Here is a 283,100-nt window from a genome sequence, read left to right as displayed (position 1 = left end):
GGGGGGGGTGAGAAAACCTGGATTTGTGCTGGAAATGGCCCACCTTGATCATCATACACATTGTAAGGAGAGTGGTCACTTTGGATAAGCTATTACCAGCAGGAGAGTGAGTGTGTGTGTGGGGGGGGGGGGGGGGGGGGGGGGGGGGCGGAGGGTGAGAAAACCTGGATTTGTGCTGGAAATGGCCCAACTTGATGATCACTTTAGATAAGCTATTACCAGCAGGAGAGTGGGGTGGGAGGAGGTATCGTTTCATGGTCTCTGTGTATATAATGTCTTCTGCAGTTTCCACAGTATGCATCCGATGAAGTGAGCTGTAGCTCACGAAAGCTCATGCTCAAATAAATTGGTTAGTCTCTAAGGTGCCACAAGTACTCCTTTTCTTTTTACTTAAAAGTTAGGTTGACATAGCTACGGTTCTTCACACCCCTGAGCACTGTAGTTAAGACAACCTAACCCCCAGCGTAGGCATGGCTAAATCAATGGAAGAATTCTTCCGTCAACCTAGCCACCGCTGCTCAGAGGTGGATTACCTATGCTGATGGAGAAACCTTTTCCGTCTTTGTAGGAATGGTCTGCAGTATGGCACTACAGCAGCATAGCTGTGCCACTGTTGCGCCAGTAGTGTAGACGTGGCCTTAGTGTTTTTATTGTTTTCTTTGCAAACATGAGACTTTAATTTTAAAACTGAAGCGAGGACTCTGGAGGACAATCCAGAGGGCCATCTGACTAGTCCTTCACTCCCTCCATACGAGTTCCCTCACACAGGGAAACACTGCCCTAAAATCTGTCAATCTGCCTATCATCCCCCTCAGACAGTTCCCTAGATATTACACCCCCCTGCCCCTCCTCAGCTATTCCAACTCTCTCCTAATGCCTTCCCACATTCTCCAGGCTCCGGCATTTACAGAATGCTGCTGCTGGCTTTCTCATTCCCTCACCCCCAGCAATTTCAATTCCAGAGGCTTTCCACAACCTAGTTCAAAACAGTCGTCTTTGCTTTTAAAGCCCTCCATGAGCTTGGGCCAGCCTGCCTCAAGGACGTTGTTTGCTGCCCTTGCTCATCTGGTACTCACTCCCTATGTCCCCACTGTGGATAAACCACTTTCTCTACACCTCTTCCCCACACAGCCCTCCTGTATCTGCCACAACTCCACCTATCTTCACATCCCATCTGAACACATCCTCGCTACCCTGGCCAGCTGCTCTCCTTTATTTATGTTACAATTTAGAGTTTTGCCTGCTCTGTTTGCAATTTGTAAGGTGAATACTAGACACAAGGCAGCTGCGTAGAACTGAATAAAGGACAGCAAAGAAGTTTATTAAAATGAGCCACTAAGACCTGACTGTCAGAACCCAGGAGCCAGCAGAGTGCATGCAAGTGGATAAAAACTCTCTCTCTTCTCTCCAGAACACTTATCTTTCAGAAAATACACTGATTTTCTGAGAGCAGGATTTAAAAGTGGGACCAACTGTAGAAACCTTCCACTGACTTGCAACAAAAATATTAAAGAGTCCATCTCTAATTTCTGTAATTTAAAAATCTATCCACCTGACAGTGCTCGCCTGGTCCCACACTTTATTTCTGGCACTTTGTTTAATCTTATTGTAACTGTCTCCTCCACTTCCTAACCCAGGTCCTGTGACTGCTGCCAAAACACAAAATTCTATATCTTACCAACACTCCTGCATGCCACCCCCTTGTTACACCTCAGAACACTCCCCGTCTGCCATCTCTCTCTCAGGAAATTTATATCAAGCCTATGTTTTCGCTTCTTCAGTTTCATCCCATGACCTCTCATTACACACCTTTGAACACACAAAATTCCTCCCTTAACTTGGTGTTTACAAGGTTCAAATACTCATGGACTACTTCAGTCATATTTCACCCTATTTCGCTAACGTTTTAATCATTTTTGCTGCTTTTCCTACAGTTTGGCTACAATTTTCTGATAAGGAGGAGCCCAGAAATGAATGCACACATTACAGGCCTGTCTCAGAGGCATGTAAAAGACACCTATCACCTCCTTGATGGAATGCCTCTACACAAGCAGCTCAAAAGCCGTACTGAATTTTTGTTTCCTTTCATTTGGCCTTGCAGCCCTAGAAACAAATCAAATTCAACATTATAAATAGGCTATTTTTCACTGGGGCTAGAATATAAACTGAAACATGATCAGAACAACCTGGAGATTACAGTGAGCATGAATGTGAAGGAGAGCAGCATAGAGGGATGGTACCAAAGGCCGGGCAGAGATACAAATATGACAAACACGACAGGAAATGACACAGAATTTCCTTGCCAGCAGCAGACAGGAAGATGCATAAGAACACGGAATGCTTATCTCAGGAATTTCTTCCTCCTTACACTGCTTTCCTAGCTAGGTGCAGGAGCCAGACAGGGAGCGTGTGCAAAGGACAGACAAGGGATGGGAGGTCATGTTTAGCAAACAGCCTTTAACTTATTTTATTTTTTAAAGGTACAGTAACAAGGATGGGATTATGTCAGCAGCAGACCAGCTACACAGAACACAGATAGGCGGATGACAGGTTCATTTCCAAACTCACCCTGCTCAGGGTCTTCCAACAGAACCCCTCTTTTAACCAGCTCCTCTCTTGGCTTTCGCATAGAAATCTTTCGTTCTAAAACTGATATTAAATTGAGAAAAAGCACTCAGAAAACAGGGCAAGGGGAGGGTTTCAAAAGAATTGTTTTTAAATGTATTGGCTCTGTGGAAGAAACAAAAATGGTTCAAGTTGCTGCATTTTGCATGAAGGAAGAAGAGGGAGGGGGTTAAAAAGTAACCTATCTGGGGCCTGTATTCACACACCAGAATATAGTGCTAGAGCAGTGAACAGTCATTCCTCCAGCCTAAGCCTCGTTGGAGAAGTTCCTTTCAACAAAGGAATCTTGCATCTTTAACACTCTTCAGAATATTGTTTTCTACAGTTAAAAGATCTTTAAGCGGTGGTTTTAAGGAGCCAAGTAGCTGAGGCCTCTGATCAGTGAATTTGTTGTTCCATTACTGGCAAAGAATTAAGCTTTGATCCCAGTCATACCAGCACTGGGACACAAGGCTTCAACCAGCCTCTGCAGCTCACCCATAGCTGCTACTGCTCTGATGGCTAATAGCAAAGGATGAAACAACTTGGCATGCGCTTCCCCAGTGGGAAAAAGTGTTTAAACCAAAGTTCAAGACCAGCACCAAGCCCGATGCTTTACCTTCTGAAGTCTCCTTGAATTTGTCACTGCTTTTCTTTTTCCTCCACTTCCAAGGTTTGAAGATCTTGCCAAAGCCTGAGAACTTGCTTTTCCTCTTGGTGGGGGGCGTGGTGTCTCCAGATTCCAGAACATCAGCCCCCATCCCCATGTCAGATGGCGGATGATCCACTTCCTCAGCTACACAGAAAGAAAAGCAAAGTCACGGGTCTGTTCCAGTGAGGTCCCTCCTTTCCCACCCAGTCAGTCCCTGCCAACCCACCTGTGGATAATCGGGAAAGTGCTAAGCAGTGAGTGATGCAAATTCATGCAGAGGAGATAGCAAGACTCCATGCCTTCACATAACCAGTCAGTATCGAACAGGAGTAGGGAAGTTTTCAGTGAAGCCAAGTGAAGTTTTCAGTGCTAACAGGCTAAAGACATACTGTGATGTGTTAAAAATCGCTCAAGTGTAACTGTGACTTAGTTAATATTTGTACAGTGCTATAATTTAGCCCTAGGAGCACAAACAAAAAGCTTTTCTGCAGTCTCTTGATCTCAGCTGGAAGCAACTGCTCCGGACACAAGTAGTTACATGAATAAAATACCTTCTGTACTATAAACTTCCATGACTGTATTTAGACACAACCTACTGAAGTTCTCAGCCCAGCTCAATGGTTGTATACCATAGAACTAAGCCAGTCTGATTTCCACTCCCCACCCCCATAACAAGCTAACAGTACCAGGCCAAGAGTAACAAAAACTCAGGAAAGCAACACAATGCAACCTTGCACTCCACCTAGTTTACTAGAATTCCCAGGAGAACGCAGCAGGAGAGGATATACTTACGAAACATAGTTCTGTATCAAAAAAGCCTCCTTATGAGGCACGTTGTGAAGAGCGATTTGAACACAAAACATCAAGATATGCCAGTCGCTTTTTTTGCTTGCTTGGAGTTTGCAATTTTGCTGGAACTTACTAGGAAGGGGGAATTCACAATCCACAAAAGCCAGCAGGGACCTATAGCAGCCTTGCTTCGTATTGAAGATTGTTAGTGACCCACTTCATGGTCATAATTTATAGGCTGAGAATCCCTGGCCTCTAGCTATATGTGACTTGGGAGCACCCAAGTAGCTCTACAGGACACCAGGATGGTATCCAGTATTGGGAATAGAGAGCCTTACTAAGGGCTTGTCTACACTTAATACACTGGTTTCAGAGTAACAGCCGTGTTAGTCTGTATTCGCAAAAAGAAAAGGAGTACTTGTGGCACCTTAGAGACTAACCAATTTATTTGGGCATAAGCTTTTGTGAGCTACAGCTCACTTCATCGGATGCATCCGATGAAGTGAGCTGTAGCTCACGAAAGCTTATGCTGAAATAAATTGGTTAGTCTCTAAGGTGCCACAAGTACTCCTTTTCTTTTTACTTAATACACTGTAGCGTAGACCTACCTATGCTGACAGGAGGAGTTCTCCCATCAGCCTACAGAATCCACCTCCCCAAGAGGCAGTAGCTAGGTCGAGGGAAGATTTCTTCTGTCAACATGGCACTGTCTCCATGGGGATTTAGATCGGCTTACCTACACTGCTCAGTGCTGTGGATTTTTCACCCCTCTGTGCAACGTAGTTATGCAGACCTAATGTACTAGTGTAGACCAGGAAGGCTTTTTGTAATACTAGAATAAACCACATACCCTAATACACTGGGGACTCTACTGTGTATGCACTGGGCTATAAATCACATTTGTGGGCCTTATTTTTCTGAGCAATTGTAAATAAAAACACTTTTTGGAGTTTGATGCAAACTTTTTTGACTCATGAAGTCCTTGAGCTATACAGTCTCAAACTAGGCTACATGATAGGTCTCCAGAAAAGGCAGCACCACTGACCCACGATGACAACTCACTCATTTGCTATTCACATACAGGAAACTCAAACCAAGAATCCCATAACCCAGGTTATAGGGTTTTGGAGAGAGCCAACTTCTAAGTCCAGCACACCCCAAATAGAGTATCATACATTTAATCATAACATTTATGTAACCAGTCAGAAGACGTAATACCAGATGTCAGAACTTGCTATGTTTTAACAACATGTGGGAGATCAAATCTGCAGAAAAAGAGAAAAAAACAGGAAAGGCCTACGTGTTGTATTTCACTAGGGTTTCATTCACAGACACTTGGATCTTCATACCATGACACTGTTCATCAGGTATGTCTGCACTGCCGCTGCGGTGTGTGATTTACAGTTCAGGTACACAGACCTGTGCTAGCTTTAATGTAGCTAGCTCACTAAATAGCAGTGATGACATGGCAGCAAGGACTGCATAAGCTTACATGACCCCCTGGGTCCACACTTTCTTGTGTGACCTGTGGCACTGCATGCCCACTGCTATTTTTAGTGAGCTAATTAGATTAAAGCTAGCACAGGTATGTGTACATGCACTGCAAATCACTCCCACCTCCACGCATCCACCTGCAGTGTAGACATACATACTCGTAGAAAAAGATTAGGTATGCAGGAGCAACAGTCCGAATCGTTTGCTCCCCAGGCAGCTACAGGCAAAGAATGCTGTGTATGCCACTCAGTAATTACTATGTGATGCAATATTGCTCATAAAGAGCAGCACTGATGGGCCCCTGGTAACTACTTCTTGGGTGAAGAAGTGACAACATGCAAAACCAGGCCTCCCCAATGGGAGAAGGGAACAACAGAAGGCGTTTTAATAACCTAGAGGGAACCGGAATAGTATTCCAGTGAGTCCAACAGGGACATGCAGGATTCTATGTAAAGACAGGATGCTCTTTAATGGCTGCTAATAGTGGGGTCATGGGATAAATGATCAGAAACCAAACGGACAAAAAGAGTCTGATGTGAAATGACAGAACAGGAGGAGTTTTGCATAGAAGTCAATTTCATGCAGTGGCAGCGATAGGAAAGGGAGGAAAGGGAATCAACCAACATAAAGGCATTTTCCAACATTTCATTGCCTGAACTAGTTGGAACATATTTTAGAACCTGACATCCTAGGCCCAAACTTGGGTCAATTTGATTTTACCTATAAGGCATGTTTCTTCCGGCTCTATAAAGATTTCTTTCTCCTGACTCACTGGAGGCCAGCTTCGATGCAGTAAGGATCTACCTTCTCAGTTAGAAAAGTTTGATTCACTCAGCCTCAGTGAAGAGCTGAGGCCATAGCCACAGCTAGGAACCATTTCAGAAAGGAAGGCAAGTTCAAAACTTGATTCAGTTACAAACAAAACTGATGAATTACTACAAGTATGTAAACAGACTAGGGTAGTCCCACACCTGTGTGAAAAGCAAGCACAAAAGATATTTTAGTTTAATTCATGTTCACCTGGATTAGTCACAGGAAAAATCAGACTGGACTTTTAAACTTAACACCAAAGATAGATTTCCTAGATGTTTCAAGGCAGTTTCTTCAGAGAATGAAGCATTAGTCCTGGAGTTATGAGTGTAGTTTTAAAGAGCTGCATTCACTTTGCTCAGCAGAGCATTTTGAAAGTTCACAGGGCAAGCAGAAATTCTTGCCAGGAACAAACTGTGAATTGAATTTGGAACTGAAGTGCCATGAAGGCATTTGAGCCTAGGGTTGGTGACCATCACTATACTGAAGGTGCAACACCAACAATACGGATGACCCATGTCAAACTCATTTCAAATACATCTCCAGTCAGGACCGGTATAAGAAATGTAAGCTTGAGCGCTTTCTGCCACCTGAGGTTTCAGAGTGCTGCACTAAGCAAAATGGGCTCAGTTTTCTTTTAATAAGCTAACTGTCAGGTTCACAGATTAATGAACTGAGACCACAGCTCAACAAGCTGCAATTTCTCCACTTCCAATTAGGAGGAGGACCATATCTGCTCTCCTTCTACAGCCACCTCTGGGGGGGGATCAGAGGGAGGGTATAACGAAGCAAGCAGATATCCAAACAGGTTTAAGCACGGAGGTAGAATTTATCCACTATTTAATTCTCTCACGTCATTCAGTTCTAGCTATCACAAATACCTTAAGTCAAACTCTACACTATTTCGCCCATCAGTATCAGCTCATTGCATTGTACTGAGCAATCTCTCACTGAGAATTCCTGTCTGTCAGGAGATTATTTGTGTCATGAGAGCAGCTCCCTTCCTCCTTTGTCTGAAACATGACTCATCGTACAGGCTCAAAGTTAGATTGCAAGCATCACAGGGAAATGATCACTTACACTTGGGTTTGTAAAGTGCCATGCTCCCCAATAGTGCTAATTATTGACTGTGAAAGGAAGAGCATGTGCGCACAGCAGGAGAGTGAGTTTGTGTGTGTGTTTTTTGGGAAGGGGGAGGGGGGTGAGAAAACCTGTATTTGTGCTGGAAATGGCCCACCTTGATTTTCATGCACCTTGTAAGGAGAGTGGTCACTTTGGGTAGGCTATTACCAGCAGGAGAGTGAGTTTGTGTGTGTGGTTTTTGGAGGGGGGTGAGAGAACCTGGATTTGTGCTGGAAATGGCCCACCTTGATTATCATACACATTGTGAAGAGAGTGGTCATTTTGGGATGGGCTATTACCAGCAGGAGAGTGAGTTTGTGGGGGGGGGGGGGGGGGGGGGGGCGGAGGGTGAGAAAACCTGGATTTGTGCTGGAAATGGCCCAACTTGATGATCACTTTAGATAAGCTATTACCAGCAGGAGAGTGGGGTGGGAGGAGGTATTGTTTCATGGTCTCTGTGTATATAATGTCTTCTGCAGTTTCCACAGTACGCATCCGATGAAGTGAGCTGTAGCTCACGAAAGCTCATGCTCAAATAAATTGGTTAGTCTCTAAGGTGCCACAAGTCCTCCTTTTCTTTTTGCGAATACAGACTAACACAGCTGTTACTCTGAAAACAGCCATTTAAAACAGCCATCTTATGATGCCATTATAAGCTATATTCACTTTGCACTCTTAATTACAGGGTGGATCAGCTGCTACAGACATGCTTTAGAGTGACATGTATTTCAAGTAGCCTCATTACTCAGCGACTGTTCTGATCAGTGGGTAATCCCCTGGAAGACCAAGGAAAGACACTGGACTCATGTGAGCATTCAGTTTCAGCACATTTCCATCGGGACCAGTCAACAAATTTCTGAAAATGGCACACAAGGGGAGTAGATGTTGGCACCCACTGAGTCTTCCACCACAGGTGTCTAGAAAAGGTGGTTTCTCTCACTGCCTCTCCTTATTCCGCTGCATAATGAAGTGTAGGAGGTCTGTAGGCTGTTTTATAATGATGAGATCAAGAGAACACACCCCTCCTTATTTGAGTAATTCAGCTGGGAAACTGTGCTAAAGAACTGCAATTTAGTGCTTTGGGAAAGAGACTGGGGAAAACAGGAAAGGGAAATTAGGGGTGTGAGCTTCTAGCAGCTCCTCCAAGGTTCTCCCCAGACCACAGTTCTCACCCACCTGTGTGGCAAGCTCAAGTCATCCATATGGGGGTAGGTGCGAGACTCGGATGCGGATATCCATGGACCATTTTTGCAGATTGCGGTTCAGACGTGGATACAAATGATGTATCCATGCAGGGCTCTAAGTATCGTCACTAGCCAGTCAAATAAGAATCTCTGACACATGTACACTCATCCACACCCTTCGGAAGAACCTTGTTTAACCAATTTTAATGAAAAGAATAACCGTAGAGATCTAGTCTAAAAGGGTTGCAGCACTTTCTATCAAATGCTTCACGACAGGTTAATATGCTTCTGGGTGAGACTGCCTCGTGATGGCAAAGCTGTTCTTTCACGCCACAACTCTGAAGAAAGCTACAACTTCAAACCAGCTTGTTCTCCCACCCAAGCGTTAGTGCTTCATCTCCATTAAAAAACTAGTGTCCCATTTCAGTCACACATTTTAGGCAGCTAGCCCTTCAAGTCCACATTCACCATTGTCTAATGCACACCTGTAAAGGTGCTTAGGAGGATCATATTTTAGCCTAACAGCAATCCCAATGCCCCTGTTAAAACGTGGGCCAGTCTTGCCTGATGGGCACAAAGTATATTTTAACCACTTGATAGAATTCTGTTAAGGTCAAAAGCTCTAACATGTTTAACACACACTTTGGTCCCATCATGTTTTATGCAACCACACCCCTCCCGGTGCACTTAAAACTGCACTTGCAAAAGCATCCTAAGCCTTCCTCCCTGCAACACACAAACATTTCCTGCTGAAATTTAGGACATTCCAATCTGAAGCACATTTAAAGAAAAGTAAAGGCACATGAATGAGATTCTCCAAAGTTAAAAGCAATTTTGTCGAGGGCACTTGTGATGCACAGAAGATATCACACTTCTGTTTGCACTAAAGTCCTACAGTTCTCTTTTATTCTTGACATGTTAAAATTGATCAAACCTTGTTTTCTCCTCCTGCATTAAAGACGAAAATGCCCTTAAGCTGCCTACAGTACTTTTCATCCAACAGAAACCATGTCATCGACAGGAGCCAGCTTCTTATACATTCTCCAAGGCCTAGATTTCCTGACACACTCCAAGCTGATTGCCTCCAGCACAGTCAACTAGTGGCTTAATATTTTCCTGTAGACGTGTCATTGATTCCCAAAAAGTTTGCAGGGCTTGGTGATGGAATTTCTGGGAAAGGTTTTTGCCTCAAGTTACCGTGGCGAGTCAGATATCCTGATGGATGAAATCCTGCAAAAGAGCAAGGATCTCTGGGTTTCATTAAAAATAGGCATCATCCCTCAAATGGTGTAATCTGGTCACGTCCATTGCAACACACTTTTGTATTGCACTATGTACCCAACTTTCAAAAAGGAATAGGAGAGTCTTCAGGTAAAAACCTCAATAATAGAATCCTTTATTTTGTTAGCTGACATTCATAGATCCCTCCCATCCCTCTTTAAAATGGCAATGGGTACCCGGATAATCTTTTAGAACACCGGGGCCTCTGATATACAGGATGAAGAGACACCAAAAAATCACAAAGCCAAGCTGAGTTAGAAAAGAGCTCTAAGCTAGGTAGAGACCTTAGGCTGGCATGGTTTTCAGTGATTTTTTTTTTTTTTAAAGCCGGTTTAATTTAGTCCCCACGCAGTCCAAATCCAGTATAGCTACTACAAATAAGTTTAAATCATGTTTTTAACTTGGTTCATCAGTACAGATTGAGTCTATGCCCACATCGACCTTAGAGCTCATTGCCAGTGTACAAGGTTGAAGAACATAAGGAAATCTTCTCAAGGAATTTCATCCCAGATGTGTAGGAGTCACACTATACTATTACATGTTCAGGAGGTTTGATGAAGCTGAGGGAGGTTACAGGTATTTCCAGATTCTACTCCTGTGCTCCTGAAGAAAAATAGAAACTCTTCACAGAAATTCAGAGTCAGAACAGATTGTATACTGTTTTTATATATTTTTATACTATATTTACCTATATATACCTACTATATTTTAGATCAGTGGTTCTCAAACTTTTGTACTGGTGACCCCTTTCACACAGCAAGCCTCTGAATGCGACACCCCCCCCTTATCAATTAAAACCACCTTTTAATATATTTAACACTTATAAATGCTGGAGGCAAAGCGGGATTTGGGGTGGAGGCTGACAGCTAGTGACCCCCCATGTAATAACCTTGTGACCCCTGACCCCCCGTTTGAGAACCCCTGTTTTAGATTAAATATAGACGACATGTTCCTTCCCCCACCCATTCTGCAGAGTAGTGCGTGAAAGAGGAACAATGTAGGTGTCTCAGACACCTCCTGACTGAGGGAGGCTCTACCAGCTCATCTTTCCTCCTGCTGAAATGTTCATGCTATGCGTATTTTCTTACGACACTAGTGTTAGAGGGGAACTTGGTGAGCACACACACTCAAGATGATCACAGAGTGACAGCGTGGATGATGCACCAGCGATGGGAGTCATAAGAACCACTGGGGTAGATGGAATGTGTTAGAATCTTGCTTTTGTTAAGAAATAACAGTTCTTCTCCCACCTCAAACCCAAGATTTTATTTCGCAACACTGATGGTTTGTTGTGAGCTGGCGTTGCATTAGCCTTTCATGAATTTGTTGTTGGCCTGTACCACTTCATCCTAAAGGATTACCATTCACATAAAAGTGGTTCAATTTCTTTTTATTTATGGGAGTTATTGCAAGCAATCTACCAATCACCAGATAAGTTTCTGCTCTTAGAGAACTCCCCCAGTCAATTCTATAGATTAGTCCTTTATTTGTGAGTCTCAGAGCTTGTCTACATGCAGAGATGCAGAAATTCAATTTAAGGTGGTATTTTAAACCTACTCAAAAGGCTGTGTGGATACGTAGGTGGCAAATGAGTTTTTTGTCTGGGGAGGCCACTCCCAGGAGTGCCGGAAACTCCCTAGAATTGTGGGGCCACCAGTGACCAGATGGTGGCCCCTCCCCTGCCCCACCCCAAGGCCCTGCCCCCTCTCAGGCTCACTCCGCCTCCTTCTGCTCCGCCTCTTCCCAAGGCCCTGCTGCTCACTCCTCTCCACCCATCGCTCGCCCTTATGGCAGGAAAAAAAATGATGTAGCCATGGCCAGGGGTGCCGGAACAGGGGAGGCCAGGGGGCCTTGGCCCCATCACTTTTAAAAGTGGGAGGGCATAGCCTTTATTCCTGCCTTAAGGGTGAGCAACAGGGGAAGGGGCGGAGAGAAGAAGCAGAGGGGTGGGCCTCGGGTGGAAGAGGCAGAGCAGGGGCAGGGCCTCGCTGCAGAACAGGGGCTGGACCACAGGAGGAGGGTGGCGTGCGGGCAGGGCCTCGGAAGGGAGGGGAGGGCTAGGGGCTCAGTCCAGGTGCTGGTGCCCCTCCCCCCACACTTCTAGGGAGCTTCCGGCACTCCTGCTCCCAGGGTACAAAGGCGTCAGGCCGGCACACCTCCAAAGAGAGGCGACCTGCATCCAGCATTTGCTCCCTGCACGGCCAGCCTTCTTTATTTTGGGGAGTCTTAGCCTCCCCAAGCCTCTTATATGTGTTGCCCATATATGGATACTTATTTCAGGTTAAACCAGGTATATTTCAGTTTATATTAAGTAGAACATATTAATCTAAAAATCAAAATAAGTGTCTATATGAAGATTTGCACTGCTTTAACTAAACCAGTGCAAGTTTATATGTAAAGAAGGCCTAATTTTATGGCATTTTGATCTTGTTCATGTCACATTCCTTTAAAGAAACCAATGCACCTTGCCCTTAATTATCCCGGATGTGGCTCCAGCACTATGGTCAGAGCCCTTAACCTCATAGGCTCTAATTTGTTTATATGGGACTAGAAAGACTTTTTAAAAAAAGCCTTAAATTTGAGGGACATATGTATTCATGCTGTAAGCTAAGACCTTTGTCTGTCATCTTAATGAAAGTGTTTGAAAACTGGCTACAGCACTTATGCAGTAATTTCATTACAACCATCAAAGATACGCATAGTTCTACTGGAAAATTGAATAGCCCCACATATTGACAGAATATTAAGTACATTTGTTCCAGGAGTGGGAAGCTTTTTGAGCCTATCAAGAGGTCTTCTGCACCTTTGAAATCTGCAAGGAAAGTCAAGGTGATGGAGGTAACATCTGGAACATTGGACCAACTTCTGTTAGTGAGAGAGCAGCTTTTGAGCTCTTTTTCAGATCATACAAGGAAAGTCAGTCAGTCGCACCACCCTCTTGGTTAACATCACCCCCAACACACCTGAGCAAGTCAGACTGATGGGATAACCTTCCAGAGATGAACTCCCATGTGACCATAAAGCACAGCCACCAGATTGGTCTGAAGTTGCACACTTTAGGACCGGTTATAAACATTTCCATTATGCAGGAAAAAGAAATGACAAAGGAAAAAATACATTCTGATAGCATTTTAGCCCATTCCCTGTATCCACACTCCAGAAAGTCAGGCCACAAAACATCCCCGCCTTTTACGGGGGGGGGGGGGGGGAGAAAAACCTTAGAAGACAGGTCCCCTATTGATCATCCCTCAATGACTCCAGAGTGCGGCCAGGTATACACTTGGAAGGCTATAGTGGCTTACTACACTGGCAGAGCACTCCTAGTGTGAATGCCTTTTACACAGGCAAAACTGCTTCTCTGGTATCCACCCCCTCACTCCCCAAGAAAAATAAGCTATGCCGGCAAAACTGCTGGTATAACTCCATCTCCTCTAGGGGCTTTTGCTGGTACAGTGGTGTCAGTCAGGGTCAGGATTACACTTCTTCATGCCCCAGACCAACACAGCTATTCCAGCAAAAGTTCACCATGTAGAACAGACCAAAGACCACTTAGCTTATAAGTAAAAATATGCCAGCCTTGCAAAGTCACCCTGGAATCTAGGATTCCTGTCTAGCATAGCGCCATCACTTAGTGATTTTGCAGCTAGGTCTTGAGTTAACAGTTCTGTTAACTCTTAACTGTTAATATCAGCCACTGATGTACAAGCCAGAGTAAAATCTATCTCCCTCTGCCCTATGTGCGGTGTCTCTGAAAGTAGCAAAACTAAGTCTTTCAGAAAAGTAAGCAGATATGACTCAAAAAAAATTAGAAGCCATCTGTTTGGTGTTTCTACCTTCCTATTAACTTAAAACTATATAAAAATTTGAGGGGGGGGGGGCGAGAGAGCGCAAGAGCGAGAAGGGGAGAGGGGATGTGTTTCTCTATATTTATAGCTATAGATATATCTGAGATGGAGGGAGATGTCTTGACCTTAAAAGCAACAACAGACTCCGGTCACAACACATACTGAACTTCCCCAACCTCTTCCACCATAACGGGGCAAAGTAAGGACAGTGTGAGCCTTTAACTTCCCTGGCTTTTGTATATCTCTGTCCAATATCATCTTAACAGGATTTTTATTTGAAAGAACATCTTGTCTGTGTCAATACAAGAGAGCCCGCGAAAGCTGTCCCTTAAAATCTCAGGATCTATTCAATGGGTTGGTACCTTTACTCAAGTTGTGCAATAAGAGGAATCTATAGATGGCACATAATCAGGTGGATAAGACACATTCTGAGGGCAGGGGATGACAGCGTCATCCTCCCTTCTCACTAAAAAGTACAGAAATCTCTGGCATCCGGTTGAGGGGGCAGCCCAGGCAAGACCAAATAGATCTGCCTTCCAACACCTCATAAATCCAAGGGGAAGGCACTATTAATCTCCACTGACAGCAGAGAAGACTGAAGTTTTACTGCCCCCCCACACCACTTATTTTTAGCAGCTCTTGAGCAAGTCCAGTAAGAAGGAAAAAATCACTATCTTAACCTAAAGCTAATTATTCCCCTAAAAAGCACCAGAAAAGTTCAAAGTTATAAGGCTGAGAAATTGATTTAATGGAAAGGGAATGAATAATTTACACTTATATAAATGCTTTCCACCTCCAAATATCAAAGTGCTTTTTGTGAAATGTGGAAAATGCATTCGCCCTGTCTCACACTCAGGAAAATAAAGGCACAGAGAGCTGAAATGACTTGTTTTAGGTCACATAGCACTCTCCCAGAGCCAGGAATCGAACCCAAAACAGACTCCCAATGCCATGCTAAATTCATTAGTCTACAGCAAAGTAATCAAATTCTGCTTTCAAAATCTAAAGTACTGGGCTGGCACTTGTGATTAATTGCTAGATATCCATAGTACATCAGGACTCTTCCACTCCATGTAGTCGGAGCATCAGTACCCCAGAATTCAAGACCACAGACGTCCCTCTGTAGAAAGCAGGGAAGAAATGGCAGAGATAGAATCAAGTAGAAGGAAAACTGCCAAGCCCATTTTTCAAAATATTAAAGGTGCCCCCAAAAGCTCAGTGATGCCATGCAAAACTGTCAACTTGTGTATCAGTTCCATACTGCGGCTGTATAAAATGTTTAATCGCAATCAAATGTGGGGAATTTTACTGGGCTCTGTAAACCAGCGTCCCTGCACCTGACAGGCAGCAGCAAGCAAGATCAGAGAAAGTTCCTTAACTAATGCAGCATAGAACCTGGTTACAGTTATCAGCAAGGATAACATGTTGCATAGTAAATAAGTTTAAGCACAGCAAAGAAAGAAAGGAGAGACACAAAGTAATTCCCCTCTAGTTACTCTTCTCAGAGTCAGACATTTCCCCAAGTCTAATGTGATCTATGCAGGTTACACAATCCTAGCATTCCATTTCTATGTACTTCCCAGCTTCACCTGCAATCCCTGCCTCGGCCCCAGCCAGAGATTGTTAGACTTCTCCTGCCCTCCATTACTCACCGAATGCAGCTGGATGTACTGGTCTCGAGAACAGTGTCTGACCCATGCTTAGATTCTTTTAAAAGTAGCTCTCTGAAGGCGGCACAGGGGTCGGGGGGACCACACACCACTACCTGGGAGAGTCCGTTAGCCTTTTTTGAAAGGGAGAAATCCACACTGGAGGGTGGAGGAAAATCCAGAGTCTTGCGACCGGGAGACTGCCAGAACTCAGGAAATGGCCCAGGTGTCAGCCAAGCCACCGCAGCTCCTGTTCTTCCTGTATCCCAGGCCCCGGCACTTGTGATTCTCATAAATAAGCGTCCATGCCAGCTCCCTTCAAGCAGGAATGCCTGTCATTCCAGAGTGCACACTAGTCAGGGCTGAAGCTCAGGCAGGGGAGGAGACTACCAACCACACACTAGCCGCTTAGCTGGTAGTCCAAACAATCAACACCCTTTGCTCCTTACATCAAGTTTAGCAGGAACGCACCAAGAGGCTGAGAAACAGGAAGGAGGAGAGAGGGAGATTTTACCCGAGAACAGTTTGCAAACTGTATTTTCAGCCATTTCACTTCCCAATCAAAATCAACTAGATACTACAGTATACCTGGGCCTAAAAAAAATGAACTAAAATAAGCTGTTTGGCTCCATTAAGTCCCTTTTGCTAAAACAATACAGACAGAACTGATATTTGTACAAAAGCCTGGGATGTGATAAAATTAAAGGAGCATCAGAAGGTTAAGACCTTTTTTTTTTTTAAAAAAAAAAAACCTATACATTTGTGTAACAAACATCCAGAACTAATGAATTGTAAAAAGCTGAGTTTTCTTTTCATTACTTATGCTGTTCGGTTACTTTTTGTAACTTCTGTTTGGGCGGAAAAACAAAATGACTCTCTATTCTGGTTCTCATGCACTAGAATGATGCTGTGATGATGTTGCAAACACTGCAAGGGGATATTTGCATTGCAAGAAAACAATCTTTCATTTGGAGCTTAAATACATGTATATTGTAATAAATATAATTGGGTTTTTTGTTTTGTTTTTTAAACCAAAACCTAAATGTGGGGCCTGCCTGATGTGACAGGGCCCCTTGAAAGGAATCTGCTATCACCCATAATAGGAGAGTTAGAAGAATCTCCACATTTAGATTTTCTTTGCAGAAAAAGCTATGATTAATAGAAATGGAAACAATTTTTGTAAAACCCACAAAAATTCCCACATTGCAGCATCACAATAGTGAGTGGAAAGCAAAAAATTAAAACGACCTGCAATGCTCTGCGGTCAAAGGGAGCAAAATCCTGAAGCCAAGCAGTAGAGAATGCTATAAAAAATTCTGTTTTAATAATCCAAAATGACATCTGTAACATAGGTAAGGGAGCGTTTTAAACACTTAATCAGACAGTGTCTCTAACATAAAATCTGCTGCAGCATCGTCTTGCAATGTAGCAATCTGCTCCAAACCCAGCTCTCTAGTCTTGCTCTAACCACCACTAAAGTCCACTATGGACAGCCCACGGCATCACAGCTCTTCTATTTCACGGAACAGAAGTCACCCTCCATAGTGCTCTGCTTGACAAAATTATCACAATTCCCAATACACTAACTGGTCACAGGCAGCCAATTCGGGTGGCCAAAGGACATAGCCATTTTCCAAATGAGGTCTCAGTCCGTCAAACTAGTAGCTAGGTATGTAATGGATATTACAGATCAAATTAGTGCATTAGATAAGAGCAGCAGGTGTTTGCTCTGCTACCCTTGAGGGTATATTGAGCCAGTGTACTGTACAATGACTGGCTGGCATATATATATCTTGGGACATGCTTTATAATAAAAACTCACCAAGTTAGTTATATTAATGCATGTGGGAAAAGGTGGTAGCATCTCTGGTGCCTAGTCTGACAAGTTACCTGTGAAATCATATGACCTGCAGATTCACTCTTCCGCCTTTAAGCACAGCCGTAAAACATGCACAAAGCAAAGTGCTCACCCTCTGCTCTACCTGTAGATGTAACGTGCTTTGCATTAAACTGTCCCTTCTGAACAAATGGATCTTGTTTCCATGGACAGTTTCAAGGCAGCAACAAGATCAAATGGAGTAATGGATTTGCAGACTAACGTCTAATGTCCCCCCACACAGAACTGCGTCACAATCTTGAAAGCACTGTTCTTATCTTCACCCCCCACAATGCATCTTCATACTCCAATTAAATGTATCATGATTATTCTCGCTGCTGAGTCAGACAGGATCAGAAGTACTGTGTCTTTACAGAACTTTGAATCCATATTATGAGCAATTAAAGTCCTCTGAATTACAAAAATGCTCCACTTCACGAAAGAGCTGTTTACTTTGAAACAGGCAGAAAGCCTTTTAAATACACAGCTATGTGAAGGAGACAAAGTCCAGAGGTAACAGGGCTGCATATTCTCTCTGAATCAGCAGATGAAAGTTGTCTGGCTCGGAGAAAGGCCTGGGAGGAATATCCCCGCAGCGATTGATTCCTGTTGCAGTTTTTCCAACACTGATCTAGTCTTACATTAGCAAGCTGCGGGCTAGGGTTAAAGAACCACTGCTCCCTTCCCATTTGAAGTAAAATAAGAAAAGCCTGTACACCGAACACAAAGGACAGGCCATATTCAGGGCATAGCTTCAGGCTTGATCTACAACACAAAGTTAGAACAATGTAGGCCACCTTGCACTGACCTAATTGTGCATGTGCCTACACTTAAGTGTGTCTCCCACCTATGTAAGCGCCCCATTACACCACCTCCCCAAGTGGCACTGACCCATGGTTGATGTATTGAGGTTCATGCAGTGTGAGTGTTGATGCCACTTTACTTATGTTGACCCTAACAGTCCTCCAGCAGCTGTCCACAATGCCTGACACTGACCACCCTGGTCACAACTGTGAACTCCACTGCCTGGGGTCATGGAGACTGGAAGCCCCTTTAAAGATCCATGAACTTTTGAAATGCTTTTTCCCCTGATTGCCCAGCTCAGCGAGCACATCTAGATGCTCTCTCTATTGTTGTGTGCAGCTGCCCAGCTGACCAAGCCAGCTACACACTCAGGATGTGCTCAGGCTTGGAATAGACAAGACATATGAGATCTCCTGGGCCTGTGGAGAGAAGAGGCCACGCACATGCAGCTCTGTACCAGCCGTAGAAACGTAGACCTCTATGAGCAGATTACATGGGGGATGCAAGAGAAGGTGGACAACCCGGATCAGCAACAGTGCTGCGTGAAAGCAAGGGAAGTGTGGCAGGTGTATCAGAAGGCCAGGGAAGCCAAGAGTCAGTCCAGTGCTGAGCCATACTTGGTGGAAACCCCACCACCACCCTGCACACCACCGTGGATACTTCTGAGGAGCCCAAGTCACAGGCCCCCAGCATTAACAGTGAGGACAAGTGGGGGAAGAAGGCGGACATGTGACCGGGGAGGGTGGGGGAAGAGGTGTCCAGATATGCCACAAGCCAGGACCCGTTTGAGACTCCACCACAGAACGGTCAGTTCTGGAAGTCAAGCACAAGCAAGCCTGAGGCAGGGGAAGGAACCTTGGGTAAGCGTGTACATGTATTTTCCATTACAGTGATGTACTGTACTGCCATTGCCCTATGCTCAGTTTCATGCAATCGAGCAATTCTCTCATTTCCCTTGCCCATGGCGAGCCATACACACCATGGCTGGAGCTGTGAGTAGAGCCGTACACAAGCACTCCAAAGCAGAAGTGTCAATAAGCAGATCTTGTATCAATCTTTAGGGGAGCAAGGGAAGGGAGTTCTGAATCTTAGCTTTTGCTTTCTGTTGTGACTATATTGACAATGGTACCTCTGTGTTTTATCTGTAGCTGCTGCCATGGCACTTTTGAGGGGTTCTCCCTCCACACTCGTGGAATTGCTTGAACCAGATAAGGAGGAGAAAGAAGAGGACACAGGAGGAAACGTTCAGCGAGATCATGCAAGCCAGTGCTGCATCAGACCATGAACAGAGGGCCTAGAGGGTGATATTGCAGACTGCATGAAGAAGGACACAGCAGACAGAAGAAAGGTGCAGGACATAATGGGGTTTCTCCAGCAGCAAACACAGATGCTGCAGACTCTTACGGACCTACTGGTTCAACAGTCACAGGCTCACCTCCCTTTGCAAGCCATGGAGAACTCCATTACAGCAGCTCCCCACACCCCCGCCTAACATTCCATGAGGCATAGGACCACGTCCCTACCCCGACCACTCCACACTGAGGGACATTAAGGACAATCACAGCTTCACATACCCTGACCTGTGAAAGCCACGGTTGCTGCATGTGTGTCTGAAACGGACATGAATGTTCTTTTCCCTTGTTAAGTTCTGTTCCATTAATTTCCCACAGTGAATTTTCCAACTCCAAAATGATTTCCCACTGACTGGTAGCAATCCGGCATTGCACGTTTCCACAGTGTGATCACCCCTCGCTTCTCTACCGTCAGCACAGCTCGCATTCCAGCATTCCCGCGCTGGAGGGATGGAGCAAGCTCAACACAGAGATCCAGGAACGTGGGCTTGTGCATCAGCCACTGCTCAGTATCCCAAGCCTGCATTATGATGCAATCCCACTAGTCAATGCTAATCTCTCAGGCCCAGATGCGACACTCCACCATTTGCAGCTGCTCCACGAACGCCACAAAACAATCTTTAATTTGTTCTCGCTATGTCCCACAGCAATCTGCCCGCCACAAAATCTACCTTTGCGCATCCTGTGCTTGCAACACTTACGACAATAGCAGAGACCTGTGCAGGCTCCATGCTTCTGTAAGAGATGGAGGACAGCTAGGAGGGCTGAATGGGTTAGTGGGATTTTAAAAAACAAAAATTATGGGATATAGATGACATTATGGGATGGAGACCATGGCATGCTGGGAAGCTGATCCTTTGCTCCCAGTCGGCCCGAGAGACTTATTTCTGCCCCACCATGTATTGCCAAAACTCCCCAAAAGATAGTGTGCTGGACAGTGGCGGGTTGCACACCGGGATAACTACACTGTGCATCGACACAAGCACTCCTGGTGAGTATACGCACCATCAACACAAGGAGCCAAGTAAGCCTGTCGTTCATATGCGTGCGAACTGTGACGGCTTCACGCTGATGTCGCTTCCATCAGCAAAAGTTTGCAATTTAGACATGGCCTAAGTTATAATTACTCCTGGTGACTGAGTGGGAGTTGCAGGGCTGAATTTAGTCCAATAAAGTGTCAGTGACAGAACAGCAAAAGTAGCTATGGAGCAGCAACATTCAACCGTCAAGCCCTTTTATAAACAAAACTGAGTAATGAAACTTCCAGCAAAAGTCAACTATACAACACTGGGGGCGGAGGGGGCTGCAAACTGTGGCTAGGTGTGGACTGTAGAGAGGTACTAGGGACATCCTCCACAGAAAGCCTTCTATTTGGCGCTATATACAGGAAACCACCTTGACTTGAGAACTTGGTTGTTATGTACCTCTACTTTGAGACAGGTCACAGAGTTACTTTTATAGCCTGAAACCCATCATGATCACAAGCACTAGCTACTCTATGCGGACACAGACGTTCACACTCCTGTTTCACATTACAGTCAGAAACTAAACAGTGACTCTGACATTTCTGCTCCATAGAAGGGAGGATTGCATTACTCACTCCACACAAGCTTGAGTAGTCCATTCAAAACAAATGAACGATACTGGGTGTTTTCCTTCAGAGCCTGTCAGCAACACAGTGACAGCATACCTTACAGGGAGATTAGGTAAAAAACAGGACTCTTACCCCAAGGTAAATGTACTAATTTTTAAAAAGATAAGGCAACCGTACTGGATTTATAAACATCCTTTTAGGGGAAAGAGAGGGGGAAGTGATAACACATTGAACATATTTTAACAAAGTTTCTCTGTGTTTAATTCTCTCTCTCACACACATGCACGCTCCCCCAATCATTGTTCACGTCAATTGAAGGACAAAGTTTTCACTGCATGCTAGACAGTCTGCAGGATTTCGTATATAGCTAGGAGAATCCAAAGAAATGAATTAACTAAAAGATTCACAGAGTGCTGAGTATCTGTAAAAGTTCATCAAATGTGCTATGAAAGCCATTTGACTTGATTTCCCATTACACTTTGCACAAACATTTGGAAAAGGTATTCGTTATGACTGACCAACCAATGTAAAGTGAGTAAGTGGTTGGAAAGGTGGGTAGTAAATCTAAAAGGTCACAACAGTTAATGCAGCATGTGACCTCCTACTCTTCACCCAGATCATAAGAAAGCTTATTCACAAGTCAACTGGCATCCCATTTAGATTTTGGATACTTTGATCATACTTTTCTGTGCTGGAGGCACACTAGGTCAGTGCGGTAAGCCAGTTACTAGTCACCCGCTTTCCTTGTGAACTTCCTATTAAGTTTCCAGTTGGGAAACTCCTATTTCCTCAAGCAGTTTGCTGGCCTTGTATCCAGTGATTACTCAATAACTCCAGCTTCTTCCTGATCTCAAAGTGAAAGGGAGGAGTTGTGATCCAACAAGTTGAGGATAGCCACAGTGCTGCTGCTCCCTACTTAACACATACTGGATACCAGTGCTAGGTAGGCCATGCATCTGAGAATTATACTGATCAGGTGGCGAGAGCACCAAGGATGCTTGTAAACCTCTGTCACAATCCCAGCTAAGGTACTTACAAGACACTTCTGTGCATAGATGCCTGGGTGCCAAGTTGGCGGTTCTATGGCCATAAGCCTGATTCTACTTAGAGAATGAGGCTAAAGCTCAGAAATGCAATTCAAAATAAGAGCAGATTTTATGTGGAGTGATTTTCATGTCTTCTTCCATTCTTCTCCATCCATCATAGTTAAAATGTACACTAAATATTTTTGATTGACAGTAGAGCACTCCTTCGCATTCTGGAACCTATAAACAAAATTTGAGATCCAGGCACATCTTGGCTAAGTCATGATAATTTCAGGAATTCATGACTATACTGTCTCTAGGCTATGGACTCTCCTAGGCAGATTCCAACTGCTCCTCAGAGTATTCTGAAATAGTATTAAAGTAAATACTGGTCAAAGCTGACAAAAGTACAGCAGCAGGATACATTCCAACAAAGCACCAAACAAGCAGTGAAGTGATAGCATGTTCTACTGATACGCAAGCAATCAGGTATAGGGGGCCCACCTGTCACACTCAAGTTGCATTACTGGAGGGCACAACAAACTGGAATATGGAAACATGTTACCTTTAAGTTTTCCATTACACACAACTTTAACCCTCTCCCCCCCCCCCCCCGTTTTACTCATTTAAAACCACCATCTACTCTCTCAAAGAGCAAGAGCGGTCAGAAGCAGGATATGCAGAGTGAAACGTGGGGGGAGGGATAGCTCAGTGGTTTGAGCATGGGCCTGCTAAACCCAGGGTTGAGAGTTCAATTCTTGAGGGGGCCATTTAGGGGGCAAAAATCAGGGGCAAAAATTGGGGATTGGCCCTGCTTTGAGCAGGGAGGGTTGGACTAGATGACCTCCTGAGGTCCCTTCCAACCCTGAGATTCTATGATTCTATGAAACCAGGAGGTCATCTAGTTCCTCCTAATGCAAACCACTGGATGAAGGGGAATAGTATGAGAAACAGTTGTAGCATGTATCTAAAATACATTCTCTTTCCTTTTAAGACCAAAATATATTCATATACCAACACTCAGCTGGCAAAATACAGGAATAACTGCTGCAAAATATTGTGAACATGGTAACCAGATAGGGTTGGATCACCAATTTATGGTAGGCACTTTACTGAGCACAAAGTATGTGAGTCCTGTCCTGAGAGCTTAAGAGTCAAATGCCGAAAAAATAGCAAAACTAAAAAAGGACTCCTTTAGCAAAGCTGCATGACCTTCCTTGCAACCTTTTGGATAGTAAAGGGACTAGTGTGGCCAGGCACTAGATATGCAGAAGTTATAAAAGCTAATTATTACTAGTAATGTTTATGGCTACAATCCTTTGTAAACTTCTAAACATAGTAAAGACGTAGCTTTAACCCTAGAAGTTAGTCAGCATAAATACAGCTTGTGGCCCAACAGCTAACAAGCCTGCCCTTGCACATCATTCTGAAGTACTTAAGACACCATCCAAACTAACTTTAGACTGGCGCATCAAGGTGGCAAACTATCAGCTTGAGTTGAATGCATCCCCACACTGCCTGTGGTAACAGAGAGAAGAGTGGTGGGAAGAGCTTTCTACACAAGCTAAAATTTTATTTCCTTTTTAAAGTTCCCACAAAGTCTCAGCAACTAAGTTCCCCTTTTGTTGCCGCGCCCTAGAAAGGGTCACTCCATGAAACATTACAGCATTTACTCTAACATTAAGTGCCTTTGTTATATGTATACCTCAGAAAAGGAAGCTCCACTATCCCTCATTTCTAAAGTTGCCCAGAATTTGATATACTGAAATTACACTCTTTGTAAGTTAATAAAATATGGAGAAATAGAACCAGACAATGCAAGGGAATCTTACCATCCTTCACATACTTGGCTCTGACTATGGAAATGGATAAAAGTGCTTTAGTTTAACCTTTTGGGGTACAACCAACTTCCACATGGCATCTGTTCAATTTTAATTGACTAGACTAGGAACCCCTTGTTAAAATGCAAGACAAGTTAGGCACAAACAGTGTCTGCTTCTGATCATTTGGGGCACACACATTTGGAAGAGAAACCAACATTCCCCACCACTGTTTCACTCTTAAAAGGAACTGCAAATAGACTTGGCTAAACTCCACCACTTGTAAGAGTCAGAAATTCAGGGAGGAAGATACTTTTTCACCTAGGTAACTCAAAACGCCTCTAAACATTGAAATTTTGCAACTACTGCATAGTATTTTAGATCCACACACAAACAATGTTTAAAAGCTTCCTTCTGTAAGTGATTTCTGTTTTACTAGGAATCTCCATCAGCATGAAGCTAGCACATAATTACAGGTTTGATCTCCCTGTCTATTGCACAAATATGCCTTCAGAAACAATTCATGAATAAATATTTGACTAACAGAGACACGGCTCCAAAAGGAACCATTCCAGTTTATCAACTTCATGTGGTTCAAGTTAATACAGGTCCCACTCTATATTTACCTGAGGAACTAGATAACACTTGAGGAGATGATCTAGCCACTCAAATTAATACAGTTTATAAAACTATTAAGGACTAACTTGGATGGTGAGTGTCCAGAGCACCACACATGCAAACGTTAGAGTGATTAGTAAGAGAGCATGAGGGACCCTCACGGAGAACACTGCTGCACAGCCACCAAGTCACTCCCGCCTAGTAGCAGTGAGGGATAAGCATGCCCAAATGCCTCACTAACTTGATTAAAGTGCTGCTTAATCTCACATCTTCTGATATCCCCACTTTCTATATCCCCTTGGGTCGGAATTTCCAAACAGACCTAAAAGAGTGAAAGGCATATGCAAGTTGGGTGCCTCTATCCACAATAGACTTCTCTTACAATTTCCTACTGCTGGCAGGAACAGTGGGAGCCTTAGGCCAGGTCTACACTAGTGTCCTATATCAGTATAACTACATCGCTGAAAAATCCACCCCCCTGAGCAACGCAGCTATCCCAGCCTAACCCCGCATGTAGACAGTGCTATGTCAATGGGTTTCAGAGTGGGCTGAATTCTGATAAATGGCGACAACTGTCAAGGATAACGAATACTACTATTGCAATAATTTCCTGGCTTGGGTTCAGAACTTCCCCATGTATTTTAAATTGACAGAGGCAGTGTTTAGTGGCCCGCACACAGCAGTGGAAGTCAGGAGCTGCTGAGTCCAACACCATCTGACACCAAATCTTCTATATCCTTTGACAAGCCACTTAGCCTAAGGTTACCCCCTAGAGAAAATGGAGCTACTGCATACCTATCTCACAGAGTGAGGAGGATCAATGTTTGTCAAGCACCTTCGAGATGGAAGAATGCAACAAATGCCAAATATGATGCAGGCCTGGCTTCCACATCCAGAACTGCTTATCCACTGTGTTTGACTCATATAGCTTCTGAGACAATGCAATGGCAATTGTTTACACTGTCAAGGCCATTCTACATAATTCAAGGAAACAGTCAAGAGATGAGATAACACTGACTGAGATCAAAGGAGATCTGATTGATTATATCATTGCGAAATTAACAGTTGGCTACAAAGTTGCCCGTTCTCCAGATGTCACCATATAGGTTTTCCCAGTAAGGTCCAGTATCCTCCCCTTCATTCCACATAAGCCTTTCCTTGCCCCCTCACAGTGGAATCTAGTACCATCCACCACAATATTGGGTGCCAATGGCATCAGACCAAAATATTAGCCAAAAAGCATTCATGAGAATAGTGCAATCCTTTCAGTCACAATCAAGAGTCTCTCCTGAAGAGAATGCACTTAGCAGACCTTGCATGTGAGGCTGAGGACAATTTCAGGGCTGCTCACAGATCCTGCTAGCCAATGGAAGAAAAGATTTGAAGCACAGAAACTGCAGTGCTAGTCCTGCTGCTGTGAACATATTCTAAGACACTGGACTGGTCAGAGCACTAGTGTTGGAATACCCTTGCCTCTGCCCAATGCACCCTTTGTAGATTTTACACTTTGCCGTTACATGTCTGTGTGATACAGCAACTCACACAGAGATCACTTGCATTTGCATGTAGAGATTAATCTCCTGGGGAGCTCTGCATGGCACTTTCATACGAAATACATTCTACTGTCCTGCAGATAGGTTCCCCATGTGCAGATAGGTCCACAATGGACTTGCTTGGCGACGGGGGACAGGAAGAGGTCAAGATGTTCCATGCTAATATATATTGTACAAAGCAACACTATGCTCCTAGCTCTGCCACCCCCCAAGGAATTTCTGTATTGGAGATCCACGTTACACTGATAGAGGAATACAACTTTGGCACAGTCAAAGTAACAGGCTTACTCTTAAGGTAATTTGTTTGCTATGGTAATGTAGCCGTACTTTAAACAAAAAATCGTTTTCATTGAAATGTTTATAAAATCTCTATTGTAAAATCAAAACTTGGCACTAAAAGCAAGCAGCCCTTTATAGGGACTTTCCTGCATTTGGGGATATTTTTGGCTGCTATACGAAACATCTGCTCACTTACTGGGTACTCATGTAAAGTGCCTGTGATGCTGGCAGACCAGGTGCCAGCTCATGCCAGAGCCCCAGGCCAATTCATCTGTGTATTAGTATAGATCAAAGTCACTGTTAAGTGTATAAGAGTGTATTTGGTGTTTACCCTTCATGAAAACTAGCAGGATGTTATTTGCATTGTTTTCACTTACCTGCATTATAATGTAGTAGCAAACATTTATATTGTGTATACCCCTGTAACTAAATAACCCATCAAACAATAAAGACGACTTGTGGAAAGCAAATAAAGAACTGTAACAGAAAAGAGCTAATTTCAAAGCAAATGGTCACTGCATGTGATGATCAGAGATCAAAGACTCAAAATGCATTCCTCACTCCCTCTCATCAAAGGAAAAGCCCATGTGGGTCGTGACACTGTCAGCTTGTTTTCTGTGAGAAGAAGCTAGAAAGATGGATTCAGGAAAAGATCCTGCATCTCTGAACTGTTTGGACTCTTACAGGGAAGTGTCCCAGATGCAAAGGGGAGATCCCCATCGAATCTGGGAACCCTGAAAAGACTTTTGGGAAACCGGTAGCTAACTACATCACTGCCATCATTTGGAATTACAAACGGTGACTCACCTGTACATATATTTTACCTATTTTAACCTCTCAATAACTCATTTCCTTTTCTTAGCTAATGAACCTTTAGTTAGTTTAATATAGAAGTGACTACAGCATCTTTGATGTAAGATCTAGAGTATTAATTGATCTGAGGCAAGTGACTGGTCTCTTGGAACTGGAAACATAAATGTGATGTGATTTTGGTATAAATGACCTTTTATCACAAAGTCTAATTTGTCTGGGTAGCAAGACAGTCTGGAGGGTCTAGGGGGAACAGTCTGTGACTCCATGGTAAGACTGGTATAGTGATCCAGGAGTTCACATTTGTCACTGGCTTGGTGAAATCTAATTATAGAACACACCACCAGTTTGGGGTGTCTGCCCTGAAGGAGGTCCTCACAGTCATCAGCCACTGCAGACAGTGTGACAGTGCCATTCTACTGTAACGTCACTAAAAAACAGCCATGCACAAGGGGGCTCCATTTTATTGCATCACAAGAGAACCAGCTCAGTTTAGAAGAGCAAAAATGACTTTGGAAGTGAGAAAAAACAATCTAGGGTCTGGTTCGTTCTGGATCCTGCTTCTTCATTGCCTGTAAGATATTTTGCTGACCAAGTTCCGTCTACAGTTACATCTTTGTAACTAAGAACAGAACCAGAAGTCAGTTGGGGTTGTCCTAATGGAGGGCATAACTTGGCCATGAATCTAGAACTCCATTAAGTAATTATAAGTTATGTATTTATGTAACCAGTGCCCAAAGAAATAAGTGAAAACACACAGGGAGGATGCTGAATAAGAAGGGGGCATTTTTAGTCATTCATTAGAGTAGAACTGCAATTTCCGTTTGTGGAATATTGTAAAGCTGTGTTAAAATTTCGAGCTCTCACTTTAAGGGTAAGGAATTTCATGGTGCTGCTTTCAGGTTAGGTGGCTCTGTAAGGAAGCCTATGGTCTGAGTCTTCAGTCCTCCAGTCTGCAAGAGCCAGCCTAGAGCAAGGTGGGGTGAGTTATGCCTCTCTACCTTAGGGAGTCTGTTTTCGGTTCTGGTATGTTAGGGCTCTGGATTTTAAGAAATAAAGTCATGTTACATTACAATCTTCCAGAAAGAGTATTTATCTAATTTTGGTTTGCATGTTGTGAACATAACATAGCTCCTTGGGTCTTCCATGTTCCTGACAGCAGCATGTCCATTCCCAACAGATACATTTTCTCAACTCAAAAATTAGTGAAGAACTATGCTATACAACCCATTGGGAGAATAAGCCTCTGTGAGGATTAGTCAAACTTGATTCCAGGCCAGGGGTGGGGATGCTAGAGATAAGAAAATACAAATGGAGAGACAGGGCACACACCAGACTCAGTGGAACAATCCTATTACAGAGGGCACAAGCAGTTTGCTCAATATTTCAGAGAGATAATGGGATTAACTTCATGTTCAGCATCATTTGATCCAGCTAATTGCAGAATTTCACTCCCAAAGCCCTCATGTCATTGATTCAGTGGGGGATTCCCCCCACCCAACATGAAGCTTGTGTAATTCATTAGTGTCAGCATTTTCAACTTAATTAAATTCAGAGAGATATTTTTCCTTTCCTCCCCAAATCAAAATATTACCAGGTCCCTGCAATGCACTGGTACTTCAGCCCAGTACAGTGTCTGCGTGCCCTGCACCAAGGGACTGAGTATCTACTTGCTTAATTAGCACTAATGGGAGTCTAAATTCCCCCCATACTTTAGCATTCCCTCAGTAAGAAGGGAAGAACAATCACTTCCCATGCTGTGATTTTTCCACCCAGCACCTCGCACAGCCATTTAGATAAGTGCAGAGAGTATAACATGCATTCTGCACTGGTGTAAGGGCCTGCACAGGTGCAGGGCAATGGAGGATTAGGTCCATATAATTTTAAAAAATCCTAAATAGATCATTAAAAGTGGTGGAAAGTAGAGCCCTTTATGGGTAAGATTTTAGTGAGTTTCTTCATTTTGTATTTGGTACCATGGTATGGACAGAAGGAGGAGAGAGAAAACTGGCAAAAATTATGTCTTCAAATTGATTTTTACACAGTTTCCAGAGGAATGCAGTTATGGGGTTCACTGAATGTCAATAATTGTGGCTTCAGTGGGTCTTTATGGATTCACGCCAGAAGGGGGAAAAGGCTTGCCACAAGCAAAGTTAGCCGATAACCTCCCACAGCTATACAGTTTCTGAAGGATTAAAAGGACAAACTTTGCAAATCTGAAGAAGCCCCCTGGAATTCAAATTTATTCTCAGAACCTGAAAATCAAGAAAAGCTTCCTGACATCCCTGAAGCAGACTCTCAAGGGGAGTTGAACCCACCCCATACTTGGAATTTAAAAGCTAAATTGGACAACCCACTAAATGTTCCGTAAGGAACAATCCCACATTTGCAGGCAGTAGCTGATCTAACTGGGCCTTATCCATCTGTAACTTCCAGGATTCCACCAGCCTTGTTTTGTGTATTAATTAATGCATCTGGAAAGAAAAACAGTGAATGCCAGGAAGCATGCTGCCCTAGCACAAAGAAAATGGAACAGCGCACACAGGACTCATTTCCATGCTTCTAATGCCCACAAAGTAAGGTTTATCTTCTTGCACTTTCAAATTCTTAGAAACGCACGGTGGAATGAGCCCTTGTTATTGACATGTCTGAAGATCAGACACTGCACTGGCTGAGGTTTCCATTAGACTGCCCTGTCAACATAATCCACCTCGGTGAGAGGGTACCTAACTATGCAGATGGGAGGAACTTTCCTGTCGGTGAAGTAGCATCTTCCCTAAAGTGCGACAGCATCGCAGCTGCACCGATGCAGCATTGGACAGCAGACAAGCTCTCAGTTCTGATCCCACTGTCTTGTTCAACAAGCAGTCAAAAAAAAAGGACAGCACAGACTGTATTTACTCTTCCTTTAAGCCACTCCTAAGGCAGACGGCATGGAGGAAGTCTTTCACTTTTATATGAACACCTTGAAATAAATAGGCAAGGTAATGTTTATTGCTGCTATTAAAACATTTATCAAATTAGAGGATGTCAGAGAAAATAATAAACACATTCCAAACTTCCGCCATAGAAGGTAACCTGCCCTTTGTGAAGCAGATTACCAGAAACTCATCTAATGGGGATCACTCCCTAACCTTCCAAACCCATTCTCCTTGCCAGTTGATGACTCACTGGAAGGTGAGCCTTGTAAATTAATCCCTTATTGCAGCCACGCCATAGGAGGAGAGGGAAAAACAAACAAACAAAGCAAACAGTGCATTGGGCTGTTTCCTAGTCAGAGGGGGATAAACACAGTGGAAATATAAAGGACTGAGCCTTGTTTTTTTCTGTAAGATTCCTATTCAGAATGTGCAGAAATTATTAAATTCCACATTTCAAAGTGCAGGGGGAGAAGGCTTTTGTTGTGGAGCACAACATGGATTATGCCTCTCGTACTCTTTCGTCCCTATCCTCAAGCAATTATAACCCACTTTCAAGCCAGACTCAAGATTTAAAACTGGCTTGCAGCCAGTAAAATTCAGCATCCATTGCCACCATTATTTGGCTACAACTTGACTGCAGGTTTTGTTGTTTTGGATTTATTTTTTAAAATCATGCTCCAGTTTTAGCTAAACTACTTGTTCATGGAAGATGCAAACAGGCAGAGCTACAAGTGAGGGCCCTGATCTTGTAGTCTGATCCATTCAGGGAAACCTTTGCACCAATGCTTCATCCCAGTGAAATCAGTGGATGCTATGTAGGGTCAGGGTCTGCCTGCATGGATCAAATTCCAGGACTGGGGCCAAAGTTACCAGCTTTTCTATACTAAATCCCTGGTTTTGCAGGAATTGCTAGAGTCTTTTGGTAAACAGATTCTGAATGGAGACTGTCCGTGACTTTACTTCTCATGAAAAGGAACAAAATCAGAAAAGCAGATTTAGGAAGCAGATATTAGGCAAACCTTCACCTCATTCAGCAGCTATTTTACAAAGCAAAGAGTCTGACTCACTGACAAGCCACTAAGGGTAAAAGTAAAACCTTTCATTACAACTGGAAAGCTCATAAGAAAAGAATCAGACAAGAAACCAGTGTTTGCCCCCCAATTAAATATACCCATTCCATTTCTACAGCCTACAAACTGCAAACTAAGTAATGTCTGCCCTCTAGTGGTCCAACTGCACAGCTACCAGGCTATAAAATGCACTCAAGTACACAACAGAACATTTCTGTACACACAGCAAGTTAGCCTTGAGCATATTTGCAGAGACAACCACTGAATGGATGTTGCAGGCTTTACTCTAACTGCACAGATATCATTACACACACACCAGAGCCAAGTCATGAACGAACACTACATTACAAGAATGAAAGGAAAGCAAACGGGCAGCACAAGATGCTCAAGTAAATTAGATCATATTTTGTCACACTTAATAGTTCTGCGCTGTAAGTATTAAGGGGATGGCCAGGTGACCAGTAACAAGGATTCTTAAATTCTGTCATAGTGTAGATTACATCCTGAGTCCAGTTAGCCACTTCCTCTCCCATTCACGACCACCACGTGGCAGTTACAGCAATCGCTGAGGTAGAAAAGAGTATTTGTGAATGAGGTAAGTGTTTAACTCAGCAGTTCCCAGACCATGGGCCGTGACCCCAAGCGTGACCACGGCATCAACAGATGGGGTCGTGAACGTGACTGAAGATACAAACCAACTACAAACATGTCAGGACCTGCTCTATAACATGGCATCCTCTGTACGTGCAACCTGGCACACAATGCACGCAAGGTCATGACACACGGAGCGTGCTGTTTTGTCGGGCACGTATTCCTGTTCGGGCTCGCACAGCACCACCTGCAGCTCAGCCTCCAGCAGCGAGTCTAGTGATAGAATAAGGGGGTTGAGGGGGATCAGTAAGTCTGAAAATGGGGTCACGCAGGCAAAGTTTGGGAACAGCTATTTCAGAAAGGACTGATCAGTCTCCTCTTGCTCTTCAGTTCATTTCTGCCTCCTCCTTGTACTTCACCCTTCCCCGGAGACGATGGGGGAGGTCTTGGGATTAAGGCACTGGCCTAGGACTCAGGACATCTGAATTCTGTTCTTAGCTCTGCCAGACTCCCCTGGGCAAGTCACTTAAGCTCCGTGCCTCAGTTTATCCTCTACAAGGTGAGGATAGCAGTAATGATTTACCTCCCAGGGTACTGCAAGAATCCATTCAGTAATGCTTCAGATGTTTTGCTATTATTGTGAGGAATGCCATGGAAAAGCAGATATGTCAAATAATGCCTGTTGCTGGTCCCTTTTTTCTTTCCCCCCAACTTGTCCTCTTTCCTGCACATGCAGCCCAGCTGCTGGGTTCCCTTCTCCCCTGGGACATGCTGTCCAGGTTCCTATTTGTCCTCCCACTACCCCTTTGCACTTGCTATCTGGTGTCCTGCTCCTCTGGGACATTGTTTACTATTCAGCTAGCATTATGAATGTGCATTAATGCTTTACAGTTCAGCTAGAGACCTAGCAGTCTAAAGGTAACAATCCAGAACAAACAAGAGGCAGCAACAAAGAGAAGGGCAGGAAGAGGAAGGATGTGGCTGTGCTGATCACAGAGTAGCTCCAGTTTTCTTCCAGACACAGTAGCGTCTCCTCAGAGAGGCAGCTAGGCTGTCTGAAGCATCAAAGCCAGCCCCATGGGACTGGCTCACTTTGCATGGACCAACCACCAGCAAGTGCTCCCAAGAAAGTTTCACAATCCCAAACTTACCGAACAGTGCTCTTCATTGTGACACAGGGCTTGTCTCTACTGCAGAGCTAAAACTCAGGCTCTTACTTGGGTGTTGCCCCTATCCCAGCTCTCATTCACACTTAAAACCCTCTCACCCAAACACAGTGGTACTTTCAATCCTGACCAGCTGGGGGTATAGATTACAGCCAACCTGCTGCTTACAGCCCACTTTGCAGTGAGGATATAGGCTATACCACTTGAGTGCTGATAGTCCTCCAATGCCTTCCCACAATCTCCCACGTACCTAAAAGGACATAAGTTCTCCCACAATTCACTGGGAAAGAATCAGAGGGATTCAGCTTACCTGCATCACTAAGAACCATGAGATATGACCCAAGAAGTTCTAGCAACACACTGGAAAGTGCAGCACCAGTGAGGACACAGTGACTGGAGTCTTGTTTTCCAGTGTCCGCTTACAAGCGAGCGAGGCTAACCATGGTGTTGATCACCTAGGGTCCTCTCTACAGTGAGGACATACCCACACAAGACAGAGGACAACTTCCAGGGTAAATGTGAAATTCTGCTAAGATAGTGCATTCAGATTCAGGGAGAGGGGAGAAATGAACAAACCCAATCAACTAAAGAGCAGCACTGACAGCCTCTAAGGGGAGCCCTGTGCAGTCCTCAACTAAAACAGACAAATCACAGCGCTTCAAGTTGAGATGAGAAGAATGTAAAAACCTCAGTAATCATTAACCTACCCTATACCTCAGCTCCCTTTCTGCAATTTTCACTATCTAGGAGTGTTGCAAGGATGAAATCTATTCATGACAAAGGCACTCTGATACTATGGAGGACGGTCAGATAAATACCTAGATAGGAGTCGACAAAGGATCCAGGACCCTCTTTTGTAACAGACTTTGAAGCCCAATGTCTGAAGCTTCAGTCTTGAGACAGGCCAAAAGGTCATTTAATAAAGCTGAATTTAATCACTCAAAAGAGTATATAATTGCTTTTTAGAGAGAGAGATTAATAAGAAACCCTTCATTATAGTCCAGCAACAAAAGTGTGTCACTTCCCATTTTCAAGGTACTTTACAGAAGACATGCTTTCTGAAGCAAGGCAGAAGCAGCCTGAACTAGACAAAAGTCACAGAAGTATTCCCTACCCTGAGCGGCGATCAAAAAAAAAATCTGTCAGTGTCATGAACATTGATTATTCTTCTTTAGGCGCATACAGACCAGTAAAGTATCAGAGGAGTAGCCGTGTTAGTCTGGATCTGTAAAAGCGGCCAAGAGTCCTGTGGCACCTTATAGATTAACAGACATATTGGAGCATCAGCTTTTGTGGGTGAATACGTATAAGGTGCCACAGGACTCTTTGCCGCTTTTACAGACCAGTAAAGAGTTTTACAGCTCCAAGGAGAGTGCCAGGTGCCTTCTGCAGGTTTCTTGTTATACTGAAAAGCATTTAGGGGGCTAAAACCAGCTTCAGAAGTCAGGACCAGGGTTCTTTTTCAACTGCTCTCAAGAATCGGTGATAAGGAGATGACAACAGGGAGATAACCAAGAACAGTTAGAAACCAAGCAGAGTTCCTCGCTGTCGATCAGCACTAACTCCACAGCATGCTGGCACCCATAATGCAGCTTTGTTCAGCCAATGCTCTTCACAAAGCACCAGGGCGGTAACACTAAGGAGAGACAAAGTTCAGTTTACTTAAAGAGAAAACAACGAGGTCTACATGAGTTTAGCCTCAGCCACTGTTGTGGGCCATTTAAGCACAGTATTGTCCAAAACAGGGGGGAAAAGCCTTCAGGAAATCAGGGAAGATTTTTTTTTTTAAAACGTGGTACAAGACAATTCCACTAATCCAAAGCTCCCACTTACCCTGCATCCAAACGGAGCTTACTCCCCCCCCGGCACACAACTCGCCTAAGCTAGTTAACTTCCCCCATCTAAACCCTCCAGACAGGGAGGCAGTGGAAACCACCCAAGGAAAAAGGCAGACCTCAAAATAGAATCCAGATCTTCTGACGCCCACAATGACCTTCGCTACCGTATACCTTGTTCAAGCAAAACTGAAGGTCAGTGCCAGTACGTGCACCGCTTAGGCACTAAACCATGCAAGTTTAAATTGCACTTTCTCTAACACAGAACCTTCTGTACAAACTGCTATTTGCAGACTTGGCTACGTGCTATAACAGCTTTATCAGTCACTGGCCATGGGGTATTGCAAAGTTACAAAGTCTCTAGAGACTCAGCACATAACTTTGTAATTCCCACTTACAAACCTGGAAAGAAAAGAAGCCAGAGTCCATACATCAACTTGGGATTCCTTCTATTGCCAGATCAACTGATCTGACATATTTGCAAATGTGGCAAGTAGTGATGCCTTTACTGTTTCTCATCTAGCTGCCCTGAGCACACAGCCAACACTCGATAAACAATGTCACTAAGAACTGGAATACCCACTGCAAATTTAAGAACACAAACAAAAAGCCACCAGCTTAATACATCCCATGGTACTTTGTTAATTGGACAAGTGTAGTCAACTTAATTTATTTATGATAACTCTTCCAAGTGTTCTGTACTGTATTTTGTTAAAAGGCTGTGAGGTATTATGAAATCACTTCCATTTCTTAGTAAGTTTTACTAATGATGAAATCCTGCCTTTTTCTGTGTGCCTGTAAATTAGCAAACTTCCACTGAAATTAAAATACGCTTAATCTCAGGCACTTAACTATCTCTTGAATCATATACACAGTTTACATTACTCACAATTTACAAAGCACCATAACGCCATGATAGAATCACAGGTGGTATGATGGGGGGGGGGGGGGGAGAGGGAGGGAAGAGAACCCATCCTTTGCATTGTGGAATAGATTACAATGATATTCTTCTCATTGGCTGCTTGCTATTCTTAAGGAGATTGGTGGGGAAAGTGGGTAACAGCTGTAAGCCTTACCACTGAAGTATTCTAACATTCTGATGGTTTGTCAGTTAATTTGCTTTACAGCTCAAAACAGGAGACCATTCACAACAGTGGCAGGACTTCTCCAGAGCTTTAGTCTAAAACTCAGAAGTGCATCTTCAGCTCTTTTGCACAGAAGCACGTAAAAGCTTTCAGACAGGTTTTCTCTAGAGACGTCTGTGCACGATTAGTAAAGGTCTATTCTTACATCAACCTATAGGCAGCTGACTTCTAGTTAGACTTTTAATCATCAGAAGGGGATTCCCCACTTGGATGCTGTCTAATACAGTACTAACACTAAAGCAAGTTCAAGAAACCTCTGGTTTCCAAATCAGAGGCAGTCTCCCGGCAAACGGAGAGGGTGGAGATCAATACACAGTGCTTCCCCCTCCCCACCATTTCTTTCCATTTTAAAGTGTAACATGTTCATGTGGAAATAAGTGTGGATGGTGAAAAGAGCCAGATAGCCCTGGAGATGGGGGATCCTCAATTTTTCTGGAGATCAGGTGACAACAAGCAACAGAAGGACAAGTATATCCCTAGCACAATGTCCTGCTCAAAGTGCTTTAACCCTGAACCTGCAGTGACCATCACTAGAGCAAAATCGGGGAACACCGTCTACAAGCCCAATTAAATCCTTAGACCTTCTGCCCAAGAAGGTGCCAGTTAGTGCTACTTATCTCTGTGGTTCTTGTGGACTCCTCTCCCCACCAAATACTGGATTGACATGTCCACCTCATTTCATATAAGACCTCAGTCACCAGGTAGTAATCTGTAGTCACTACTGACCTGGGCTGGATTCACACTGGCAAACTATCAGTCAAGTGTTATATTCTATAAACCACTCCCTCATATTATTTTATTTATTTATTTTTTAAACAGCTGCTACCACAAATGGCTTCATAAACACATCTGAATTTTCCTTTGTTATGTGAAGGTATATACACAAAGGAACAGCAAGAAAAACATTGGCAGCTCCATTTAAAGTGGGGGCAGAAAACATTTCTATTTGCTATGTTAACCGGTTTTGTTTTGTTCATAACAGACTTTACCTGTCCAGAGTGTTCTGTTCTATCCTACCAACCACCTGCCTTACCTGGAGACATCAAGCCTGGCAGGTTATGTTTAAAACAAGAAGCAGTGAGAAATCCCATGGGAAGCTAAAAGCCACACACCTACACCCCACCTCGCGACTGGTAACTATAGAGTATTGAAGTAAATGTTATTTTTAGCTATCTGCGGCAGAGGCCGCTGGAACACGACTAAAGCATCTGATAGAACAGGAGTCATATCATTCTGGCCACCATAGTGTCTTTGTTACAGCACCCACCCTGTCTTTCAGCTCAATAATCTCTGGAAAAAAACCCAGTAATTAAGAACAGTCCTCCTGACAATCTAGTACTGAAAAACCTCATCATACTCCTTTAATCTTGGCTTCCCTGCACATAGGACGGTTATTAAACAGCAGGGACCAGAGTTTGTGTATTTAGAGGAGTATAGCTTCTCCAAACACACCTTAAACAGAGGATTTAAAAATACCATCATCCATACATATGGAAGAATTGTATACCCCACTTACTTCCTGCTTTTCATGTGAGGCTCTCAAGGCACCTCAAGAATTATCCCCATTTGTGCAGGTGAAGACAGAGGAATTAAGTAACTTGCCCAACGCCACACAGGGAACCAGTGGCAGAACTAGGAACTAGATGTGGGTATCCTGACTACTAGCCTCCTCCTCTCACCAGATTATAGTGCCTCCCAGAGAGTTTAAACTCTGAAAAGCAATAGGCGATATTTACTGTACTAGCTTCCTAACTTGTGGCCATTTAGCCCAGCAGCTACAATGGAGTCTCAAACAAATTACCCATTAGCTTGCACAGAGGAGGAGAGGGAGAGACACTGAATATTATGGCTGCTCCAAGCACATCTTAAAAGATGGGAGCAATTGGAAAGAGTGGCACGGCAGGAACTGAAGAGGGAGAGGAATCAACTGAAGGGGGAATCAATCCTGAATAATGAAATAGGACAGAACAGAAGTTTCCTCAGCAATATCTTCAGGGCCATCTCTGAGAAAGCAAGAAGACTTCTTGGAAGAAGCCTGTGGGTATAGAAGAGTCTGCACTACCCCAGCATGCATTTCTGCTTGACTAACAGCACAACATGACAGCTTCCTAGCATGCCTCACCGATCCTGAACACAAGATTATAGCCTGGACGGCTGGTAGCGATAAAATCCTTAATCAAGTTCTAGTAAAACTTCCAAGCACAGCAATTCCATCAGCATCCTCTGCTCTCAAGACAGGAGAGCTACAAAAAGGTCCTCCCAATAATTGCCAAATAAATTCCTAGTCTCAGAAGGAAGCAAAAATTCCTACATCAGAAAACCAAATGTTTTCACAGGCAGCTGAAAGGACATAATGATGCTGCCCACAAACACTTCCCCATGAAAAAAAGACAGCAAACAAACTCTGTGCGAGTGTTCAAAAATGGTTAGTTCAACTGCTATTGAAAGCGAACTAGCAGTTTGTTTCCACATTATTTCATCCCAAGACCCCAGCAGAGTTTCCAAATAGCCATGGGCTTAAGATGAGATTTCCACTGCCAAAAAGAGAAAATAAGATGCTTAAACTATTTGCTTCTTAAGAACACATCATGGAACTACTGCAGATAAAATGCTAGATCTCAATACTAGAAAAGACTTCTACATTTAAAAAAAAAAAAACAAAAAACACACCACACAGGATCCCAGACCAACTAATTTGAGAGCATCCAAGAAACGATGTTATTTTTTGAGTGGGAGGGACTGGATGCTGATGTAGCGTGGGTTGGGAATGGAACAGCAGAAATATACTCTAAAAATAGAATATGGCCGCTAGCAAAACTTCACCCCCAACGTGTTGACAGGAAGGACCTGAGAAGGGAAAAACTAAATGAGCTGAGTATTCCAACAATATTTTCCTTGACAGATCCCTTGCGTAGGTGGGATCTCTTCAAGGCCTTGCAAAGAAGCAGTAGGACTTGGCCCACCGTTTCCTGTGCATATTTAGGCTGTTGTGTATCACTTATTAGCACCCATTCTCCTGCCTCACTCATGGAGTTAAACCTGGAAACTAGCAAGCTTCCCCCAACCCTGACACATGGAAAATGAATGCATGTATGTGCCCTGACTAGGATTTAACACCAAACTAGTCACCTTGGTGCCTCAGCACCTACCCAAAACCATGTTATTACCATCCCTGCAGATTTTTCTTCCTCTTTGGTGGGTTTCACATCACCAGTTAGTAAGAGTACCAGGAGGCCTGTATATTCCTTTCCCTCTAGACCTCAGTGGAAGAGCTGAGCTCAATGCTATACTAAAACTCCACTATAATTGTCTACAGGGGATGCTCGGAGTAGCCTTCACTGATGATCATGAATTAAAATCTGAAGGCAGCAGCAAATCTGTCATTTTTGATTAACCACGGCAGCCAGCCAAAAGGAGCTTCCATCCCTACCCACGCGCGGGTAGTGAAGCCGGGTGACTGAAAGGAATTATGATTAATCGTACAGTCCAAGTGGCCACTTGGGTGCATTGCAATACTATTCAGAGCACACTCTGAACATGTGCCCATACAGTCAAAACAAAAGCCAGCCATGCAGTATCGTGAAGGCGGTTAATACACAACTGGTTAAGGACAGGAATCTATCAAGTCACTAGGCTTTGAAAAAACAAAGGGAGCCAGCCTCAGCTCAGCTAGTCACACAGCGCCTTCAGTTAAAAGCTCAGCCTTACCTCATCTCCAGTCAGTGCCGGGAATAGAACCCAGGAATCCTGAATTTAGTAGCACTTGGAGAATGAACCTCCTTAAAAGCAAAGTAATTTAAAAAAACAATAATAATCAAAGACCCATCTGTTTATTCGACCTCGTATTGTTTCCGGCAATGTTAACTATATAAACCAGTAGGTTTACAGAGTCACAACAGGCTGAAACAAAATACAGCCACTGACCTTTTGAGTAGAAGTGCAAAATATAACCATTCTCGCACTTGTACTGCTGAGCGTTCAAATGGGGGGGGGGGGGGGGGGGAGGTGGGTGATTCTACATGGCTCAGGAAAACGGGTAATGAGATTTAGAGCTTTCCACCTCCAGGTCACTAGGGCAGTCAAGGTCAAGAGTGAGCTAGATGTGTTGTAATCTGATGGCTGCTTGCTGGCCTCTGTAAAATGAGCTTGAGGTCAAAGTCCAGTTGCCAGTGGACAGATGATGGCTTTTGTGACATGGACACAAACTGGTTGCTGGTAGTCTCAGCAGAGAGGCTCAGGATGAATTAAATAACCCAATCTGCATTGCAGCCACCCCCAGAAGAGTCCCTTCAGTGCCAGCTGAGGCATACTGGAGTGGTGACAGAAACTTGCACTGCTGCGGGCTGTGCTGTGGATAAAAACGGAAAGATTCCATCCCCATGGCCATCCCTCCAGCATCTATTACCAGCACTGAAGTCATTTACTTTAAAAGTTGTCAGTTGCAAGTTAGTTTAACATGGCCCAAAGCAACTTTTTTGGAGGAAAAGGGGAATAGCATGAAAAAAGCATTCACGTTACAGGCTATCACAGTGCACAGCAGTAACTTGTTACCAGGAATTTGACCACAGTTTCTATGCGTATTCACTTTGGCACAGAGAAAAGGCTGTAACAGCCCCAGCTGAGCCATTCGGGTCCAGCAGATCAGTTTTCCACAAAGTCCTAACTTGGCCTTCACACGAAGGGCTGCTGCCATTGTTGCACTAAGACAATGCCACTGTTGAACACCACTCAATTCCCTAGTTAAGGGTGATATAATTTGTCTCTGTGAGGATAGCCCACAGGCAAGATTTGTGGTCACGCAACTTTATTACTTCGCTTATGTCACAGCTCAATACAAACCACAAGTGAGCCAATAAATGGCTGGCATTTAAATGTAATTTAATTAGAGAGACTTTTTAAAAAGGGACCATTGTATATCCAGTGCCAAGCCAAGGATAATCTTTGCTATGACTTCATCTTCAGTGATTCGTCATTTAAGATGTTAGCTGGCAGCCATGGAATGAAGTAACACCATACTTCAGTGGGATGCAAGGTGAAATGCACACAAATTTGTATTGGTGGGTGGGTGAAAGAGATTGACTCCTTCTGATGAAGGGAAGATGAAATGTTTGCCAAAAAAAAGTAGTTTCTAGCCAGGTGGCTGCCTTTTTCTATTGCCTATTGACAATATTTTTAGCCATTCAGAAAAAGGCCATTAAAGCCCTTATTCTATGCAGGTCTCTACCACTTGAACTGAGGCCAAATCCAGTTTGCATCACAGATTAGGTTTAACTAAGGTGTTGATCAGTTTGCCTCAGGGCAAGTCATGCAGTGCCTAAGGCAATTACTCTAAAATCACCTTTTTTAAATTAAAGAACCCTACATCCTTCACATGGCAGCACAGTCTAGGGGAATAAATATGGAACTAGGAGCCACTGTATTCTAAGCCTGGTCTTTCCACAGAATTGCCGTGTGGCTTTGGACAAGCTTCAATTTCACCATTTGTAAAACAGTAATGGCTACTTGCCTGTAAAGTGCCTTGAGGATTGCAGAATCAATTCTGATCCCTTTCACCTGTGAGATCCAGACTCTGATAAAGTTAGTCCAGATTTACAACATTTTAACTGATCAGAATCTGGTCTTTGAAGTGCGCAAAGGTGCTAAACAGCATTAGTTCTTATCTTTCTGGTTGTCTTTTATCCCACCATTTGGACATTTATGGTTCAAGACCCAGAAATTAAGGAAGTACCATTTTGTTATGAAAATGCAAGAGAACCAAGGCTGAAGGGAAAAAGACCAACAAACTGCGGTATGGGAACTCAGGAGAGTACTTACCAGCGTTTTCTTCCATTCCTGTGGTATGCTAGTTTTCTGAAAAATTCCTGCAGAGAGAAAAAACAAAATGTAAGTGCAAGTTGATAGCAGAAAAATCCTGAGTTTTACCAAAGCCTTTGTCTACTTTAGCTTCCCTATCAATAGTGGCTAACCAAGACTTTAACCAACAGGCAGGTAACTGAGCCCCAGGTTAGGGAACCCTATCCGGCAATTTTGGAACAAGACAGAAAGACACTGACATCCACCCCATTAGCGCAAAAGTGTGACAAGTCCTATCATGGTGAACTAATTTCAGGGAGCTTCAGATTTCAGAATGCTTTGGGTTTGAACAGTTCTCTTTTGTTGCTGTTCCATTCAAACAGGCCCCACAGGCACAGCACAGAATGCACATGCATCATCTCGGCTCTCCACCTCAAATATTACAAGTCAAAAGAGGAGACAGCAATACTAGCAGGTTCTAAATCTGCCCGAGGAGAGCGCAAGTCTGGGAAACCTCCCCCTTTCAGCACTAATGCCGGAGCATTAGCCATCCCATACACAAGAATATATTTGCAAGACAAAAATGAAAGTTATTAACACCACTTTAACCTCCAAGTGCCATGCATGCAGTGTGTGTTCTGCATATGGAGACTACTATGCCGTGGACAAGTTAAAATATAAAACTACAACTTTATTAACAAATAAAGCATCAAACACTTCTTCCATGGATAAATCGTGGTTGTATTCCCAGGGCAGTGTACCTTAACCTATAAACAGGATGGATAAAAATTGATTATGTAAAACATTAAAATTGGATCTATTTAAACTGCCTTTTTAAACAAATCTATAAAATTAAATGTGAAATTGACAATTTATGTTAAGGCCTAAAATTATAGTCTATTAAAATAATTTAAATTAAATACAAAAAAATATTAAGCAGTATGTGTTTGCTGCCAAGTTTTGAAGAAAGTCAACCACTGAACTGGTGGAAGCCACTGGCTAAACTGGAGTGCTAGACAGGATTTTGACAGAAGTAGTTTCTTCTGCAGGGGGAGAGAGAATATTTTCTTCATTTCAGTTTATTCAACTAGTTCAGTTCAATGACTAGTTCATTCGAAGTTAAGGAAGAAATACGGAATTGAAAAAGCAGGAAAGCTTGTTTTCCTCTTCCAATCGAGGAATAAAAACTAAGTGTGAGACTATGAGATCGACAATTTCTAAAACCTTGAATGATATGGTGACCAGAAACAATCACTTCAATTCATGACCTACAGAGAATGCTTCCTTCAATAAATCAGTCAATTTCGAATGCAAAACAAGGGATTATCTTGGTTAATTTTTTCTTATGTATCCAGCACAATTAAGGGAGTTGTATTTAAATTTGAAAAAGAACCCTATTTTTCTGCATTTTTAATTGTATTTGAATTTCCACCCAAATAGTGCTGGACACAAATCACAAGTAAGAAGTTAATCTAGTAAAGAAGAAATCCATCATTTACCATCTTCTAACATAATAAAAATGGAAAAATTAAGAACCTAAATAAATGTAACTTAAGCTATATAATTGTTTAAATGACTGTGTAAAAATACAGCGTATCTTCCTGGTTATCAGAAAGAAGCACCAAATTTAGTGTAAGGGCAATTTTTAGTTGCAAATCAACATATTTTAATGGTTACCAACCAATCAGAATCAACCTTTCTTTAGGAAAAGAACTAAAAAGTACTAGTGCAAAATACGATTAAAACTGATTTAAATCCAGATTTTCTGCTTGCTGATTTAAGTCATGATTAAAATTAATTTAAATCACTGATTTAAATCAATCCACCCTTCCTATAAAAATGAGAACGTTTCAATGCTTACCTAGAGAGAATGGAAAAGGCCATGTTCATAGGAAACTTTTAGAAACCACATGATGGTGTACTTGGCTGAGACACTCTGAGTATGTTTCCTAGACCTGAAGAAGAGGAGCTCTGTGTAAGCTCAAAAGTTTTTGTCTCTCACCAAGAGAAGTTGCTCCAATAAAAGATATCACCTCATCTACCTTGTCTCTCAAGTCTGAATTTATGGTAAAATGGCTTAAAAATGAAAAGAAAACAGCTTTCTTACAGAGATTCTCTAAGTTCTGAACTGAGCTGAAGTATACTTATTTATACGGAATCATAAATGTGCTTGAATGCAGTTTTGTTGTAGCCATGTTGGTACAATACAAAATATTACCTCACCCACCTTCTCTCTCGGTGTTTTCAAACAATGCTGAGTTCCCGTGGAGAAGAGCTTGCAGTTGCCAACCACAACAGAAGCTGATGAAAACAGGGAGGGGTTGAGGAAGGATGCTTAGTGATATATGCCTTAAGGGTTACCTGGTGAGTTCAAGGTCTCCACTTACACAAGTGACTTCCTAAAGGGAGAGTTTTTTAACCTTGCAAGCTGCATCACCACTTCACACACTCCCTTCATCAATTCAATCTATGCCTTAGCACCTAGCAGCCTGAAACAGCTCTTTCAGCTCACCTTTGTCTCTTGGTCGCATCTGAAGAAGTGGTTTTTTTACCCACAAAAGCTTATGCTCTAATAAATCTGTTAGTCTTTAAGGTGCCACCGGACTCCCCGTTGTTTTTGTGGATACAGACTAACACGGCTACCCCTCTGATACTTGGTACCTTTGTCTCTGGCAGCTGGAAAGTGCTAATAGAATGTTGGCCAGGTCAGGAATGTGATGAGTTTCCCCACCTTGACAAATTCCTCCATTTTAGAATGTGTATTCAGTTTGTGCTACTATCCCAAGGTAGGGGAGACTATAATCTTACCCGCACCAGAATTGGAACTGTGTTTGATCAAGCAGTTGCTAGCAGAGCTTTAAACACGGTGGCCCTGAACTATATAGACAGGGTTCAGAGTAGCAGCCATGTTAGCCTGTATCTGCAAAAAGAAAATGAGGACTTGTGGCACCTTAGAGACTAACCAATTTATCTGCGCATAAGCTTTCGTGAACTACAGCTCACTTCATCGGAAGCATGTTATTCATGTTAGTCTCTAAGGTGCCACAAGTCCTCCTTTTCTTTTTTATATAGACAGGAACTCCTTTGGGTCAGAGAATCATGCCCTAGGCTACCAATACTTAAAGCATTCCATTCCAGCACTGTTTAGACAGGGGGAGGAGGGGAAATTGTCCACAATGACCAGGGAAACCGTGCTAGAACTTTGTACAACCATGTTTAAACTGTTCTCATCATAGTGTGAATAGTGTCTGTTCCAAGCCCACCAGTCAACACGCACAGACCTGGGTGCAGCAGGCCATATTAAACTTCTTGTTTAAAACCTCTTGGCACTTCCAGCCAACAGAGTCCATTAGCATTAAAATTTATAACAAACTCCTAGCTTCATGTCATACGGCTGTCCTGGAACTTCTGAAGACAGCTTCATGATAATACCATCCACATGGATTAGAATGAATGCCACATACTTCTACCTATCAGAGGTAATTTTAGCTGCTTTATAAACTCCTTAACCAAAAAAAATAGATCCAGCACTTCCTTCTCAGAGTGCAAATCTTCAGCTAGCAAGGGCTGAACGGTGGAGGGCATTTGTAGATCAAGTCACCATACCTGCTGTCTCAGTAAGCCTCATAGAAAAGGGAAGGCAGGAACGGAATGGAAACAGACACTTCAATGCTACTTTCACCACAGCAGTCAGATTATAGCAACCCTCCAGCCACCCAGGGATTTCAATTTCATTTCCTTTTCAAGGATGTTCGCCACAGGCTGCGCTCACTGAGCTTTGCTTACTCCAAGGTGCATATTTGTGCTTGGAATATTAATCCTTTCAATCCCCTGCCCCCGCTGGAATCGCCAAGAACATCTGTCTCAAAGCCTGAGAGCACTGGGCACTAGGATTCTCCCTAGTGTAGCTCTAAAGCCAAATTCTTCTAGTTATTACAGAACAGGTACAATAAAACCAGTCGTGTTAGGAAAGTGAAATGTGACCTAATAGAGCAAGCAGCACTGGAGTCAGGATTCCTAGATTCTACTCCTGGCACTGTCACTCAACTGCATGAGCTGGAAGAGGTCACTTAACATCTATGCTTCCATTTAGGAACACAAATTGCCACAAGGGATCAGAACAGTGGTCCAGCTAGTTCCGTGTCCTGTTTCCAACAGTGTCCAAAACTAGCTACTTCAGACAAAGAACTTCTGCAGTAAGCAAACACAGGATAATCTGCCTCTCGTGAAAGTTTCCTCCTACCCCCAGTAGTTAAAGGTTGGCTTATGATCTGGCGCCACAGGATTTGTAGCCCTCAGAAAACTGTGTTTTTATAAGAATATGTACTATAAGGACTCTGGATGTTCTTGTTATCCAGATAAACGTTAAATTCCTTTTCAGAATCCTGTTTTGGGCCTCTGATATTATATTGCAATGGATTCCACAAGGTGAACTGTGTTTAACGAGTTTCCTTTATATCAGTTCTGAATACACCATCTTCCAATTTTATTGGAAGTGCCTTGTTGTGTTATGAGACAGGGGAAACAGACGTGGTGTCTTCCTTATCTATATCGTTCATTATTTTGTATACTTCTAGCAAGGAATACGGGGAATAAAAAAGAAGAATTGAAAGTATTAGTACACAAGCTAAATAATGATTTAACTGGCATCACAGACACTTTGTGAGATAAGTCTCATGACTGGAATATTGGTATAGAGAGGTATAGCTTGAAAGGCCGTTACACTACATATGTTAACCCACTAATTTCCATACAGATTTAACATTCTGATAATTGGCTCCCCATGCAAATGGTATAATAAACATCACTTTACACCAGCAGCATAGCTACCGTGGGTGTGGCATGGAAGAGTAAAGTAATGACGACAGATTATAAAGTGGAAGGGGTTTACCATCTAAATTGTTGCTACGGTTTGGATTTTGTTAGCCTTAGTCTGTGTCTACACTACACACCTTTTAGCAACACAGCTGTGCCATTACAGCCATGCTGCACAGGTGTGCAGTGTAGCCGCTCTTTGTCAGCAGGAGAGAGCTCTCCCACCAACAAAAAAAATCCACCCCCAACAAGAGGCGGTAGCTTTGCTGGAGGGAGAGCTCTCCCGCCGACAAAGTGTGGTTTACTCCGGTGCTTTTTGTCGGTAAAACTCTTGTCATTCCGGGATGGGGTGGTTCACACCCCTGAACGACAGAAGTGAGGTGCAGACAAAGCCTTATTTTCACTATACAGCCAAGACAGACCTTAGAGAAACTAGGGGCTTGTCTACACTACCGCACAGGGTCGATCCAGATACGCAACTTCAGCTATGTGAATAGTGTAGCTGAAGTCAACATACTTAGATCTACTTGCCATGGTGTCTTTACTGTGGTAGGTCGACAGCTGACTCTCTCCCGTCGACTCTGCCTGCGCTTCTCATTCTGGTGGCGTACCGGAGTCGATGGGAGAGCACTCAGCGGTCGATTCATCGCATCTATATTAGATGCGATAAATCGACCCCCGCTGGATCGATTGCTGCCCGCCGATCCGACAGGTAGTATAGACAACCCCTAGTTAACAGCCTTTCACTAGAAGATAAGTTGTGCAGGACTGTTTCTCAACATACTGTAGCTCAGCAGTGTTGAATGGTATATTAACTGAATAAGCCGCAGCATGCACAGTCTCACATACAATTCCATTTGAAACAAAATCAGATTCCTGTCCTTCCTGCCAAAAATATGACCTTTTGGATTTGCGTGTGGTGTTTTTTTGTAAGAAACATTTGCAGTATGCAGTAGTTTGAAAGTCCAGGTGTTCCAGTTTACTGAACAAGCTATATTTACAAAGCCTCAACATAAAAAGCAGTCAGCACAGTCAAAAGGAAAGTATGGCACAGAATTAAACCTTAAGCTTCTCAGCACCAAACTAAGTAATCTTAACGCTAGACTATTTTATTCAGCTCTCAGTGTTGCAGGATTTATGGGCAGTTTTGTGTCTCTGAGCTAGTTTTGCATCTCTGAGCTAGTTTTGCTGTCGGGGTTTTTGTTTGTTAGTTTTTAAGTACTTTTTGAAGTGTGTTTAAGAATTTGGTGCTGTGAACTGTGACAGACTAACCACCCTGGAAGTGGAAGTCCTGCATTTACCACAAAACAGATGCAGCATCAACAATAGTGCAAGTTTCCCCACACACTGCAATTTAAATCTCTTCTAGGAGTGACCATCTCCAGGAGCAAGAGGTACTTTCAGTCTCCAAACTCATTTAACCCTTTGTCTCTCTGCTTATAAGTCTCCAATTGCTGTGGTAATTGTACAATGCAGACCCCTGCACAAGAGAAATGACTTGATACCCCACTTCATGTCTCAGAGACTTCTAAAGAGCTGCCAGTGACAAGTGATCCATTTGGACAGCATCACAGATCTGCATATATAGCGTTTGAAAGATAGACATCAACCTGGATTGCATTTGAACTAGTGATGTAGACATGAAAGGCTTTATAAATCCTGGACAATCCAGAACCAACAAATCCTTTCCAACCAATATGTTTGAAACTGTTTTTTAATCTGCAGTAAAAGGACCATTTAAGTCCAACTGACAAAAGTGATTTCTGGTGTCCTTCTCTGCAGAGATAGTCTACAAGAAACTTCAAGACAACCACACAAACAAATTTTCAAGTCACCTGAACTGCTACTGCTTTCCCTAAAAGACTGCTGTAGAAGTACTTGCAGTTAGCAGGTTATTACATGTCCAAGAATAAAGATGGCATTAAGAACACATTCTTAAAGTTCTTCTTTAAGTGGTGGTAAGACAAACGGTCAGTAAGCAGAAATTTTTAGGAAGAAAAAATATTTCACAATGGACTAGATTTTACCTTCCTCAGCAGAGAGGTCAAAACTATACGAACAATGAAAACATGTAAGCCACAATACTCAAACAAAATCCCTTACACCACAAAATTATGTTTTGCAAATGGTAATTCCATATATTAGAGGAACATAAAACAACTGGAATGAACAAATTGGTAGCCCGACAGCAAGGGTCAGCGAATAGAATCCAAACTGGGTCACAGCCTCAAGCAGCAGAAGAAAACCTGGTTAATTGATATATTAAGGTTTATTTAAGATGTAGTCTACTATTTGATGAGTTCTGTCTGTAACCATAAACCTGCTACACAATAAACTAATCTGTTAGGCCTTGTAGAACATGTGAACAACTACTACCCCAATATATTGTGATATTTCTAGTATTCTGAAGCAAGGTATTTCATTAGTTTCATCTACATCCTGAAAGCTTATGGTATGCCAAAGGAAAGAGAAAGAGAAAGAAGCTGTATAGTTTTTACATAACGATTCCATGCAGAAGCCCAGTTATCCTACTGTCATCCTCTCTGTTCTGTGCTGTGGCACGTAGTAAAATGAACCAGTGACTGCCTGGCTGTACTCTAACACCAGGAAATAAATATTTCAGGGAAGCTTATTTTCCTGAAATCTAAGTTGTGCCTTCCATGCCACCCCTCTTCCAAAGAGCACAAATTCACACAGCCATCTCAAGAGGTCAAGGGAGACTGAAATCAGAAATCACATCATTGTTGCTTAGGAGATGCCTCTGGGAAATGGAGTGTTAAGTTAGCAAGTCTCAGGAGTGCAGTTATGAACAGATATTTTTCTTAACATGGGCTCCACCTCTGAAAGGCAAGAACCCAGCTCTGCACCAGACAATGGTTTGTATATATTAATGCAGGAATAGTAAGCATGAAGGACCATTGCATACAAGCAGTAAATACCTAGAACTCAATTCACGTTCATAAATCAGTGGAAGGGAAAAGTTACTAACTGTACCCATTCTTCTGTTCTATGAAAATTCAAACCACCAAGTAGTGTCTGGAAAGTTGTTGTTTGTGGGTTTGTAAAGAAAATTTACGAAGGTGAACCACAACATGAAGATAACATTTCAGATTCAAACCTGAACATCACTATCCAGTCAGCTATCATATTGTTTTTGTATGTCATTTTCCCATTAATAATAATTATAATATTCCAACTTTCATGCACAAACAATGCAGATTTCAGTCAAACAGCACAACAAGATTTGTAAGAATTTTCTTGGAAGTTAAAATTCCATATTTTAAATATTCAGTTGCATATATAATGATTTGTCCTTATGCCACACCTTTTGGAGAATTTTAAAGTGGTTTACAAACCCATCACACCACAATCTGCTGCTATCTCTAAGGTGAGTGGAATAAATAGCCCTGTAAAAGCACAAAACAGCACAACAGGTAGTGAACAGGAAATGCCATCTCTAGTTCAGACTTCAGGGGGATTTTAAGGAAGCAAAATTTAGTCAGGATACTGGATCTTCAGCGACAAGTGGTCAGGCCTGTGAGTTTGTATCTCCTCTGAAAGACAGCAACTGCAGCTGCACAGTCCCCCAGCATCACTGGTGCACCAATTCAAAAGGAAGATCACCACCTGGTAAGATACCATATTACTTCCTGTAGCACCTACCTGTTTCTGTTAGGTCCCCCACCAAAACACTGACCTAAACTGACCCCGTTTAGTGTATAGTTTGGCCTACTCATATCACAGCACCAAGTACCATGGGTGCATTTTATATACAATACGCATACCAAGACCAACTTCAGAACATGGGTTGATGTGTAATTCCTGGGCGTGACATCACATTTGCGAGTTCTGAGACTGAAACAGACAATGCTGCCAAAGACTTTTTCTAGGCCTTGTCTACACGAGCAAGTTGTTCAGGAGTAAGGTCGGGTGTGAATTTAAAGTGCTAGAGCTATTGCAGAACAGGAGTATCCACACACAGGGTGCTATTCCAGAATAGCTATGCTGGTAAATTTCCCCTTGTCGACAAGCCCCTAGATTGGGAGTTAAAGATGAGATATTAGATCATGTTTGCTAGCTTGTTCTAATTAAAACCTTCCAAAATGCTAGTCAAGCCAAGGCAAGCTGTACTTCAGTGTGCGCTAAACTGGTCAAGTTAAAGCCGACAGGGGCCTAGGCTTTAACTTGACCAGTTTAACACACACTAATGTACAATTTGCCTTCACTTGACTAGCATTTTTGAATATGTTAGATGGAGCTACCTAACAAACAATACAACTTTAAATCCTTGTTCAGAGAAAGCCAAAATTACCAAGACCAACTGAAGGAGGAAACATTGAACAGACGGCATGACAGACCTCAGCACATATGCCCAATTACACACACTTTTTTCTACAAAAGCCATGAGGTAATTGTAACACTGCACCCCATATTCTTCTGATATGGTTATAGCATAATAATGATGCATTTTATGCAAGCCGGGTCACGTGAGGGGTCATTGGAAATGTTATGATTTGCTGAATATGATTTGTATGCATGTATCATTTTTGTACCTGAAGTTATGAATATTTACTATGTATCTGTACTTCAAATGTAGTTACACCTGGGTAACACCCACTAGACAAGATGTTTTCAGCCTAGACAGTGGCTAGGGAAGAGCCTATTCAGGGCAAAGGGCCATTAGGAAAAACAATAGGCCTTAGGAGAAGCTTATCCCCAACCTGGTGAGCCTTCCTGAGAACACTACAGACAGCCTGTAAGTAATGGCTGTTATGACTCTACAATGACATGTGACCAGACCACATGTCTCTGGACTCCATCTTGGGATGTCAGTGTTCTTCCACAAACTGGTCAGGGAGCTTGGAAACAAAGGGATCCCACCATATGCTAAAGCTATATAATGCAGGAAGTGACATCATCTGGAGTTCTTCACTCCCCACACAAGAAGACTCCTGGAAACACCTGAGGAACAAAGACTGAACTGGGGGAAGTGCTGGACCCAGGCTAAAGGGATTTCTAGCCTGTGTATGAAACACCTGGGGATTCCAAGCTGCAAAGCAAGTGTAGCTTGTGCCTTAAGAATCTACAAGTCTGCCTGTATCATTAGTTAAGGTGAGAATCTGCTATTCATATCCAGTCTATACCTGTATTATTTTGTTTTCAGACAGACTAAGTGAAACAGAGAGGAGCCGTCAGAGAATCAACCTTTTCATTAGCTTTCATCTACTTTTGAATATAGCACGGAGCTTTGAAACAGCAAAGGCCACTTTCACAACTCCCCAGGAGACCAAAGGCTGCATCTCATTAGCAAAATATCAGTTTTTAATGGACACACACTTTTGAAATGGTAGAAGCGGCCACAATATTGACTTGCCCATGTATCTGCCTTGGTAAATGAGAAGAGATGGCTTGTTTGGATTCACCAGAAAGGAAAACCTCCAGCTTACCACTGAACTCAGCCTTCAATTACATGGAGCAGCCACAGGAAGCGTTTTGGATTGAGAGTTGCATGCATCCTTTGGGCTATGTACCGTTCACTAGAACATTCACTCAAAGCGTACATAATAACAGGGCTGCAAATTTACTAACCACTCTAGCCTCAGTTCTGTGGTTTCCATTTTTGTCAAACTCTCCGTGAAAACAGAGGGGTTAAGTGTATGTTCTGTGCTGTGGTAGTGCCACTATCGTTATGAGTGGAAAGGAAATTTCATTTGAAACCATTGTTTCCAAACTGAAACTGTTCCATTCTTATTTTCAAGCAACGTGACGGTGGATTGTTTTGCCTTTTCGTTTTTTGTTTTTTTTTTAAAATGTGTTCAGCCATTTGAGTCACCAGAGCATTAAGAGTAAGTTGTCTCTCTCCTCCACCCGCTCAGTGCATCTCAGATCATGCAGAACGGAAAGCCTGCAGATCTGGTAAGGAGGGCAGAGAAGCCTGCTGCTCCTTTAAGACCCTAGCCGTGCGATTGATTTTTGTTGAGCATTAACAGTTGACTCCACGGAGTTCATGTCCAGATACACTGTGGATAATAAATGAGTGGTACTGCACCGAAGAATATCCTGACGCGTACTGCACCATGTGAAATGAACCCACAATTCTCTGCGTCTGGCACCAGCAGCTCAGGCAAAATGGGATGCTACCAAGCTAGCCATAGCTGTACAGCATGAGAAGCCAACATGGCCATGCCAAGAAAAGAGCTACTGTGTGGAAAAACTGAGCCCCATGTAACCACATCAGAAAAGCACAGAAGACCCTGGTTACACTTAACAGGGTTCTATTCCTAGTGTATTCCTGTCGGTCTTGGCTACCTCTCTTCTTGAGCGACAAAGTATTGAGACCAGAAGAGAATCCAGAGATGGCTGCCATGCTGAGGAGAATACCAAGCTCATGGGAAAGCTTGCAGCACACCAAATCTGTGGCTCACCTGAACCCCAAGGCACTCCAGAAGAGTTAAGAGCTCCTTAAATTGGGGGGCTGGACCAGTTACTGTTGGGTGTGCACTTGAAACTGAACCTGCAAGGCAGCCACTTGTGCTGGAGTATTAAGAGGCTTACCCATTCATTCCATTATTGTGTGCATGACTTCACTCTGGGATGTATAAATCCCAGAGCACACAATCTGATAAGACCCCATGATCTAATGGCTACCCACTCAAGTACGTACAATGGCACCTTTAACTGAATTTCATGTTGAAAACAACAAAGGGCCCTCATTTTCTGAAGAGAAGAAAATTCAGACACAAACAAATTGATCAATGCAGTTACAGTTGTGAATTTGAAACGTACAAAGTCAAAATTCCTCAAGTGAGCTCAGCTATTCCACATAAATCCATGGCTTAGCAGTAGCCACCCAGGAACCAACTATTGGGGCCTGTGGGAACATTCATTTTTAATAATTAACTTTGGTGCTTGGAAATTGCCGATAGTTTCGTTACATTAACACAGAATCCTATGCAAAAACAAACCCTGGGTGCAAGCCAGAGCATGTTAGGCAGGGCCGTCCCTAGACATTTTGGTGCCCTACGCAGCCCCCATCCCACAGGGGGAGGGAGAGGCTGGCCCCAGGCCTCCGTGGGGGGCAGGAAGGAAACCGCCCCCCAGCACGAACCAGTGGAGCAGATTGGGGCCTGGTCGCTCCACTTCCTGCTGCCCGGTGATTGCAGGGCGGGCCCAACCCTGCACTCATGGGCCAGCAGGAAGTGGAGCGACCCAGCCCCAGCCCGCTCCACTCTACTCCCCTGACTCCCAGCCTTGGGGGGCAGGGGGGAACTGGGGGAACTTGGGGGACAGGGGGCAGCACTCACCGGCGGCACAGCTGGGAGCCAGCGGAGCGGAGTAGGCTGGGGCCGGGTCGCTCCACTGCCCACCACCCCGTGGGTGCGGGGCACGCTCAACCCCTGCTGCAGTCCCCCAGGGGAAGGTGGAGTTCGGCATGGCTGGGGCGAAACAGGGGTGGGAAGAGGCAGTGCGGGGGCAGAGCAGGGGCGGGAGCTTTGGGGAAGAGGTGGAGCAGGGGCAGCTTTCCTGGCCCCAGGGGATCGGGCTGGCCGCTGGAGCAGCATGCAGCTGCGTAGGGCACCAGAAAATTTGGGGCAATTTGGTGCCCCAAATTTCCTGGTGCCCTACGCAGCTGTGTAGTTTGCGTATGTGTAAGGATGGCCCTGATGTTAGGGTTTAAACCTCACTAGTAAAGCAGAGCTCCAGAACCAAGCTTGGTCAGTCAGTTGCCGTTCTAGCATTCTCCTCACATTACATCACAATAACTTACAGACAAGAGCGATTAGAGTCAAGTGCTTTAACAATGTCAAAATAGTGCCACACACACTTAGGACTTGTCTACACTTGAAACACTACAGTGGCACAGCTGCTGCCGTGTCGCTGTAGCACATCAGCGTACACACGACCCACACTGATGGGAGAACACCTCCCGTTGGCGTAGGTAATCCACCCCCACAAAGACAGTAGCTTGGTCATTGGAACAACTCTTCCATCGACAGTGCTGTCTACACAGGGACTTAGGTCCACTTAACTACCTCGCTCATTGGTGTGAAAAATCTATACCCCTGAGCGAAAACACTTTAGCTGGGTAGAGCTAATTTTCTAGTGTAGACCAGCCCTCAGTTGTACTTGTGTGCTTCAACCCTTGTGCTAAATAGTATCATCTGCATAAACTGGGATGAGTAGAGAAAGAGTATGGATGGAGATCAACACCCTCAGAGTTTAACAAGATTTCGGGTCTGACTACACTCCATTCCAGGGGTTTGACTGCTGCACCAGCAGACACATCCAAGCCAGCTTTGATCTAACTAGATCAAAGTGAGCTCAAGTAACAACAGCAGTGAAGTCGTGGCAGCATGGACATCAGCCCAGGCTCAGTGTTCCACCTTGATCATCATACACATGGTAAGGAGAGTGATCACTTTAGATAAGCTATTACCAGCAGGAGAGTGGGTTGGGGGGAGAGAAAACCTTTTGTAGTGGTAAACACCCATTTTTTCATGCTTTGTGTGTATAAAAAGATCTTCTATACTTTCCACAGTATGCATCCGATGAAGTGAGCTGTAGCGCACGAAAGCTTATGCTCAAATAAATTGGTTAGTCTCTAAGGTGCCACAAGTCCTCCTTTTCTTTTTGCGAATACAGACTAACATGGCTGTTACTCAACAGTTAGATAACTTTCAGAGTAAGTAAATTCATTTTGAATAAGTGAAAGCAGGTAGCAGTCCTGCAGAAATTAAGCCCTGTTTTTCACCACCTCCTTGTTTACTTTCTAGAAGAGGAGGCAACAGATGGTAAAAGAGAAGGGGAGCGAATATTCCCTGGAGTGCTGCATGAGCCAGTTTTTAAAGAAAGATTTACTGTTTGCTGCAGTGACACATTTTATATGACTCATACTCACTTTCTATTTTGGTGCTCTACATTATTAGATGCTTTAGTGATGTCCACAAAAAGCTACACAATTGACTCTGGGTGACAATTCTAGACACTCCATCCCCCATGCCCTGAACATCATGTTCTACGAGGGGACAGAGCTGTGACTACCTGATTTTGATGGCAGGCACAGCTGCAGGCACTACTTGCAGTGTGACTTGACAACAAGCAGACAAGGGCTCAGACTCTCCAAGCAATTTGAATAAACTCTGCTAGTCAAGCAGACAGCTAATCTGTCATCTCCATCTCATTTGCTCCCACACCATTTAGCCACCAAGTGCACTGCAATTTCTCACTCCCACACACCAACTCAGATTGCCCTCCCCCAAAGAGTACAGATGTCAGGATAAAATGTCCTGACTTTCACAGCACACATGAGCCCCTGATGGCTTTCTATGGAGAACTCAGAGCATGGATTAGCACACAATATTTAGATGTAGTATCTCTTATAATGAGGGATGGAAGCTGGATCGAGTCTGGACCTTGAAGGAGTTATTTTCTTCATGAATCCCCTGTACAAATTCTCTAATCTCACAGCAACCTTTTAAATTAGGTATTTATTTCCCCATTTTACAAATGGTGAAATTGAGGTACAACAGATCTTAAGTAACTTGCTCAAGGTCACAGGAGTCCAATGACAGACAGCATTAGGGTTTGTCTACACATAGAACTATTCCCAAATACCTTTGTATGTGAACGCTCTATTCTGGCATAAGCATGCCTGTTTCTTGTTTAGTTTAACCCACCGAGGCAACTGGCCTCAACACTATACCCCACACACGTGGTTGAGCTCTCCTAGCTACACTAAAAACTACAGTGCCTATATCCATGAGTAATTTACAGTCAGTTAGCTAACACACATTCACTGTTGATGTAAAAACACACTTTAGCCCCAGTCTGTGCTAGTCTTAAAAAAAACAGGCTACAAACATAAATTAACATGCCCCCCAACAAGAGACAGTTTTGCCTCATAGCAAACACCCGGTTTGCCTGTTCCATGCCTGCATCACAGATATTCCTTCAGCATAAAACCAACTGTGAACAAGTTTACTACTTAAAACAAAACTGAGGGAAGGGACTGTAGGACAGAACCAAAATACAAAGTGGCCTGGAGGAATTATAGCAGCAGGAAGCAGGTTCAGTGCCAACAGACAGATGAGGGCAAGCCAGATAAGTACAGACTAGGGAAGCCCTACTTCATTTATTGGGTAAATGCATTCAAAAAGTCATTTAAAACAGAGCTGTAACTTACACTTCCTTGAGGATGATTTACCTCTAGTTGTCCCAGAGAAGGTATGGGCTTGGTGTGGAGATGGGTGCCCAGGTGAGGATTTCTATCTTAAAGGGGCACCCTATGAAAAACTGTAAACACCCATGAAAGCTTATGCTCCAATACGTCTGCTAGTCTATAAGGTGCCACAAGACTCTTTGCCACTGTAAACACCACAGATATTAATCCCGTATCAGCAGATCCTGCCAGCTTCCTCATTCACTCCTTTCTTGTAGCCAGCGAATTCAATAGTTCATTGTAATGCCATGTTTTTTAGATCCTCTTTGTCTTACAATGAGGCAGTTTTGATCCAGTGGATAAGGCACCAGAATAAGAGTCAGGATCAGGACTCTGGTAAAATGGAGACAGTGCTTACCCACCTTTGTAAGGAGTTTTGAGATCTTTGAATGGAAAGTGCAATAAAAGTACTGTTAAATATATGCAAGAATGCAAATACTTGAAAGTAATCTGGAAGAAACACTTTCTAAGGACTTGTCTGCAATTACAGCAGTGCAGCTCACCACCGTAGCACTTAGTGAAGGTGCTACCTACAGTGACTAGAGCACTTCTCCCATCGACGAAGCACTGTCTACAACAGGGGTTAGGTCGGTATAACTATATTGCTCAGGGATGTGGATTTTCCATTCATACCAACATAAACTGGTAGTCTAGACCAAGCCTCAGAAATTCCTACCACACCCTATCTTTTTCATTTCTTCCCGATAGGATCTGGTGATTCCTCTGGGTGCCTCAAGGCCTAATGAGAGAGAGGAATTCTAATTCCACCAGTCCTACCATCTCCCCTGTGATTCATTCCAATTTGATGAGATTGCCAGTGTCAAGAATCCATCTATGACCTGGACTGAACTAATTAAGCACAATATACTGAAATATGTGCAATAAAAAGCCACTGAAGTGAAGAGCCAGGCTTAATTAGACAGCATCTCCAAATCCCAGTTCTACAGCCAAAGCTGACAGGTGGACGAGATGGACGCCCACTGCACAGACACCCTGTTTCACTTCCAGCAAAGCATTTCTACATCAGGGCATGGAGATAGAAAGCATACCTGCCCGATCCTGTCTACACTAGCAAAACTGCTTTGTTAAGGAATCATTTTACAACACAGTAGTTCTCCAACCATACCACCACATCTTAGACTTGCATGTAGGCAGATCAAACAATATTATAATTTTACTAATCGTCCAATCTTTATCATGGTTATAATGCAGCCCTGAACGGTAACTTGGGCCCATGTACTCTGCCAAGACCGTACTGTTATAACTAGACGGAGGGGAACGTGGTGCTATAATATGATCCGAACCCCCACCACTGCACAGCAACTCTTACTCAGGCTCTGGCTAGATTCCATTGGTGCAGACACTCTAAGCCGACGGGAGCAAGCTCTCCCGTTGATTTAATTACTCCAGCCCCTGCGGATGGTAGCTATGTCAGCAGGAGAAGCTCTCCCACCGACAGTGCTGCGTTTAGGTCTGTGTAATTTATGTCACTCAGGGGGTGGCTTATTCACACCCCTGAGAGATATAACTTATACCAACATAAGCTGCAGTGTGTACACAGCCTCAGCAACCATCCATGAATATGCAGCAGGCTACTCACCTACAGCAGCTCTCCTACAATACTGCCTGTGCTTAAATAGCACTTTTTGTCAGACGTTCTAAAGAATCATTCTGCTTCAGTTTCCCCATTTGTAAAATAGGGATAGATAGTTTAATTGACTTGCCTAAGGTCAGAGAACAGGGGTAGTCAATAGGCTGACCACGAGCCAAAACCGGACCACCAGACGCTTTTGAATGGACCCCCAAATCTTTTTATTTAATTATCATTATTGTTATTCTTTGTTATTGTTTTCTCTGGGGTCTGGACCTTGCCTATACTTTGACCAAGAAATTTGGACCTTGACAAAAATAATGGACTACCCCAGTCACAGAACAAGTTAACAGCAGAACTAGGAACAGAATCCAAGACTCCTGTCTCTATTAATACGCCCTATCTGAAAGGCCAATCCGCCTCCTACAGAACTTGACTATATCTACTGCAGAGAACAATTCAATGGGCAGAGAAAGGATTACAGCTTGACTCCCCCTGCCCATCGGATTCTAGGAAAAGACAACTTTTCCCCCTTGTATATGTGGTCCTCCTCTAACCTGCCATAGTCTCAGCATCCCCTCAGCGAATAGTGGTCAGTTTGAACATTACTGATACATGAGCACAGGGAGCTGATCACAAAATTATTCCCCCCTCTAAAGGGCTATTTATTTTATTCTGGGTGGTCAACTGGATTCTAGTAGGAAGACTTAAGCCTTCCTATAAACACGAGGCTTTTGGCTGCCTGCTTGGAAATAACTGGCAATTTTCAGTTAAACAGCCTATAATGTTTGACACTTTAAAAAAAAAAAAAAGGCTTTTTATTCTGCAATTGCAACGCTGGGGACATTTCTCTACAGCTCACTGTTTTACATCTTCTCCGTGGCAGCTCTAAAGTGAAGCAAGTGTATTCGTTTAGGAGTGACTGCTGGATGTCAGCACTTCTCCTTAGTACGCTGACAGAAACTGGGGTGTGTCTGCACTGGGTATTTTACATTCTCCCACCACTGCACTTCCACCAGTGGTAGCACTAGTGTAGACCAGCTGCGAGCATTTATACATCAGCTCCCCCTTGACTTGCTCTGAGCAAGATTAGATGGTGGTAAGGCCTGCCTACACTAGCAGTACACCAGGTCTACACGAGAGGTAGCTGGATAGTAGTAGAACTTAAAAAGGCTAACCCTGGGGAAAATCCTGGACAGTTATCTCCCAAGGGAACTACACGGTATAAGTCACTTTCATGCTCCTCTTCTCCTCCCCATCAGCAGTTACCACAGAGCATCCTCCTCCTCAGTGGAGGGCATCAGATCTGCAATACTTCTTCCCCAGCAGCCAGGTAAATAACTTTCCCAAAAGCTAAGGTGGATCAGGCAATATCTTTTATTGGACCAACTTCTGTTGGTGAGAGAAAAGCTGGAATGGTCTTTAATCTTGTACCCTAACTTGGAGTCTATTTTCCTCCTAGAGTCTCCTTCTGCAGCATAATCTTAAGGAAGAAGTGTAGGTCCAGATACTGTATAGCAGAAGGCTGCAAGATTTGAATACACAAAGGGAACACTTAGCCACCAGATGCATTTTTGATTATTCAAACTGAGAAACTTGCTGCTGCGTCTGCCAAGACAAGGAAACCATTTCAATAGGTAATCAAAATGTCATGCTTCATAATATAACCTGATCACCACAGCCACCAGGAAGAATAAATTCTCCTTCTTCACTCCTGCCTGGGGTCCCTATTTCCACAACTGCAAATCTGACCCCAGGCATCAGAGTACTGGCTATTGCCAGAGGTAGATCCTGGACTTACGCATCAAATTAACTGCTGTGAAGAGCTAGAGCTGAAATTGGGGAAAGCAGGAAATCCAACAGTCCTCTGTAAAGGTTACAGAAGCATATTAGCCACAGTTGGGAGTAGCTCATGTCCAGCTACAGGTTCTACATATCTAAGTACTTACGTGCTCCCATCAATTTACTCCGAGAATAGTCAAGGGGGAAACGTGCAAGTGTAAGATTTTGCAGCTCATGTTTTCCCAACAGCAGGCGCTTTCAATCCAGCCAAACGTATCACGAATTTTGAACAATCTACACAGAGCAGCTTCCTACCATCACCAATCAAAAGAGTTTCCATTAATTTCCTTACTTTAAGCTCTCTATGCTTCTCCATTTGCAAAGTAGTTTATGTCCCTTGTAAGATCAAGAAAAATTTGCCAGCCCAAGCACAAAAGACTTTTACCATGCCAATTCATAATGATATTTTACTCGCCCGTCAAAATATCATCACTCACCTTGGGTGAGTGGGCGAGTAAAAGTTTGCAAAGCAATCTTATCACTTTCAGCACGAAACCTGAAATCTAACCACGTTGCTAAGACACCATCTGTGCTGAATTCACACAATGTTTGAACAACACTCTGCTGGAAAGGTGCAAACATGATTTCCCTGGCCGGTATAAATAGGGTCAAATGGTGAGTTACAATATGGCTCACTGCAGTTCAGCCCTATTGATACTAGCCAACAAAAGCGTTCGCCTCTTTCTATCATGAAATATTTTTCCAAACAGATCTGGCGAGCACACTTGGAATTGAGCATAGACGGGGCCCACTAAATATCATTCCTTTTTAAATGAAGTTTTCAGGGTCTGCAAATAAAAATGCAGACAGTCTGGTCTAAATTATTATGGTCTGAAAACAAGGACAATGCTCTATTTGTCACTCAGAGTAACAACAGGAAATTGAAGTAATCCAGGGCCTATGTATTACCTTCAAAAATTCGTTAGATTCACCCTACCAAAAAGCAAAGGACCGACTGGAAGTGGGAGGGCAGTGGGAATACACATGGGGCGAGCGTATGGGGGGAAAAACCAGTCTGTGTACCATTGTAAGAGACAACAACCAATGTACCTTTTTAAAACACGTTCAGGAGCCCTCACGCCAATTGCTAAAAGAAAGCGTGATAAACCAGTTATACAGTTAGTAGCCAGAGACAGTAGCTTTGTTTCCAAGAGAATATGACTGCAGCTCAGAGACAAAGGATGTAAGGGATGAATGGAAAGAGGACCTCAGGGTAAGTCTACACTGCAATAAAAGCCCTGCAACAATGAATCTAAGAGCCTGAGCCATTGACTTGGGTTCGTGAGAATCAGGCTACAGGGCTAAAAATAGCAATACAAGCGTTGGGGGTCAGGCTGGAACCGGCTTAGCTGGTGCTTCTCTTTGGGCTTGTCGACACTTACAGAGGTGCAGCAGTACAGCTGCACTGCTGGAGCACATTCTAATCCGATGGGAGAGAGCTCTCCCATCGGCTTAATAACTCCACCCCTGCGAGAGGCAGCAGCTATGTCACTGAGAGAAGCTCTCCCACCAACATCGCGCTGTCTAAATGGGGAGTTAAGGTTGGTATAACTACATTGCTCAGGGGTGTGGATTCTTCACACCCCTGAGCAACGTAGTTATATTGAAGAACGTACGTAGTGTAGACCAAGCCTAAGCCTCTGAAATGGCAGAGGATTACAATGTGAACCAGACACCAGCTTTACTCTCTTTTTTTTAAATACACACGTGCGTGAACTATTGCTCATTAAATATGAGAAACTATTAGAATTGGATATAGCCAGGCAGAATGCTGCATACAGACTTCTTACAGACAAGCCCCTGCCCATACTACCACAGGCTCTCTTGAGCAGAGTCAGTCAAAAGCATTGCATTATGTATTGCTTTTGGGATATGTGCTGTCAGTGAATCCACCCACTCAAATGATGCATCCAATGAAGTGAGCTGTAGCTCACGAAAGCTTATGCTCAAATAAATTGGTTAGTCTCTAAGGTGCCACAAGTCCTCCTTTTCTTTTTGCGAATGTTGTAAGTGTAAGTTCGGTAATATTTAGCAAGTGCCGCTCCATCAAAGCTCTTGGGGAGACATGCAGACATTTAAAAACCACAACTCTAGTGATTAGGTGTGTTGAAGATGAATCATGGTGAAGAGCTCAAGACTGAATCCTCCTTGCAGTGTCTCATGCAAACATCCAATCCACAGATTTATATTTAACTAGCCCACATTACCAGGGGCAAACCACATGCACAGAATATCAGAGTCTGGATTTTTCTTATTCCCCCAAAAACCTGCACTTAGGTTTGTTCTTTTAAAAGCTTTCTATCCATTCAGGTTCAGAAGGGACTTCAGAATATACCTAGACTGGTGATCTGATGTCTGTAGACAGGCAGACAGAAACAAAGGTCATGCTCTCCTCCACCACAACCTCTCACTTCACAGAGGTGTTGTTGCTGAAGTAAAATTTAATCTAGCATTCAACTGCTAACGTTGTTAACCATTTCAGAATAGGTCCCTGATCAAAAACATTCAGCCCCCTTCTCCCCAAAATGACTGGAAGCCCTGGGATACCACAGTAATGGACATGGCATAATAATATCAGGAATGCACCATGATTTTGATAGGGCATTGCTCAGAAATAAGGCTGCAGGTTTTGAATCTGCTAACAGAATGTTCCAGTCAACTGATTATCTTGATTACTCTGATACACTCGTTACTGTAATTAAAAATTAGGGTTAGAGTGGTCATCTAAGAAATACTTGACTTCAGAATGTAGTTTGCGGTCCCTGACACTTGATCCAGCAACAGATGGTTTTTAAGCATCCCTTGAGATTTACAATGATAAAATATAAATAAGAGGCCAACTAAATTAGACAAAAGCTGGGAAAAATTGTGATTCATGGAAAATCTCTCAGGATTAGCCAAAAGCCTCCTGATATATTTCTACTATGTTTGCCAATCTTACACTGGTATAAGGAACACTACTCTATATTCTCTAGAGCAGTGCTTCTCAAGCTATCGGATGTGGGGGACCAGCAATTTCTTTTCCCCCCAATGTGCGTGCAGACTGGCAGCCGATGGCTCATCCGCAGACCACCACTTTGAATAGCCCTGCTCTAGAGCAGTGATGAGCAACCTGCAGCCCGTCAGGGTAATGCGCTGACAGGCCACGAGACAGTTTGTTTACGTTAACCGTCCGCAGGCACGGCCGCCTGCGGCTCCCAGTGGCCACGGTTCACCATTCCCGGCCAATGGGAGCTGCGGGAAGCGGGGGCCCGCAGGCGGCCCACCACTGCTCTCGAGTTTACTCGACTATAAAGTGCCATGCACACTAATAGCACTACATACATTTTCCAAGGAACTAGCTCATGCTAATTAGTGGGAAAGTTAGAAATTTCTTGCAGCACTAGGAGGTGGGGCCTTGACGGAAGGGGTGGAGTATCCCCTGGCAGATTAGAAACTCAGCACCTATGTCCCAGGCCCCGCACTGCCCCCCCCCCCCCCCGAAGGACAGCCCTGCTCAGAAGTGTGAAAAATCCATGCCCCTGAGCAATGTAGTTATACTGACCTAACCCCTGGGGTAGACAGCACTATATCGATGGGAAAGCTTCTCCAGCAACATCGCTACCATCTCTCGGGGAGGAAAGCAGTGCAACTGCACCACTGCAGCTCTTTAAGCTTTCTTTTTTCTGCCCTTCGATATTTACATCATGAATGCGGGAAAGTTTTTGAAACCTACCCTTTACAAATGTGACTCTGATCAACACCACACACTAAGCATCTATAAATAGGCCATAAAATACTCAAAATACACTGCAATGAACTGGCAGGGAACTCCACCCTCTTGTTAAAGGTTTTGCTGCTACAGAAACTGTGATTAAACATGCAATGCCATGCATCAGCTACCTGAAACAGAGGTGCGCCTCCGTGAACAAGGAAGGGCCTGAGAGTGACTGAACAATATTTCATGAGTATCAGATCTTAACTCAAATGTTCCCCCATACAAGCTCTGCCAAGAAACTAGTCTTGCTCTCGTACAGCAGAGTTGTAGGGGAACTCTCTTGCAGAAAAGCAATGGAGTTTAGCACCTTAATTAGTTTTTAAGATCTAACAAACAACCCAGGAACAGGTGCGCCCGAAGTCACATGCACCCACTACAATAATGCAGGAAGAGTAAACAGGAGTAAATTTCTGTTTGCAAGCACAGCCAACTGGATTGCTAGAATCTATATGGCACTCTCTCAAACCACCCGTTCTGCCTCCTAGCCGCAGCCAGCACACAGACACCGTTATATTGATGGCAAACAAGGAGATCTAGATTGTTACAGAAACACCACTACTAGCACCAAGTGTCAACAGATCACAATTTCTCTTCCCTACTTAATTCAGGCCATGTCTACACTAGAAAGTTTTGCTGTCAGAATCTTTGCTGACACTTAGCTGCCAACATTACTATGTTGGTACAGCACACGCACACTTGGCTGCTTTTTCCAGTGCCACGCATCCTCACCATGAAAAGCTGTGTCAGCAAAAGACACTGCTCTCTGTCGGTAGGCATTCCAGCATACCCCACACCACTGTGTGAAAAACTGCCTTGAGGGACACCACCACTCTACTATAGGCAAGTCTTGTAATGATATCTTGACCGACATTTCAATCAAGTTGCCTTCAGAGAGCACAACACATTTACAAAAAAGGTTATTTTTGTTTCTGTGGCCTGGGAAATTAGGTTGGTATAACTGTCTCTCAAGATTGTGAAATGCCTACACCTCTGAAAGCCACAGTTAAACCAACATAACCCCTGGTACAGACAGCAATAGGTTGACAGGAGAATTCTCCTGTAGACTGAACTACCACCTCTCGGAGAAGTGGAGTACGTATGCCAATGGGAGAACCCCTCCCCATCAGCGTAGGCAGTGTCTTCCCAAAAGTGGTGCAGCTGCATCACTGCTGCGTTTTAAGTGTTGACAAGCCCTCAAGTCACATTAAAAAAAAGAGCAGTCACTTAATAACTTACAAGAGGCTGCTGCAATAGAGTCAAGTCTGACTTTAGTGACCATCTGCAATCAAATGTGTCTGCTAGTTAATAATTTGCACAACTGCAAACTTTAGAAACAGAAATTATAAATTAAACGGACTGATTTCCAATACCTGGTACTAATTATGCTTTCCTTTCATACACTGGAAGCCTTTCTGCAGCTATAGTTCAGCCTTGCAGGGAGATTAAATTATCAAACAGAAAAATAAAATCATACTATCTAAACATTTAAGGGTCCTTTACTGCCATGAATCACTCTATAAGAGCTTTGAGCAAAGACCCTTTTCCACTCTTTTAACTGCCAACACAGAACTGCAAACTGCCAACTTTCCAACTCCATTTTGCCATGCCACTGGCAAAAAGATCCACAGACAAGAGCACAATACACTTTGGTCCAGCTGATGCTCAGCATGGACCAATCAAGCAAGGCAAGGGGTGGGGAGGCACTCACCAAAACTTGCCAGAACAGCAAAGTGGGTTTTAAAAAAGGTTTAATTTTTCCAGAGACCGATGCTCTCAAATCAGAATAAATCCTTCAACTGAGATCATCCACAATTCATTTACTAGTTAGAAATTTTAACATATCCAGTTTTTATGCTAGAATCTTTGTTCTCTCTACCTATGTTCCTCTTAAATGTTTCAATTTGAGGGGCAGTGAAAGAGGAAATTTCTCTGCAGTTTCTTTTTCTTTTCACACGGAGATGTTAAGATTGTTCAATAAAAGTCTCACTTTGCAAGAATGTCACTAAGTAATGAAAACCTAATGGTAAACATGTTCCCATCACAGTATGTCTCAAACAGAAAGCCTCCCCACAGCAGAGACTGAAACTATTAAATGAAGAAATGTATCAGGACACAGAAAGGATGACCCAAGTGAAGCAGAAAAACCAAGAATGAAACCTGACCAAATATTCAAACTGGAGAATATTAAGAAATATTTTAGAACTAAATCCACGGTTATTTCACGTTTCACAGGGATTAAGACTTAGAATATTAATCACTGACATTATAAAAGCCCATGATACATGAGAGGCAGCTACTCTCTTATTAAGACAGACAGGACAAGAGAGGAAACAAAGGCCTGGAGTAAAGTGACTTGCCTCACGTCACAGGGTATGTCGGCATCAGAACTATTAACAGAACGCAGGCCTAATGGATCCTACAGCATTCTTTTACTTTACTTTCCAAATCTGTGATGTGTTTGCAAAGATTATTTCCTTCCTTATGACAAGTGATAAGTAACACTCAGCATAGATTTGTCAAAAACAAATTGTGTCAAACCAACCTGATAGCTTTCTTTGACAGGGTAACAAGGCGGCCGGGGGGGGGGAGGGGAAGAGAAGCGGTAGACATGGTATATCTTGACTTTAGTAAAGCTTTTGATACCGTCTTGCATGACCTTCTCACAAACAAACTAGGGAAATGCAACCTAGATGGAGCTACTATAAGGTGGGAGCAAAACTGGCTGGAAAAGCGTTCCCAGAGAGTAGTTATCAACGGTTCACGGTCATGCTGAAAGGACATAACGAGCGGGGTCCCGCAGGGATCAGTTCTGGGTCCGGTTCTGTTCAATATTTTCATCAATGATTTAGATAATGACATACAGAGTACACTTATAAAATCTGCAGACGATACCAAGCTGGGAAGGGTTGCAAATGCTTTGGAGGATAGGATTAAAATTCAAAATAATCTGGACAAACTGGTGAAATGGTCTGAAGTAAATAGGATGAAATTCAATAAGGACAAATGCAAAGTACTCCATTTAGGAAGGAACAATCAGCTGCACACATACAAAATGGGAAATGACTGCCTAGGAAGGAGTACTGCGGAAAGGGATCTGTGGGTCATAGCGGACCAAGAGCTAAATATGAGTCAACAGTGTAACGCTGTTGCAAAAAAAGCAAAAAAGCAAAAAAAGCGAACATCATTCTGGGATGTATTAGCAGGAGTGTTGTAAGCAAGACACGACAAGTAATTCTTCTGCTCTACTCTGCGCTGATTAGGCCTCAACTGGAGTATTGTGTCCAGTTCTGGGCGCCACATTTCAGGAAGGATGTGGACAAATTGGAGAGAGTCCAGAGAAGAGCGACAAAAATGATTCTAGAAAAAAAGGTCTAGAAAACATGACCTATGAGGCAAGACTGAAAAACCTGGGTTTGTTCAGTCTGGAAAAGAGAAGACTGAGAGGGGACATGACAACAGTTTTCAAGTATGTAAAAGGTTGTTCCCAAGGAGGAGGAAGAAAAATGGTTTTTCTTAGCCTCTGAGATAGGACAAGAAGCAATGGGCTTAAATTGCAGCAAGGGAGGTTTAGGTTGGACATTAGGAAAAACTTCCTAGCTGTCAGGGTGATTAAGCACTGGAATAAATTGCCTAGAGGTGCTATGGAATCTCCATCATTGGAGATTTTTAAGAGCAGGTTAGACAAACACCTGGTCTAGATAATACTTAGTGCTGCCACAAGTACAGAGGACTGGACTAAATGACCTCTTGAGGTCCCTTCCAGTTGTATGATTAATTTTCTATAACCAATGACTGGATTGTGCTCATAGGGTCTTTTTAAAAAGCCAACTAAATACATCACAGTGATGAAATTCACTGCTTTGTCTGTATTAGTAATTATTGAAGTCCACCAGATATGTTCTGTATAAGCCCCATATTCTCCACAGGGAAGCTGGATACTTCAGTATTCCAGAATAGCTGTCAGTATTCACTGAATGCAGTACAAAAAGAGTCAGTCAGGACTGAGATATCAGACATGTACTACCAATGAATGAGCTAAATTTTCCACTTCCTCCTAATACTAGTTATCATGCATATTCAGCAAAAATAAGTAAGTACATATCAGACAGAAGTAAGAGAACTGCACTTCTAAAGTTAATGATAAATTTACTGCAGGCCATAAAGAGCAATCAAACTGAGTTAGCAAGTATGAACTTTCCCCAAAGTAAGTCTGCGAGCATTATGTGTTCTGGCCTTTGCTGCCACTCCAGCACAAAGTGCAAAAACTTAATAAAAAAGCCAGTGGCCTGAATCCACAGCTAATTTCAAAACTCTACTGTAAAACACAGCTGCCAAGGAAAACATTACATACATTGCTCATTGGGTAATTCCACATAGAAAGCCTGATATTACATGTCCAAGGCCTCAATGAACCCAGAAGAGAGTTCTGGAATCATGATTAAGCATGCCAGCTACACTGGCTTCCTCACCATTTCGCTGGCCAATATGCCTGGGACCACACTATGCCAGAACCATGTTTGAAACATGTTTCAGCATCTTTTTAAAATATACTTCTAATATGACTGTGATGGTCTGTATCCCTATGTTCACCCTTTTTACAAAACTATAATGGATTTTGTACAAAGTATGCCTTGTGAGGTATCATTTGAAAGCTCATAATATGCTGATCATTATTGTCCTGATAAAATATGTGGGTCAACATTGCATGTAAAGTTATAAAACTCTACTGTATGACTTTGCTGAGACATGCTCCAAATTTAGAAAAGGCGGCACAAACCAGTTCCTCAGAGACAAAAGGCAAACTGGCCAAACATTTCAGCCAAGTGTCAACAAAATCAAATGGACTATCACCTGGTTAAGCGGCCATTCTTTGGAGGAAAAAGGGTGAGAGAGAAATTTACATGTTGGCAAAGAAACAGCTGGAAGTTTCCTGTCCCACAGACGTTCCGTCACCTGAACCCCAGATCGAAATGATTCTCAAAGAAAAGAATTGCTATAAGAAAGGGGCGCAAACTCCCTAGATTATTCGTCCCTTCACCTGTACACATGGCATAGACAACACTTGAAAGACAAAGGAAGCATCACCAAACTGGGGAGACATTCTGGCTGAAAGAGTTAGCCAGTAAAACTGCTAGAACATGTGGTGAAAGACCCCCTTTTGCTTTAAATTCACTTAGCTTGTTAAGTTTGGTATTATTTTGCATTTTACCTTTCATTTCTTTGTAACCAATTCTGACATTTATGCCTCATTACTTGTAATCACTTAAAATCTATCTTCCTGTAGTTAATAAACTTGTTTTATTGTTTTATCTAATCCACTGTTTGAATTGAAGTGTTTGGGAAATTTCATTTGGAACAACAAGATTTGTGAATATCATTTTCTATTATATAAATGATGGACTTTATATGAGCCTGTATTGCCAGGAGGGGCTGGGTACTACAAGATGCACATTGCTAGGGGAAAGTCTGAGACTGGGAGCTTGCTATTGTTGCCCTGCTGGTGTAATTCATGGGTGGCTGGCCACAGCACTTGTACAGTATAACTGGGAGTGATTTACAGGCTGAAGGCTGTGTGGGCAGACCAGAAGTGGTAGCTCTCACAGCGAAGCAGTGTAAAAGGCAACACAGCTGTTCCAGATTGTATCCTGGGTAATATCACAATGATGTGATCCTGTCAACATCACCAAACAATGGGCCTGATTTTACCACCACTGTCACTGATGGGACATGTTAGAGGATATAAACACTAATTTGGCCCACAGCCCAGGGTACATGAAGCTTAGGACACCCAGAAGAATGTGGACCCTCTCATGTATAGACAGTGAAAACTTTTCAAGTAGGAAAAAAAGCTGTGTTCCTATTTCATTCAAATATTTCTTTTGGCTCTGTGCAAGAATCCCTCACGAGGAAGTGAGCCCAAAGTGACTAACAATCTCTTTCACTTCTGAATCTTTCTGTGGAACACTTAATTAAATACAGTTTCCACAGTATGCATCCGATGAAGTGAGCTGTAGCTCACGAAAGCTCATGCTCAAATAAATTGGTTAGTCTCTAAGGTGCCACAAGTACTCCTTTTCTTTTTGCGAATACCGACTAACACGGCTGTTACTCTGAAACCTGTTAATTAAATACTGTTTACAGGAGATGAAACGTGCTAACATCTATGACAGTGAGAGACCAACCTTGTTTGCATAAGCCAGTTGGCCCCATTAAGCATATTCCAGCAATCATCATCCTGTTATAGGTCCCAGCTGGAAATGACCGATACATCTAAAATGCAAGGCCATTCGTAGTTTTGAATCCCTATACTGAAACGGTGAATAGTAATCAAGATTCTATGGCCACATCCATACTTTTGGCATAGCCATGTTAGCAGAACAGCTTTAAAAAACAAGTTAATAGTTCAGGCAGAAAATGGTTTAATACTCTACCCAGCCAGCAAAGTAGTTCACGAAAGCTCATGCTCAAATAAATTTGTTAGTCTCTAAGGTGCCACAAGTCCTCCTTTTCTTTTTGCAAATACAGACTAACACGGCTGTTACTCTGAAACCAGTTCTAGCCTGGAAGAATAATTTTTCTCCAACCAGTTTTTTTACTGGTGTAACTCCACTGAAGCCATGTCTACACTAGAAAAAATTTTCCGGTATAACTATACCAGCCAACCCTTAGTGTAACACAGCTTACACCAGCAAAACACTAACTGTACCTTTGCCAGGATAGCTTATATCGGTTTGGAGAGTAAGATCAGCTCCCAGCAAAAGCACTTTGATGTCAGTGTAACTGAGTCTACACTAGGGCTTTTGCCGATACAGTTCTTTGTTTTTTGTTTTCAATGATCACGCTTCTAACATATTGCTGTACTGTACTAGCAAAGCTTTCTAGTGCAGACCTGCCTGGACTTTAATGGAATTTTTCCTGATTTATAGCAGCAGAAAATATATAAAAGGAGAGGAGAATCAGACACTAGAGGTAAAATCTGCAAATAAGCCTAAATGGATTAGGAGCCTGGGTCCCATTTCAAAAGTGACTTAGGCACTTAAGAGCCTAAGGCTTGGTCTACCCTACCAATTTATGTCAGTATAACTACATTGCTCAGGGGTGTGGAAAAGAGTGATGTGCTATAACCCCCAGCATAGGCAGTGCTGTCAACGGGAGGGCCTCTCCTGTCAACATGGCTACCACCTCTCGGGGAGGTGGAGTACCTATGTTGATGGCAGCAGCTCTCCTCTCAGCACGGGCAGTGTCTTCACGAAGCTCTACAGCAGTGCAGCTGCACCACCACAGCGCTCTTCGGGCTTGTCTACACTGGCACATTACAGCGCTGCAACTTGCTTGCTCAAGGGAGTGAAAAAACACCCCCCCGAGCGCAGCAAGTTTAAGCGCTGTAACATGCCAGTGTAGACAGTGCACCAGCCCTTGTGGAGGTGGGTTTTTTAGAGCACTGGGAGAGCTCTCCCCCAGCACTCTGCTAGGACTACAGCAGCGCTTTAACATTGCCAGTGTAAACAAGCCCTAAGCATACACAAGCACTTTGTCTCATTGAAAGCCAATGAAGCTGTTAGGTAAGCAGTTCTTAACCGTGTTTTATAATCAGCATATCAAAGGCACAAATACAAAAGAATGAAGTTAGGGCTGGGTAAATAGTTTGCTTTCTCCTCCACATTATGGTAGAAAGCCAAGTGGTTTTCCAAAAAACAGCAATACATTAGGTTCCTGCTTGCAAGGAAGGACTTGTTTTCCCTACTGTCATCCTCTTCGCATCTTTGCCACTGATGTTTTCTATCGTTTCACATAAATATACCATTCAGTTAAGAGATGAATCATGTTCCTTAAACTGATAACATCAGGGAACAATTAGTTTCTCTAATGTGGTTTGGAAAGGGCTTGAAGTCCTATGTAAATAGATTCAAATAAGCATTATTGTGCCAACGAAGATTTCACTGGATACAAAAAGTGCCTATCATCTTGGTATCCTAGCCCCAATCAGGTCAAATTAAAGTCAACAGAAAGTCTGTGCGCAAAACAGCATCTTTCGATTTAAAAATATCTTGAAAAAATAATCAGAAGTGTAGGGCTGGAAAAGACCTCAAGAGGTCATCTAGTCCATCCCCACTCACAAAGGCAGGATTAAAGTATACCTAAACCATCCCTGACAGGTGTTTGTCTAACCTGTTCTTTAGAACCACCAATGACCAGGATTCTACAACCTCTCCAGGTAACTTGTTCCAGTGCTTACCTGTCCTTATAGTTTGAAAGATTTTCCTAATATCTAACTTAAACCTCCCTTGCTCAGACGTAGCTGATTACTTCTTTGCTGGTTTCTTTAAAGCTGGGTAAGTATCCATGACATAGACCCAGTAGAATATCAGTTCCTGATGTGGATGGGGCTGAAGTAACTATAGGTCATACCAGCCATATCACTTGGCTTGCAAGCTTGCTTTCCCATCCCCAGCATTCCTTTGAATATTTACTCAGTCACTTGTAAATTAATCCTCAGATACCAGGAGCACATCATGAACCAAAAAGTCAGACAAGATAGCACAGTGGCTTAATGCACAGGGCTGAGAGTCAGAAGATCTGCTTTCTCTCTTGCCCAGTTCCCCAACAGCTTGCCATGTGACCATCAGTTATTCACTTCTAACCTCTACCTCAGCTTCTTATGGGAATATTTCCATGCCTCATAGGCATGGAGCAATTTATGCATGTTTTTAGAGCACTTTGAGATCATCCAACTGAAGGCATTATGGAAATCCCAAGTGCTTGTATATCTACATATTTTTTTTTATATGCTGAAGCCTGAGAAGCCTCTTGAGAGGGCAGCAAGAAGGATTCATAGAGCAAGTTTGTGAGCAGCTGATTTAAAGGGTACTATCTGGAAAGAGTTAAGAAACACCTGCACTGGACCAATCACAAAGGTGCAACTGCTGGTCTGCCTATTCACTGATTGACAAATGTGTGATTCCCCCAGTGTGCAGAAAAGAACTAGTTTCAACTAGTTCTCATCACAGAGCACTGACAAATCAGCAAGAACTACTAATTAACTGACAAAAATAGACATCTGAAAATGCTTTTTTCTTTACACAAAGCCAAGCACTGAGCTACTCCAGCCATATACTGTTCCGTTTTCCAAGTGTTCTAAAACCCACCCACAAAAGAACATTCTCAAAGCCACAAAAAACACATGAGATACAGAATGTCAGAACCTCTCTCACCACAAAGAGAAATTAGGACCCCGATCCTATCACATGCTGAGCACCTCTAACTAAGCACCCTCTAAACCACAGGCTTCAGTGGGATTAGCAAGCAATCAGCACCCGCACAGGATAAATCCTATTCAGTTTCCTAATTAATTCATAGGACCTTCCTCTCATTGCGAACCAGTCCCTACCTATTGTTTTGCTTGAAATAAATGGTTGAATGCATTATCCATGTGCCCACAGGGGTGGGCAACAGCTTGCTTATTGACATAAATGCTGCCATGTGCTAACTATGGACTGTAATATCTGAACAACAACTTTCATCACCACATGGGTTTTCCTTGAGCACTTTTTTGCTTATTGAATGAGTTTTTATAGCTAGTGAATAGTAATCACTGACTAAAATGCCTGAAGCAACTTCAATATTTCCTTATATTTAAAAAATTTTAAATATAATGCCTAACTGTGTCTAAAGCAATCAAGTTTGATCAAAACACAGGTGGCTTGTTTCAATACAAATGATTTGGCTCCTGAGATCATCATCAAATTAAACTGAAGATCAAATTAACCAGAGATTGAATGAAGTGGAAGGCTGTGTAATCACAGATTACTGATCCAGCAGCAGAGAAACAAGGATGCAATCACATTTTACCCATCGCGTCAGTCCCTCCACAGGGATCTACATTCCCACTAATGTTACCCTCCCTTCCCCCACCCTCCCAAGAGAGACTCAAGTCTGCTCCAGGGCTCACAGCAAATAAACCGGGTATGTCCTGATGGGGAAAATGTGCATTCTTTTAATCATATTAGCTCACCATGATAGCTTGTATTTTAACAGGGCTTTTCTAACAAGTCCAAAACTGTGTTAGACAGCCACATTTCAGCCTAAGAGGGGGCAGCTTAAACAGCATTGAATATGTTAGGAAAGCCTTGTTAAAAGGTCTTCTCTACACAAGAAAGTTTTTTGGTATAACCCAAGGTGTGCATTGCAACCAGTATAGTGATATTAGTATAACTCTGGCATGCAGACACACTTATTCTGGTCTAAGAGTGCTTTTTGTCATTTTTAACTCATGCTTTGGAAGGAGATTGAGATAAACCAAAAAAATAACATCTCTTATACTAGAATATAGTATATTGAGGGGAGGAGGTGTTATATCAATTTAACCATAACAGCGTATATAACCAGCAAAACTTTCCCATGTAGACAAGCCCCAAAATGCAGGCTATCACCTGCCACATTGAGCTAACTAAACTCGGTTAATAAGACTGCTCATCAAGACAGGATCCCAGGAAGCTTTGCCCTTCACCACCCACGCCAAACAAACTAGAGAATATAAAGATCTACCAGTGATAAGTCTCTGTTTATATTTTTAAAAAGTGAATTCAACATTTAAAATGCATGAGCTGTCTATTTTAGGAGGTTTCTGTTCACTTTCTAGAAGAGGATTGAGACTCACTTCCTAGTCTATATTTTGTTGGAGAGATTTTTTTTCAAATGGCTATACCTCCACATTTCTGTAAATATTTGCACAGCTGCTTTCATACAATTGAAAATAAACATTTAAACTAAAAAGACAAAAAGTTTAAGAAAGGGAATATTAAGACCTTCAGTGTAGGGACTGTGATCATGAGTGCCCCGTCCCCTTCTGGGCACTACTAAAATACTTTATACCAATACCAAATACCAATAGGTAAGCTCATCAATACTTTTTCAACTAACGTGGCAAGTCTACATATAGGCACTTCAAGACCTCACCCTCCTCCACTTGGACAAATACAATACAAGGCACTAGTGTTAAATAATTCAGTTACATAGATAAACGATAAAGGGAAAGGGAAATTTAGTTGGAAGTGAGGAAACTGTGTTTCAGATGAGATCTGAAACAGAGAGCCGATCAAGCAAAAAAGATACCAAGAAATCCGTTCCAACTAGCAGAAGTTGCAGACACAGTCTGGCAGAGAAGGCTCCTGCACTGGACTAGATGACCTCTTGCAGTCTCTTCCAGTCCTACAATTCTATGATGACACTATAAACAGTGGGGTCATACCAGGGTAGATAAAACTGTACACCTTGTGTGTGTAGTCAAGGCCTAAGTGTTTCAAAAGAACAGGGAAGCATAGCAATAAAAGCCTTGGCCAAGATTTTTTTTTTTTTTAAACGGGGGGCCTAATGTTGGGGGCTCTTAAGCCTATATTCACAGGCACTTAGGTGGCCTGATTTTCAAGCACTACTCAGCAGCTCCCAACTGAAGCTAGGTGCTGCTGGATGTGCAGCATGCTTGAAAATCGGGCTATTTATTTAAGTGCTGAAATACTGATTTAGAGTTTAGGCACCCATGTCTGAATTTTTCCATACTGACTTTAAACAAACAGATGAGGTTCTCTCCCTTCCTGGGACTGAGAGACTTGGAAAGCAAGGCATCACTGCCCTAAACTTTGGCACCACCACAAATTCTCTCCCTTCACCCCCTTGTTACATTGTTTCAGAGTAACAGCCCTGTTAGTCTGTATTCACAAAAAGAAAAGGAGTACTTGTGGCACCTTAGAAAGCTTATGCTCAAATAAATTGGTTAGTCTCTAAGGTGCCACAAGTACTCCTTTTCTTTTTGTTACATTGTGTTATCATGTTAGAAAGGGAAGGCTGAAGCTCACTGCTTTAAAGAAGCAGCATATGCCATCCCTCAACAGCCTCAAACATCCAACTTGCCACAACAGCCAGGGGATAACCCATCTCCACAAGCAGTGCAGTGAAAAGCAGTGGGTTACAGCAACATGCGAGCGGCTTTGGACCCCACACCCCTTTTGTCTTTGGATTTTGTCTTAGTATGGAGCTAGATATTATGCATGAAGTAAAGGAAGTCCTGGAGATAAAAGGCAGCTAGGGAAAAGAAGGGCAGGGGGGTGAAGTGGGGAAGACAGAAAATGTGTCTGCATGTGAAACAGGCAACAAGCAAGGAGGGAGAATCACAGCAGAGAGTGGGGGAGCAGTTGGGACGCTTGGGGTGGGGAAGAGAGACAAAAGGAGGCAGAGGGGAGCCAGCCCCAAACAAAAGAGGGTAAAGGGAGGTCAAATGGGGGCAGCCACAGGCAAAAAGAGGCTGGGGACAGGGGCTGGCCATAGAATGGGGAAGGGTGGGGGGGGAGGGACAGCAGTCTGAGGGGACGACCCATAGGATGGGGAAGGGGCCCAGGGGGCTGAGGGAATGGGAGCCAGCACCAGGCTGTGGGTTGGGGAAGGGTCCGGGAGGGGTGGGGGCAGAGGGTGTGCAGGACCTAGCTCCAGGTGGTGGGATGGGGAAGGGTGGGGGGGGCGGCACGGGGAGAGCGGAGGCCAGCCCCAGGCAGTGGGATGAGGAAGGGTCCCGGGGGGCAGCGGGAATGGGGGGAGGGGGAGAGAGCCCCAGGCAGTGGGACAGGAAAGGATCTGGGGGGGGGGGAGACAGAGGAAGTGGGGTACGGGGAAGGGCAGAGGGGCCGGGCCATAAGATGGGGAAGTGTCCTGGGGGGCAGAGGGAGGGGGATATGGGGAAGGGTCCCAGGGCAGGGCAGAGAGGGGCCAGGCCATAGGATGGGGAAGGATCCCGGGGAGCAGAGGGAGAGGGAAGGGGGATATGGGGCAGGGTCCCGGGGGAAGGGGAGATATGGGGCAGGGGCCAGGCCGTAGGATGGGGAAGGGTCCCGGGGGGTAGGGGGGATATGGGGCAGGGTCCCAGGGGGGAGGGGCCAGGCCGTAGGATGAGGCAGGGTCCCGGGGGGGTACGGGGGATATGGGGCAGGGGGGATACGGGGCAGGGTCCCGGGGGGCAGAGGGAGGGGGGATACGGGGCAGGGTCCCGGGGGGCGGGGAGAGGGGGGATATCGGGCAGGGTCCCGGGGGGATATGGGGCACCCGGCCACCCCAGCCAGGAGGGGCGCGGGGCGGCATCGCCTCACCTGGCTGGGTCCTGCCCCGGCTCCGCTCTGCCCCGCGGCGGCCCCCAGCTCCGAGTGCGCTCGGCGCGTGCCCGGAAGCCCGGCAGGCTGCGGGCGGGGGGGCGGGACGCGCGCGGGGCATGCCGGGACTCGTAGGCTGTGGGGCGGGGGATACTATGGGGATATTAACCAGGGGGGAGCTGTAGTGGGAGTAGGCGCGGTTTGGGGAGAGGTGGGGAGTGGGGAGCGGAGCGTGGGACAATTTGGGGAGCGGAGGGGGGCGGTTTGGGGAGAGGTGAGGGGTGGGGAGCGGAGCGTGGGGCGGTTTGGGGAGCGCGGGGTGGGGAGCAGAGCATGGGGCGGTTTGGGGAGCGCGGGGTGGGGAGCGGAGCGTGGGGCGGTTTGGGGAGCGCGGGGTGGGGAGCAGAGCATGGGGCGGTTTGGGGAGCGGAGGGGGGGCGGTTTGGGGAGAGGTGGGGGTTGGGGAGCGGAGCGTGGGGCAGTTGGCAGAGCAGAGGGTGGGGAGCAGAGCGTGGGGCGGTTTGGGGAGAGGTGGGGGGTGGGGAGCGGAGGGTGGGGCGGTTTGGGGAGAGGTGGGGAGCGGAGGGGGGGCGGTTTGGGGAGAGGTGGGGGGTGGGGAGCAGAGCGTGGGGCGGTTTGGGGAGAGGTAGGGGGTGGGGAGCGGAGGGTGGGCGGTTTGGGGAGAGGTAGGGGGTGGGGAGCGGAGGGTGGGCGGTTTGGGGAGAGGTAGGGGGTGGGGAGCGGAGCGTGGGGCGGTTTGGGGAGAGGTGGGGGGTGGGGAGCGGAGGGTGGGGCGGTTTGCAGAGCAGAGGATGGGGAGCGGAGGGTGGGGTAGTCTGGGGAAGGGTGGGGAGTGGAGGGTGGGCGGTTTGGGGAGAGGTGGGGAGCGGAGCGTGGGGCAGTTGGCGGAGCAGAGGGTGGGGAGCAGAGCTTGGGGCGGTTTGGGGAGCAGAGCCTGGGATAGTTTGGGGAGAGGTGGGAGTTGGGGAGCAGAGGGTGGGGCAGTTTGGGGTTGGAACTGGGGTAATTTGGAAGCTGTATGTGCTGGAGGAAGTCAGAGGTAGGAGACTAATAAGTGTCCTTGGCGGTAGTGAGTTGGGGATACTTTAGGGATACTGTGTGGGTAATTTGGGAAGGTTAGAGGTAGTATGGGGGTGAGTTTGTGGAGGGCACTTGGAGGGAGTTGAGGGTAATTTGGGGAGATTATCTGCGTGGAATAATTTGGGGGTGATGTGAAGGGGAATAATTTAGGGAGTCCAGGGACGGGGGGAGAGCTGCACAGGGAAAGACGAGGAGTGGTACATGTAATGGGTGGCTCAGGAAATTGCATGAGGGATAACGTAGGGGGAAATGTGGGTATCTCATGCATGTGTGAGCAGGGGCTGTGTCATGTCTGGCTCCTTTTAACTAAAACTGCCCATTGACCATAACAAGTTTTTGAGAATTTTTCTAGAGGGGCATTTCAGATAGTTTATACTGCCACCAAACCTTTAAATTAGTCTGTATAATTACTCAGGACAAAGAGTTGTCTTCCTCACCCTTCTGAATTAGTTTTATTAGAGTAGGTTTTGACAGAGGCTGAATCACTATTAGGCCATACCTCCCAGTTATATTCTCCTATGTAATATAATCAGACACAAGGAGCAAAGGAACAGGAGATAACTCTCACTTTTGAGTAGCAATAAACCTAACTAAACACAATCATTATAATAGAAATAATAAATAAGAATCATAGCACCTAGGAGCTCTAGTCATAGATCAGGACCACACTGTACTAGGGGCTGTACAAAGATGTACACAGACTAGGAGGAGGAATACTTATTGTTCAAAACATGGAATTTTTTTTCACAGGAAATTTTGCATTCCAACATTACTTTCCATTCCAAATATGAGCAAAATGGCAAAATATCAAAACTGTTCATGAAATAGAAAATTCTGAAAAGTTTCACATCTGAAGCATTGAAATGGAAAAGTTCAACACTTTTGATTGAAACAAAATGATTCACCATTTCAAAATGACATTCTTCACTGCAGTTCTCCTGATTAATAAAAAAAATTCTGACAAAAATCACATTTGTTTGATTGGAGGAATTTTTTTCTGTGAAAAATTTCAAACAGATTGATTACAGTAGGAAATACTTGTTATATGCAGGAAAAATCATGAAAAGTAACTCATAACTAACCATTTACCTGTCTAAAAACAAACTACACACAATAGCATAAATGAAGACCCTCAATCCATACGGACGTCCTCTGGTGTGGCTAAACACAGATGAACCAATTTCCCTTAAGGCAGGTTTATTTGCTTGGCTTGTACCTTGGTAATACATTTCCTTCTGGTTGTATCGCAAGAGGAGCTATGCAACTCCACTCCTTTCCTAGAGGGCTGCCAACCCTTCCAAGTCCTTCCCACACAAAATCCTTCCACCACCTCTACTGTAAATTGGAGCATGTCTTCACCTGAGGGCAGCCTCCAAATAAACTCTGTCATCATGCTAATGCTTAGACAGACAAGGTGGGTGAGGGAATACCTTTTATTGGACCAACTTCTATTGGTGAGAGAGACATGCTTTTGAGCCACACAGAGCTCTACGGTGATGGGGAAACCCCTTTCCAGTGCTGTATTAAGTGTCTACGCTACAGTGGAGTAGCCTCAGTGCTGCAGCTAAATACCTTTGAGGATCTGGCCTGTGTGCCTCAGTTCCCCATGTGTAAAACTTGCCTACCTTACAGCAGTCTTGTGAGGATAAATACATTCAAGGTGGTGAAGTCTTCAGATACTGTGGTAATGGGAGCCAGACAAGTACTATGGATACATATCAGTGAGAACATCTAGGACTAAGTTCAACCGGATAAACAGAAGTATAATGGTTATAAACCCTGCAGCCAGTTCTGCCATAGACTTTCGGTGTCATTTCATTTCTCTGGGCCTCTCTAAAATGGGGAAAATACTACGTCCCTTCTTTCTCTTCCTACCCCTGCACAAGTCCAGTATTTGAACTGCAAGCTCTTTGGGGCAGGGACTCTTACAGTGTGTGTATGCAATACGCAGCACAATGGGCCCCGATCATCACTGGGAACTCCAGGGGCTCCTGTAATACATATAATATCAATAAAAACAGTTTCTAAAATCAGAGTTCTTTTATGGCCTCAGCACTGTAGTATTTCAGCCTCATAAACAGTGAATTTACCCTCACAGGGCCACTGTGTGGCCTGGCAGAGCTATTATCCCGTTATCTAGAGGGGGAACTGAGGCACAGAAAAGTTACATTATTTTCCCCAGGTCACCCAGGAAGACTATGGAATTGAACCTAGGTCTTCAGCACCTTGAGCACAAGGCCATCTTGCCTTCTTTATGAGACTTAGGTACGAAGGATGCCTTTGAAGCCACAAAGGGGCCTTTCACACTATTGATGGCTCTGCAGATTTTCATTTGATGCAGGAACGGAGGCTGTGCATGTACCAATTTTTTAGTCAAGCCTGTGCTCTGTGGACATTCCCTGTCCCACGCAGTAAACGACCTGAGGCGTAGGCTATATCTAGGTTTCGGCATGTAGTTTACCTACACTGCAGGCCCCACCCCACCCCCTTTGCCAGCACAGGTATAAATAGCAGAGCAGATGATGAGGCACTGCGTAGGTGAATAAAGACACGCCTGAACCTAGGGTGGCTCTGTACGTGCCCAAGCAGTGCCTACCCTGGCTACACTGCTAATTTTAGCCTGCTGCTCGAGCCACAGGGAAAGGCTCTGGTGGGGGGAGGAGGGGAGGCAGATGGGAAAAGGCTTGATCCCACTACAGGGAGCTGCTGGAACCTTTCCCCACAAGAGTGAAAGACATCAGCAGCGGGAAAGGCTCTGGCAGTTTCCCACTGCCAGAGCCTTTGTCTGCTGACTCCCCCCTGCCAGAGCCTTCCCCTGTCACCTGTAGCTACACACCGCAGCTTGGACGCAGCATGCTTTTCAGGGCAGCTTGTAACTACCCACCCTGCGCCCCGCTGCCAGAGTAGACAAGGCCTTATGAAGACCTGCTCTTCCTTGTTCTAGCTGCTTTATGGACACAAATGGTTTGAAGCTGGAAGTCCTCCGCTATGGTGGGATTTCGTCAGAGATACATTTTTGCAAGTCAAATGTGGTTTGTTCCTTGCGGATGCATAAACAAATTGTTAGTGTAAAATGGGTGTGTGCATTGCTTCTAGATGTACATGCTTTACGCTGTGCTATTTACGGCGAGTTCCTGCTACATTAGTAAATGCGCTGGTTGTCTAGTGCTCTCTGTTTCCATCCGCTATGACTCCTTTACACGGAGACTCCATTGCCCTTCTTCCCCCAACTTGCAACCTCCCCATTTACTGGGCCCTACGCCCACCAGGCACTATGGAGCACTTAAAATCCTAGAGCCCCATGCTTCTTGCCTCTGGAAATCTCTCTCAGAAAGCATCTCAGTAGTGGGGGGGTGAGCGGTAGGGTTATCTCTTGATTAGGAAAGTCATTCATCAACAACCTGGTGCTGTAGCTTACACCCCCTCTCAAGCCTTATCTGTATGCCTAGCAGCTACAGGAATGCAGACAAAGGTGATCTATGGGGCAGTAATCATCTTGCCTGAAGATTCGAGACAGCTTTCTCTCCAGGGTAAGTCAATGAGTAACTTGCTGCTGTTAGCAGAATTAGAGGAGCTGGGCAAACAATTTGACCTTGTTCATGCCAGAGTGAGCATTGTGGCCTCCAAGGACGTTAGCTTGCAGGAAGAGTGAACAAGCTGGAAGCTAAAGTAGGTGCCTCTGGGCAGGAAAGATGGGAAGCAGGTCATAGAATGCAGTCATGAAAATAGAGGAGCGCATGTCATTCGCTATTGCACAAGCTTTGTGAAAGAAATGGCCAAGCCCTTTTGTTTTGCCTGGAGTCTAGTGCCAGTTACATCGATACTTTGGCTACAAGGTCTCCCCCTTGGCTCTGAGGGAGATCTCTTTGCAGGCTTTCTAAAAGCCTGGGCTCTGGAGATCTTGCATCTTAACTATGGGTCAGTCTATGTGGTAAGTGGTGTTACCAACTCTTGTGATTTGATTGCAACTCTTGTACTATTTGTTGTTTTTTTCTAAAGCTCCAGCACCCGGAGTCATGAGACTCAGCTTTCATTTAAAAAAAAAAGTGTAAGGTTCCATTCCTCAAAGTTGCAGAGAAAAGCTTGAAAACATGACTCAAGTGGACCCTAAAGGTTCAGAAACACGAAGGCAAATAAAAAGCCCCCCTCCCAATGTTATTTTTAAAAATCTCATGGTTTTTAAAGGTTTCAGAGTAACAGCCGTGTTAGTCTGTATTCGCAAAAAGAAAGGAAGACTTGTGGCACCTTAGAGACTAACCAATTTATTTGAGCATGAGCTTTCGTGAGCTACAGCTCACTTCATCGGATGCATACTGTGGAAATTACCACTATACATACAGACACCATAAACAATAGCTCCTCCCACCCCACTCTCCTGCTGGTAATAGTTTATCTAAAGTGATCATCAAGATGGGCCATTTCCAGCACAAATCCAGGTTTTCTCACTCTCTGCCCCCCCTCAGACAAACTTACTCTCTTGCTGGTAATAGCCCATCCAAAGTGACCACTCGCATCACAATGTGTATTATAATCAAGGTGGGCCATTTCCTGCAGTTCATGATGCTTCACGACCTGATGATTTTTGAACACTTGGGGTCAGTGATATTGGGTGGGGGGGCCTTTCCACATTCATCCCAGGAGAAAGAAACAACCAACCAACGCAACCCTGAGCAGCTCAGTCCATCATCTGTGGAATACCTGGTTTGTGGGATGAGGACAGGCTCTTAACTGAAGCCAAGAAAGCCAAAGAGATGATGTACCATCATGGCCAGGTTAGGAATGTTCCTGATTTATATCATACAGCTCCAGCCAAAAGGAGAGTCCTTGCACCTAATGAAAAGGCATTTGCTGAAATGACAAGGAAAGCAATAATAAACGCAATGCAGCCAGGCAACACCTTCCATCAGAGGATCTCAAGGTGCTTAATGATTTAATCCGCATGCTGGTAAGGTACACATGGGGAAAATGGGGCATAGAGTGAAATCCTGGCTTGATTTAAGTCAATGGCAGAACTCCCATTGACTTCAGCGGAGCCAGGATTCTACCCAGTGAGGTTAAGTGACTTTCCCAGAGTCCCAAAGGAAAAGTCAAATGTGCAACCCAGATTTCCACACCATCCTTCCTCTCTAGCCTGTGAGTCACCATAAATGGCAAAATCCACATATTTAGGGATGCTAGGTCTGCTCTATTTTAAGTACTGAAATGACCCCCATTTCCAGAGTATTGCATACCACACACTAATTAGTGCATTTACCCTCACACACTCCCAAGAGGCAGGGCAGTGCTATCATCACCATTTATAGATGGAGAAACTGAGGCACGGGGAGGCTATGTGACTTGCCCAAGGTCACACAGAGATTATGGCAGAGCAGGGAATTGAACCTGGGTTTCTTGAGACCCAGGCTACCATCCTGACTATCCAACCTTATGCCATGAACCTTCTGGGGAAAAACGTCCATCAAGAAGCAGGAGAGAACATTGATCTAGGCTATCAACTGACTTCCTTTTCATCTAATGGAGCTTCTTCTGTATATTTAGTGCCTTTCAGTCTCTTTTGTTTCCTCTCATGTTTTGTAGAATCTTTTTAGAGCTACAATGGACCTTTGAATGCAGTATAATAGAGGATATCCTTTTAGAGTGACCTATGTTCTTTTTGAACTGAATACCAATTAGCTGGATAGAGGCATTCAGCATTCACAGGAATATTTCAAAGCCCCTTTTCTAGTAACTTTATTATCTATAAGTCACACAAGCTTTCTGGTGATACTTGGGCCAGCATGGGAATATAATGACAATATGAGCTTCCTAACACCAGCACGTAAGGGCAACAGTAAGGCCCATTGGGAGTTAGGTGTCCAGGGAATACTTTGCAGGGATGTAAAGCCATATCGGTTTGGGGAAAATCCGCATAGCTAAGCAGTCTGTACATCCCATAGGTTAATGGAGGGATTGGCAACCTTTGGCACACAGCCCACCAGGGTAAGCCCCCTGGCGAGCCGGGCCGGTTTGTTTACCTGCCGCGGTCGCAGGTTCGGTCGATCGCAGCTCCTACTGGCCGCGGTTCTCCGCTCCAGGCCAATGGGTGCTGCAGGAAGCGGCATGGGCCGAGGGATGTGCTGGCTAACGCATCCCGCAGCCCCCATTGACCTGGAGCGGTGAACCGAACCGATCCCTTGGTTAATGCAATACACACTCTTGGGGATGTTATGTATTGCAGATAATATGCTAAGTTTATTTCAGGTAGTTATACAGTAACTTTTTTAATAGTTGTGTTTGTTTAGTGTTGTCCGGCGTGACGGAGCAAGGCCAGATGGCTATGGAAAAATAGTGGGAGCTAGATATATAAGCTCCAGGCTGAACAAATCCCTGGTACCAGGATAAGTGAAATGGCAGCTGCTCCAGGTCAGTTAAGACACCTGGGGCCAATGAAGAACTTTCCAGAAGGCAGGGAGAAGGCTAGGTTGATTGGGACACCTGAAGCCAATCAGGGGCTGGCTGAAACTAGTTAAAAGCTTCCCAATTAGTCAGGTGGGTGTGCGTGTCAGGAGCTGTGGGAGGAAGTTGCACAGTTGGAGAGGCTGATTAGTACACACCATATCAGGCACAAGGAAGGAGGCTCTGAGGTAAGGGTAAAGTGGAGCTTGAGGAACTGAGGGCTGCTGTGGGGGAAGTAGCCCAGGGAATTGTACATGTTATGTTTCTAAAAGGTCAGCTACCATAGCTGATACTATTAGGGTCCCTGGGCTGGAGCCCGGAGTAGAGGGTGGGCCTGGGCTCCCCCCCACACCTTTGCCCCCTGATTAATCACTGAGACTGGGACACAACAGAGACTGTGCGAGGAAGGATAACTTCTCCTCACCTCCCTCGCTGGCTTATGATGAAAATGACTCAGTAGACTGTGACCCTTGTCTCTAGAGAGAGAAGGGTTATGTGGAGGGTCACAGTGAGCCTCTGAGGCTAGCGAAATCCACCAGGAAATGCGGGACCCACAGAGGCAAGGACAGAGCTTTGTCACACCGGCAACAAGTGTTAGACTGTGCAGGAGTTTGTGAATGGTTTAGAACCAGCAAAAATCATTCACTGTGATCATCTAAAATACTGGTCACCGACTCCTCTTGAAGGCACTCAGCTAGTACAGCAGTGGGGGTCATATAAATACATATGTGGAGAATAATATCCATCTAAATATCAAGAGATGAGGACAACAGCAGATACCCCACAAAGATATGCTTATTAATTTCTTGTGTGATGGTAGCACATAGAAGCTCCAATAAGGATCTCATTGTGCTAGGTTCTGCCCACACACCGTATAAAAGTCTCTTCTCCAAAGATCTTACAATCTAATTAAATTAACCAGATTTTGGGAGGAGGAACTTCTGCCAACATTTCCTGCAGTTTTCCATTGTCCTTGATAATTGTCCTAGTGTGTGTGGTCCTAAGGGCCCCAGCACAGTCAGAACACTAGCTAGGCAGCTACCAGCTACCTGTGTAAACTACTTCATCGCCTCTGTGCCTCTGTTTCCCCATCTATAAAATGCAGATAATATTAATTCTCTAAATCCATTCATATCTGTGGGCTATCTATACTCAGATAACAGGGTAATGAGAATTACAGAAGTCTTGTGGCTAAATAAAATTCTCTCTTTCTTAGTTTCCATTGTATAGCCCTAAGGGGACAAATTCAGTCCAGATGTAAGTTGGCTCAAATCCTTTGACATCCCTAAAATTTTACCTGGTCACACAACAGCTGAGTATCATTCAACATCCCGAAGGCCATGGATGTGGAGATGGGTCAGCAAAGCTGAGCTAGATTAGTGGTTCTCAAAGGGGACCTCTGCCAAGGGGTCTGCAGAGCTGCCTGCATCACTCTGGGGAAGTCAGTGATGTTGTTTCCTGAGAGCAACAGCACAATCTAAGGGTTTAAATACACCGAGAAATTGATCAGAATAGCGAAAGCAGAAGACACCATTCCACAATTGCTGTTCCAGAATAGCTCCTCCTGTGCACACGCTATTAAATTGCACTAATTATTCTGGAATAAAGTAACTTTTATTCTGGAATAGTGTGTCTGCCCGGAGAGATATTCCACAATAGCTATTGCAAAATAGTGTATTTCACAACAGCTATTCTGCTCAAATTCCTGTGGCGACAAACCCTAAGACCCTCCGAAGAATCCCTGAGAGGGATTTAGTTTTGAGGCCAATTAAAGTAAATATGGAGCCCCTGTGTGCTCGCTCCCTGCACCGATGCTTAGTATTAGCCGGTCTTTACTGGTTGGTCCAGATTCAACCATGAATGATCAAACTTATGGGTGCCACTAAAACTAAAGGAGGAACAGACACCCAGGATGCCAGGAGCAAACAATGAAGGGGCAGGATGGAGAGATTAGAGCACTGGGGGCTGAAGGCAACAAAGGCGATACAGTTCTAAAAACATGAAAATAAACAACACTGATCCAAAGTGAAAGGAGGGGAGGGGAGGGAAGCAATGTAGCCCGACAGTTGAGCCTGTCACATTCAAGCAAGTGCTTGTTTCTGTGGTGCTGTCCTCAGATGACTTCTTTGTGTAAGCAAGTTGCTGCAGGGATGTTCTGGCGTCAGGACTAGGAGATAAAGCTTTCACTAGAGGATGGGTCTGCCTTGAAAAGCGGGGCACAGCACAAAAAATGTCTGAGAACCACTGAGTCAGCTAAATCACAGATGCATTCTTCGGTAACACTAAGGACTAGTTTGACTTGAACAGATCAATAACACCCATCTTTTAATGAGTCGTGCAGGGCCCCGTGCTCTTAGCGTACCCGGTGGGTGCTTAAACTGCCGAACATTATAACATAACAAGGTCAGGGGACATGACAGCTCTGACAGCTCCTGAATACCAACCAGTGTGTACGCACACACACACACACACACACACACACATTTATGGTAGGTTTGCCCCTCCTCCTGTTTAAGAAATGCAAGGACAGCTGCATTGACACTGTCTGTACCGCAGCCGCAGAAGAAGTGCCCCACCGTTTTAGCTTCTCAAATCATAAGCACTAGGATGCAACACAGAGGATTTCCAAAAATGTAGCAGTTAAAGGAACCCCACTGAGCTGTCAGTGACATAAATGACAGCAAGAGGGTTAAAACCAAACATGGAGGAAGGCAGACCCTTTCCCTCCTCATCTGTGGAAATGTAGCAGTTGGTAAGACAAAGTGATTACCCTGGGTGAGGAGCAGTAGAGGAGAGACACCTCCAGCATCCAGCAGGTGGCTACACTGAATCAGAAAACCATAAACCTTTGCTGGCTGGAGTTGACACTGACAGAAGCTAAATGGAAGAAAGGGAGTCAGCTGGTAATGATTTTTAACCACAGCTAACCTGGGGATGGAGTCCAATCAAAATCCCCTTAAAGTGAATGGAAAGTTCCCCAGTGGCTTCAGTGGGAATTGAATCGTGGGATTTTCAAAGTGCCTAAACTGATTGGGTGCCTAAATCCCATTGAAATCAATGGGAGTTAGGCACTTCTGAAAAATCCCACTTACAAGTCTAGACTTAGGGCCATCATCAGCTCCAGGATCAGAGCCCTCCTCTCAGTCCCCTGTTTGGGTCTGATATTCATGCTCGGTGTCTGGTTTCTTTCAGGAATCCCACAGCTGCCTAAGTGTCGGATTCATTTGTGATAGGGAGTAGCACACAAACACTTATGTCGGTTTCCCGCTACCTTCTGATTGTCCTGTATACAGGGTTTTGGATTAAAAGACGCGGTAGTGAGGTGAAGGCAGTGCAGAAGTAAGAGTGGCAATGCCACAACACCCTTGCCCCCCCCCTACACAAAGAAGGGGGGGGGTGTGGTCAAATAAGTTTGAGAACCACTGATAAGAGATGACCCCTCCTGACTAGGTGCACAGGTTCAGAGCAAACATTTTTTTACAGTCTTAAAGCAAAAACTTTGTAGTCCTGTGGTTCGAGCCCCCACCTCCCAAGTGGGTGATGCTGGCTCCAGTCCCCTCCCCCGGCTCCAAACACTTCATTAGTTACCCACAGTGGAGCAGCTTCAACAGGAGAGATGGAAGGAGCCGAATATCCCATAGCTCTGTATTGGGAGCACCCTTCTTGAGAAGTGGGGGAGTCCCCATTCAAATCCTTTTGTCCCCCGCAGCAGAGAGGGGGGAATTGACCCTTGGTCTCCCACAGCCCAGGTGAGTGCTCTCAGCACTAAGTTCTAAGGTGGGCTTCTCCTCTGGATGGGGAATGGGACCCAATCCGCTAGCTTCTGAGCACACCTGCCAGGTTAGACCCCGCAGCAGAACGCCTGCCTTCCCCCACTTTGTGACGTGCTGTGGGGCATAGGCAGGAGACAAGCAGCTGGATGCCTGGAGCAAGGCATCGGTGCACGTGCCCAGGGACAGAAACCCAAGTGTCCAGGGAACTTTCACCCTGAAAACCTAGGCACCAAGAGAGTTGAGGCACCTCCGGGGTTCGGCGGGAGTTCTGCAGATCACAGTGGAGCCAAAGCAGGGGTTTAGGTGCCTACATCCAGGGACTAGCCACCTAAGTACCCTTGTACACCCCAGTTGGCCATTTTGCAAACCATACCAGGCACTGCTCCCTACCTAGGGGTGTGGCCACCCTGTCCCCGCACGCCCCCCCACACCACAGCACAGGACAGCAGTAGCTCCTCTTCTGTTTGCCTCCTGGGCTTCCATTGCTCTGCTCCGCTTCCGACACCTTCCAGGATGAGGGGCTTAGTCCTCCGGCCAGGTGACACAAGAGGGGACATGAAATTCTTCCCTTCCCTTCTGGGAGGCCCCGACAAGCAGCAGCTTTCCTTGGTTCCTGGCCCTAGCCAGTCTTCCTGACCCCACCGCGAGCTCAACCCCTACTCTCCAGCACAGCCATCCTGGGCTCTCCTTTAGCTCTGGCCTTGGTGCCAGACACCAACTTCAGGTGTCATGGGGCAGGGCTGGTTGGGCACCCAGCAACTGATTAACCCTTTCCTGGCTCATATGGGGTTTGTACACCCCATCACCAGGAGTTCTAAGCAATGTTTTCCTGATGTCTCCTATGGACTTCCTTGATGCATATAGACAGAACACCTCTGGGACTGGCAGCGTATACATTTTTGTCCTCAGTTATGCCAACTCCACTAATTATGCGTAGCGGAACCCCCCATTATAGCCATCCTCAGATCTAAGGCAGCTGTATTATTACCAATTTCTGCCTGTCTAAGGCCCCTATCCCGCAAAGACTTAAACGCATGCCTAACTATATGCTCTGTGAGTAAACCCATCGACTCCAATCGGACAGTCGCAGCGAGGGAAGTTAAGCCCCTGCCTATGTCTGTGCAGGATCTGATCCCAAAGTATTTCCAGGGTCTGTTGGCGTTGGCTGGGATTTTAAAAGAAGCCCAATTTCATAGCCCAGATGCAGTATCTCCACATGAAGCACCTGGCGACTTTTCAGAGGCGTTTTTAATGTCGTAACATCATTAAGGTGCGTAGTGTAGTAAACCGCAATGGCAAGCGTGTGTTTACTGTGCTGGCACACACAATAGAAACTATTCAGTGACACAGCTGTGGTGCTGACTCACAGATCCAGCTCTCAAAGGATGAGGATCATGCTGATTACCTAAGAAAACAGGCATATTTCTTGTATGAGGTGCAAAGGATGCTGAAAGTATATTCCGGGGCCCAACAGAACAATACATTCCATTCCTATGAAATAATTAAGCAATAACACACAAGATGTGCTCCTATTTTTGGTACATGCCTCCAGGTGTGTTGGGAAATACACTTTGGAATGTTTGCAAACTATTGGTATATACCCAGTATAAGAGCCCTTCCTAGTCAGTTCCTCTGGCGAGCAGCAGATGAAATCTTCATCTGTCATTCAGAGATCATACAACCAGAAGGCATCATTGTGATCATTTAGTCTGACCTTCTGCATAACACAGGCCCTAGGACAAGGGTTCTAAAACTGGGGGTTGGGACCCCTCAGGGGGTTGTGAGGTTATTATGTGGGGGGTCATGAGCTGTCAGCCTCCACCCCAAACCCCGCTTTGTCGCCAACATTTATAATGGTGTTAAATATATTAAAAAGTGTTTTTAATTTATAAGGGGGGGTCACACTCAGAAGCTTGCTATGTGAAAGGGGTCACCAGTACAAAAGTTTGAGAATCACTGCCCTAGGACATCTCTGAATTGATTCCTGTTTGAACTAGAAAAAACATCCCATCTTGATTTAAACATTTCCAGAGCTGGAGAATGCACCACAACCCTTGGTAAGTCGTTCCAATCACTCTCACCGTTAAAAAATTGCCCCTTATTTTTAGTGTGACTTTGTCTCGCTTCTAGCCATTGGTTGCAGTCAAATGCCTGCTTAATGACACTGGCGCAAAACAAGCATCAGTGTGGCACCTAGGGATGTTCCACTCACCTTTGTAATGCCGCACAATCAACAACAGGAATAATTTACCCCGGCTCAACTCCAATGTAGGGAACTCCACTGTCTACTTAAAATTCCTTCTGCGGTTTCATCTTGATGCCACATGCTTCAGCGGAACTAGTCCTAAATTCTTGCGTAGTGTTGTTGTGTACTGTTAAAACAACCACAGAGGCTCCACAACAGAGGTGGATGCATCTCAGTAATGGATGAAACACTTTCTCCGTGATGGTTTGTAATATACACATTTGTAAAGGCCTTTGGGATCTTTCAGAGTTAAAGCATCTATTTACAAATTTAATCTGTTTGTACCATTCCTACTGGCATTACGGACACTCCTAGACACACTAGAATTTTTTAACACCATTAACATTTAAAAAAATAGGAAGGAAAGACAAGTGTAACGCTTTGTTTAAATCATAAAACGAACAGCCCCAGGGTAGGGAGAGTATTAGATTTCATAGTGGTGTGAGAGAGACAATGAAAACTGTTAAGAAATTATACACATTTATACAAATTGCAGATCTTGGGATGAGGCGTTTATTAATGTATAATTATGGACGTTTGAAGAAAGAGATGAACAAAGCTAACAAAATGATCCAAGCAGTCAGTTAAAAGACTGCTGCGGCACCCGCTCAGTTACAACTTGTTTGATGCTCCAAAGCTACCCAGCCCAAACCTGGAAGACAAAGGGAAGCAAGGCATGCTGGAGAACTCCCAGCAGCCATCTGTTGTATTTCACTAGATCATTTACCACCAGCAGAAGACACATGAGCCAACGGAGTATGATATAGTCAGGCAACATCAAGGTGCTTAACTTTTATCAATTTATTTATTTTAAATCTGCAGTAGGAAACATTGGGAGGTGAATTGAGGGTGAAAATCTAGGTATTTCTCAGGCTGAGATTTTGCAAAGTTTGAGATCAATAGAAATGCTTCTGTGGTTTGCTTTGTTAAATGCCACCAAAAACATTTTTTTTTTAAATGTCATCTGCAGCCTGAATGCTATTGCATTAATCTAGTCTGCAGGAGCCTGAAAGTCTAGACTATTTGTATGGTCCAAGTTCAGTGAAAGGCAGGAAGTAAGCAGCCAGCAATGACGGTAAAAAATAAAATGACATCTTCAAAGCTCTGTCTGATTTAAAGAAAATCTCAGGTTCCATTAGTAACAGAACAGAAGAAATCTGCTTTCATCATCTGATTTCTTTAAAGAGATGCTTGGAAAAATAACCCTTTATTTCCCCCTGACAAATTGTACCTGAAATGGTTACAAATAAAACGGAAGATCACTGCAATTGAAGACAGAGACAAAAGAGAGAGTTCTCTCTCTTTTCCAGCACCCTGTGGTCAGTCAATTCCATTGCTTTGTTGGTGCCCATAGGAATGCCGATTTGTCTCATGCATTTGATTAGCATGAGGGCACCACTCTCAGGCATTGCGGGGGGAAGTTCACATACACACTTTCCCCCAGGCTTTGCAAGAGGGAGCTTACCAGTAAGAGCAGCAGCAAAGATGCAACTGGCAGGCGGGGCAAAGAGAACGGGGACGGGTCCTGGGTCCAAGCGTGGCTTTGATCTTGGGACCACCCACTCTCCGCGGCTGGAAAGACCTTTGTAAATATCAGCAGGGGAGCAGAATAAACCGACAATATATATTTCCATACATGCTACTTAAAGGGGGCTCAATCAGAAACCTGAAGGGTTATACGTTGGTCCCCATCAACCATTTCAAGCTGATAATGGCCCTTTCAGCTGACCAGGTCCCCTTTATTCAGTTCCGGACAAATGATCCAACTGTGAATTACTGCAGTCACAAGACAAGACACAAAAAGGACACTGGGAGTTTTCATCTCCATCCGAGATGCCTCCTGCAGGACCAGAGTTCAGCTATTTGAAATCAGCCTCTGAAACACAGAAAAGTTCTAGCAGCAGATGAAGGGCCCTTTTAATTCTCATTAGCCTGTTGGTGGTGTTTTTCTCCAAGGGAACTAAAGGGTTCAGCTGCTCAGTGAATCCTGTCACTGGATTCATTATTTAATTTCATTCAACTTTTCAGGGGCCAAACCCAATTCCTCAGCAGCAGCATTGCAGCAAGATGTGCCATCAAACCATTATTCAGGCCCACAGCGAGGTGGTAGATAAGCAGGCAAACAAAACAAAATAGAAAAGTGCTGAATTGTTATGTTCATGGTATATGTACAGACAAGTTAGATAAAAAGACAAATACTCTTGCTGAAGGGTTGCAATGTAACACTACTTTATTTCTTAGCATTCTGAACAATAACACACAAGAACCCCAAATCAGAGAGAGACAAACAAGGCTGCTCCCCAAAAACAGAGAGACGCAACTCGTCCCACTTTACTCGAGGCTGGCTATCTGAAGAATTGACTCTGATCACATGCTTCCCTATAGAGTCCCGCTACCCTGTAAGCAGGATCAGTAAAAAACCCTTAGGCTTTAAAGTGACAGCTTGCAATTTTTTAAGTTTTCAATACACCACAAGAATGAAGTTTTCTATCCACAATGCAAGCTCCCCCCCCATGCCAGGAACCTCAGACTTCACCTGGAGAGACACCTTCTATGCACGAGAGAGGCCCTTTCAGCCCATGGCCTGTTGGCTTTGTCAAGAAGGGACATAAATAGTATAAATGATGATGGATTTAGGGTTTTTTTGTTTTGTTTTGTTTTTTTAATTTATAAAGTGTCACAGTTACTGGGCAAACTGTGCCTTGGGCCCCTTTCAGTCCCTCCCGAGTGCACCCCTTACATGAGAGGCCTGGTTTCCTCCCTCACTTTGGGAAGAACTACTGTCAGCCTGGATCTCTGGGCTGCTGATCTCTGGCTCCCAATTGTATTAATGACAAAGAGTCAGTCTAGTTTGGGCACCACTAGAAGTTTCCCTTCGAGAGCCTGGGACGGCTTCCATTTGCAGTGACCCAGAGCCGGTGTCTTCAAAACAGCCCGTCGTTTGTTCATTTCTCAAAGGGACAATGCATGAGAGCAGAGCGCCAACCAAGGCAATAACCTTTGCAAATTCCCCTCAGCTCAGCTGAGTCCATCTCTGGCCTGGCCTGTTTACAGTCTCTATGTCTCCCTGTTCCTGGTCAGCTTTTCTCTGACACACCTGGTAGCTTCTCCTCCCTCCCCTCTCCTCCCTCCCTATCACACTCCACCTCTCTCTTTTTCAGAGCCTTTAGGTCTCCTTTGATCCCAGGCATGGCCTTGGGAGGAGTAACTCAGGGGAGCCTGTATGGAGGTAGTTTGTTCCCCCCTTGATGGCCCAGCCATTGTTATGTTAGCTGCTTTCAAGGTGTGTACCTAAAGCTGTCTTATCTTTGCCATTGCTCCTGGCCTGGAGGTTTCCTCATTTCCAGCCTCCTTTGCTTTAATTCCATCCTGCCTGGCCAAATACACAGAGGCCTGCACACATTCTTTAAACAACAACAGGGCTATTTCCCAGTTGGTCACATCGGGCAGCTACTCTGAACATCTTTGAATGCCAGATTTGTTACTGTGGCCAGATTGGACACCAGCTCACTACACCGAGACTGAGAATGCCGGCCTCAGTTCACGTAGTCTACAGAACCCCAGAGTGGACATTTTCAATTCACGTGTTTGAAACCACACGAGCGGAGCAGAGAAAAACTGTAGATCCTACCACAGGTGATGTGTGGGAGGGACATAAAGGGGGGCACCAGGTAAAGGGGGGGGCACGTGACCTGCTCCTGATCTTCTGAGTCATCGAGGCCTGCCTGTCTGACATCTAGTTTCCATGCTGACTGAATGAGATTACCGTGCACTGTAACAAACTATGCAAACTAGTTAATCGCTGTAATCCTGCAGGAGAACAAAGGTGTTGAAAGACGACCTGACTCAAAGAGGATGTTATTTACTCATTTGTTTTGCTCCCCAGGGCCTCTGAAGATCCATCTTGTGTACAAGGTGGGAGAGTCCCCCATAGCACTTGGACACAATAGCTAACATATTACACGCGCACGGTGGAGGATTAAAGATTAGCCTACTATACATTTGCCAAACTGTCACAGGGCGTCAGCTGTTGTGGGTTCTTTGCTTTCCAGCCTGGCAGTGTGTCCTCTCTATTGTCCACGGGGTGGCAGCGGCTCCCAGGCTTCACTGGGTGTTGTGGTCTGTTAGCAAAGGTTTGTTTTTGTAAAGCTCTGGTCTATTTGCCACCAGTGGAAACCAGGAAAGGGCCAAGACTGACTTGAACCAGTGCTAGAGAGGGCAGGGGCCGAAAGCAATACTAAAACCCTGGACGCCTCTGTGGGGCCTGGGGAACTGGTTCAATGATTGTGTTTCTTACTGAGGTGGCTAGGAACCAGCCAGCCTTAGAGCCCTGGTGAACTGACACAGGCTAGTAGCAGACCCTGCTCCATATATTTCATAGAATATCAGGGATGGAAGGGACCTCAGGAGGTCATCTACTCCAACCCCCTGCTCAAAGCAGGACCAATCCCCAATTTTTGCCCCAGGTCCCTAAAGGGCCCCCTCAAGGACTGAACTCACAACCCTGGGTTTAGCACAATGCGCAAACCACTGAGCTATCCCTCCAAAGAGTTAATAGTCTAAAGACAGACGGAGCCTAGGGGACAGTGACAGACCACACAGCTGATCAGTGTGATAGTGGCAAACTCTGCTTGTTGGGGTGGATTTAGTTAGGAGGGGATGACGTCACAAGCGATAAGAGACCAACAGATTATGGGCAGCAGGTTTAAAACAAGTAAAAGGAAGTTCTTCTTCACTCAGTGCACAGTCAACTTGTGGAACTCCTTGCCTGAGGAGGTTGTGAAGGCTAGGACTATAACAAGGTTCAAAAGAGAACTGGATAAATTCATGGAGGTTAAGTCCATTAATGGCTATTAGCCAGGATGGGTAAGGAATGGTGTCCCTAGCCTCTGTTTGTCAGAGGGTGGAGATGGATGGCAGGAGAGAGATCACTTGATCATTACCTGTTAGGTTCACTCCCTCTGGGGCACCTGGCGTTGGTCACTGGTGGTAGACAGGATACTGGGCTGGATGGACCTTTGGTCTGACCCAGCCTGGCCGTTCTTATGTTCTTAACAGCTGAGAAGGGAAGGAAATCATAGTCAGCTGGTTTCCAGCCCTTTGGCCAAGACTTTCAAAAGCGCCAGTGATTCTGGGGCACAACCTCAGCGCCTTTTATTCAGAGGGCAGGTGCTCAGCCCCTTCTGACAACCGCTTTAAGGTGTCTCACGTTGGGTCTCCCAAAGTGGAAGCACCCCCAGTCTCACGTAGTCACTTTTGAAAATCTCGGTACCCCTTTTTGTTGGTGCCGGTTTCACTCTGATGCCTAGTGAAGCCTTAGGCCACAGACCATCTTTGTTAAAGACTCAAAATTCCCACCCCCTTTAACTGAGGTGGGAGAGGTTACAATACATTTCTCCAAGGCAGACCAAAAAGCCCTCCCATGAATCCGGGGGAGATGAAGTCTGACAATATTAATATTTCTAAGGTAATTAACAAGCAAGAGGAAAAAAACCCCTTTAGGTTCCAGAACTGTACCCCAATAACGTACAGGGGATTGTGGGGAGAGGGATGGGGAATTTTTATACATCATAAAGAAGCAAAACAGACTTGGACAAATAATTTCCTGTCTCCATGCCTCAGTTTCTCCATTTGTAAAACGGGGGGATGCCATTTACCCTCTTGATGAGGTCCTTGCAGTTTACAGATGCAAAGTGCTAGGTAAGAATGAAGTATTAGAGAGATGACCGTTATTTAATTATTAATCAAATCAGGCACAAACCCAGTGCTTTGTAGGTCACAGCTCATCAGAGTGATGAAGAAAGAGAGACTATGGCCAGTCTAAAGCATCCCTTATCACACCCATGGCACAATAAGCTTCACCTAATGCATTAAAACTCAGAACACCTTAAACAACCTTCCCTGACAGCTCCCATTTATATTTGAATCTGCACAGGTGTCGAGGTACCGTGTCCTGTTGTCTGCTCGCTGGCTCAGCGCTATCAAGTACAATCGGAGCAATGAAGTGATTTGTCGCTGGGTGTTTTCTCTCCCTGCTAGGGCATAAACAAAGGTCTCTGTCTATCCCTCGTGATACAATCAGCTATTAAGGTATGTTTGGCTGAGCCCAAGTTAGAAAACCAAGTTGGGAAATACTTGGGGGCTGTGAGTCAACCCTGGACAGTCTCTACGTAAAAGAATAAATGGACACAAATCAGATGTCAAGAATTATAACATTCATAAACCAGTCGGAGAACACTTCAATCTCTCTGGTCACGCGATTACAGACATGAAAGTTGCAATATTACAATAACAAAACTTCAAATCCAGACTCCAGCGAGAGACTGTTGAATTGGAATTCATTTGCAAATTGGATACAATTAACTTAGGCTTGAATAGAGACACTAAGTCATTATGCAAGGTAACCTGTTTCCCCTTGTTTTTTCCTACCCCCCACCCCTAGACGTTCTTGTTAAACCCTGGATTTGTGCTGGAAATGGCCCACCTTGATTATCATACACATTGTAAGGAGACTGGTCACTTTAGATAAGCTATTACCAACAGGAGAGTGGGTTTGTGTGGAGGGAGGGGAGGGGAGAAAACCTGAATTTGTGCTGGAAATGGCCCAACTTGATTATCATACACATTGTAAGGAGAGTGATCACTTTACATAAGCTATTACCAGCAGGAGAGTGGGGTGGGAGGAGGTATTTTTTCATGCTTTGTGTGTATAAAAAGATCTTCTACACTTTCCACAGTATGCATCCGATGAAGTGAGCTGTAGCTCACGAAAGCTTATGCTCAAATAAATTGGTTAGTCTCTAAGGTGCCACAAGTACTCCTTTTCTTTTTGCGAATACAGACTAACACGGCTATTACTCTGAAACTAAGAGCTCTGTGCGGGTACAGAGTGGGGAGAGCACACTGGAGCCCTCTGCACACTTGGACAGAGGACAGCGAGAACCCTGATGCTTCCTCTATCCGTGGGACATTCTGGCACCACGAGCCCCTCCACCGTGGGTGTGGCAAAGGCCCTGCCCCATTCTGCATCGGCTGGCAGTGCAGGGATGGTGCCAGGGTGCACCTCCAAAGCGACGCTCAGCCCCAGATCATGCCCTCAGCCGGCAGCAGCTTTTGCATCGTGAAGGTTCCCAGTGCACGTGGCAGGCTATATCCGGGAATCCTTTCACCCAGCTCAGAAATGCAGCCACTTTTGGGGTGGGACGTCATAGCCACACAGCAACACCACACGCCTCTCTTTTTCACCGCGTCCTCTTGGGGAACTCCTCGTTGTGGTGTAATGAACAAGGGGGGCTTAGCACAGCAGCCTGGAGGCAAGGCAGAGCTGACTGCTAGGAGACCATGTACTACAAGCAGGGTGATAGGGGAGAAGAACGCGATTATGCTTGTTCAGTCACTGTGGGAATGTAAAGACCAAGGCCTAGATCCTCAAAGGCACCTAAATACCATTGAGGGGCTGGGCCCACCAGCCTAATTCCACTTGTGGGGGACACACGTGTATGTTAAGAAGCTGCAGCTGCTTACACTGGGGCTAAATGTGACCCCCGGGCTCTGACCAGCCTCTCCCTAGCTCCTTGTCCCCCTGTGTCCCTCCCCGGCATTCTGCACATGGGGTAAGTAATGCCAGAGGGTTCGGGGCAGGGAGGAATCTGTCCTCTCACCACCTTCCACTTAGAGATAGCCTTGGGGCGGAAAGTTAGTATCAGCAGCGTCGCCAACACCAAGCGTTCAAACGGCGTCCATCAGAAATGACCCAACTGGCTTAAAAAGTCACGCGTGTGGCTTCAAGACGTCGGAGGAGAGAGTTACCAGTCGGCCCGCCGACCCGTCAGACCCCTCGTCCCGCAGTACCTGGTGACAAAGAGGAAAAGAAACCCTTTTGATTTATGCTCAGCCACCTGTTATCTAAGGCTCTCAGAGCACTCACAAGACCGTGGTCTTCAGCCCATCATGGCCTGGTCCTGTCCCGTAAATAAATAATTATTTCCTGCTGAGGTCAGGTGATCCCACGCGGTGCCCTGTCCTCAGTCCACCCAGGGCTGCGTCTCTCCCAGCTGCTGAGGTGTCGTCTGAGCAGAGGCAGGCAAAGGCCACCGGCTGTGAAGGACAGAAGAAGCAGTAAATTCTTACGCTGGTGCATCAGACCAGGGTTTCTCTACCTTTCCCATGTTGCCACCCCCTGGGATCCACCCCACCGGCCAGCTGGGACCCCAGCTCCTATTTAGTAACATGACAAGGACAGGGCAGTATTAACCCCCAAAACCCTTGTAGGGGTCACGACCCCAGGGTGTGGCTCCACCAGGGCTGCGGACCAGGGAGGGGGCACGCGTGGCCAGTTCCACCCCTGCAGGTGGAAACGACGGCTCCGGCTCCCCTCGGAGCAGAGTGAGCCGGTAACTGGAGTGTGACCTTCAGCTCCGCCCGCCCCCAGGCCTTTGCCTCTGAGGATGGCCATGGACCTCCCTCCTTTCCAGCACAAGACAAACCCAGCAGCTCTGAGTCCCCGCTCGAAAGGCGGCGACGGTGGCATTTTTAACACCCAGGAGCCGAACGGCAGGTGCTCGCGCCAGGCAGGGCCTTCCTCAGCGGAGGTGTAATCGCCGCGCTCTAGACTTTGGCCTTGGCAAGAGCCGCCGGCACCTCTCCCCGGCTTCAGCACAGAGGGAGGGCAATCGCCAGCGGCACCTTGGATTCTCCAGTTAGCCGAGCCATGCAATTTCTTATCTGCTGCGGAAAGTCCCAAAGGCCCTGCCAGGTGCAGAAACCGCCTGCAAAGCTTCCTGCAGTGGAAACAAGCACAAAAACCAGCCTCCGGCTGTGTCTAGCCCGGGGGCGGGCGGGCGGGCGGGGGGGGGGGTTGTGCTGCAGCTCCTCCCATGCCAGGCAGGGTCCCTGCTCTAGCCAGGTGCAATCAGAGCTAATACTTCAAGTCTGGCCAGATTCTCTCCAGGTGAGGAAACACCTGCGGGCAGCACTGGCCTTCCGGATGCAAGATAGCAGGGCCCCCACCCAGCCCCAGGCTTCGTTGGTGGCTGGTAACGCTGCATGGCGTGAGTGGTCTCAAAAGTCTAGTATGTCGCCCAGATGCTGTGGTGATGGGCACCAAACAGATACTCGGAGTAATAAATACAGGTATTTAATCTGCACTGAGAGTGGCTGGGCTTTAACTGCAGCAGGTGACAATCAGGTGGTAGCTAGGTTTCTCTCTGTCTGTGGTAGCCTGACCCCCGGTACTGTAGTCTCTGAGCACGTCTCAATCCCAGAAGGTAGGGCACTGCTGCTAGCCCCATCTTGCAGATCGGGAATGGAGGCCCAGGGAGCTTAAGGCTCAGATCTGCAAAAGGATTTAGGGTCCTGACTCCCGTGGATTTCAACAGAACTTAGGAACCTAAATGTCTTGGTGTATCTGGGCTGCAGTGAGTCACTCCAAGTCACACAGGGAGCCTTTGGCAGAGCAGGGACGTGAATCCGTGTCTCCAGTGGCCCATGCTATCATCCTACCCCCCCTAGCCAGCCGTACTCACGTTCCCCAGTGCAGCCCGAGAAGCGTCTGCCCACAGCCTGGTTTTATAACAACCTTCCTGTTCCCAGTGGTCAGGAAGGCTCAGATGGGCCTGAATCCAAGCTCCAGCCCCAAACAGCTAGGCTCTGGATCAGAACAGAGTAGCTTGTGCCCGTTTTCCGGTTAGAACCCTATTAGGTTTTGGCCAGAAAGGTTTTTCCCCTCCGCACCTCCCAAGGGCGTCTGCTTGGAAGTAAGGAACAGGATGTTAAGTATCCAGTGTAGATAGGGGCATGTTGTGTTTAATGTTATACCAGCTGGTCATGGGTAAACCCTTCGGGAATCACAGGGTAACCCCTAACCAGCTGGCATGATGTTTAACCTGACTTGTCCCTGTCTTCCCTGTCTATGCTGTTAACATGACTCCTCGTGGTCATGTTCTGATGTGATCTCACTGTCTAGTGAGGGGAAGTCGCTGGGGTGCCCAGGGCCTTGCAAACGGTGTCCTTGACAGCTACGCGGCTGGCTCAAAGGTTTAGATTAGAGCCTTGGCCCTGGCCCTGGCCCTGGCCAGCATCTCAGCCCCTTGCTGGGAAGCAGCACCTCCTGAGCTGCTCCCAGGTGGCACCGATTTCCTGGAGTGCCAATGGGGCTTTAGCCTACCAGCAACTGTGGCTTTTGCCTTCCTGGCTGGGCAGCGTTTTCAGTGGAGACACAAGCAGTTGTGCTGATGAGCAGAGTTCAGAGGCTCCAGCGAAAACATGGGGAGACAGACCCCTGGCATCAAGGATTGGCCTGCCCAGTTCTGCCAGAACACGGACCTGCAGCTGCTCCAGCTCAATCATGAGCACAGAAGGCAACCTACAAATTGGCTTCACATGACCAGAGACTGTTTTCACTTTAGGGTTAAGCAGGGATTGGACTTCCCCTGCCAACTCAATCCTTGGCCCCGCTGCTGCCCCAGCCCAAAAGGGGAACGAGCTAACTGCAACCGAGGTGCTGGTTTCTGCGGTGTGGAAATGGGCCGTGGGGAATTGTAGCAGGCCAACGTGGCCTGGCTGACCCCAGCCTTGCTCTCTGACCATTCTTCCGGCCCTTCCGAGACCCCAGCAGTGTGGCTCTCCATCCCCCATTAAGGGCTGACCATGCCCCCCGCCCACGTCCCCTGCTGATCTAGGGAGCGAAGGCACTTTCAGGATTCGAACCCAGCTCTCCTGCAGTGCAGCGAAGAGCTTGAGCCATCAGGCTACGGGACCTGCATGGCAGCTCTATGGCTTGACGCTCAGCTCTGGGTACCCCCTGGGGAGGAGAATAAGCCTGGAGGGGTGAGAATCACCCTAGAGCACCCCCGCTCTGTCCCAGCAGCACTCAGATTCCAAGGCCATAAGGGAACTTCAATCTAGTCTGACCTAATCTAGTCGCACCTCCTGTGTAACGCTGGCCAAGGATGCAGGGAGGCGGAGGGAGGCCCCTGTTTCACCTGCCTTTCACAGACAGGGCCTTTCCTTGCCCCCTCCCCTGGACTGGGTAGGGCCAAGCTGATCACTGAGTACAGGATCTTCAGATCAATTTCTTTAATTGGTGCCAGGCGAGGCTTTGAAATGTGCTAACCATGGTGGAGTCCGGCTGTCAGCCAGGAGGGGAGAGCCCCAAAAAGCCCTTCGAACAGATTACCACCGCCTCAGTGCTCTTCAGTCCCAGGCAAGCCCACGGCAGCAGGACCGTTCATGTTACTCACACTTCTCCTGGGCTCTCTCTTCCACTTACGATCGTCTTTCCCGCACGGGGCCTGGCCTTGCAGTGCAGGGCACGAGCAGCCGGGCCCTGGGGCTGCTCCTTTGGTGCACCGTTCCTAAGCAGAGAATCAGTGAATCCAGTGCTGTGAGCATCCAGCCGAGTTGACCTTGGGGCTGCCCGGCTGCACAGTTCCTAAGCAGAGATAGTAAATCCAAGACTCTGCCCCCCCCACTCCGCTGCGGAGCGGGGAGTTGGTTTAGCCCGCAGCCCCCAGAGCGATTACACTTATCACCGCAGATAAGGGGGCAGTGATGCTTTTGCCTCGGCCTTCGAGGCGTCAGGCCTGCAAAGAAGGCAGCTACTTCAGCACGGGAATAACTGCGATCTCACCTGGCCAGATGTCACAGGGATGGGCACGGTCGGAGAATGTGGATGGAGAGAGGTCAGCAGCTTGCCTGGTGTAGTTGTTGCCACGTGATTCACCTGCAAAAGGCTCCTTCCTTTTTTTTTTTTTTTTTTTGCCAACCCCTGTAGAGACCCCAGGACCGACCGGGACCCTGACTTCTGGCCCGTTTGCCTGAATCCATCCCCGGCCAGACCCCACTGAAGTTGGTGCCGCGGCACCAGGGTGGAGTCTGGCCTTGCACTGAGCAGCCAGGTGCAGGTTCACGAGCTGAAGCCAAGGAACTGCTGCCGTCTCGGACCGAGGAGCAAGGCCAGCACGGTGCTCCATGCTGGTTTCTATCCCCGGGCAGCACACAGGGACGATGCAGGCCTCCTGCTCCGCCCCTGGCTGAGGGCGCTCTGGGTGGAGTGGGGCTCAGGCTTGCGAAGCCGGCCGGCCGGGGCCCACACGCTGCCCTCCTGTAGAGCAGCACCCGGGCCTCAGAGCCCCGACACTCGCCCACAAGCTTGGTTACAGCCTGGGGAGGGAGGCCAATAGACTGAGCCCACCTCAGGAGGGCACGTGGGCAGCCGCAGGCGTGGAAGAGGAGCCTCGAGTTTGGGGTGCCCAGCCTGAGATACCTTGCCCCGCCCCTCCGAACACCAGCCCCCAAAGAGCCTCCAGTTTGCAACCTATTTACCATTAGGGGCCGCCAAGGCAGCTCTCTGTGGGACACAACCACACCATATACACCCTACCTGTGCAGCCCTGAGGATAGCACATCGGCCATCCTGACGGGGATGCAAATGGCCCATGGGGCACAGGCAGAGATCACAGGCTCTAGTTGGACAGACAGACAGATGGAGGCAGCCACCATCAGAGGGCACTTGGGAGCCAAGTCTCCGATTCCCCAGAGGCTCCCAGGCACCTCACTCCTATTGAAACCAGTAGGATTTAGATGCTGCAATGCCTCTGCGGATCTGGGGCCAGAAGTCAAACTCCCCCACCCCCACCCAGGCCACGCTTCCGCCCCACAGGTGGGCTCAGGATCAGGCCATTGTGGCTAGTGCCCGTGCTGCATTGCAGACCACAGGTTGATTTGTCGGGGCGCAGGGGGGATTGGGATTCCCTCACACGTGCCGAGCCGCCATCCTGGGGGCGGGAGGGGGGCTGAGGGAGGGAGAGAGACACCCTCCTGTGCCCCACCTCCACTTTAAGCAAACCTTGGCTCTCACCTTGAGGGAAAAGCTGTTAAACCAAAGGGCCAGATGGGAGCCGTTCCGGTTAGCGAGGCTCAGCTCACGCCCGGCAGCGCCCCAGCCAGGGACTCCATGCAAAGACTGAGGAGAAGCCACTGTAGATAACGCTGTGCAAACTGTCCTTCACCGCGAGCGATTATCATGCCAGGAGGGGGAGAGGCAGAGAGAAAAGGCAGCCAAGGTGGCCTTGAGCTCTCGCCTGGAAAAAACAAGCAGTCCCATCCCCACCCAGCTGGCCGGCCGGCTAGGGGAACTGGCTCAGAGCCCTGTCACAGCCCCAGGACCGCTTCAGCTAGCGCAGCGTGGCCCCACCCATGTGTCCGGCTCAGTGGAGCCTACGCGGAGGAGACAGCCCCATGGTTAGCCCCACCACGCTGCTGCCCCGTTTGTCCCCATCGACCCTCACGCCTGAGCTGAGCAGCGGGACCGTTCTGGTCCCTCGCCCTGACAGGGCTGGGGTCTCAGAGGAGACAATGCAGGGGGAGGGGGAGCCCCAGCAAGTTGGAGGAGATGCCGTCCCAAAGTCCTGAGTCTCAGAGCTCAGGAGTGGGGCAGGAACCAGCTTTCCTGTTCCCACCCTCCCCATTCCGATTTCAGAATTGCCCCATTCTCCATGAGGAGGAAACCGAGACCCAGAGCAGCCAGGAGCCCAGTGGTTAGGGTACATCGCTGGCCTATTGGAGACCCACATTCATACCCCAGCTCCAACGCAGCCAGAAAAGGAACTTGAAACTGAACCTTGTTCCAGGTGAGCGCCCCCAGCTCTCAGGTGAGTAGCTGCTCTGGGGTCCCACTCTCTCCCCTCTACCAGAAACTCCATCCTGGACCTGAGAAACCTTCCCAACAAGTTTTGTCCAGACAAACCATTTCCCACGAAAAGTTTTGGTCTCAACTTGTCACAAATTCCTGACCAAAAACCCAGTCCCACTCAGTTCCCGTGGCTAGAAGCTGAGGGCGACCCTTGTCCCTAGGAGCTGGGTTTTACCTGGTTGCAATTAAGTCAGGTCATCAGGCTGAAATAGTTAACAGAGGCAGCGTGATCTAGAGGGCAGAGAACTACCCTGGGACTCTGGAGATCTGGATTTGTTCCCAGCTCTGCCAGCAACGGGCTATATGACAACAGGCAAGTCACTTCACCTGCCTCTGTTTCCCCAGCCACCCTTTGGCTGTTTAGATTGTGATCACGTTGGGGCAGCCGCTGCGTATTCTGTGTGCGTCCAGCACCAGGCACCATGGGGTCCCGCTCGCATCAGGGGCCTCTAACTGTTACTGGGAGGCCCATGATATTTATTAATAAACCCCCATGGCGACAGGCACCGTCCTAAGCTCTGGGGCCCTGACCGTGCATTTAAAAACCACAGCACCAGCATGGATCCCAGCCACAAAACCATCTGAGACCCCAGCACTGCCAGACTGCCTCCCCCACGCAGCTGATCCTGTCACATAACCACAGCCTCGGCCCTACCCCCGGCAGCTCAGACCGACAGGCTTTGCAGCATACCTGGAAGGTCAAAAGACTCCAAGCTTGGGTGGGGGAGTATCTGCACCTGGGAGAGGCTCCAGCAAGCCCCCTCCCCTTTTGATTCAACAGGTCGCTTATGACACAGCGAGAAAGGCAGCACCCAAGACAGTTGCGGCTGCCTATTCCACCTCCCTAGCTTCCTGTTGCAGTTCCAAATTAGCTTCTTCACGTCCCGTCCCGCCCTGCTGCCTGGCGACACCATGCCCGTTCATTAGCGGCCACGTTTCGGCCCTGCCTGTGTGGAAGGGAAGAGGGTGCTGCACAGGGCCTGAAGGTCCCCACCCTCGGAGGGGCTGGAGCCACAACAGGGGGCGATGGGATCAAGGCCCAGCACCGAGGCTGCATTCAGCGCTGCTCTTATCAGCGGCTGGCAGCTGAGCCCTTGCGCACTGCCAATAAAAGCTGTTACCCTAAAGATGCTGACAAAGTCCCGGTCAGCAAACGGCCCCTCAGCCCAGGAGCTGCAGGAATCCCAGCCGCTGAGGGAGGCGCTGGAAGTCTTAGCAGCTTGGCTCTTTAAGCCCGCTCCCTAGTGCCAAGCCTTTGCCACCCTCCACAGATACCCGCTTCCTTACGCCGTGGGTTGAAGGGGGTAGGCACAGATCTCGCCCTTGCCAGGAGGGAAGCTCCGAGAAGGGGATGCTACTCTAGCCTGAGCCCCTCCCTCTCAGTGCTGGGAGCACAGCCTGACCTGTTACCAGGCCAGTTGGCTTTTTTGGGGCTTGTGAATTTTACGACCACAACAAGAAGTCCCGTTTTCTGCCCCATCACTGTACTTCCTTGATGAACGTCGCCAGCTTACCCTGCACAAAGACCACATGCTTAACAGAGCTAGTCTCTTTCGCGCCGCGGGGCCTTGGCCAGCTCCCACTCGACTCCGACGGCTTGAGGGCTCATCTGCTTTTGATCAGATGTAAGGCATTTCCTCCCGGTCCCTCCCGCCCTAGATAAGCACACAGGCACACGCAAAGTTCAAATTTGGCTCCTGCAAGTGGGTTGTGCCCAGGCCTTCGAAAAGCTGCCATGTCTGACCACTTAGGAATTCAAAAGGCAGTAGGAACCTGACTGAAGTAAACTCCCTTAAAATTCACATGAACGCTCCCGTCTTGTGAGGCTCTTTATGGCAGGGACTGTACCTCAGTACAATAGGCCTCGATCCTGCTTTTAGCTGCCCCAGCGCCACTAATCATGGAAGGGCTTTTGCTTTGCTCACCCAAAGTTTGGGATGGCTGACAGCCCCCTGCAGAGGGCTGGCACGCGGCTGACGCATATCTGGGGCCAGAGCTCCAAGAGCGCTTGTCCCCTGCGCTTGGGATGTGACCGACCCGAGAGCTCAGCTCCCGTTTTAGGGACCTACACAAGCGGCCAGATTTTCCAACGTGCTCAGCACCCAGTGTGCACTGAACATGGGTCACCTGGAGCCGAGGCCTAGTGCTGGCGCTCTGACCTGGGGTGAGTTTCGCACTCCCTGAAGGCAGAGCAGACCCCCCGCACCCATTGCTCTAGTTTCAGACGCAAGAGTGTGATTCGAAGCAGAGAGCCCAGGGAAGGAAATCAACAGAGGCATTTGGAAAAAAAGTCAACTTTATTTCTCATCAACACAGATTTGGCAACAAAGTCACAACAATCAGCATTTTCACATCCACTTGGGAAGATACACATCCAAAAAACCAATAACTTACACAGAATTACGGTTCAGCGACCAGTCCTTCACTGCGGCGACAGGCGGGGCTGTCAGTTCCACAAACTAGTCACTCCAGGGAAAGCAAGAGTGGGAAGGAGGGAACGGCTGTCAACCGGCAAAGCGCTGACAGTGGGCATTTCACAGTGACCTGCACGAGTGTGAAATGCTGTGGCACATCTGGATAAAGCTACAGACATTTGCTTCCCCCTTCCCCCCACCCCCCAAAGTCACACACAGAACAGTTTCACGTCCCTCCCTACTGGCATACGGGACCGGCCAACTTCACAAACACAAACGGAGACTGCTGTCCAGACCTTACCCTGTGCAAACCTGCCAGCAGGGCAAGAGCATTTCACCTCGCACGCCAGCGTGGGAAAGAGAAGCTGGCTTGAAGGAGCAGGGGCAGCCCACCTCATAAACAGTGCCAACCATCTTTTGAGTTCACAGTGCATCAGCTGCCAGACCGTGCAATGCTGCCGTGGGGAGAGTGTTAGCTACAAGGCCCCACGTTTGTGAAAAGAGATTGGCTCTAGACAGAAGAAAGGAGACATGCACAACACTGCATTGCAAGAGCAAGGAGCGTGTGTGTGTGTGTGTGTGTGTGTGTGTGTGTGTGTAAAAAAATACACATTAGCCCAGCCCGTCTGTACACAAACCTTGCTTTACAATGGAGTGTATCTATTATACACATGCACTGTACCCCGAGTGCGTGTACATAGTCCTTGCCTTACAATGCAGCATGTAACACACACGCTATATCCTGTACCGTGTAATGCTTTCCAAAAAAAAAAAAAAGAAAGGTGACCAGAGAAGATCTGCCCCCAGGTCAAAAGTTTCAATTCCTCTATGCCTGGTTCTAAGTGGATATCACCCCAGAAGCATTTGCCCTCTTTACAGTCTCTCTTACAGCGGCCATCAAGTCAGGCTAATTTGGTTTGTGTTTCTAGCTAATCAAAATATTGACAGCAATTAAGAGAGACCCTGAAAATCCCCACCCAGTTTGACTCCTGCAATGAATGGCTGGTGCTGGTGTGGAGTCCAGAGTGGAGCGGAGTCCATCCAGGATGGCTGCATGCAAGAGGCAAATGGTCCCTCTGTCTTTGGCAAGAGGAGGGAAATTCACCTATGTGCAGGGTTTCTAGTATTAGGCTGACGTACCACTTATGTTCCGCTTCAGAACAAAGGGTGGTAAGTGGGACATAGGCCCCACTGGGGCCTAAGCAGTGCTATGGGGTGAATTTACCCTCAGGCCCTCTCGACTTACCAAGAACAGACACGGGACACTGAGTGCAAAGCAGACCCAAAACGATGGGCACAAAGAAAAAGGCCTTGTTCAGAAAGCGTCACACGGTGTATGCTCCCCACCTGCAGCACAGACACCGCCTGCTTCCTAGACCTCAGAGCAAGGGCTATTTCAGCGGGACAGAGGAGGGGGTGCCCGACGTGGGAGGGACGTAGGTAATGCGGGGGCTGAATCGTGGGACACTCAGGAGAGGGGATGGAGGCGGGTGGGACGAGAGGATGAGGCTGGTTTCAGGACGAAGCCAGGTACAAGTAGCAAGAGGTGGAGAGAGCAGCCTCCAAGTTTCCTTCAGTTTTGAACCTCTGCGCGTTGCTAGGGCGGCCTGGTGCTAGGAGCAGGAGAGACGCACATTCCGTGGGGGGGGGGGGGTGTCACCCTGTTTAGCTCTCTGCACACACAGCACAGACCCCATGTCCCCCCCACCGAGCAGAGGAAGGGGAGCCAGAGCTGCACATGCCATGGACCATGAGGGCACAGGATATGTGCCAGACAAACTCGCCCAGGGGGCATCCAGGTTGCTGCAGCCTGTCCCCCTCTGCCCTGGGCAAGGCCTGGTTCTACTGGGCACTTCCAAGCCCTGAACTGGAGACACCTGTGGGTGCTCCTGTGGCCTCTTCCTCAGGGGGGCTCAGCAATGCAGGGGATCACAGCCACAGGGGCTCTCCCGCAGGCCCTGACAGCAGGAGCTTCTGGCCCAAACTCTCCTGCCAGGGCGGAGAGGCTCACACCCCACCGCATGGCCTGACCGGGGCGTCTGCAGGGCTGAGCACTGTGTACGAGGGTGTGGGCTTCAGTTACCCTACCAGGACAAGTGCCTGCCGGCCCTTTGAGGCAGGCACTGTGCAGAACAGCCACACAGACAGGGGCATCCCACCCGTGCCCCGATCTCCCTCCATCCACAGCCCAGAGGCGTTCCATGGAGCAAAGCTCTGGAGAGCAAGAACAGTGGACACTTGGCCAAGAAGACACGTAGTGTGGTGGCCGTGGCAGCAGCATGAGGCTGGCTGAATTTGTGCCCTTGGCTCTCCGCACTGGCCCCCGTGTGAGATGGCCAGTGCCCAGCAGGACTGCTCCCAGTCTTATGGCAACACACGCGGAGAGGCCACGCTGGGCCATGGGGGCAGGGAGAAGAGAGAGACACGCACGTTCCTGGTAGCCAGGTAAGCCTGCCGGCAGAGATCTCTTTGGTACGAGGCAAGGCCCTTCCCCTCAGCAGCGCCCTGGTCCCAGGCACGGCAGCTCAGTTCTCTGCTGCCCACTGCACTGGTCACCGGCCTCAGGACGGTCATGCCAGGCACAGAGGGGGCAGCAACCGCCAGCGAGGGAGGGAGCTCAGTCTGATTTCGTGACACGCTAAACACTATAAAGGCACGTCTGCTTCAAGGCAGCAGCAAGAGTCCTGGTGTGGAGCCCGGCTGACAGGCCCCACAGGGAGGGCGCAGGATGGCTCCTGCCGGGCAGTGTCCGTGGGAACACTGGGCATGGCGGAGATGGTTCTTCATTACACAGGGAAGGGGCTGAGTAGTTTGGTGTTTACTGGCCCCGGGGAGAGAGGGGGGAGGAGCCCCCCGGCCCTTCGCTCCAGGGGCCCAGAGTATTTCCCGACGGATCCCAAACCCCCGTCGGTGAAGTCAGGCTCCCCCGTCCCCTGCAGCGAGGCGCGGCCCTGGCAGGGTGTGGGGAGCGCAGCCCTGTCAGGTCATGTAGCGGGTGATGGCTCTCAGAGCATACAGCAGGGCCGCCTGCATCCGCGCCTCCAGCAGGAGGAGGTTCACGTGCACCTGGAACGGAAGGAGAGGGTGCTCAAGAGGCGAGGCGCAGCGACAATGCGGCCTGCCGCCTCCACTTCCTGCCAGGAGGCGGGAGCACGAGGGCTCCGTCAGGGCTGGGGAGAGCCTGGGACAGCAAACGGATGGCTGCAGAGAAGGAGGATCCCCTCTCCCCACAGTGCGCGGCCGCACAACGGTCCTGGTGCATTCTGGGTTCTCCCCGCACAGCTTCCCGCAAAGCCACAGGCTGAGCGCTGGACTGGGCAGAGGGATCACTGCTAGGATCTGGGGAGATCTTCCAGCAGGGACCCCCCACCCCACCAGTGCCACAACAGGGAGGGCAGGATGAGCACAGGGGCCTGGATCAGCAGGAATAGTTTCCAAGCAGGAATAGTTTCAGGGCCGCCCCCCCGACATTAATTATTAACAGCCCCCCGCCAAGCTGCTCGGGGCCCTAAGCAATTGCCTAGCGCTGGCCCTGGCTGGGACCAGCGTGGCTGTGACAAGCTGCTCGGCTTTGCCTCAGTCACTCCCCTCGTTATACCAGGAGACCACCTCAGTGCCTAGCCCTGCTCCTGGCGCCAGGGCTGCCCCCACGCCGGGGAGGGGAGGGGAGGGGACGCACCTTCTCGGAGTGCTTGAAGTGTCTCCAGAAGTGGGTGTACATCCGCTTGGTGGCTTTCTCTGGGTAGCAGGCCACGGTTTTGATGTAGACTTTCAAGCTGCGCTCCAGGAGCTGGTTCACCTCCCCGTAGTCATAGTCGTCGTATCTAGGAGGGGAGGGGAGAATCCCCTTTACCCTCAGGGGAGACCAGGGCCATAGGGCCTCAGCCCAGCTCCTCCTGCCTTCCTTCCCTCCCCCTCCGACAGCCCTGGCACCTCTGCTCCCCTCCCCGCTGCCCTCCCAATCACAATGGGTCTCCATCCCAAACTGCAGGGACAGGGCCTGTGAGCGAGGTGATCCCAGGCAGGCCGTCCACACACAGCTGTGCCCAGAGTAACTAGACAAAGACCACCAGCTTACTGCAGATGGGCAGGGCTTTGGCCACAGCTGCCCATTGGCTGGATTCGAACCAGGCCCCAGAGCCCGTTCCCAGGGACCCTCCAATAATAGCTGAGCTGGAGACTCTAGACTCCCGGCCTGGGGCAACCAAGGAAAGAGGGAGAGGGGAGAAGTGGGTGTGTCTGAGGGCCAGGGCACTGTGGGCTCAGCGGGTCCCCAGTTACCTACCTGATGCCGAAGACACAGTGAATGTAATTCCAGATGGCCCTGCGGAGCATGGTGGTGTCCACCCCCCTGTGCATGGCAATGGTGTTGTAGGTCAGGTTATAGACAACCTGGAACTTCTCGTCCAGCAGCTGCCCCATGTCGGGGTACAGGCGGTTAATCAGCGAGTAGCCATGGTCTTCCCAGGTGTAATCCTGCAAGGAGAAGGATGCTGGGACAGAGGCTCCAAAACCCCTGAGGGGAGCCAAGGGCCTGGCCCAGTACCCCATCCACGGGAGTGGGAGCCTCTCCGTGGACTTGGGGTCAGGCCTCCTGAGAAAACAGGAGCCTGAAGCATAGGACACAGCTCCCCGGAAAGGGATCGGCTGGTGATGGCAACACAGAGCCAGGCCCACAGACGGTTGCCAGCCCCATGTATGGCCCCACAGCCCTCAACAGGATCAGATAGTCCTGCTGCTCCTGTCCCCTGCGGACGTTGCACACCACACGTCTGGCTGTCGGGGAGAGAGCTCGGCAGCCCTGCAGACCCAGGAGGCAGGAGAATCAGAGCATGCCCCGGTCGGCTGCGTCACTGCTTTACTCTGCCCCAGCCCCGAGCACTGGGCACCCAACGCAAGCCACTTTCCTTTTGCTGCCTGCTCAGTGCTCCAGCTCCGTCACCCTTGGGAACACCTCTGCTCTGCACCCACTGTGCCTCACCTGCAGGGAGGAGCCGCAGCAGCAGAGGTGGCCAGGCCCCTGGTTCAGCCACAGGAGGGAGACAGAGGGGCTGGAATGGCCAAGAGCAAGACAAGTGCGTGCAGTCACCCCGATACACTCGCTCCGCCCCACTCCCCTTCCCGTGGCTGCCGGGCGGCCGTATCGGGGAGCCCCAGCAAGCAGTCCACAGAAGGTACCTGAGCTCGGAAGGTGGGTGGGGCCTGCTCTCCTTTCCTAGTGAAATCCTTGTATCCAAACTCGGGATCCTCCACGAAGCACAGGACGCTGGGAGGCAGAGCGTGCTCAGCAATGTCGACTGGATGGAAAACAAAAGCCCACAGAGACGTTAGCGCCTATCGAGGCCCCGGGGCAAAGAAGACCCAGAGCCACCTCCCATGTTACTCCTGAGCTTTGAGTCATTGGCACAGTCCTCTGCAGAGCAAATCCGCTGCCATGATCTGCCCTAATGGGAGGTGCAATTAGCTTAGACCGCACTGTTCAGCAATTACCCATGAGATAATTACATCCGACAGCAGGAATCCGTGACAGGGCTACTGCTGTGCCCAGAACAGGGAGCAGAGCCAGTGTGGAGGGAGCTGCTGGCAGCCCCGCCAGGGAGGATTCCTTGCCTCCCCCGACAGCATTTGAGCATCACGCAGCAGCACCGTGGCAGAGAGGCCTTGTCCTTCCTACCCCACCAAGCTAAGCCAGTGACAGACTATGGCCAATGCAGAAGAGCCACCGAAAGCCTTTGGACCTGGCTGGGACATGTGCCTCTGCCCCTTGCCCGGCGCGTCCTCCCTCCTCACCCGAGGGGGCCACAAGCAAACTCTCCGTCTTCTCCAGCTCGAAGCGGGTTTCCATCTCCTCCTGCGTGACCCCCTCCTCCTCCAGCTGGCACTCCTGAAGCAGCTTCATCCTCTCCATCAGCACCTCCACCTCCTGCATGGCATCTTTGCCCTGGACACGGAAAGAGAGAGAGCGGGCAGGGTCAGTACCAACGGCGGTTGGGAGAGGGATGCACCCAACTTCATTCCAAGGACAAAACACCCCCTTTATGTAGGTGCAGAGAGGAGCCCTTGGAGGGACCACATGCCTGTTATCCAGCGCAATCGGCTGCTGGCAATGGGACGTTTGCTGGGGCTACGTTCATCCTTACGGTGTTATGCCAAGCTGGCACTGTGCCCAACACTACTCAGGTGCGACCCAGGGCCCTGTGCCTCTACCTATTGTGGGCTAGATTCTGTGCTACAACCCTAAGGAGGGACTGCAGAGAAGGCACAGCCCAAGGGAAGGGGCAAGTCACCTTCACACCTCCAGTGTCACTTAGAGCAGTCCCAGGGCTGCTCTAATTTATGGTTTGCCTCCCCATGCTGCTTATGGGTTGCTGAACCACTCCGAATAGCTGCAGTGAAAAAGGTTCCAGCCACGTCTCCATCTCCTCACTAAGCCCCACTCCCAATCCACCCTTACACTGTGAGGAGGACACGGTGGATGGCAGCCCTCGGATGCTCCTCTCTGGGGCTGTAAGAGAGGCCACAAAGAAGCCACATCAGCAGGGCAGGCACTGCAGCTGGGTTAGAGCCAGCTTGGGCTTTAGCCTGCTGCAATCTCAGCAGGAATTGGGGTGCCCCTTCTCTCCTGGGGTTTGGTTGGGGAAGGATTTGCAGGGCTGCAGATGTAACCCCCTCCCTGGTAGTCGTTCGCACCAGGCTCTGGAACTAACTGCCGTGACCAGCACATGGAATGACTGGTAGCTGACTGGCCGAGCTCCTAACCCATCCACCCCATGACGGGACCACCACGCGGCAGCAGGAAACCCCTTCCCTAACCCCTAGTGTTCTGCAACCCCCATCCCAGCTCTGCCGCGGCTGGGGGGACGGCTCTACCAGACACCAGCTCTGCACGGACAGGAGGGACGCTCGAGGGCCCCCGACTTACACTGGAGCCGCTTGCGCCGTCCTCAGAGGCAGGGCTGCTGTCGCAGCTGCGTGGCGAAGGCGGCTGGAAGGCGTGCCCCCCATCCTGGTCCGTCTCCAGGTTGATGCCACAGCCAAATACGAAGGAGGCGAGCGAGTGGTAGTGTGTGAGGAGCACCAGGGCCTGGATGAGCTCTGCCAGGGACCAGCTGTTCTCACCCGTCTTCAGGAGGGCCTGAAACACGCACGCACATTCCCCGGTCAGCTCTTCCCCAGAGGGGACGCATGCGGCGAGTATATCCCCTGACAGACCCAGTGCAGGGCTGATAGAGGGGAGCAGGGCACAGACCACTGCAGACCCTCAGCCCCCCTTGTGTCCTCGCTCCCCATGCCTGTGTCAGCACCTCTCCGCCGGCTGGTCGCAGAATCACCAGGGGGAGGAGGAAGGAGAGCAACAGGAAGGGCCTTCAGAAGGGTGGTGCGCCCTCCCCATTCCTGCCCTCCCTCCCTACGAGCGGGGAAATGCAGCAGCTCGCTCAGCTGAAGGAGAGCCCAGAGCCATAGGCCCCTCTCCCCCAGCACTCTGCATCCTTCATTTCAGAACAGCGCATCCCAGGTACGAGCGCGACACCAAGCTGCCCTTTCCCCTCTTCCCCCTTTTCTGTGGCCCAGCAGTGAAAAGCAGCCCTCCCCCAGGTTGCTTATTGCTGGGCACACACCAGAGCTCCCCTCCCCGGGCACTCACCTCTATGTGCTCCTTGGTGATAAGCCAGGGCCGGTGAGCTAGGATCTTGTTGATTTCGTTGAGGTTCCTCAGTTTCTGGGGGGCACAGTGCAGGCCTTGCAGCCAGTCTGGGGTCCCGCCCACCTTCAGGAACTCTGCCACGTGGAAGCCAACCAGGTAGGAACACTGGTGCCTGGCCGCTGCCTAGGGGTGAGGGCAGAGGAGACAGTGACTATGGTAAGGACATTTGAGATGGGAGAGAGCACATCATCCAGCCAGTTCTCCCCCGACCCAGGTCAGCCCAGGGCATTTCCCTTCTGCAGAGTCTCCAGGGCCGCATGTCCCCAAGCCTGGGATGTGGGATGGACTGGGGGGAGACACAGACAGACCTCAGTTGTTCTCCAGCTTCTCAGTAATCTTTTTAATGAGAGGAAAAGTTGGTCTCTAGCTGCTCTGGTTATAAAGAAAACCTTCCATATGGGATCCAAGTGTAACTGACGTGGGGGCATCTGCCGAGAGCTGACAGGACAGGGCAGCGATATGAGCTGCCCCGTTCTTTTCATTGGGTGCCAACTCGGATGCCCACAATACTTTGCACACCAACACCGTTAACGATATGAATGCTCACGGCAGGACAGAAAGGGGCAGGCAGATCAGATTAGGAAGATCTCCAACAGCGTTGTCCTGAGCGGGGGCTGTTCCAGGTAGGTGTATCTGTTACTATGGAGAGGCCTTTAGCAATGTGACGGGGCTGCAGGGAGAATGGAATCTGTTTTCCTGAGGGCAGGCTCAGCTTTCAGGGATTTGGGAACGGCGCGCGAGTGCTTTGGCCAGTGGAATCTTTAAATGGACTCAAGCCAGGGCAGTTCTGATGCTTCCTCTGGTCTCTTTCCCCACCCCAAGGAGACCCTAGCCAGGGCCCAATCCGTCTCCTGCTTAGCAAGTTGCTCCAGATATGCATCCCCAGATTTACCTCTGCTCAGTTCTACCCCCTGCTCCCAATTCCACCCCCTAAAGCACCATGAACTGTTCTCCTACAGGCATTCAGATACTCACCCGTTCCCATCCCTCCCCGCAGCGCCCTGGCCCACAGGACCCTAGTGCCTGCCTCCCGCCAGGCACTTACCATGATGGCTATGTAGTGGCGCTTGTGGTAAGGCAGGGGCCCATCCAGGTGCAGCAGCAGGTACTGGGTCTTCCAGAAGCTGGCCAGGTACTCCGGGTGCAGCCCCATCACCATGGTGATGTTATCCACCCTGCCCGTGGAGACGAACGCCTCAATGAAGAGCTGCTGCTGGGCCCTCTCCATGCCCTCCTGCAGGATCTGCGGGGAGAAAGACGCTGAGAATCCAGCTGCCCCAGGAGGATCCCAGCCCCATTTATCGTGGGACACGATGCGGGTCAGACAGGCAACTGTCCCGACCCAAGTGCTAACAGCACAAGCTTCCCAGCTAACTGTCCAGGCCTGTCCCCAGAGGGCACTGCTTGCATCAGGGTCATTTCAACTGATTGCCCCCTACCCTCCAGCTGCCCCACAGCCGGCGGGGGCAGGAGTTCAGGAGGTCTGGGCTTCAGGGAACAATGGCTTTGTTTTGGGGCTTTTCAGTAACAAGCATGGAGAACAATGCTCGGCACACAGTAACATCACTTAGTTCTTACAGACTGCTAGGGATTGCATTGGCAGCTCCTTTTATCTACAGGCCTAGAGGCACGTTACAACCGTCAGGCCACAAACCCCCCAGGAGGTCAGGACCAGTCACCCCATATTAGACAAGATGGTAAGCTACGTGCCTCGAGTCCTGCCAAGTCAGCCGTGGCAGTGCTGGGAAGAGACCCTATAAAGCCGGGAGGAACTAATACCCTTTTATTGCAAGCTCCCTCGGGCACAGACTCTCTTGGGGTGTTTGTACCGCACCTAGCGTAACGGAGGCCTGGTCCAGGGCTGAGGTTCCTAGGTGCAATACAAACATGGACTAATAACAGCCAAAGGCAGGCAGAGTCCGAGGGCAGAGCCAGGCCCCAGGAAGTGCCAAGCTCAGCCACCCACGCTGTGTGCCCTGGAGCAAGCCTGTCGCCCAGCTCTCCTCTCTGCCGTCCGCGGCACTTACAGGCAACAAGCAGCGAACCCGTCTCATCTTCCTAGGGCCCTCAGCACTGGCTGCGTTAACAGCGGGACTGCCCCACCTCTCAGGGCTCCCCAGGGCTTTGGGGAGGAACCAATAGAAACCCAGCTCGAGAAGGGCTCGATCTGTTTCTTGCAGCAGGCCTGGCGCTCTGCCAGCTGATGCAACACATCTGTTTGTTCAACCCACCTTCCGCATGCCGGCTCCTCCCCCGCCACACCCCCCCAGCACACGGCAGGCCGGGTTACAATGGGTTACAACAACAAGAGAGCCCTGATAAGGAGTAGCGGGTGCCCAGCTCTGCACCCTGACGTCAGTGGTAGGAGAAACTGTCCGTGCAGCCAGCCCGAGAACATAGCGATACGCCAGCCAGGGCTTGACAGGCCTGCTGGAAGCTGCAGTGGGGCCAGTGTTGAATCAGGAGGAGGTGGCTCCCTGCCCAGAGGGCAACAGAACCAGAGCAGTTCTGGGTCTCATAACAGGGAGATCAGGAGTTGTTTAATCACCCTCCTTCGGCCCCCACCTTGGGCTAGAAAGGCGGATGATGCAATTGGAGGGGCATGAACAAGCTGGGCTGCAATTAGCTCATTGTTTGTGAGCAGCATGGTGAAGGTCGCTGGACAAATGAAGCAACGATGCAGCGGGGTGATCTGGAAAGCCCCTCTCTTGCTGCACGGAGCCACGGGAAGCAAGCGCTCAGCTCTGCCGAAGGGCCTGCGAGCACACCTAGGGAACGCTCTTTGCCTAGAGCAGTAGTTCTCAACCAGGGGTCTGGGGCCCCCGAGGGGTCTCGAGCAGGTTTCAGGGGGGCCTCCAAGCAGGGCCAGTGTTAGACTCGCTGGGGCCTAGGGCAGAAAGCCGAAGCCCCACCACGTGGGGCTGAAGCCTGGGGCCCTGAGCCTCACCACGTGGGGCTGAAGCCTGAGCAATGTCGCTTTGTGGGGGCCGCTGTGGCATGGGGCCCCCTAACACCAGCCTGGCTTTGTTGTGGCACAGGTGGGCTGTGGAGTTTTTAAACACATATTCGGGGGAGCCTCCGAAAGAAAAAGGTTGAAAACCCCTGGCCTAGAGGATATCGATAAGCCCCCCACTCCCCAAGTGGGAAGAGAGTGACCTGACTGGAGTGACACCTAGCTGTGCCTGCCATCTGGGGATCAAGGGGGACAGTCCTGTTTCTACACAAGGCACAGTGGAGCAGCGAATGCAGGGGGAGGCGGAGAGAGAAATCCGGGTCATAACTCAGACCCCTGCCCAGCCACTAGATGGTCTGAAACATCCAGTGGAAGCAGCACAAAGATCCCCCCTCCTGTGCCTCCCCACATGGGGGGTGGGGGTGGGGGGACTGGAGAAGAAATCTTTCTTCCCTGGCACAGGAGCCTAGGCAGGTCTCCGTCTTTTTGGAGAAGCCCCGGGAAGCCTGCTGAGAGCCAGAGGTCACAGGGGCCCACACTCTTCTGCTCTCAGCACACAGCCAGACCTTTAGCCCCATGCAGGTGGCAAGCAAGAACCTCTCCCTCCCGGCGGGCCCGGGGTTTGCTGTCACAGGGGGCCCTCTCGTGCCACGCACCAGGGCTGAGCTTTGCTGCTTCCCCACCACCCCTCCCTGACTCTCACCATCCCACGTGCTGGAGAGCGACTGGCCATGGTGGGAGGGGTGGTCAGAAAGCGAATTAAGGGGAATCTTATACCACCTCCCCCCCAACGGCTCCCATTCCAATCTATTGTACAGCCAGGTATCCCCACCGGCACTGATCCACAAGGACAGACTCCTTCCCAACCCTCTTCCACGCTGCTCAGCTGGTTGGGGGGCCCAGGTGGATCAAACAGATACCCCACCACCCCCACGCACTAAGCAGTCAAACAGATCACTTCCTCCAGAGCTCTCACACCCTGGCAAGCAGGGGCTGGAAATCAGACCTCCAGTCTCCCCTGTGGCCCCAGCCCAGAAGAGTGGGGAAACACATTTGCCCCCAGGAGCCTCAGAGAGAAATCAATTTGCTTTAAGCCCCCATATCCTACCTCTTCCACGGGGATGAAGGAACTTGGGCCTCTTCCCAGCTGCCGGGGGATTTTTATTCTTCTGTCCTAGGAAAGAAAAAAAAGGAATCGACTTTAAGACCTTGCCCAGCGTGGCGCTGAAAGAAACCGGGGACGTCCCAATCCTGCCAGGGTGAGAGCTGCCTGCCTTCCCTCCAGAGGGGGGACAAATCAGAGCTGGCACCTCCCTCCTAGGTGAAGGCAGTGGGATGGGAAAGGGTGACTCATGCAGTTACCTGGCTACTTTGGGGACTTGTCTGATGAGGTATCCAGAGCTGCTCTTTCTGTGCACCCTCCTCCAGACAAGCCTGCAGCAATCCCCCAAGTGGGTTTGCATCAGGCACACCTCCACATGAGCCAGCCGCCCCAGCAGGGGTGCTGCAATTTACCAGCCACACGCCCACATGATGCCTCTGGCCAGGAGGTGGAAGATTGACAGAAACACTTCAGGAGATATCCCCTAGCAGGGCTGGTGTAACGGCCACTTGTGCTGCCTGATGAAATAACCTGACTCTGTTACACAGAAAGCTTTGCTTCACGGAGCTAGCCTGACATCAGGACAGCTTCGATTGCATTTCACCTTTCAGTGAACTAGAGGGCTTTTTTCCCCACTCCCCCGATTTTCAGGATACAGAGAAGGGAATCTAAAAGGTGGAAGATTATACTGTAGCAGCCAGTTCAGTGCTGAGTTATTGAACCCATGAGTACACAAATGAAAAGAGCAGAATGGCATTACAAGATGCACTTTGCTCACTTGAATCGTCCAGTGATTTTAATTATTTATGCCGTGTTGGGTCTTAGGTTACCTGGAGCACCCTGCAGGGGGGGAGGGGAGGGAAATCAAGGCACTGAGACGTGATAGCATAGATGGCTTTAACGTGGGTTCAAACGCACCCACAGAACTGCTCGTGTCTGGGCTGGCAGTGGATGGCACTGCAACCCGGCACGAGGGGTCAGAACACCACTCAGGTTTGGCATTTGCCACTGATGGTGAAACTTGTCAGGCCCAGATCCCACCATCAATCTTTGCCGACGAGCGGGGAGAAAACATGTACGTTGCTTCTGAATTACATGGGCCAGGGGCTGAGGGAAGCGGGTCTCGCTCAGTGAAAGCGAGGGTGGTTTAAGTCGTCTGGAGGATCAGGTTAGAAGCAGCTTGCAGGAGGGGGAGCTATTTGTGAAGGGGATCCAGAGGTAACGGGGTTTAGCTTGCAGTCGTTAGGGGTTTGGGTGTGAGCTCCGAATGCACATGAATAGAGTCCTCATCCAAATGTGCTAGGAGCCCTCGACCAACAGAACAAGGAACACACCAGAAAATTAATCCCCCCAAACGTAAGTGCAGAGCAGTTAGAGTGAAACAGCCAATGACTACAAGCCAGGCAATGCAGAAGCCCAAGTTTCCCTCCCTAATGCCCTGAAAGTCACCCTAGGGCCATTTTGGACGAAGAGGAAGCAAACTCCAAAGCCACAGGGCCCTCACAGACAACCCCAGGCAGCAGCTAGCTTTGAATGGTTACAGGCATCAGCTGCTGTAGCTGGGGATGCTTTAGGTAAATTAAGGTATTTAGCACCACAGGGTGCTAATGCTTTTGCAGGGGGAGGGGGGGATGCATAGCTGCACTGAGGACACCAGTGTATTCCAAACAAATGCTTCTCAGTCCCTAAAGCTGCTTTTCAGTAGCGGATTCCTCCAGCTGTACACATGGTTAATGCTCCGGTGACTGCTGCCGTTGCCCTCCAGGGGTACGTGTGGGAGGGGTAGGTGTTTGTGAGCAGGATCAGGACGGGCCGTTCAGTGCCTAGTGGCTGCATCCCACTGCTTTAGTGGCATTACTGGAGTCACTCCACAAGGAGTGACTCACACTACACAGACACCATCCCTAAAATGCAGCCCCTTCTGGGGTGGAGGACAGTATGCCACACAGAGCACAGGGAAGAAAGGGAGAGCAAACAAGCCTCAAGCAAAAAGAAAAGGAGTACTTGTGGCACCTTAGAGACTAACCAATTTATTTGAGCATAAGCTTTTGTGAGCTACAGCTCACTTCAGCTTATGCTCAAATAAATTGGTTAGTCTCTAAGGTGCCATAAGTACTCCTTTTCTTTTTGCGAATACAGACTAACACGGCTGTTACTCTGAAGCCTCAAGCAAGAACTCTTGGGCAAAGCCCTTTAACTTTTGCAAAGATCTTTAAGCACTGATTTCAAACAGACAGAAACTCCGGTTCAGCCTCTTCCCACACGCAGTAAACTGCACTGAATCCAATTGTTTCTTTTTTCCTTGGGAGGGCAAAGACCCTGAGATCTGAAACTGTGGTTCAAGGATCTCTAACAAGGGGAACACATCCCATCTACATCTCGGGCAGACAGGGTGACTGTCCCCACCTTGCTGCATAGAGCCATTCCAAAGGCTTGGTGTAGTCGCTCCAGAATTAAGCCACGAACTTCTCCATTTGGTGTAAAGCTCCACCTTGTTGCAGCCACTTGTGCCACTGGGTTGAACCCACCATGACAGTGGGCCAGCTGCAGTTGGGAGGGGATTTAAAATTTAAAAGGCAATTTCCCGGAAGCTGGAGGAGAGTGAGGGCATTGGGAAAGGGTGAGGGAGAAGCAAAGAACTAGAGATGTCAAGGAGGAGGGCTCATTTAAAGCTGCCTCACTCGTACACACGCTGACTCACTCTCTGCTCTATGGTACTTTTGTCCCCATGTTTCTCTCTTTTGTAGTTTTACGGGCAGAACGGAGTGAAATAGACTTGCTCTTTTCTCTTTCACACAAACAGCATCTTATTCGTGTACCAATTTTCAAAGCCTAGGGGGAAATGCGTGGCTTGGATCACAACAGCGCCTAGAGGTACCAGCTGAAACCAGAGCTCCATTTTGCTATGAGCTACAGACCAGGCGAGAGGCAGCCCCTACCCCGAAGTGCTCACAATCTAACAGAGGATGGAGGAAAGGGAGCATTATCATCTGCATGAGATGGGGAGTATTTCACAGATGGGGAACTGATCAGTGAAGAGACTGTCCACAAACTCCTCATTCCCCGAGCCTTAACCAACAGAGCGAAGCATTTTTCTTTAAACCCAAACTTTGACTGTAAGTTCCCTGAGGAAGGAACCATCTTGTACCAGAAGTCTGCATATCACCTAGCATGGAACTGATCCGCTCCATGGTAAAGTCACCCCCATCTGCCTTCCTACAGCCCCCTGAGGAGATGGGACATGTTGCCTTTGGGGGAGACAGAATGAAAGGGTTCATCAGCTTCCACCTCCAGACACAGGCGGACTGCGAGCGGACACTGCACAGGATGGGCCCAAGCCAAGCCCTTGCCGAGAGGCACATGCATGGTGCTTTTGCAGGCTAAGCTTTGCCTTCCCTCACCCCTCGCAGACGCACAAGTAACAGCTCAGAGGGACTCAGGGCAGGCTCATAGCAAAGTCCAATGACAACAGCAGGCATAGAGCATCTAGAGGAGGAAGCAGATAGGCCAGTCCAAGAGAGAACTAGCCCACATTGTGACACCTAATTGAATCAGGTTGCTGGTTGTCACCAGACATTCAAGTCAGCCAATCACACCAGGCTGTCATCCCAGCCTACCCGGGTTACTAAAGTTCACAGTGACGTTACCTGCTGCGGGCAGCAATCTTGCCTAGCAGATTCTAGGATTAAAAAGAAGGGTATGGACTGGAGGGGCAAAGGGCCACATCACACAGGGACTTGGGATAGCTAGAGAGAGCTTTAAAAGAGACCTGCAGACATGTAGGGGACGGTGGAAGGGAGGGAAACTGGACTTACCCGCCCCCCCCCCCCCTTCCCTTTATAATGGACACGCTGGAAGAGAAAAAATCCTGCTCATTTTTTGCACATTGGAAATTCACCTCTCGTCTACCCTCGAGGTTCTACGGGGACCAGAGAACTCATGGAGTTCCCCAGCTTTCAGTCCCTTGTGACATGGGAGCAGAGGAAAAGATTTTATTCAAAATGATTAAACTGTGAGGAGAGGGCGTAGGTAAGTGGGAAGCCCCACAACTGGGTAACTCCAGTGCCCAACAAACATTTGGGAAAAAGGCTGCCTGTTAAAGATTCAACATCCCTGCCCCTTCTCTCAAGGGGATAGTTCACAAAACTCCTCTCCTAACAAACACACATGCACCCACCAGCCCTGCAGCAACCAGTCAACCCTGATATTTCTAAGGAAAACTGCACGCAGAAAAAACCATTAGCCACACACCACCCGAGTCAGGCACCTTTAGACAAAGCGAGCAGAACGAAGCAAGGGTGCAAACACACTCTGGGCAATAAACCCTATCACTGCAAATGCCAAATCAGCAAGAGTCTCTCCTGACCTCCAAAGAGCAAAGGGTTGCTCCCAAGCACACCTTGGCCAGCGTTGTGTTTATTTCTAGAGGAAACACAGGTTCTCATGAAGGGCTTGAACCTGTCTGGGAGGCAGACTGAGTGGCCCAAGAGGGCTCTGCCACAGTCCCACTGGGCGCCCTTGGGCAAGTCACTTCATGGTTCTGTGCCTCAGTTTCCCCATCTGTAAAATGGGGATAATGACACTGACCTTTGTAAAGCATTTCAAGAACTACTGATGAAAAGCACTACTGAAGAGCAAAGTATGATTATTTTCCATCCCTTCATGTTTATCATTCAACTGTGTATTTCCGTCAATTTAAATGTCTTTCCATGTACTAACCCAATTTCTGCTGAAGTTCATTACACTCAGTTCCTCCAGCTCACCTGCAAGCTCATTTACCATTCTTCATACCTTTCAGAACTTCTTTAGACTTTTCCTACACCATTTCCTCCAAGGGATGGTCTGATACAGCTTACACCGCTGCAAAAATCCCCAGTAACAGCATAAGCCACCCCAGTATAAGTCACACGAGTCTAGTGCAACCTGGCCAGTTACACCGGTGCAAAAGTCTCAGTGCAAACAAGTCCTTAAGTTATCCCTTATTTCCCTTTGCCCAAATTCAGCAAAGTACGTAATCCCATGCAGAACTTTACACAGGTTAATAGACCAGTTGATTTCCATGGACTGCTCGGGGACTTAAAGTTAAGTGCACGCTCAAGTGCTTCACTGAAACTGAGGCCTTAGTTCTGATCTGCCCCACATCCTCAAACAGATCAGCCAGCCATGGTTTATTTTAACAACGTATACGCGTGAAGTACTCTACCGATAACTCCTCTCCAATCATCTGATTGCAGGAGGAACCTATTGTATCCATTTCTCTACTATCTACAAACCCCTCAATACCTCTTCTGATCTTTTGTTGATCAACAGCTACATACCCCAGTGATAGGTGCGTTAGATACTTCTCATGGACAGATGTCCTCTGCAGACTAGTTCTTTAAAAAAAAAAAAAAAAACCCTGTCCGCTTTGGTCATGGAAACAAATCCTGGTAGCAACAAGCAGGTGCAAGGTGGTTGCAGTTAGCATAGTTCTGATCCAACGTGGCCTGTGTATGACTGAATAGTTTTGGGAAATTAGAACATAAGAATGGCCATACTGGGTGAGACCAAAGGTCCATCTAGCCCAGTATCCGGTCTACTGACAGTGGCCAGTGCCAGGTGCCCCAGGGGGAATGAACAGAACAGGTAATCATCGCGTGATCCATCTCCTGTCACCTATTCCCAGCTTCTGGCAAACAGAGGCTAGGGACACCATCCCTGCCCAGCCTGGCTAATAGGCTTATTCTGGCCGATGATCCTGGGACTTTTTTTTTTTAATTATTATTATTCTTTTAACTGATGCAATGTGCCCACAGGGAAACAGATGCCACTTAGTGATCTCTGCCAATCCTGGTTCTTCAAGAATCCAAGGAGGCCAGGTTTACACCTGTACATTCCAGGGTATGGGTTGCCAAATGCCCAAAGAGGAGTCTGGCAGGAGCTCATGTTTGCAGCAAAGCAATCGTGCCAATCAAATTACAGCACTTCCTTGAGACACAGGAAGTTACACGGTCAGGCTGGCATGTCTCACTCATTGCTGGCACCTTTCTGAATGCCTGGAGCACCACCAGTTGCATAGCAGCTGCCGGAGACAGACAAGTTAAGAAGGGCAATGGGGGAAGAGGCGGTGATCAGCATCTGTATGGTCCACAGGACAACAACTGGGCTAGTCAGAGGCAACCAAGGGAGTTAGGCCTCCAAATCCCACTGAATTCCAGTGGGACTTGGGCACCTGATCCCCAAGGTTCCCATGGAAAATCCCAGCAAAAAACCAGAAACACACAGCAAGCCCCTGCGCTTCCCAGCATGATCCCCAAAACCAACTCGCTCAGGCAAAAAGGGAAGGGGAAGGAAAAAGAGACACCCTGAGGAAGGATTAATCCCCTCTGTAATCACCCAAGGGCCCACCAGAGACACTCTGTGCACCCCCTTTTCCCCTGCCAAGGGCCCCAGGAGCAATCTGCTCTGGATGTACTCCTCAGCCGTAGGTCAAAAGCTTTTATATACAGGGAGATCGGCTCCAGTGACCCCACCTCCAAGAAGCATCCCACTAAATACACTTTGGCTCACTCATTGATAACCAACCTGTCCTAGGCAGTTAAGCAGCAAAGGAAAAACTAAGACCCCATCTTCCAAAATCACCTTTATCATATTCCCACCTATCTCCTACGGCCCAGCCAGCCAGACTACCCAATTCACCCTCTCCTCCACCAGACCCCTCTTCGCAGACCCCTAGTTCAGTCCTGATCTCCCCTTCAGCAGCAGTTCCCCTCTGGACTACCTGTCCCTTCTTCCTTCCCTATTTACAAAGCTGCCTCTGCATCTGGCTGCTTGGTGTTACAAACAAGCAGGTTTCCTGTGATGCAATTGACCCTGCATGTTTCACCCCAGGAGGTGTTAACACCCAGTCAGAGGTGCCAGATGGCTCTTCAAAAGGAGAACATTCTGATGGCATGAAACAAAATACCTTGAAGGACCAATAGATCATCAGCTGTACTTATTTTAAACTGGTTTCACAGTAACAGCCGTGTTAGTCTGTATTCGTAAAAAGAAAAGGAGTACTTGTGGCACCTTAGAGACTAACCAGTTTATTTGAGCATGAGCTTTCGTGAGCCACAGCTCACTTCATCGGATGATAGCTATGCATCCGATGAAGTGAGCTGTGGCTCACGAAAGCTCATGCTCAAATAAACTGGTTAGTCTCTAAGGTGCCACAAGTACTCCTTTTATTGTAAACTAACTGAACCTTTGTTCAGACACGCTGAACATGGCGATTTGTTAGTTTCATGTGTTTATGAATAATTTGGTGCATTATGGTTCCCTTTGGCCAGTTAATCCTCACACCACCCTCTACTGCATTACCCCTGTTCGACAAAAGGGGAAGCTGAGACATGGAGCCACCATCCTGATTTGCCTGAGGCCACAAGAACAGCTTATGCCAGGCCTCTTGATTTCCAGAGAGCCCTGTGCTTTAACTACCTGGGAGCACAGAGGAGTCCCTTCCTCAACTGAAAGATCTGGCATTGGTGCTCCTGGAGACAGAACACCCAGCAACAAGAGCTAATGGTCTGACGGGGGGTGGGAAGTCTGGTGCCAAGCGATGAACTGTAGTGTATCTGCACTGCCAAAGCTTAGAGAGGGATTGGCAAAGAGCATGCCTGAGAAGGACACCAAAAGATTAAGCAAACAGAATTACTGCCAGGGCCAGGAAACCAGTTTATTATCTATGGCTCTGTTTATACAAAAAAAAAAAGGGATCCCGATGGGAATCCGGAGAGATGGGAGCAGTGATAGGAAAGTCAGGGCTAATCTACATCCGCGCAGCTGCACCACCCCTGGTGAAGACACTCTATGCTGACAGGAGGGAGCTCTCCCGTTGGCATAATAAATCCACCTCTGTGAGAGATGGTACCGGTGTTGGCGGGTGAGCTCTCCCATCCAAATCAGTGCTTAGGTGGGTGTACCTTACGTCGCTCGGGGGGCACTTATTCACACCCCTGAGCGATGTAAGTTATACCGAAGTCAGTGGTCGACCTAGCCTCAGACATAGTGATGAATCGGATGGAACATTAGACAATCTCTTGACACTTCCTCACCCCTTCACAAAAAGTGTCCTTGCTGTATCCCTGCTCTGGTCATTGCACTCCGCCTCCCTAAAAATTCCCCACCTGCCATTTCAGCTGGTTACAGTATTCTTCTGTTGTAGGCCTGAACCGCTACCTAAGGTCAGCGTGCACACGGCTGTGTTCCAACCCAGAGGTGACTGCATCTCCAGGGTGGGTGAAGGGAAACCCTACAGAACCTGTGCCCACTATGCCAGCACATTGGGGCAGCCTAGTTCCTGTCCATGAATTCTCAGAATGAAAGGTGCTTTAAAAGTGCAGATCATGAAATTCTACACTATTGCATATTAGTCCCAATACAAGGATGGCTTCACTGTATTTGAGGAAGCACAGAACTCAGCCCCTCCTACCCTTAACAGTTGAGATGAAAGGGCATCTCTTTTGGGTGTAGCAGTACATGGCCTGAGACAGACAGCTAAGCAGTTCTGATCCTAACCTGCAGAGATCAGCGTTACACTAACAGATTCATTGTTATATATTCATTATTTAAACATTCTTATACAGCTTTTCCTATCTTGCACCCTAACTATGTGGGATAAATTTTTTGATGTAGGTTCTTCACTGCTGTACAGTGGTTTCCAACTGCATTCCCTTTCTAGGGCTCTACATTATTACTTAAAAGCTACAGTGTATTAATTTGGGGACAAAACTCCACAGCTTCTGAGTGGGAGCCCCAATCCCCCTATGTCTGGAGTAGAGTTGATTGATGTGGGGGCAGGGGAAGAGGAGGGGAAATAGCAAAAATGTCCAGGAGAAAGTGTCCCTATTTTTTTGTAAAATAGGTTTTTTCCCCCCCCCTCCATTTAAATTGTCAACATTCTGAAATTCAAAAGATTTCAGCCCGCAATGTATTTGGTTGAAAGACAGAAAACTTGGCAAGGTTTTTGCTGAAGCTTTGAAATTCCCACAGTTTTGAACAGCTCTGATGCTGGTGCACTGGCCTTAAGGCAAGGAAGATGCTAACCTCTAGAGGAGAAGGGATGTGATGGGCCACCCATGGGACTGGCAGATTCAGAGTTGCATTAGTATTGTTAAGATGAAGCATCCTCTAGTAATTAAACCACATGCCTGAACATACAGAATCCTGGGTTCCATTCCCACCTGTCACCAGCTTGCTTTGCAGTCTTGCTGGAAATCAGGATAGCCACAGTGCCTCTGATTCCCCCCCCCCCGTATCTGTAGAAAAGGGTAATACCTTGCAGGGATGTCTGTGAGAAGAATCAGTGGTTCTCAAACCTTTGTACTGGTGACCCCTTTCACACAGCAAGCCTATGAGTGCGACCCCCCCGTATAAATATAAAAAAAGTGTTTTTTAATTTAACACTATTATAAATGGTGGAGTGGCATTTGGGGTTGGAGGCTGTCCCCCATGTAATACCCTCACGACCCCTTGAGGGGTCATGACCCCCAGTTTGAGAACCCCTCTGTAGTGTAGTTGTGGCCTTGTGGGTTCCAGGATATTACAGAGACCAGCTGGGTGAGATAATATCTTTTATAGGACCAACTTCTGTTGGTGAGAGCTTTCAAGCCATTCAGCTCTTCTTCAGGTCTGGGAAAGCTATTCCAAGTGTCACAGCTAAATGCAAGACAGAACAGATTGTTTAGTGTAAGTAGTTAGCACATATTCTAAGGAACCATTCATGGTAAACACAGGATTTATGGCTTATTACAACAATCTGTAACCCACTCTGTTCTCCTATGACTGCAGAGGTGTTAATGGACCACTCTAAATTGAATGGTCCCTTACAATATGTGCAAACTACTTGTGCTAAACAATCTGTTCCATCTTGCATCTAGCTGTGACACTGGGAGTACCTTTCCCAGACCTGAAGGAGAGCGCTGTAGGAGCTTGAAAGCTTGTCTCTCTCACCAACAGAAGTTGGTCCAGTGAAAGATATTACCTCACCCACCTTGTCTCTCTGGTGTTCCTAAAGCACTTTGCAACCCCTGACCCCATCCCCTTTTCCATTAGTGTCCCCTCCCTATTCACTTTTCTTTCCACTTAGCTCATCCCATCCTACCTAACCTACCTTAAAAACAAAAACCATGGAATTAACACACAATTTGCTGCCATGACATTGTTCACTCCTCTTGGCTGTTCTACCTCTTTCCCCACCCTGGGTCTGTCTCGTATATTTACATTAACCAATTATAGTTAGTTAATTGGTTAGTCTCTAAGGTGCCACAAGTCCTCCTTTTCTTTTTGCAAATACAGACTAACACGGCTGTTACTCTGAAACCTATATTTACATTGTAAATGCTTCAGGACAAGGACCGTCTGCTACTTTGTACTGCGCCTAGCACAATGGGCACTGCACAATTAACATGATTAATAATAAAGCCTTAGAAGCACCAAATACTAGTATTCACAGCACTTCAGGATCTGACACAGTGATTGCTTCTCTATACCACTCCCAAGTCCCAAACCATTTGTGGATTAGCGTGAAATTCCAAGCTCCTCCATAAATGAAAATCTATTTTGAATACTCCCTAGCAGAGGTCAGGGAAGAGAAAGCTTATATTCTTGCCCACCCCCATCCAGGTCTACATGAGACACAAACGTTTTCTGCACAATGAAGTTCTGTTCACAAGAGGATTCAATTCTGCCATCTTCAGAAACAAGCACAGTGCCTGGAAATAACCAAGGTCTCTCTATGTAACTACTAGACCTTACTAGCGAGACAAGAATGATAAAAGCCGTGTGCCAAGAATCACTGGACTGGCACTTGGGAAACGTGGGTATTGTGTCATCTATTCCCTGCTCTGGCACCAACCTGCTGTGCAGCTTTGGTTAAACCTCTACCCCTTTCTATGCCTCGGTTTCCCCTCCCAGCTTCTGTCATTTTTGTAGGCTATCGGTTACTGCACGCAGAGTTTGCCTCAAACTAACTACCAAGTCCCCGAGGTGCCCAGACGGGGCCAAACAGTTAAGAGTGCACGAAAACCAAGTAGAGAAACTGCACAGGGCCCAATAACCCTGTTCTATTCTATTTGCCCTTCTTATCTGCACCTGCCTCTTCCCCACGTTTATTTCCCCTGAAACAAAAGATTATTTTAATTCACTTCTCTCCTCAGACAACTGAGAGAGGGTGGCCTTTAATCCACGGAAGTTTCTCAGGGCCCTCAAACGCAACCCCGCCCCCTCCTCAAGAAAGCTTTTAGTTACTGTTTTGTCCTCAGCACCCTGCAAGGGACAAGCCACATTTTAACTTCTTGGGAGCACCTCTTTGCACAATTCCAAACAGGTGGTCCCACCGCGTTAGCAAAAGAGACCTAAGTGCATTCGGAGGGCTCTGCATGCACTTGGGCCCCACTGAATATGGGCACTGAAGATGGCAGCTGTGCCTTAAGGTAATACAATTCCCTGCCCAAGAGCCAAGTGGGTAAATATTATGAAAGGGCCATTTTGAACCCAAAGGAGCTTGAGAATGACGATTTAGAATTTAGCAGTTTAGAGTCAAAGGAGGTTTCTGTAACCCAGGGGAGCAGACTCATCTCCTTCACATCTCTGAAGGAGGGGAAAATATGGAGGAAGGGGGGATCCTTTTCTTAAACTGGAGTGAAGGCTGGAAGCTAAAGAAAATCTTAATGAGCCCTGCCAGGCTTTTCAAAGTGACCCAGATGTATTCAAGCCAGGAAATTCAAAACAATAAAAATAAAATAATAAAAGATGGAACTGGGGTTGGGAAAACTCCTTTGGGAAGGGAAGGTATAGTTAGTTAGTTACTTCTACTTATCTGTCAACTTTAGAAGGGGCTGTTCTCCTAGAAGTCAGAAAGAGTGATTCTTAAAAAGTGGTCTCAGCCCCCTGATCTGCTGCCACATTAGCTAGCCACCCACCCCCACACCCTCCTAACCTGAGACTTCTTGGTTAACCCCTTCGAGGGATGACTGGCCCACCGTTTGGGACATGTCTGTACTTGTGCCCTCTTCGCCAAACAACAAGTCAAACGGAAACTTTGATTTGCCTCCAAAGAGGCAGAGAGAGAGACAGACAGACAGACCTCAGCTCACTACACATGGAAACACTGCAAAGCTGTTTGCCCATCGGATCTGGGATTCATCACCCCAGGTAGCGCGCCCATATTCGTCACTGGTATGCCATCCTCACGCCCCTGTTGCGCCCCCAGTCCACCGCCTGATGCAACTGGGGTAAAACGTACTATGCCATGTCAAAAATGTTACAGAATCCCTTACGCAACCAGGCTGGATCTGGAGCGCACCCCTCCCCAAATCATTAAGATTGGAAAAGTAAACAGCTCCTAAATTACAGACCGGGACAGCAGAGGAGAGGAGGAGACTGGAAAATGAGCAAAGACCCTTCCCGGAAAAAACAACCGGGGTATTCCCTCTTCCATTACCTGTTTAGCCCTCAAATCACCACACTGCTCGCAGGGTAAATAGCCCTTGATGCCCGTGCAGCCGCAGCCATCGGAGCCGGCAACAATCATGGTGCTGTTTGGGGTGGCGGCACCCGGGGGCACGGGGGAGCCGTGCTGCGACGTCCGCGCCAGCGCTCGGTCCCGGGGTCGCGTTATCTGTCCGGAGGCTGAAGGTGCATAGCGGATCGGGCAGCCCCTGGAGGCGTCAGCGTCACAGCAGCTGGTCGCGGCCCCGGGGTTCTAGGGCCGAACGTTCGAACGCCGCAGGGCTCTGGAACGCCCGGGCGCATCCGCGTTCTAGAGCGCCCCAGGGCTCAGCAACCCAGCCAGCCGCGCAGAGCCCGCGCGCCCGCACGGAGCCCTGCCCCGCGCCTCGGCCGCGGCCCCCGCCAGCTGCTCTCTCATACAGCTCCAGGCGGGCGGAACGGCAGCCAGCGGCGGCCCACGGACCCAATCACCTCACAGGAGGAGGAGCCTCCTCCAGAGCCATGACTCAGCCCCCTAAACTTCTCCTCCAATAGGAAAGGACAGAGCCGCTTGGGATTTTGGGAATGCGAGTTTCAATCGCTGTTTACTACTTTGGTGCGGAGCCGATCTCCTTGGAAGAGAAGTGGGTGCAAATTTTGCAGGCTCTTAGCGAGGGCTGAACACGGCAATTTGAATGCAGCAAAGACACGCATCGGATTAGTGCCGCCCTCACCACGGGATTTCTTAATTTTCTTTGGAGGAATATCCTGAGATAAAACTGGATCCTCCTTGGGGGGAGGGTTGGAGTGGATGAGAGAAGGTTAGAGGGGAACAGGGAAGGAAAAAAGCCCTTACCATTGAAAGTATTTGTAAAAGGTCCCTCTCGCAAGGTGCATCCATGTTCCTGAGATCAAAATCTAGCCACCTGCCTATGTACGGAGTTTAAAGTGGTTTGAAAAAAGTGAGGGGGGGGGTCATAATCTGGTCATAACTGCTTGACCCGCATCCCTCAGTGACCTGAATAAATTTTTAAACATATGTTTTGGCCTGATCTATGACCCCTTGTAACCGTCCCTGCACTTTGAGCATCCAGCCCCCACCCCCAAGATTGATTGATCTATCCAAAGATAAGAGCGGCCAGACTTGGGTCAGACCAAAGGTTTATCTAACCCAGTAGCCCGTCTTCCCACAGTGGCCAATGACAGGTGCCCATGGGCGGAGCGTGAACTGCTGGCTGGGGGAGGCTAGCCCTCAGCCCCACCCTTTCCAGTCAAGGCCCCGCCCCTTCCGCCCCTCCCTGGAACCCAGAGCCACCCCATGGCAGCCACTGGCACCTGCCCCAGGCTGGCTAGTGCTCGCAGCACCCCCCAGCCCTGGAGTGCCAGAAGGGAGAGCATGCAGCGCCGCTGCAGCCCCCCTAGCCCCGGGAAGGCGGGCGGTGTGGCCCCAGCCCCTGGAGTCCAGTGGAACCAGCAAAGCGGTGCCCTGGGGGGCGAAGTGTTGGCAGGGCCATGCCTGGCTGTTTGGGGAGGCACAGCCTCCCTTACCCGCCGCCCATGCAGGTGCCCCAGAGGGAACGAACAGAACAGAGGACCCTCAAGTGATCCAGCCCCTGTCGCCTGTTCCCAGCCTCTGGCAAAACACAACCTGAGTCCACATTTTAAAGGCTAATAAAAGAAACCTGAGCCGTAGCCAAATAAACCTGCCAAACACAGAGACGAAAATCAAAACAAACTCTAAATAAATAAAGGAAATAACTTTAAGCAAACATGAAGGGCCCGACTCCTCTCTCCAATGCACGGGTGTAATTCAGCCCCATTCAGGGTCAGTGAATTTGTGGAAGCACAAACAAGCCAGGTTCCTAGTCTGAAGGCCCGACTGGCCCTTAGGTGGGGACAGAAAATAGCTTGATCAACAAATTTTTTTCACTGGTACATTTTTCTTGAATGGTGCAAAACCACCAATCAGGAGAAAAACAACACAGGGATAAAGAGAGGTGATGACGGGGGTTCAAAGATTAGCTCTCTTTAAAGAACATTTGTTCCCTGTGGATTCAGAGGGCTGATCCCGGATCACAAACTCCTCCGGCCTAAGGGATTTCTGAATGTGCAGAGAAGAAATCGCCGCATAGGTGTCCTGCGCCCATTCGCCATTGCCCTTGTGCTGCTGTTTACACAAGTGCAAAGTGGATGTAAAATGCTTCAAAATTAGAACTGTAGCGTTTCCGCTCACTTTTGCACGCGTTTATATGGCAGCTCCAGGTGTAGGGCAATGGAGAATCAGGAAAAGGAACTCAAGGCCCACAAGGACATTAACATTCACGCATACTGAGCCTGATTCTCCTCTCACATCAGTTTACACCAGCCCAGCGTGGACTCAGGCCTCATCTATGCTTAACACTTCTAGGGCACAGCTTTGTCAGTCAGGGGTGTGCAAAAAACCACACCTCCTAACGACACACTTGTGCTGACAAAACGCCCCGTGTAGGTGCAGCTGCACTGACAGAACAGTGCTGCTTGGTCAGCACAATTGATGCTGTTCACCGAGGTAATGGCACAGTGTGGGGGAGGACAACAAAGAAGGATTATGGGGTAGTAGCAGAGAGAAGGAGGGGAAGCCAGGACTGGAATAAAAGGGGGAGCTGCAAGTCAGAGTCCTGGGTTCCCCTCCTCCCATAGCCCTTCCTTATAGCTTCCCCTGCTATCCTGTGTTCCATTCATATTGAGTTGTATGTTTTTCTGATGTATCCACTAGAGACTGGGAAAAAGAAAAGGAGGACTTGTGGCACCTTAGAGACTAACCAATTTATTTGAGCATAAGCTTTCGTGAGCTACAGCTCACTTCATTGGAGACTGGGAGTAGATCACCCCATCCCTGTTCCTTTATATGTCTTAGACATGGCTTATCATCCCTACATTAGGGTACAGATTTTGATAAGCAACACACAAGGCCAAACAACTGGCAGCATTATTAATGGAGCTACGCCGGAGATGAACTCGGTCCGTCATTTCATCGAACAATCAAACAGAAAGCGCAGTGCCAAATTCTGCTCTCAGCTACCCTGGTGCAGCCCCTATTGATTTCCACCCCCGTTGATTTGAATAACAAACACCAAATTTCTACAAAAGAAAGAGCCCCAGACAATAGTGCCAAGAAAGAGCCACACATGGCAAAGTCCAGAAAACAGAAGGAGCTGCGCAAACAGGTCTGTATTTGCCTGGCAACAGCCTCCTCCTGCTCCAATCCAAAACGCCTGCCAGTTAGGTGAAAATATGTCTTTGCACCTTGGCTAATGGTACTTCCAAGGACAGCCAATGGATAGGCAGCTCAAGAAGGAACAGCAGAGCGTGGTTGGCTGAGACTGCAGGCCGCTCAGCCAGTGCCTGCAAGGAGCACAACAAAGGGAAAAGAGGAAGCTTGCAGTTGCAGCTTATACAGTCAAACTGATTTTTTCCCTCTGGCTGATAAAGCCCCCCACACAACTAGTGTTATTTTTAGCAGCGTTTTGCAATTGCAGCTTTACTGCAAAACTCTGGCTTGACAATGTTCTGTGCTCTCTAACCACCTTTCTGTGCAAAGAGACCCCAGTTTGCCTTCCATTCCCTTCAGACCTGTGCACACTGCAGCTCAGATCATGGTAGCAAGGTTTAGCATCCTTAGCCATTTGAGCAGTGCAGTCAGGGAGGCCAGATACTTCTCTCTCTTGTAAATCCATCAGGTCCAACTCCTCCCATGTTACTCTAGGGTTTAAAATTCTGGAGAGGCCAAACAGTGGGGCCAGAGCCTTTTTAACTTGCCTTTTTCAATTGCACGTGACTTGAGATGAAGCCAAGTCCAAGCCCCAGACCCAAATCCTCCTGGACTCTGGGGAAGGCTGGGCCTCTCCTTATAATGGTTCCATACCAGAACCAGAGCTTCAGATCTCTCAGTTTGGACTCATCTCTCAGTCCCAAATCAGAACCAAAAAATCTGAACAGCCCAAGCCTTGGCAAAATTTGATTCGAGCCTGAAATTCAAAGGCAAACTCCACAATGCAGCCCCCATTTCTCCAGGCAGCAATGCACCCAGCAGAGGCAAAGCATCGATCCATGAGCAAATTGCACATTCAGAAACTGCTTCTCCCCTCCTTCATATCCTGTCTCGTCATTTACACCTGGACAGAGAGGGTGTAAAGTTCATCACTTATTCACACCAATGGTGCTGTTGCACACTCACTTTTCACAGGCTGAATGGCGACGTGAGCTGGCAAGGCAGGAAATCGGCTTCCCTCATACCAGGGTAGGTCAGGAGTCAGCAGGGCGACGTTGGCGCAAGGGAGATCAGAACCATCTCAACACACTGTGCTCTACAGATCCTGTACCCCTGCAGCTCTCCTGGACTGTTTCCTAGCCAGCCCTTGCTAAGCCTGGACAGCATTGGTGCGTGAGAGGAGGGGGCACCACCGGCTCCAAAACAGTTCTTTCCCCTTGGAGCCTTACCACCAGCTCACAGCAATTCACCCCCTCCACCACGCTACAAGGCTGTATGCATGTGCAGCAAAAGCAAAGGGATGGAGCAGCTTCTCCCAGGTTCATTAACCCCAGCGCAGGGTCAGAGGAGGAGGCTTGCATGGCTTGTGTGACCAGTTCGGCTGTTTGTCAGGAGCCCAGGAGTGACAGATGCCTTGAGCAGCAGCTGGGCTTTGGGGGGACGCTGAGGCAATTAGCATTGGGACCAAGCACTAGGGACTCTTGTGTACCCGGTGACTTGGACAAAGCCCCAAGCAGCAGCAGGTTGGGATGCAGCCTGCTCCCTGAGCTGCTTCTTCTTTTAGCCTGGTTAATGAGAGCATGCATCTCCATTATTATCCCAGCACAGCCTCCTGGGCCCCAGGAGCTGTTACCAAGGGGGGAAAAGGGCAGGTCTCCCCTTTGATTGGCTCCTAAAGCCCTCTCTCTCCCCCAAGCAGCCTACTAACATGCTTGTCTGGGACTGTGCCCCTGTGTCACATTGTCTCCCCTAGCAAGCAGAGCAGACCCCCTAACCCTCTCTTCCCAATATGCCCACCCTCAGTAACTTCCCAGCCCAGCTACCAACAAGCCCAAGAGGGAGGATGTGTGGTCTAGTAGCTAGAGGACAGGACTCTTGGGTTCCATTCCTGACTCTGCTACTGACTTGCTGTGTGGCCTTGTGCAAGTCACTTGCCTGTCTGTGACTCAGCTTCCTCATCTGTGAAATGGGAGTGGTAACCCTTTGCCACACAGAGCAGGGTGGCCTGTGAAGCCTCATTCATGAATGCTTGCAAAGCAGAGAGCCTCTGGTGGAAGGTGCTATAGGAGGGCAGCATGTTGCCATGATGTGCTACTTCCTTGGGCAGGGTCCCAAAGCACACAAGCCCCGCTAGCTAACAGCAGCATGAGGGGATGTTCTGGCACCTGGTAAAACCCCCTCCTTCTATGGAAAGAGCCCCAGGATCATTAACATCCTCATAGAGCAGACAAGACAAGACATTGCATTTTAACAATTTACTGCAAACACCCCCATCACCACACACTCACACACACAAAAGAAGCCACCTGCCACACAAGCATGATCAGGCTGATTTGACCCAGTTGAGATTTGAACCTCTGGTTCCAGGGAGTCTGGGTATTTCAAGCCTGAGGCCCCTAGAAGCACACTATGTGCAGAGGTGGGAGGAGATAGGCCAATTGCTGCTGGCTTTCACCTGTACCTGGAAACGCACAGACCTGCATAGCACCTGAAGATCAAGAAGAGATACATTGCCATGCCCACCTGCAAACACAAAGGCTGCTGTTATCCAAGGCCACAAACCATGGATTTGCTCTAATTTTACCTGTCGGCCTTGAGCCTAACTCTGCTCTCACTTACACTGGTGTAAATCAGGAGTAACTCCACTGAAAGCACAGTGTAAACAGAATGGAAGATCAGAATCAGGCTCTTGGTCTCACTGTACTCTGTGCTCCCTCTGAGGGCCTGAAGCCTGCCTGCTCTCTGCCCAATCCTTCCCACACCACACCTCCAACGTTTCATACGCTGATCATCTTGGTTCGAGAGCCTTCTCCTCTGCAACTGCAGCTGCCTAGAACACTGCATCCCGTTTGAAAAGGTTTCTTTCCTCCCAATCGCTCAGGCATCTCTTTGGCCCCTATAAGATTGATCTCTGGCTCCTTGTCTATTCCTGCCCCCTTCTTTATCCATCCCTTATTGGCTTTAGGACCAAGTGCACAGGCAAGTCCCAGAAGCTGCTTCTAACTTGCATGTGCACTTTCAGCTGCAGCCCTCCAGCTGATCATAATCCTATCACTGTTACCTTCTACCATCCTTGCTCATTTATTGCAGCCACCTGTTAGGCTGTAAGCAGTTTGGGGGCAGGGACCATTTTTGTTATGTGTGCATACAAATTATAATTCAGAATCATCATCCTGCATGGGCTCCTCCCAACCACTGGGCAGGTGCCATGCTATCAAGCTCCTTCTTTTGTCCAACTCCCTGCCCCCACGCCAGTAGCAAATTTAGCAGGAGAAGCAGGGCAGATCCTGCAGGTTCATTCCATCCCCAAGCCTCCACCTGATACAGGGCTCCATGCTTGGGTGAGGAATTGCCCAGTGTGTTCAGGAGAGCAGGCGTTGGTTTGTGGGAGGCCAGACGAGATTGCCTGCAAATGCTTTCCAGGTGATAATGACACAGGTTCTTGTTTCGTTCCCCCACCAGGGCTTCTGTTGGGACAGGCACAAAAATCCAGCCAGGAGGCAACAGAGGCAGCCTGAGATCCCTACAAGGGGCTTCTCAACCTCCCTGCTTTGGTTGATTGACCTCTCAGGCTGCTGGGGCAGACAGCCGCCTTGCCTCCCATCAGTGGGTCAAGGAGTGGTAGTGCCTCGCACTCAGAACCTGACTCAGCAATGCTCTGTGTCCTGCTCTCCTTGCCAGACAGCATGGGACCGACCTCTGCACCTGCCTTCCAGAGCACCCCTGTGCAGTTCTGTCCCACGTCTCACTACATAGCGCTAGGCAGTCTGCTCAGCATTGACCATCACTTTGTGTCCGACAGAGAGAGAGAGAGGTTTGTATGTATACACTGAAGGATCCAACAGGCTCTTGCCAGTTCTGTCATTGGCTCTCCTGTGCTCCCAGTTGCCAAGGCAGTCCAGGCACAGAGTGTAGATATGTGGGAAGTGTAATACAATAGGAGTAATAATTAACGACCGTTCGCTAAGCCACCCTTTCAGGGGAAGAGAATTTTTGATGTGTGGTACGTTTTCCACTGCTTTACAGAGCCAAGGGTCATTAGCTAACAGGCCAGTGGGGTGGCTATTCCCTGAGCATCAGGTATGAGCCATCTAGACTCGCTGGAACCACGGGTTCAAACGATGCCGCCGAGGGTTCGACTCAGCCTTTCATCTGGCAAAGGCTGATAAGTGGAGTCATGTGGAGTTCACTGCGTGCGTGTGATTTTCCAGGTGCTTTCTTCAAATCCAAGTCCCATCCCACCCCATCCGGACAATAGAGATCCTGGGAGGTTTCTGATCAGAGCAGGGAGGTTTCCCCTGGGGTTTTTAGCCAGAATTTTACCCTGCCCATTTTCCTGTGCTCTGGCTGCAGCTTTTCACCCCAGAGCTGGTTGCACTTCCGTGGTGGGTGAAGGGATTTTTGGCTGCAGAGGGACAGAGCGGGCCCAGCTCTCTCATCAAGGGGGCGAGGGGAGGGCATAAATGTTCTCACTGTGGGTGCAGTGCCCAGGGAGGCAAATGTCATGGGGAGGATGGTCTGTGCTGCAACTCCAAGGTTCCTGGGGACACAGGGGCCTTGTGGTTGACTTCAGGGGATTGGCTCAGCTGCCAGCTCAGGCTGTGCCTTACTGGGTCACAGAATGACAGTGCGAAATAATTAGGGCTGTCAAGCGACTAAAAAAATTAATCGCTGTTAATCCCACTGTTGAACAACAATAGAATCCCATTTATTTTAAATATTTTTGGATGTTTTTCTACATTTTCAAATCTATTACAATACAGAACACGAAGTGTACAGTGCTCACTTTGTATTTTTGATTACAAATATTTGCACTGTAAAAAACAAAAAAAATTATTTTTCAATTCACCTCATACAAGTACTGTAGTGCAATCTCTTTATCATGAAAGTTGAACTTACAAATGTAGAATTATGTACAAAAAACTGCATTCAAAAATAAAACAAATGTAAAACTTTAGAGCCTACAAGTCCACTCAGTCCTACTTCTTGGTCAGCCAATCGCTCAGACAAACAAGGTTGGTTACAATTTGCAGGAGATAATGCTGCCTGCTTCTTGTTTACAATGTCACTTGAAAGTGAGAAGAGGTGTTCGCATGGCACTGTTGTAGCCGGTGTTGCAAGATATTTACGTGCCAGATGCGCTAAAGATTCATATGTCCCTTCATGCTTCAACCACCATTCCAGAGGACATGCTTCCATGCTGATGATGGGTTCTGCCCGACAACGATCCAAAGCAGTGCGGACTGACGCATGTTCGTTTTTATCATCTGAGTCAGATGCTACCAGCAGAAGGTTGATTTTCTTTTTTGGTGGTTTGGATTCTGTAGTTTCCGCATCAGAGTGTTGCTCTTTTCAAACTTCTAAAAGCATGCTCCACGCCTCATCTCTCTCAGATTCTTAAACCTTGGGTCGAGTGCTGTAGCTATTTTTAGAAATCTCACATCGGTACCTTCTTTGCATTTTGTCAAATCTGCTGTGAAAAAGTGTTCTTAAAACAAACATGGGCTGGGTCATCATCCGAGACTGATATAACATGAAATATATGCAGAATGCGGGTAAAACAGAGCAGGAGACATACAATTATCCCCCCCAACAAGTACAGTCACAAATTTAATTGACACATTATTTTTTTAACGAGCATAATCATCATGGAAGCATGTCCTCTGGAATGGTGGCTGAAGCATGAAGGGGCACACAAACGTTTAGCATATCTGGCATGTAAATACCTTGCAACGCTGGCTACAAAAGTGCCATGCAAACGCCTGTTTTCACTTCCAGGTGACATTGTAAATAAGAAGCAGGGAGCACTATCTCCCATCAATGTAAACAAATTTGTTTGTCTTAGTGATTGGCAGAATAAGAAGTGGGACTGAGTGGACTTGTAGGCTCTAAAGTTTTACACTGTTTTGTTTTCGAGTGCAGTTATGTAACCAAAAAAAATCTGCATTTGTAAGTTACACTTTCAGGATAAAGAGATTGCACTTCAGTACCTGTGTGAGATTAACTGAAAAATACAATTTCTTTTGTTTATCATTTTTACAGTGCAAATATTTGTAATCAAAAATAATAATATAAAGTGAGCACTGTGCACTTTGTATTCTGTGTTGTAATTGAGATCAATATTGAAAATGCAGAAAAACATCCAAAATTATTTAATAATTTTCAACTGGTATTCTATTGTTATAAGTGCGATTAATCGCAATTAATTGACAGCCCTAGAAATAATATGCACTGACAAGTGGCAGGACACGGGCCATTTCCACGCGCCCTGAAATCCAGGAAAGGCTTCCCCATTCCAGAGTGAAACTGATTTGTTTGCCTGATACATAAGCATTTACAAAACTCAACCCCACAGAAGTGAAACTGTCATTCATTGTTAGCAATAGTGCAAGCAGCCCTCTTCCAAGACCTGACCTCCACTGTGCTATGTGCTATACTGAGTCTCTCCCCTGAAGAGCTTACAATCTAATTAGACAAGATAGGCAAAGGATGGGAAGGGAAACTGAGGCACAGAGAGGGGGAAGTGACTTGCCCACAAAGACAGAATAGGTCAATGGTCAGCCCAGGAAAAGAACCCAGGTATCTTTGCCTGATTCACTGGTTCAATGGATCCATCACTTAATAACATATCCCATTCACAAAGCATCTTTTATCCTAATGAATACTGAAACACGTTCTTGATTTCCAGAATTCACTTCACCTAGCAGTGAATGCAACCGCCTCTGGGGCAGAACGCACCAGCTGTTGAACAACGTACAAAAAGATTATGCAACTGTTTGGGACAGGAAACAAAGGTCAACACTGGTGATTTAATTCAGCAGAGACACTTGCAGACAACACAAAATATTTGAGAAAAAAATATCTAATCAGAAAGCGTTGAGGCAAACGCCACGAGAGACCTAGCCTTGCTTGAGACAGTTGCTCAGAGCCTACAACAGTCCTGAAAAGACAGGCTGCATGCATGCAATTGCCTACAGAGAAGAGCTTATTACACAAGAGTCAAAACACAAACCACCCCCCTCCCGATTAGCAGAGAGGCAGGACAGATTGAGCAAGGCCGGTCTGTAGCACATGTGAGCAATAAACTCAGCAATAAGGAGTGGCACCAGACACCCCCACCGCTCCTTAGCCTCTGGTGATCCATCCACAGCCAATTAGAGGCATAAAATCGGTCACCTGCAACCTCAGCACTTTTCCTGGGCTGTTTGTGTTGCTTCCTCCCATTTACCAGCTGCTCTGGGCTGTCAGCAGCTTTGCCTGACTCACTCGGTTTGCTCTTTGCTTTACAGCAATGCTGACAAGCTTGGCAAAGGCCCGATCGAACCTCCCTTGCTACCCAGTAACAGAGACCAGCAGCCTCTAACATGCAGGCTGCACATTTTGGTGCTCAGGATGGTGACCGGCAGGGCAGCACTACTGGGCCTCTTCTATCACTAAAGCATTGACTCATTCATCCCCACACGACCCCTTGTCTACGGCATCATTACCCCATGCTACAGAGGGAGACACTAAGGCAAAGGGCTGCAAGTCACTGCTAGAGTTGGGATTAAGATGCAAGACCTCATGAGTCCCAGTCCTGTATTCAGGCTACTAGGTCACAATCTTTAGCTGCTACTGCCCTGAGCCCTTTACATGCATGCTGTGTGCCATTCACCTGGCTGTCCGTCAGCTTTGCCCTCTGGTGTACAGCACCAGGTGGGCACTCACAAAAAGGGAAAAACAATGACAACAAGGGCAAGCTCAAGACCCTGGCTTCCTCTGGATGAGGGGTGGCAGGGTGGTTTATTCTCCATGTCGACACAGTCGCTGGCCTCCTTGCTGAGGCTGACAGGACAGGGCCAACCATGGGGATGGGTTTGGGGGTGGGATATGGACAAGTCTACTAGGAATGGGAATCTTTGTTCATGGGCCGCTTAGCCCTGGTGCCCTTTGTGAGTGGTGTGTATGACACTGACTCAGCTGCCTGTTTGGCATTCTTCCCCATGGCCTAGAAGGTGGTATCCAATCCAGTACTGCAGCTCCACTGGACCCTGCCTGCCTACCTGGACCCTTACTTGGGCAGTCTGCAGCATCTGGGAGCCTTTCTCTGTGACCTCGCTAAATCGGCAACTCCTAGAGAGCCCGAGGAGCAGCACCAACACCTGGTGGAGACCCGATTGTGCTTCTGGCTCCTCCTTCACTGGCCCATTCTGGAGAGGGCAGGCACTTTGAATGCAGTTCAGCAGCGCCTGCCCCAGGGCATCCTCTGCTACTCGTCTGGTCCCCTCTCCTCTGCTGTACAGCCCCACCCATCTTCCAGTATCCAAATCCTTCCATGCCACCACTTCCTGCTTTCCTCAGGGTGGGGCATTGGGCTCGGCGACCACTCCTTCCACAGCATCTCTAGCAGGCTGCACATCAGCATCTGCCATGCTGGCACACGACCACGGGGAAGCAAACGGGATCTTAAAGAGACCATGGCTCAGGGAAGATACAAAGTAGCTCCTCTGTCACTTGGGTGCTTGATGCCCCTAGAGTCAGCCCATGCTAGTTCTCCCGTCCTGCCTGGGGCCTTTCCCCCACCCCCGCAAGGAGTTTCCAAATCTGCAGCTCTCAGTCCCACTTCCTTATAACAGACCAAGCCTGTCCAGCCACCCTTTGCTCAGACCATCAGCCAGCTGGTTAGGATGCCGCAGCCAAGGAGACACAGTCCTTCCTCAGCTCTGCCAGACGTGCGTTGTGTGCTCTGCAAAGCAGACAGACAGACCCGAGCAGGCTGGGCCTGAGCAGGCTGTGAAAGCATCTCTGGCTGATGCAACCTTATCGCTCCCCCGTCCATCTGGACTGGTAAGCTGATCGGCGCCAAAGCCGGGGTTGCACAGGTAAAAGGAGTCCCTGGAGAAAGTACAGGTGCCTTCTGGGACTTGTAGCCCTCTTTGTGTAGAGCATTCATAGCGCGGGGAAGCAGACGTTCCAGCATCCTCAACATCAGCTGATGCCGTGGGGAGACACTCGCTCTCCGGGTAACATCTCCCCTCTTCCTCAGCAATCTTATGCCTCAAAGCAAAAAGGGCTAATGCAATCCTGGGCTGTATAAACAGGGGACGAGGGAGTCAGCGCAGCACTTGGATTTTACCCTGTATATGGCACTGGTGAGACTCATACTAATACTGCATAGAGTTCTGGTGACCACAGTTTAAAACGGATTGACACAGGTGCAGTGAAGAGCCAGCAAAATGATCTGAGGGTTGGAGAACATGTGGAGCGTTAGTGGAGCCATTAAAAGAGGCAATGAAAAGTTCCAGCTTTAGAGAAGCACAAACCGTACCCGAGGCTGCACAACGTGCTTCGGCATGAGCGAATACCAGTTACCCTGGTTTTCAGACGTGCCGGGCACTTACATTTCTAACTGGAGTCCAGTGGCACTGCCAATGCTCAGCACATTTGAAAATCAGACCCCCAGGCTTAGCTATACGGATTTTACACGTGTGTAATGTCACTAATACAGCTGCACCAGCAGGAACCCCTAGTGTAGACAGTCGACAGATGTCAGAGGGGGTTTGCACTGATGAAAAATCGCTAACGTAGATAAGGCTTGTGTTGGAGCGTTAAGCGGCAGCTAGAGGAAGGCTGACTGACTGTGTACTCTTGAAGTGTAACTGCTGGTCCTTACGTTGGTAAGCACAATGGAAGGTATTCCTGATGCTGCAGACTGCGCACTTTTTGCATGGACCTTCTGAAATAAGAGATTTCTTTTGAGAAAAGGAGTCTTGGCTAAGAAATAGCTGGGGTTCAACAAGGAAGGGTCCCTCATGCCTCTCGAAGGGTAAGGCACCAGCACAGGAGCAGTAGGCCTCATTATTGACTGATGGCATACTACGAGAAAGTGACTTACAGATCAAAAGGCAGGAATGGACATCAAGACATCTGGTGAGTAGATGGGCCTGGGAACCAGGACTCTATGGTTTCATTCCAACGTCTCATTCTGTGGGCCTTGGGCAAATCTCTTCACCTCTCTTGTCCTTCGCTTTCCCAGCCTGTAAAATGAAGATAATGCTTACCTACCTCCTGGATGAGTTATAAAGCGTAATTAACTGAAGCTTGTAAAATGTTCTGAGATCATAGGTTAAAAAGGCAAAGTAGCCCAAATCTGTTAACCTTTAGGGCCAGTTGCAAAATCCATCTGTTTGCTTGGGCTTTTAGGCAGTGCTCCAAGAATGGGAGGGGTTTTGTTTTCTGCTTGAAATTACCAGCTGATGGAGCTAATTTACTTTTACTGTGAGCAAAGGCTGTCATGCTACTACGTGGTTATTCACATGTGCAGGCTGCGGTTCCACCTCATTGCCAGGGTGCCAGGAGCTATGGCTAGGATATTTTATATTTAAATGTAAATAATTATGAATAAATAACAATCTAGCACCGTTCATCAGATGATCTCAAAGTGCTATACAAAAGAGGAGGATATCATTATCCCTGTTTTACAGATGGGAAAACTGAGACACTTGTGGGGGGGCAGGTAGGCGAAGTTACTTGCCTAAGATCACACAACAGGGCAGTGGCAGAACCAGGAATAGAACCAGCATCCAAGGCTAGTGCTCTATCCACTAAGCTACACTGCCTCCCTTATACATCTATATGCAATTGCAATGGGACTTTTGATTGAAGCTGGAGTTCATTCAGGCATCACATATAAAGCAATGCAATACACCTGTTAGGCGATAGCCGTGCCCTCTCTCTTGCTCAGTTATTACAGACGGATTCCGCTCTCTTTCTTTCTTTCTTTCTTTATTTGTTTCTGGAGAGGGTAACTCTGGTTGTGGGTTTTTTAATTTTGTTTTTAAGGGAGGAGGGGACAATTGTTTGCAAATGATTGTAATTTTCTACCAAAAAAAAAAAATTAGAGAATCTTTCCAGAAAGCTTTGAAATAAAACCAACTCATGCTATAAGGTGCAATTACGAACCCTAAATCTGTTTGACTGGTGATTACATAGTTTTGGAGAAGGAAGTATGGGCTAGTAGCCAGGAGCTATTAAATTCTTATTTGATCTGTGGGTGGAAATTTCAGAAGCACCAAAGACTTTGGAGGATAAGCCCCATGAAATTCTCACTCTGTAGGATGGTCGACACCAAAATCACTACAGTGGAGCAGCGTCCCAGATGCTGCTGCAGCGCTGATAGTGCGGATGCTCTGTGCCGGGGTGGCCCACATGCAGCTCTTCAGAAGTTAATATGCAGCTCCTTGTAGAGGCACCGACTCCGGGGCTGGAGCTACAGGTGCCAACTTTCCAACGTGCCGGGGGGTGCTCACTGCTCAACCCCTGGCTCTGCCACAGGTCCTGCCTCCGCTCCATCCCTTCTCGCCCCCTCCCCTGAGTTTGCCGTGCCCTCACTCTCCCCGCCCCCCAGCCTCCTGCATGCCAGGAAACAGCTGATTGGGAGGGAGCGGGAAGCGCTGATCGGCATGGCTGCTGGTGGCTGGAAGGCGCTGGGAGCAGGGAGTGAAACTGATGCGGGGCTGCTGACCTATTACTGTGGCTCTTTGGCAACGTACATTGGTAAATTCTGGCTCCTTCTCAGGTTGAGGTTGGCCACCCCTGCTCTATGCCAACTGCAGAGAGCTCTCATGTCAGCATACTAAATCCACCTCTGCGAGTGGCGGTAGCTATGTTGGCGGCAGAAGCTCTCCCACCAACACAGTGCTGTACACACCGGGGCTTAGGTGTGTGTGACTTACGTCGCTCAGAGGGGTGGCTTTTTCACACCCCCGATCAACATAAGTTATACCAGCGTAAGTGCTAGTGTGTACAAGCCCTATATCTTTATAGGCTGAAAGGCAGGATGGCGATTTTGAAAGGGAGTGCTTGTCTAGGAATCAGAGCAATGGATCAGAACTCAGGAGTCCTGCATTTTATTCCCAACTCTGCCACTGACTTTCCATGTAGCTTTGAGCAAACGAATTCACCAACCCATTTTCCTAGCTGCTGTAAAGTGGGGATAACTTGGGTGCAGGCAGGGATAAAATAACATTTACACAGAACTTAAAAAGCACCATATAAATGGTAAGTGTTATTGCTGTATTGTGGTTTTCTTTTGCTTGTGTCATCCTTAATAGGGAACCATCCAACAATTGGTCCCTGGACATAAACTACCTTCTCTCTCCAGAATTAAAGGGCCCTTCAGCCAGCTTAGAGCACTGGAGCTCCAGCAAAACCAGATACAACAATTTTGAAATTTTTCAGTTGAAAAACATACTGTACGTTTAAAAAAGAAACCCAACCCCTTCAGGACTTCTATAAACATATAAGAGGGGAAAACTGAGCATGTGTCCAGTTTCTCCCCCTCCCCCACCAGCAAGTCACACTGTTTGAAAAGGGCTTTGAGACCTGACAGCTGCCATAAAGAAAACACACACATTTTCCTTTCACTAAGGTAGGTGGACCATGGCCAAGTGCTTTAGGATGTAATCAATGTTGCCCACTATGGGGTTCAAAAGCTGTGATGGCAACTGCTTCTGAACAATAACATGAGACCAGACTGTGGTGCTTTGGGCCAAGCTACCTCCAATTTATTTTTAAATATATTTCAGTTCATATGGTCAATATCTCTTTTTTCATCACACTCTTTTGCACTTACCCCCTAAAAGCCAGGGCTGGTCAGTTTTCATTAAAACTGTTTTGACAGAAAAATGGATTTTAGCTACAGTGAAACCTTGCACTTACAATGCCTGCTTTCTGAAGAGAGAGAGAGAGAGAGAGAAAAAAAAAAAAAAAGGATTTTTCTTTGAAAAACAAAACACAAACCCGAAAACATGGAAATGTTGTGGGGATGGCTCAATGCAAGCAGTAATTTGATTGCCTCATGTCCCTGTTCTCCACAGGCTGCCACACTACACCTCCCATGTGCACCGCCTTCCCCCTCTAAGAGCCCATCATGGATGTCCAGTCTATAGAGGAGAATACACACAGGGGACACCCACACAGCTCCTCCCACGGTGCACTGTGACAGCGTTTCCAAATTGAAAATGTTCAGTTGTCAGATTAAATTTTGTGGAATTGGAATTTCTCCTGACCAAAAACGTGTTTTTTCGACCAGCCCTACCAACAGATGATCTAGGAGGAGAGGCACAAATGGTCATTAAGCATCTGCTATTGTACCTTGAAAAATCTACCCTTTAGTCTTTTTTCCTGTCAAGTGCTGTTCCCTGTTTAGTTTTGGTTCATGAAGCAATTCTGGTTGGAGAAGCAAAATGAATGAGGATCTTCTTGACTGGCACACCTGGGATAAATTTGAAGTGTGTGGATGTAACTAGTTAAGTGACACTGATTCTTGACTGTGAGAATTTAAAAGATAGAAGCCAAAATACAAGAAAGCCGAATTAAAGAAAATGCTGTTCAATTCTCCACACACACCCCACACCCATGAGTAGCACCACTTCACCATTGTGCTTCAGGTGCACAGCCAGGATCAGCAGACAAATCATTCCGAGGTGAGAGCTAAGGATGCCTTTTAGGGATTCAGCCCAAAAAAGGCAAACATAAAATATCACACAGATCAAGAGGATTTTGTTTAAAACACTTTTAACGTTTGTCAGAGTTTTGTACAAATCAAAGCATCCCTTTAAAATCTCCATTATTACAAACATACAAAGAAACAACGTTATTACTACAAACCATCAGCTACTCAGTTGCATGATCAATGTGTCACAATTAAAAAAACAACAACATTGTATATACAAGGCCCTTCTCCCTCTATTATTTCTGTGTCCTGAGGGAAGCTAAGAAGCAAAGCCCCCATTTTTAAAAAAAATCCTATTGATACATTTCAGACTTTTTCTAAAAATATGTGAAGTATAAAATTAGGTGGTTTTTTTTTTTTTTCCGGCTGTCACACTCTGGCAGAGTGCAAAGATTTCTCAGCATCCTAAAGTCTTTTTAAAAACAAAAACAAAAACCACACGACAGTATCTGATGCTTCAGTGTGCTCTTCCACGCTCAAAGCTAACATCTGAAAAGTGCCATTGAATAAATTCATCTTAAAAAAAAAAATTGCAACTCTCTACTTAAAAGATTAATAAAAACCCAGTTAGAGCAGCTAGCCCTGTCTCAAAGGGTCAGTGTCTCATCTCTTTCCATTTGGTGCCTGTCTACATTAAGGTTGTTTCCTTCCCCTACTCCCCCCGAGGTAGGGTCTCTAACCCCTGAGCTCTCTCTTCACCTTGTGTGAATAGGGCTGGCCAGTGGGATTCCATGGAGTAACCTGGCCTGGAACCTGCTGACTTGAGAGCCCATCTGCGCATTTCCCCCTAATGGCAGAGTGCTTTTTTCCCCCTCTAAGAGATGCCCTGAGGGCAGGGCTCAGACAGCTGCAGAGCTCAGCTCTCCTCTAATGAGGGTGGGTTGGAAATACACATTCCAGCTGACCTTACTGGAGCTGTTTATGGCCTCTTTGCCTCTGAAGTCAGATTGTTTCAGAAAAGCAGAGAACCTTCTCAGCTCTTTTATCCTGCTGGCTTTTGTTGGGAATGGAGGTTGGGGGCTTCTCTGCCCAGCACCCAAGAAGCACTTCCTACTTTGTGTCACTATTGACCTGACTGAACTCACTTCTTGTAACATCTGATGTTAGTGAAGTGGGGTGGAGAGGAGAAGATATAAAAGGATCAACTTGATCCGGGACTTGGGAGGGGAGAGCGCGTCTAATAGAGCCTCAAGCTCTCCTTCTGCCTTTACTGCAGAAGGCCGTGCCAGAGAAGTTAGATTAGCCCAAGCCACTAACCAGAGCCCCACAGGGCCACCATATGGTTATGCACAATTATTCTGTAAGACTCTCAAACCAAAAGTTATCAAAACAGGCAGTTAGGTTTGCCAAGCCAATATTTTAAAAACCCAAGAGAAATCTATAGCCTGGATTCTGGAACAGGTTTTGAAAGGTAGCGTAACCGCTCCAGGCAGATCGGCGTGCAGCCTCCTGCTCCCTTTGGGGAAGGCGATTTAAGAGCTTCCATTGAAAGAAGGAACAAAACACTTGAAAATAAAGCTCTCACTGTGCCCCCAAAGCTCTTGGTAAGCCTGAAAACCAGCCAACAACTGATTGTGCCTCAGACCAGCAGATTTTAAACTGCAGAGACGGGTCTCCAGTATCACAGGATCCCTGGTTTCTAATGTAGGAAGTGGCAGTGGTAATACCTGTTTTCCAAACAGGGTCTCTTCTGGAGACCATTCGTTCCAGGGCACGGGGGACAGCAAGATGTGTGGGGGCACCGCTCCCTGTGGATCACTATACTATATAACAGTATTCAACAGATATTGAAACCAGACACACTCAACCATGCTGTCGAAAGGCAACACACACCAGGCGTTCCATCGAGTCCATAGCGATAGGATAGTAACAAGACTGAGGTTGGATTCCAGCCGAACAGACAGGCCTCCTGGGTTAATGCTGGGGAAGCTCCCAGTTTGTTTTTGTTTTAAGGGGAGGTTATTGCTCCTGACTTCTCAGGCTTTTTGCCCTTGGATAGGGCAGCTGCTTGCTTCAGGAGTTCTCTGTTCTTGGCCTGGAAACACAGTGAAAATGGGTATTTTAATAGCGTGGATCATTGTTACTCAAGAACTACCTGGACAGGCACAGCTGGCTTCCTGCATACAGACCAAAAGGGATGTAGAAGTTGCTGTACTGGCTCACACCAGCAAGGCCAGTATTCCATTTCCACCAGCTGGCAACACCTGACGCTGCAGAGACAGGCAAATGCCAATGTACCTGACCAACCTAAATGGGAGAAGGGGGGAATTCCTTCCCAAGTGCTGCAGGCAATCAGCTTCCATCACGAAGCACAACAGATTAAGTGATTTTTCATTAGACAAGATAGGAGGGCACTTTCATTTCCACTGGGAGTTGCCTGAGAAACTTCCCTTTCCTTCCCCTTTCATTTTTTATTTGTGAGAAATGCTGAATTAACGGCTCTGGAGACCAAAGTCCACAGAACAAGGTGCAGGATGGGTAGTGGCAGTGCAAGCTCCCCCCCGCACACACTGAATCCCCAAATCCTCTTCAACTCTGACCAACTCTAGGGGTGAGTGGCTCTATCAATATTCCTGGCCTGTTTCACTCCCAGCCTCTTTACTGAGGCTGCCAATGTCACCAGGAAGCATTACTGCACTGGTGATTTCTGTGACATGAATCCAGGTCTCAGTGAACAAGAGATGAGACAGATGATTTCTTATCAATCACCAAACAGCCAGCGGGTAACAACTTTCAGTCACTACTAACTTAGACTGGCTTCAAACCAGGCAACTAGAAGTGAAAGGCTCCACTGTATTACTACGAAGCCTCTGAATCACCTCTCTCCAAATTCTCTGGCCTTCTGCTTATCTTGTTGGTACAGCACAAGCTAATGATAGGGGTGTGCATGCAAAGCCAGACATGGCTCTTCTGGTTCAGTTTGCAAACTGCATTGAGTGGGCATGCAGGGTGCTAGAATGACCCTTGCCTACAGCTGAGAACTTGTGTGAGTCAAGTCTCCAGCTGCCCTGGGCAGATGGATTACAAACAAGAGAATGGATGCTACACGTATGCAGCGCTAGAGCAGAAAGGAATTTCTTCTGCCTCCTTCAAGCTTTTAAGAACAGAGGCACTCACACAAACCTGAGCTTCCCCAGAAAAAACAGGACATTTAAGATTTTTTTTTAAGTGAATCTTATGAACATTTCCAGGTACCCGCTATCACTGCTACCATTTGAACTTTTATTTTGGAATCATTGGAGAAAAACAGTTTCCAAAACCTCTGCCAATGTTAGCTGAAGTTTTACACTCAGACACTGGAAAGACCAAGTTCTGGGCTGTCTCATTTAGTGCTAAGTATAAAACACACACACCTCTCCATCCAGGAATAGCAGGTATGCGAGGGCCAGCCAGTTCAGTTATTTGATTCTTCTTTTATTTTAAAATGGAGCAAGTTTGGTGCTATTGAAAGGTGTTGGATTGACAGCTTTCCCCACATTGTGCTCGACAGATGTGCTTCTGCCCTGATCTGGAGGGACTGTCTCAAGAGATAAAAGGAAGCTCAGTCCCCCTTGGCTTCTCTGTTGAAACTGCCAACAAAGGCAACCAGTTTGTGGCAACATGTAACGTGAACATTTGCCTACTAGGAACTGGAATGAGAATGTCAACTCATTCTACACAAGTCACCTAAGAGCCTGCAAGGGGAACAATTGTGGGTCACTTGGAAAGATTCAAGCAGACAACATAAGAGATTATGGGCTCTGACTTCCATTACCAGCCCCACAAGCCATCCAGCCTCCAAATTTTTCAGTTCTAAAAGAAGGTGACTCAACCCCATCCATAACATGACTGTTTGAAGCCTGGGATAACTTAAGAAACAACTTAAGAAATTGCACAGTGGACAGGAACTCACAAGCACTGATAGATTTCTGACAGCAACTGTAATCTACAAAAACCTGTCCTACCCTAATAATTAACTTGGGCATGTGGTGATGGGGAAAGAACATTTTCTGCTGTGTCTTATCCGCACCTTTGTTTTTTGTTTTTTTCCCCTCATAGTTAGAGCTTTAGCTGATTGTAAATGCCAGACAGAGTAATTAAGGAGATGAACTTTGCACCCATATACGATTTCTTTTAACCAATTCTCTTTTGACCTACTGCAGACCAGAATCTACCTCTGCCGATATACACTGTTTTCATGGCCTGACCAAAGAAAAGGACATTTCCTACAAGCTCACAGACTTCTTTACAATTATATCTATTTAGTCTAACAAAAAGCACTACCCTTTGTTTGTTAGGCTTTGTTCTCCTTGGCTACTGAGCTAATAAATCAAATCAGGAGCTCGGTGGTGCAATGGGTGGATAAATAGGCCTTACAGTCTTGACACCTGGGTTCAAGCTTGACTTTGGTAATAAGTAAAATGTGTTTCATGGTTCCCATCCAGTTTGCAGAGGATACAATAAAACTGAGCCCAGGAAGAGAATAGAGAGTGGGGGGCTAGAAGGATGCAGGTGCCCTGGCAGAGCACTGTGGGGGCCAAGTCCTATTCGAATAGGCAGTACTTCAGGTCAGGATTGAAAGGCATTAGCAGAGCTGGGTGGGTGGAAGCCTGAGAAGTGTTCTGATCTAGGCAGTGTTCTCAGTCACTCCTGCGAAGATCACAACCCAGCACATTAGAATAGAAATGCCATCACCTGTAACTGCTCCATGACTTCCTTGTGTGTCTTCTCCATTTGGTTCATTTTTGCCCTCATCTGGGATTCCTGGTACTGCAGGTCGGCCTTTAGCTCTGTGATCTAAGGAAAAACAAGCAAGCAGCTTTTGGATGAGTGAGGAGAAAAGGGATGTGTCCAGATTCCTTCACCCCGAACAGATGTCCTGCCCTGGAAAATGTCTCTGTAGAAGCCACCTTGGAGAAAGGAACACATTCAGAGAGGCACCATGTGGGTTAACACTGCGATCCTGTAGGCCAAGGAGGGTTCAGAACATTTACTGCCCAACTGCAGGCCAGAGGACATGCACCAAGAGCTGAGGCTAATACCAAAGGTGGGACCCAGACAGGGCCCCAGCATGGGTGCATCTTTAGTAACCCCAGTGCATTCTGTGACTCTGGGAAATTAATCTGCGGCCTGATTTTCAGAGGGGCTGAGCTCTGATAGCTCTTATTCATTTCTGCCCTGCTGAGCACCAATAGGCCACTAACCATTCCGTGCCTCAGTTTCTCTCTCTGTCAAATGGAGATAATGATACTTACCCACCTGATAACGGGGTTTGTGGAAGTGGATTAATTAACATTTGTAGCGTGCTAAGTAGGGTGTGACTATTATGAGGAATACTTTGAGTAAGAAAGAGGATTCTCACACCATGCTGTGAAAGCAGCCAGAGCTGAGGTGCGTCAGCAGAGCTGCCTGGGACTCAGAAGTGCCAAAGCAGGGGGTGCCACAGGTTGGGACTGAGACTTGTCTGAGCATTGCCTGCTCTACCTATGCACACAGAGCAGCTATGGGCTTTCTTGGACTCAACCCCACATGCAACCTACCTGCCTACTGCCATTTCTTGGACTCCAGCAGTCATCAAGAACTGGCAGCACATAAGGCTGGGCATACTGGGAGTACAAGGCAAAGGAAAAAGGGGAAATCTTCATTGTGTGGCAGTGGATGGTCAGAATTTGATCCTCTCTGCAATCCTGGCCCACCCACCTCCAAACAGCCAGAAAGCCACCTTCTTTCCTGCCACAGTGCCTGGCTCTTTAACCCTGGAAATTAACCAGCTTGCAGACAACACCCACCTGAGAGTTAGCTGGTTTCCACAAGGCTAACAGACAGGCACTGTACAAATGTGCAAGGTAAAGACTTTAAGTAAGTGGCTCATAATTCATTCTGCAGTTTTTGTGTGGAAGCGGTCCAGGGCTGTACCTTCTTCTCTTTCTCCAAGATCATCTGATCCTTCTGGTGCAGCATCTTTTTCAGAGTGGCCACTTCTTCCTTCAGCTGGGCAATAATAACGAAGTGGTCCGTGCCAGGGGAGTCCAGGGCAAGGTCTGGAGAAAAGCTGCAAGAGAGAGAAGAGAAAGAATCTCATCACACACTCTTCTACTCACCAGTACATGGAAGCCCTTTCACAGATGACATCGCAGATAGCGACATCTGAATAACCTCATCCATTCAAAGGCTACATAAGTTACCTACGACCCTGTAACCAGACACCATGGGAATTCAGAGATAGTCACATGGCAGGATCGCTGATGTCCTGATATGCAATACAATTTGAATCTTGGCAAGTTTAATATTAAGCGTTCAGCAAGAAAGGATGGGGGACTGTTAGGGATGTTTTCAACCATTAGTGTCTGAGACTATCTTTACTTGCATGGAAACTATCCATTTTCAAACCAAGAGGTATGGAAAAGCAATTAATGAGTTAATGAAACTTTATGCAATCACCTAGGAACCCTCTTTAGGTCACAGGGAGTCCATGGCAGTGGGGGGGAAAACCTTTCACTAAATGCAAATCAGGGCCCTGATAAACAATGGAACAGGAAAAAGTAACAAATGAACCCCCTAACTTAAACAAACAATAGAAAGAGCATGTGGAGGTTACAGCCAAAGTTATCTCAGGGGAAAACAGGAAGAGATGCATTGGGCTTTTTGTATTTTGATTCCAGCCATGGCACAATGATTTGGAAAAAAGCTTCATTACCACATCAAAGACTATTCAGGAAGAGAAAAAGAGTGAAGGGAAGATATACACTTCCTCAGACACACCCTCAGACACTATGAATCTAGCTGGCTGGCTGACAGCTTGTTTGGGCAAGACGCACACAGTCCCCGTCTCTGGTAAAGCATATTGTGTGTATTGCAAGAATGCCCAGGATCCCCAGTCATGGACCCCCGTTGTGCTAGGCACTGTACAAACACAGAACAAAGAGATGGTCCCTGCCACAAGTTATCTACCTATACACCACCTTCTGTACTGTTTAGTCTGTCTTTACAATATGTCTAACAGTTACCCCTTGGTGCTAAGGAATAGTTTCCCAATATTACATGCTATTGCTGCTGTATAAATTATTTGAAAATTAATAATAAATAATGCAAGTATCTCACCTGGACTATATATTTGGAAAAAGAAAAGGAGTACTTGTGGCACCTTAGAGACTAACCAATTTATTTGAGCATAAGCTTTCATGAGCTACAGCTTATGCTCAAATAAATTGGTAGTCTCTAAGGTGCCACAAGTACTTCTTTTCTTTTTGCGAATACAGACTAACACGGCTGCTACTCTGAAACCTGTCATATATTTGGACTGTGCATTCGGCCCTAGTATTGGTAGAGTCTAAGGCAAATGCAGTGTGGCCTAGTGCACTGACAGCCAACGATCACCTGATTATTAATGTAACTGTTACTGACTCAGTCTGTGGCCTGAGACAAGTCAAGTCACCCATGCCTCAGTTTACCCATCTGTAAAATGGGAATAAGAATATCTGCTGCCTTCCTCCCAAGGGAGTTTCTTCAGTACTTTGAAAAGACAGAATCTAATTGGACATAGTTTGAATGATGGGACAGGGTCTCTGGGATGTGATGGAGAAAGGTTTTTCTCCCTTACGTGGTGTGTGTGGGGTAGAAGTGTCCCTGTTGGGAATCCAAAAGGAGAAATTCAATGAATGGAGTTGTGCAGGTCATAAAAGTAACAGGACATGCTGGGATGGGAAAGAAGTCCTGGCCAGGGAGGAAAGGGATGCTTAATACTGCAGATCTGTGGGGGTTTATCTGCATTAGAGAGTCTTATTGTCACAGAACACGTTAACTAACATGATGTTGAATGCTTGGTATTGACAAGAAGATGTATTTAACTGCATGTCAGCTGGCTGGGGTTAACACCCATAATGTTCTACATGGCCAGTCTTTGTCTATACGGAGCATTTAACGAGAGCCTGCATCCCAGAACGTTGTAATGTGCTACTTCTCTGCAATACGACACACAGGTACCAGATTCGAGTGAGGGAAGCAAAGCAGCCTCCAGCACCTTTATACATATGCACAATGCAGTAATGTCACTCTTAGCATCTCCACTCTCTCAACAAGAGCTTCAGGCTTCCACACACCACACAGACATGCTGAGGGAGAGAGGGAGCAGAGGAGAGCAAAAACTAAGATACTCTCTGTGGGGGGAAAGCAAAGTTTCTTCACTGAATTGCCTGTTTACAAGTAAGCCCTTCCCTATCCTACTCCATTCCTTGGCCACGAGGGGCACACAGAATCATAGAAAAGCAGGGCTGGAAGGGACCTTGAGAGGTCATCAAGGGCAGCCCTCTGTTCTGAGGCAGGACCAAGGAAACATGAACCATCCCTGAAAGGTCCAGCCTGGTCTTTAAAACTTCCAACAATGGGGATTCCACAACCTCCTTTAGAAGTCTATTCCAGTGCTCAACTATCCTTATAATTACAAAGTTTTCCCTAATATCTCACCTAAATCTCTGTTCCTTTCTGTGGATTAAGCCCATTACTTCTTGACCTGCCTTCAGTGGACCTGGAGACCTATTGTTATAACAGCCCTTAACATAGTTGGAGACTGTTATCTGGTCCCCCCTCAGTCTGCTTTTCTCAAGACTAAACATGCCCCATTTTTTTTAAACCTTTCCTCACATGTCAGGTTTTCTAACCCTCTTATTATTTTTGTTGCTCTCCTCTGGACTCTCTCCAGTTTGTCCACATCTTTCCTAAACTGTGGGACCTAGAAAAGGACACAGTCCCCCAGCTGAGGTCTCACCAGTGCTGAGTAGAGTGGGACAATTACCTCCCACGTCTTACATACAACACTCTTGTTAATATACCCCAGAATGATATTAGCACTTTTTACAGCCACATCACACTGTTGACTCGTATTCATTTTGTGATACACTATAATTGCTGAATCCTTTTCAGCAGTACTACCACTGAGCCAGTCATTCCCCATTTTGTAATTGAGGAAAAAAAGATTAAATGCACAAAGTAGTACTTTACACTTGTCTTTATGGAATTTCATCTTGTTGATTTCAGACCAATTCTCCAACTTGTCAAAGTCATTTTGAATTCTAATCCTGTCCTCCAAAGCGCTTACAACCTCTCCCAGCTTGGTGTCATCTGCAAATTTTATAAGTATAATATCCACTCCATTATCCAAGTCATTAATAAAAATATTGACTAGTACCAGACCCTTGCAGGACCCCATAAAATACATCCTCCCAGTTTGATAGTGAACCACCGATACCTACTCTTGAGTACAGCCTTTCAAGCAACTGTGTAACCACCTTACAGTAACTACATTTCCCTAGTTTGTGTGTGATAATGTCATATGGGACTGTCAAAAGCCTCACTAAAATCAAGATATATCACATCTACTGCTTCCCTCCATCCACTAGGCCAGTAACTCTGTCAAAGAAGGAAATATGGTTGACATGGCATGATTTGTTCTTGACAAATCCACGTTGGCTGCTCCTTATCGACCTGTTATCCTCTAGGTGCTTGCAAATTGATTGTTTAATAATTTGTTGCAGTATCTTTTCAGATATTGAAGTTAGGCTGACCAGTCTATAATTCCCTGGTCTTTGTTCCCCTTTTTAAAGATAGGTTCTATGTTTGCCCTTCTCCAGTCCTCTGGGACCTCACCTGTCCTCCAAGAGTTCTTGAAGATAATCACTAATGGTTCCAAGTTTGCTTCATGAATCCTCCGCTGTATCCCAAGGTAATAAACATTGCCAGAAGATTCAGACTTCCCATGGCCACCCACTCATGAAATTCTGCACTCCCTGGTTTGCTCCTGGCCAAGAAAACTTATTAAGGCAGAAGAGGAGACTGGAAGAAAGACCCATCTGTTCCCCTCAGCAGAGAACTAAAGGGAGAGATTTTGAGACGGTTTTAAAGAGAGGTTCTCATCCTATTGCATCATTAACAAATATTGGCAAGTCACAAGTAAAGACAGACGCCCCAAACTGAAAAAGACTCAACTCACCCTTGAGTTTGGTGCCTAGAAACAGACAGTGGGGGGTAATTATGCAGGTGCAAACTGTGTGTATATTTCAGAGTGGCCAGGCATCTGCCTATCTCATCTGAGTGCATAATCAGGTGCTCTGGTTTCAGAGTAACACCCGTGTTAGTCTGTATTCGCAAAAAGAAAAGGAGTACTTGTGGCACCTTAGAGACTAACCAATTTATTTGAGCATAAGCTTTTGTGGCTCACTTCATCGGATGCATACAGTTGGTACTCAGAGATCCAACTGCTGTAACATGCCTCTGCAATTACTTCAAGGTGGAAAAAAAAAAACCGAGAGGGTACTTTTTTAAAGTCATGTCAATAGGAGAAGGGTTTCTTTTCCCTGTCTTGAGTGAATCTCAAACCCTAACTTCAAGTTAGGAATGGAAGCTACAAAGTTAGCTACAAAATTAGAAATAAAACTGAAAAACAAACAATAAAACACTTTTTTTTGGTAAAAAAGAGCCTCTTAAGAAGTCCAACCAAAATATACCCCTGACATATACAAACTGTGGTACAATGATCCTGCACACTTTAGGGAGGGCCCAATTCAGGGGGTGACACTCCTTTCCTACAACCAATGCCTTTCTCAGGGATGATGTCTCAGTTGTTTGGAGACATTGCTACTAAAGTCAGGCTGGTTGTCAAGGGACATTGTCAAGGTCAACGTTCAAATTACACTAAAAATAACTTAGAAATTTCCTCCCAACTACGAAAAATCTGCCTAAACAAATATTTTCTAAACGGAAGTAGTAGCTTGGCCTAAGGTTGAATTAACTACATCAAAGAAGAAGCAGTTCACCCCAAACCACCCTCTCCATGCCTGCAAACTGAGTACTTTAAGTATAATCACAGAAATTTTGTGCATGTGGGAAGATTTTTATTTAATAGCATTTACTGCTCAGTATTCCCTCAGGACAATATGGGTGAACAAATTTGTGTCTTAGGGCTCACCAACAAGGATCAGATAGAGGTTTTTATGATCTTTCTGTGCTAAAGAGATGGCTCAGAGGTATAGTGAGTCAGCTCTTCATGTCTTGGAACTGGACTCCTTCAGTGGTCACAAGTGAAAGGAGTGCGGGTGTTTTAATCTAATCCACTGTGAACATTTGTCTATATCGTAAGACCACATTGAGACAAATATGGCAATTTCATGCAATATCCTTGAAAAACCTTATTGAATTAAGTTTAAATAACTTGGGAGTCCATTGTATTAAATGCAAAGATTATGTATTATCGTGGGCTGGGACTGCATGTAACCTCTCTTGGGGAAAGAGATTATGTGAACCCTGGGAATGTTATGCACTTCGAAGGACTGTACTGAACAATGTACTTGACAAGAATTTTTGGGACAAAGTGGTTTGCCAGGGGAATCTCTAGTGGGAGATGAATGCAAATTCCCTACCACCACAATGCAAAACCCCAGCCTTTTAAAGCTATGCCCCAGGAGAGGACTACTGTCTGCTGATCACCTTTTCCCAGAGCCTCAAGATCAAAGGCCCAAGGAAAGGACAGACGAAACTATTCACGAGCGTGCTAGTTCTGAGCTAAGGCTGTTATCAACTTGTAACCATGGGGAAAACTCCCACCAGAGACTCTGCTAGAATTGGGGAGTGATCTATGGTAAGCTTATTAGCATGCATGTAGGTTCTTTTATTGTTCTTAATGTGTTTTCTCTGTAATGTTTTCACCTTCGAGCAAAATGCAGATGCTGACCTGGTTAGACAGCCTGGCTTGCTGGGGATATCACAGTGAAGGCAGGGAACTGTGCAGCCTGGCAAAACCCAGTCAGGAAGGAGAAAGACATGGGTCTCTGCCCAAGAGAGGTGACAGCTGTGGAGTTGGAAGCCTAGAGTCAGTGCTCTTAAGGAATCATGGAGGGGGAATACAGGTTCAATTGACCTGAACTGTGACACACATTTGGTAGCCTCTATTCAGGAAGAAGCTATGGGCTGGGTGCAGTGGGCCAGGATTGAGGTGCTCTGGCACACCTGTTTGAGGTGGCTCAGAATTGGACTAGCAACAGGTGCTCAAGTCAAGGTGGGAAACACACCATTAGAGCTGTTTGGGACCCACGAGTGGAAGAGCAGTGAACTGAGTGAGGTCCAACGTCAGAGTTGTGGGACTCGGTAAGGTAGAATTTGTTGCAGGACAGTGCTGAGTAGCCCTGACAGAGCTGGGTGGTGATGATACCTAACTTCAGCCTATGCTATGCCCAGCTCTTGCCAGTGCAGTCAGCCACTCCGCTCCCTGCGCTGTAGAATTCACCCTCCAAATTAACCATAAAAACTCCAGAATGAGACTTTTTAAAATAAATAACTCAAATGTCACTCAACAATCCCCAAAACACATGTGACAGAACATGATAATCATCGACTCAGAGACACTAAACACGAACCTATGAAGCCCAGAGGAGTACCCATCTGCATCCACCAGGATGGAAAGCCAACAAAGGTGAAGAGTAGAGATAAGCTGGACCACGAAGGGGTTGCTACCAAGTCACTGAGCCCAAGAACACACAAATTTTGCCTAGGCTGCATTGGCAATTTGCCTGGAGCGCAAGGCCAGCACCTACTCTGCATAAAGATGCAGCTGCCCTCAGCTGTAACACAGAGGGGTCGCCCATGTAGAAGCAGTCTTTGTGGGCCACACCTCTAAGTTAAAGATGGGGCAGCTGCATCATAGAGTTTAACTATTGTTTTGAACATCTACAAGGAAATACAGCCCCAGGATTAAACTTCACTAGCCACTAAGGGTGACTGTTGCCCCACAGCAACAGAGTCACATAGATTTAAAATGGCAGCAACTTATGTCTTGGACAACACACAGCTCATTGCTGGAACTTAGGAGCAGTAGCTATAATTATGTATAACTTATTAATGGGATTTCCCTAAGACTAGAGTAAGTTTGTGGTGAGGATCACAGCCTACCAGGGCTTTCAAGTGAGAACAAGATATGGTACAAGAGTAAACGAAAATGAAGTAATCTGATTTATTTATCATTTACGAAGTTTTTTTTTTGAATGGATGACTTGGAATTCGTATTAGGGCATGGAGCCTTTTTGCTTCCAGATAACGTGTGAGCAAGGTTTGTTACCGGATAATGGCTGCTCGGTAGTTTATGTGAAATGAATTAAAGGAGCTCACTCCAGTTCCTAGCGAGCAGATATTTAAAAAGTTCTACCATCACAAGTGGCACTGCCCTACAACACGGCTGGCAGCCTCAGCAGAGGGGCCAAAGATGAAATAGCGCACCCTAAAGGTCAAGGTTGAGGTGCACTGGTAGAGGGCAGCTTGCAGCACTACTGCTTGTGCTGTACCTGCTCTGGCCAGGGGGAGGCGGTGTTCAGTCTCCTGTCAATCAGCATTCAATTCAGTTTAAAGAATTGTGCAACCGCTACACCCTAAAGAATTCTTTAAACTCAGTTTCACGCTTTGGCATTTCTTACATCAATAGCCAAAGACAATGGGCTAACAGGTGTCCTTAGGACAGAGGTGATTTGGAGTTAAATGATGAACAATTGAGATGGACGGTGAGCACTTTACCAGTGACTTCAACAGACTTAATAAGACTCTCTGGCACTAGTGAGCCTATGCTGTGCTCTATATTCCCAATTCAATGCAGTTTGGAAGAAGAGCCATCGATGGGGACAGTTTCCATATGTGAGACAATTCCCAGGGCAGGAGGGCAACCGGGGGTGGGAGAAAACGATAGGTGATCTCACTTCAGGACGTCAGTGCCTTGAGAAACAGGATAATGATGGGCACCGGGACTCTGTTGGGAAGCAGCCCACTGCACCAACACGGACGGGGCACTCTGGGTAGGGGGGCAAAGCATCTCGGGAGAGGAAGGAACGCTGAGAATCAGAGAGGAAAGGGAGGAATGAAAATATGCATGTACAAGAGTGTAAAAAAAAAAAAAATATCCATCTCACTCTCTCCTTATATAGCTAGTGAGGTCCGTTCTGCTGCATGCAAGCTCTGATGTCAATGGGAACTGCATGCATATAGCAGTGGCAGAATCGGGTCCACTGTGTTCAGAGGAAGCTGTTTATCACTTTCCCTCCCACAGGATGGGGGGAGATAAGACTTCTCTCTATATTCTCTCATCTAATGATTGTCTCCCTGCATTCTATTCTTTATTCTGACTGCAGCCTAGCTTTTAGTCTAACAGATAACGTTGTAGCCCAAACTGCAGACCAGAGCCCATCACGCAGCCTGTGGCCACCCTTCCCCTGTCATTGCAGGGTGAGGATAAAGCTGATCCAGGCTGCAGGTTGTAACTGCTGGTGAACTCAACCAACAAGCAGTTTCTAGTAGGTACAAACACTGGGCATCTTTTGATTTTCAAGTGTACATTTAGGTGCTAGGTAGGGTTGGCCTGTGGGGTCCCAGAAAGCTGCTAATGCAGCCCTTGCAGTACCAATGTTTGAGAGCCCCATTCTGTCATATAAGCATCCTGCTAATTGCACTGAATTCTCTCTTACACAAACTTAAATGAGACCACCCACTGGCATCTTTCCCAACCAACTGGCTCACCTGTCACCATTGGCTGATATGGCCTCAAACTTGGGTTTCTTCTTTGGAATTTCATTCTGAATAGAGGAGGTGGATAAGGTTTTCTGGCTACGAAGAAAAACAATGAAGATACATGTCAGAACCTAAAAGGCATGTGAATCAGAGACTGTCCGGAAACAAGAAAGAGGCACAGATAAATACCATCTCCCACTAAAGCACACTCACAACAAACTTAGAGAGAAGAGAGCTCCAAGCATAGTGATGGCCAAATAAAAGATAATTCCTTAAAGAGAAACTAGAGTTTATTTTATACAATGTGCCAAACAAACTTCTGGGCACATGAACATTCTATGTCCAAAACCATATATTTAAAGATAAATCTAAGTTGACCCAATGTCAACAAGAACTGTAATACACTCCACAATGCACAGAAAAGGATCAGCTCATCCTAAGTCCCCACTGAGAATACCTGAGCAGCAGCCCCGAGATGTTCAAACTAGGGATCATCACCAAGAGTCTCCTAGGTGATCTCAGCTGCAGTGTTTGATCTGAGTCAGTCAATTTTGAATGCTGGGGAAACATGTCTAGTGGTTGAGTCAGGAGTCCTAGCTCTGCCAACTGACTTGCTGTGTTAACTGGGACAAGTCATTTCACTTTTTTATATCCCAGTTTCAGCCACCTGGAAGAGCAAGGCTACTGAATGAATTAATGCACTTCTGTCATTAATTTGACAAATGCAGCTTTAGTTATTTGAGAAAACAGCGTGTCAATAAGCATTCTGTAAAACAGATCTCACTGAGTAGTGTTGTGACACTATTAGGAGTTGAGGTTAGAACTACTGGGTTTGCATATTCATTAAGTCAGAATTATCCAGGCTTTATGCAAAAAGATGCATAACGATGTTAAAAGTCACCCCAGTTACGCAGTAGTGAGGTCCAAGACTCCTCTCCCGCTTTTGTTGGAAGTGGGTCTGATGAGTTTGAAGCAGTCAGCCCTCCTGCAGGAGGAAAGTGCTAGAACGGAGCATATCTGCAGCATTTACATGCAAGTTACCTGTTGTAGTGGCTGCCACTGCTGAGCCTGCTGAACTGCTCCTTCTCTTGCAGGCTCGTCCGTGAAGAGCTGCTTAGATGTTTGCGTTGCTCTTTGGTCTTCTGTAGGACCCGTTTGTAGGACAACGTACACAGCCAGCACAGCAGCTTCCCATCCACCTGAAAGGCAAGTTGGGAGTCAGAGGATTTTCTCTCGCTTCCTCCCCACATCCCAAGCACAGAGAAGACAAGTAGCCTGATGGCAACTTCAGGTCAACCATGCTCAGGATTTACAGACACAAGGTATGCAGTCACAAACAACACACATGCAGTGACTCGAGGGGTCCCTGATGTGGTTAGAAAAGGTGTTGACTGCATTCAACACTGCCAGTGCGATGCAGCCAGCAAGTCACAGTGATAAAAACTTGGCACAGCTACCATCTGTTCTGAGCTGACACTTCTTGGATTGTTTATATCACATGTTCCCCATGACATTTTAAAGCAAGAAATCACATCCTGTGCAATTTGGATTTTTATAAACACAAAGGTCAACACCTGGACTCCAAGGCACATGCTTTAGGAACCTGAACACTAATACTCTGTTTCAATGGTTTTCAACCTTTTTTCATTTGTGGACCCCTAAACATTTTTGAATGGAGGTGCGGATCCCTTTGGAAATCTTAGGCATAGTCTGCGGACCCCGACAGGTTAAGAACCACTGTCCTATCGTAACAACAACCTCAACAACCTTAAGGATTAGACATAGACCGGCCGACATCAACAGGTCCATGGACCACAGATTGAAAACTACTGCTCTAAGGGGCTCTGTCCAGATGGTGGGAACTACTTATACACCATCCAAAACTGTAGGCCTGGGGCCCATGTTAAAAGACTTATGCATATGCTTACCTTTGGGACAATTCACAGTATGTGAAGTTCCCTTTATCTCTACCACTCATTTTGGAGTGGGGTCCCTTCTCACTTGTGTGTGTACCTACACTAAGTCCAGTTCAGAAAAAGACCGGATCAAGGAACTATGATGCTGAAAATATAAAGTAATCCAATGAACTTAGTGTTTTAACATCTCTCATTGCAAATGTAAATTCTTGAGCTGGCCAGAAAATACTTTATAGCCGACACGTTACTGTTGCTGAAATCCTGTGACTCTGTGCAGAAGATGAATAGGCTATTACTGTGGTTAGTTCTTTCACCTTTCCAGCCCCATTTTACATAGAAACTCACCTTCTTTCTATCATCCTTCCTGTCGAATGCACACTGTTGCTTGCACTGTTCACAGGAGAGAGGTGGCCCATACTTCTTCTCTGAGTTCGTACAGCGCTGGCACTTGTTGCCAATAAATGCCGCTATTATGTTGCAGTACTGGCATGGTTTTGGCTTTAAAAAGGACAGATACAGTACAGGTTAGCAATGCTTTGTAAATATATGGCACATGTGCATTTTTCTATCACTCAAACAGTCCCATCTTCATAGTGACTCAAGAATTGTGCATATATCTAGATCAGTGGTCTCCAAAGTGGGGGGTGCGCGGCAGGAGGAGCGCTCCTGGACCTTTGATTCTTTGGCAGCATGCCGGCGGCAGCTCGGCTCTCCCTGCTCCGTCTTCGGCAGCACGCCGGCGGCAGCTCTTCTTTTTTGCATCCCTAGAGCTGGCCCTGGGGGTGCGCGATCCAAAAAGTTTGGAGACCACCGATCTAGATAAACCAGGGATCAGGCATCCAAACTACTAATTGCAGTATATGTGATTGGCCAGGATACCTGAACTTATAGTGACTTCTGCATAAGGTGCCATGGGATCTTTAATGACAAGTGGTCAGGACCTAAGCTTCAAACCTCATCCTAAAGGGAAGAAATGTTTATTCCAGTTTCGTGGTCAAATTTCAGTTTAGGTTATCACATTCTGATTTCCCTAAATCCCCCATTTAATTTCAACTGGATAAGAAATCGGTCACTTGCTGTCCTAAACTCATGTGAAGTATTGCCATTCACCATAAAAAAGCGTCTTATGTTTCACTCAAAAGGGCACTGCATTTCAGTAGTGCATGAGGTAACCCCTACACAGACAGGCTGTTACACATTTTCAGGCGAAAGACAATGGAAATAGCATTATAATTATGAGGGTGGACGGGAGAGTCCCCAGCACTTACCGTTCCATAGAGTTTCACGTTCTGAGCACATTTCTTGCATATTGTGTTGGTTTTGCTATTAAAACAAAAGATTAAGAAAAAGCAAGAATGAAGTATAACTGTGTCAGCAATATCTGGATACAGATTAAGCCCTCTGTGCTTGAGCGCTAAATTTCCCCTAACCCTACAACTCTCCTGGCAGGATTTTTGTATTCATGTTCACTAGTGGCTTTTATATAAAATGTATTTGCTACCCCTGCCTGGTGATGATAAATCTACCACAGTGAGGTATTATTGAAAGACGGCATTTTCATAAGGCAGCCCCTTTAATTTAATTAAGACCTCAGACTTTAATTTATGCACGTATTTGCTCAATTGGGATTATGGTCACCAACAAAATGAGTTAGTTGGTCACCAGCTAATCTGCAGCAGACATTTAACCAGCATCAAACTACATGACTTGGCACAAGTGATAATCTCAGTACCGGAGAGGGCAAGCACTAGAATAGCAGGGTTGATGCAGATCAGGACTGAGGTTCATTGACCCCAATCCGCAGGATGGAAAACAGGGAACCACCTTGCACACTGCCTGCATGAAATATGCTCAGTGGCTGCTGGGATCATTGGTCCCTCTTCTTCGTATATTCACAAAAATGAAATTAAAACCAAGCAGAAAACCATGTTTACTACTGCAAATGCAGAAGGACAAGACAGGTATTTACGCTACAGCATAGAGAATAAGAATCATTTTTGCATGCCAAAACACAGAAGGGGAACAGCTTCCAGGAGCACCCAAGCACTTCACTGAAAGATACAGCTGAGCACCGCCCAGGAAGAAACGCCACACACCATGCTGCAAAATCAAGAGCACAGAATGCGTCTGCCTGACAGAGATTGGGGCTATGATTAGAGCCTCATCAAGGGGCACAACACTGGCCCCCCTACAAGCACTCAGACGACATATGACAGAGTGCTCGATCATTGAAGGCGCAACATAAGGGGCATGACGAGGGTTTCAAGGAATGGGCTGCTGTAACCAGATGCCATATGGGTTATGGACACAAAGAATCACCGGTGGAAGGAGAGGACAGGAGTTTAGTGTCAGGAACATTTTGCAACAGAAAACAGGAGCGGAGAAAAAGGATGTCTCAGGGCTTTGGTAACAGGATATGAAGCCTTTCACCTTTAGGTTGCCAGTTCATAAACAGCATGGCCCACTAGTTACCCAAAGCTATCACCAACAGATGGTTGCTCATTGGCTTATGTGAAATTAGTTTGGTAGCTCTCAGTCTTGTTCCCAAATTACAAACCCTGCCCCAACTGGCACTAACATACCAGGTTCGCTTTTCTCAGCAGAACTCCCAAAGCCACCAAACTGTCTCCTTAGTCTTTACGGGGGATACCTAAAGATCAGGTTAAGATACTTTAGTGGGCCAGTGTGTGTGAAGCTTGTACCGGTACTACTTCTGCTGTACATAGTCTATGGAAAATTTCAGTTTCCAGGGCTGTCAATAAATGCTAAATTCACACATAGAAAAAGGAACCATGCTGAGAGAATCAAGAGGCTGAAGTGGGACTATTTTGGATGTGTATTAAAGAAGCAGATGCCAACTACTTTTTATTGTCCAGTGTCTAAGCTTAGCAGAAATTTACCTTTCCTGTTGGAACTCGGTCCTGCAGTACGTGCACTTGACAATGGGATGCGCAATTCGACACTCCTGCAGCAAAAAGAAGAGTTAGTGCTTCTACCACACACGTTCCCCAAAGACTCAACAGTCCCCCCCCAAACACAACAACAGAACATCTTGGACAAAGCAGAAGTATTCTTCATGACAATCACTCCTTCCAGAGCCCCCATCCTCGCCCCCCACTCCTCCCAGGGGGCACCATCCCTTCCAGGGCCACATCCCCTCCTTCACTCCTCCCATCCCTTCCCAGGGCTCCCCCAATCCCTTATCCCCTCCCCCCAGGGGCTCCCATCCTTTCCCCCACTCCTCTCAGGGCCTCATCCCCTCCCTGTGACCCCATCCCCTCCCCCACTCCTCCCCCTGCCCCCATCCCTTCCCAGGGCTCCCCCAATCCTCCCCCATCCCTTCCCGGGGCTCCCTCTGCCCCCATCCCTTCCCAGGGCTCCCCCTATCCCCCATTCCCCCCCCACTCCTCCCCCTGCCCCCATCCCCTCCTCACGCCCCCATCCCTTCCCAGGGCTCCCCCTGTCCCCCATTCCTCCCGTGGACCCCCCAAGTCCCCCATCCCCCCGGACCTTGCACAGCTGCTGCCCCTGGCTCAGCGCCTCGAAGGAGAAGCGCTGGTGGCACTTGGTACAAGCGTAAAGCGCCGCCATCCCGCCGCCCCCACTGACAGGCGCAGCCTAACCTGGGACGGGCGGTCAGGCAGCCGCGAGGCGGGGCTGCCACACCCGTCACCGCCATTGGCTCTCGCTAACGTCGCTCCTCGGGCACGGCGCTCCGCCCGAAGCCGTCTCACGGCGCCCATTGGTTTCCCGGAGTGCCACTCCTGTGTGAGAGGGCGGGGCACGTCGAGGTCCTTCGGGTTGGGGAGAGCGGGAGCGTTTACGTCACCGGGGAGTTCTCCCATCCGGGGTGTGGACGGCGCGGTGACGTCACCCCTGGCGCGTCCCGGGGGCTCCCTCCAGCATCCGGCCGCTCACGCGAGGGGAGGAGGCGTCGCAGGGGCGGAAGTGTCCCAGAAGCCCCCGCGCGCGCCGGAAGGACCCGGAACGGAAGTGGGGGAGATCAGTTAGAATCAATGAAGGCAGCCTGGCTGGGTCTGCAGGCTTCCGGAGGGGGAGGGGCCAGATGTGGGGAGAGGGTAGATGTAGGGGGAGGAGGAGAAGGGGAGGGCAGATGGGTCAGGGAGAAGGGAGCAGATGGGAGAAGGAGAGGGTAGATGTGGGGGGAGGAGGAGAGGGGGAGGCCAGATGTGGGGAGGAGGTCAGAGAAGGAGAAGGGGGGAGGCCAGATGTGGGGAGGAGGTCAGATGGGGGGAGGAGGGGGAGAAGGAGGGGGGGGAGGTCAGATGGGGGGAGGAGGGGGAGAAGGAGGAGGGGGGGAGGTCAGATGGGGAGGAGGAGGGGGAGAAGGAGGAGGGGGGAGGTCAGATGGAGAGGAGGAGGGGGAGAAGGAGGAGGGGGGAGGTCAGATGGAGAGGAGGAGGGGAGAAGGAGGAGGGGGGAGGTCAGATGGGGAGGAGGAGGGGGAGAAGGAGGAGGGGGGGAGGTCAGATGGGGAGGAGGAGGGGGAGAAGGAGGAGGGGGAGAAGGAGGAGGGGGAGGAGGTCAGATGGGGAGGAGGAGGGGGAGAAGGAGGAGGGGGAGGAGGTCAGATGGGGAGGAGGAGGGGGAGAAGGAGGAGGGGGGGAGGTCAGATGGGGAGGAGGAGGGGGAGAAGGAGGAGGGGGGGAGGTCAGATGGGGAGGAGGAGGTCAGATGGGGGGGGAGGAGGAGGGGGGAGGGCAGATGGATGAGGAAGAGGGGAGCAGATGGGGGAAGGGGGAGGGGGAGTTGGGGGTAAATGCGGGGGAGGAGACGCACAAGGTGGGGTTTGAAGTGCTACCATAATGCAGGCAGTACCACTAGAGGTGGGGGGGAGCAGACGCAATGGGGAGAGCTGTGTGAGAGGCAGTGTGGATGGGGACCTGGGGGCAGAGGAGAGGAAGTTGATGTGTGTAGATACATCAAAGGCAGAAGGAAAGTGGGTCTGAGAAAAAGAGAAGGGAGAAAGGGAGGCAGGATTCTGCATGTGAAAACCCTTGAGACTTGGGCTTTCTTTGTGATGGGAATTCCAGCAATTGATGGCTAGCTGCCAAAGTAGCTGCACACTTGCCAGCCTGAAACAAAGCAAACTGCAGTTTGCCACTAGTGTGAAGTCTGGGTAAGAAGGCCCAGCGTTGCAAATTGCAACTTTCTTTGTCTGCACTAAAAGTTTGCACAGGGTGTAGCTTCAACAATTGCTGGGGAATCAGGACATATGAACTGGAACCATAAACTCACTGAACATTACATCTCACCAAATGAGGGTAAATCCATCCTCATCATCGTATCCACTCATACTCCACACCTGAACATAGCCATTATATGAACAACATACCCTCATATTTCAATGTCTGTACTTTGACCCCCAATCGGGAATATTGCAGATTATGTATTCCTTACACCACCTGATCCTAAACCGAACTTCACACCCCTTGATAATCTGTATGTTATTCCCTGGTAATCAGAAACTTCTACGCTTAAACACTGTACCATTTTTTTTAATTTTATCATCTTAATAAAATTATTAAATCTGGCCTTAGAAATTCTAATTACTAAAGCAATACAAGGACAAATCATTACAATGTGTAAATGCTTTTAATTTAATAATAAAAATTAACCAGCAAGAATATGCCATCTTGATGGATGTAGATCAGGTGTTGTGAATTTAAATTTGGCCCAAAATATATTTTTTTCAAAAGAAAGCTTTTATAAAACTGAAAGACCCAGTAGAAATTTTTCTAATTTTAAGACTTCAAAGAAAGCAGTTTTTAAATGAATAAACATTCCACTGTAGTGTTTGAAACCTAAAATTTTGCACCACTTAATAATCTGAAAGTGAAACTGATTTATTTGAGTATCATTGTCCTCCCTGACAGAAATGTAAAAACCAAAGTGCCGTGTAGGTTGGGTTTTAAAAATTCTTTCTGAGGATCTAAAGTATTATGAATAACAGCTGTAAAGAAAATAACTTAGGGTATGTCTACACTACGGAATAAGGACGAATTTATAGAAGTCGGTTTTTTAGAAATCGGTTTTATATATTCGAGTGTGTGTGTCCCCACAGAAAATGCTCTAAGTGCATTAACTCGGAGGAGTGCTTCCACAGTACCGAGGCTAGAGTCGACTTCCGGAGCGTTGCACTGTGAATAGCTATCCCACAGTTCCCGCAGTCTCCGCTGCCCATTGGAATTCTGGGTTGAGATCCCAATGCCTGATGGGGCTAAAACATTGTCGCGGGTGGTTCTGGGTACATATCGTCAGTCCCCCCTTCCCTCCCTCCCTCCGTGAAAGCAAGGGCAGACAATCGTTTCGCGCCTTTTTTCCTGAGTTACCTGTGCAGATGCCATACCACGGCAAGCATGGAGCCCGCTCAGGTAACTGTCACCGTATGTCTCCTGGGTGCTGGCAGACGCGGTACGGCATTGCTACACAGTAGCAGCAACCCATTGCCTTCTGGCAGCAGACGGTACAGTATGATTGGTAGCCGTCCTCGTCATGTCCAAGGTGCTCCTGGCCACGTCGGCTGGGAGCGCCTGGGCAGACATGGGCACAGGGACTAAATTTTGAGTGACTTGACCAGGTCATTCTCTTTAGTCCTGCAGTCAGTCCTATTGAACTGTCTTATGGTGAGCAGGCAGGAGATAGCGATTGCTAGCAGTCATATTGCATCATCTTCTGCCGGGCAGGCAAGAGATGAGGATGGCTAGCAGTCCTACTGCACCGTCTTCTGCCGAGCAGCCATGAGATGTGGATGGCATGCAGTCCTTCTGCACCATCTGCTGCCAGCCAAAGATGTAAAAGATAGATGGAGTGGATCAAAACAAGAAATAGACCAGATTTGTTTTGTACTCATTTGCCTCCTCCCCCGTCTAGGGGACTCATTCCTCTAGGTCACACTGCAGTCACTCACAGAGAAGGTGCAGCGAGGTAAATCTAGCCATGTATCAATCAGAGGCCAGGCTAACCTCCTTGTTCCAATAAGAACAATAACTTAGGTGCACCATTTCTTATTGGAACCCTCTGTGAAGTCCTGCCTGAAATACTCCTTGATGTAAAGCCACCCCCTTTGTTGATTTAACTCCCTGAAGCCAACCCTGTAAGCCATGTCGTCAGTTGCCCCTCCCTCCGTCAGAGCAACGGCAGACAATCGTTCCGTGCCTTTTTTCTGTGCGGACGCCATCCCAAGGCAAGCATGGAGGCCGCTCAACTCACTTTGGCAATTAGGAGCACATTAAACACCACACGCATTATCCAGCAGTATATGCAGCACCAGAACCTGGCAAAGCGATACCGGGCGAGGAGGCGACGTCAGCGCGGTCACGTGAGTGATCAGGACATGGACACAGACTTCTCTCAAAGCATGGGCCCTGCCAATGCATGCATCATTGTGCTAATGGGGCAGGTTCATGCTGTGGAACACCGATTCTGGGCTCGGGAAACAAGCACAGACTGGTGGGACCGCATAGTGTTGCAGATCTGGGACGATTCCCAGTGGCTGCGAAACTTTCGCATGCGTAAGGGCACTTTCATGGCACTTTGTGACTTGCTTTCCCCTGCCCTGAAGCGCATGAATACCAAGATGAGAGCAGCCCTCATAGTTGAGAAGCGAGTGGCGATAGCCCTGTGGAAGCTTGCAACGCCAGACAGCTACCGGTCAGTTGGGAATCAATTTGGAGTGGGCAAATCTACTGTTGGGGCTGCTGTGATGCAAGTAGCCCACGCAATCAAAGATCTGCTGATATCACGGGTAGTGACCCTGGGAAATGTGCAGATCATAGTGGATGGCTTTGCTGCAATGGGATTCCCTAACTGTGGTGGGGCCATAGACGGAACTCATATCCCTATCTTGGCACCGGAGCACTAAGCCGCCGAGTACATAAACCGCAAGGGGTACTTTTCAATAGTGCTGCAAGCTCTGGTGGATCACAAGGGATGTTTCACCAACATCAACGTGGGATGGCCGGGAAAGGTACATGACGCTAGCATCTTCAGGAACTCTGGTCTGTTTCAAAAGCTGCAGGAAGGGACTTTATTCCCAGACCAGAAAATAACTGTTGGGGATGTTGAAATGCCTATATGTATCCTTGGGGACCCAGCCTACCCCTTAACGCCATGGCTCATGAAGCCGTACACAGGCAGCCTGGACAGTAGTCAGGAGCTGTTCAACTACAGGCTGAGCAAGTGCGGAATGGTGGTAGAATGTGCATTTGGACGTTTAAAGGCGTGCTGGCGCAGTTTACTGACTCGCTTAGACCTCAGCGAAACCAATATTCTCACTGTTATTACTGCTTGCTGTGTGCTCCACAATATCTGTGAGAGTAAGGGGGAGACGTTTATGGCAGGGTGGGAGGTTGAGGCAAATCGCCTGGCTGCTGGTTACGCGCAGCCAGACACCAGGGCGGTTAGAAGAGCACAGGAGGGCACGGTACGCATCAGAGAAGCTTTGAAAACCAGTTTCATGACTGGCCAGGCTACGGTGTGAAAGTTCTGTTTGTTTCTCCTTGATGAAACCCCCCGCCCCTTGGTTCACTCTACTTCCCTGTAAGCTAACCACCCTCCCCTCCTCCCTTCGATCACCGCTTGCAGAGGCAATAAAGTCATTGTTGCTTCACATTCATGCATTCTTTATTCATTCATCACACAAATAGGGGGATGACTACCAAGGTAGCCCAGGAGGGGTGGTGGAGGAGGGAAGGAAAATGCCACACAGCACTTTAAAAGTTTACAACTTTAAAATTTATTGAATGCCAGCCTTCTTTTTTTTGGGCAATCCTCTGTGGCGGAGTGGCTGGTTGGCCGGTGGCCCCCCCACCACGTTCTTGGGCGTCTGGGTGTGGAGGCTATGGAACTTGGGGAGGAGGGCGGTTGGTTACACAGGGGCTGTAGTGGCAGTCTGTGCTCCAGCTGCCTTTGCTGCAGCTCAACCATACACTGGAGCATACTGGTTTGGTCCTCCAGCAGCCTCAGCATTGAATCCTGCCTCCTCTCATCACGCTGCCGCCACATTCGAGCTTCAGCCCTCTCTTCAGCCCGCCACTTACTCTCTTCAGCCCACCTCTCCTCCCGGTCATTTTGTGCTTTCCTGCACTCTGACATTATTTGCCTCCACGCATTCATCTGTGCTCTGTCAGTGTGGGAGGACAGCATGAGGTCAGAGAACATTTCACCTCGAGTGCGTTTTTTTTTCTTTCTAATCTTCAGTAGCCTCTGGGAAGGAGAAGATCCTGTGATCATTGAAACACATGCAGCTGGTGGAGAAAAAAAAAGGGACAGCGGTATTTAAAAAGACACATTTTATAAAACACTGGCTACACTCTTTCAGGGTAAACCTTGCTGTTAACATTACATACATAGCACATGTGCTTTCGTTACAAGGTCGCATTTTGCCTCCCCCCACCGCGTGGCTACCCCCTCAACCCTCTCCCTGCCCCATGGCTAACAGCGGGGAACATTTCTGTTTAGCCACAGGCAAACAGCCCAGCAGGAATGGGCTCCTCTGAGTGTCCCCTGAAGAAAAGCACCCTATTTCAACCAGGTGACCATGGATTATATCTCACTCTCCTGAGGATAACACAGAGAGATAAAGAATGGATGTTGTTTGAACGCCAGCAAACATACACTGCAGTGCTTTGTTGTACAATGATTCCCGAGTACGTGTTACTGGCCTGGAGGGGTAAAGTGTCCTACCATGAAGGACGCAATAAGTCTGCCCTCCCCAGAAACCTTTTGCAAAGGCTTTGGGAGTATATCCAGGAAAGCCGCGAATGCCAGGACAAAGTAATCCTTTCACATGCTTGCTTTTAAACCATGTATAGTATTTTAAAAGGTACACTCACCGGAGGTCCCTTCTCCGCCTGCTGGGTCCAGGAGGCAGCCTTGGGTGGGTTCGGGGGGTACTGGCTCCAGGTCCAGGGTGAGAAACATTTCCTGGCTGTCGGGAAAACCGGTTTCTCCGCTTGCTTGCTGTGAGCTATCTACAACCTCATCATCATCATCATCTTCTTCGTCCCCAAAACCTGCTTCCGTATTGCCTCCATCTCCATTGAAGGAGTCAAACAACACGGCTGGGGTAGTGGTGGCTGAACCCCCTAAAATGGCATGCAGCTCATCATAGAAGCGGCATGTTTGGGGCTCTGACCTGGAGTGGCCGTTCGCCTCTCTGGTTTTCTGGTAGGCTTGCCTCAGCTCCTTCAGTTTCACGCGGCACTGCTTCGGGTCCCTGTTATGGCCTCTGTCCTTCGTGCCCTGGGAGATTTTGACAAAGGTTTTGGCATTTCGAAAACTGGAACGGAGTTCTGATAGCACGGATTCCTCTCCCCATACAGCGATCAGATCCCGTACCTCCCATTCGGTCCATGCTGGAGCTCTTTTGCGATTCTGGGACTCCATCATGGTCACCTCTGCTGATGAGCTCTGCATGGTCACCTGCAGCTTGCCACGCTGGCCAAACAGGAAATGAGATTCAAAAGTTCGCGGTTCTTTTCCTGTCTACCTGGCCAGTGCATCTGAGTTGAGAGTGCTGTCCAGAGCAGTCAAAATGGAGCACTCTGGGATAGCTCCCGGAGGCCAATACCGTCGAATTGTGTCCACAGTACCCCAAATTCGAGCCGGCAAGGCCAATTTAAGCGCTAATCCACTTGTCAGGAGTGGAGTAAGGAAATCGATTTTAAGAGCCCTTTAAATTGAAATAAAGGGCTTCATCGTGTGGACGGGTGCAGGTTTACATCGATTTAATGCTGCTAAATTCGACCTAAAGTCCTAGTGTAGACCAGGGCTTATGATCATCTTGACAAAGAATGCACAATACTTTTGTCTGATTCTTGGGTTCCATATTTCAAGTTTGCACATAGTTGCATAATTTCCTACTGCTCTCCACTCCAGTGAGGGATACCTGAAACTTTTGGAGAATTGAGGTTTCACTACACTTTATAAAATACTAGTAAATGTTCTTTAGCATATTTTATGGACGTAGTGAAAATGAAATTTGAGGGCCTCACTGCAATGCTCTGGTCTTGAATCTTTCCTATGAAGGGGTGGGGAGAAACCGTTGTGATTTAGGCTGTGTCTACACTTTGTCACTTTCAGCGCTAAAACTTTTGTCGTTCAGGTAAAGCTACCACCGCTTGTTCGGGCTGGGTTTTTTTAATCGCCGGGAGAGCTCTAAGGTGGGTAGTGTAGACATACCCTCTGTGGGAAGTAGGTGTGCAGATTAGGGAGGTCCTGCTGTATTTAGCTATCTCAATGACTAGTTTAACTACCAGATAATTACACAGTGTGGAGGAGCAATAATGAAACTTGTCGCTTTACAGAGAATGATAAAGCTTGACTGGAGATTCTTGACTGGGAAAAGTTACTATCATGGCTAAAACAAGAGGCAGAGCAGAGATCTCTTAAAAGACTGGCAGAGGAAGCCGGAGACAATGATATTTTTCCAACTCCTCACTGATAAACACAGTGACTCTCCATAGGGAGCAGGGGCTCATGTAAATGTAGGGGAACATGACTTTCCAGCTTGCTGGAACACGGCACGACTTGCAAAAATGTAAAGACTAAAACTGGCTTGATGCAAGGAATAAAGGACTTGACTAGAAAAGCTGCATGGCAGTACAGAATGAAGTCTGCCAAACCTCATGACCTGGCTGAGGAAACGGGTGTCCTGTTCTTTGCCGTGCTCTTTGTCACAGCTGCTATAATCACTAAAGAAAAATGTTTGATCAGCTGAATGGCAGTGTTCACAAAGGTGCCATGCTGCTGCTGCTGCAGGAAATTCAATAAGAAGCATTCAAAAGTGCCTTCGCTTCACGGGTCTCCCAGTGCAACTCCACAAGTAGAATATTCAGGCTTGTTTATTATCTTGCAAAACCTGGTAGGCTTCTTTCAGATCTCCCCAGGGTGGCCAGCATGCAGCAGTGGATGGCTTGGCTGTTGGATGAAAGAACTGTTTGGTCCTTATCGGAGCCAAAATTGCTGAGTGGATGGCTCAAATGACGTATGAAAAATGTTGTTATAGTGGAGCTCCCCCCAAGCTCACCTGAAACTGGATTGGAACCAATATCAACCTAAAAGTGAAAGGCTCTGTAATTCATTTCCCTCAACCGCCCACAAGCCAGCCAGCCTTCCTAAACTGGGGCCAGATTGGAACTGGTGCTGTAATAACCCTCTGTCCCATTCCATAGAGTCTGTTTTTGGAAGTTTATGACCAACAGCTTGAAGAGTAAATTGTTTGGAGGTTTGGGGAGTACAAGAAGCTGCCAAAGAAAGCTTGAGTCAGCTTCTGTTCCCTTTCACATTGTAGGTTTTTCAATAGCCCGTCAGTTGCTTCTGTAAGTTTTATGAACAGATATTTCCAGTTTCTGACTCTCCTTGTGTCCAGTGCTTTGTGAATAAATAACTTGCTTTTTGCAAGTCATAAAAAATGTTTCCCAGAGATCATCATTCAGTGCTGAAATGCAGCCACCTCTGGGCTGAAGTGTGGTAGCTGTTAATCACACAGCAAAGCTGCACAAAGATCACTCACCCAGCAAAAGCGCAGCTGCCTTTGGGGTGGGGCATGGCATGGTGTGCAACCGTTTAGTGCAAGGAGAAAACCCAATCCAGTTGAAATCTAGGGAGAAAGAATGGAGTTAGCTGGCTTCGGCTAGACATGTTAGCAAACTCCATCATCCTAATACTCTGACCTCCAGACTGGAATGTGTCTGGCTGAAAAGATCCCATGGCATTTCCCCCAAGAGTATGAGTATTAAAACCCTAGATCACGTCTTTCAAAAGTGACTAGTGAGGTGCACAACTTGAGGAACCTTAAAGGGGCCTGGTTTTCAGAAAGTGCTGAGCCACTTGCTTATGATGCTTTGATCTACACGTTCCAATCTGGGGGCTAGTCTGGATTTATTTCTGGAAAGCTGGTCTTGTTAAGGAATTGAGTTAGGGTTTAGGGACTTGAGCAACCCACTTTCCCACCTCATCATGATCATATGCCAACCCCCGTGATGGGACGGTTGTTAAGATAATCAAGAGAACACTCCATGGTAAGTAAAGTGGACATAGTTTCTGCTGTTATTGGCTGAAGGCCTTCAACTGTATTGTGACATGTCTGTTGTGAGGTCATCAAGGCGTATGCAGGGGCTGCAGACTGCATTGATCAAGAGAGGCAGCAGGAGGAAGAGCTGCCACTCCCAGCACAGCTGAGTGGGAGGGGACCCAGGGAATGGGGTACCACCAGCCCTGCTGAGGAGAACCTGATGCACTCGCCCTGAGGTTACTCGCCCTGTTGAGGGAAACCTGAATCAAAGAAGGGCTTACCACCAGCTCTGCTGAGGGGAATTTTATGAGAGGTTACCAGCCTATGAAGAGAATCCCTCTTGGGCAGAGTGTAACGTCATGGAGAAGAATTCACCCAAGCCTGCACTGAAACACCCAGCAATTGGTATTGACTTGGGCACCACTAAATCCTGCGTAGGCCTCTTCCGAGACGGCAAGGTGGAAATAATTGGCAACAACCAGGGCGTCCGCACCACGCCCAGCTGTGTTGCCTTCACTGAGACAGGGAGGTTGATAGGGGATGAGGCAAAGAACCAGGCAGCCCTCAACTCTCCTAACATCATATTCAGTGCCAAGCGCTTGATTGGCCGAACATCTGAGGACCCTGTTGTGCAGGCAGATGCGGAGTTCTGGCCCTTCCAGATAGTGAAAGCTGAAGGGAAGCCCCAGGTGCAGGTGTCATACAAGGGAAAGGAGAAGGTTTTCTACCCAGAGGAGATTTCTGCTATGGTGCTGGGTAACTTGAAGGAGATGGCTGAGGACTACCTGGGCCATCCCATCACCCATGCCATTGTTACTGTACCAGCCCACTTCAATGACTCCCAGCGCCAGGCCACCAAAGATGCTGGGGCGATCGCTGGCCTCAATGTGCTGAGGATCCTCAGTGAGACTACAGCCGCCGCCCTCGCCTACAGCCTAGACAACCCTAGCAATGGAGAACACAACGTGCTTATCTTTGATCTGGGTGGAGGAACCTTCAATGTCTCCGTCCTCACCATTGACGGGGGCATCCTCGAGGTGAAGGCCACCTCTGGGGACACCCATCTGGGAGGGGATGATTTTGACAACTGCCTGGTGAGCTTCTTCATAGACGAATTCCTAAAGAAACATCAGGAGAACATCAGCAAGGACAAAAAGGCCGTGTGGAGGCTCAGGAGGGCCTGTGAGGCAGCCAAGCGCACCCTGTCCTCCAACATCAAAGCCAGTATCGACTTGTACTGCCTGTACAAAGGGATCGATTTCCACGCAGACATCACCCGGGCCCAGTTCGAGGAGCTGTGTGCCGACCTCTTCCGAGGGACCCTGAAGCCCGTGGAGAGGGCGCTGCAGGATGCAAAGCTGAGCCAGGCCCAGATCCATGATGTAGTTCTGGTGGGCGCCTCCACCCGCATCCCCAAGATCCAGGAGCTGCTGCAGGATTTCTTTGGCGGCCGGCAGCTGAACAAAAGCCTGAACCCGGATGAAGCTGTTGCCTATGGGGCCGCTGTTCAAGCCGCCATCCTGATCGGAGAGAGGTCAGAGGTCACAAGGGGCCTGCTTGCCCTGGATGTGGTGTCCATGTCTCTGGGAATTGAGACAGACGCAGGGAAGATGCACACCCTGATCAGACGCAACACTGCCATCCCCACGGTGGTAACTCGGACCTTCACCACCTTCGATGACCATCAGCCTGACCTGCTCATCCGTGCCTATGAAGGGGAGAGAGCTACTGCCAAGGAGAACCACCTGCTTGGCCATTTCCTTTTGAATGGCATTTCCCCCGCTCCCCGTGGCATGGTCTTGGTGGAGGCGACCTTCTATATTAACGCAGATGGTATCCTGACTGTGTTTGCCCTGGACAAAGTCGCCGGCAATGCCAACCCCATTGCTGTGAATGCCAACAAGGGGCGACTGAGCAGAGAGGAGATACAGAAGTTAGCGGCGGAGGCTGAGAAATACCAAGCTGAGGACAGGGCACAGAAATGGAAATTGGCCACCAAGAACTACCTTCAGTCCTGCGCTTTCAGTGTGAAGCGGACCTCGGAAGATATCCTTAACTACTTCACCTTGCAGGCGAAGAAGAAGGTGATGGAGAAATGTCAGCTGGCCTTCTCCTGGCTGAGTCCAACTGGATGGTTGAAGAGGAGGAGGTCAGGCCCTATGAAAATGGTCTCGGGGAACTCCCTCCCAGGACTTAAACGCCTAAGTAACAGCACCACGGGCATCAACAGAACAAAACCAAGCAAGTTCGTGGTCACCACTTGCAGCTGGACTTTCCAGTTTACCCAAACTACCACCGTGATCTACCCATAGGAAGTCCTAGCAGGGACCAAGGAAGCTAGGCTTGCTGGTTGCTGTTGATTTACCTGGATTTACCATCTGATATAGCCAATTCATAAATGGGACCCTTTCATGAATTACAACCATCGGCCTCAATAAATTCTGCCTCTCATACATGTCTATACAGGTGCATTTACTAATTATTGGGCAAATAGCATGCTCCACGGACTGTATGCCACAGATGTATTTGGGCTGCGATGTTTAAAGGAACCTAAGAGAGTTAGGTGCCAAATCCCATTGAACTTCACTGGGAGTTGGGCACTTAACTTCCTTAAACTCCTTCCAAAATACTAGCCTTGGCGTCACAGTCTGTCAATTGTACAGGGACTTTTGAACAGGTTTGTGTGTTTAATGTAGAACCTATAGAAAATGTCTCATTTCCAAAGGATAACCTAGACATTTCCAAATTTTAGGGAGAGATTCTAGTCTGTTATGCTAGGGTAAATCTGAAGTGACTCCATTGAAGCTACCTGAGTAAGGAACAGATTCTGATCTCAGTTACACTGGGGTAAATCTGAAGTAACTCCAGTTAAGTCAAAATAGTTAGGTACAGATTCTGATCTGCTACCCAGATGTAAATCTGTATTGACTCTGGAGATACATGTCTTTTCAGATATATCCCCTTTTAGTTGTCTCCTCTGTAATCTAAACAGCCTATATCTCTTATAAACCGATTGAGTCTGTCATAGAATCATAGAATATCAGGGTTGGAAGGGACCTCAGGAGGTCATCTAGTCCAACCCCCTGCTCAAAGCAGGACCAATCCCCAATCAAATCATCCCAGCCAGGGCTTTGTCAAACCTGACCTTAAAAACTTCCGAGGAAGGAGATTCTACCACCTCCCTAGGTAACGCATTCCAGTGTTTCACCACCCTCCTAGTGAAAAAGTTTTTCCTAATATCCAACCTAAACCTCCCCCACTGCAACTTGAGACCATTACTCCTTGTTCTGTCCTCTTCTACCACTGAGAATAGTCTAGAACCATCCTCTCTGGAACCACCTCTCAGGTAGTTGAAAGCAGCTATCAAATCCCCCTCATTCTTCTCTTCTGCAGACTAAACAATCCCAGTTCCCTCAGCCTCTCCTCATAAGTCATGTGTTCCAGACCCCTAATCATTTTTGTTGCCCTTCGCTGGACTCTCTCCAATTTATCCACATCCTTCTTGTAGTGTGGGGCCCAAAACTGGACACACTACTCCAGATGAGGCCTCACCAATGTCGAATAGAGGGGAACGATCACGTCCCTCGATCTGCTCGCTATGCCCCTACTTATACATCCCAAAATACCATTGGCCTTCTTGGCAACAAGGGCACACTGCTGACTCATATCCAGCTTCTCGTCCACTGTAACCCCTAGGTCCTTTTCCGCAGAACTGCTGCCTAGCCATTCGGTCCCTAGTCTGTAGCTGTGCATTGGGTTCTTCCGTCCTAAGTGCAGGACCCTGCACTTATCCTTATTGAAGCTCATCAGGTTTCTTTCCAATCCTCCAATTTGTCTAGGTCCCTCTGTATCCTATCCCTGCCCTCCAGCGTATCTACCACTCCTCCCAGTTTAGTATCATCCGCAAATTTGCGGAGAGTGCAATCCACACCATCCTCCAGATCATTTATGAAGATATTGAACAAAACCGGCCCCAGGACCGACCCCTGGGGCACTCCACTTGACACCGGCTGCCAACTAGACATGGAGCCATTGATCACTACCCGTTGAGCCCGACAATCTAGCCAACTTTCTACCCACCTTATAGTGCATTCATCCAGCCCATACTTCTTTAACTTGCTGACAAGAATACTGTGGGAGACCGTGTAAAAAGCTTTGGTAAAGTCAAGAAACAATACATCCACTGCTTTCCCTTCATCCACAGAATCAGTAATCTCATCATAGAAGGCGATTAGATTAGTCAGGCATGACCTACCCTTGGTGAATCCATGCTGACTGTTCCTGATCACTTTCCTCCCATGTAAGTGCTTCAGGATTGATTCCTTGAGGACTTGCTCCATGATTTTTCCGGGGACTGAGGTGAGGCTGACTGGCCTGTAGTTCCCAGGATCCTCCTTCTTCCCTTTTTTAAAGATTGGCACTACATTAGCCTTTTTCCAGTCATCTGGGACTTCCCCCGTTCGCCACGAGTTTTCAAAGATAATGGCCAATGGCTCTGCAATCACATCCGCCAATTCCTTTAGCACTCTCGGATGCAACTCGTCCGGCCCCATGGACTTGTGCACGTCCAGCTTTTCTAAATAGTCCCTAACCACCTCTTTCTCCACAGAGGGCTGGCCATCTACTCCCCATGCTGCGATGCCCAGCGCAGCAGTCTGGGAGCTGTCCTTGTTAGTGAAGACAGAGGCAAAAAAAGCATTGAGCACATTAGCTTTTTCCACATCCTCTGTCACTGGGTTGCCTCCCTCATTCAGTAAGGGGCCCACACTTTCCTTGGCTTTCTTCTTGTTGCCAACATACCTGAAGAAACCCTTCTTGTTACTCTTGACATCTCTTGCTAGCTGCAGCTCCAGGTGCGATTTGGCCCTCCTGATTTCATTCCTACATGCCCGAGCAATATTTTTATACTCTTCCCTGGTCATATGTCCAACCTTCCACTTCTTGTAAGCTTCTTTTTTATGTTTAAGATCCGCTAGGATTTCACCGTTAAGCCAAGCTGGTCGCCTGCCATATTTACTATTCTTTCGACTCATCGGTATGGTTTGTCCCTGTAACCTCAACAGGGATTCCTTGAAATACAGCCAGCTCTCCTGGACTCCTTTCCCCTTCATGTTAGTCCCCCAGGGGATCGTACCCATCCGCTCCCTGAGGGAGTCAAAGTCTGCTTTCCTGAAGTCCAGAGTCCGTATCCTGCTGCTTACCTTTCTTCCCTGTGTCAGGATCCTGAACTCAACCAACTCATGGTCACTGCCTCCCAGATTCCCGTCTACTTTTGCTTCCCCCACTAATTCTTCCCTGTTTGTGAGCAGCAGGTCAAGAAAAGCTCCCCCCCAGTTGGCTCGTCTAGCACTTGCACCAGGAAATTGTCCCCTGCGCTTTCCAAAAACTTCCTGGATTGTCTATGCACCGCTGTATTGCTCTCCCAGCAAATATCAGGAAAATTAAAGTCACCCATGAGAACCAGGGCGTGCGATCTAGTAGCTTCTGTGAGTTGCCGGAAGAAAGCCTCGTCCACCTCATCCCCCTGGTCCGGTGGTCTATAGCAGACTCCCACCACTACATCACTCTTGTTGCTCACACTTCTAAACTTAATCCAGAGACACTCAGGTTTTTCTGCAGTTTCGTACCGGAGCTCTGAGCAGTCATACTGCTCCCTTACATACAGTGCTACTCCCCCACCTTTTCTGCCCTGCCTGTCCTTCCTGAACAGTTTATAACCATCCATGACTATACTCCAGTCATGTGAGTTATCCCACCAAGTCTCTGTTATTCCAATCACATCATAATTCCTTGACATCACCAGGACCTCCAGTTCTCCCTGCTTGTTTCCAAGGCTTTGTGCATTCGTATATAAGCACTTGATATAACCTGCTGATCGCCCCTCATTCTCAGTATGAGGCAGGAGCCCTCCCCTCACAGACGTTGCTGCCTGTGCTTCCTCCTGGTATCCCGTTTTCCCACTTACCTCAGGGCTTTGGTCTCCTTCCCCCTGTGAACCTAGTTTAAAGCCCTCCTCACTAGGTTAGCCAGCCTGCTCGCAAAGATGCTCTTCCCTCTCTTCGTAAGATGGAGCCCATCTCTGCCCAGCACTCCTCCTTCATGGAACACCATCCCATGGTCAAAGAATCCAAAGCCTTCTCTCCGACACCACCTGCGTAGCCATTCGTTGACTTCCACGATTCGACGGTCCCTGCCCTGGCCTTTTCCTTCCACGGGGAGGATGGACGAGAACACCACTTGCACCTCAAACTCCTTTATCCTTCTTCCCAGAGCCACGCAGGCCTCCAAAACAATTGCTTAGCTACTTACCTTTGGATCCCTTCAGTTTCTACCATAATATGCCCAAATTACTAGGTCTGGGGAAAATGTTTGTTATGAAAAAGGAAAAACCCCACAAAACTTGTGAACTCACCCGTATGTTCTGTGACAAATACAAAACTCATACCTTCAAAGAAAGGCTGAGATTCATGATCCTCTAAAAGCCAAAATAGTTTTTTAGTGACGGCAGCCAAGGGAATAAAAGACCTGGAAATCTGGGTTCCCAAGATACTTTGCAAATACAGCCTGCACTCTGCATTATTCCTGCAGAGCCATCATTGCTCTCTGTAGAACATGAATTCAAGCTAGCATCCTGCTGTGAATGAGGAAAGAGCTCATTTCAGAATCATCACAGCAAATGGTAAAATAACGTAAAGCGGTCTAACAGAGCATGAAACAAGGCAAGGAAATACTATGCTGCCCTCTGCTGGGTGGAATCCTAATCCCGAAAGATGATCCATCTCTCAAGTGGTGAAGGCCTGTTCTTTAAAGGAGGAAGATGGGCTGAGGCATGACTCTCATGCTTTCCAGCGCGGGGACTAGGACCCTGGTGTCGTCAGCTCTAAATGACAGCCCTCTACTGCTTGAGCTACACGAAAATTCTTACAGCTGGTGAAGAGAGAAGGTCACATAGGCCTTGTCAATGTACAAGGTGTACTATACCAGGACAGTTAAAATGATACAATCCCTGCTCACCTCCAGTGTGGATGCAGTTATACCAGCATAAAGGTGTCTTATACTAGTAGAGCTTATTCGTGCTTGGAAAGAGGAATACTGTTCTGGTAGAAATACACTTATACCCGCTTCTACACTAGAGGTTGTACTGATAGAACGATCAGTTAAAAAGCATACCTCAAACCAGCCAAGTACAAAAACTGTTTTAGACCTAGTCTCTCTTGGGGCCATTTGGTCTGGTGTCCAGGAGGACACAGGACAGGTTATGGACTAACCCACAGATGAGAGCTAGTTCAGGTTCTTGATGGAGGGGCTGGGATACCTCCATCCAGAGATTAATGCTAGAAGAAAGTTAAGTCTTTCTCCATGAAGAAGAGAAAAGGACTCAGCTGTCACAGTCCCCAAGATAACTGCACCTGTGACTGGAACAGAGCAAATAACTGAGTTGTTTTAGTTTGGGGTTTGAAACAAAAAATCCAGGTGGAAAAAATATTTTTGGTTTGCTTTGAACCTTTTTCATTTAGGGTGTTTTTCACCCTTTTAAAAAATTTCTTTAATTCAGCCCCTGCAGTCCCGTTCTCTCAGAGGCAGTGACAAGGTCAGCCAGAGACCAGCCAGTTCTAGAACAAAGTACTGTTTATTCAGAAGCATTTCAGAGAAAGGAGATGATGATTTCAGAGAAAACATACCAGGAAAGCAAGCATTTATTTGCAGGTCTAGCTTACCAGGCAGTGGCACACCTTCCCCATGGAGATTAAAATACTTCAGACCCTTTCTGCTGGGTCTGTCTCTCTTGATCACAGTTTCATGTTGGTCCTTAGCTCAGATCTGAGAGTGCCCCCTCTGTCTGCGTCAGGGTGATTGTTTTATACCATTTTCAGTTCTTTGTTTGCTAGGCCGCATGAGCGAGGTCAAAACAGTCTATGCAACTTCCCCAGGACCAAACTTCTCCAGACTTGTAACCTGCTTTAGGGGCTGGCATTATTCTTCCCCGGCCCCCCAGGGAAACCTTGTAACTCCCCCATTGAATCAGGAATCTAATCACTAGCTGTCATAAATATAAAGGGAAGGGTAATCACCTTTCTATATACAGTAGCTATAAAATCCGTCCTGGCCAGAGACAAAATCCTCTTACCTGTAAAGGGTTAAGAATCTCAAGTAACCAGGCTGGCACCTGTCCAAAATGACCAATAAGGGGGAGTGGGGGGAGAAAGGCTTTGTCTGTCTGTGTGATGCCTCTCCCGGGGACAGATCAAGAAAGCAAGCAATCCAACTGCTATAGAGTTAGTAAGTAATCTAGCTAGAAAATGCGTTAGATTTTCTTTTGTTTTTGGCTTATGAAATTCGCTCTGCTGGAGGGAATGTGTATCTCTGTTTTTGTGTCCTTTTGTAACTTAAGGTTTTGCCTAGAGGGATTCTCTATGTTTTGAATCTGACTGCCTGTGAGATTATCTCCCCTTCTAATCTTACAGAGTTGTTTTTATCTTTTTTTGTTCTTTTAATAAAGTTCTGTTTTTTAAGAATCTGATTGGGTTTTTAGGGTCCTAAAAACCCAAGGCTGGTCTGTGCTCATCTTGTTTATTCTCAAGCCTCCCCAGGAAAGGGGGTGTAAGGCTTAGGGGGATATTTTGGGGGAAGACGTCTCCAAGTGGTCTCTTCCCTGATTCTTTGTTAAATCGCTTGGTGGTGGCAGCATACTGAATCCCAGATACGAGGAATTTTGTGTCTTGGGGAAGTTTTAACCTAAACTGGTAGAAATAAGCTTAGGGAGTCTTTCATGCAGGTCCCCACATCTGTACCCCAGAGTTCAGAGTGGGCAAGGAACCTTGACACTAGGCAATAAATATACCTGTAACATCAAGTTGATGCAATAGATTTTGATGGTTCCATGTGTCCATTGTATCTGTCACATCAGGTCATGAGTGCTCACAAGCACGACATGTCCTTCCCAGACCAGCTGAATCTGGACCAGTCTGTCTGTCTGGTTTGGAGTTATCTTGGGATGGTTGTGTGGAGCCCACCATGTGCCTCCATGTCTCCTGCTCTTACAGTCCACAGATGCAATGAAGCCAGGTGGAAAAGAGCTGGGATCCAGGGGCAGGAGAGAATCAGAGACGTGTAGGACTGGAAGGGACATCAATAGGTCATCGAATCCAGTCTCCTGCACTCAAGGAAGCACTACGTAATAACTAGACCATCCCTGACAGGTGTTTGTCTAACCTGTTCTTAAAAACCTCCAATGATGGAGATTCCGCAATCTCCCTAAGCAATTTGTTTCAGGGCTTAACCACCCTGAGAGAGTTTACTGCACAGTACAGCTCTGTCCAGTCTCCAGTCATCGGACAAAAAAGAGGGGTTAGTAGGTTACCGATTGTTGTAATAAACCATAAATCCAGTGACTTTAAATCCATGATTTTTAATGACTAGAGAAGTTATGAGTGGGGGCTTAAATTCATAATGTTGTCCTATGACTGTAGAGGGGTTAACTGGCCACTTCACCTTGAATGGTCCCTTGAAATAGGAGTTAGCTACTTATGCTAAACCATCTGTTCTGCCTTTTATGGAGCTGACACGCCCTGAGTACCTTTCCCAGAGTTCTGAATAAGCTCAAAAGCTGGTCTCTCTCATCAACAGACAGCCAGGTCCAATAAAAGATTCCCCCCCGCCACCCGCCACCCACCTTGTCTTTCTTCTCCAGCTCAGCAGTGGACAAAAGGCACCTGGGTCAATACTGTCATCTGATGCCCGAGGAAAAGAAAAGCCATTAGTTAAAGTGACCCTGCAGACAATGTTCCCTCTAATTTTTCCCATCCGTGTGTGGAATGAATGCTGTTATGTGCACCAACATGGAGGTGATTTGTGGTGGGGGTGGGGCCGAGGAGTTTGGGCTGGGGTGCAGAGGGCGAGGGCTCCGGCTGGGGGTGCGGGCTCTGGGGTGGGGCCAGGGATAAGGGGTTTGGGGTGCAGGCTGCTCGGGGCTGCGGCGGGGAGAGAGGACTCCCCCCAGCTCTCTCCCTAGCTGCAGCAGCCCCAGGGCTGGGGGAGTTCTCTCTCCCCCCCCCCAGCCACAGCCCCAGGGTTGGGGAGCTGGAGGCATCTGGCCCTGCTGTAGTCTCAGGGTTGTGTGGGGAGAGACACCTGGCCCCCTGCAGCCCTGGGGTTTGTGGGGGGACAGACTTCTGGGCCCGCCGCAGCCCCGGGGCTGGAGCCTGGGGAGAGACATCGGGCCCCGCTGCAGCCCCGGGGCCGGGGGACAGACATCTGGCCCCGCTGCATCCCCAGGGCTTGTGGGGGGGAGAGACATCGGGCCCCGCTGCAGCCCCAGGGCTGGGGCCGGGGGGGAGACATCGGGCCCCCCTGTAGCCCCGGGGCCGGGGGAGAGACATCTGGCCCTGCTGCAGCCCCATGGCTGGGGCTGGGGGAGAGACATCGGGCCCCACTGCAGCCCCGGGGCCGGGGGAGAGACATCTGGCCCCGCTGCAGCCCCAGGGCTGGGGCCGGGGGAGAGACATCTGGCCCCGCTGCAGCCCCGGGGCTTGTGGGGGACAGACATCAAGCCTCGCTGCAGCCCCGGGGCAGGGGTCGGGGCCGGGGCCGGGGCCGAGGCGTCTCTCCCCTCCGCGCCACTGCCCTGGGTCTGGAGGAGCCGCCGGCGCTCGGCACGCCCCGAGCTCCTCCCTTCACCCCGGGCCCTGAGCGCAGCGGGCAGGGCTGGGCAGGCGCACGCCGTAGAGGGACCGTAGCCTGCAGAGACACCGCGACAGGCTGACTGTGCATCATCCCAGCGACGCCATATCACGCGGATGCTGGTTTAGGGTGACCAGATGTCCCGATTTTATAGGGACAGTCCCGATTTTTGGGTCTTTTTCTTATATAGGCTCCTATTACCCCCCACCCCGTCCCGATTTTGTCTGGTCACCCTACGCTGTTTACAAGTATTACAATGATTCCCCCCCCCCCCCAACTGCAGGTCCCCCCAGAAGTTTGTCTGCAGAGACAGCCAAATGCTGCTGCTGGTTTGGAGAAGGGACGCTCCCAGCTGCCAGCACTGGGGCTGGAGGGGCAGCTCCCACTGCTGAGTTGGGAGGCAGCTTTTGCAGCCGTTCGAGTAGCTGTGGCTGGAGCCTCCACCCCAACTGTTGCTAGGGTGTCCAGTTCTGGGGGACGGACGGACTGTCATGCACTGATGTGCGAGGGTAAAAGTTTGCAGGATCAGGTGCGAAAGGGGGAAGTGGAAGCTGCCAGGTCCAAAGAGAACAAACTGGAAGTAAAGGGGGTAGGGGGGAGATGTTCTCGCCCGGTGCTAGTCACCGTGGCTTGTACCATAGGAGGTGAAATGTTTGTAAGTAGACGTGTGCTTTTTAAATGCGTGAGGTCCCTTTAAGCTTAAGTTTCAGTTTCCTAGACTCATTTCTGTGTTTCTAGCAGAGCCTGTCGATGAGAGAAATGAAACTAGGAGAAATGAGACAGCCCCAGGGGAAGAGCAGGTGAATTGCACAGGGGACCATCCCAGCTTGGGTGGAGCAAAGGAATAGGGATAAAAAGGGGCAGCTGGCTGGCTTGTGTCCTGTAGCAGCTCTGCCTCCTGATCTGCAGGGAGGTGGTGGCTTGTCCTCGGCTCTACTGGGTACAGCTGTGCAAGGTAAGAAGGAGGCGCAAGCTCTCTGCTCAGTAACGGGGTAAATGCAAGGTAATCGCATTGAGCTGGAGAGAGAGACTGTGGACTGAGCAGAGAATTTAGGATTTTAAACTCGTAGAAGTGACATTTGGGGTTGGGAAGGAATTTTCCCCTGGGGCAGGTTGGCAGAGACCTGGGGTTTTGTTTTTGTTTATTGTTTTGCCTTCCTCTGCAGCATGGGGCATGGGTCACTTGCCGGTTCAAACTTGAATAAATGGTGGATTCTCTGAAACTTGAAGTTTTTAAATCATGATTTGAGAAATTCCATAGCACAGCCAGAGGTTGGGGGATATGGTCCATTAAAGGGGTGGGTGGGTGAGGTTCTGTCATCTGCAATGTGCTGGAGGTCAGACTAGATCAGTGGTTCTCAGCCGGGGCATGGGTGCCCCTGGGGTACTCAAGAGGTATTCCAGGGGGCACTCAATCATCTCGATCAATGTTTCTCAACTGGGGGAGATGCAGCCCCCAAGGGGGGTCACGGGACAGGTTTAGGGGAGTTGCAAGTGCAGGGCTGGCATTAGGGGGTGACAAGCAGGGCAGTTGCCCCTCATTCCATGCCACAGGGGACCCCGTGAAGCTAAGTTACATGCTTCAGCCCTGCTGCCTGGGGCTCAGGCTTCAGACAAGACTCACGTGTGACAAACAGCATCACACTGAAATCTACATACAATATTTGTATTCCGATCGATTTATTTTATAATTATATGGTAAAAATGAAAGTCAGCAATTTGTCAGTAACAGAGTGGCTGTGACTCTTCTGTATTTTTATGTCTGATTTTATAAGCAAGTAGTTTTTAAGTGAGGTGAAACCTGGGGTACGCAAGACAAATCAGCCTCCTGAAAGGGGTACAGGAGTCTGGAAAGGTTGAGACCCACTGGACTAGCTGATCATGATGGTCCCTTCTGACCTTAAAGACTATGAGACATGAGCCTGGCTCATAACGCCCAGCCCCAAATCCTGGGGAATGGACAGCTTGTTCTTCCAGTGTGTTTGTGGTATCTTCTGTGGAATACCCTTCTGAGAGGTGAGGGGCTGGGGACCCTTTGGGGAAGGTTAGAGTTTACCTGTCATCTCCAGCAGAGGGCAATGGTGCGCGCACACTCCTCCCTCTCCCAATTGACCTGCAGGCAGTGGAATGGTAGCAGGGCAGAGGGATGGTGTCACTTTTATACCTGCAGGTGCCTACCAGGAAGAAAACCCCACTCGGGTGCCATGTGGCGGCAATCCCAGCTTCTCTTCCTGGTGTGTCTGATTCTGTCCAGTGGCTCTGCTGACAAGTTTATAGGTATATTTATTTTTGCTTATTTCCATTGCCCCCCCAAATCAAAATCCGCTTTGCCCCCGATTTCCATTGCCCCCCCCAAATCAAAATCCGTGCTGGGGCCAGGCACTACGTCGACAGACAGCGGTGGTGACTGCACGCATCTGCTTTCTCCTTGCCATGGGCGGCAGAGGAAGTTTGCAATTTGTTGCAATCTGCCATTCCCTACCCTAGAAGTGAGTCCCCATGGCCTGGGCAGGCCTTGCTGTCTTCCCTGCAGACCTCTAAACTCCCATGTGTGCACGATGGATGCTTGTGTGCTAGCCGCTATCATCGCTATAGCTTCATAGGCTTGCATGATGTCTTATACGTGGCCTAGTAGCACTAAGGTTTCTAGTTAAGGCTTCTCTTCTCAGGAGCTCCCAGCTTCCTCAGACTTTCCAGTTCTGGCCTCTGCCCAAACATTTGGTTGGTTGGTTTTTTAAATGGTTTTTCTTTGGTGACGAATCACAGCTCAACTCCTTCTGAGCCCAAGAAGAGGGGTGGAGAAAATACTCTTGTGACCTTTCTGTAGAGCAGTGCCATACGTGAAACCCAGGGCATAAAATGCTGAACTCTGGGACCTGATCCTGCCAGTGGATTCCTGCACCCACACGGATCTGAGCGCTGGGTCGGGCCCTGGGGGTGGAACTAGCCCTCGCTTAGATGCACCTTTGGGAGTTCCAGAGAAACCTGGCTTTGATTGGACCAGTGTGGCAAGTACAGAAACCTCAGCAGAGGGAATTGGCGCAAAGATAAGATTGGGAGGGGGCGGGGGGGAGTCGTACGCTACTGTGTTATTTGTGGTATTAAAGGCTGTGTTGTGATAAATACACACAAGAGTTACAGGATCTGAGCCCACCTTTAACTGTAGCCTTTTCTGGCTGGAAGGCCCGATGGGTCAGCACTCAGACCACTGCTTCATCCAGGAAAACACAGAGACAAGGCCCCTGCCTCTTATAGTTTATAATCTAAGGCACTACCCTCTGCTCCCAGAGAAGTCACTGGGGGCTCTGCTTGAATGTCCGCGTTCCCGTGTATGGATCCAACTGGAGGACTGTGGCCTAAACAAGCCCCTCTCCCCCTGCCAGAATCCCTTCTTATTTTGGATGTGCAAAAATAAGCAAACATTAAAACACAAACGCCCCCCCTCACATGTCCTCTCTAACCCAGAAGTCCCAGTAATGCTCAAACTGTTTCTCTGCCCATCTCTTTAGATGATGAAGAGGAGGATGGCTGCACATTAATAGATGCTCTCCCATACATGGTCGTGGGCGGAGGTGAGTTATTAATGCCCCTCCCCAATGGAGGCCAGGGGCGTGGGAGGGAGGGGGCAGAGGAAAAGGTGCATGACTCTGGAGCAGTCCCATCCATACAGCCCAGGGTAGTAGTAGATGGTTTTGTAGCAGAGTGAGCATGTGTATGTGCTGAGTTTATTAGTTCTCACAGCACAAGGCACGGATGGGAGGGGAGAGCAGCTGAAGTCTAATGCTGCAGACAGTTCTTAACGTGCTCTATGACCCCGTGTAAACCAAACAGGGCCTTCCTCCTCTGTGGTGAACGCCTCACTCGGGCAGGGCGGTTTGGGCTTTGAAAGGGGGCTGAAACAGAAATACCTCTGATCTAATCTGTGTCTCTCTGCTCCAGTTGCTCTGATGTACGGAGGACCAGCCCTGGTGGGTGCATTGGGGTTCCAGGCCACCGGCATAGCAGCCAAGTCCGTGGGTTCCTGGTTGATGAGCTGGTCTGCCATAAGTTCAGGAGGCGGCGTGCCTGCAGGGGGAGTCGTGGCCACGCTCCAGAGCCTCGGTAGGTGGGACGTGCCCTGTCAAGGTTGCTTCCCCACTCTGAACTCTAGGGTACAGATGTGGGGACCTGCATGAAAAACCCCCTAAGCTTATTTTTACCACCTTAGGTTAAAACTTCCCCAAGGTACAAACTATTTTACCTTTTGCCCTTGGACTTTATTGCTGCCACCACCAAGTGTCTAACAAATATAGAACAGGGAAAGAGCCTGCTTGGAAACGTCTTTCCCCCCAAAATCCTCCCAAACCCTACACCCCCTTTCCTGGGGAAGGCTTGATAAAAATCCTCACCAATTTGCATAGGTGAACACAGACCCAAACCCTTGGGTCTTAAGAACAAGGAAAAAGCAATCAGGTTCTTAAAAGAAGACTTTTAATTGAAGAAAAAGTTAAAGAATCACCTCTGTAAAATCAGGATGGTAAATACCTTACAGGGTAATCAGATTCAAAACATAGAGAATTCCTCTAGGTAAAACCTTAAGTTACCAAAAGACACAAAAACAGGAATATCCATTCCATTCAGCACAACTTATTTTATCAGCCATTTAAACAAAACAGAATCTAACGCATATCTAACTAGATTGCTTATTAGCCCTTTACAGGAGTTCTGACCTGCATTCCTACTCTGGTCCCGGCAAAAAGCAATGCACAGACAGAGAGAGCCTTTGTTTCTCCCCCCTCCAGCTTTGAAAGTATCTTGTCTCCTCATCGGTCATTTTGGTCAGGTGCCAGCGAGGTTATCCTAGGTTCTTACCCTTTACAGGTGAAAGGGTTTTTCCTCTGGCCAGGAGGGATTTAAAGGTGGTTAGCCTTCCCTTTATATTTATGACATGCCCTGTGCAAGGAACACTTCAAACCCAGTGTGAGCTTTTAAAGAGCTTATTCCCCTTTCGTTTGCCTCTTTCCCTCTGGATCGCTAGGATGGGGGGTGGTTTGTAAGAAGAGCAGGGGGCTGGGAGTCGTGGCACTTGGGGCGGGGGCTTTTACTACTAGAGGTCCCAACTGAGACCAAACGCCCCTCTTGCTACGTGTGGCACCGGTATAGTGAGAGAACCCCTGCCCCAGGGAGTTACTGTTCTAAATAACCAAGGCAGAGGGTGGGAGGGGAAGCAGAGACAGAGTGGCAGTCACTTGCCCCAGGTCACGTACAGTGGAGCCAGGAACAGAAGCCAGGAGTTGTGACACCCGCTCGTGAAACAGGTGAGGTCAGATTGGGACCCTGTGACTCTCCCTAATATATCGACAGTCCAGGCTGGCTTCTCTCCTGGACAGTGCAGGCATTGGATCTGTTCCCAGTCCACCGCTGGATTGACTGGGGTCTGCGCTGGCTATTCCCTAGCCTTTGTTCTTTCCAGGGGCTAAAGCAGGCAGCATGGCCTGGGGATCGATTGGCTCCAAGATGGGCTACGCTGCCCACCAGAACTTCATCTGTGGCAAGAAACGGAAGTCCAAGAAGCAGTAATCCCCTTTCCCCTCTCGCCGGCTGTCGGGAAAGCTACCGCTGGGCTCTTGATACCGAGCCTGGGCATAGGTGTAGTTTGACTTCTGTATGAAGGTGTTTGATGTAATTCCTTCTGAAATAAATAGGCATGTTTGGCCAGGTCTACACTACCCATTTACTGCGGTATAGCTACTTCGCTCAGGGGTGTGAAAAATCCACACACCTGAGCAACAGAGCTATACCTACCCCAGCCCCTGGGCAATCCGGGTGTGGGCTGCTCGGTGGGGTGCCCAGAGGAGGGGAGATCTGGATGCATAGGGGCTTGTTGGGGGATTCCGGGTGCAGGGGGAATGGGAATAGGAATGGGAATGGGGGGGAGGGATAGCTCAGTGGTTTGAGCATTGCCCTGCTAAACCCAGGGTTGTGAGTTCAATCCTTGAGGGGGCCATTTAGGGATCTGGGGCAAATTTGGGGTTTGGTCCTGCTTTGAGCAGGGGATTGGACTAGATGACCTCCTGAGGTCCCTTCCAACCCTGATATTCTATGACTCTGTGGGGAGGGGGGTTCAGATGAAGGTGGTTGGGGCACAGCAGGGTGAGTCTGGGTGCTGGGGGGGGCATCTGAATGCATGGGGGTTGGGTGGACTGGGGGAGGGCAGCTCCCTGCACAATGACCCTTCCCCACCCTCCCCCATGGAGTGATGGGGGCAGGTAGTGTGGGGTGGGGAAGCAGCTTTGGAGAGTCCCTGAAGAAAGTGCCTGAACAGAGTGTGGCTATGGGGTTTAATCCGTTCTGGGCTGGGGAGTGAGGGACAGGCAGAGGAAAAAATTTAGAAAAACCTTTGCAGACAGGAATCTGGATAGTCATGTTGAACACATGATGTATGTCCATCATTCACCATGCCAGCAGCAGCATGAGTTACAGAGGACGTGCCCATGGCTTCCTGAATTACATGGTTCCTATAGTGCTCTAAACAGTGCATGGAGCTGCTGCCTGGCAATAATAAGGTGTGCTCCAGGCTTCTTCCCCTGGAGTACAGCCAACTTCAGAGCTCCCCCCAGCCCAGCAGCAACCCCCTCTCCCCAGCCCCCTCCCAGCTGGGACTTGCAGCTGAGCACTCGCCTGGTTTGGGAAGCTGCAGCTGCCTGGCTCTAGTCTGCTCACTGAAAAGGACTGGTCACCGCTGTTCTCCCCTTCAGCACAGCCCTGCCCATGTAGGGAAACTGACCAGCACAGGTAAGTGCCCTGTGTAACCCGCTCACGCCCTCCCCCAAGTTCCTCTGTGCCCCACCAAGAGGGTTGGGGGGGAGCAACTCCTCCCCAGGTGCCTTGTGCCCGCGGATCAGTGTCCCTTTCATCACAGGGGCTGGGTATCTAGCTCCTGGCGTCACCTCTCCCTCCCACTGGGAGGAAGTAGGAGGTGAATGCCTCTGCCTCGTGTAGTTTAGGGGGGCAATGCCCCCCATTTACCCCTCTGCACTCTCCACTGATGAGCCTGGGCCCTTACTGAGGGCACCTATGCAGCCCTTAAGGTGATTCAGTTTTTTGTTTGTAGCTACTCCAGGGCAGGATCATTTCCCTGCCTGTCTGTTGCTAGCAGTGGAGTGGCTAATATTCCTTGTTCTCTACACAGCGGTGCCTGTAGTCCCTAGCCACGCACAGGGTCTTACATGAGTCTCAGTGCAAGACCACGTGGACCAACTCCTCATAACTGGAGTGGTGGCCCTTCCGGCCTATGTGAGTGCCTGTTCTCTGGCCTGGCCACTGAACTGTTCATGTCCTGACCCTTCAGCATCCAAAGGGCATGGCTGATCAGGAGCCCAATCCTGCAGACCTCATAGAGCCACACTCCTTCACCCGAGGCATTTCACTGTTGCCAATGAATGCGACAGCAGCCCCCCCCGCCCGCCTTCGCTCTGATGGGAGCACCCACCAGATAAACCCTGCTGATGACTCGCCTTCAGAAACCAGAGTGCAATTTAGATAGAGAAATGAATCATTCACCTGGCAAGTTTTCCAACAACCCCAGCATCTTGAAAGTTCTCCGGGGTCTTCTCTGTCCGTAATGAGACTGTATCTCTTATGTTCTGAGAAGTGCCCCACCTGCTTTCGTGCACACTCCAAACACTAGGAGCTCTGGCAGCTGGGGAAGGCTGGAGTTTACGGTATGACTCCCTGCAAGGTATTCAGTTCTAGTGATTGCCCAAGGCCCTGTATGAGACAGGGCAGAGTTGCCACAGGAGTGAATGCTCCAAGGGTCCTTAATACTCGTTTGGTTTCCATAGAAAACAGATAGTGATTCCCCTGAGGACTGGGAAGCTCAATCTCCGCCCCCCAGAGGATTGTGACCAATGTAGCGTAGCTTGTTTAAATAGATGAGCTATTAAGAGACGCTAAACATCACTGCTGCATTAGCTGCCATTTTTTTGTTGCAGCTCACCCTTCCTCTATCCCTCTCCTTTCAAATGATAAACTCCCAAGCCTAGGGATCGTGGGCAAGACTGCTGTCGTTTACGCCGTTGTAACTCTGGTGTTAAACCATTCTAGCAGATGAGAATCTGGTCCCTTGTTTGTACCTGTTGTCAGGAAAGTAGCAAGCATACAGTACGTGAACGCTACCCAATGGACCCACCAAAGTCTCTGCAATCTTAATGAGAGCTGTTGCCTCGTTGTTTACTTACACCTCCCCTCCCCTCTGCTGTCTCTTGTCTTAAACTTTGATTGTAAACCCCTCGGGACAGGGACTGTCTTTTTGCTGTTTGTACAGCGTCTGGCCCAACGGGGTCGTGGGGCATGGCTTGGGCTCCTAAACGCTACAATAAATGATGTGACGCCTGCGGGTTGCAATCAAACATTTTCTCTCGCAAAATGATCTGAGATGCGGTTGGGGTTTAAGACAGAGCCCGTTCAATGGACTTCACCCTTTCGTTCTTATTCTGGGGGTGCATTGAGGGTTGTCAAGGTTCCTTCCCCACTCTGAACTCTAGGGTACAGAGGTGGGGACCTGCATGAAAACCTCCTAAGCTTACTTTTACCAGCTTAGGTTAAAACTTCCCCAAGGTACAAACTATTTTACCCTTTGCCCTTGGACTTCCACTGCCACCACCAAACGTTTATCTGGGTTTATTTTTATTAGGAAAGCGTTGTTTGGAAACGTCTTTGCCCCCCAAAATCCTCCCAACTCTTGCACCCCACTTCCTGGGGAAGGTTTGGTAAAAATCCTCACCAATTTGCATAGGTGGCCACAGACCCAAACCCTTGGATCTTAAGAACAATGAAAAAGCATTCAGGTTCTGAAAAGAAGGATTTTAATAGAAGTAAAAAGAATCTCCTCTGTAAAATCAAGATGGTAAATACCTTACAGGGTAATTAGATTCAAAACATAGAGAATCCCTCTAGGTAAAACCTTAAGTTACAAAAAGGCACACAGACAGGAATATCCATTTTATTCAGCACAACTTAATTTCTCAGCCATTTAAAGAAATCATAATCTAACACATATCTAGCTAGATTACTTACTAAGTTCTAAGACTCCATTCCTGTTCTGTCCCCAGCAAAAGCATCACCCAGACAGAGAGAGACCCTTTGTTTTTCTCCCTCCTCCCAGCTTTTGAAAGTATCTTGTCTCCTTATTGGTCATTTTGGTCAGGTGCCAGCGAGGTTATCCTAGCTTCTTAACCCTTTACAGGTGAAAGGGTTTTTCCTCTGGCTAGGAGAGATTTTAAAGGTGTTTACCCTTCCCTTTATATTTATGACAAGGGTGCTTACAGCGAGAGCTTCTCTAGGGAGATTCCTCGCCCATTCTGCGTTCGGGACCCTAGAAACCAGCGAGACTGGGAAAGGCTTTCATCGCTCTCCTTTTTTCTCCTGGCCTGAGCAGTGCCGCCTAGAGACAACGTGCAGCCTTCCGTAATGTAAACCATGTTGAGTCTCAATCCCAAAAACTTGTGCTGAGGGGCTGAATAAAGCTTTGGGTGAAAACATCGTAGGCACTTTATTTTTCCAAAGAATAAGGAAAGAGAAATACAAAGCTACCCGCAAATCACCGTGGGGTGCAGGCTGACTGGGTAAATTCTCAAGCTCTGAGCACCCTCCATAGGGGCCAGACCCTTGAGATGTCAGCCGCTCCCTCTGCAATTCGTAGGGCCAGACTTTGCACAGAGGTCTCTTGAAAATCTGACCCCCATTGTGGAGGCCAAGCCCTGCTGAAAACTGGCTAATTGAGACGGTAAAATACCAGTGTGGGCTCATCAAAAGGGCCTTTGCTGCAGTAGCTTGGCATTCAGCCCGAGTACAGCTCAACTCGCAGGCAATTTCTCTGCTGCTTGGCCAGCGTTCAATAAAGTAACACTTTGCATTTCTGTAGCAACCCCCACTCTAGGATCTCGGAGCCCTTTGCAAATTATATTGAGCTGTGAGATGGGCCAGTATTCTCACCTACATTTTACAGCCGGGGGAAACTGAGGCAGGGAGGGGCAGCAACTTGTCCCAGGGTCAGACAGCAGGTCAGTGGGAAAAGTGTCCAGAAGTCCTGACTCCTAGCTCATCTTTCCTATAGCAGGACAAGCAGGGGTTTAAGTAGGTAGAGCTCTCACTGGGCCAGCCAAAGAAAAGAAGGAGCTGGGGGGGTGCTCCTGCTTTAGCCCCTGGGGGGACACCACCTGCAGGGCTAACACCCGGGGAGGAGACTGAATTGCAGTCTGCAGTACCGCAGCTAATGGCAAGTTCCCAGTTTACTAGCCCTGCAAAAGGGGTCTTCAGCCGTCAGTAGGTCCCTGGGGAAGGTTCCCTGTAGCATCAGCCCAGTCCCCAGAGAGAGAGGCTGCCTACTGGGGCCTTATTTTCATGTCCACGTATTTGTAAGAGTAGTGGTGCCCCTTCCCGGTGGACCAGTTGATCCCGTTGGCGTAGGAGCTGTGTTCACCTTTGAGGTACAGCCCGTTGAGGTTCGAGGAGTGGCACTGCCCATACCACCAGCCGCCTTTGTAGACGGTGGCACAGCTGCCCCCAAAGGTGTCATGGTCTTTGTCCCGTGTGGAGAAGCCCAGCTTGTTGTGTCCCGAGAGAGAATCTCCTGCAAGGGGAAGAAGGCAAATATACACAGGGCTTGGCCTGCGGCTTCTTCATTCCATGCCAAACTCACGGCCTTCGCATGAGGGCAAAGGCTTTCCCTAGCTGGAGTCGTAACAAAGAGTCTTGCCTCTAGGTCACTGGTTCAAATCCAGCCCATGTCTCTTTACCTATTAGTCATTAGTAGGAAGTATCACATATGGGGCCCTGATTCCCACCTTGCACAGTCATTTACACTTGTGCAAAGGCTCACACTGGTCTGATCTTGCAGTGTTTTGGTGTAAGTGCAGACCCAAGGTGCAGGGACCATGGAGAATAAGGCCCTAGTCCTTCTCCTGGCTGTCTGGTGTGAAATGAGTTCGGTGGGTCACAGGAGACAGGCGGTGCCCATACACCACTGGAGCCCCCAGCCCCACTCACACCCTTGCTGGAACTAGCACTGGCTCAATACATTTACTAGATGAATTTTGCTACGTTTTCCAGATAAAGTCGCCAAGAAATTCCCCTTTCTCCACCAGTTCTAGTCGGAAACTCGCAGCAGAGAAGCCAAGGCCTGACCGGCCCATGGACACTGGGCTGCCTTTCCACTCCTAGAGCTGGTCCCTCCAGGCCAGGGCTGAAGCACTGTGGACGTGCAGGTGGGAGGGGGGATGCTCCTGCAGACACCGCCCCGGCTGGACCTGGTGTGTGGACGTGCAGGGGCTCTGGTGGGGGCAGGCTGGGGCCCTTCATCAGTGCTGACACAAAGTCACAATGGAGGGCTGAGGAATCCTAGCCCTGCCCCCCAGCCTCGCACAGCTGGTATTTTGTCCACCCCTTGGGAACCACCGGTGGCGGCTTTCCTATGTGATAACCCCAGCAGCCTATCCCCACTCGAGGCGTCTCCCCCAGCCAGTTATCCTTGTGACCGAGAAATCCAGTCAGTAGCTTACAAACTCTTAGAGGACGTCTGCACAGCAGCTGCGCACCGGGATTCCCGGCGCAGGGAAGGGCACACTAGCTTTGCTCGAGATAGTACAGTAGAAGTAGTCGCGTGGCTAGCCGCCCGAGTACGTACCCAGGACCCCCGGCGGGGCAGTATCGGGAGGCCAGCCCCACCCACATGTGCAGGCGGACCCTCCATAACCATGAGAAACCGACGCTGCTTCCTCGACTTTGTAAAGTTTGTAAAGTTTCGCAAACGGTCATGGAGGCGAGGGGCAGCGAGGGCACTGACAGGATCCAGAGACAGTGGTTCCCCCACCCAGCTTTGCTAATGGGATCCTGACCTGCACATACCCTCCTCCTCTTCTCCAGGGCTGGGCTCCCCCATCCAGCCCTGCAAATGCACCTCCGTCCTGTAACAGCCCCTTCTGCCTGCCAGCTCTCATGGCTCCTCTCACACGGTCCGGTGGGGCGGCTGCTTTGATTTTTCTGTGACTTGCTCTGTTACCCTTGTCCTTAATGCTCTGACAGAGGGTCCTGGGGAGACTGCAGGCTCGGGGACAGATCCGCAGCTGCCCTCCCTCCAGGGAAAGGCTGCCCCTTGGTGACGAGCTAGCCTCATGGAACTAAGCCTTCCCCATCTGAAGATCTGGGCTCAGGCACTGGAGAGGCCACTGGTCTGAGGGCCTCCACCCTGCAATAGAGGGCAAAGCCACGAGAGCGAGCTGAAACACTGCAGCACAGCTGCCAGTCTCTGCTCAGGAGGGGCCGAAGAATGTAATAGCAAAGGGGGTGCCCGCTAGCTGGCCCCCGATCACCCTGCAGCAGCAGGCAGGCCTGAGTGGAAGTCACTCGGCAACTCACCCATGGTGCCATCCAAGTAGGAGCCCAAGGCAAGCGTGTAGTTTTCCTTTTCGCTCAGCATCTTGAAGCTGGTGTACTTGGCAAACGTGCTGGACTCATTGAAGTCCCTGGCATCAATCCGCAGCTGGTAGGTCCCTGAGGCCAAAAGGACAGCAAGGCATCAAGGTCCCGGCATTGCTGGAGAGAGCGGCCATGGCCCGAGACCAGCACCTTTTCCTCCCACAACGTGGGAGCGGGAGCTATGCTCACGGCGGGAAGATGCAGTCCCCCTGGGGGTTAGGGGCAGCCTGGGGACACAAGAATGGGAAACCCCGGAGGAAATGGAGGTGGGAATCTCCCCTGGGCTGGTGCCTTAGGGCGCTGTACAGGAGGGGCTAGGGGCTGTGATGCCAAGGTGGGGAACTAAGCCCAGGAAGCACCCAATGTCTGAAAGGGGTCTGGACTTTCATGATGACACCATGATCACACCAGCTCTGAGCCGTCTCCTTTTGGAGCTCACTAGGTAACACCGAGCTCTGATTGGGGTTTACCCTTTTCTAGGAACCCACCCCAGCATGCTCTGCGGCTAGCTGGCCCTTTAGACTGTGGGGCAGACAAGCTGCTCCAGCCCTACAAATGGCCGTTTGGCCTCTGGCTGCTGCAGGCTGGACTTCTCTTCTTTCCAGAGGGTGATTTGTTAGCGGCCTGTCCCAGGAGGAGGGGCGCGCTCAGAAGAGTACGTGCTGTGTTTACTCTTAGAGCCAAACTGAACTGGCTGCGTGGGCAGCAGCGATGGGTTGGTTTAAAGCTGATAAGGAAAAGTCTTTCCTCCGTGTTAACTCCCGGGGCCAGATTCTGATCCCTGCTATGCGTGGGTAGATCTGGGGTAGCTCTATTAAAGTCAGTGATTTTACGCCTCAGTCCAGCCTTCCCCTGCTCTCTCCCTGTGACTGCTCCCTTCTCAGCTGGGTGGTGAGAAGTCTCCTTACCGGAGCGGGTGAGAAGGTGGATGTTGTCGTTGCCCAGCCAGAACTCCGATGCTTGGTTTCCAAACCCTCTCTTGTAGGCCTCCCAGCCCTGATAGAAATCCACCGACCCGTCCTGTCGCCGCTGGAACGCCTGGAAGGCAAGAGGCAAGTCACGCCCAAACTCAGCGAGCCCTGCATGCAATGCAGGCATGACACGGGGAGCTGGGCAGGACCCAATCCTGCCGCTGACGCTGTGTGTGTTGGGGGGTGTCTCCCAGCGGGTCCAATATCCATCCTTCAGCTGATTTCAGTGAACACCAAACAGCTGTCTCCCCACTGAAGGATCTTATGTGGTGCCTACTGCCAAGGGGCACCAGCAGGGATCGACCCCTAGACCTGCCTCACGACAGGCACAGGGCTAGAGGCAAAGGACTAGCACCCCACTGCTCCTGTAGCATCGCTGACAGCCAGAGTTTCAAAGCCCTGGGTAGCTGGGACGGGGGCCAGGGAGCACACCCTTGCTCTGGGGGAGAGGAGACTAATGAGCTCTCCTGGGCTTGTTCAGCCCTTAAGGAGGCACATCTGTAAGGGTTGCTCTGCCTGGAGGGGGCGGGTGGGAGCTTAGAAAGGGAAAACAGGGCCCTGGAAGGGGCGGTGAACAGGGCGAACACTGCTATGCCCCTGAGAGTGCTGACCACGCAGACAGATCAGCCAAGCGGGAGACAGTCTCTGGCCTCACTGCCCCTGCGGTGACCGGCTGTCAAACAGGGTGCCCCAGGCTGGAGTGAGACCCTAACTAAAGACAGCCCCAAAAGGCTGGTTGCAGAAAGACTGCTGAAGAGACGGCCCTTATTTCTGCTTTCTGATTCCCCTCCCTGTCAAGGGAAAGAGAGAGAAAAGGGCCTCCCTTGTCTGTTCTGTCTGGAGAGCCCCTTGTGCGCTACAAACAGCGGGAGGACGTTATAAAGAACGTGGCCTGGGCTCTGGTGGGGACTCCGGGGAGTCTCAGCCCCCCACAACAGCCAAGGTGCTGAGCTCTTTGGAAAGACTGGCTACCTGGTGCTTACGTGCGAGACGAGCGCGTCTGAAAGTCTGGCCTGAACTCCCCTAACCGGGACCTGCAGCAGAGTCTTCAGCCTGGCACGTGGACTGGTCACTAGAGGGGCCACAGACCCACTCTGTGCAATGGTGTATTTCCTCTAGCGTCCTCTCCTCCCTGGCCTGCTTGCCCCCGTCAGTAGAAGGACTCACCAGCCAGCCCCCGCCATCCGTTTCCATGTCACAGAAGACGGTCAGCGTCCTCCCCGGTTGGGGGTGGACGGGGTACCAGCCGCTCAGCCCCTGTCCCTGCTCCAGCAGCTCCTTGCAGTTCCTGGCACCTGCCCCTCGGGGGAAACACCAGCTGGGTGAGTTCGTTATGGACAAGGCAGTTAGGAATGTTCAATCTGCCACAGGGGTTGGGATGGGGGTCCCAGAGCACCAGCCACTCTGTCTTGGATGACACGGGGAGCTGGGCAGGGCCCAAACTGGCTGCTGAAGCTGCGGGGGGGTGTCTCCCAGTGACTCTCCTTCAGATGATCTCCGTGAACATCAAACAGCTGTCTCCCCACTGAAGGATCTTATGTGGTGCCTACTGCCTACCCAGAGCAGTGGGAAGAATGAATGACGTTGGCCTTCACAGCCATCTGCAGGCTGACCGATAAACACACACCGGTTAGGGAAGTGCCGGGCAAATATTTTCTCTGTTCACTGGCTGAAAATGAAAAATTTCTGGAGCTTTTTGGCAAATTGAAAAGTCAAAGAAGTTTTCGGATTGGGTGGAACAGAAGGTTGGTTTGGATTTGCTGCCACGTTGTTGAGGCCGCAGTTGGTCCGTGTTTAGAGGTTGACCCTTTTTAAATGTTTGGCTGTCCTGAATAAAAGGAAAGGAAATCTGGAGACACAGAAGTCAGTGTGAACCGAAAAATCCAGGCGTTCATTTAGAAAGGGTCAAAATGACATGTTTTGTCGGGGGGTGTTTTGTTTTCATTTTTGACTGAAGCAAAAATTCTGGAAACCCTTTGGTGTCCCCGAAGCAGCTCTTTTCACAGAAAAGGCAGGTGCCCAGCGAAAACTCGGAGCTGGCCCCTGGCGGTGATTCAGCTGGGGGGGGTTCTCTCCAGCTGGACTGAATAAACACCAGAGCGTGAAATCAGAACTGCAGGTGGTGAGGGTGGGGTGAGGAATGAACTAGCTGCTGCCTGGCTGTTTCATGCTGGAGCTGATGGTAAATGCATTTGAGGGGCCTTAATTGGGGTTTAACGATGCTCTGGGTCTCTGGAGGAGTAAACTGATGCAAGAGAAAAGGAAGGAAAATAGCCTTAGCCAGGGCAGCTGTGTTTGGTGGGGATGTTGTTTGGGGGAGGCTGGACTCTCACTTGGTGGCTTCACTATATGCTATTAAATTGCAGCTGATGGAGTTACTCCTGTAGCTGGGGTGGTAGCAGTCTGTGCTTTTGGTGTGGGAGGTCCCGGGTTTGATCCCCATGGACGGCCTGTGGCATCTGTGTGTTCGCAGCCGTGTTGGTGCGCGAGGGCAGGGTTTGAGGCTGAGGAAGGCATGTACCTTGCTGCTGAGAGCTGGCAGAACTGCTGGTTTCTCCTGAGGGAAGAGAGAGACAGCCATTGGTAAGAGGGGTGCGTGTGGCAGCTGGGCAGTAATGAGAGGGCAGAGGTTGCCACATGCTCTGGAGAAGGGTGGCTCTCAAATGTCACCTCGGGGTGGTGAAAGGGCCTTGCAGGGGGTGCTGGCAGCAATGTGGACCTCTGTGAGGCCAGGCTTTCATTCCCAGCCATTGAGTCCTTCTTCCCAGGGGGGTAGTGGCAATGTCTCTTCTCCAGAGCAGAGGAGGGGAAGGTGATAAGCCCAGGGAATGCAGCACTCAGACCAGTTTGCAGGCAGGAGTCCAGATATGTCAAGAGAGTTAGCAGGGTGCAGCCAGGGGATAGAGCTGTGAGGTTTCCCAGGGGGCCCAATCCTGCATCCCATCCTCCCCCAAAGAGTCCCATTGAAGTTACCTTTGTCTCCTTTGGGTCCAGCCTTCCCCATTGCCCCAGGGGAGCCCTTCTCGCCTGAGGAAACAGAGCAGAGGCATGGACCTGGTTCCCTTTATTGTGCCTTTAGAGCTACCTGACAACAGCCTTTTAAAGCCAGGCAATGCGGCTGGGGAGCTGTGGGAGGGGAGCAGACTGGATGGGGATTTCTAAGGGGACACGGAGCCTTTTGCCTCTAGGTCATGGATTCAAATTCAGCCCCAGTGGGTACCATTTATTGGCTCGGGTGAAATGAGCGAGCAGCTCAGTCCAGTTCCCAGTGGACAGGGGTGTCCGTGCTAGAAAAAATACCAGAGGCCAAGGATTGGGTAGGCCAAGGTGCCACATCTCTCACCCCCAGCTAGTCTCTGCATACATGGTTCACTCGCTCATGGAAGGGATATTGTGTCAGCGTTTCAGTAGCAGAGACAACCAGCCAAGATCTGTTGGGCACAGGCTCCTTGCCAGCTCTTTGACATTTCTCCTGCGCATTATTCTGTCCCCACTGCCTCTCTGGTCCATTCACAGTGTAAGCTCTTGAGAGCAGGGACTGTCTGGACAGCCCCCAGCCCCCTCCCGCTCTGACCTATGGTAATACACATGATCAATGTTAATAGTAACACAAGCCTGAGAGCTCAGACTGCACTGCAGAACTCAAACCTGGATTGTGCAATCCTGTCTGAAACTTTCCCTGCAAATGCTGAAATATAACCCAAATCTAAAAGCTGCTTTCCCTCGCAAGGCCTGATAGGCTCCTCAGTCCAGCCGCTCCGACTCCCCAGTGTGTGTCCCTGAGGAGCACGGCGCAGAGTTCTAGGGCTGTGAGCTTCCTCAAAGCAGTGTCCTGCTTGCCTCCCGTGAGCTGATTTCCTGCTCTCCATTCTCCTCCTCTGAAATGCAGGTTGGCAACGTGCTCCCCAGACTCTCTGAGCCCGTGCCCTGCCTGTCAGCTGAGTTAGGGCCCGAGCATTCACAAGGAGCCTGCCAGTCTCTTTGTCTTGTCTGGATACATATGTCTGTCACTAGGGCCGGGAAGAGCAAGAACAACCTCTGTGGTTGCTGAGTCCTGACAGCATCCTCTCATCTGGGGGCCCTTGAGGGCCTGGATCTCCTTTAGCCCCAGGTAGGCCATTTGTCCCTGGCATGCCCGGCATTCCTGGGATCCCTGGCTGGCCCTGGAAAAAGATCTTCTTGTCCGCTCCACACTGGGATAATCCCTTCAGCTCTGAAAGAGGCAGAGAAGCAGGCTGGAGTGAGGGGAGCAAGCGCGCAGTGTGATGGTGGAATCCTGAAGTTAGCGGTAACAGTGACCCCGGGAAAGGCTCATGCACCTGGGGGGACGCTGAAACTGCATGATCACATTTAGCTACTTGGTGTAACTGGGCTGGTACCAGGCAGACCGGGGTGCGTATTCAAGTATCTTACAGGGAACACATCTCTTGTCTCCCTCCGTGATGGAAGCGCTGTAGCCTGTCCATATCTGGTACCGCAGCCTGACTTGCTGGTAGGAGCCCTGCAATTTCCCATGTACGAGGAGTATGTGACACTGGGATTTGGCAGGTAGCGTGAAAAGCCAAACTGAACAGGCAGGGCTGGGAAGTCTGCCCAGATCTCTGCCCTCGTTGGCTTAGGGGTGTAGTTGGCCATGGTGACTGGAAGGAAGCAGCTTGGTCAGGAGTGAGTCCAAGGGTGAGATTTCCACCCCCCCACCCCCAGGCCCATAAGACTAGAATTAAACATCCCCCCCCCACCAGAAGGTGACAATGCACTTGGCAAATGTGGGTAAATTAAACCTGAACCCCCAGTCAGCAGACCGAGGGAAACCCAGACACACGGAGGCTAAGTGCCTGGCACCAGATGACACAGCAAACGGGTGGTGGAGCCAGGAATAGACCCTACTTATCCTGACTCCAGCCTGTGCTTTCACCCCTAGATATCACCCTGCTCATCTGATATGGACAGTAATATAGAGAAGCCGGGGAGGGGTCGGGCCCTGTGTCAGATTTCAGCTGGGGATCGATCCCTGCCTGTGCGCATCGACCAAGCTCCCAACTCGGGAGACAATCTGCCCATTTTAAATGTTAGAAAGTTTAAAGTAATAACTACAAACTCTATTGGGGGAGGGAAGAGAGTTGGATCTCGCTGGAAAGTGGAAATGGGTTCATCACAACACCTCTGGCTATTTTCTGAGCCCCCAAAGATGTTCTAGGCACCTCTCCAACCAAGTAACGAGACTTTCCCTGCCCCAGTGGGCTCCCAAGCAATATTTAACAGCATAGAGCAGGTGAGGGTCCTACCCAGACTAAGAGGGGGCGTGGGGGGGGAAGGGAGAGGCAGGACAAACATGGCTGGGGTGCTGTCACCTGGTCACACGATCAATGTAGCGGTGCTCCTTGTGGTGGTGTGGATGGGCAAATGTTGAGGAGGAGGGAGAAAGGCCAAGGAGGATGAGGCTAGTGTCTGACTTCAGGGAGAGAAGTATCATTAGCCACATTTGGCAGATGGGGAAACTGAGGTACAGAATGAGTCAGTGACTTGTCCAGGGCCACACAGAGATTCTGAGGCTAGAGCTGGAATGGTCCTGATGCCCTGCTTCATCCTCTGCCTGTTAGATCACAGTGACCACAGCAGATACTCTCTAGACAGGACACTTGCTATCAAGGGCAAAATGTCCCGCACGCATTGCTCCAAGGAGTTACTTCCTGGGCAGTGTCTATGTGCTCCCCAGACAGAGCCTATCCTTCCGGGTCTCCTAGCGTCTCAGCACCAGCAATAGGGAACCCAGCCCATGGGGATTAATTGCCGGCTGGGAGAGGCTGACAGCCTGACACAGAGGCGAGCACTGCTAAACCCAGCCATGCGTGAACCTCTGCTCCAGCTAGGGTTGGGATTGCTTAAACAAACCCCTTCAGTCAGCTTCCCCCCACCCCACCCCTGGGGCTGTGGGTGTCTCCCCACCTCCTTACCATTATTCTGATCCAAACCCCTCTCAGGTCAGGTCCTTTCCATGGACTCCAGGGGCTTTGCCTCGCCTTTCAGGGCGGGGGAGCATCCTGCCTGTCCGACGGGGAGCTCCTCAGAAATGCAGCTGCCCCCCAGCAATGTCCCGCTGCGGCTCCTCTTCAGAGCCTGCTCCCTGCTGGAGCCCATGAGCATTGGACTGAGTTTGGCCCCCAGTTTGGAGAACAAAACCCCACAAAGGGATCCCCAAAGGTGCTGAGTACCCCCAGCCCCCGCTGACTTCAATGGGAGCCACGGGCTCTCAGCTCGGCCCTGGACTCAGCTCCCCAGCTACTCACGTGCACAGCAGCTGGACTCGGTCTCCTGGGCAAAGCCCGCTCTGGGGGCAGCAGCAGCCATCAGGAACGCCAGGGTGCGGAGAAGGGCCCTGCAAGACTTCATCTTGTCCTGCTGCCCCCACACCGTTACCCCTCGGGGTGCCTCTTGGAGCCGGGACTGCTCTGCCGCTTATATACCCCGCTGACTTTCCCGGCTAGGAGTCCCGACGACAGGCAAACACCTGTATTGCGTAACACCTGTTCTGCCCGGGGGCCAGCCTTTCCCAATGAGCATGTGGCGCAAGAGCTGGGCTCAGAGGTTCCCGAAAGCCAGGCACAGGCTTACTTCCTGGAGCCAAACAAATGGCCATGGGCGGCGTGCGATATCGCGCTATCAGCGAGCCTCTGTTTGCGCTTCGGCCTAACGAAATCCCCTCTGCTCTTTCAAAAGCAGCTGGAGGGTTCTTCTGAACTTCCTGTCCTGAGCTGTTATGGGGCGTTGATCATGCTGTTGAACAGCTGCTGCGCTCCACCCCAGAGCTGGCTGCATTCTGGTGGTTGGTAAGTTCATTCCTGTTTGAAAGGCAGCCTGGCTCGCAGGAATGAGGTCAGGACTGGGTGCCCCAGAGCACCTGAATTCTAATTTTGGCTCTGTCATTGACTCACTGAGAAGCCTTGGGTGTCTCTCTTTCCCCATCTGCGAAATGGGTAACACATGCTTTCCTGCCTCCCTCCCAAAGCTGCTGTGAAAAGAACGGTTTGCTAGGAGGTGTTAGTATTACATTTCTCTGGTGCCTTTCATTCCCAAGGACACCATCTGTCTATCTAACATCTGGAACTTGTAAAGAACCTTTCACTACAGCCTTGGCCTTGGCAAACCACGTAGACAGGCGTCCCTTCACGCAGCCCATGCAGCCACCTCTGGGGTGGAACATGGTGGCTGTTTGACAGCGGAGTTTAGGACAGGAAGTGAAGGAAATCTCATGTCCAAGGAAATATTTTAGGGGAGCAAACTGGAAATGGGTCAGGACACCAGACTTAACACCCCTACCCCTGCTGAAAGTGCCATGGGATCTGGAATGACCACACAGATCCAGGACCCCCGGGGACTGGCTCAGCACTGAGGCAACGGGAAGAGCAGCAACCGCAACACCACTAGCCCCCCACTGCTTGCAGCAACTGGATTTCCTTGAAGTCTGGTCAAGCACTTACCCAGCCGGCCCCTGCTTGGCTTTGGAGAGGTTACGTGTTTATTAAGGTAGCGCCTAAGGACCCACCGGGAATGTGCTAGGAGCTGTATAAACACTCAGCCGAGCTCCCAGCCTGAAGGGCCGTGGCTTTGGGTTCACACCTCTCCAGTGATGACGGCGGGAGCGCAAGGAGCCCTTCAGTGTATGGGATAATTCCCCTCCCTCTGGAGTTCTGCTGTGCTGGGGGTTTCGGGGTGTTATTGATGCTGGACCAGGACTGAGCTTCCAGAACAGAGGGAGGGGGGAGGAGGAGCCGCCGGGGAGGAAATGGTACCAGCCAGTTGGGGGAATTGGGGGGATTGCCTTTAGCTGCCCTCTGGCACAACCGAGGCAGCCCCTTCTGGGGCCAGAGGGGAGCAGGCTTTGATCTTGCTCTTGGCGTAAAGCTCTTGGCTCCCTGCAGCGTAAATCATGAGCCCCTCCATTAGAGTCACTCGAATGACACCAGTGCAAAGCCCATGCAAGGGGGATCAGAATCAGGCCCACGTTGGCAGCCTCCTTCCAGGGTTATGGTGCAGTCCTTCCTGGAGGTGTCAGAGAAGGTAGGAGAAGCTTGTCTAGTAGCCATGGGTAGCACTGCCCTTCTCTCCAGAGCTCACCTGCTGCAGAGGCAAACGTTGCAGGGAGCCGAGCGGGGGAGGAAGATGCAGGACAGCGGATGTGTGTGTGTCCCTGGAGCTGCAATGTCAGACCCCTTGCTGCAGGGGAAAGAGCCTGAACTGGATTACTATGCTCCCCTGGGGTCAGCCCCATGGAGCTGCCTTCTAACATCCACCCCCCTTCCCCTGTCCTGTGTTAAAGACGATGCCAGCCTAGCAGATGAAACCCTCCATCCCCTTTCTTGGGGTGTGTTTGCTGGGCCTGGCATGTTCTCCAGCACGGGGCATCCGTGGGTGTTTTTCAGAGTGGGCTGCGTGGAACACAGAGCCGGCTGCTTATCGCTCACAACGGTCAGCTCTGCCTGTTCGCTTGCGTTCAAGGGAAAGCGACAGTGACTCACAAGCAGCCTCTCCGAAGAAAATGAAAGCGCATCTCAAAGCGGCTTCTGGTCTGGGAAGAGCATCACCGCCCACGTGAATCAAACTCCCCCTGCTGCCCCTTCACGCCCTGCCGGAGGGTCTGAAACAAAACCAGAGTAGGCAGCTGGCTCTCACTGCAGCTACTTCTCCTCCAAGCCAGCACAATATCTACTGCTCCAGCCAGAGATCCCCACTGGGAACGTTAACCAAGCCTGAGAAATCTCATCAGCTGTAAGCTCCAATTTACAGATGGGTAAACTGAGGACTGGGGTGCTGATGTGATTTACGCAGAGTCCGGGCATGAGTCAGTGGCAGAGCTGGGGGTAGAACCCAGGAGTCCTGATGCACAAACTTCTGCTTGATCCTGTCCCATTACCAATACACAACAGCCGTCGCTGGTGCTAAGCTGTGACCTGCCCACTAATGTATTGGAAAAAATCCCGTGCACACCCCACTTCTTCCTTCTCGGTGCCTCTTGTTGTTTTGTTCTCATTTTACTCCATTGATTGCAACACACCTGTACAGCTGGGCTGGGGGAGGATCCCTGACTGTCTGTTTCCACTGAACAAACATGGAATTTCTGTTTTGCCAAGAGCAGCAGCAACTGGCCCACAGCCTGGCTGCCTTTTGTTTTGCTCACCTGTGCACGCACCAGCCTGAAGGTCGGTCTGGGCATTTTGGGGACGAGGGGGGCTGACTCCTCACTGCAGCTTGCCGGTTTTCTCGCTTCCCTGTCGCTGCAGCCTGTGCTCACACTGTTCCTTTGTTACTGGAAATATGTCAGCAACGCTGCCAGGCAAAGTAGGGCTGGGGCAAAGTTCAGGTGCTGGGAGCAAAGAGAAATCTACTGTCCTGAGCCAGGCCAGGCTGGGGGAGGCTGGAAGGGGAATTGGTTTTTCTTCCCTTTTTGGGGAGGTTGGCCCCAGTGCTTGTTATGGGAGCTGTATGCAAAGTTCTGGTCAGTCCCAGATCAGGTATAAGCCAGCCACTGGTGGGCTGAGGTTTGGGTGATATTCATCACACCAGTGGCACCACGCACCAGACCCCGTGGCAGGTAGAGCTGGGGCGGGAGTAGTTTTGGTAGAACCGGAATGTTCTTGGGATGTTTATTCTGTCGCTCCTTGAATTGATAACGGGTGGGCTTTCCTTAAGGTGAACCCAGCCTGTACCTGCTCTGCTGGTGTGTTCCTGGGAGCATTGCTCTTTGCTTGCCCTATTGTTGAGGACACCTGATCCACCCAGCCCTCTACTTCAGCCCCAGCCCAGGAAGTCCTCTTAACTCTGGAAAGTTTCCTTGAACCCAGACTCACAGGCTGTGTCTGTTCAGTTTCAGAGGAGCTACATGCCCCGCCTTGCGACTGCCCCCAGCAGGAGGGGTGCCCTGCTCCGGTCCCTGGGGCAGTGTCGGGCAGCATAGAGGCAAGGCACAGCTAAACCCTGCTTCCCCCAGCTCCCACCTCGTTAAACACACAGACACAGCAAACTTCTTCCCTAGAGTTTATTGTCCTGGCGCTCTCCATGCATTCAGCAGCCTTCTGCTGCGCAGTGTAGCAGAGATCCTAGCAGTGCTGGCTTCTCTACCCAACACTCATCAGTGGCCATGCCTAGCTCTCCCTCTGCCCCCAGCGTCTGTCGCTTGCCATCCCCCCCACTCTCTGCTTGACACGTTATTAGCACTGTGACGGTGGCAGGTTTGCCTGATGCATAGACACACATCAGCATGGCCCCCGCCTTGCGGAGCTTCTGTGCCGAGGTGGTGCGAGGCGCAGGGGGCCCCTCAGCTTGTAGGCCACCCAGCATCTCACAGGGCCTTGAGGGAACCAGCCCCGTTGTGGTGCTGAAGATATGTGGGTATTAAAGCAACACTCCGGGAGCGACCTACCCCAGTCAGAGAGTTGCTGCCAGGCCTCCAGCCAGTTCACATAGCTGGAGTCTAGTGGGAACTCAGCCAAAGGCAGCTGTGTAGGTCTCTCTCCCCAGGGCTAGCTGGTCTCTCGAGCAAGGCTGGGGGAACAGGCCCTGCACACAGCATCAGCGCTCAGGCCAGGATGGGGTACGTTGCAGCCGTCGTCACCCCGCAGTTGTTGTCCCGCATGGACATGAGGATGTAGCCGTCGTTACCCCAGTAGGTGGACCAGGAGTTTTTGATGAGCCAATAGCTCTCCCCTTGCAGGACCCCGTAGCCCACGGCCAGCACTGCGTGGTCCAGCTCTGTGCTCTTGTTTCCTAGGAGAAAGGAGAGGAGATTTAGTCTCCCTCTGCTGGGAGGTGAGAGACTGGGCTGTGGGTTCCTGCATGCAGAGGAGGCCAGCAGGCCATGCCCTGCGCAGAGGAACCACCCTACATGTCTTCCGATGTTCATCGTGTAACTGCCTCATAGGAGTTCGTGTAAAGGAGAATGAATAAGAGGGGGCTATAAAAAGGGGTGCAAGATAATGAGTGGCAGGGAAGGTCAATGCCACCCAGGAACAAGGGGATGCCCAATGAATTAAAAAAGGTAACATTTTAATACATACCTTTTAATCCAATGCATAATTAGCCTGTGGAACTCACTGCCACATGATATCATGGAGGCCATGAGTTTAGCAAAAGTTAGAGGACTGGACATTGAGAAGGAACATCCACAGTTAGGTTAGGTAGAGTAAAAGATAAGAGTTATGAATCTTCCTGCTTTAGGACATTAGGCAGTCACTCTCTGTATGGGGTTAGGGTAAAAGCTTCCCTGTATGTGTAGGTTGTTCTATTGGGAGTTTCTGGCACCTTCCTCTGATGCAGCTGGGCGGATGGGACCGTAGCCTTTATTTTTATTTAAAGTTAAGTTTAGTGACGTTATATTGCATCCTCGAGGACCTGGCCCTGGTGGCTAGTCTCATGTTCAGCAGTTATCTCTGTTAGATCTGGAGCTCTTAAGAACACACAGAGGCCAAGGGAAATAACACAACCATGAGAACAAAGCTGTGTGATGTTATGATTAATTAACAGGATCCCGGATGAGATGGACCATGGGTCTGATCTAGCAGGGGCAGGAGTCAATGTAGCTGCCCCGGCTTCTGCCCGCAGGGAACCTGGCTTTGTCCAATTTGAGAGAAGCAAAGTCCTCCCCCAGCAGAGCCCCTCGCGCTCCCCCAGACTCACCACAGGCAGGTTCGTAGTAGACGCCATTGGCATAGAACGCAAAGGACTTGGGGGAGGCGTCTATGTTCACAGCCACCGGGCCGTGCTTGTAGAGCGCTGCTTTCAGGGCGGTGACGTTCCCGGGGTCTACGTTGATGTAGCCAGCGACCTTGGCTATGAGCTCAGACTGGTTGTAGTGACAGTACCCGTTCTGGAGGGGAAAGACAGGTGCAAGAACTGGGTGACAAGGCTACTGCAGTCAAATCCAGAGCCCAGCCCCTCAGCCAGATCTCTCCTTCCCGCCCTAGGCCCAGACTCCTTCATGGCACCATCTGGAGACCATGGCAGAGCAGACCGGGCAGGCGCTGGCCCAGTGGCAGCCAGTCAATGCTGGGCTGTCCAGTCTGTTAACACTCCCCCTGGCTAAGGAGGGAGTTTCACTGGTCCTATTGGAGAAACACTAAACCCAGTGTGACGTTGCACTCTATGTGATTTTATAAAAATATGCTAATGAGCATGAATCTAATGTAACTGGAATATGCTTCATGCAAAAGGTCTCTTGTAAGGTGTCATTACAAAGCTTTCAGAGTAGCAGCCGTGTTAGTCTGTATTCGCAAAAAGAAAAGGAGGACTTGTGGCACCTTAGAGACTAACCAATTTATTTGAGCATACGAGTGTGGTCATCCTATTTGTATAAATGTATCACTTTTGTATCTGAAACTGGAAATATGAAACTCTGAGATCCTATTGTAATTATGCAAAGTGTGGGCCATTAGTGATGGTTTGGAATCTTAATGGCTCCCATTAACCAAGACAATTACCTGTAGATGGCTCTGTTTTACTTAATAACAGGTTTCAGAGTAACAGCCATGTTAGTCTGTATTCGCAAAAAGAAAAGGAGTACTTGTGGGGTGGGGGGAGAGAAAACCTTTTGTAGTAATAAACACCCATTTTTTCATGGTCTGTGTGTATAAAAACATCTTCTGTATTTTCCACAGTATGCATCCAATTAAGTGAGCTGTAGCTCACGAAAGCTTATGCTCAAATAAATTAGTTAGTCTCTAAGGTGCCACAAGTCCTCCTTTTCTTTCTGTTTTACTTGTAAGTCTTCCTGCATACCTGTGGGCTGGCAAGTGGGTAATGAATCTTACAGTGACATGTGATCATGTCATCTGAACTGGAATCCATCTTTAACCTGGTGCTTTTCCATTGAGAAGGAGGGCTGGGATCCCAGAGGGACAAAGGATTCCCGCCTTATGCAAAAGATACATAAGTGGGGGGAACAGCACAAAGGGGGCGGCCATCATGAGAAATCCCCTAGCTATCACCTGAGCTGGAACAAGGGCTGTACCAGGGGAAAAGGATGCATCCGATGAAGTGAGCTGTAGCTCACAAAAGCTTATGCTCAGATAAATTTGTTAGTCTCTGAGGTGCCACAAGTACTCCTGTTCTTTTTGCAGACTAGGAAGGTGTCCAGTCTGTGAAAGAAACTTACTGAAACATCTCTGAGGGTGAGATTTTATCTGTATTCAGTTTCTTACTGTATTAGACATAGACTTGTGTGTGCTATTTTATTTTGCTTGGTAATTCACTTTGATCTGTCTGCTATTACTTGGAACCACTTAAATCCTACTTCCTGTATGTAATAAAATCTCTTTTTACTTAATACATACCTGGGTTAATTAATAATACCTGGGGTGGGGGGAGGGGCAAACAGCTGTGCATATCTCTCTATCAGTGTTATAGAGGGCAAACAATTTATGAGTTTACCCTGTATAAGCTTTATTTATTTGGGGTTTGGACCCCATTTATTTGGGGTTTGGACCCCATCGGGAGTTGAGCATCTGAGTGTTAAAGATAGGAACACTTTTTAAGTCTGCAGCTTTGGGGCATGTGGTTCAGACCCTGGGTCTGTGTTGGAGCAGACGGGCGTGTCTGGCTTGGCAAGACAGGGTGCTGGCAGGGAAAGCAGGGGCAGAAGTAGTCTTGGCACACCAGTTGGCAGTTCCCAAAGGGGTTTCTGTGATCCAACCCGTCACACCCAGATCTCCCCCACCCTGCGCCAGCCGAACAGTCTCAGGGTTTGGATCTACACAGGCCGCTCCAGCCACCGCCAGGGTTATGACGAGTTAGTGACAGCTGTCGCGCAGGCCCTGACCATCACAGCCACCATCTCCTTGAGTTCCATGGAGCGGCTCACAGGTGAGAAGTCCCTCTCCTGCACGAGGGGCTGTAGGGTGGGAGTGCCTGCCTCGCCACTCTCCTGTCTGGGTACTGACGCAGCCCCCGTCACTGTAACATCTTAGCCAGCCTGGGACGCAGGGCAGGGTTGAATCCGTTTTACAGCTGCAGAGCTGAGGCACGGAAGGAGGGCGGCAGTTCTGCTTTCTGGAGGTGCTCAGCACCCCATCGGCAGTGGGCGCTGCAGCTGCTCAGCACCAGGGCCAGATTTGCACCTTACGCACCCCTAGGCACAGCATCTTCAGCGCCCCCTGCTGCCTACAGCTGCCCTTTGTGTTGCCCACAGTTTTGGAGAGGTAGGGTGCCCCTAGGCATGGACCTACTGTGCCTAAGTGGAAATCCAGCCCTGCTCAGTCTGGCCGGGGGCGATCTGCCTGTGATCACAGAGGGAGCCTGGTGGAGCTGGGGATTGAACCCAGGTTGCCGTCCACTGCTTTAACCACAAGGCCGTCTTGCCTCTGACAGGCCTGGCAGTGGCTGAAGTGGCCTGTGCATGCCCCAGATAGGGTACGAAGCACCCTCAACCCCCATGGAGACAGCAGACACGAGGGTGCCCAGTGTCCCAAAGGCCCTCCCAGAATCTCCCACCGGCGTGAAGAAATTCATCAGCTCCCCCAAGCCAAACGGCTCCGTGCTCTCCTCGGCCGCCGGCCCAGTGCTCACCTGGCCCATGTACGGCCCGTAGGACTCGGTGCTGGCGATGCCACCGTGCTTCTTCATCCACTCGTATGCCTGCCACTCCTCGCCGCCGTCGCAGGCGTGGTTCCCGAAGCCCCAAGAGCAGTCGATCAGGATTTGCTGGGACAGCGGGGTCAGCACTCCGGTCTTGGGGGGCAGCCGGGAGAAAGTCAGGGTTCCAGCCGAGAGCTCCGGAGTCCCGGGTAATGCACAAAGCCCAGAGGAGAGGGGGGATCGGGCTTCCCCCCGGCTCAAGGAGGGGTCAGTTGTCTCCCTCCTCCAGCCAAAAGCACCTGGGCACTGCCTCCATCCAGGGCCTGAGCAGAGGGGGGTCACTGGAGCATGCCCAGCTGCCCCCTGTCCCATTCAAGGATGATTTTCCCCACCCCCCGCATTGCTTCCTCTCCCCAGTGAGGGGTGGCCTCCACTTCCCAGGCATGTTGTGTCTAGCAGCCACACCATGCTCCACATCTCCGAGCTGCTCTTTATCAGGCGCCAGAGGTCACGCGTGGCATGGAGCAAGGCCATGTTCCCCTTCAGTGCTCCCACCTTAACTCCCAGCCCTGTGCAGCTCAGCTGGAGCGGTGGATTCTCCACCCCAGCAGCCCAGAGGATCCGGACTAGTGGCAGGAGCCTGACAAGTGGGTGTGGGCTCAGATGGCCCAGCCTCCCTCGGAGACTCTGAACTCCTCCCTCCCTAGACACACAAGGCAGCTGGGCTCTCACCTTGAGGAACAGGGCACCCTCCATTGCCCCGGTGGTAGCAAAGCTCCAGCAGGAGCCACACACGGCCTGGTCCTTCACTGGGGTCACAGCGCCTGGGGAGGGAGGGGGTTACAGGACGGTTTGCAGTGAGGTAGTTTGGGGTTTTTAAAGTCTCCCACATTCTTCCATGGGAAAGTGGCCATTTTGCAGAAAAGTTCCTTTTCGCAGAGAGTAACGGACCCCACTTCGGCCCTTTGTGGGGCTTGAACCTGGGACCCTCAGAGCTAAAAACAGCCACCGCTACTGCCTGAGCTAAAAGACCTGCTCCATTAGGTGGAGGCTGCGCGAGACTCAAATCTCTTCTACGGCCCGGCCACTAGAGAGGCATGTAGGCCTGTACCCTTAGTCTGGGTTACGCGATCTCTGGTCAGGAGAAGGTAGGGATGGGGTGTGCCCGGGGTTTGCAGTGCATCAACGCTAGTTTTCTCTGGGATCTGTTTCCCTTCTCAGGGGGAAACATATGCAGCGGCTCCAGACCAGAGCCCCCTGGGCAGGGCTTGGACTCCCTGCTGCACCATTGGGAGGTTAGAATGGGCGGCAGAGCACGGCATGTGTCACTCACCGTACAGCCTCCAGTCCAGGCTCTCCGGTAGGACGAGGCTCTTGTACCCCTCGGCCGGGAACGGCTGCCCGTTGTTGGGGGCCCCGCCCTTTAGCCGCCCCCGCAGCACGGCCATCTCCGCCGGGGTGCGGTCGGCCAGGTGGTTCAGCACCAGCTTGTAGGGCAGGTTGGCTCGATTCTTGGAGTGGACGTACCTGGGAGGGGATGGATGCCGTGAAGAGGGAGCTGGACAGCAGGCAGCACTGCCTTGTGGCCACCCAGTAACCCCAAAAAAACAAACAATCATAACCGGCATGGGTGGCTCCTAGCCATGCCAGGGCGCATGGGAGAAGCAATCCCAGAAGAAGCTACCTCCTCCTCCCACCTGCTGAGGTTAGCTGATTGGAGGCCCCTAGTCCGGAGCCCGGAGAAGCTCAGGCCTGTAAGAAGAGGGAAGGGCCTGGGACAGTATCTGGGTCAGGTTCCACGGGCCGTGATGCAGAGCAGTCATCCCTTAGCACTTACCCTCTAAGCTGCTCTTGCGGGGGAATGTCATGCAAGAGACTCAGCCTGCATCACTTCTAGCTGTCTGGGGAGTTCCCTCATCTTGGGGCTGCCCCACATGTGGTGGGAGAGGCCAGGGGTTTGCAGCCAAACTTTCCAGCCCCAACCCCTGGATTTTTTGGGTGCCCAGCTGGAGACGCTCGGGGCGGATTTTCAGCACGGGCCGAGTGTCCCGAACTCTCGAGCTGGACGCCCAAAATACAGCAACCAAAATCACACTCAAACTGTGTCCTGGGTTCATTCCAGGCTTACGACGCAGCCAACCCATACGTGAGGGCACGTTTACCAGGCATCCTCCCTTCTCAAGAGAGTACCCCAGCGCAGTCCCACACAGGCCAGGCAGGAGTCTCTTCCATTGTTATTAGAAGACGCTTCTATCAAGCAACCAGTATTTTGCTGGTCCCTTGGATCATTCCTTGAGATGCTTAAACAAACCCTCTTGTTCTTCCTTTCCTTTCCTTTCCTTTCCTTTCCTTTCCTTTCCAAGATAGCTCCATACCTCATGTTGTGGATGAAGGTTCGTTTCCTGTGTTCCATCTCCTTCTCGGTGCTATACGTCTTCCTGAACTTCTCCTTGTAGTGGTGGAACAGCCGGTGATGGACTCTGTCTATTTCTCTATTTCTCCCGACAAATTCCTGCATTGGATTGGCCAGGATCTGGTGCTCCGGCCCTGCACCAGGCCAGTGCTCGCATTTTAGACCTAGAAAGGACAGAGGCAGAAGCAACTGTCATGGACAAGTTTGTGGCAGGCACAGAGTATCCCTGGAGCAGACTGGCAGGGCAAAGGTTATCAAGAGCAGGATTGACTTTATCTGATCAATCATAAATCAAGCTGCATCTTCACCAGTTCACTTCTTGCTGCAGTATAAAGTTGTGGTTGGCCTATAGATAGGGATTAGGCCAGATTTTGCTGGTACACGGCTGATAATCTGAAGTAATTCCCTTAGAGTTGGGGGACAGGAGGGTTACATCAGTGTAAATCCAGGGTCAGAGCAGAATCTGGCTCTGCACCAGTTGTTCACTGTGTTAGGCACTTACAGAGGGCCCTCCCCATGTCCTTGGGTCAGAAGTAAGGGATGGAGAGCTCTTTTCTAGGACTTTTGTCCAGTTAAGTTTTCAAACCCTAGGGTCGAGCATGGGGAGGTTTGGTTAGGGGGAGCATCGTTATCATCTCGGAAATTCCCAGAGCTTGTTTTTTTCTCAAACCCCACCTCCCCACGCAAGCCTGTGTTAACAGCACCTGACCCACACCATGGCGTGACTCCAGGGCGCAGGCTGGGCCAGGGCAGTTCATCAGAAGGGCGTCAGAAAAGCTGAGGCACCTGGAGCCTGGCATCAGTTAGCGGGTTAGCCAGCCTGGCTCTGGAGGGCCACATGGCTGTCACAGGTGTAAACAGACCTCAGCAGAACTATGCTGCTTCACACCAGCTGAGGGGCCGTATGGAAAGTTGACACTTCTCTGCCCAGTGCAAGGTTTGCCAGCGCCAGTACGTTCACATCTAGCGTTTGCCAACCAGGGTCTGCATGGCACGGGCTCTCCTTTCAGTCTGTACGGCTTCACCAACAGACTGTGCTCCGTGAGGACACCAGTGCCATCCACACAGGCACCGATCCGGTTTCAAGTCCCTTGATTCACCAACCCCTTTGCCTGGTGTTTACCTGGCGTGGCCAGGTATTGCTGTAGCCAGAAGCGCTTGCATGGTAAGGAGGGGATGGGCGGTGTCTCACCTGGATCTACAGGCCTGTGATGGGTGTGATGGCGGAAGCCCTGTAGACCAGGGCAGCAGTACGCTTACCGTGTGGGAGGCTGAAGACCCCGGCTGGGTAGCTGTGGGCAAAGCTGCTGTAGTCAATCTCGTACTTGTCGTAGTGGGAGCCCAGCAGGCTGTTGAAGCCCCGCATCTCGTAGTGGACGGGCACGGGGCCGTCGGCGGAGCTGGCCACCCACAAGGTGTAGACGTTCTTCTTCCGGCCCCAGTAGGACACGTTCTGCAGCACGGTGCAGAGCTGCCCTTTGTAGGACTCCTCCCGCACGGGCTGGGGAGGCAGCGGGCGTGAGGGGCAGTGTTTCCGAATGAGATGGGGCAGTTAACTGCCGGAGCGAGAGAGATCCTACGTGGTGCAAACACGAGGCGCTACCCATGGCCTTCTGGCCAGCAGCTGTGCGCGCTCTGAGCCGCAGGACGGAGGCTCGCTGTGCAGCAGTCAGGCCAAGCTCGCGCCTCGTGGCTGGAAGTCTAGACGCGGGTCAGTCCTCCCCTCTTGGGGGACATTCTCCCCGGGGGTGCACAAAGGGAGAAGTCCCCATCCCCCTTCAGCTGATTATCCCTGGCCCTTGCTCAGGGTGTACAAGGGGGATGGGGTAGGCTTCCCCAGACCCCTTTCCACTTGTGCACCCCTGGGAGGGACGGTTTGACCCCAGCCAGCCCTGGCACAAGCTCCACCAACTTGAGTGGCGAGGCACCTTTCTTAGGGCAGGGCTGGATCTGGCCCTGTGCTTGTAACATTGCTGCCAGGGGAAGGGGTGTGCTGGCTCCATCATGCACTAGTTTGCCGCAGAGCCCCATGGCGCGTGTGCTTTGTAAGGCCAGTGGCCCTGTGGTACGGTGCGGGGTGAGGTAACTACAGGGTCTCCCGGGGGGGAAGGAGAGCCCATTCGCTGAGCAGGATGCCTGGCATCTGGGGCCCTTCTTCGGCTGGTCCCGCGAGACATGGGCTCACCTTGAAGCCGTCCAGGCGGGGAAAGACGCTCTGCGGGCTGATGAGATCCCCAGCCGTGCCGTTGACCCGGAAGCACTTCCGAACGTTTGCCTCGGTTTCTGTGGTTTCTGGGGTCACCTTGAAACTGGCGCCGAATGGCTCCAGAGAGCCAAGCTGGTACGTGATCACTTGGCCTGCAGGGACGCACCCAGGGCAAACAGTTACCATAGACGGCGATAACGGTGCTGCAGGCGTTCCCGCCCTCCCTGAGGGCAAGGGGAAGCGTAACAGAGGCGACCTTTGCTCTGTGCTGAGTGACGGGGGTTTGGGAGACGCGGGCCATGCCAGGGGCTAGAGGCAGCCTCCCATGGCCCGGCACTCACGGCAGTGGGACTAGTGGGACTCCCCCAGGTAGCTAAGTAGGAGTAAATGGGGTGCTCACTGCTGCAGGATCAAGTCCCTGGTGCTCCCCTCCTGCTCCCCACTTGGTGTGCCGCTGTCAGGAGTGGAGAGGAGAACAGGCTTGCTGGACAGGGGAGGGTGGCCAGTTTAGTTGCAGCAGCTGTGACCTGAAGCCGTTAACCGCGCTCTAGCAAAGAATCACGGCATAAACCAGAGCCTTGTGCACTGTGGGCCTCAGCCCGAGCGTCCTGGCTTGGATTTCCCTCTCTGACGCCCCCAGCCTTCACTGTGGGGGCTGCCTGCGTCAGGACCTCAGCTTGGTAACATGCTGGGGCCAGATCCTATGCTCTTGGGGGGTGCAGATAGTCGCTAACGCTAGAATCATAGAATCATTGACTATCAGGGTTGGAAGGGACCTCAGGAGGTCATCTAGTCCAACCCCCTGCTCAAAGCAGGACCAATCCCCAATTTTTGCCCTAGATCCCTAAATGGCCCCCTCAAGGATTGAACTCACAACCCTGGGTTTAGCAGGCCAATGCTCAAACCACTGAGCTATCCCTCCCCCCCAAAGCCCAGTTTATCTGGATACCAGTCTAATAGGTCATACTGGCTGTAGAATGACCTTGCCTAATCGGGTACAGAATGTGAGCGAGGCCAAACAGCAAAAATTAAGATGTTTGTACACCAATGCGAGGAGCCGAGGTAACAAAATGGAGGAACTAGAGTTACTGGTGCAGGAAGTGAAACCAGGTATTATAGGGATAGCAGAAACAGGGTGGAATAGTAGTCATGACTGGACTACCGGTATTGAAGGGTATGTGCTGTTTAGGAAAGACCGAAATAAAGGTAAAGGTGGTGGAGTAGCATTGTATATCAATGATGAGGTAGAATGTAAAGAAATAAGAAGCGATGGAATGGATAAGACAGAGTCCGTCTGGGCAAAAATTACGTTGGGGAAGAAAACTATTAGAGCCTCCCCTGGGATAGTGCTTGGGGTGTGCTATAGACCGCCGGGATCTAATTTGGATATGGATAGAGCCCTTTTTAATGTTTTTAATGAAGTGAATACTAATGGAAATTGCCTGATCATGGGAGACTCTAACTTCCCAGATATAGACAGGAGGACAAGTGCTAGTAATAACAATAGGGCTCAGATTTTCCTGGATGCGATAGCTGATGGATTCCTTCATCAAGTAGTTGCTGAACCGACAAGGGGATGCCATTTTAGATTTGGTTTTGGTGAGTAGTGAGGACCTCATAGAAGAAATGGTTGTAGGGGACAACCTTGGTTCGAGTGATCATGAGCTAATTCAGTTCAAACTGAACGGAAGGAGTAACAAAAATAAATTTGCAACTAGGGTTTTTGATTTCAAAAGGGCTGACTTTCAAAAGTTAAGGAAATTGGTTAGGGAAGTGGATTGAACTGAAGGACTTGTGGATCTAAAGGCGGAGGAGGCCTGAGACTACTTCAAGTCACAGCTGCAGAAGCTGTCGGAAACCTGCATCCCAAGAAAGGCGAAAAATTCTACGGCAGGAGTTGTAGACCCAGCTGGATGAGCAAGCATCTCCGAGAGGTGATTAAGAAAAAGCAGAAAGCCTACAGGGAGTGGAAGATGGGAGGGATCAGCAAGGAAAGCTACCTTATTGAGGCCAGAACATGTAGGGATATGGTGAGAAAAGCTAAAAGTCCAGTAGAGTTGGACCTTGCAAAGGGAATTAAAACCAATAGTAAAAGGTTCTATAGCCACATAAATAAGAAGGAAACAAAGAAAGAAGAAGTGGGAACGCTTAATACTGAGGATGGAGTGGAGGTCAAGGATAATCTAGGCATGGCCCAATATCTAAACAAATACTTTGCCTCAGTCTTTAATAAGGCTAAAGAGGATCTTCGGGATAATGGTAGCATGACAAATGGGAATGAGGATATGGAGGTGGATGTTAGGATATAGATATTCAGGCCTGTCTGTAAAGGCCTATACTCGAAGAATTTAGGTGTATTCTTATCACTTAGCTAGTTATAGAGGGATAAAAGAAAGAATCAAAATCACCGTCTGCTGGTGTAAGGGCCTTCTCTTACTGTGACAGTCTGAGGCCCTGTGCTTAGGCTAAGGCCTTTGGCTAAGCAGCAGAGGCAGCCATAAGCTGGGAAGCAACCGGCCACATGCTCACATCCCAAACTAGTCACATTGAAAGAAGGTGCTATTGGGCTGTTAGGAATACAATCCTGTCCTGATAATGCCCATCGCCTCCAGAGAACGGGAAGTACCTAGAAAATGTAAAAGGAAACTTAGTTTGATAGCATCCTGTCTGGCAAGAACTCACTTATCAATAGCTGGGATGTGAAATCCTCATTTCTGTGTTTGTTCTATCACTGTAGTCCCCATTTCCCCGTTGTTTGTCTGTATAATCTCTGTCTGGTTCTGTGATTGTTTCTGTCTGCTGTATAATTAATTTTGCTGGGTGTAAACTAATTAAGGTGGTGGGATATAATTGGTTAAATAATCATGTTACAATATGTTAAGATTGGTTAGTTAGATTTCAGGAAAATGATTGGTTAAGGTATAGCTAAGCAGAACTCAAGTTTTACTATATAGTCTGCAGTCAATCAGGAAGTGTGTGTGTGTGGGGAAAATGGGAACAGGGAATGGGGGTGGGGAAATTGGAATCATGTTTTGCTAAAGGGGGAAATGGGAACAGGGACACAGGTGTAAGGCTCTGTGGTGTCAGAGCTGGGAAGCGGGGACACTAAGGAAGGAAACTGGAATCATGCTTGCTGGAAGTTCACCCCAATAAGCATTGAATTGTTTGCACCTTTGGACTTCGGGTATTGTTGCTCTCTGTTCATGCGAGAAGGACCAGGGAAGTAAGTGGGTGAAGGAATAAGCCCCCTAACAGTAGATATTACCATATCTGAAGTAGAAGTGAACCTCGAACAGCTTAATGGGACTAAATCGGGGGGCCCAGATAATCTTCATCCAAGAATATTAAAGGAATTGGCACACAAAATTGCAAGCCCATTAGCAAGAATTTTTAATGAATCTGTAAACTCAGGGGTTGTACCGTATGACTGGAGAAGTGCTAACATAGTTCCTATTTTTAAGAAAGGAAAAAAAAGTGATCCGGGTAACTAAAGTCTCTAAGGTGCCACAAGTACTCCTTTTCTTTTTGCGAATACAGACTAACACGGCTGTTACTCTGAAACCTGTCTTATGAAAGGAGACTCAAGGAGCTTGGCTTATTTAGCCTAACCAAAAGAAGGCAGAGGGGAATATGATTGCTTTCTATAAATATATCAGAGGGATAAATACCAGAGAGGGAGAGGAATTATTTAAGCTCAATACCAATATGGACACAAGAACAAATGGATATAAGCTGGCCATTGGGAAGTTTAGACTTGAAATTAGATGAAGGTTTCTAGCCATCGGAGGAGTGAAGTTCTGGAACAGCCTTCCAAGGGAAGCAGTGGGGGCAAAAGACATATCTGGCTTCAAGATTAAACTCAATACGTTTATGGAGGAGATGGTATGATGGGATAACATGATTTTGGCAATTAATTGATCTTTAATTATTCATGGTAAATAGGCCCAATGGCCTGTGATGGGATGTTAGATGGGATAGGATCTGAATTACTACAGAGAATTCTTTCCTGGGTATCTGGCTGGTGAATCTTGCCCACATGCTCACGGTTCAGCTGATCACCATATCTGGGGTCGAGAAGGAATTTTCCTCCAGGGCAGATTGGAAGAGGCCCTGGGGGTTTTTTGCCATCCTCTGTAGCATGGGGCACGGGTCACTTGCTGGAGGATTCTCTGCACCTTGAAGTCTTTAGACCATGATTGGAGGTCTTCAATAGCTCAGACATAGGTGAGAGGTTTACTGCAGGAGTGGGTGGGTGAGATTCTGTGGCCTGCATTGTGCGGGAGGTCAGACTAGATGATCATAATGGTCCCTTCTGACCTTAATATCTATGAATCTGCACCCCAGAGCATAAACCGATCTAGGCTTAGCCTCTGGGGTCTTGGTCCAGGTGCTGCCTCTCCAGGCGTGCTATGACAGAGACATATCCACAGCGCTAGATGCATTCAGAGGAGAGAGCCCTGCCGTGCAGCCAGACGTGGGCAATCCATTCAATGGGGGTAAGGGGAGAAGGACACTGCCTCCCTGGACCGCTACCCCAACAGTACCCCGGTGACTTACCATGGTAATACTGGATACGGCTCTGGCCTCCGGTCAGGTTGTACCAGGCTTCGAAGGGCTCCTTGATTTCAGCATAGGGCAGGCTGATAACCCCTGCAGGACACAAGGTGACAGAAGCCAGATTAGCCTGTCCCATAAGAGACGAGGGACAAGATCTTATTTACAGTTAATCACTTTAGAGACAGTGTGCCCCGCCCATCCGGTCAGAGAGGGCTGGCCAGCTGCAGGGCAAATGCAGGGGAAGTTAAGAGCAACCGACCAGTTGATTTTAAACACAGGAGCCTAATCCTGAGCCACGGCTCACCCTGCACTCAGGCAAACTCCCCCTGAAGCCAGTGGGAGGGTATAAAAGCCAAGTAGGGGGTTGCCCCAGTGTTCTCTAACCTGGTTTCATGGTTCAGCACTTGCAGTGCAAACCATTGTTAAGGGCTGCGAATTCACGACAGAGTGGGGTTGGGGGGATGGGGCAGCACGGAGGTAAATTTCAGTGGCCAGAGACATCCCTTCTAGTGAGAGCTCATTGGGAGGAGGCCCAGGGCACTTGCCCAGCTAGGAGGAGGTTGCAAGTTCATCTCAATAGGGGTCCTAGCCAAACCACTTCAGAGGGGAAAAAAGCTCATTTGCCAGGCTCCAAAAGGGGCGAGAGGTGGGGACGGGGGAGATCTAAGGTTGTTTCAAGATGTCGTTGAACAAGATTATATGCACCTCCTTCCTAGGGCACTGAGAAATGGGAGCTGAAGGCTCTCTTCTGCAGTGCATAATGTGAGCAGTCCTGGAAACCAAGCTGATGAGAACAGTGGGGAGGGAACACACCAGCCCCCTCCTGCCTTTGTGGCACTTAAGCCTGCAGCTCTGATTGTGGAGGGTGATATCATGGCTTCTGCAGAATTACTTTCCTCCCTACTCTTTGGACTCTTACACGGGAGCGTGGCATTCAAACACAGACCTCGGCCGGTCCCCTGTAAATAGAGGAGATGCAACTGTCTTTCAGACTATACCGATGGAACAAACCTGGACAACAGTATTCTAACAGGTAGGGATCAGGGCCTTAAATCTGCGCTCCTTTGCATTTCGTGGCTGGGGAGGAGGTGGTCTGATTTGAATCTGAGACCCAGCTATGCAGCTTTGGCGGCTGGAACACATCCCAAACCTGGAGGGGACTGATTTCTCAAGCCAGATATGTCTGACATCTCAAGAGAAGAGCTAACCCCCTCCCCACCCAACCCTTGAACCCAGACCCCAGGCTAAACTTGACTTGGAGCTGAGCACCACTTCTGCCCTGCCAAAGTACTTCAGGCCGCATTTTCAAAGATATTTAGGTGCCTACAGCTGCAGATAAGCACCTAACCAACTCCCATTGATTTCCAGTGGGAGTTAGGTACCCAACCTACATGAGCGTTTTCGGAAATCCCACTAGGCCCCTATCTGCATTAAATACCTGTGAAAATCTGTCCCTGTGTGATTCTACAGCACCTTCCAGCCAACGATCTCCAAGCACTTTGCAAATGCTAATTAAGCCTCAGAATTCCCATCCTTAAGACATTTCCCCACCACCACCCCTTGACAGCCCCCAGCCCCCAATACACGCAGGGCCAAGCCACCTCCTGGAGCATTACCTGTAACGTGATAGACATCTCCAAACTTGGGGAGTGGTTGCAGGTTGCCCTCGGCTCCTGGAAGAGAAGGGTCATCTTATTCCCCGACTAGCAGCCACTTCACTCCCCACCAAGACCAGCTGAGGGAAGATGAAAGGACCCGAAGCCTTCACAGCTTTGCAGGGGCTGTGCACAGTGTCTATCCCAGCCAGGTGCAAAGAGCAGTCCCTCTGGCAGTGAGTTAGACAGCTGAGTGGGAAGGAAACTCTGCTGGCTTATCACGTGGGGTGACCTGTTAACAAGCTCTTGACCCCCTGAGCATCCCGAGCTGGGGATATGACCTCCCGAAACTATTCCCAGATCCCTGGGGCTCACATGCAAACAGTGGGGCTGGAACAATTTTTATAGGGGGGGGTGCTGAAGGCAGAAGCCAGGGATTTGGGTTGTTATTACTACTTCAAGCTAGGGGGTGCAGGAGCACCCCTAGTTCCAGCACCTATGCATGCAGACAAGGGAAGAGAAGATGAGCATGGCCTGGACAGGGTGCTAGAGTTCTGGAAGGGCACTCCCTCCCCCCAAACTCCCTCCCCCCAAAGCAGCGCAGGGGCTATACCCCAGAATTAACTACTTTACACCCCATGTCTAATTCACATGCCTGCTGTGTCCCACTCCCCCAGACCAAGTCCAAGGGCACAATGGGACCAGTCCTGCTGATCTCACGCACCCGCAACTCCCAGAGAGGCCAGCGAGCGTCTGGGGTGTGGGCTAAATCCTTGGCTACCATCAGTGGATAGAGGCTGCTTCATGTCAGCACTCTCTGTCCCAGCAAGCAATTGTACCTAGTGTGGACAGCAATATTTCTGCCCAGGCCAGAACGAGGGAGGCCCCAGAGAATTCCTGGCTTTTCAGTTCCTACCCCCTGCTCCCTGCTGATTTCCCGCCCCCCTTTCTGCTGGGGAAAACTCCCACCACACCCCGAGTCCCACTGGCCTCAGGGCAGGCCACGGCCCTCAGGGCAGAGAAGAGACAGAACTTGGTGGGCATGGCTACGAAGGGAGATTCTTTACAGAGGCTGCTGGAGGCAGACAGCCCCCGTGGGACTCGCAGCTGCTCGCTCCCAGACTGACAGTCGGACGCAGCCCCCACGCTGCCTCGCCTCTGGAGTCACGGAAGGGACTGCAAGCACCGCGAACAAGGGAGCATTCGCTGTCTCCCCGGGTTCTTGGACCAAGCACCCTGGCGTTAGGCTAGATGGCCCAACACCACACTCACGGCAGGGCAGCAAAGGTGCCTTTCCAGTAGCCTACAATACACAGGGTGCGGCGGGATTAGCAGGGAAATAAACTCACCTGAGCAACAGCTCCACAACAGAAGAATCAGCATCCACCTGAGGATCGCCATGGGTGCAGGACGTGCAGCCAGGCAATCCCTCACTCCCTCTTTGCAAGTCGAACCTCCCAGAAGCCCCCTAAAAAAGCGGCTGGATGTAAATCATCGGGACTCTGTCAACCAATGGGAAAAGTCGGCCCTGCCCCGTGGGTGGGTTCAAGAAATGCAACTGAAGTCAAGGGCCTGGTCATTTCTTTGCACCCAGGCTGTTGGCTGCTGCAGGTCCAGGGTTTGAAGCAGTGGCTCAGCATGTTCCCACTGAAAGACAATCATTGTAGGACAGATCAAGGCCAAAAGACGCCGTCCCTGGGATGGGGAGTGGTGTGTGTGGGGACTGTCGACTCGAAGGCCTTGGATCTGTCCATTGGCGGGGATGAACAGGCTCTAGAAGTTGGCAGTGCTGCATCGTTTTTGCTTTCATCTCTGCACGCTGCGACGCCCGTTCTGGATCTCACCGTGCAGATCTCACTTGCCCGGTGTTTCAGTACTACGGTGATGGGTGTCGGAGACAACTAGATTGTGGTGTCACCCAAGGGTATTGCTCCTTCAAGACCCCCACCTCATTTCTCTCCTCCACACAATTTGTTTGCATCTGCTGTTAGAACCAGCAGTCGAGGAGAACGCGATTTGTCCTTCTGCAGCCTGGCCTTACCCAGTTCTCTAGGCATTAAGAGCAGACATTTTGGGGATATCAGTTGGGGTGAGGGGGGCAACTTGAGACACCATAGGTTTTCTGAGGTGCTTGGGCACCCAAAATCGATGGCCCCCTGTGGCAATGTGTCTTGGTGCTATATGTGGGGTCCAATATAGGATGCTAAGAATCTCTGTAGAAGCATCCAGGTTGATCCCCACGCCCCATGAACCCCGATCTTGGAGAAATGCTGAACACTTTGTGTCTGACTCATCCCTCAGCTTTCAGTCAGTGGCAACAGCTGGTCAGGCCATTTATGTGGGTTTTTTTGGTTTAAAAACAGAATAAACAAGCACTGATAAAGAATGCAGAAAAGGGAAAACGCTTAGTAACTAATTCTCAGGTAGCCTTCGCTCTCTCCACTTGCTACAGCTGGTTTCCATCCCAAGGTCACCAGCAAACACTTTCACTGCCAGCTGAGTCAGTATGTTCCTTGGAACCCCAAACAAAGGAGATAAGAACTCTGCTCTTTCAACCAGATCCTCCCAGCTCATGCTTATGCTCATAAGAAATTCAGGCCAAATTCTGCTCTGGTTCCCAAGGGTAAAGCTGGTGTGATTCCGCTGAGGTCCATGGAGTTACTTGGGCTTTACAGCAGTGCAGGTGAAAGTGAAAATTTGAGCTGTTGATTTTAAGAGCATCCTCAGGAATTAATACTAACCTATTTGTATTGTGGGAGCATCTGGCCATCAGCCAAGGACCCAGACCCGTTGTGTTAGGCACTATACACACCTATAAAGACAGTTCATTTCCCAAAGAGCTTACGATCTAAGAATAAGGCAAGAGACAACAAGCCGAGAGGGGGAATAGACGCTCAGGTTCAGTGTATATAATAAGAGCTTCATGTTTTTTGTGTGTATATAATAAGATCTTCTACAGTTTCCACAGCATGCATCCGATGAAGTGGGCTGTAGCTCACGAAAGCTCATGCTCAAATAAATTGGTTAGTCTCTAAGGTGCCACGAGTCCTCCTTTTCTTTTTGCGAATACAGACTAACACGGCTGTTACTCTGAAATCAGGTTCTCCAGTAACTGATCTGACGCCATGAAGCCTCTCACACCAGCCACAGGCTGGACACGGGATCTGAGTCCAGATCACTTTGTCCCTGGCAGCCAGGAAGCTGCAGGGACTCATTGCATTAGCAGACGCAGGCCATTGCCCCTGACGGTGTTTGTCAGGGTTGCTCAGGAGGACGGGCGCTGATGGAGGAGGCAGAGTCAGGCTCTTCCATTCATTAATCGGAAGGGCTAAAATGTCTGCTGAGCCTCATAGCGATAAACCCTCAGAGCATTTCTGGTGACGTCCTACGCTAGCGGTGTATCACCAGGGCTGTGCGAAGTCAAGTGCAAGAGGAAGAGAAGGAGCTGCCCCCGGCCGTGGTGCTTGGAGATCACAAGGCAAGAGGCTGACGCAAGGGAGAATGGGGCTGAAGGTGACGCTGGCATCGCTGAAAGGCAGCCCCTATCTGTGCAACTGTCGCGGGTTGCTTCTGCAGCGGCTAGCAGTGGATTCTGTAGCCACAACACCATTGCCAGAGTCCAGTGTCAGATGGTCAAGAGAAACAATGGGAATATAGACCAGAGGTGGGATTCTTCTTCCACATGGTGTGTTGATGAGCCTCAGCAAAATTCATTCGGGATTGTTTTTTTTCCACTCACAGCTCCAGCTCCTAGAAGACAGAGAAAGAAAAGACCTTTTAGGTCCCCAGGCAAGCCTCTGGCCTGGGTCTCTTCCTTAAAGTTTATTTTCTAGCACGTTATTCAGTCTAATTTGAAAAGTTTTGCTGCCCAAAGATTTCCCAGAAGTCCCCATTGCAGAGGTATCCATTTCATGCTGGAACATGACACTCTGGCTCCTAATTCCCCTGGGTGCAATTCTCTGGGCACTGGTCTGCCCCTCCCTGGTGACTCCTGGCAGCAATTTGCTCAGCGGCCCAGCCCGTGGGCGATTCCACCAGACAGGGCTGGGTGGCATATAATCCAGAATGATTTGCTTCCCTTACAGGTGTCTACTGTCAGGACTGGGCAGAGACATTCCCAGTGGGCCCCTTTTCTGGATGGACCAGCTCCTTTCCAGCATGGTCGGTTCAATGCAGGACACTTGAATCACCTTAGAGAAGGCCCCCCCCGCCCCCAGATTGCAGGGCTCATCCTCTACAGCAGGGGGCATTACAGCCCCCCCCTTTCTGCCCCATTCTCTAAGAGGGTATTGGGGTCCGGTGGTTAGAGCAGGCGAGCATTCATGGGTCAGAACTTCTAGGTGTTTTTGTCAGGTTCCTGGCTACTGGCAGTCTGTTGAACCCTTTGCCTCTGCTGAAGAAGTGCTGGGAGCAAAGCATCTGACCCTTCCAAGTCATATTGTAAAGAAGCAGGCAAGAGGGTATAGAATCATAGAATACCAGGGTTGGAAGGGACCTCAGGAGGTCATCTAGTCCAACCCCCTGCTCAAAGCAGGACCAATCCCCAATTTTTGCCCCAGATCCCAAATGGGCCCCTCAAGGATTGAACTCACAACCCTGGGTTTAGCAGGCCCATGCTCAAACCACTGAGCTATCCTTCCCCACCAATCAGATTGATGGGACTCTAAGCATCTAAACCCCACTCCAATGTTTCCCCCAGCCCCACATGTGGCTGCTGAGTCCCTCTGGGCATTCCCAGCTTTTCCCCAGGGTCTCTAAATAACATTAGCTGCTCCCCTTAGTTTCCCATGAGACCTCATTCCCCATGCCAGGCAAACACACAGGCTGGGTGGGAGGCACTCAGCATCCTGGGGCCTGCTCCAGCCTTGGCAGCCCGGCTTCGGGTTTCTGAGATTGCTGCTCCTCTGGGGCCCTGGCAGAGTTAAATGACTCCTGATTCCTCCTGACTTCACAGCCCATCCACGTGGGAATCCCCTCATTGGACAGGAACCAGGACCTCTCTTCACCAGCTCTGTAGGGCCCAGGTGCCCACATCCCACCTCCTAGTATGACTGAAATGGCACATGGAACCCAGAGCAAACCTCGGACCAGGCTGGGGACACCGAACTGCGAATATCCCTGTCCTGGCAGGACCATGGCGCGGCGCTGAGATGCTGGCTGGATAGATGCAGGGATGGGTGCGGCTCTGACCAATCCCAGCTTTCGGTGAGGTGAGCTTGGTGAGTTCTGCGTCTAGACATAGCTCGTCTGGTGGTTGGAACAGGGGGGATGGCAGCTAGCATCTGTGGGTTTTCTTTATGGCTCTGGGATGGGCATAGGGTGTAGAGGTTAGAGCAGGGGGGCCTGGGAGTCAGGACTCCTGGGTTCTTTTTGCTTGAAAAATTGTCAGCTGGCTCTAGGAAATATTATTATCCCAGTGGATGGGCAGAGAGGGATCTACCCTTTTGTTCTGTCCTGGGACGGGGTTCCCTTGGTGAATGCTAACCCAGCTCTCACCATCTGTTACCCTGAAAGTGCCAAGTGTCAAGGCCGGGAAGAGACCGATAAGTGAAGGCAGTCCCAGTACTCTGCACTGCGAGGCTGCCGGCCTGCGGCCTATGGCCAGGGGGTACATCTCCATCTGGTATAAGGGCTGGGGACCTGGTCAGGGAGACTTGCTGAGGAGGGGAAGCGGGTTGTGGCTGTGTCTTTGTACCATAGGAACAGCCTGGGAAGAGTTGTCTTGGGGGTCGTGCTGGATAATCAGCTGACCATGAGCTCCCGGTGTGATACTGTGGCCAAAAGGGCTACTGGGGTCAGGGGATAGATATATAGGGGAAGCTCGAGGAGTCGAGAGGTTATTTTACCTCTGTATTTGGCATTGCTGCGACTGCTTCTGTAATCCTGTGTCTGGTTCTGGTGCCCACAATTCAAGGAGGATGTCGATCAGTTGGAGGGGGTCATAGAAGAGCCATGAGAATGATTAAAGGATTGGAAAACCTGCCTTACAGTGCTAGATTCAAGGGGCTCAATCTGTTTATCTTAACAAAGAGAAGGTTAAGGAAGGACTTGATCCCAGTGTAGAAGGACCCAAATGGGGAACAAATATTTGATAATGGGCTCTACAGGCGGTGAATTGAAATATTTTGGTTTTCAATATTTTGCCAAAAAGTCAAATTTACACACACACCCTGGCCTATTTTCTGACTGGTTCTAATGCTGTGTCTTTTGCCTTTTAAATAACACTCATCCGATGAAGAGACCACACAGGCTGGTGGGGTGCAAATAACCATGTTTACTAACTATGCACTACGCATGACAGGCCGACCGACACCCACACAGATGCTCTGGTTGCTTTCTGAACCACTGAACATGGTGAGCGCCCCTAGAGGGCTCACTGACTATTTAAAGTGACACTACCCCACTCCCATACACAGCCACAGAATAGAATATGGTACGAACCCAATTTTTCTCTTCCTCTTTATGGATTGTTTCTCTGTTTCCAGATGCCCCTAAAGGAGTTAGCATCATGACCATGCTAGGGTCCAACACGTGAAAAGGCGGATCTGTGAATCTGACTTGCCATTCAACCCACAGCATCCTTCCTAACGCCACCTGTGTCTGGTACAAGGATGATGCTAGTCTGGGGCTGTTCCAGTGGGAGCAGGTGTTTGAGAGCATCACAGCAAAGCATGCTGGGGAATATCACTGTGAGGTTCAGGGCACAGCTGGGACATCCTGCCCCTCCTCTGTCACCATCTCTGTCCTGGGTAAGTGCTCAGGGCTGAGGGGCCTTGGCATCCCTGAGAGGATGGCTGGGCACCCCCAGACATCAGGATGGCAACCTCTCAGGCCACAGGTGCTGATCCCGTCAGGCTCCATGCCATCTTTGTCTGGAGGCAGGCTGAGTCCCACACACTGTGCTGGAGGCCACTGGCATGACACTGGTGATGCCAGCCCCATCTGCTCCTCATGATACCCCCCATGTCCCTTCCCATTTGGGCAGATATCACATAGAGCCTCTGTTTGGGCCTACAGGAACTCTACAGCCACTTGGAGAATCACTGAGCCAGTTCCCACTGAGATCTCCTGAGATCCCAGCCATCTGGGGTCCCCACTGCGCTGCCAGTACCCTAAACGCAAAGAGGACCCATCGCTCAGTCTGCCAGATGCCCACCTGGTGTGAATCGGCTGTAGCTCTACTGGAGTGAATGGGGCCAGATCCCCTGCTGGTGTGAATTGGCCATAGCTCCAGGGGAGTGATGGGGCCAGATCCCCAGCTGCTGTGAATCGGCCATAGCTCCAGGGGAGTGAATGGGGTCAGATCCCCAGCTGATGTGAATCGGTCATAGCTCCATGGGAGTGAATGGGGCCAGATCCCCAGCTGGTGTGAATCGGCCATAGCTCCGTTGGAGTGAATGGGGCCAGATCTCCAGCTGCTGTGAATCGGCCATAGCTCCATTGGAGTGAATGGGGCCAGATCCCCAGCTGCTGTGAATCGGCCATAGCTCCATGGGAGTGAATGGGGCCAGATCCCCAGCTGGTGTGAATCAGCCATAGTTCTAGGGGAGTGAATGGGGCCAGATCCCCAGCTGGTGTGAATCGGCCGTAGCTCTAGCGGAATCAATGGAACCCGATCCCCAGTTGGATCTGGTATAAATTAGATTCGGTGGATTAAATAAATGAGGCTGCATCGATTTACACCAGCTGAGGATTTTGCCCAGAATATGGGAGATTCTGGCTGCGTGACTTATATTGTCAAGTGTTAGACTTTCAGATGCTTGGGCTTGATTGCATTTCACCTTAGCTGTGATTTTCTAGCCTATTTGATGTTTGGGTTTTTAAAGCTCTGTTTCTCTTTGTCTTGAAGAGACTGATCATTTCTCATCCCAAACTCCTGCTGAGGAAAGTTTTTTGTCTGAGAATTTCCTCATCGTTTACTCAGTAACCAAGTTCTGTTAAAAATACCAGGAGTGTGTGTAGCAAAGCAGGGGCTGCAGGCAGGGGGCTGTGTGTATAGAGCACCAGGAATCCAGGGTCTCCCAGGCCCTCTGGGGCTCATGCAGGCCTTAGCCAGCCTAGACGGCCCCACCCAGTTCAGTCCTGGCCCTTGCAGGATTCCTCAACCCCACAGGAGGGAGACGAGGGACCCACGTTGCCAGGGAACGGTTGCAATGAAATTCAGGTGCTGTAAAGAACCGGCACCGTCAGTGCAGAACCCCACATGCAGGCAGAGCTGGAGTAAGAGCAGTGGTTCTACAGCACGAATTCTCCAGCCCTCTAAGCTACAGGAGATGTGGGGGGCTGCTATGAACAGGTCCCAAATTCCCCGACGGGGTGGCACCATCAATCAGTCTCTCGCCATTACATTACAGCCTGGCCTGTGGGAGCTGAGCAGAGAGCCCCCACACCTCAGCCACTGGCTGGTGAATTGCTCCCCACGCTGAGAGTCAGGACGCCTGGGTTCTCTCCGTGGCTCTGGGGTGCAAATGGGTTCAAAGCAGTGAGATGCAGGGCTGCCATGTTCTCTTCCTGGCTTTGCCCACAGTTCTCCCTGGGGGGTGTTTTGCTTTGCTCTCTGGCCTCAGCCAAAAGCCTTCCACTTCCCCTGGAAGCTGAGAATGCCGGGCCCTCAGGGTGATTATTATGATGTGTGTGTGGGGGGGGGGGGGGCTGTTCCCATTAACCCTTTCATTCCCAGGAACCGCCTTGCCACAGGCCAAATGGGCCTTCTGGAGGGGAGCTAAGAGGACTCTCACAGCTAGTGGCTCTGAGAGACCCTGGGGAAGGGATGAGGCTTTTTCCTGTTTTAGCACCATCCAGCTGGGCTATCAAAGCATCTGAGCTTCTCAACCTCCCCAGGGGAGAGGAGGGTTCCTGTCCCCCAGCGCGGATGTAGAAAAGTGGCAAAACAAAAGAGAATGGGGGAGTCGTAACTCCTAGCTACCCCCTCCCCCGCAAACACATGCACTCCACCCCACTCCATTCTCTGAGCTGCGGATAGAACCCAGGAGTCCCAGCACGCCCCTCTCTAACCCACTAGACCCCACCTCCCGGCAGTGGGCATGAAACCGAGGAATCCTGACTCCCAGTCATTCTAACCATTGAACCTTATTGCCATCTAAACAGCAAGTAAGTTGCCGTTAAGAGCCCGGAAGTTTCTATTCTGGTTCCCTTTCCTCTCCTGAGCCACCAGCCACTCACAGTGCAGAGGCTATTGCCACAGATATAGATGAATATGATTACCTGTTATCCACCTTAACCACTCTGTCCCGCTGGTTAGTGTCAGCGGTGCGATCAGACCACATTCCCAGCTGCTAACCCAGACCCAGGACCCAGGTAAGAGCCACTCATCTTTATTTGGGGGCAAAAACCATGTCTGGGGACTATGATTCTTCGATTCCCTAAATCACCAAAAGTAGGCGAAATGGTGACAAGTTATTGTGCATGTAGCTCCGACTGAGATCAGGGCCCCATTGGGCCAGTCCCTGCCCCACCTGAGACCAGGGCCCTGTTTTGCCAGGCTCTGCACGGACACAGTGAGAGACGGTCCCTACCCTAAAGAGTTAAAATCGAAGTAGACATAAGATGGAAGGGGAAACTGAGGCACAGACAGGGGACACAACGTGCCCACTCTCTTACAGCCGGTCTAGGGCAGCTCCAGGAGCCATGAGTCCCAGTGCAGTGTTTTAGCCACTGGACCACGCTGTCTCATAGTAACTTGTGCTAGCAGTCGATAATACACTGGGGGCTTCCCAAACACAGCATGAGAGACAGCCTCTGCCCAGAAGAGTCCGAGTGTAAACGATGGGTATGGGGACTGAAAACTGCAGGGTAACATCGCTCTGAGCAGTTAAACAGCGGGCGTGCCCCACCCCTGAGATGGCTGCAGTTCTCTACTGATTGAAACGATCAACCAATAGGAGGTTGTCAAGTGATATGAGGTCCTAAAGGGTGGATTCAGAACATGTCTGATTAAATGACTGTTCATAGAGGGAGCATGGTGTTTTGCTTAGAGCAGAGGGATCTGGGAGTCAGGACTCTGGGCTCTATTCCTAGTTCTAGGAGAGAGGTGGGGGTCTAGTTGGTTACAGTGGCAGGGGGCTAGGAGTCAGGACTCTTGGGGTCTAGCCTTGTCTGTTGGAGCAGGGAATCAGGACTCCTGGGTTCTATTCATGGCTTTGCGAGGGGAAATTTATTTTCAGACATACCCTGATCATCAGAGCCTTGCTGGCTAGTTCCCCATTGCCCTGAAATTGTGTGCTCAGAATGGTATGATTACATCAGGTATTGGCTCACTGGCTGTAATCAGGGTGTGGACGGAAATGGAGGCAGAGAAGAGACCCAGATAAAGGGTCTTAGGCCTGGTCTACATTACAGACATCCGCAAGAAGGCTGAAGATGGTTCCTTATTCCCAGTTCCTTATTCGTGGTACCAGCTCTTTTTTCATGGTACCAGCTCCTTATTCCTGGTTCCCAGTTCCTTAGTCAAAGGCCCAAATGATTTACAGATACAGCTGCATAAGATAACATTTCATCAAGCCATGTGATTGAATGAGAGAAACATTTAAATGACGAATTACTTATTTATTTACGAATTACATACTCAAGTAAAGCGCTGGGCTTTTATGGCTTGTACGCAGGGCCACCCGCGGGGGAGGGGGGGCAAGTGGGGCTATTTGCCCCCATGAGAATATAGTATTGGATAGTATTGCAACTTTTGTTTTATGGAAGGGCCAGTGTCGTAGCTAGGTGGAGCGAACAGGGGGAGCGATCACAGAAAAGGCACCACCCGCTGCGGCCCTTCTACTCACTTCTCCTGATGGGGCAGCGCTCCGGGTCTTCGGCGGCACCTCGGCAGTGGGTCCTTCAGTGCCACCGAACACACCTGGAGCGGGTGAAGGACCCGCCACCGAAGACCCGGAGCGCTGCTGGGTGAGTAAAAATTAAAAAGGTTCTTAATTAATTAAAGGGCCTCCAAAATTGCTTTGCCCCGGGCCCCCTGAATCCTCTGGGTGCCCTGCTTGTAGGTGACAAAATAAAGCATGAGTCACCCTAATTGACACCTCCCCGCAGCCATCAGGCTCTTCCAAAGGAGCTGGGAATTGCCACTCCCTGCCCTGAAGCTTCGTTCTTGAGTAACATGCTGCAAAATGTCACACACGCACACACCCCTCAATTCCATTTTGTGTTGAGAGTTTGAATAAGGAACTGGGTTTTGACTGGCTGGTATGTGACGAAACAAGTCTCGGTGATATGTCCCCGCAGCTGTGAAGCTGTTCTGATGTTTCTGAGACATGGACCTCCCTGGCTTGCAACATTTTCTTTGTGGAAAACCTGTGGCCCATGTCACCAGCCCTTCCCTTCAGCAGGGTCCCAGGAGCAGCAAATCTGGACGTTTCAGGGGGTTAAGTCTGCAGAGTGTGGGGACTTGGCGAGTGTTGTGTTTGTCCCATGAGTTGGCTGGTTGTTCTCCGTGGGGGGTTCTGGGAATGGGCTGCAGGCCCCCTGAACTAGCCTGATGCAAAGGTCTGTTTGTGTTTCAATGAGGCTCTTGTCCCTGGGACCTCTGGCTTGGAGCCATGTTGGGAGTCTGAGGAGTTATTCGCTCCTGTTGGCGAGGGAGGGAGCTGAGCCCTGAGGTTTAGTATATAAGTCAGTTGACGTGAACGGGAGTGGCAAACAGTCTGAGTTTTGAAGGGAGTGTGATTCCTGTTTTAAGTATAGCTCTCCACCAGGCAGCAGATATGGATGAGGAGAGAACAAGTGCTGGGACCTACCTTGGACGTGCCATGTTTTCCTTTCTGCCAGAAGACAGAATAGATACCAGGTATATGAAGTGCAAGCTGGTGGCCGTACTGGAGGAGAAGACACATGGTCTGGAAGCATAAGTTGCAAAACAACGAAGACTTCTTAGACAACCAGAGTTGGAAATCATTTTCACAGATGCTACAAGGGGAAGGATCAGTGATAAAAGAATTGGATATAGTAGGAACCAAAGAGGTAGACAGGCTGTTTGTGACCAAGAGGGGAAAGAGCCAGGAGGCATTCAACCCGACTAGAAGTATCAAAACATCTTCAGATATTCAACAAGTCAACTGCGGAAGAACGTGTCTCTGGAGGAATGGAATAGAAAGCTACAGGGGACATACCTGAAGGGTGTCACTGCAGTTTGAAATAAACAGCAACCAAGCCAGGTTCTTCTACCATCCTAAGAATGTAAACAATTGGTGACTCTGTATTAAGAAGAGCGGATGGAGAATTCAGCCATGGAGACAAGGACAATAGGGCAGTGTGCTATTTCCCCGCAGTGAAGATACGAGATGTAACCATAACATTGGGTGGGATTATGAAGTTGTCTCCACTGATGATGATATGGCATCACACAGAACTACACATATTATAGAAGACCTCAGGCACTTGGAAGGGAGCAGAAGGAAAGGAAAGGCCAGATGATCTTCTCTGAGATCCTACTGGTCCAATGAGCGAGAGAAGGCAGAAAATGCTGGAGGTGAGCTGTTGGCTGCATGACCAGTGTGAGGCTGAAGGTTTTGGTTTTGTGGAACACTGGGCCACATTCCAGTGGGAAAGAGGGCTGTAGAAACAGGATGGTCTGCATCTCACAACTAGGGGGACTAATCTTCTCTGTTGGAGACTAGCTGGAGCTGCTCTGAGGGCATTAAACCACCAGTGCAAAGGGGAGGGTGCTCATAAGGCTAATGCTGTACAAAACTCAAACTCAAGATGTCCTGACCAACTTGAACTGATGTGGCAAAAACGTGAAAAGAGATTTTTCAATTGCTTCTATACCAATGCTAGGAGTCTGTGTAATAAGTAGGAGGAATTAGACATTCTCATTGATGAGGAAAAAATTTATATACTTGGCATTACTGAAACCTGGTGGGAGAACCCACCTGATTGGTTATAACCTGTTGAGGAAGAAGAAAGTGGGTAAAATAGGTGGGTTGGTGCAGTTGGCACTCTCCATTAAAGCCACCATAACCTGTGTTCGTTTTATTGCTAACTCCGAACCACAGGATCTTGCATGCATGTGGATCCACATGCTGACAAACAAAACCAGGGATGGGGTCTGTTACAGGTTACCGAATCAAACCAGAGAGCAGGATGAGTTACCCCTTACAGATGGGTGTTTAATATGTTGGCTGAAGTGTTGTTGTAATGGGGCAGTTCTATTTGGGAGACATATGCTGGAGCTCTCATGCAGCTGGTGATAAAACCTCATTCCAGGTATTAAAAATGGTAGATTTATATTGATTGCAGGACGTATTGCACCCAACATGAGGTAACTATGTTGGTCCTCATTATGACAGATCAAGATTAATCAGTCATGGAACTGAGTGATGGTAGTTGCCTAGGGACCAGTGATCGTGACCTGATTATTTCACTATGGACACACAGAGGGCAGGCCCAACCCGTAATATATGCACTTGGTGCTTCAAGAGGGCTGATCTCTCAAAGATGAGGAACACTTTGAGTGAAATTGATTGGGAGAAAAAATTAGAAAGAAAAATGTGAATGAAAATTGGGACTTCTTTATGAAGATTTTATTAGATGGACAAAAAAGCCATGCTACCAAATCAAGAAAGAGGACAACTTTGGTCAAAAGTCCATTCCGGTTCCGTGCTGAAGTGGAGGCAGCATTTAGAAATTAAAAAAAAAACAACATATGATATACGGAAGAAAGGGGACATAGCAATCAATGTAAATTAGAAGTTATGATGTGTAGAAAATTGATAAGGGAAGCTAAAGACATCACAGAAAATCCATGTCTGGCAGGGATAAGGAAAATAAGGAGTTTTAAAAGAATATTCTGAACTAAAAAATCCCAACAATGGTATAGAGTATAGGCATATTACTAGATGGAGATAGTAAAATTGTTAATAATAATGCAGGAAGGGTTCAGTAAATATTTCTGTTTTGTATTTGGAAAGAAGCAGGATGATGTATTCATATCATGAGGACTGACGAACTACCTTGTTCCAGCTCATCAGCAGGCCCTAATAACTTGGACCCAGGAATCCTAAAAGAGTTGGCTAAGGAGATCTTTGTTCCTGGGAAATTCCAGAAGACTGGAAGAGTACTAATGTTGTGCCAATATCAGAAAAGACAAGCTGTATGACCTGAGTGACTCTAGACCATTTAGCCTGATATCAGTCCTAAAGCAGAGAGGCACAACTCACCCCACTTTGCTCTAGGCTGACCCTTTGCAGACTGATTCCTCAAGCCCCAGATCGCACACTTCTCTACAGAGACCCATAGCTTGCAAGCAGTCCCTGGAAACCTCTTACTGTTAAAGTGATAGCTTGTTGTGTTTGCACAGTTTCAATGCACACACTTGTTTCGCTTAGGGGGGCTGGAATAAGGTATACCAGTACAATGTGCAGTGCTGCAGGGAGTGGGGACGGGGGCTCGGTATGGGGTCCTCCCCTTGCAGGCAGAGTGGCCCCAATGCCCCAGCATGGCTCTAGGGGGCGCTGTGCTGAAAGGGCAGGGCGCTCAGTAGGGGGTGTTCTCCCCTTATGGGTGGTGCTTTGCTGTTTCTAGCTGAGACACTGAATGAGGACACTGCCCCCTTGTGGATGTCATACCCTGGTGGCTCTTTCCCAAGCGGTCAGGATGTCCCCAGAGCCCCAGTCACATCCCAATGTGGTTAATTCCCTTCCGCCTTCCTAAATCCCCTGGCAATGTCAGCTCCACACAGGATCTTTCCTCTGGTTCTGCCCTGAAACTGCCATCCATGTTGCTACAAGCTGTCAAGCAGCCGGCATGCCCTGCCCTGCCCCAGGGGTGGCTGCATTTCACCTGTGAGGGCAAAACCATGCAAAACTGGCCTGCAAAGCATGCTGGGATGGAAATGCAACCACTCCTTGCTCTGTCAGGCAAGTCCGCTGAGCTATGTTCCCTTCCTGGCTTAGAAAATGCTTTACAAGGCCCACAGGTGTAGAATACCTGGTCGTGATGCGGGCTAGAGAAGATGCAGCAGATCCTGTGGCCAGATGCTGATGGAAATGCAGGGACCAGATGAGCTTCCCCAGAGAGATGATTCATGTGATTAATTTCTGGCCCTTTTCCCTACTCCCAGACCTGATGGAAACTCTCTTCTGGAAGAAAATGGCCTCTCTTCTGTTGCCTGCATTTTGCCTTTTGAGCGGTGAGTATAATGTGTGCACACACACGCGTGCACACAGCCACTGCACACACCTGTGGTCCCCAGGAGGTTTTGTCCAGAGCACCTTAGAGCTGGTCTTTGCTGCAAAACAAAATCATAGAATCATAAAATATCAGGGTTGGAAGGGACCTCAGGAGGTCATCTAGTCCAACCCCCTGCTCAAAGCAGGACCAATCCCCAAATAAATCATCCCAGCCAGGGCTTTGTCAAGCCTGACCTTAAAAACTTCTAAGGAAGGAGATTCCACCACCTCCCTAGGTAACGCATTCCAGTGCTTCACCACCCTCCTAGTGAAAAAGTTTTCCTAATATCCAACCTAAACCTCCCCCACTGCAACTTGAGACCATTACTCCTTGTTCTGTCATCAGCTACCACTGAGAACAGTCTAGATCCAGGTGTGTACTTAACGGGGGTGCCCTAATTCGGGTTAAAACAGCAGCAAAGTCACAGCGGCCCGGGTTAGCAGCTCCAGTTAAAACCGACGGGTCAACCCGGACTTGAACTCGAGGTCAAACCCGAGCGGCGGTGTCCGCACTGCTCTTTTAGCCCCCGTTAAGATCGTACCTCTTGTTATTGCAGAGTTATCCTGGACTAGCCTCGCCCGCGCGGAGCATCCGCGCTGCAAAGCGCTACCCGGGCCAGATCTGTGTTGCTGTACCCACAACGGTGTGATGCTAGCCCAGGAGCTGGGATGGGTTTACGGGGGGTATCCCTAAGCCCCTCATTTTCGTGGTTTATTTGGTTTGAAATAGCCTGGGAGTTTTTCAGTGTTTATTCCTAAATGTAAATAACGGGTGAGACTTGGTGAAAAATTGAAAAGGAAGGGCAGGAGGTGGGAGTGCTTGGTCCTGACAGGGTTCTGGCTGGCTGGGGAAGCAGACAGGGCTCTAAGCCGTGGGGCTGCGCTGAAGGTACCAGCAGAAGACTGCGTGCATCTTCTCCTGACTCCAGCCACTTCCCGAGCAAAAAATTCCCTGGTTCCCAAAAAGCCAAAATTTGGGTGAAAATCGGTAGAACCCAAATTGTGGCTTTTTCAAAACTATGGGAGTTTTAGGAGGAAAATCAGCAAGATAACAAAGGGCTTTGAGTGTAACCAAACCCATCTTGGGTTGGCACAACTGATCTTCCCCATTCCCGGTAGGGCCCCGAGTCAGCAAGGCATTTAAGCACATGCCTGACATTAAGCACCCGAGTACCCCCAATGGGATTTCCGTGGGATCATGTGATTAAAGACCGGCTCTTCCTTAAGTGCCCTGCTGAACTCTAGGTAGGTAGGTAGCTGATTGCAGTGCACTCTAGTTTGGAAAGGTTCCCTGTCTCCTAGCCCCTTCGGCTGGGTTTGGGGAGGGAAATGTCCGATGCCGAGAAATCAGCTGATCATTGTTTTACAGGAGCCGGGTGGATATCTGGATGGGTGGTCCCTGATTTTGGCAACATCTACCACGTCTCAGGTGAGTGGGCCTGGTACTCTGTGGTCAGGCTCTGTATCGCAGCATGCTCTCCCTCCGGCAGATGGCTGGGGTGCGTGCACCTCCTGGTGACACCTCAACCACGGAAAGAGCTCTGCCCTGCCCTGTGTTAGGAAACACTCGGGATAATCCTGAGCCCTGTCCTGGCACCTCTGATCCGTGGATCGTAAGGTGTTGTACTTGCTGAATTAAACTGCTCAGCTGCTCTGGTTAGTGGAGAGCTAGGCTTGTCCCCACTAAGCAGATGGGGAAATTGAGCACGTGCAGGCCCCACAGCTTGGAGCCTCCTTGGGGCTCAACAGGCCTTAATGTTAACCAGAGAGATTAAAAACACCCCTTATAAAAACAGCTAGTGTCCTCCAGCAATCTCCCTTCCCCCCTAGGGTGACCAGATACCAAGTGTGAAAAATCAGGACAGAGGGTGGGGGGGTAATAGGAGCTGTCAAGGTCCCTCCCCAACGCTGAACTCTAGGGTACAGATGTGGGGACCTGCATGAAAGACCCCCTTGGCTTATTCTTACCAGCTTAGGTTAAAAACTTCCCCAAGGTACAAACTTTGCCTTGTCCTTGAACCCTACGCTGCCACCACCAGGCGTGTTAAACAAAGAACAGGGAAAGAGCCCACTTGGAGACGTCTTCCCCCCAAAATATCCCCCCAAGCCCTACACCCCCTTTCCTGGGGAAGGCTTGATAAAAATCCTCACCAATTTGTACAGGTGAGCACAGACCCAAACCCTTGGATCTTAAGAACAATGACAAATCAATCAGGTTCTTAAAAGAAGACTTTTAATTGAAGAAAAAGTAAAAGAATCACCTCTGTAAAATCAGGACAGTAAATACCTCACAGGGTAATCAGATTCAAAACATAGAGAATCCCTCTAGGCAAAACCTTAAGTTACAAAAAGACACAAAAACAGGAATATACATTCCATCCAGCACAGCTATTTTACCAGCCATTAAACAAAAGAAATCTAATGCATTTCTAGCTAGATTGCTTATTAGCCCTTTACAGGAGTTCTGAGCTGCATTCCTGATCTGTTCCCGGCAAAAGCATCACACAGACAGACAGACTGTTTGTTCCGCCCCCCCTCCAGCTTTGAAAGTATCTTGTCTCCTCATTGGTCATTTTGTTCAGGTGCCAGCGAGGTTATCTTCTTAACCCTTTACAGGTGAAAGGGTTTTGCCTCTGGCCAGGAGGGATTTTATAGCACTGTGGACAGAAAGGTGGTTACCCTTCCCTTTATAGTTATGACAGGAGCCTATATAAGAAAAAGCCCCAAATATCAGGACTGTGCCTATAAAATCGGGACATCTGGTCACCCTACTCCCCTCAGATACAGCAGGACTGCTATGGCAAAAGGGAATGTTCTGGGCCATCACTGTCGTACTTAACAGAGACCAGCCGGTCATCTCTTAGCACTTCAACTCTTCTTCGGCCACAGTGGGAGGATGGGTCTTGTGCTTAATGCACTGGGCTGGGACTCATGGGTTCAATTGTGGCTCTCCCTGTGTGACTTTGGGCAAGTCGCTGCATCGCTCTGTGCCTCGGTTTCCCCATCTGTGAAACGGGGATGATGGTACTTTCCAGGGGGGTTGTGGGGATGAATCCATTGCTGTTTTTAGTGGAGATTCTATGGGCTGGGGGCTGCATCAATATCTAGATACAATCAAATCCTTTCCCACCATTCTCAGCCACAGACAGCCAGACAGACACCATATGGGAAGGGAAAGGAAGCAGAAGAGCCTCATCCCTAGTAAGCATGTTAACAAAACAACCCTCTGCCTGCTCTGTCTCCCAGTGCATCTCAAGCCTGAGTCCCCGATGGAGACTGCGTGGTGTCATAAGCATTGTGTTTGCAACACAGCTCCTAGGCTTCAGGCATGCAGCTGGATCTGTACCGCTGGACCCATGCGCCCACACAGAGCCCCTTGGGTGCAAGGCTCTGGCCCCTGACTGAGTCCCCAACTCCCCCACCGCAGGGCAGGGACTGTCTTAATGAATCTGTCTGTCAAGCTGTCTCCCCCACACGGCCATCAGCCTAAGCGATAGATACAGGTGATGGCAGGACTAGCCTGTCCAGCTAGCTCCTCAGACTCACTGGTGTCCATTCTGCAGTTAATAATAATAATAATAATTAATTAATACCTAGCTCTTATCATCATCAGATCTCAAAGTGCTTTACAAAGGAGAATCAGGATCATTATCCCCATTTGACAGGTGGGGGAAACTGAGACCCAGAGGGGGCAGCATGATTTGCCCAAGGTCATCCATCAGGCCAGTGGCAGAACTGGGAATAGAAGCCAGGTCTCCTGAGTCCCACTCCCGTGCTCTAGCCATTAGCCCACGCTGCCTCCCCATTAGAGGGAGGCAATTACTGTATATTACAATTACTGGGAAGTCCTTTTGTTCATTTAAAACACTTCCCAGGAATGGGCACGTGTCCAGCGCTGTTCAGTACCCCGGCCTAGGCTCCTGGGTGTGACTGAAGCTCCAGGGGGTGTTGCCAAGGCTCTAGGCCACACACCCAGTGTCTCTTGTTAAGAGGAAAAATACAATCAGTGCAGAGAATGGGGAGGAACGGGGGGCGGGGGCGGAAGAGACAGAAAAGCAGCCCCGTAAGCCGCTGGAGCCGTCTAGGAGACCGGAGGGTGGTTCTGTTGTTTACACAATCCGAGGGACAGCTGGGACCTGTTTGCTGGCTCCTTGTTCCAAAACAGCCCCGGTCACGGCCAGCCAGAAAAGGGGCTTTATCTCGCCCTTAGCCCAGACTGCAGCAAACCAGCTCAGCTGATGTGGCTGCGGGAACGGCCTTTCCCAGAAGCCTCCCCTCCTGCATGCATTCCCCTTTCACCATCCCAGCCTATCCCCTGGGACCGAGTGCGCCGCGTCTAGGCACTTCACTCCCACTCAGCGCGGCTAAGGGCCAGGGGAGGTGGCCAGGGCGTCTCTAGGAGCAGCAGAAGGCGTAATTTCCGGCTCAGGCAGACATACACTTAGAATCATAGAATCATCAAAGATCAGGGTTGGAAGGGACCTCAGGAGGTCATCTTGTCCAACCCCCTGCTCAAAGCAGGACCAATCCTGAATTTTTGCCTCAGATCCCAAATGGCCCCCTCAAGGATTGAACTCACAACCCTGGGTTTAGTAGGCCAATGCTCAAACCACTGAGCTATCCCTCCCCCCCAAACCTGCTAGCTGTGGTCGAGGTAGCACCCTAAAAGTAGCAAAGTAGCCACAGCGGCATGGACAGTGGCCCAGGCGAGCTGCCTCACGTACCTAGGATGGTACTTGGGCAGCTAGCCCGTGCTGCCGCGGTGACCCGGCTTTTTTCAGTACACAAGCCTGATCGAAGCTGGTGTGTGTACATACTCTAAGCCTGGAAATTACACCTCCAGCCGCAGTGTAGACGTACTCTAAGCCAGCTGGGGGATGAATTGGCCCCCAGTGCAAGTTTGAGCAGCCCTGTGGCTGCTGTGACTTTCATCAGCTAGAACTGTCTCCCATCAACCAGAAATCAGCGAGGGCGTCATGCTCTACCCCCATTCTCTCCCTGCTCCCAACCAGCCCTGTGCCAGAATCGGGGGGTGGAGCCAGGAGGGGCTGCCAGTCCCGGGTTTCCCCTCACCCAGGGAATCCTCAGCTCCTCCCTGAGGGGCAACTTCCGGGTCACTTTGTACCACTCTGGCTCTGGATCGCTCATTAAATTAACATTGTAGCTCGCAGGAGTAAAACTTCCCCCTTGTCCGTTCTCTCTGATGAGGGCATCACTTGGCCAGTGTCCGAACAGTGAAACTGGCATAAACCGGCCTCTGGAGAGTGCAAGGAGGAAATCACCACCGAGCAGATTCATGGCGAGAGGTTCTGGGATGGGAGGGAGCGGCAGTGCCACGGAAAGTGAAGTGGCTTGGCCTAATTTCCTCTCCGTTAGGCCAGGCTGTTCGGTGGCTGCTTTCGCTGTGGGGTCACAGTGCATTTTCTGAGGGGGGCGCATGGAGCGGTCTGGGTCTCGTCGCGCTGCTCGTCTGTAGCTCAGGACACAGGGAGCAGCCAGGTGCACAAATCTGCATCTCTGGGAGCTCTCAGTGACGGAGGCCGGACTCCTCTGGGTGTGAAATGGGGCAGAAGGGGAATTCTGACCTGGGTTAACGTCCATTACAGGGAGCTGGCCCCAGTGCCCTTGGTGTGCCCATGTGGCTTGAATTGGGCATGTCTGAGCTCATCCCACATCTGTGCGGTGAATCCACACTAGAGACTAGGCCTCGGCCCTCTGTCTCAATGGCATAGACTTGGGCTAATCTGGCTCCTGTTCTGGTGGCCTGCAGGGGTTATCGACCTGCCGTTCGCTGAAATCCAGGAGCCCTTCGAAGCCTGGTACAACCTGACGGGAGAGAAGAGCCGGATCCAGTACTACCATGGTAGGCGTGCTGGGCACCTGGGCTCTCTCTGCTCCTCACCAGGGGGCAGGGCCAGTTCCCACCATTGGGGCCAAACTCGGAGGTGACGTATTGAATGCTGTAAATGAGCCCCAGGAAAACCCCACCCCCCAGCCTGACATGCCCCCACATCCCACTCCACGAACGGGGGTAGCCTGATTCGACTTGCTGCGACTTGGGGCCTGATCCAGAGCCCAGCGGGAGCCTGTCCATTTACCTCACTGCACTTTGGGTCAGGGGATCCTCTGAGCAGTGGGGGAAGGAATGAGCTAGCGGAGAGGGGCCCTACATTCCCCCAGCTGTTCGGTGTTCCCTTGGCTCCTCTTTCTCCTGGCCCCCTTGGGGTGTGAGCGGGAGTCCCCCCCCCATGCAGAGGGCCGAGTGCAAGGGGGGGGTGCATGTTCCACTTCTGCAAATGGGCGTGAGCTAGAGGGGGTGCAATGCACCCTAGGTGGTAGAGGGTGTAAGTTGCTCCAGGTGGGTCAGTCGCAGGGGTGCCAGAAGCAGGGGGGGAAGGGGGAGCACGGGGCCATGCCCCCCCTTTTTACTGGCCATAAGGGCGAGCAACAAGGGGGAGGGGGCAAAAAGGAATGAGTGGGGTGCAGGGTCTGGGGGGAGGGGGAAGAGGCGGTGCAGGAACAGGGCCTCGGGGGCCATGGGCAGTGTGGGGGGGGTCTTGGAGGGCAGCAGGGGACAAGGCCGTAGTTCAGGCACCTATGGCCCCCCCACCCACACTCTTTTAGAGCACTTCCGCTGCTCCTGGTCTGTCATCTCCCTGGCAGGGGAACACCCAGCTCCCCACGGTCTGGTGCTCAGCCCTCGCTAGGCCCTCGCTTTCCCTCTGCTGCTCAGCCTGGCATGGCTGGGCACAGAGGGGACAACGGGGCAGCCAGGCCCATCGTGGCTATGGACCGGCTGCAGGGAGTTCAGCATCACACCAGCTCCCAGGGCTGCTTCCCCATCTCCCCGGGGATCTGCCCCAGGTGGGTGTGAAAAGCTACAGACAGTCATCCGATGAAGTGGGCTGTAGCTCACGAAAGCTTATGCTAAAATAAATTGGTTAGTCTCTAAGGTGCCACAAGTACTCCTTTTCTTTTTACTTCTCAGCTTGAGAGTTAGACCCTTGGTACCGCTCCCCCTTCTCAGCCTGCCCAGGGAGAGGCTGAGACCCCGGCGGTTTCTCCCCTTCCCTTGCTGGGCCCATGAAATATCTTGCCCTTCCCGCATCTCTTCCCTGCCTCCTAGGGCAAGTGGTCACCTTCCAATACGGGGCAGAGATGCTGTTTGGTGCCCTCTACAAGATCACCCCAGAGACCACCGAGCTGGAGCTGAACGTCCGGAAGTGCTTCCGGATCAGCGGCAGCCCCAGGAAGCGCGTCTATCCACAGAGCGTCCTCCCCAGGCTGGACGGCTTCAAGGTGAGGCCTGGCAAAAGGCAGGAGGAAACGCCAGTCGGTCGGGCCTTTGGTTCACAGCGAATGGATTCCTTTGGCCTGGGTGGCTTGCTGGTTTAGCTGGGCAGCCCCCACCCCACCAAGGCTTCTTGTAGGAAATGGCATCTCCCCAAAGCTCGTTAGACCCGGCTAAGTCTGAACCAGGAGCCCAGCCACCCCTCATACGCGCTCCTCTCCTGTGTCCATTTCCTGGGGGCTCAGAAGAAGCTGAATGCAGGGGACAAGCCTGAGTCTAGTCCCTCCAGCGCTCCCAGTGTCCTTTGCCGCGGTCCTGCCTGGGGGGGAAGGTGCAGAGGGGCTGACGCCTGGCATTCCCCTAGTGCACCTGGGTGGAAAGCAGCTTCCCAGTTGCTGCTGCTGCTCCTTTAAGGAATGCATAGCCCCGAATTGGGGGGCGGGGGGGGAAGACTGAACCCCATTCCCTCCCCCAGGCACCGCAGCTGCTGGTGAAATAACATTCCACCCAGGCGAGCCACGCTCTGGAGGGTCGGTTCCGCCTGGCCGGGAAGCCGAGGGCACAGCTGGCAGTGCCCGTGGAACGCCCATCCCACAAGCGGGCGGGGCTGGCAGCTCCTCCGTGGGAGCCAGGGCTAGCACTGCTGCAGGACGGGCTGGAGGTGCATTGGCAGAGCCGTGCACCGTGCCCGGTTGCAGCCAGCGTTCTGTGCGTCAGGCGCCCACCGCTGAAGGCCCTGAAGCCTTTCCAAGAACAGAAAGCCAGAGTTTTCAGGAATAAATACGGGGACATTTAAGAAACACGTTTTCAGGGGTGGGGGGGAAATAGACAACAGGGTACAGCTTGGGGAGCGGGGAGCCTTTTCCAGTGATTGGGGCAATCGTCATAACATTGTCCAAGGATTGTGGCTTTATACAACTAAGTATCTGGACACGTACTGCAAGAGGTGCTGCTGTTTGGAAGCACACCGTTTTTTCAATGGCCACTCCAGGAAACTGAGGCAGGCCCTGAAATCATCCTGCACATTCAGTTTTCATTTTTGAAATATGAACAAATGTGCACTTTGGTTTTGCCACCCTTCCTTCTGCGCTCTCTTTGGAGCTGGGCGGCTGGAGAGCGGCGGCTGCTGTACCCACCCTCCCCCTCCAGCTCCCCCTCTCCCCACCCGTGTCCTCTAGTTGGGAACTTGAAATATGGGAACCCTAGCAAAGGGCCTAAAGGTGATCGCAGTATTTTTTGTGATCTCGCGATCCCCCTCCTCCCCCCGCCAATAGCCTTGTGACCCCCTTTTGGGTCAGGACCCCCAGTTTGAGAAACGCTGCCTTAAGACAACACGGTACTGACGGCAATGTCCCCTCCCCAGCCCGTGCGGGAGGAGTTCTACAAAGGGCAGCTCTGCACCGTGTGGGAGAACGTGTCCTACTGGGGCCGGAAGGAGAACGTCTACACCTTGTGGGTGGCCAGCTCCGCTGACGGCCCCGTGCCCGTCCACTACGAGATGCAGGGCTTCAACAGCCTGCTAGGCTCCCACTACGACAAGTGCAAGATAGACTACAGCGGCTTCACCCACAGCTACCCAGCCGGGGTCTTGGACCTCCCAAGCAGTGAGTGGCAGTTCCCCCTCCTCCCTCCATGCTGGGGAAATTCCCCAGCCAGAGCTCTCGAGCCTGAGCAGGGAGGTATGTGCCCTGAGTCCTGTGGGGACCCAGTGCCGGGATCTCTGAGCCAGGACGCTGCCAGAAGTAGCCCCAAATCATGGCCAGGAGCTGCAGTGGGAACGTGAGCCTGCTGGCTTCACTCCTACAGACCAGGGAAAACCATCACAGTGTAGAGAGTCAATCAGGAGTGGCCAAGTCTCCACGTGATCCTGTTGGCTGCTGCTAAATCTCTGTGGGTTTGCATTGATCAGAGACGTGGAAACATACGGCTGGTTAATCCTTTCACGGCATGTGCCCCAGCTAATGCTGGTACCACCAGATCCAGGCCTCCTGAGGAACCATTCAGTCCAACATTCCCACGCACCCACCTTCCCCATGCAACTATGCCCTGCCAACTGGGTGGAGCAGGGCAGGCCCCTGGTCTGGGGCTGTGTGCATTTACCCCAGAGATCAGATGAGTCCCACTAGAACGATGGTGTCACTCTGGATTTGTGCCAGTTTGCCCCTGTGTTAAGTGTGTGTTGGGGCAAGAGCGGATGGAGGTTTCCTGTTAAACAGACCCTGAAATGTGGCCCAGCCAGCTCTCAGATAAAGGCAGGGAGATCTGGATTCACACCAATGAGCAGCAATCTTCATGCTGGCACGTCCAGGGGCCCTGGTCCAGAGGCCCTGGTCCAGAGGGGAGCCTGTGGCTTGTTGACCCCCTGCAGACACATTGTCTGAACTGCTTTTCACTGACCGATGGGCTAAAGCTGGCATGCTGAGCTTCTCTGGTGGATTTCGCTCTGGGCAAGGAACAAAGGGTTTGTTTCAGGCTGACGTGCAGTGCTCCATGTGTTCTTGGCAGCTGGGTTGTGGGATCTGAGATATTGCAAGTAGGGGGTGGTACAGATACCGGGGGATTGCCGGTGGGTGTCTGTGAGCAATGGCTTTCCGGCGCGTGCCGTAACCTCCCCACTAACCTCCGGCTCGGTCCTAGACATGGAGTGCGAGTTTCCTCCGGGAGACGGAGTGGAGCATCATATCCTCGCCAACCCCATGGGGGATTTCGTGGGCAGGCAGGCGGATCGAGGCCATCAGCTGTTCCATCACTACCGGCGGGAGTACAGGAAGGAGTACGGCAGCGAGAAGGAGCTCGAGCGCAGGGCACAGACCTTCATTCACAACATGAGGTGCGGGAGCGCGGATATTGGGGCGAGGTAGCCGGGCTCCTGGGAGGGGGCAGGGAATGGTGGGGGGCAGGGAATGTGTCATCCCAGATTAGCCTTGTTCCTCTGACCCAGCCTGGACGTGCCGAAGAGTCAGGCCAGCCCAGAGCAACACGGGATTAATTTGATCCTGGCCCCTTCCCATAATGTCAGTGTCAGGCCGATGCCAGCGCAGGAAACCTCTTCTTGCTCCTTGCCCCGGATGGGTTAGAACCCGGCTCTCCAGAACTCCACCCCTCTGCCCTGCGTCGCTTCTTCTGAGAACTCACAGAGAACCGAGAAGGCCAGAGACAGCTGTGCCCCCCACCCTGCCCCGTGCTCCCCACTCCTAACTAGAATGAAGGCTCCCCGCCATTCACCCTTCTGGCAGTGTAAATGCGAATCACACCCTGAGTATCTAGCCATCCATCAGCTGCTGGCTTCATAGCGAGAGGGGAGGAGATGCATGTCTTGGAGAACAGAGCAGTCATCTCCCGACTGTCACTTGACCTAGCACCAAACTGCGGTTATTTAAGCACTCGTGAGGGGCTGCTGCAGGGATGTGCCTGGGGTACACCAGGGCTGCCCACCAGCCAGAGCTGCCCAACTCCCCCTCTCTTCATGGCATCCATCCCCTCCCAGGTACGTCCACTCCAAGAATCGAGCCCACCTGCCCTACAAGCTGGCACTGAACCACCTGGCCGACCGCACCCCGGAGGAGTTGGCCGTGTTGCGGGGGAGGCTGCAGGACCAAACTCCCAACAATGGGCAGCCGTTCCCACTGGCACAGTACGCTGGCATCATCCTGCCTGAGAACCTGGACTGGAGGCTGTACGGTGAGGAAGGCCACCTGTGTCAGCATTGGCCACACATCCCCAGGGCTGCTTCACACCCAGACTGGCTGCAAAGTCCTTGTTCTCCCGCAGTCCCCTGACAAGCGGGAAGCACCCTCTGCCTCCAGGCGATGCTGAAATGCAGCCCTTAGGCCTGCTAGAGCCTTGGGTGGCTCCCTGCTTTATACCCATGTGACGGAGTCAGGACTCACCACCGCAGCGCCTCCCGCTGGCACATCTGGGAATTAGTTCTGTCCTCTGTGGGGCACCCTCTGCCGGTGGTGTCCCGTCTGTCATCTGCTCCCCCGTTGGTATCTGGACCCGCAGTGCTCCCTGCTCGGCAACTTCCGCTTCTGGTCACCGCCCTCCAACAGTGCCCCTTAGTCCATCAGGGTGGGAGGGGGAGAGGGGGTTCCTGGTTAACTGCAACTTGGAGTCTAGCCCCTCATGTCTGGGGCACGTTGCAGTCCGACACTGCCACCAGGTGCGATGCAAGAGGAAAGGGGGGCCGGGACCCAGGCCCACCCACTACTCTGGTCCCAGCCCAGGAACCCTCTAGTGGCAGCCTCCCTGCCCTCCTTCTTGTCTCTCACTCATCTATCCTCCCTGGGCCAATTCCTCTCTGGCCCCTCACACCCTCTAGGCCCCTCAACTTGACAGGTATTGGGCTGGAGCTCTCAGCTCCCCCAAGCCTGCCCACCACTGCGCTGTCCAGGGTGCTGGTCTCCTTCCCTCAGGAGAGAGACCTTCTCCCTTGAAGGTCTAAGAGAGACTGCCCTGCTTTTCTGCTGCGCAGCCTTTATATATGGCTGAGCCTGGCCCTGATTGGCTGCCTCCTGCTCAGCCCTGATTGGCTCTCCCACAGGCCCTCCCTGATTGACTGCCAGTCCGTGCAGCCGCTCTGGCCTGCCCTAGCCATGTCTCACCCCACCACAACCCACCTTTCAGCTGCCATCCTGTTAGATGGGGCCTGGATGGAGCTTGGGAGAGGCTGACTGTCCCCTTTAAAGGGCTAAGGGTCAGTTGGCCCCTAATCCATGGCATGTCCCTCTAGGCTTCCTGGGACTCCTTGGGCGGATGAAGGCCTAGGGAAGGGCCGGGGCGGGTGCTGGAGGAGAGGAAGATGGTCCCAGGGGAATCGTCTGTCTCTTTAAGGACCCAGGACCCGGAGCCTTGGAGGGAAGCAGGGGCATGGGCAGGGCTCCCCTCTTGCAGCCAACCCGGATGAGCCCTGGGAAGGAAGGCAGGATATCTGCTGCTTCCTCTGTCTCACAGCGGGAGAGACACCAGCTTGGGGAAGCAGGGCTGCCTGCCTGCTGACCTCTCCCTGGCCAGGGAGGAAGAGGGCTAGGTGAAGAGAGGTCCAGCTAGGAGAAGCTGCTGTAGGCTACAGCTGGCCTGAACCAGCACAGCCCCTGAGAGGAGGGCTGGGGAGAGGAAGGGTGGGGCTCCCGAGGGTAGTATATCAGAGCCCATGAAAGGGGGAGCCAGGGCTTAGCTCTCCGCTCTGGGAGTCAGTTAATGCAGAGAACCCAGAGGGAGCTGAGGGCAGGGTGCCTGCAGGACCATCCCAGCTGGGGGTTGCTCTGGAGATGGCGACCCTGGTGTAGGGCTCCTCCTGGAACAAGTTGTTCTACCATAACTCGACAGAGGGGGGCAGCGACGAGCATTACTCCCAGTTCCCAACACTCAGGAATAGTAGGGCGAATTCCCAGGTCAGCGCTGGGGGGAGAAGAGACAGGGTGTGGGGCCCTTTCAGTCCTTTTAGTCTGATGGCTTCAGACTAACCAGCGCTGGCTGGGCTGGGGAGAGACGGCCTGAATTCAGAGAGGAATCCCCTGGGGCAGGTTACTTTAATTCAAACCCTCCTGCTAGCTGTCTTTCCTGCTGTCCCTGCCAGCCGCTTGGCATGTAGGTTACCCAGCATAGGCTGCTGGATGCCACAGCTCCTGGGTGAGTGTCTGGCCGGCAGCAAGTAGGTTGTCCAGGGGCGTGGCTGCCCACCAGCTGGGGGTGTAGACATAACCCGCGCTGGCAAGCTAAAGCTAGTAATGTAGCGGCAGACGTGGCTAGCCACCCCAGTCAGATCCCATCTGAGACCCTAGGTACGTACTTGGGTGGCTGGCACCTCCTGCCACTTGTCCTACCAGGCCGGCACTGCTGGTTTTAGCAGGTTAGCTGGATCAAAGCTAGCGCGGGTGTGTCTCCTGGAGTTGGAAATGACCCCTCCAGCTCCAGTGTCAATGTACCCCGAGTCGTCACTCCCGCATTGAGGGGGCCGGAAGGTGTAACTGGCACCATCTTAGACTCCTCTCTAACTCTGACTTTGGCCTCCCACTGGAATAACCACGAATCCAGCAGTACGAGGGATAGCTCGGTACCAGGAGTGTGATGGAAACTGGACTCCTCCTTCCTGCTCATGACCCACCGAGTCATGTGCGTGGGCCTCTGCTCTCCTGCAAGGTGGCCCAAAAGTTTGCCGCTCGCTCTTCCTGCTGCATTTCTTCAGGGTAGCGAGGCCCCTGGGGTGGGGGAGAAGGGCAACGAGTGGCAATTGCTAGGGGAAAGGGGAAGAGAAGAATGGCCCTCTCGTGGTACAGAGGCCACGTGGCATGGTAGCTCCAGGCATTCAGGAGCCGGGGAGATCAGAGAGCTGAAATGTGGAAGATCTGAGTTCTCTACCGCAACTGGCTCATTTCTCATTCTCTCCCCCAGGCGCGGTGACCCCAGTGAAGGACCAGGCTCTGTGCGGCTCCTGCTGGAGCTTTGCTGCTACAGGAGGATTAGAAGGTGCCCTGTTCCTCAAGGTAACAGCCCCGCTGCCTCGTCACACCCTCAGCTTGTACGGGCAGGGATCACACCACAGGGTGGAGCAGCCAAGATACCCCCCGTTGTGGGTCTTTCAACGCTCATATATATTGTGGTAACACCGAGATGCCGCAGCTGAGATCACGGCCCGTTGTGCTGGGAGCTGTACGCACACATAGTAAGAGACAACCCCTGCCCGGAACAGCTGACACACTGCAGAGACAAGGCAGAGGGTAGGAGAAGGGCAGTATCGCTATCCCCACGTAACTGGTGGGGAAGTGAAGTACAGAGAGAAGAAGTGACTTCCAGGGCCACACAACGAGCCAGGCGTCAAACCCAGACTCACTGTGGGCCCGGCCAATGCCTTAAGCACAAGCCGCGGCCTCCTTCCCCTTTGCCGAAAGCCTCCAGAGCAGATTAGTTTCCGTTACTGATGGGGGAGTCCCTGCTCCACGGCTGTAACTCCGCCTGGAGTCCTGCCCCAGGAGCTCCCCAGCGTGAGCAGCTCTGGCTGGCCGCACCGGCATCACTGACGGGATGATGCTCACCCGAGACACAGCTCCCCCGGGCCATGTATCCCAGCCCAGGGATGGAGGGAGAGCGGTCCCCAGAGCATGGAAGGGGAGCGCCGCCCCCATTGGGGGGATGTAGTATCTCCCTGGACGTGGTCTTGGTGAGCCTGTGTGTGATGTGTCAGCCTTGACGTAAAGGGGACGGTGAAGTTCAGGTTTGAGTTCTCTGTGCCCGACCCTGCCCTCCCTCTCTCCTCCCCAGACCGGAGGCCTGACCCCCCTTTCTCAGCAAGCCCTGATGGACTGCTCCTGGGGCTTCGGGAACTACGCCTGCGACGGCGGCCTCCCTTGGCAGGCCTTTAAATGGGTCAGGAAGCACGGCGGCATACCGAGCGCCAAGTCCTACGGGCCGTACAGGGGCCAGGTGAGTCGGGCTGCACTTCTAGGCACCTGCTAGGGGAGCCGCAGAGAGCATTTATTCTATCTCTCGAGCAGCGTGCCCTTGGGCCGAGTGGGGATGTGACGCGGAGAGCCCCGGAGAAATGCCCCCGGCTGCCAGACGCTGAACTGTGGGCTCCCTTGGCAAAGGGCTGGGGCTGCTGACGGGAGAGCTTGGTGCAGGGCCCAGCAAAGATGGAAGTGGCCTGGGATGGGATCCTGGGAGCAGCTGATTCCCCCTCCCCCCACTCCCACCCCACAGCATGTCTATTGTGCAGGTGGTGAGTCTCAGGCATGGTCCTGGGCTGGCTCCTCCCTGGCTGCCAGACAAAGGATATTGTGAGCCTCTGTTCACCAGCCTCCAGTGCTGTGACGGGGCTAGAGAAGTCGAAATCCATCCCTCCACTCACCGTGCAGGGCCCTGGCATGAGATGAGCCTCCAGCATGCCCTAGATGTTAGCGGGGTCAGGCAGAGGTTCATACCTGTGGGCGGATACCAGCGCCCAGAGCCCAGGCTAGGCACTGGGATAGCGGGCGATGAAGCCAATCAGCATCTAGCTAGAATGTGCTCCTGGTGGCTGAATTTCCTGGTGCTCGTTGTGGATCCTGCACCACTGAAGCCAAAGGGAGATTTATCATTGATTTCAATGAGGGCAGGATGTGGTCCAGAACTAGCGGTCTGAATTCTGAAGTTATCTGTGGAGTGGATGGGCCACCTAGCGCTCGGGCTGCAGGAGGAGAGGGGTGCTGCAGGGCCAGTCTTGCTAACGTTCCAGGGAGCCCAGTCCGTTGTGATACAACTTACTAGCTACGTTCTCCTACCTCCAATCCAGAGAGATGGGAGCGGGGGGAGCCTTTATTTCTTCCTTGACATTATAACCAGTTTTAGACAATGCGCAGGGGCTTTGATTTTACATGGAAGGTGTGATGGGCAGTGGTATAAAACCCTTGGAGGAAGTGATAGATAAACAATTGCTTCTGAAGATCCTGAAGTCTCCCCTCGCTGCAGAATTCTCGTCCCTGTTACAGAAATCTCAGATCCAAGCAAACCTACCTGCTCCACTCAGCTCTGAGTCCCGCGAGTGTTTCTTCTCCACGGCTCCCATTTAGTGCTGTAACCCTCGGTACAGCCCCTCTGCAGCGCCCGGCTCCCGAGGGCTTTTCGTTAAATGACGAGAGGGGACTTGTAAGGCTCCGGAAGACTAGAACCCAGGTCTGCAGAGTGCCAGGGGACGGGTGTGGCTCTCAGCAGCCCGGCAGAGTTGCAATGAATAAGCCCTGGGAGAACAAGCACCGCAGCACCCGCCATCACTTCTGATTGGTCCACGTGCGCTATTTAAGCATGGAGGGCGTTCCAGGAAGCTGTCTGTGCAGCTTGGCAGCATGTGGCTTATTGCCACCACAGGCCCTGCTCTGGTCCCTGATTTGGACCTTGGCTCTGTTCTTTGGCTCTGATTCCTGGCTTGGCTCCTGATCCTTAACTCCGCCTGCAATCCCTGCCTACACTCCTGACTCTGGTTCTGACCTTCGCCTTGACTCCTGCTTTCTGCCTCTGGCTCTGACCCCTGGCTTGAGCCCTGACTCCCACCAAGCCTTCTTCCTGGTCCTATCTGCTAGGCCTGACCACCCATGTCCCAGCTATGCCAGGGCTTAACAGATGCACTGAACTCTTCTCCTTGCCTTGTGGGGTGTCCCACTAATGAGCCAGCCCAGCTGCCAGAACTGCTGCTGGTTCTCCCTGGGCTGAGCAGGCAGGAGAGTGTCTGGCTGGCTGGGTTTGAGCTGGCGGCATATCACGGATCAGCTGGCATCCTCTGGCTCTTATCCAGGCTTGGCCGCAGTGAGGGGGTGGATGGAGGTTGCTCTGTGAGCATTCTGGCTGGACGGGGACACTCAAACCATACTGCTGTTAAACTCCCGTGTCCCGCCTGCCTCCCAGAACGGATACTGCCACCTCAAGTCGTCTGAGCTCCTCGCCAACATCACGGGCTACGTCAACGTCCCGGTCGGCGACGTCACCGCCCTGAGAGCCGCCATCTTCAAGAACGGCCCTGTGGCCGTCAGCATCGACGCCTCCGCCAAGTCGTTCATATTTTACTCCAACGGTGTCTACTATGAACCCCGGTGTGGTGAGTCCGGCCCTGCCAGGCGTGCGGCGCTCCCGGTGGGACGAGTTTGTGTGGCTAGGAGGAGAGGCTGTGTCATGGTAACCCTTTGCCAGAGGCTGCTGGATCCCAGATTGCTCAGGAGACAGGGTGGCTGCGCACCCCCATGGGGCAGGAGAGTCCCAGGCTGTTCTGTTCCATCCAGGGTTTTCTCTGCCGGCTCCAGCACCATGGGCCGGGTGGACCTTTAGTGCATCACACTGCTCTCTGCTACTCGGGCACCCCCTCCCTCTCCCAGTGCCTCTTGGGGGCCACACATGGCTGCCAGCCTGGGGGTGCTGGTGCCTACTGCAACTGTAAAGAGCCACCTCTGTGCATGGCAGGACATTCCCCCGGATGAAGAGCACCCAAACAGCACAGAGCCAGGCTGGCCCCCCGATCACTACCAGGCACTCCAAAGGCGTGGTGAAGGGAGGCAGCAGAGACCCTGGAAATCCAAGGGCTGGGCGTCCCATTCTGGGGTGCAATCCAGCCCCGTGAGGGCTTGCGTCACCACCTGCCCTGCAACCTTGGGCGCCTCACAATGCTTTGCTGTGGTAGCTCCCAGCCATGGCTGCTCACAAACAGCAGGCAGGTCACACCCTGAGTGTCTGTGTACGGCTGCAGCGCTGGTCCAGCTACTCTGAGCCCAGCAGCCTGTGAGCAACACTCCAGCCATGCTCTGGCTTCCACCAGCCTCAGTTACTACTCACAGGGTGACCCCAGCGCACTCCCAGTCCCAGGGTTTTCCCCAAAACGTGTGTTCTGTGTGGCCCAGCCCTTTCCTGGACTGTTCAGCTATTACTGGTCCCCCAAGGGGTCAGTATTCAACAATTTGCTACGTTAACTGGAGTTACCAAATAGTTTGGTTTAAACACAGCCCTGGATTAGTTTCGTTTAAAAATAAAATACATTTATTTAACTACAAAGAGGGAGGTTTTGAGGGAAAGTCAGACATGGGTAAGAGAGAAATAAAGCTAAACCACTGTCTGGTAGCTGAAACGTCGCAAGTGAGGCTTGGTTCAAGGTAAAATCGTCACGGCAGGTTCCCAGCGACAATGCTGACCAAATTCTGAAGTCCGGATCTCCCCCAAAGCCAAAGGGCTGGTTCCTTTGTCATCTCAGATGTGTGTAAGAGAGGAAGAGATCCCTGGGGTGTTTTTCCCCCTCACTTTTGCAATCCACTCACCCTCTGGAGTGGATTCTTTTGAGGTTTCCCCCTCAAAGCCATGTTTATTCACACAGTAAAGAAGGTGACCTGGGATCTGCAGGTGAAGGTGGCTCCTTCTCCCCTGTGCATGCTGAAATATAGACTTGCTATGTCTCCAGCCCCAGGACCCTGTTTACTACTTACATGTACACTGAGGTGAATCCACATTGCTTTGTTTAGCCTAGACCTGCTTAACAACGCTTGCCTAGGCAGGGCTGTGGGGGTTTGAACATGCGCTAACATTGTGCAGGGGGAATTCATAACCTTACATAGAATGTCGCTGCGTATCTTTCACCAGGATGTTATTGACCAGCAAGTTGTTAGTTTTCAAATGAGACCTGACAAGGCATATTTTATATAAAGATAATCACAACAGTGTGTCGGGGGGAACGGGGGGAATACAGCAGTGCTTTCGGTCACAGTGGGCCCCTGCTTCCATGGCCTGGCACCCCAGGATTCCTGCCTCCCTTCTGCAAGCTTTGCCCCCATCATGCCCCTCCCCAACCCCCCCATGACAGCACTTAGGAAGGTGTTGCATTCTCATGCTTGAAGAATCCCTGATAAGTGGAGCAATGCTCGGGGGTCTTCCAATGCAATGCGCCAGCCCCCTGCGCTAAGAGCTTGGCAAGAGCTTTGCACGGGCTCTGCCACCAGGTGGCAATCATAGTCCATCCTAGGTGCCCCAAATAACTTCCCTGGCAGAACTAGGCTAGCCGGGCGGTCGATACCGCCCCTCCCTCTTGGCACGGCCCCATGTAAAATAGACCTGACTGTACAACTCTCCAGGCTGCCTGCAGGGGGGCATTTGATTCACACTGTGGGGTGTGGAGGAAGCTACGTCTCGGGAGAGTCCCAACCCGCGGTATCTGATGCAGAAACGATTCAGTGGGGCGCTCTGGGCTGTGGTAGGCAGGAGGTCAGACTAGATGGGCGTAATGGTCTCTGCGGGCCTTAGTATCCATGGATCTGCCCCCATGGGGAGTCCTTGCTCGTGACCACTCCAGGGCTGCTGCGGCTGAGGCTGTTTCTCTACATGAGACTTGTCTTTTAGCCTCCTGGGAATGCAAGAGCCCGGATGCCAGGGAGGAGAGTAATCGCAGCAGGTTAATAGCAGCATGAGAAACCCCTTTGCTAATCTCCTTTCCTCTCGGCCGTAGGGAATGCCAGCAGCAGCTTGAACCACGCGGTGCTGGCCGTGGGCTACGGGGTCCTGCAAGGGGAGAGCTATTGGCTCATCAAAAACTCCTGGTCCACCTACTGGGGTAACGACGGCTACATCCTCATGTCCATGCGGGACAACAACTGCGGGGTGGCGATGGCTGCAACGTACCCCATCCTGGCCTGAGCGCCAGCCGCTCCTGGGTCAGAGGGAAGCGAGCTGGCTTCGGGATGCTGGTCCTTAGCAGCCTGCCGGGCCTGCGCTTTATCTGTGCTTGGCTTGTGCTCTGGACGGGACCAAGCTATGCGCTTTAGCGCCTGATCCTGCATGGCCTAGGCGCTTGCTCGTTCATGCTGAGTGCCCTGAAATCCCCGGGAAGCCAAATGGAAGCTCAGGGCAACAAGGGCCTCCTGAGGCTGCATCTGCAGGGTCAGCCCCTCTCGCTGGAGCGGATTTCAGCCCAGCCCAGGTAGGCAGACCCAGGCGGATTTTGATCTAGCTAGACGCAGTCTCCGCTAGCCTTGATCTAGCGAGATCAAAGCTGGCTTGAGTAACAAGGCCAGTGTAGCCACTTAGTGCCAGGGGCCAGTCTCCTGAGTACCGCCCCCCCCCCCCGCCCAGTCTTGACTCCAGCAGCTAGCCTGTGATGCCACCCACGCTGCTGCTGTTACTCAAGCTGGCTTTGATCTAGCTAGATCAAAGCCAGCTGGGCTCTGCCTACAGGTGTGGCATGCTCACCTCCTGATTGCAGCACCCACGTGCGAAGAGCCCTTTGTGGAACTTTGAGAAGCTTTAGGTGCGCAGCATCCCCGGCACCGGAGAAGTCAGACCAGCTGCTGTGGGCGGGGGGAGCCCTAGCTCCGGCTGGGCACTGAAAGGAGGGGTTCTCTGTGTGGTGCTCCAGCCCCTCTTCCCCTCTCTCCCTGTAGCTGGCTCGCAGTCTGGTGAGTTACAGTAACTAGGGCAACTCCCAGGCCTGCAGCTGGCAAAGAGAAGTAGCTGATGCGACTGATTCTGGTCCTGTCAATAAACTCGCTGGTAAAGGCACAAAGTATTCTGGTCTTCGGAGTGTTGTCTGCTTGCTGGGCTCCTCCAATAATGGGGTGGGGTGGGGAACCCAGCTAGGCAACTGTGGTCACAAGGGAAAGCATAACTGACCCCTCTTGTAAGCCAGGCCACCTGGATTCCCCCAGTTGCAGGCTCCCTTCTGTGCTTTGGGACTCTGCTCCTGAGCCTCTGCTCTTGCGTAAAAGAGAGAAGATCATGCCAGCCCCCGTGGTTGTGAAGAAAACCATAGATACAAACAGAGTGTAATGGCTGTGTCATCTTCCTGAGTCTGCAGAGAGCCTGAAATGAGAGTTCTGTTGTGTGAGCACTGTCCTGTTTTTCCCTCAGTTAGTTGTTAACTCTGAACCCTAGTGATGTCCCTTTAAAGATCAGCATTGTTATTTATCTCCCTGCTGATCATCCGAGCCGAAGAGTCCAGTTAATGTGCCTTACCCCTTGATCCCAAACTGTCCCCCGACATCTCCCCGGGGGCCAGAAATCTCCAACTGCTCCGGACCCAGATGCCAAAACCTGTGGCTTCCTCCGTGATGAGCTAGGGAGGCTGCCCAGAGGGGTCATGCTCTTTGTGTCTTAGGGAGGGTCAGCAGTGATGTGGGGCTGCTACCCGCTGTGTCCTGTCAGCGTACAGGGTGCACACGTTGTGCCAGGGGAGACAGTGTAGCCTCCAGAGATAGGAAGGCTCCCTCTTCCAGCGGTGCAGGGGCTGGATGTGGGGACCAGGGACTGGGAATCCCGGTGCAGTGGCCCTGAACTGTGTCATGCCATAGTGACTCGGAGAAGGGAGTGACCAGCACCCACCCCTGCAGGGGGCTGCGTGGACCTTGACTGTCTCCCAGCCAAGCACTGACTCAGCCAGCTGCTGCTGAGCATGCAGGATTCAATGGGGCCAGCCCAGCACACCGCTGCCCTTTCCCTGGGACCTGGGAGTTCGGCTGCTTTCCACATCCTCAGCTATGCAGCCTCTGAACCTCTCATTTTCTTCTGCGCTGGGGCCCTGCAGCCACCCCCTTCGCCCATGGGCCCTGGCTAGCTGCCCTTGTGCAGGCCAGCAAATTCCGTGGTCTCTCTCTGCGCGATTTCCCCTGGCAGCCAGAGCTGCGAGCCCAGCCTAGAGAAGGGTCACTCCACGCTTTGGGATCCCCCATCCTGCAGCAGCATCACGTCCTAGGTGAGGTCAGTTCTGGTTCTTCTAGGAATCCCACACTGGACACAGCTCCCTCGGCTATCGGGATGCAGGGGGCTAGGGGATGATGTTTTAGATACACATGGAGGCATGCACCTAGCTCGCAGTCCTTGGGGCGGCTAGCAGGAACACAGGGCGCTCAGCCTGGCACCTACACAGCAAGGACCACAAACCCAAGGGTGCAACCCAGGAGCATTGCCCAGCTCATGAGTTTCCCCACAGAGGTGGCCCTGGCCAGGGGGAAGCCACTTCCAGAAGTCCTGCCTTCCTGCTCACATCCTGCATCATACCAGCGCTCCCACTCGGGCTCCCACGCCGGGCGTGTTGTGCCAGTCGCTGGCACGGCAATGGCAAAGACCCTGAGCCCGCTGTGTGTGTTACTTAGGGCCATGGTAGTCGCCATGGTAGTATTGGAGCTGCTGGGCTCGGGGCTTTATTATTGGAGACAGCACACCGGCCTGGGCTGGTCTAACCCGGGCTTCTTGCTCTGATGGTCTCATGCGATCCTTGCAAGCCCCTGCCGCGGCTCCGGTAATGGGAACGCTGCAGCTGCCCCTTGCGACACCCCCCTCCGCAGCAACGCAGAACCGGGGTGCAGCGTCCCTGCCGTAAGGCGAGCAACGCACCAGGCCAACGCCAGCCCGTGACTGTGTGGCGCTCACGCCATTGCCCACGGCTGCAGCCCCACCACGCTCATCGCTGCTCTGGGAGAACCTGTTTTTCCCGCCTCTTTGAGAGAGGAAGCCCCGGTCCTACAGTTCTGAGCCTCCCACGGTGCCGGAGCCTTGGTTCTCGCACGGATGCAGGAGCAGAAATTCTCTCCTTGCGCTGGCCCCAGGCTTGAGGAAGGCGTGTCCCCTGCCTGCTTGGGCCCGTACAATGGGCTGGGAGCAGCCACCTCCTCCTGACTGTGTCCTGGTCCTTATGCAAACGTCCGCTGCAAACTCGGGGCAGTGCTAGCTCTTAGCATGCCCGAGCAGCAACCTAGCGGCTAGGTCTTCACCGTAGCGTGAACTCAGGCAATCCACGCTCACATGGACTCCTCCTGGGTCAGCCTAAGCCGGGGAGCGCGGCCACGCAGCGTGTGTGTGAGCCGCTGAGGAGTCGTGCTAACACGAGCTGTAGCTACACCCCCGGAGGGTGGGTTCTTGTGCGTGGACAGGACTCGAGTTAGGGGCGCCACCCACGTGCACTGCAGGGAAGACAAGCCCTGAGAGTCTGGTCGGCTTCTCTGGGGCTGTTTGCAGGCCTAGCGAGGCCTGGAGGACCCACCATGCTGGATCAGTCTCTAGGCCCTCCTAGGCCAGGATTCGGTCTCTGGGAGGGGCCAGCCCCTCAGAGGAAGGTGTAAGAACCAAGTAGCAGCAGCTGTTGGAGCACCTGCCCCCCGCGGTAGGTCTCTCCCTGTCCCCGATCACCTAGAAACTGGTTCCAGCCCTGAAACGCACGGTTTGGCTCCCCTTCCGCTGTCTGTGTTGGGGCCACTGCATTGTCCCACATCTGTCCTCCGCAGAGTGCCTGTTCTCCTGCCTCTCCCAGCTGCCTGGCCGCGGTCGCCCGTGCTCCTAGGACACCCTCCCTCGAAGCCTTGGAGGGATGAAGCCAGTTTGCCAGGCCAAAGGCCACAGCTGGGTCTGCTCCCCCAGCCCAGGCTGGGGAGGCCTCGTTGGAGCTGCCCTGGGATGGGAGCTCAGTTCCAGGGAAAGGGGCAGCTGCTCCCCACACGCACTGGGGCAACTTGGGTCTAAAGAGCCGCCCCTGCCTCCCGCTCTCTCCTCTCTCAGCAGGGGAGAGGCTCCGTTCAAACCCCGGCTGCCAGCCTAGAGCAGGGAAGCCCGCAGCAGGCTGGTGGGGCTGGGCCCTGTCTGAATGGGTGGCACTTGAAGACTTCCCACCCTGGCTTAGCAGCAGGTCCTCAGTGCTGGGACTCCCAGCCGTGAGCACCACCTGAGCCTGGCCAGGAGGGGCGTTAGCGCCGACTGGCTGGGCAGAAGGTCTGAGCTCGCTCGCTGGCTGGCCCCAGGGAGGAAATGAAGATCAGCTAACTGGAGTCAGCTGCCTCTGGCCTGGCCGTTCTCAGGGCAAGTGGGGTTTCCAGCACCAGTCCAAATAGACTGGCAGGAAGCCACCCCTGCAGCCGTGAGGACCCCTGCATGCCCCCGGGGCCATGCCAGCACCAGGAGAGCAGGGAGAGCCCAGCTGGCTGTGAAGAGCCACCGCAGCCAGGTACTGGGGGAGAAGGAGGTTTTCTTTGGGGGTGAAGAGGACTATGACCTACTGGCTTAGGGGAGGGGCCGGGGCAGCGTGCACAGGGTGTCCTGCCCCTGGTGGCAGCGGGCGGGAGCACACACAGAGCCGTGTGAAGTCAAACCGCCTGGGGAAGCAAGTGCCCCTTCATCCCCCCACCTGCTTTAAAAGAGAGGCAGCAATTTCCCTGGTACTTTATTGCCAGCAATGGCACGAGCAACATCAGCTGCGCCCCCGTGGGCTTCTTTGGGCTGCTCCGTAGCCAGGCTGCCATCCTAGGGGGACAGCACTCCCCCACCCCTCGGTACAGGCAGCCCCCCTTTTCACACCTCTCCCCTTCCCCAAATTACCACCCCGCCTTGACTGCTACGGTATGTTCCCACCATCCTCCCGCCTGCGTGGCTGCTTTACTTTTCACTCGGGGGCTTAGTGCTGCGAGGTTCCGAGGAGCTGATTTGCTACCGACGAGGGCCCAGGCAGGGGGAGGGTAGGAATTAGGCTCTCAAGTGGGTGTCTCTGCAGGGATGAAATCCACACTGGCCTGCAAACTAACAGCCCAGGCCTGGTAACCCTTGTGGGTGGGGCTAGGATGGCGTAGGTGACCCCAGCCTGTTTTGGCCCCAGGGTCACTCCAGGATGGGGTAGGTGGCATCCGTGGCTACCCCGCAGTTGTTGTCCTTCATGGACATGAGGATGTAGCCGTTGTTACCCCAGTAGGTGGACCAGGAGTTCTTCACCAGCCAGTACAGCTCTCCTTGGAGCACACCGTAGCCGACAGCCAAGACCGCGTGGTCCAGGTTACCTCTCCGGTTACCTAGAGGGGCAAAAAATAAATATAAATGACGGCACCGTACCACTAGCAGGCTCGTTAGTGACAGACCCAGGGCCTAGCTTCTCATCCACACGTCTCACAGCACTCTGCAGCCATGGATAAGTGTTGTTATCGCCCAGGTAACCTGAGGCATCGGGTTTACGTAACTAGCCCAAAATCACCTAGCAAATGAACAGCAGAGCTGGGACTAGAAACCAGGAGTCCAGGCTCCCCATCCAGTGTCCTGTTTTCTCCCCTGCCCTGCCTTCAGTGCTCCTTAGAGTTGGTGGCAGGTTCCTGAGCAGTGGCTCCAAGCTTCTCAGATGCCGTTCTGCAGCCTGGTAAGCAGGCAGCAAATCTGTTGGGTTTTATTCCAGCTGCTCCTTTTGGAGGCTGAACCTGTAACCCTCCCTGCCAGCTTGTGGCTCTGGTGAAGCCCTGCCACGTGGCAATATCATCCTCCTCTGAGCCAGGGGTTCCTCCGTTTTAGTTTCCTTTCATCAAAGCCATTGGGCCTCCCCCCACCACCCCAAGGGAAAACCCCACATCTTGCTGAACTGGCTTGTTTGTCTGGTCTGAATGTATGCAGCTGGGAAAGGAGACGCAGCTGCCCCCCAATGTCAGATCCCCTGCAACGCACTTGTCAAGCCAGAGGGGCTCCAGACTGCTGGTGGAGTCATGGTGTTTACCGCGTTCATTGGCAGCACCCCAGCATTGCTGGACTTGGCTGCCAGACGTCAACTGCCCAGGGCCTGGTTAGAGCCAGCCAAAGCCATCCCAGGAGCCGATCGGCCGGGAACGGCCGCACTCACCACACTTGGGTTCATAGTAGACGCCGTTGGAGTAGAAGGAGAAGGACCGCTGGGAGGCGTCGATGCTGACGGCCACGGGGCCGTTCTTGTAGATGGCGGCTTTCAGGGCCGTGATGTTACCCGAGGTGACGTTGACGTAGCCTTTCATTTTGCCCACCAGCTCGGACTTGTTGTAGTGGCACAAGCCGTTCTGCAACACGGACAAAGGAGATGACAGCCACTCTCCTCCACCCCTGCACGCGTGAGCCAGGCCGATGGCCCCACGGGCCGGGCGTCTCGGCTGGTCAGGCAAACATGCGGATGCCCCCTGGGCTCAAAGGAAGCCATAAGCGTCTCTGGCTGCTGGCATGTCCAGTCTATGCTTTAATGCGCCTATTTTCTTTCTATGACCCCAATCAGCTCTGTGCCCAAGTGCCTCCGCCCCAACACCCCCGATAGACAGGGGAGTCTGACCCCCATTGCACTGTCAGGGAAACTGAGGCACGGAGTAAGGGGAAGTGATTTGCCAGGCTAGCAGTTGAGCCCAGGTCTTCCAAGTCCCAGGCTAGTGCCTTAGCAGGGCCATGAAGCTGTAATTGGGGCCAGCAAGGGCATGTTATCAGCAGTCCCAGTGGCTGCTTCCCACGTGGATGCTGCACACTAGTCACTGACTCTATGTGGGGTCGCTGGAGCGGCCCCATGGGATAGAGCCCCAAAGCCCCTAGAGGTCTCGGCCCTGCTGGAGGCAGAGGCTCCCCCTTCATGGCAACCTGCTTTTGACTCACAGACTGGGACACACCAGGGAGGTTCAGCGGGATCAGAGCTCCCGTGCCAATGGAACCGCTCCCCGGGCACCTCCGGCAGCCGAGCCGGAGGGCGCCACGCTCACCTGGCCTTTGTACAGGCCATAGGAATCGGTGCTGGCGATGCCGCCGTGCTTCTTGATCCACTCGTACGCGCTCCACTCCTCACCGCCGTCGCAGCCGTAGTTCCCGAAGCCCCAGGAGCAGTCGATCAGGACTTGCTGGGACAGCGGGGTCACTACTCCGGTCTGGGGAGGGAGGAAACCCAGGTCCTCAGCTGCAAAGCCGCAGCCAGGCGGCTGGATCAGGCGCTATGAGCCTAGAGGGGGTGTTCCCAGCTCCGCCATCCCCACCTCCAGCCAGCCTTGAGCTACAGCTGTGCCACCAGGGGCCCACGCAGTGGGGAGTCACCCCAATATCCCTGGATCTCCCTAATTCAGCACAAAGACCATTCCCACCCCTCCAGCTGCTGGAGCGCCCCCAATCCCCTCCCCACCCTTGTTCCAGGGCTGCCCAGTGTTCTTGGGGCAGGGCTCTGGTTGCTGCAGGGTGGCTCCTGCACTCCCAAGCCGAGCCCTGGTGTGGACGTGCCGTCCCACTGGGGAGCCGGACGGGCTGCCTGTGACATGTAGGCACGCAGGTTGTGCCCTCAGCAGAGCACGCAGTCTCCTCGCTGGGAGGCGGGCGGGCTCTCACCTTGAGGAACAGGGCACCTTCCATCGCTCCGGTGACAGCAAAGCTCCAGCAGGAGCCGCACAAGGCCTGGTCCTTCACTGGGGTCACGGCGCCTGGGGAGGGAGGGAGGGAGCGAGCGAGGGGTCAGGGACTGAGACATATTGGCCAGGTGCCTCCAGGAATCTCCATCTGGGGAGCTCTAATCCACCCGGTTCCCTCTCCGCCTGACTCCCTCCCTTGCTACCCAAGAGCTACCAACTGTAATGCAGGGCGTAGAGTGCTGGAGCCTGGAGTTTTAGCTTCTTGGGCCTGGTGCTTCCCCGGCCTGGGTGCTGGCAGAGCCCCGCTCCCCCGACAGGGATCTCCACGCACTAACTAGCAGCCATGAATTAGGTCTCACACGGCCCTGTGTAGCAGGGAAGTATCACCAGCTGCACTTTACAGATGGGGAAACCGAGGCAGCGCCTCGATGACTTGCCCACGGTCACACGGGGAGTCTGTGATAGGAGCTGAAAAATGACCCCCAGTCTGTTCAGCTAATTGGGCTGCAGCTTCTGGATGGCAGCACTACTGTAGTAAGACCAGCTTTGGTATAATTCGTTCCCCGTTAATCCCTTCCTGAGGCATTTAGTCTGGTGCCAGCCCCGGGCCAGCCTGCTTGTCTGTCCCAGGGTTTGCACGAACAGCACTGCACGGATCTCTGGGTAACAATGGGATGCCAGCAGCTCCAGCCCGTAAGGCCGAAGCCTTCAGAAGCGCCCTGGGTTGTTTCTTTTCAGGGGCCTCTGATTTTTGGAGTCCCAACTAACAACACATCAGGCCAGGCTTCCAGACAGCGCTGTGCGATTCCAGCTTCCATTGACTTCCACAGCAGCAGGGGGCGCTCCGCATCCTGGACATATAGACCCTCGAGGTTCTACATTGGGCACCCAAAAACGAAAGTCCACAGCCCCTCGAGGGTTCGAGCCCTGTGAGCAGCAACGGGGTGGGGAAAGGGAGGCAGGAGGAAATGCTCCATCCGGACGGAGCTTTCTGCCCAGAAGCAGCCACATAACAACCCACTCACCGTACAGCCTCCAGTCCAGGCTCTCGGGCAGGATGAGGCCAGCGTACCCCTCGGACGGGAACGGCTGCCCGTTGTTGGGGGCCCCGCTCTTTAGCCGCCCCCGCAGCACGGCCATCTCCTCCGGGGTGCGGTCAGCCAGGTGGTTCAGCGCCAGCTTGTAGGACAGGTTGGCCCGATTCTTGGAGTGGATGAACCTGGGCAGGGATGGATGCCGTGAAGAGAGGGGGAGCCGGGCAGCGATGGCTTCTGGGCGCTGCTCTGCCCACCTGGCATAGGGAGCTCCTGCCACAGGGCAGGGTATGTGGCACACCTCTACAGCCCTGGCGAAGGAATCCCTACCCACCAGGCACACCCACAGCGTCCTCCCCTGTGCAGCAAGCAGATTAACCCTTAGAGGGCTGGTGCAGCCTCAAATGGCAGCCAGACGGCTTTGGGGGATTCCCAGTGCCCACTGGCTGCGACCCGGGAGGGTTCTGTGTGTTGGGGACAGGGGGAACCAAGGGATGCCAGCCTGAAAGGAAGTCAACAGACCAGCTCCCGCTTGCTGCGTAGACATACCCCGGGGAGATGAGATTGCAGCTCCTGGAGGCAGACCCAAGGGAGCGCTGATGGAGCTAGGAGATGTGCCCCCAGGCCCTGCGGGACTCCATTCTCCAGCCGCTAGCTAGAGTCCGTTGCTAGGCCAGGTGCTGCTGGCGTTGTGGACAGGCCGTTCTCCGCCACGTACAAGGCTAGCTCAGGAAGGTCCGTTCCACAAGCAGCCAAGGCCGAGCCCCCGCCCAGCTCCCTGGGGGAACCCTCCAGCCTCCCTGACCCAGCAGAGATGCCGTTTCCTTCAGCACACGATGCACCAGCTCCCTTCTCCTCCTCCTCCGTGACCCCAGAGCCCCCGCTGCCCCCAGGCAGCCCTGTACCGCATGTTGTGGGTGAAGGTGTGCGTCCTGTGCTCCATCTCCTGCTCGCTGCCATAGCTCTTCCCGAACACCTTCCGGTAGTGGTGGAACACCTGGTGGGACCGGTCCTCCTGCTGCCCCACAAAGTCCTGCATGGGGTTGGCCAGGATCCAGCGCTCTGCTCCCAACCCGGGGAGCTCCCCACAGGACTTCGTTCCTAGGGCACAAGCACAGGCAGCCGTCACCCCCAGACTCCCCCTGCTCCCCCGCCCGGTTAGGGGCAACCCATACAAGAGGCTTCAGTGAGTGCTCTGATGCCTGCAGGGGTGGGTGGACCAAAGCTCTCCCAGCTGCCCAACCTGCATGGGGCTTTGCCTCTCTGCAGGATGCTTTTCCCATGGACTGTTCCTCACTCCCTTCGAAAATGCAGGTCAGCAGGGCTGGGTCAAACGAGGCTGCCGGCCCCCACCAATGCTAGTGCCAAGTTCAATGCTCAGTGCCCGGGGGGAGCGGGCAACGCCCTGCTGCCACAGCTCTACAGTGATCATTAGATCCCTTCCCCGCCTCGCCCCAAGGAGCTGGGAGATCCCCTCCTCTCTCTATCCTGACTGTGGCAGCTTCCCACTCCTCTTTCCTAGCAGGTACAGGCTGGTTCGGCCTCTCATGGGCCTGCCCGACCTCTCCTTCTCCCCGGGCTGGCCTCAGGGTTGGAAGCAAAGAGAAGACATTGGCATGGACACTCGGCACGGGATCTTGGCCCTTCCAGATGCCAAGAGCCATGCTATACCAGCAGGGCTTCCACAGAACCAGGCTACCTCTCAGAGAGGCCCGGATCAGCCGCGAACCTTATCCCCCGAGCTGGCTTAGCGGCTGGGTCCGCAGCCAGCCACCAGTGGAAACATCTGAGAGCGGGCGGTGGCCCCCAGCCCATTTGTCTCCAACATTTCTACAGCCCACGGGGCTGAGCTGCCCTTGCTCAACGTCTGTTTGGAGCCAGAGATGGGTGCGGGGGCTAGTTTCCCTGCCCCGCCCCTGAGTGCCTCTGTCGAAATAGTTTCACGGCTGCTTCTGGGCACCTCCCACGGCAACAGGACGCAGGGCACCACCCACCCCTTCCGCTCTGCCCTGGGCTTCGTGAGGTCAATTCCTGACTCTGCCACAGAGGGCCTGGGGCGGACCACATCCTCCCGCTGTGCCTCGGTTCCTAATCCTCAGCTCGGATCCCTTCCTCCCGCCCTTTGTCTACGTCCCCGTCAGGGCCAGGCCGGTCTCTGCGCGCATCTTGGTGCGGCCCCTAGCGCGAAGGGACCCGGCTGAGTGCTATTGGAATGCAGAGAAGAGGGCGAGGCTTGTCTCGGGCAGGGATAAATGCTGGCCCAGGGATGGAGAGGGCCCGCCAGGCCCATCTTACCGTTGGTGGGGAGGTTGAAGGCAGAGGCCGGGTAGCTGTGGGTGAAGTCGCTGTAGTCGATCTCGTACTTGTCGTAGTGGGAGCCCAGCACGCTGTTGTAACCCCGCATCTCGTAGTGGACGGGCGACCAGCCGCAGCTGGTGTTGGTCACCCACAAGGTGTAGATGTTCTTCTTCTTGCCCCAGTTGGACATGTCCTGCCACACGCTGCAGTATTGCCCTTTAAAGTACTCCTCCCGCAGGAACTGGGGCGGCAACGGAGGGGAGCCGGAGTTAGGCCCCGTGGTTCTTCCAGCGCTCTGCTGGTGAGCCTGGCCCATGCTGCCCATGGCACCTCTTTCCCGCCCCGAGGCAGCTGGTGCTAATCCAGCCCCGAGCCTTGCCTTAGCAGACGCCGCCCGGCACACGGAGGTTGTGGGGCTAGGCACCAGCTGCAGACCCATCTCCTTGCCCCATCCCCAGAGAGGAAAGTTTAGTTAGGCTCTTGGGGGCAGGAATTGTCTCTTGTTTGGTGTCTGTCCGGCACCTAGCGCAGTTGGGCCCTGGTCCGTGACTGGAGCTCCTAGGTCAGCTGCTACCATCCTACATAATAAATAATTTCTCTAGGCCACCCAGAGCGCTTCCTGCGCCCGCATCCTTCATTCATGGAGCTAAAAACTCCTCAGCCACCATCAGAAAAGTCCTTCTGGCTTCGAAGATCCCCAGGATGACCCCTCCCCCGTCCTCCCTTCCAACCCAGTCCTCCCTTGTCTACCTCTGGCTATGCCCTCCGCAAGCTTTGGTTCATTCAACGTGGCCTCTGAATACATACAGTGAGCAGCTGTGTCATTTGCCCTTGTATTCCTGTAGCACCCAGTGGCTCCAGTCAAGCATCAGGGTGCCACCGTGCTAGGCATTGCATCACAAGGAGATGGGCCTCGCTCGGAAGAACTCCCAGTCTGAATACGAGCTTGAATCTTTCCACAGCCCCGCTCCCCAGGGAGCTGCGTTAAGCAAGTAGCAGTATATTGGTGAGTTTTCCCCATATGCCCAAGGCCTTTTAAACAGCCATTACCAAATTATCATCCGGGCGAAGCAGATTTCAGTTTTCATTCAGAGTCCGGGACACATGAAAGCAACTTTGCCCAACGCCTACAACGGAGATCTCTCGGTAGCGGGCAGCTGAGTCACCGCACGGGCGCGCCCAAGCTGCCACCTCGTTGTAGTAAGGACTAGTTGCAACAAATCTCCCAGGGTTGGGAAAGGAGAAGAGATTCTCGGCCAGCACTGGTGCCTCCTTCCCAGGTTCACCTCCTTCTGCAGGGTCTGGCTGGCCAGGCAAACCCCCTGCTCTGGTTGGGGCCGTCCATTTCTGACACCGCTAACAAAGCCAGACTGGACTCCTTGGCTTGCTGTTCTATTTTTGTGCTGCTTAGACACAGGGCTCCCCCAGAGGGCATGGAATTGGTTCTCCGGGTCTTACGCTTCCTGGCTCTCAGCAGGGGATGGAGAGGAGTGTAAAACGCCACGAATCTCTGCCTGGAATATCCCCAGGGATATTCAGCTAGGGCTAGAGCAGCCCCGAGGCTGCTCTAAACTGCTCCAAGTATTGGGAGAGAGAATTGGGGAGCTGTAACAGTGCATCTTCCCTGCTGCACCCCACAGCGGGGATCTGGACAGCTACACAAGGTGTATGCATGAACCTTCACCAGCCAGGAGAGGCCAGGAAGAACACTGAAAGACACAGGGACTCAAGCAAGGAGACAGAGACTTGGCATTTACCGATAAGCTATGGAACAACTGTCTGCGGCTTCCCACATACCTGTAAGGAGGAGGCATGCAGCGCGTGGCCAGGCCAACTGTCAGGCGCTGTCTACAATGCCACATGGACTGGAGATCAGAATGGGCCTAACGGTTCTCCCAGCTACAATGAACCCAATCTCTGCTCTGTCCCAGCCAAGCCGCTGTCAGTCTGGGCGGCTGCATGACGTCAGCAGAGCTACGCTGAGTCATGCCGGCTGAGGGTCTGGCCCAGTGCCTGGGGTCCTGCGCTCCTCCCCCGTCCTGCCCAGATCCCCGGTGGAAGGGGCTCACCTTGAAGCCATGTGTGCGGGGAAAGACGCTCTGCGGCTTGACAAGCTTCTCTTTCGTGCCGTTGATCCGGAAGCACTTCACGATGTTCATTTCCCTCTCAGTAGTTTCCGGCGTAATCTTGTAGCTGGTACCGTACGGCTTCACCGATCCCAACTGGTAAGTTATCACTTGTCCTGCAAGGTAGGAAGAGAAAATAGAGGCAGCCAGTTTCTACGCAGGGCTCTTAAGCGTTCTCCACCCTCCTCCCACAGAGCACCGACTGAGGGGGTGGGCTCCTGCTTCCCCCCGCCCCAGGATAGCAGATGCCATGCTTCCCTGAGCCACAGGCATGGTCGTTGGGTCTGGGAGAGCCAGGCACGGCATGCAGGTGACAATGGGAAATGTCACATGAGGACCCTGCACTTCCACCGCAACAGGGATTTTATTATCCTCGGTGCGTGACGTCCACATTGCTCCCCACTGTAGCGAATCCAAGCAGAGGCAACCCGTGCCTGACCGATAGCAGGACTGAGCTCTGCAGGGTGGCCTTCCAGGGAAGAGCCGTTCGTGGCCCTGCGGCCTACACGCACTAAGTAAATCAGGGTCTGGTCGTGCAAGTGGCTGAGTGTCTCCCAGTGCTGCCGAGCTCTCGGCTCCCAGCGGAAGTCCTGGGGAGCACAGCGCTCTCTGCACCTTTCAGAACGGGGCCCTCCGCGGATCACTCGCTGACGCCAGGAACCCCGCAGCAGTTCTCAGCCTCGGCTTCTTCGCCAGCGGCTGCAGCTCCTGAGCAAGCCCCTTGCAAGAGCAGGAGATGGTGTCACCCCAGACGTGGCACGTGAACCACCCAGAGGCACATCCTGCTCTACAGACCCCCAGGAGACTCTCTCTAGTCCGCCTCCCACAAGTACCCCGGCGGCTTACCATGGTAGTACTGGATCCGGCTCTTTCCTCCGGTCAGGTTGTACCAGGCTTCGAAGGGCTCCTCGATTTCGGCGTAAGGCAGGCTGATGACTCCTGCAGCATACGAGTGACAGATTAGTCAGTGTCTTTTGCTTGGAGTCGTGGGACAAGGGCCCATCTGTAGTTCGCGGAGATTCCCCGGGAGAACGCAGACTTCGAACCGGCCCGTTCAGCCGACCCGGGTGACAAGGGTGAGCCTGTCGCCCTGAGGTACAGCTCGAAAGCACCGGCGTGCGCAGCTCGCTTTGGTGCTCTCTGGATTAGGTGCTTGGAGGGAGCTTCGCGTAAAGTGCTGAGTTCTGGAAGGTGCGGGAGGCCAGCGCTCTTCTCACATGTGGTTGAGGATTGCCATAAATCAGTGCAAGCCTCCGACCAGCTGTCCCCACTGCCCTAAGCCAGTGGTCCCCAAACTGTGGGGTGCACCCGCCTAGGGGTGCGCGGAGAAATGTTCAGGGCATTTGTAGTGGGGCCTGGGCCAGCACCCCTGGGGGGCAGGGAGGGAGCACCACCCTGCCCCACTCTGCCCCCAGACCAGTTCCAACCCCAGCCCCAACTCCGTTCCTCCCCCAGCCCAGCTCTTCCCCTCATTCCCTCTCCACCTCTAGCCCCAGCTCCCCGCCCCGCCAGCTCTGCCCCCAACTCCACCTTCAACCCTGTGGCTCTGGTGAGGAAGCCTTGGCTGTGCAGTAATGGGGGTGGGGGGCGGACAGAGTTCATTACTGGTAAGAGAGGGTGCGACAGGAAAAGTTTGGGCCCCACTGCCCTAAGCTGTGGTGGGTGGATTTGCCAGCTCACCCAGAGGAAGCTCCTAGGCGCCAAACCCGTTGGGTATATGGCTACACTTTGAGCTGGCGGAGAAACCCGCAGGCTAGCTCTGACCTCATGCACTGAAACCAGAGCACAGCCGCAGCAGGGGCTAGCTACCCTGAGGGTGCAGCTCTGGGGAGGTGCACGCTTCCGTCAGGTTTATTTCTGTGAACATGGGAATGAGACTAGAGGGCTCTAGTGTGGGGCAGAGCATTTCCTGACAGCGCTGGAGCCGGCTCTCACTCCCTGGGGTTCAGAGACACCCCTGGGCTAACTGTCGATGGCGCCGAGCTCATGGATGGTTCCTAGGGGATCTGAAGGCCACTCAAGTTCCTCCAGGCCCAGCACAACACAGAATCCTGGGCATGGATTAAGCGAGGCCCGTGCCTCGAAGACAGGCTAAGCGAACATTAGAGAGGCCCCATCCAGTGCTGCCAACTCACACCCTTGGTTTCTTGGACTTGTAATTGCTGCACGAGTTTATCCAGAGCAAGCACTCTGTGGGAGGCTCTCACCGGGAGCGATCGGTGCGTGTGTCGAAAGGCCAGGCTCTGTCGTTGGAGGGATAATCATAGGAAGCTAGACATTAAAGTGCAGCTTTGTTGTTGTTGCTGAAGAGGGTTTGGGCAGGCAATGTGCAGCCGGCTTGTCAAAAGCCACGCCACTGTTTCATCCCGGGAAAAAGCCACAGACTCACCTCAGAGGCCCAGAGTCAAGACATTCTTCTGCATTGAGTCGAGAACAATCATTATCATTCTTTTGTTTGTCAGTTGCACACACACAGTGTACTGGGCTCTGGCCCCACACAGCCAGGAAAACACAGTCCCTGCCCCAGGAGCTTCCAGGCTGCGGAGACCAGCCAAACTGGAAGCCTGCAGGAGAGGGACGCGGGCCCAGATCCTCAGACGTATTTAGCTTCCTGCTGTCCATTGGAAGCTAGGAGCGTAAATACCTCTGAGGATGTGGCCCCTGGTGCTCCGGAGCCTGGCTGTGTGCCAAGCTCTTTTTACTAGTAGAGCTGGGAGTTGATGGAGTCACTGGGTTGAGCTCTCCTTCAGTTATTTTTTTTTCCCGGGAAGGGCAGATCAGATCCAAGGCCTCAATTAACCTCAGCAGCAATTTGCCCTAGGCAGCTTTGCACAATTGCACCGGGCGAACCCGTGGCTCTGTCGGGCTGGGCAGAGGACTCCCATCATAAGGCCTATCCCCAGCTTCTGGCTCGGGGCGGGGTATGCTTCAGTCTGGTTTGTTACACACACACACACACACACACACAGCAGGGTGAGGGTTTGATTTGCTGCCCATCCGGCCCTGAGTTGTACAGAGGGAATGTTACCTTTGACATGGTAGATATCTCCAAATTCAGGGATTGTGCTTAAACGTTTGCAGCCTTTTCCTGAAAGAAAAGGAAAACAGAGGTACAGAGCTGTCCCTAATCTGCCAGCACAGCCAACATGTTCCCCCTGTTGGAGGGCTCCAGTTACACCTGAGGGCCAGTTTCAGACTTGGGCCAAGTGGGTGCAATGTCATGGACTTCAGTGGACTTGCACCTGTTTACAACAGCTCTTAGCTCTAGAAATGGCTATGTGGGTTTGCATGGAGCAATCACTCTAGCGCGGGGATGGGGGGGGGGGCGGTGAGATAAATGGGGTTACCATACGTCCGTATTTTCCCGGACATGTCCGGCTTTTTGGTTCTTAAATTGCAGTCCAGGAGGCATTTTTAAATATCTAAAAACGTCCGGGATTTTGCCATTATTATTTTTCCCCAAAGAAGAGTGGATCTTCAAGAGAGAGAGTGAATGTTGATCATTCGAGAAAGAAAGTGAATGCCGATCACTCGAGAGAGTGCCCGCTTTCCCCCCTAGCTCCCAGCGCTTGCGCCGCGAAACAGCTGTTTCACGCTGCTGGGAGGGAGGGGGCAGGAGGGGGAACGTGGCACGCTCAGGGGAGGAGGCAGGGCCAGGGCGGGGATTTGGGGAAGGGGTCCAGTGGGGCAGGGAGGGGGCAGAGTTGGGGCAGGGACTTTGGGGAAGGGGTTGGAATGGGGGCAGGGAAGGAGTGGAGTTGGGGCAGGGCTGGGGGGGGGGGCAAGAGCAAATCCCGCCCCCCCCCCCCCCCGTGGAGTGTTCTCTTTTTTGAATGTTCAAATATGGTAACCCTAAAGATAAAGGTGGCAGACCAACAGGCATGGGCCATGTCCTGTAGTGGGAGGAGCAACCTAACTCACTGCAGCCGGGAAACGCTCGCGTCCACCGGCGGTGTGCGGATCGCATGTCCTTGTGGGAGGCCCCATCAGTCACACGAGGTGAGAAGGGACCGCCAGGGTCAGCTAGTCTCACCCCCTGTCAAGAGGCAGGGTTTGTGGTGTCTAAACCATCCAAGGCAGGTGGCTACCCAGCCTCCTTTGGAAAACCTCCACCGAAAGCACTTCCACAACCTCCCAGGGCGTTGGTTCCACTGTCCTTACAGGCCGGAAGTGTTTCCTGAGATTTTAATCTAAATCTGCTCTGCGATAGTTTGAACCCGTAGCCTCTTGTCCTGCCCCCTGTGGCAAGAGAGAACAACTTTCCTCCATCTCTTTTCATGGCAGCCTTTCAAATATTTGAAGACCACTCTCATGTCCCCCCTTTACTCTCCTCTTTTCCAAACTAAGCATGCCCTGTTCCTTCAGCCTTTGCTCAGCTGCCTTATTCCATCCCTTCCATCAGCTTCCTGGCTCACCTCTGGATCCTCGCCAGTTTCTCTCCATACTGCATGGCTGATAAAAGAAAGATTTGGCCAAGATTTCCACAGGGGTGTGCCTGTTGCCAAGCTCCTACATGCAGTCTTAGGCACCTACGTAAATGGGCTTGGGTCTCAAAAGTGACGAGTGCCCACAGTTCCCACTGGCCACACTGGGTGGCACCAGGTTGTGTTAGGGGGGGCTGGTAAGGTGTGGTCCCGTGGCCTACGCTGTTGGCCTGTGGGTTGCACTGGTCAGGATTTGACCCTCACAGTTTAAGACACATCACGTGCTTCTCCTCCTTTACCCTAGGGGACGTGGGTGTGCAGGCAGGATCTCTGCTCCCCAACAATTTGGCTGGGGCTTAGTCATCAGCCGCAGGATGAAGCTAACACACCCTGTGTTTTAAGGAGCTCGTCTTTTCCCTCATGTCAGCATCTTCCTTGGAGGAGGACAGGTTCTTAAACTGGAGGGGTAACCACAGCCTGTCTGGAAGCAAAACCATGCCGTGGTGCCCTCTGCTCCCTCCACCCTTTGGTCCCCCAAAGGAGGCTGGGGGGCCGAGAGGAAAGGCAGCTGGCACGTAGCCCACGGCCCTGTGCGCTTCTCTGGGTAAGAGCAGTGCCTAGGGGCTAGCACATCATGCAGGCCCCCAGCCTCTGCTAGAGGGTGCAAAGCCCGAAGAAGGAAGCTGCCTTTCCCCGGACGGCCCTCCCTGGTGGTGATGCCAAGCAGGGGGGGTAGCAGGTGGCTCTGTGCCACTTTTGCCCGTTTCAGGCCAGTTCTACACAAAGGACTGGGCCGGGGTCAGGGCCACTGCATGCCCCGAGAGAGGCCCAGGTCGGACAGCGAGGGAGCGTCGTAGGAATGCCAGGCTGCAGCCACAGCCTCCCGGCAAGCTGCTGCTGCACTGCAGAGCAGGTGCCTCCCGGAAAAGGGGCGCCAGCTCCCACCCAGAGAGAGCCCGGCCACACCGGTTTGCTTTTACGTTCATCTTGGATTCCCCCTGGAACGCCAGTGACGTTTCACAGCGGTCCCTGCTCCCATGCCTAACTCAGCCCCCTCTGCCCCTACACGGCTGCCCCCCGCCTGCTGTGTTCCCCCTACTCCAGCACTGCTGCACAGGGCATAAGGCTGAGGACCATCCAGTCTGTGGCTTGCAGGAGCCAGTGGTCCCAAGTGAGAACTAACCATCCAGTCCAGCTTGTCCGGCCACATTTCACTGGGCAGAGCCAAGCGTCCCAGCTATGCTGCCCCATCCAGCGGAGGCTCTCCAAGCGCTTCACTGACACTTGTGAGCATAGCCTCACACCCCCTTTCCCTGGCGTGAATGGTCAGTATGGTTCTCTCCTGGGGAAACTGAGGTCCAGAAAGGGGAAGTGACTTGCCCAAAGGTCACGGAGGAAGCCTCAATCTCAGTCCTGTGCCCTAAGTACATTCCCATCCTTCCTCCCAAGCAGGCGGAGGAGAGGCCCTCAGGTCGCCCTACCGGTTCCCCTGCTCCCATCACCTGTTGCCTTCCATCGGCTCTCACTTGGCCGGGAGCAAACGTTCGCTCTGTAACAGCATCCCTCGGAGATGCGGGAGCTCTACTCTCCCCGGCTCAGCGGGCTGGAGAGACAGACTCACCTGCGACCGAGCTCCACAGTGCGAAGAGCAGAACCCACGGGAGCGCCCCCATCCTCGCAGCTCCCTGCTCGACCTGCCCTGGGCTGCTGCCGTCTGAGCAGCAGCTCCAAGCACCACCTTTAAACGGTGCTGGCAAGACCAGGAACTCGGGGAGCCAATGCCACAGCCAGGCCCTGCCCAGAGGAGGGGAAGGAGCCTGAGCATGTCTTTGCAGACAGCTCGTTTGCTGGTGCCTCCAGTGCTGGGAAGGGTGGATCGGGCAAAAGAGGGAGGAGTGGGGAGGTGAAATGAAATGGCAAGAACAGATCCTATTCAGCCAGGGCGAAGAGTGGAGTGCAGCACCGTGGAGCCTTTCCTGCCTCCGAGCTGAGCCAGGCGTCTCTTACAGCGGGCTCATTTCGACACGTGGGCCGATCAGCTCCAGGGCCAGCCAGCCCAGCCCCTAGAGCCTTGGTCAGACCGACTCACACCTGGGCGCTTCAAGCTGCTTTTTCAGCCAGCCAAGACCTGTCCCTAAGGTCTTCTCCCCCTACCCCCCTGATCAGAATTTCACCTGCCACGTCAGGTGTTCAAACCCCTCTGTGGGGTCTGGGTGAAGATGACGTGACTCAAGCTGGCGGGTGACTTTAATGCAAACTAAAACTAGTTGAGACCCTAGATGATTAATATGGCCACTAAAGGCAATGGGACTGGCCCAGAACAAGGACCCCCGCAGCTGCTGTGCCAAGGCAAGACCAGGCAGGCTGGAGAAGGGTCCCAGGGGGCTGCACCGCGTGCCAAGGAAGACCGGGAGAGAGCAGAGCGCGCAGCAGAAACAGCAACTCCCCCTTAGGAGCCTGCAACAAAGCACTTGTCCTCCCCGCCGTGTGCATGGCCTAGGCTGCCTGCTATGGGAACACAGACCCCGGAAGACCAGCCGGTGGGAATCTTAGGTGCCAGGGAGAACCCGCGACTGAGGAATCAGGCAGGACTATCAAGTCTGCCTCTGTGCAGGAGAGACCAGGGATGGATGCTCCAGAGACTGGAAGAGGGGAAAGAGCGTGGAGCCTGTTTGCCTCTGCAGAGCTGGGCAGGACCCAGACCAGCAGGGGACTGGGGTGGGGAGAGGCATCACAGCCCCAAGATCAGGGTGATGGGTGTGTCCCGCGAAAGGGCCAGAAAGGACACGGCGAGCAGGGACGAAAAAGACTTAACGCTCCTTTGTGTTAATAAACCAAGAGGGCGCCTGGCATTGGAATGGCAGCCGTGTGGGGGTCTGCATGACGGTCATCAACTGGGCAAGGGCTCCTGGCTTCACAAATGAGCTTCTCCCTCCCCAAGGCTGGGGGCCAGGACTGAAGTCATTGCAGCTGGAAGTAAAGAGCTCACATTCTTGCGGCCAGCCAGAGGGAAACTGAGGCACAGTAGCACATCCAGACCCAAAGGGGACAACAATGGCCAGTTGCTCTCTTCTGATTGGGCGGACACGGCAATTCCTCCAGTGATGTCAGAATGTCAGCCAATCACTGCTGTCTCTGGGCGTGGGAGTGAGGGCTGTCCTCCCTTGGCCACGTCCCCCCTTGGCAGTGCCGAGTGGGTACCATCTCCCCAGTAGCTCATGGCCTCTGAATGTAGCCATGCCCCTTGGTGAACGTGCCAGCCTTCTGTCTGGGTCTGAGTCGGGACCCCTGCAGCACCCGCATCCCCAGCTCCACCTGGGAGCAGCCATATCCCTCTTTGCCCTCTGGAAAGGCCGAGTGAGCCCTCGCTGGGCGTGCCAGGCCAGCTGGGAGTGACCCCGCGAAGCTGAAAGCTGCTGGCCACCACGTGTCACGCCCAACGGGTCCCATGGCTCCCTGCTGAACTCCCAAAGACCTTTCAGTCCCTTAAGCCCAGCTGTCGCCCACCACAGATCACACAGCCCTGGTGCAAGAACTCTGCTGGGAGGCGGTTAGTGCAACCGGGCTCTTGCCCTTTGCCTCCTCCCTGACACGCTCCCCCCGAGCCAGGCTGCAACCCCTCAGCACTCCGGTGCTGTCACCACAGCCGAGGCTGAATGAGGAAGCTGGGCCAGCCTCGGCCCTGGGTCTCATGCAAGTGTCTGAGGTGGAAATGCACCCTCCTCTCCTCAGTCTTGTGCAGACACTGATAAGAAGCAGCAAGTGGTTAGTTGGGTTCCTGCTCTATGCACACTTCCCCATCCCCCAGCTAGGCAGTCCTCCAGGCAGTCCTCTGTGGCTCACTGACCAGTGCTGCCCCCAGTCACAGACGGCCGGCCAGGCAGGGTTTGTTCCCGGTGCCGAAGAGCCAGAATCCCTCCAGAGCTCAGCGGGAGCCTGGAGAGGCCGGCGCGAAGGGATCTGCTGGCTACAATGGCACCTCTTCATCTCAGACGCTTCCCACGCCCTTCACAAACCGGCTCCGGGCCTGCTGGGGGCGCCGGCCAGCGCTGACGGGCACAGGAGACTAGCACCTGCTCAGTCGCAAACACTGGGTGGCTCGTCCTTGGGGTGCTGCCTCGCGGCAGCTGCAGGTGCTGTATTGGAGTGAAGGCACATGGCTCTTCTTAGGACATGCTGCAGCCACAAAGCCTCGTCCCCTGGCTTGGGTTAAAGCTAATCCTGGCCTGGGCTGATCGAAAACACAGGGCCTCAGAGCTGCTCTGGGGAGGGGGTGATGCCACTGTGGACTAAATTAGCGTAGGGACTCATCTCTGACAAAGGGCTGGGATCAGCTGGGCCCTCTGATCCCACCGCCCCCACCAGCACGGGACCCCTTCCTGCAGCCAGCATTGCTCCATGCCACCCACAAGTGTGGGGCCTGATTCGCCGCTGTGGAGCCTCCGGTGCCCGTGTATAGGGGGAGTAAAGCACCACCCCGGGGGAGAGCGCGTGGTGAGCTCTGCCTATGGCACTTACAGTGGAAATGCCGGCACACAGGGCAGGGCGGTGAAGGCTCAGGGCCCTGGGCATTCCAGCACCAGCTGGCGTGCACCCAAACGCTT

At 49.9% G+C, this 283,100-nt stretch overlaps 9 protein-coding genes and 3 long non-coding RNA genes across 29 annotated transcripts in view; 4 read left to right on the top strand and 8 right to left on the bottom strand.

The window, feature by feature from the left end:
* The window catches only part of PHACTR4 (phosphatase and actin regulator 4), a 97,306-nt gene extending 20,130 nt beyond the window's left edge, over positions 1-77,176 (bottom strand). Inside the window, exons 1-5 of one of the 8 annotated variants that reach the window (XM_043531949.1) lie at positions 77,040-77,129; positions 43,544-43,637; positions 41,704-41,750; positions 3,224-3,400; positions 2,569-2,649 (exon numbers count right to left, since the gene is read on the bottom strand). In XM_043531949.1, coding sequence (XP_043387884.1) covers positions 2,569-2,649; positions 3,224-3,400; positions 41,704-41,719 — 274 coding nt within the window. In that variant the 5' untranslated portion in view covers positions 41,720-41,750; positions 43,544-43,637; positions 77,040-77,129. Of the gene's footprint in view, positions 1-2,568; positions 2,650-3,223; positions 3,401-15,433; positions 15,904-41,703; positions 41,751-43,543; positions 43,638-43,909; positions 43,984-70,088; positions 70,177-77,039 lie in introns of those variants that run through there. The other 7 variants (XM_043531947.1, XM_037881662.2, XM_043531950.1 and 4 more) reach the window with 7 other exon arrangements.
* A 15,622-nt stretch (positions 77,177-92,798) lies between these two features.
* Positions 92,799-105,792, bottom strand: LOC122463296. 3 transcript variants are annotated; one of them, XR_006286510.1, is made up of 3 exons: positions 104,978-105,791; positions 95,537-103,592; positions 92,799-94,714 (listed from the first exon to the last, which is right to left on the bottom strand). It is a non-coding gene; the product is annotated as an uncharacterized LOC122463296 (long non-coding RNA). The 3 variants fall into 3 exon arrangements; XR_006286509.1 differs by having other exon boundaries at positions 95,537-102,315; positions 103,453-105,790; XR_006286508.1 differs by having other exon boundaries at positions 95,537-105,792.
* A 772-nt stretch (positions 105,793-106,564) lies between these two features.
* SESN2 (sestrin 2) lies at positions 106,565-131,826 on the bottom strand. 2 transcript variants are annotated; one of them, XM_043531946.1, is made up of 10 exons: positions 131,767-131,826; positions 118,467-118,532; positions 115,451-115,648; positions 114,346-114,528; positions 113,623-113,835; positions 112,491-112,641; positions 111,879-111,997; positions 110,986-111,176; positions 110,380-110,524; positions 106,565-109,766 (listed from the first exon to the last, which is right to left on the bottom strand). In XM_043531946.1, the coding sequence occupies exons 1-10, from the start codon at positions 131,809-131,811 to the stop codon at positions 109,680-109,682; spliced, it is 1,398 nt and encodes a 465-aa protein (XP_043387881.1). In that variant the 5' UTR covers positions 131,812-131,826; the 3' UTR covers positions 106,565-109,679. The 2 variants fall into 2 exon arrangements, with proteins under 2 accessions (XP_043387881.1, XP_007064889.1); XM_007064827.4 differs by lacking the exon at positions 131,767-131,826 and adding an exon at positions 130,924-131,434.
* Positions 131,827-140,950: 9,124 nt separating this feature from the next.
* LOC119563981 lies at positions 140,951-145,432 on the bottom strand. Of its 2 annotated transcripts, none has more exons than XR_006286507.1 (2): positions 144,035-145,432; positions 140,951-143,875 (listed from the first exon to the last, which is right to left on the bottom strand). It is a non-coding gene; the product is annotated as an uncharacterized LOC119563981 (long non-coding RNA). The 2 variants fall into 2 exon arrangements; XR_005222806.2 differs by having other exon boundaries at positions 140,951-143,380.
* A 2,268-nt stretch (positions 145,433-147,700) lies between these two features.
* On the bottom strand, positions 147,701-167,773 carry FAM76A (family with sequence similarity 76 member A). Of its 2 annotated transcripts, XM_037881738.2 has the most exons (10): positions 167,596-167,754; positions 166,986-167,050; positions 165,354-165,408; positions 164,431-164,583; positions 163,211-163,368; positions 162,179-162,265; positions 161,365-161,496; positions 153,551-153,686; positions 152,330-152,431; positions 147,701-149,690 (listed from the first exon to the last, which is right to left on the bottom strand). In XM_037881738.2, exons 1-10 carry the CDS (start codon positions 167,674-167,676, stop codon positions 149,604-149,606), a joined length of 1,056 nt encoding a protein of 351 aa, XP_037737666.1. In that variant the 5' UTR covers positions 167,677-167,754; the 3' UTR covers positions 147,701-149,603. The 2 variants fall into 2 exon arrangements, with proteins under 2 accessions (XP_037737666.1, XP_037737667.1); XM_037881739.2 differs by lacking the exon at positions 161,365-161,496 and having other exon boundaries at positions 167,596-167,773.
* Positions 167,774-177,108: 9,335 nt separating this feature from the next.
* LOC102935471 (heat shock 70 kDa protein 1A) lies at positions 177,109-179,321 on the top strand. The gene is given in 2 exon segments (XM_027827218.3): positions 177,109-179,242; positions 179,245-179,321. Coding segments are annotated over 2 exon segments (1,836 nt in total). The 5' UTR covers positions 177,109-177,483.
* A 9,247-nt stretch (positions 179,322-188,568) lies between these two features.
* Positions 188,569-193,512, top strand: IFI6 (interferon alpha inducible protein 6). The gene is made up of 5 exons (XM_007064866.4): positions 188,569-188,759; positions 189,975-190,081; positions 191,314-191,376; positions 191,744-191,905; positions 193,257-193,512. Exons 2-5 carry the CDS (start codon positions 190,009-190,011, stop codon positions 193,361-193,363), a joined length of 405 nt encoding a protein of 134 aa, XP_007064928.2. The 5' UTR covers positions 188,569-188,759; positions 189,975-190,008; the 3' UTR covers positions 193,364-193,512.
* Positions 193,513-197,320: 3,808 nt separating this feature from the next.
* On the bottom strand, positions 197,321-210,510 carry LOC102935020 (ryncolin-1). Of its 3 annotated transcripts, none has more exons than XM_043532262.1 (8): positions 210,407-210,510; positions 205,304-205,444; positions 204,205-204,258; positions 203,753-203,788; positions 202,399-202,532; positions 201,169-201,298; positions 200,201-200,335; positions 197,321-198,416 (listed from the first exon to the last, which is right to left on the bottom strand). In XM_043532262.1, the coding sequence occupies exons 2-8, from the start codon at positions 205,371-205,373 to the stop codon at positions 198,169-198,171; spliced, it is 807 nt and encodes a 268-aa protein (XP_043388197.1). In that variant the 5' UTR covers positions 205,374-205,444; positions 210,407-210,510; the 3' UTR covers positions 197,321-198,168. The 3 variants fall into 3 exon arrangements, with proteins under 3 accessions (XP_043388197.1, XP_043388195.1, XP_043388196.1); XM_043532260.1 differs by lacking the exon at positions 210,407-210,510 and adding an exon at positions 207,519-207,731; XM_043532261.1 differs by lacking the exon at positions 210,407-210,510 and adding an exon at positions 207,519-207,731 and having other exon boundaries at positions 202,399-202,526.
* Positions 209,614-231,771, top strand: LOC122463323. Its single transcript, XR_006286574.1, has 3 exons — positions 209,614-210,428; positions 225,686-226,002; positions 231,519-231,771. It is a non-coding gene; the product is annotated as an uncharacterized LOC122463323 (long non-coding RNA).
* Positions 211,259-228,112, bottom strand: LOC114020608 (digestive cysteine proteinase 1-like). The gene is made up of 11 exons (XM_043532259.1): positions 227,914-228,112; positions 226,586-226,642; positions 224,970-225,062; positions 220,392-220,564; positions 219,467-219,707; positions 218,169-218,370; positions 217,127-217,320; positions 216,526-216,617; positions 215,785-215,946; positions 212,902-213,091; positions 211,259-211,992 (listed from the first exon to the last, which is right to left on the bottom strand). Exons 1-11 carry the CDS (start codon positions 227,963-227,965, stop codon positions 211,805-211,807), a joined length of 1,644 nt encoding a protein of 547 aa, XP_043388194.1. The 5' UTR covers positions 227,966-228,112; the 3' UTR covers positions 211,259-211,804.
* Positions 231,772-235,745: 3,974 nt separating the features above from the next.
* Positions 235,746-262,049, top strand: LOC102934790 (digestive cysteine proteinase 2). 4 transcript variants are annotated; one of them, XM_037881754.1, is made up of 13 exons: positions 235,746-235,882; positions 241,647-241,715; positions 243,125-243,184; positions 247,526-247,618; positions 248,882-249,054; positions 250,410-250,650; positions 251,684-251,876; positions 252,534-252,727; positions 255,440-255,531; positions 256,307-256,468; positions 258,422-258,611; positions 259,872-259,992; positions 260,994-262,049. In XM_037881754.1, exons 2-13 carry the CDS (start codon positions 241,652-241,654, stop codon positions 261,100-261,102), a joined length of 1,692 nt encoding a protein of 563 aa, XP_037737682.1. In that variant the 5' UTR covers positions 235,746-235,882; positions 241,647-241,651; the 3' UTR covers positions 261,103-262,049. The 4 variants fall into 4 exon arrangements, with proteins under 4 accessions (XP_037737682.1, XP_037737684.1, XP_037737683.1 ...); XM_037881756.1 differs by lacking the exon at positions 256,307-256,468; XM_037881755.1 differs by lacking the exon at positions 259,872-259,992.
* Positions 262,050-265,675: 3,626 nt separating this feature from the next.
* LOC114020607 (digestive cysteine proteinase 1) lies at positions 265,676-280,353 on the bottom strand. Its single transcript, XM_037881757.2, has 11 exons — positions 280,118-280,353; positions 277,101-277,160; positions 274,919-275,011; positions 274,016-274,188; positions 271,944-272,187; positions 270,554-270,749; positions 269,640-269,833; positions 268,595-268,686; positions 267,985-268,146; positions 267,117-267,306; positions 265,676-266,307 (listed from the first exon to the last, which is right to left on the bottom strand). Exons 1-11 carry the CDS (start codon positions 280,167-280,169, stop codon positions 266,120-266,122), a joined length of 1,644 nt encoding a protein of 547 aa, XP_037737685.1. The 5' UTR covers positions 280,170-280,353; the 3' UTR covers positions 265,676-266,119.
* Between the last annotated feature and the right edge of the window lie 2,747 nt (positions 280,354-283,100).

The sequence above is a fragment of the Chelonia mydas genome, chromosome 19 (genome assembly GCF_015237465.2).
Source record: "Chelonia mydas isolate rCheMyd1 chromosome 19, rCheMyd1.pri.v2, whole genome shotgun sequence".
Lineage (NCBI taxonomy): Eukaryota > Metazoa > Chordata > Testudines > Cheloniidae > Chelonia > Chelonia mydas.
The sequence above is the reverse complement of the archived record's forward strand: the minus strand, read 5'-3'. Positions and strand labels throughout refer to the sequence as shown.

Excerpts from the sequence above, each read along its gene's own strand:
- SESN2 (XM_007064827.4), bottom strand. The coding sequence starts at position 131,013 with ATGATTGTTGCCGGCTCCGATGGCTGCGGCTGCACGGGCATCAAGGGC. Across the intron at positions 115,649-118,466 it reads CCTTCATCCCCGTGGAAGAG|ATCCTGCAGGAGGGCATGGA; the intron begins GTAGGATATGGG and ends TTCTCCCCGCAG. Across the intron at positions 109,767-110,379 it reads ACTTCAAGCACTCCGAGAAG|GTGCACGTGAACCTCCTCCT; the intron begins GTGCGTCCCCTC and ends CTTCCGTTCCAG.
- FAM76A (XM_037881738.2), bottom strand. The coding sequence starts at position 167,676 with ATGGCGGCGCTTTACGCTTGTACCAAGTGCCACCAGCGCTTCTCCTTC. Across the intron at positions 167,051-167,595 it reads AGGGGCAGCAGCTGTGCAAG|GAGTGTCGAATTGCGCATCC; the intron begins GTCCGGGGGGAT and ends TTTTTGCTGCAG. Across the intron at positions 164,584-165,353 it reads ACGTGAAACTCTATGGAACG|CCAAAACCATGCCAGTACTG; the intron begins GTAAGTGCTGGG and ends TCCTTTTTAAAG.
- IFI6 (XM_007064866.4), top strand. The coding sequence starts at position 190,009 with ATGTGGCGGCAATCCCAGCTTCTCTTCCTGGTGTGTCTGATTCTGTCC. Across the intron at positions 190,082-191,313 it reads CTCTGCTGACAAGTTTATAG|ATGATGAAGAGGAGGATGGC; the intron begins GTATATTTATTT and ends CCATCTCTTTAG. Across the intron at positions 191,377-191,743 it reads ATACATGGTCGTGGGCGGAG|TTGCTCTGATGTACGGAGGA; the intron begins GTGAGTTATTAA and ends TCTCTGCTCCAG.
- LOC102935020 (XM_043532260.1), bottom strand. The coding sequence starts at position 207,621 with ATGAAGTCTTGCAGGGCCCTTCTCCGCACCCTGGCGTTCCTGATGGCT. Across the intron at positions 202,533-203,752 it reads TGCCAGCTCTCAGCAGCAAG|GGGCAGGTGCCAGGAACTGC; the intron begins GTACATGCCTTC and ends GTTTCCCCCGAG. Across the intron at positions 200,336-201,168 it reads CCACCTTCTCACCCGCTCCG|GGACCTACCAGCTGCGGATT; the intron begins GTAAGGAGACTT and ends TTTTGGCCTCAG.
- LOC114020608 (XM_043532259.1), bottom strand. The coding sequence starts at position 227,965 with ATGGCGATCCTCAGGTGGATGCTGATTCTTCTGTTGTGGAGCTGTTGC. Across the intron at positions 218,371-219,466 it reads GGTCTTCAGCCTCCCACACG|GTCTAAAATGCGAGCACTGG; the intron begins GTAAGCGTACTG and ends TGTCCTTTCTAG. Across the intron at positions 211,993-212,901 it reads CTACTACGAACCTGCCTGTG|GAAACAAGAGCACAGAGCTG; the intron begins GTGAGTCTGGGG and ends CCTTTCTCCTAG.
- LOC102934790 (XM_037881754.1), top strand. The coding sequence starts at position 241,652 with ATGGAAACTCTCTTCTGGAAGAAAATGGCCTCTCTTCTGTTGCCTGCA. Across the intron at positions 241,716-243,124 it reads TGCATTTTGCCTTTTGAGCG|GAGCCGGGTGGATATCTGGA; the intron begins GTGAGTATAATG and ends ATTGTTTTACAG. Across the intron at positions 258,612-259,871 it reads CTACTATGAACCCCGGTGTG|TAAAGAAGGTGACCTGGGAT; the intron begins GTGAGTCCGGCC and ends TTATTCACACAG.
- LOC114020607 (XM_037881757.2), bottom strand. The coding sequence starts at position 280,169 with ATGGGGGCGCTCCCGTGGGTTCTGCTCTTCGCACTGTGGAGCTCGGTC. Across the intron at positions 277,161-280,117 it reads ACTGTGGAGCTCGGTCGCAG|GAAAAGGCTGCAAACGTTTA; the intron begins GTGAGTCTGTCT and ends CTTTTCTTTCAG. Across the intron at positions 266,308-267,116 it reads CTACTATGAACCCAAGTGTG|GTAACCGGAGAGGTAACCTG; the intron begins GTGAGTGCGGCC and ends TTGCCCCTCTAG.